General features: G+C 48.1%; 6 protein-coding genes across 10 annotated transcripts; 5 read left to right on the top strand and 1 right to left on the bottom strand.

The window, feature by feature from the left end:
* The first annotated feature begins 26,551 nt into the window (after positions 1-26,551).
* Positions 26,552-27,346, top strand: LOC144107382 (uncharacterized). Its single transcript, XM_077640373.1, has one exon. It carries the CDS (start codon positions 26,552-26,554, stop codon positions 27,344-27,346), a length of 795 nt encoding a protein of 264 aa, XP_077496499.1.
* Positions 27,347-72,980: 45,634 nt separating this feature from the next.
* Positions 72,981-157,130, top strand: LOC144107888 (uncharacterized). Its single transcript, XM_077641110.1, has 6 exons — positions 72,981-74,031; positions 112,060-112,163; positions 121,578-121,980; positions 151,176-151,345; positions 152,425-152,763; positions 154,729-157,130. Exons 3-6 carry the CDS (start codon positions 121,701-121,703, stop codon positions 155,431-155,433), a joined length of 1,494 nt encoding a protein of 497 aa, XP_077497236.1. The 5' UTR covers positions 72,981-74,031; positions 112,060-112,163; positions 121,578-121,700; the 3' UTR covers positions 155,434-157,130.
* Positions 157,131-159,861: 2,731 nt separating this feature from the next.
* RpS20 (ribosomal protein S20) lies at positions 159,862-162,833 on the bottom strand. Its single transcript, XM_077641111.1, has 4 exons — positions 162,696-162,833; positions 162,387-162,489; positions 161,081-161,280; positions 159,862-159,982 (listed from the first exon to the last, which is right to left on the bottom strand). Exons 1-4 carry the CDS (start codon positions 162,696-162,698, stop codon positions 159,926-159,928), a joined length of 363 nt encoding a protein of 120 aa, XP_077497237.1. The 5' UTR covers positions 162,699-162,833; the 3' UTR covers positions 159,862-159,925.
* Positions 162,834-163,127: 294 nt separating this feature from the next.
* Positions 163,128-185,335, top strand: TM9SF4 (transmembrane 9 superfamily protein member 4). 3 transcript variants are annotated; one of them, XM_077640495.1, is made up of 17 exons: positions 163,128-163,238; positions 166,986-167,253; positions 168,621-168,798; positions 169,567-169,669; positions 170,487-170,539; positions 170,986-171,027; positions 171,783-172,024; positions 172,804-172,874; positions 173,296-173,428; positions 173,550-173,631; positions 176,192-176,267; positions 176,766-176,849; positions 177,891-178,066; positions 178,171-178,234; positions 178,954-179,073; positions 180,911-181,000; positions 182,379-185,335. In XM_077640495.1, the coding sequence occupies exons 1-17, from the start codon at positions 163,212-163,214 to the stop codon at positions 182,526-182,528; spliced, it is 1,959 nt and encodes a 652-aa protein (XP_077496621.1). In that variant the 5' UTR covers positions 163,128-163,211; the 3' UTR covers positions 182,529-185,335. The 3 variants fall into 3 exon arrangements, with proteins under 3 accessions (XP_077496621.1, XP_077496623.1, XP_077496622.1); XM_077640497.1 differs by having other exon boundaries at positions 163,207-163,353; XM_077640496.1 differs by lacking the exon at positions 163,128-163,238 and adding an exon at positions 164,697-164,800.
* A 7,090-nt stretch (positions 185,336-192,425) lies between these two features.
* Positions 192,426-258,614, top strand: LOC144106347 (uncharacterized). Of its 3 annotated transcripts, none has more exons than XM_077639125.1 (5): positions 192,426-192,537; positions 247,431-247,768; positions 249,855-249,956; positions 257,097-257,282; positions 258,478-258,614. In XM_077639125.1, exons 2-5 carry the CDS (start codon positions 247,465-247,467, stop codon positions 258,486-258,488), a joined length of 603 nt encoding a protein of 200 aa, XP_077495251.1. In that variant the 5' UTR covers positions 192,426-192,537; positions 247,431-247,464; the 3' UTR covers positions 258,489-258,614. The 3 variants fall into 3 exon arrangements, with proteins under 3 accessions (XP_077495251.1, XP_077495250.1, XP_077495249.1); XM_077639124.1 differs by lacking the exon at positions 192,426-192,537 and adding an exon at positions 202,587-202,948; XM_077639123.1 differs by lacking the exon at positions 192,426-192,537 and adding an exon at positions 243,344-243,468.
* Positions 258,615-271,537: 12,923 nt separating this feature from the next.
* Positions 271,538-287,208, top strand: LOC144107579 (uncharacterized). Its single transcript, XM_077640658.1, has 2 exons — positions 271,538-271,736; positions 283,072-287,208. Exon 2 carries the CDS (start codon positions 283,101-283,103, stop codon positions 283,431-283,433), a length of 333 nt encoding a protein of 110 aa, XP_077496784.1. The 5' UTR covers positions 271,538-271,736; positions 283,072-283,100; the 3' UTR covers positions 283,434-287,208.
* The last annotated feature ends 1,150 nt before the right edge of the window (positions 287,209-288,358 follow it).

Genomic DNA, 288,358 nt, shown 5'->3' with positions numbered 1-288,358 from the left:
GTACGCGGACGACACTACGTAGAGCGGGAAAGTGGCAGTGCGGGAAGGTTGAAAGGAAGAAAGAAGGCATGAAACTTACAATTTCTTTTTCTTGCTGGTTATCATACGAGTTGCAAGGTATAAATAATAAGCCTACTTGATTGAATTCGTACCAGCCTGGCCACCGTGGTCACCATAAATAAAAAACAGGAAATGTGGCCTCGTTGATCCAGGAAGCCGAAAATCGTTGTTAATAGATCAGACCTCCAATGGCACCAGGAAGGCAGCATACAACTTGTATAGAGAAAAAAAATTGTGAGTTCTCACAACGCACGCCATCAGATGGAAGCCTGAATCAGCAGTGAACTAAAATCAAGCGCTTCGCCGCGCCACAAGATTTAAGAACTTGCCACAAGGGCGGCAATTTCACAAGTTCGGAAACTCATCGCAAGAAGCACAATTTTGCAGTTCGTTCTTTCAGCGCCAGCCCTCGGGACAAGCACAGGTGTGCGTGGTACAGTCCTTGTCAAAACTATACAGCCCAAGGGGTTTGCTTTCAAGCCGTGCACCGGAGCTCTGGATCACGGTTTAGAGTCCTGAGCTTAGGATTCGTGAGATTACGGTCCCTAAGTATGCAAGAGGAGTCGCGCTGCAGAGTTCAGAAGCAGACCCCTTGGCCGTATACGTTTGACAAAGACTGTACATTCGCAGAAGAAAACGCGAGACGCCCAAAAGTCAGGGGTTCCTCAATGCGTCTACAAGGGAGCGCATTCAGTTGTGAATCGGTGGGGAAGCAAGGATCTTCAACCCCCGATGCAGGGAGGAAGCGAATAGGAAGCGGATACTTAAGTGGAATGAAAAAAAAAATTGGCGGTGGTTTAGCTCTGGTTAAACCTAGAGTGACGCGATAGCTACAGCTGGCCGAGTGGAACTTGGTCACGGGACCAACCTCGTGACGAACCACGTGATCAGCCACGGCGCCGCGCCGCCGGCAGCTGCTCCGCATCACGTGACCAACCACGTGACAGCGTGGTTGCGCAGCCACAGGGTGGCGGCGCCGCCACACCGAAGGCTCGGAATGCCACCGTAATGTAGCTATCGCTACAAAAAAGACAAAGCTAGAATGAAGCAAGAAGAAAGAGGAGGCTCGGCATCGGACATGGACAGCAGCTACTGGCGGCGTCCAGCGCTGGCCCAGTGAGCTCCAGCCAAGCGAAACGCGCTCAGATGACCGCGCCAAAAAAGCCAAATAGCTTCCAAAACCGCCGATCGGCTTGTCTCCTGTCCGTTCGAGTGTCATTCAGACGACACAATGGTGGGCCTGGTCTTCTCCCGAAGAGCTCAAGACCAATTCTATGCAGCGTTACCAAGCATGCTGCTTCACGCTCGGTTGCGTTGAGCAACTGTAATTGCTTGTATGCTTCTGCACCCATTCATTCGTCGATGTTCAAGTCGATCTTCCGCCAAAAAGAAAGACTACGCTCGGCGGACTAGTGCCTTGTACCACCTGTTTGCGGGTCTGTGGTGAGTTGACACCAGGACCCCACCGCCCATTTAAGCGTACCACATATATCCATCTCGTCGGCCACGCTGTCTTCAGTTGCTCTAGTGTGATATGAGTTGTGCAAAAAAAAGCCACCGAGGTCAGTAAGCGCAGCCTTCGGTTGGGGACCTCACTGCTTGCCCACTGCACGCACTTCTTTGGACAAACGGTGCACGCAACAAATCCCAGTCCTTGAGCATCAATGACACGAAAAAGATCTTTCATCGGTACTCGCGAAGCATGGGGACCGAAGTCGTCAAAGGGTGACGCTAGTGGTTCGTAAAGGAATCCGCCCAGGATTGGTCGCTGCAGCTGTCGTTGTCCAGAAGCCCACTTGTGCGGTGCTTCCCGGAAGAAGCCACGCACGGAGGTGGTCTGCAAGGCGGTGAAGAAGAAGAAGAAGACAAAGTCAGTGGGCCATTGGCTGGGCGAGGCGACAAGTGACGGCGGAACCAACATTCAGTCCTGCAGTGCCCACTGCGTTACGGTGTGCTTCTCGCCTCCGTGAAAAGAGGGGCCACCGGGCAGGTGGGTTATTCTTTTGAACCGGACGACCCAGCCTTCGAGGGCGTCTTTGAGATGTGTTCTGCTTTTCACAGTGTCCCTTCTGGGAACTGGGAGTGCGTCTCTCCGGTCGAGCGGTTTTATGTTGCGCTGGGGACTGGGTCGCACACGGGGCGCGGTGTTACCTCTTCCTCAGTATGTCGCCCAGATACCGAGTGACCTTCACTGCGAGACACCCGTAATGGCACGGATCATCTGGAGTGTGCCCCTTTTGATCCTCTCCGGTTGTCGTGGTCACAAGAGCGTTCGCAGGAAATCTGTCCTGCGCTTCGCCTTCTCTATACCACACCCTACACAGGCAAAGGCGAACAAAATTAAGTGAGCATTATTACGTGCTCTGCCACATTTTCGCCACGCGAATATCGTGGCGAAAGGTTGTCCGACACCGTCATCATCTTTCATGAAAATCGATGCTCCTTTAAGTATTCATATTAATGTCTGTTTTTAACTGATAATATATGATGCCTTTGGAGCGCTCAGTTTTTTTAACCAAATGCCTCTGGTAGATCAAAGAACAAAATGGTACTCAAGTAAGCAATTGACGCTCAAAAGATACGGGAGAAGTGCCTGAATTAAAATGAAATGACCTCTCTAACGATATCTCTATAACGTCACGGGCCCATCCACATTCGCCGAAACTTACCCACCACTTTTTAACTTAACACTTGTTCAAATTGATTTGTTGTACCCATCTATTTTGTGACACCCCAGTGGGTCTTTAAGGTATTAAAATGAAATGAAATGACATTTATAAAGCTTCGCAGTAATTGCAGTTTAAAGCAAGACACTGTTGTCATTATCACGCGACCGTTCACGTGGCATCACGTGATATGACGCGACCGGGAAACCACCTTCTCGTTACCGACCACGTGACCGATACCCTCACAAGCAGTTAGGCGCCGCCCAAACGCGCTCCACGCAAGTGTTGGCCAGGACTATTTAATATTTAATCGCAGGAGCACAACCAGCTGCACTGGTCAAACGCATTTTTTTATTTGTCACACAGACGTATTTACCTTGCGTTGGACATCATTCAAAACGAATTCTCGTCTTTCACTTTTGTGTTCGCCTTGATAGAGAGAGAGTGGATAGAGTGGTTCTTAAGCGAAAATCAGATACTTTAACCGGCGAGTGAAAAGCGCCGACATGCTGCTACTCTGCTTTGGGGAGGCGTTTTGGAACAAGAAGGATGTGCCGATGAAGGCCCAGAAAGTAGTAAACAAAAATAATTTTAAAAATTTACATATACGTTTGTTTAATTTGGGTCAGAACATATCAAAATGGGAATGCAAGAAGTTTTTAGGCTTAGCAAAGAATTCCAGTGCACTTCCGGCAGACAAAAGAAGTTTTCAGCTCATGGCGCTACTGCGGTATGCAAGCAGAGGAACTTCAGACAGTTCGTTTTTAGTAGCAGTTGTGCGAGAGTCGAGGGCTCGTAGCATGCCGACCTGTGTGCATTGCCTGAGCATTACAAGAAAATGCACTGCACTGTAGCCACAGTTGTCGCAGTGTGGACTGCTTCCTTGCCCTTAATGGCACCGGTAGTTGTTTGAAAAGACAGATTTTGGTTCTAGGCAATAGCATAAAAACACCAGGTGGCAAGGAAGTCTATCAGAAAGTCTAAATTTTAGGCACGGGTCAATAGCGCAAACATTTTGCACTATTTTACGGTTACTATCATTGGGAACCGAACGCAATACAGACAGAGAGAAGGCGCTGTCTTTCGGCTAAGCTTGTTTTGTGGTAAAAATATACTTCGATATCACAAAAATAGGAAATATTTGCATAACAAAGTTACATCATAATTCCGTTCATATAAATCTCCTTTATTTATCCACGCTTCTCGTCTACTTCTTTGAATTTGTCAGAAATTTTGAGCTCTCTTGCATTGTGCGCACATATTTTATTCCCTAACAGGTTATGCGCCTCTCCACATGGACTGGACGGAAGTTCTATTTATTTTAGTGTCGTGCTCGGCCCCTGCCTTCCTCATTAAAGACTTGCACAAGGAATTTAATTCGCTCCAAGGGAAGTAACTACCTGCGGAGTAGGATGATTAAGCCTCCCTTACGCACATTTAGGAAAAATAAACGATTATAATCAAAGAAGTTGCTGAGACTGCTGACAAATTATGGCTGCGGAGCACATCATATATGGGCGTGTCTTCAACTGTTTTCCTTTTCAGTTAGTCATGAGTTCTATGCAACATTTACACTGACTGTATATATGTCTTCTCTGCTGATGTTGAATCGAGCATTTTTTTGCACCCTTGCGCTGGAAAAGCTTTTGCTGCCATATGTACAAACAAATCAGTATATAATTATTAATTAGTTAATTAGGTACCTAAATACATAAACATATACTACACAATCAACAGTAACCTTCAGAGGAGCAATAGAAAGTGAAGCAAGCAAACATGTCTTGTAAACAATATTTTTCTTATATCATCATCACCATCCTTATTACGACCACTGCAGGGCAAAGGTTTCTCCTATATCTTACCAATTAACACTACCGTCTGCCAGCTGTACCGGTCTGTGTTTAGCTTAAATAAGTCTGGCCTATGATATTCAGCGAAATGGACTGAGTCAAAAAGACATCTAGCTATTCTCTATTAAAAAGTTGCTTCGCCGTAGGCACCTAGTTCTCGAAAACTTCCCATCTTCGGTGGCAACGGCCCCTGCTGCTGATCTGTGACAGAGACCACGAGACATGCCGCAACAACTTTCGCAACTGATAACCTTCCTATCTGCTCCTCATTTAAGGTCAGGACAAAGAATGAGAAGCTTGTCACTCTCTCTCTTCTCCCTTTCTCCTGGTGCGGTGTCGTGGCCCCAGGAAACTGTTTAAGGTTGCACCGATGGCCGGAGAGATGCACCCGCTTAAAACGCGGAAGCGACGTACGCCTCGCTCGCCGACCTCACTGTCACACTGGCCCACCTGGGAAATGGGAGTCCCTGACGGGCCACGTGTTCCCCGCCCCTCCCCACTCTCCACCCCGGCTTCGCCTCCGCACTGTACTCTGGCATCAAATGTCCTCCAGTGCCGACCAGCCGGTTCATCGAGTGAGTCGTTTGGAAGCACAGCCCGGAGCATCTCGCTTTCGCGGACAGGAACCCTATCAAAACGAGAGCAGACCAGCTTATATAAAAGAACAGGCACTCTGTGATGGTGGCTTCATGGCCCATTGGGGCTGGAATTTAGTCAATGTGGCGAGGGCCCGTTGTCACCGGGTATATCTGTTGCTAAAGTCTTCATCGCTTCAGGTGGCGCAGCTGTTGCGACACGCGTCCTTTCTTTTAATCTTTCCTCTCACGTCTCTTTCAACTCTACTACTGTCTGCGCGTGACAGCAAATGTGACTCAGCTTGAGCCAGTGGGCAGGCCCGTGCACTTTCCTTTTCATTATTCCTGCAGTCGCAACAACAACACTCTGCGATGTCATCGCATGCTAAAGACGTGGGCTCGATCCCGGCCGCGGTGGTCGAACTTCGATGGAGGCGAAATTCTGCAGGCCCGTGCACTGTGCGATGTCGGTGCACGTTAAAGAACCCCAAGTGGTCAAAATTTCCGGAGCCCTTCACTTCCGCGTCCCTCGTAGCCTGAGCCATTTTGGGACGTTGCACCCCATAAACAATACAAACAACAATTTCATTTCACATAGACTGATTCGTGTTTAAAGTGTGGAGTACTCCGTGAACGTTTGAACATAGGAGCCCGCTTTGTAAATTCGGAGCATGCGACTACCAATGGCAACATCCACAATGGACCTAACGGCTGCGCAAATTGTGCAACAACGAAGACACCGACGCGATGCCTAAATGACGCCTGTTGCGCCGTTTGGGCCGGTATAGTAAACGCCTTTCGGCTTTCACTCAGCACGTCAAGAACGTGCTGGGCGACGGCAGGCATAGCGACATTGCTATCAACTAGCGCTAGATGTGGCGCATTGAATAGTATTTCTCTTTCTCTCCCTTATCTTCAAAGGTCAACGCAGACACAGCCACCGCGAATATTGAGCCCCCTGCGCTCAGCAGTAATGGACTGTTTCGTGACTGTTCACCCTTGGATGATCAACAGCCACAGAAGACGTGAACCACATGGTACAATCGCGGAACAACCGAACTCCCAGAACAGGGTATCTGACAGGAGACAGTGACAGAACACCCGAACAGTCAGTAGCAAACTTTTCCCTGCGCGAGTGTTAAGCCCAAAGGGCTCACTAGTCGCGTAAATGAGCATTTAATTCTGGTCTGAAACGTGAGAGAGTTGACCAGCATCCAATAACCAGCAGCCTGGCTCAGACAGTAGTAGTCGTGCCGAAAAGTAAGTGAACTGTGGTTTGCAACTTAATCGCTTTGTTCAGCGAAAACTACCCATTCGTGCTTTTTCGGAGATATCCGGGATACCACAGTGACTGTACACTCACAGGAACCTGCTGTTTTTCTCTAAAAAGCCTTCAAATCAAAACCTTTCGCTGTCCCGACCATTGCGACGAACGTTCACCGTCTATAAAAGCACAGGGACATAACGTTTCAGATGGGCTGGGTCTAGCCGACAACCCGGAAGCACCTCCAGCTTCTTCATCTGGCTGCGTGAGGCGTCTTCACAGCAGCCCAGCTAGGAGACCTCGCTTCGCGGATGCGATGGCCATCGGCACCTCCGCAACTGCTCCAGGCCGTCGACAGCCACCCCCTTTTCCTCTTTCTTCTCTAATTCACCCTTATCCACCCCTTCTCGCTTCCTGCGGGGGCAGCCGTATTCCGCCGGCATCACACGTACACAGAAGAGGCCCTCTGTCCCGTTCCGCTGAGCTTGGCCCTCCATCGTTTCCTAGCCTTCGCTTCTTCTTCCTTTCGTCGTCTGCTGCGCGCAGGCCGTCACTTATCCCGACTCGCCCGTCCACTGAGACCCGCGGCGAGGGGGCGCCCCCTCCTCGGACTTTCCGTCTGGTCCGCTTCGCAGAGGTGCGGCCCGATCTGGCCTGATTTCGCAACGCAAGCCTCGTTGCGTGCGTGCCGCTGCGTCCGCCATCTCTTGGCTGTGGGTGCTCGATGTATCTGCGACCTAGAGCGCTGACAAGTGACGTACAGGGTCATGCTAGATTACGTCGTTGCGTACGGAGTGAACATTAAAAGAACATTCTGGGGGCAGTTAAGCTGCGCCTTTAAGGGTACGACACGACAGCGCTAATCAGTCCCTTCAGCTGCCTGGGGTCATTTTTGCGTATCACATCGAAGACACACATGCTGTTCTATATTCTACTTTATTTTATTCCTTTTTTGCTTTTACTCTTTATTATTTTTATTTTTCATTACACTTTTATTCACAAGAAACACAAGTCCTCCCCTTAACCATGTCGAACGAAGGTTCCTCGGTGCTCGAAGGGCAGCGCGCCCGGTTCACAATCGAAGAGGCAGCGGTTCAAGTTCTGGCTAGACCTTTTTTTTAATGTAACTACTTTTCCTTCTGTGGAGGCAGAACGTAACAGTGGCGGAATGACGTCACGACACTGTAGACCATTGAGGAAATGTGTGGTGACGTCCCCACTGTAACATGTGATCGTTGTGAAGTGTTTAAATTACCCGTACAAGGTCATGCGGTTATGACGTCACGTCCCTCTCGATCGATCCCGACATTCTCAACACGCCTGTAACTGTGGCGGTTTCTCCGCTGGACAAGACTCTCTATGCTCTCGCGTTAATAAATGCGAGCCAGAACCTAGAGTCAGCCTGTCCCTAGGCCATTTAGTAATGTCGCCATCATTCATCATTTATCATCATCATCACCACCACCATCATCATCAGTTTACTCAGGCCACTGCAGGGAAAAGGCCTCTTCCATGTCTCTCCAACTAACCCTGGCCTTTGCCAGCAGCGCCCACACTGTGCCTGCAAACTTCTTAAACTCATCCGCCCACCTAACCTTCTGCCGCCCCCTGCTACTCTTGCCTTCTCTTGGAATCCACTACGTCACCCTTAAGGACCAGCGGTTACTTGGAATCCACTCGGTTTCCATAAATAAACACCTGTTGCTGTTGGCCATTGCGCTATCCGTACTGCGTGGGCTGCCGAAGTTCTGTTTTCTCCTCTTCAGTTGCCTACTGGTTCGAGCATCCGCCTCGCATGCGGGAGTTGCGGGGTTCGATCCCCAGTGCCGCCGGGTACACACAAGAAATTCAAAGGGTGCTAGGTTTCCCCTGGCCTTGTGCTCTGCTTCTTTAGATAAAAGGCTTAAGAAATGAATCTGACCCCACCTTCAGTAGATGAGAACAGATGAAGCCATAGTTGTCTTTTGCCGCAGATGTCCTTGGGCCATAAAAATACATCATCATGATTATCATGATTATTCCACAGTTTTGCTTAAAGCTACCCTATGGTGTGCTGCTCTGTGGCCTGGAATAAAGTGTAGTCTAATTGCATATCTCGGTAGTGCTGCAAAAGGCCTGATTATTTGGAAACAATTCTAAGCATCCGAAAACAACCTCAAACGTTCCATCTGCGCTCATATGAATTTATCCGGGTGAAGCAATAACATATTGCGTGCCCTTTTGGCCTGGGCCATTGAATATGTACGCCTAACCAATGACCGATGCTGTTTGTTACCTGTAATTCAACTTCACCAGCACAAGCCATCCACACGGATTTCATTACAGTGCATGCTAGGCGAAGTCATCGATCAGATTTGGTGTAGTGACGTCATGAACGACTTTACGAGTTGCTTGGCGTAAATGGCCCATGTGTGAAACCATGCCTTTTATATCCCTTTAACCACTATTCGCTGTCCAGCACCTCATCATGTGGAGAGTGCCACCTTCAAACGAGTGACTCTCCTGGCTTCTTCAAAAATAAACCTCATCGCATTGAAGCAGTCTGATCAGTTCCAGCACATTGATACGTGCAGTACAAGTATATATAAAGAAGTCTTGAAAATGTAACATAGAACGGTTTTACTGCCTTCTTCAGGGAGATATCACACTTTTCCCTGTGAGAGCTCTCTTTCTGCGTAGCATCGCTATTTCTATCAATACCAGCAGATATGGCAGCCGTGCCACTGACCTGCACCACAACGTGCACTATACTTGCGCGTTGTGTCAGAGATCAACGCGCTTCGCGCGACGCAGCAGAATGTCAACTTTGAAATCTGACAGTGAGAAAAATACTCCACAGACATGCATAATTTACTTTTCACGCACTTCGCTATTATACCAACAGGCGTACGATAATCTTCCTACTGGTGAAGCCAGTTTCTAAAGAGGAGGAAATTGCGACTTACCTGGTCGCCGCTGCTCGAGAAATCTACCTGGCTTTGAAGGATTTCCGCGAGTGCATTTAAGCAGCTTATATCCTGCTTTGCACTCACCGCCACATAAGCCCCGCACTTTCCTCGCCTAGCCGTCCTGATTGGCCATTTCTTGAAAGCATAGCAAATCATGCAACACCATGAAAAGAGGACTCTCTCAAACGCCTTGCGCGAGTTCCTTTTCTACTGCCTTCGCTCCTGTCTCGTTGCTGTTTTTTTTTTGTCAACAATATACGCCAACTAGCTCCAAATTTCACCCGTCCTGGTTATCTCGGTCAACTCAAGACAAAGTGACCTAGTCCAGGAAGCGCTCCCGCGGTTTAATTTTAGAAAAAGAACGAGTTTTTTCGCGATGCAAAGACTTCGAACGCGAGTTTAACGTTCCGAAGTTGCACTTGGGCCATGACGTCTTGTTTCACGTGCAATTTTTTTTCTGTTCTTTTTTTTTCACATGATTGGTACCACAAATTGCTCATTTTTTTTCACATCTTCTGCTTGTCTCAGTACAGATTAACGACACAGTCCGTGAGGAGTCCCGGGTTTGAGTCCCACGATAGCAGGAAGTTTTATCAAACTACAATTATGTAAAACAAGAATGGTGTAACTTCCAGTTTTGCTTTGAGTCAGCACGCTTAGCTGCATTCTGGTCGGATGTCAGTTGTACTCATTCTCTCGATGCGATAACACTACGCGCTTCTAACGCTTCCTATTTCATGCCTAGCGGGGTCATAACAGCAACAGTGTTGGAACAGACGTCACGGAGGTGGCGTCACGGCGCCGAGCAAGGGCAGAGAAGGGGAAGGGACGCAACAGAGCGCGTGTCTTGGCCCATTCGAGTACCCGTAACCTACGCCAGGCACGCCTCATCTGTCTCCCGATGGATTCGCTTTCCGCGGGATGAACAAGCGCTATGCGCCATCCTGATCTCACAGCAGCAGCCCACAGCACCCATGTCTGCCGGCTAGTCCAGGGACAAAGTCTGCGCCGAGTTCTCCAGTTCCTTCGCCCAGCACGCACCCAAAAGAGCAATCTTCACCTTCGCTTATGAGGGACGCTTCGAAGAGGGCCTCTTGGAAAGGAACACTTTAGCCAAGGTCCTTTGCTGAGTTGTAAAAGATCACTCGTTGGTTCAGCCGCGGAAAACACTCGAGAGACAAGTATGTGTCGACCGAGCGTTTTGTCGAAGCAAATACGGGCGCGCCAGCCACTAGAAGGCGCTGCGACTGACATTTGTTCGAAGTCCTTGGCTTCTGCCCTTGGGCTTGTTTTGCTGGTCTTGAGCCTTCAAGAATACGCTGTGTTTTCTTATAGTGACAGCTGTAGATAAGACTTTCTCTGGTCTGACTAGGCATCGGCATTGTAGTGTGTCAACTAGTAATTATATTTTATTTTTCCGTCAATATATTTCATTATCTGTGCAGCTATCGATATCTCTGCCGCTTGCTGGCTCCAGGACTACACGAATAATAGCGAAAATTTTAAATACTTATATCACATTCGTTTGTCTATGTTACAGTGCGTCAAAAATGACTGAGCTAATAAGTACATACCGCAAAATCCTGCTTAAGCTGGGGAGCGGTTTCTTTAAGAAAAAGAAATGGCACAATAACTGTTTCACATCTCGTTGGGCACCTCAGCAGCGCCGTAAGAAAAGGGGTAAAGGAGGCAGTGAAGGAAGAAAAGGAGAAAGTGATGACGTATTTGGGGGCTCCGGAAAAATTTCGGCCACCTGGGGCCCTTGAACGTGCACTGACACCACACAGCACACGGGCGCCTTATAGAATTGGTTTTGAGGAAAGGAAAGGCGCAGTAAGTGATCGACGGACGCCACTTTAACCGCACCGTGAGAGAAGGAATGAAGGACGGAATCAAAGAAGGAACATATAACAGGAGCCGCACAGGAGTGCTCCAGGCCCTGCAGGTCACGACCCCCAACACCTCTCTCTATGATTGATAGACGTTTTCCCCACCACCACCACCAGATTAATTTCGACCGCGTGGTATTGAGATGTTCACCGACTCTAGTGAGACAGTTACTGCGCCTTATCTTCCCTCAAAACCTGGATCGACACGCAGCCAAACGCAAAACATGGGTGGATGAGATAGACCGAAAGTAGAAGTGAAATTAAAAAATATAAAAAGGCAGAGGCGCTGGTGTCCTATCATAGATCGTAGGCAAGGTTTCGCCTTGGGTTCTAAAGGTTACAGTGTTATAAGGGCAGCAGATTTTGTCACGGTACTTATTGCACTTGCAGTGAAAACGTATGACGGTCTTCGATTCACCCCATGCCGTTGGCCTAGGAAGAGAGAATTTTTGCTCACTTGGCTTTCTTTATCTTTTAAAGCCAAATGAGGAAAGATGAGCCTGCATTATGGGCTAGCTATATTAAAAAAGACTTGTTTATCCAGTTGGCTTTAATCAGACAGGGAAGCAGAAACGAAGTTCTCTTGAGACAGACACGCGCAGCTAAAGAGAGAGCAAGACAAAAAAGGTATGACGTTCTCCTGCTTTGTTTGTGTATATATACGTTTACAAAATTTCACGCTGCTGTCTCTCCAGCACGTCCAGAATCGCGACGCCAGCATGCATGGTGTCCGATGTTGCTGAATTGTACCATCTGCAAGCGCGTTGGTTTGATGGTCTATAAAAGATCGAGGCCCTCCGCACGAGAAGCCAGCGTAGTAGTCCTTCAATTAGATTACAAGAAAAACACTTCACATTTAAGAAATCAACCGCGCACTGTGACGAACTACTCCTCATGCAATACACCAGCGTGAAAGTTCTTTGGTATCAAAAATGAAAGAAGTTTCATTGACTTCAGTAAAACCGTCATGACGTATATCAATGCACTGAACTTAATTCTCTACGTTCCAGGACCACCACCCCCTTCTTACTGAAAAAAGAGGCTTCATCTATCATTCACTGTGGCTGGAAGACGAGTAAAAAAACTCAAGTTGAGCATACCGAAACCTGTAGAAGTAAGGCTCAGCGCGGCGAACTTCTTCGAAGTTCTTCGGCGAAGGAACTTTTTACCCTTTAAATGTCTCTCGCAGTCTCGCAGTCATGAATAAATCAAATGCGAACGTTCCAGAGAAGGCGCGGGTTTTTCCAATGTGTGTCTCAGCATGTCCGGGCCAGTCGGATCTGCGCGCAACTTCGACTCCGCCCTGACGTATGGCGACAGCTTTTATATACGACCGAGGTCGCGACGCTTCCGCAGTGTTCGGCCGTGGCGCCGCCATGGTGAGAAATGGACATCCCGTGCGTCCGCATGGTTAGGCACACAGGGAGAGTAGGCGGAAAACCGAGAACCCTCTCTCCCCCCTCCCCCTTGTTTAGTTCCAAAAAAAAAGCATACACAATAAGATAGCAATTGCGCACTCGTTCGGCTTAAGCGCGCGCTGCAAGGCGCCGCACAGGCAGTCAATCAGAACGTGCAGCAAGAATGGTCCGCGCATCCAGCTGTGCGCGCACTGCCACTCCTCGTAACAGCGTGTGAGCAATGGGACCGCGTCGTTTCTGCAGAAAGTCGGCTTACGCTTTTGTTGCGTCGGTCAGTAGGTGGCGTTCGTCTACGTCGACCTGGACACGGGCAGTCGAAATCGCGACCACGTAGACCATGGGAAGCAATTCTCGAGTCGAGCGAGCCGTCTCACGCTACATTCTGAACCCATTTGTTTTCGTTTACTAGGTCTGGTTTGAGCGTCAGTAGTGTAAGCACACGGGAGAAGTTGGTCTCGCCTAGTCCAGTTTTAACTTGCCAGGTTCCCGACAGCAACACATGGACCACGGACATCTCGATAAGCCTTTGGGCGCTAGAATTTAGAGCACAGCGGGGCATGGCTCTGGTCCCCACCGTGTCGCTCATCATGCATCCCCAGGATTCTAAATCTGCTGAATTTAAAAACAACTCTGGTCTTTGATACTTCTAAAGTCGGAACTTCATTGGATGCTATAAGGGGCCCCCTAGATAAAAGCAAACTGCCCCGGGCTCCATAATTTTGAAAAGGCTGCATATAGGCGAGAGTATTATTGAGTCACTGGCGAACCTACTCCCATTTTGAAGCGTGAAGTGTTTTTTAGAGAGATAAAAAAATGCGCTTAAAGAAGATTGAGACGAACAAGCGCGTCATATTGAAGCCGATAATTATCTGCGGTCTGCCTGCATATGAGGTAGCCTGGTTTTTCGCGTCTTTTTCGGCGAGGGTGAGCGCAATCGGCCATCTATCCTTCTGAAGCGAAAAGCTAAACTAAGCAGTGCCGCGCAAACTTCAAACCGCATGTGCATTAAAAAAATTCCTTCCTTCGAGGTTATGTTGAAACGAGGACGTATGCATAACGGAACGAATTACTTCTGCCCTCTCCAAATAAGTTTCGGGGCGTCGGTTGCATTCCATAATTTTCCTATACCTTAACGAACATCGTCGTCTGCAATTTTAATCGTCTGGTCTCAGCTTCTTTAAAGTCACATAATAGCCGTCGTCTTCTTGTGGGCGAGACGAACTTTCTATCCTTTCTTGTCTTTTTTTTTACTTCTTTCTCACGTTTTATTTGCTTGATAATTCTTCACATCAAATTGTGAGGAAGGAGAGAATGACGACTTGCCTCAACTTCTATGCAACATTAATGGACATCGTTGAGTAAAGGTACTGCGCAAAATAATACAAACACTGACGAGAAGGGCACAAGGACAGGGCGCAGACTCGCGACTGGGTTTATTCAGAAGAACAACGCATACTTATAACTTCCACACCACCATGTCAGTCACTAAGCGCAAGCCAGAAATCTGCATTCTGTCTGATAAAGTCTTATCGAGGTATCACTCACGCAATCATCTCTTTTGTTCCTAATGAAAATGCGCCCGTCCTTGTGCCCTTCTCGTCCATGTTTGTATTATTTTGCGCAGTACCTTTACTGAACGATGTACGACCGACTCGCCCAACAACATGCACTCCTGAACATTAATGAACAATGGCGTCAGCGAGTGCTTCACGCACATAATACTCAGCACGTTAGCAGAGCTACGCTCTCATACACTCCGAACGGCCGCCCAGTCGCTCTATTCGGGCCGCTATCATCAAGTGAAAGAATAGACGATGCGCAACATCGCTGGCACGCGAGGGGCGGCGATCAGAGGCGCGTGCCTGGATCGCGGCAGAACGATTGCGGGTTAACAGCTCGCCATCGCAGACCGCGCGCTCTCTGCTGTCGTGGGTCAGAGGTCAAACATCATCAAAGGCGTGCATGGGCGCACTATAGTCTTGTACTGCGCGAGCAGTACGTCCCCCCCACCCCCCTCACCTCAATCCATAGTCTGTGTGCGAGTGTATGTATGTGTGTGAAGGCCGCACCCTCCAGGCAGCGCCCTCCGGAGGAATCACCTAAAAGATAAGAGACGTGACTGGTTGAAATATATACTTACATGCATACACCATCATCATCATCTGTCTTACTGAGTCCACTGAGGTTCTGAAGCCTCTCACAGATTCCTCCAATAAACGCTGTCTTGCGTCGGATGAGGGCACCTCATCCCCGCAAACTTCTTAATATCATCCCCGACCCGGTTTTACTTACGCACACAATGCATACCGTGACGCAAATAATAAGCAATAAACAGCTGAGCATTGCCAAGAAAGGATTCTAACATCAGTGACGGCAGCCATTTCTTCTCTCTTTTTTCTTTTTATACAGGACATCACAGTGACGTCAGCGACGGCGCCGCATACAAAGGTATGATAAATGTTTCTGCCAACGTAATTGCATTCTACACTCGAGTGGTCTCAGTGGTATCCCGAGGACTTTTTCCTTTCTCGCTTCCGGCTTTCGTTTTTCTATTTCCGCTCCATTCTCGCTTGGTCTCGCAATCCCGCGCGTATCTGTGTTCTCGCCGCCATCTACTTTGTTCCTGAATGGATTGCGCCAGCGTGTGTTTGCTCTTCGGGCGTTGTGATGCAGTGAGGTTGTTTTCGAATGCATGGAAACACACGTCACCCGGCGCGCGCCTTGCTTCGTTTGAAGCATTGGTCGCAGTGCGTGCTATACCACGGCTCACGCGAACGGCTGAGCGACTTCCTCTGGCTCCGCAATATGTGATCAAACTTCGATTCCTGGTTTGCGTGTCTGTTGTGGCCGTGGTTTCGCCACGCTGCGCTCACGCACTTTCCTGTCAAGCAAGTGTGTCAGCCCGAGCCGGTCGTCTTCATTGGGGCCGGGATAGTGTGACCAGTTTTATCTATTTCATTCTCATTATGCTAGCCCGTTGATATGTGATTAAGCGACGCCACAGCTCCGCTAACGACAGCACCTGCCCATCAAAGCGTTGGATGATTGCAAGAATAGAATCGAAGAAGATTCTTTTATGATAACTGCCAACCCCACCGATATCTTCGGGATCGGTTTTGCCCGCTCATTATGCGTCAAATCCAAGGAGTACCTGGCCAACCAAAATGGTCACTTTGTAATAAGTACTCGTTCTTGGAGAATTTTTTCTGGAACTGTCGTTACGTGCAACTCCTCACAGATTCTTTACTCCAATCACTTCTCATAATTACTCTTCAAATTTTTTTTAATCGCGAAATGAGCTAATTGTTCTAATTGGAAGGCTGCCGCGGTGGCTCAGTGCTTATGGTGCTCGGCTGCTAACCTGAAAGATGCGGGTTCAATCCCGGCAGCGGTGATTGCATTTTGATGGAGACGAAATGCTAGAGGCCCGTGTACTGTGCGATGTCAGTGCATGCCCTGACATGATCGAAATTATCTGGAGCCTTCCACTACGCCGTCCTTCATAGGTTGTGTTCCTTAGGGATGTTAAACGATAATATTGAAACTCAATAATAATATTGAGTTGAAAGGATAACTGTTCTCTTACCTATTTCTTGCGGCCCTCAGTCGGTTTCACTTGGTGAACAAAAAAGCTGCATAGTGTCTTAGAAAAACCTGTGGCAATGCTGACTAACTTAAAGAACTATAGGCACCTAAATAATTCATGACCTTACCCACAATGCTGTCTGGACGTGAGAAGCCTGTTCATGCGAGGGCAGTGACTGGGTAGCAACTGATGCGTTGGCGAACCGCAACTCAGACCCAATAATCGAAGGGACCACCCAATCACCAACTGTTTTTTCACGTGTAATAAGACTTGCAAACTAGGTTTCTGATGAGCTGATTGCACCGATCGAATTTTGCGACAACCTGTTTCCCGGGTTCGAACCCGACCGCGGCGGCTGCGTTTTTATGGAGGAAAAACGCTAAGGCGCCCGTGTGCTGTGCGATGTCAGTGCACGTTAAAGATCCCCAGGTGGTCGAAATTATTCCGGAGCCCTCCACTACGGCACCTATTCTTCCTTTCTTCTTTCACTCCCTCCTATATCCCTTCCCTTACGGCGCGGTTCAGGTGTCCAAAGATATATGAGACAGATACTGCGCCATTTCCTTTCCCCAAAAACCAATTATTATTACTATTATTAACCTGTTTTTCTTTTTTTCAGTTTATTCTGTCGCGCCTTTGCAGTCAACACCCATCGCATGTAACATCACCATTGATGGATCTCTGGCTCTGACGTCGAAGAGGGTGCTGACTTGTTAGCACAGAGACAGAAGAATGAATCGGCAATGTAATCCTTGCACAATAAGAACCACACCTCATAGCCATATACCCCAAAGCCGCATTCTATAAGCTGTTCATTTTCCGTTGTCCATTTCGTGTCCACTCCATCCGCTGCTAGTGGTCACTCAGGTATACCAGCGGCTTCCAAGCATATGTGGGAAGCTACCCGATCACAGGGTGGTTGACGACCGGACCTTACCATTGGCTGCATATCGCAGCCAATGGGAGCCAGTGGTCATTTCCCGTCGCCTGCTGTTGACACAGCGCTGCGACACACCTCACCGTTGGCTGCATATTGCATCTTATTTCAACCAATGGTAAGGACCAGTCACCAACCACCCCATGGCCGAGTCGCTTGCCCCAGACACTTGATAGACGCAGGTAAGTCTGAGTTACCACTACCTGAGGAGCGAATGAACACGAAATGGCCAAAGGAAATTGGACAGCTAATAGAATATGACCCCAGGTGGTCTTAATTAGTCCGCAGCCTTTTACTGCGACATCCTTCATAGCCCATATGTATCTTAGGGTCGTTAAACCCGAGAATTAAGCAATAGGTTTTCAATGATGAAAGTGACTGAATTCGTGGAGAGTTCATTAACGTGTAGAAGGACTTCAAACATTCAATACGACCACGTGAGAAAATTTGAGTGAGCATTAAATCAGACAGAAAAAAAAGTGAAAATCTTTGTATTATTGGTTAAATACAGAATGTGCAGCCCTATTTTTTTTTTACCGATTACAATTTCTTTTCATCCTCAAGCTAATGGGTATTCCAAAAGACGCAGGCTCATTCTAGGAATGGGAAGATCAGGGTTTCAGATGCAAGTGGCATGATAAGTAGTCAATCATAAGCCCAGGTTGATTCTTCATATCGTCAGCTGGAAATAAAATAATGTGTAATCTTGACAGGGTACAGTCACCTCTCCAGCTTTCCTCACGTTAAAGTTTCTGTCTCAGTTCTGCTACGTCCACTTCGTGAAAGTGAGCGCATCAGAGGCATAACACGGTAAGACCAATTTGCGGTGTTCATTGAACGCCATCGCTTATATGGCCTCAGCAGTTGCGTGCAGCTGATTTTCTCAACGCATCAATGCGCGACACATATACGACTGCTTAAAATAAGCTACTGATTAGCGTTGCCTGATCATTGCAGCTTAATCGCCGCACCTTTCTCGACACCCATTTCACCTCACGACGTCAATTCTCACCACTGATGGCGCATGCAACAACCACGCATACTATCGCCGGTGTTGAGCTAAGCGCAGCCTCTGCACATTTTTCGATATAGCGCCCACGAGCCTATACGCGTAGCCCCAAATATACAACACCTCGCAGTGCGACCGCTGATCTATGCCAAGGACTTCATCTCTCGCGTCTTCGTCGTACAGGCATTACACTTCTTTATTGTTTTCGTCTCTGAAGGAGAAAATCATTGCTACAGTGCACGAGCCGTTTATCGGCAACTTTGTTTTTTTTTTTCTTCAGCTTTCAGTTTCACCTTGAGCGAAAAAAATAAATAAGGCCTGGAAATAGAATGCTGCCTTCTTTCGAGCTTCGTGTCTTTTTTCTATTAATGATATGGACATGAAAAGAGATGTTGGAGACTGATTTTTGTTCAGCCAGACTCATCAGCTACGTACGACGCTTCGCTCGTGTCCAGCGGGCCCCTTGACCCTCGGTGATGGCGCGCTCTGTGGTATAGGAGAGACGAGAATAGAAAGAAGAACCGAGAGGTGGAGAGAAAAAGAGTCGGCGTGAGGGAAAGTGGAGAGATATGCGTGTCACGGTCTTCTCCGCCGTTGTGGCCGAAGTTCGCCTCGCGTACATGCGCACGTTCCCTCCATCTTCTGTTTCCGCTTTAAGCCGTGCTTTCCTGTTTTCTCTTTAGGTGAGCGTCGCGCTGCTGTTGCTTGGTGATGCCCGACTGCGTGCGTGATGACGTCATAGCACTCCAGCAAAGACTTTTTTTCCGTGCTTAACGCTGCGGTAAACGCACCCATTGCGCTCACCAGCGCGGTAACGTGGGCTAAGCGGCGCATAGCAGAGTTAAGCGACGGTGAGAACTCCCTCTGCGCTCCGTGTTCGTGTTTAGGAGCGTGTACCCCCGCTTAGGCTTTGACTAGCCCTCATACTGGCGCAAGTGGTCATGGAGTCAGTCCCTAGTGCCCGCTAAACAGATGAAGGCTTGTCGAATATGTGGCCAACGAATGGTTCTGTCCTTTCCTTTCACCAAGTTTGTACAGTAGCAAGTAATCGTTCAAAAAGCTCACAGTGTTGGTGACATGCAGTGCAATCATGAGATTTTTATCAAATAGTCGAGCAGCATATCACTCAGAATCGTGGAGAGAAAAGACCCAAGGCGTACTCCTCTCCACTAGATAAACATCATCATCATCATCAACCTGACCCCTCAGGGAAATGGTTCTTTGGCACGAACCTCCACTCATGCAACTGTTTCGATGGTGGACAGTTTAGTTTGCCCACACTCAGTCGCTAATCTCGCACATGTAGCTTCGTCTACATATGAATAGGAACACATTTGTCGTGTTCCCATTTGCGCTGAGAATGTCTTCTCGCTTAAGAAAAGTTCTTGTTCTGTATTCTTCATTGCTTCCGTGCCTGCAATTCACCCTATGACCCTCAGTTTTAGCATCAGCCCGAAGTACGCTAGTTGCCTTCCTTCACTGGCACATCGAATTTGTCAGAAACGCTCCGACTCGCTCAGGCTGCAAAGTGGCGATAATGAGCGGAGTTCCTCAACCAAAGAAATTTCGAAATTTCACAACAAAATCCAACCATATCCGCGCTTACTTCGAATGTTTTCGGTCGTGCATTTGGCTTCCGCGAATGGCCTGAGCTGGATTTATCGCAGCGCCGGATTTTGATACATGGCAGCTAACGTGACCAAAAAGCTCTGGTTGTTGAGCTTATAGATCCTCCAGAAAAGCATGTCTTGTCCTCACACTCTGAACATTAACTCACCTATATGGGAGTAAAAAGAGTGTAAGCTGTCCTCTAGCGCAATCTTTTTTTTATAAAAAGGTGTGCGCTAAAAAGCGGCTTAGTCTCTTTTTACTCCCTTCTGCTTAAAGTGCAGCGTCACGAAATCCGCGGTTGGTGCCCTAGTTCGGCCTGCGCCTGCTCGTTTTCCTTTCTTTGTCCTCACATTATCGTTGACAGGTGGTAGTAAGCAACGAAATGCGGTGAGAGGCGGTGGCAGGCGGCGACAGGTGAAGGCATGAGGTGGCAGGGGGTGATAACGGGCGGTGGACTCTGTGCGAGAAGTTGGGTGGAAATCCTCTATTTTTATCCTGCCCATATATGTGCTTTCGGCATATAAGAAACACATGCAAGAAGCGGAAGGCAGAGAAACGGGAAGCACCTCTGGCCGTCTAGTCTGAGCACGCCTATCAGTCAGCGAATCCCCTCATATTAGAGAGTTTCTAGACACGCCCGTTTCCGTTATCTACTGTCGTGATAAGAGAAGTGCTTGCGCATTCTTCTGCCTTGCTCTTTTTTTTTGTTGCTCAAGCTCCATCATCGGTGCGTATGCGGGCCTCCCAGATTTTGTTCGCGTTACTTTGTTGCGCGATCGTCATCCCCTCTGTACAGGCAGCCATCTCTTCGAAGACAGGCAGCTCTGCACTTGCACCAGTATCGTGGCCGACGGGCCTGGGACGGAGGTTGTACATGTATTACACTTTGCACAGCTTCAGCCTCCTCTTCCATTCCGGATATAACGTCATACACTACGCACTGCGCTGCACCCATCGTCGCCTCGGCTGATGTGGAGCCCCGAAAACAGAAAAGCGTACAGCAATGATGTGCGTAGCGATCTACTTCGTGCTGTATTTAAGTTGTAACTGGATATGGAATGTTCATGGAAGTCGTGGCGGAATTCTGTAGGCTCGACTTTGTAGCTGTTTTGAGCGTCATCGCCACCATCATCTTCCGGGCTATATTCACTGCAGTCCAACAATATCTCTATCTCGTTTAACTGACCAATTATAAATTGTAGCCGCCTCAGCTGATGTAAAACAGATTGGAACAGGTAAAACCAGCTAAACATATTTTATGCAAGACATAAAAGTTCATAAGACGCGAACTTCTATTTGCTGTGCAATATTGGTCTTTCTGGCTTTGTACCATCTTTTTGGTCCATGTCAGGTGCACTGTGTCTCGCATCATGTCTTTTTAGCTGCTTCTGCCAGGCATAATCTGGTTTATGGTTTGGTTTATGGGGGTTTAACATCTCAAAGCGACTCCGGCTATGAGGGACGCCGTAGTGGAGGGCTCCGGAAATTGCAACCACCGAGTTTTCTTTAACGTGTACTGACATCGCACAGTACACGGGCCTCTGGAATTTCGCCTCCATCGAAATTCGACCACCGCGGCCGGGATCGAACCCCCGTCTTTCGAGCCAGTAATAGAGCGCTAAAATAACTGAGCCACCGCGGCGGCCTATCAGACCTAATCTGTTTTCCAATTTTCGCAAAAGCGAAATTCTCGCGATTGCGAACAGTGTTGCATTCCCCACCGGCTTCGATTCGGCAGATTGAAGACGTAATATTTTCCTTTAAATCTCGTTAGACTGCAGTGGTGGTGGTGAAAAAATTTAACTGCCAGTGCCTCTAGTCCGGTGCTGTGTTGTACCGTGATTCAGATGGACAGCATAACTGAAAAGTTTTTCTACGAGCCCCACGTTCAGAAGATTGGAATACGAAGTATGTACGAGATGAAAATTATACAAAAAACTTCTTGTGCTGTGCGTAGCATTTTTTTCTGTTTTTCCATCTGCCTTCTATGTAGCGTGCGAATGACGTGCATGACGTCACACGTCATCCATAGATATGGCTCTCTTTCTTTTTGTTTTGCCCGCATAGTCCCTAGATTCTGTTTTCCGTATGATTCATAAAGAAACCACACTGAACCCGTTCAGAGGAACATAAGGCGTTATTTGAATCTTCATACGGGCCGCTTCACCAAGAAAGGCTCTTGGGGGTGTTAGGGGGTGGAGGGGTGGAAACTGTTCTTGTGCGGTATGTACGACGCACACACCGGTTTCTGTTGTTGCGTTGGAAGGTCGGGAAGGGCGAGGTAGGGATCTCTTCTTTTCCTTCTCCCTCCTCCTCCTCCTCTGCCCGCCGCTTATTCTCGGCCGCCGGCGGGAAGGGCCATGTGCGATGAATAGCGGTGGGCGAGCCGTCGGCGCCTTGACGTAATACGCGCGCGCGCGCTCGGAGCATCGCCTTTGGATCGACTTCCGCATATCGCAGCAGGCAGCTATCGTATTTTTCGTTACGTAACAGGCACGGGTCACAAAAATCGCAGTCGAGCACTCGGAACTCGACCAAGTTATGAAGCACCTTCGTTGCCTGGCAGTTTGGCTTTCAAACCTGGGTGAGCTTGGTTTTTTTTTCATGTTATCGCTTTTTACATCTTGTTATCGCGCCATTGTCAGTCTTGGATTGATACATAGTTACGCTTGGAAACATTTCGGGCTCAAACCTGTCTGATGGCGAACATAACCATGCCATGCTTAAATTACAAGAGGCGGGAGCAGAAGGGGTTCATACCATGAACCATGACGTGAGAATGGAACAGTGTCAACAGCTCCGTACGGCTAGGACTAGTCGCCACCACCCATAACATAAAAGCTGTTGAGATTTTTGGTTAGGCATCCGGCTGTTGAGCCCGAGGACGCGGGAACGAATCCCGGCCACGGCAGCCTCGTCCCGATAGCAGCGGAATTAAAAAGATGCGCCCCTGTACTGTGTAATGTGCGTGTACGTCGAAGAGCTCTCAAATTTCCAGAATCAGTTCATCCACTACAGCACCATCTCCACTCTCTCTCAATTGACCCCCCTCACTACCATCCCGGCCACGTTTCAATGGAGGCGAAACGCAAAAGGAGCCCGTGTGCTGTGCGATGTCAGTGCACGTTAAAGATCCCCAGGTGGTCGAAATTATACCGGAGCCCTCCACTAAAGCGCCTCTTTTTTCTTTTCTTCTTTCGCTCCCTCCTTTATCCCTTCCCTCATGTCGCGGTTGATGATGATGATGATGATGAATTTTTATTGCGCAAGGCATCTGTGTCCACAGAACGTCATGGCCCAAGGTTGTTTCTTCCACTCACGGTTGGGTCAAAGGCCCATTTCTGCACGCGGTTCAGGTTGACGTGACCACCGAGAAGCGAGACAGTTGCTGCGACTTTCATTTCCTGATAACCAATAATAATTTCATCTTGCTGACGAAATCGAGAAGAGCACTGCGGCTTATGAGGGATAAAACACGGTAGTCCACGGTCCTTCTCCGAGCTCGCACCGTCGCTGCCCACTCATTCCCGCTATTTCTTCTTTCAAGCGCGGCGCGAGCCTTCATGTTCGCTTTCGGACGGACCCGTCTGACCCGACCGCGAAAAAAAAGCGTGTGCCCGAGTCTCCGCGGCGCCTGCTTATTCGAGACGGTGCGATGATGTTCTCCCATCAAGGGCGGAAGACGCAGTCCGGGTCTTGAAGCACAAGGTCTGGGAAACACCCGTCACGACGCTCGAAGGCGGAGATGGCGCGGAGAGATACGTAACTCGATATCGCCCAGGCTTTGTCGACTGGCTTGGTTCGCGCCTTTGAAGAGAGATAACATAACGTCTGTACCCTTCCCGCAGAGCAGGGGGAGAAGGAAGATGTTGTGAAGACAGGAAAGGTATTGATAGACGCGTCGCTGTATTAGGGCTCGCTCTGTCCACCGCAGTCTTCGTCTCAGTTGGTGCGCGTTTCAATGGAGGCGAAATGCAAAGGCGGCCTTGGGCTGTGCGATGTCAGTGCACAACTGCGGACAAAAGTTTCTGGGACGCGAGTTCTAGGCAAAACGTTTATTGCAGCTCCCCTCTGGTACACCCAGTCACCTGATATTGTGAAGAGAGGAAAAGGAATTTACGAATTTCATGCCTTCGTACAATATCAGGCGACTGGATAGAGAGGCGGAGCAGTGATAAACGTTTTTCCTAGAACTCGCTTCCTGGAAACTTTTGTCCCCAGTAGTACGTCATAGATCCCCACGTGGTCTAATATATTGCGCAGCCCTATGCGGCGCCTCTTTCTCTCGTTCTTCACACCCTCCTTCCAGGGCTGAGTTTATGGGTAATTCTTGAAGGGGGCTCTCGGGGGGGGTCGCCTCGCCAGATTTAAACCATGTAATTTGTGAGTGTTTTCGGTGAAAGAAATGGCATTCATCATGGTTTTACCATTTAAAACTTCAAGTTTGGGAAGGGCGACCGCCCTATTCTCCCCCCTCTCCCCTTTAAAGACGCCCCTACGTTCTTTTTGCAAGGCGAGGCTCGGCAGTCCACCGTGAGTGAGATAGTTTCTACGCCATATCCTTTGCTGAAAACCAACCAGTTTTCATCAGAGAGTATGCCCTGAGACCAGTATGCGGGGGTCTACGCACTTATACCACTGCAACCAAGATTACCGTCTGCTAACTTCAAATTTCCTGATTTCTTTCAAAACTAAATGATGATCTTGTCCACCCTGTTTTCATATATATAAACCTTCACTGCTGCCTCTCCGTGACTTTTACACTAATCTGACGCTAAAAATTTTGTCACTCTTCGAGACTGGTCTCATACTCTGGCCAATTTCTCCTCATCGTGGGCAAGTGTCGGTACTACAGAGTTCGTCAGAGGACAGCACCAAGTCTCCGGCACAAAGTGGACACTTCAGCCACACCATCAAAAGAGTTAAAAAGGAGGCAGAAAAGGTAAATGATGAATATGACAACAGCGGGACCCATCCAAGAACAGTCTCTAGGAGGTGTTTAAACAACGCGCCAACAACCCCACCACCGAGTATCAATGCACGTGTACAATAGCGTACGAATATTACGATTTTGATAATGATAACGTAATGTGTGAGGACTGCTTTGCAGCAGTGATCCATCTATCGACGTAAAGTGTCCTCTAAAGTAGTACAGGAGTGAGAAAAAAATATTAGCATGAGTCACGTGCCCCCGGAGCGGCGGATGACAGCGCTCGGTTATGATTACACCGATAGCAAAGTGTGCCAGGCGTGTTCGCAAAGCGCGATGATTCGCCAGCCGCGCGGTACGATTCTGCCGCTCCAGTGACGTCACTTGAGCCAACTTTTCTTGCTGACGAACCGACGGGGCAGAAATGCGAAGGCACCCGTTTGTTGTACGTTGTCGGCGTGCATCATAAAGAACCCCACCTGGTCGAACTTAATATAGAGCACAGAACTTTACAAAGCTTTCATGTACCCTAATTAAACACGCACTTTCTAATTCGTTCACTTCAAATGCGATCAGCCTGATCGTGTTATGGAACGCGCGTTTTGAAGGACGCGACCAAATTATTCCTTATATCCACGATGTCGGGAGATGGGGAACCATGTTTGGCACGGAGTAGTCGCTTTCGCTTCAGCGCTGACGATGGTTGCTTTCTCTCTTTTTTAATCTTTTCTTCTCTTGTTCTCACTTTCTTTCTTTAGTAGCTGTGTCTGTTCAAGGTGGTGGTGCCTATTGATTGAACACTGCACGTGAGCAACGTTCAGATGGTGTATGCCGTTTCCTCGCATAGCGGATACTGCTACAAGTTCTGATAAGTTACTGATCCAACGCCTTTGTGTAAGTGCTAATCAATTTAAATTTTTCGCATGCGCCTTATGTTATCCTTGCTTGCATATTTTAAATGTCGCTGACTTTTAGACCCCTAGAACAACACCTGACGACGCTAGCTGTTCAAGACCTCCTTGAAAGCAGGCTTCGCCTGCAGTTTAAAATGTATGCAGTGAAAGCCACACTCTGTCGGTCGCTGTCGGCAATGTACATGCTTACTCGCGGAAGTCAATTATATAAGAAGGAATTCATTCATCCGTGAACTAAAGGTTGACGCCGCAGAATTAAAGATGTACAATTCAGCAGCACTCGTACAGCCATTTTTACAACGAAATCATGGCTGTAGGTAAATGAACGCCACTTATTTTCAGGCAGCTTGCTTTGAAATATAGCGTAAATACTCAGGCAAATTGGTGCGTCGTATTTCTGAAAAATGAACGGCCCACTTAACAGGACGAAGAAACAAAACGAAAAGAACAAAAGCGATGAAAATTAGCATCTCAGTCTTGCTGCGCTCCCTTTCGCGTGTTATTGAAACTCGCGTATTCAGTACTTGCACTTAACGCACCAAATTACCTTTACCAACAGAAGTAATAAGCATTCAGCACGAGCGCATTGTGCTAACTTCGGTACAGACAAGAATAACAGGAGAGGTGCTGATTACGTCTCGGCAAGGCAGCTGCAGCTGAGTGAGAGGGGGATGTAGAGAAAACGTGTTTATTTCGCGCCTTTGTCCATCACCCCAGGAGAGATTATTTCGCTTCTGTTCGGACGGACAAAGAGTTTATCACGCACTTCTCTGCTGCAGAGTTTACGTTAAGAGAGATTGGTGCCGTCGCAATGCTGCTGCAATTTACAAATAACCATTACAGATACCCTAGCATGTGACATATTGTTCACTGGTTGTAAGAACCGCGGTTGCGATGACAAAACGCTGGCCCACGTTCAAGTGCTCAGTAGTCAGGCTTAAACTTATTTATTGTGGTCTGTCGACGTCATTCGCGCAGGAGCAAGAAGTGGTGCTGGCCTGCAGCCTTCAGGAGGGCCGGCCCACGCTGCTGGAGATCGACATGGGCTCCACCTTCTCCTTCGTGCCGGAGCGCGACTCGCGCAAGATGGGCAAGTCGAGCCAGCTGTACAACCGCATGCTCAGACACTGCCTCGAGGAAGCGGACCGGTGGCGCAGCGAGATCAAGGTGGCGCACCACGTGGTGCCCAAGCACCAGGTGCAGCTCAACGGCGTTGGCCTCAAGAAGTCCCTGTCTTCAGCCAGCAAGAAATCGGCCTGCTCCTTCGTCGACCTGCCTTCCTCCGGGGTGCCCACGCTCAAGTCCCAGATGTCCACGCTGTCCAAAAAGTCCTCCACGTCCTCGACCTCCAGCAACCCTTTCAAGAGGCTATGGTCCCTCCACAGGTCATTCTCGAAGAAGGCGGCGGCAAAGCTGGGCTCCAGAGGAGACGGGTCCGAGACGGCCGACGAGTTCGAGAAGCTCGACGTATTCCGGACTGTTGGACCGAATGCCTCTACGAGGCTGTTCGCGTCCACGACGGACCACATCTACGAGTCGATACCCAGGCCCCGCCCCACGCGGACGCCTCGTTACCTGCTGTCCAGGGATGTGCTTCCTATCAAGGCCGGGGACTTCGAGCCAGCGGGAGACGACGGCTACGGCACGTCGCACATGGACGGTGACTCCGTGTACGACACAACCTCGTAGCCCTCTCCTGGTGCCCGCTTTGCTGGAAAAATCCGCGTGGCACCTGTTCTAAGCCATACCACAGATCATGTGAAAAAAAAAACGAATAAACGCGGAAGAGTGCGCTTCGCAGAGTAAATTAAGTTTCAGTTCCACAATAATTGGCCGTTGGGTCTTCCACTTTGTTACCTGTTACTAGGCTGAGAGTGCAGACAAAAGGATGGACCAGCGATACCACACGCCAGCAAGTGGCAGTCCTTGGAAACCAAACCACCATGAAATGATCCATATGTGCGGACAAAAATTCATGAAAAGTTTTTGTGTGTGTGTGTCATGATGTAGGTGTACTTGGCAGGCACGTATCAAAGAGGGCGGGGCCCGCCTCCTCCCCCCCCCCCCCCCCCCTCCGGACTTCGCCTTATACAACCGCATCGGGCCCAGACAAATTATGCTCATATTCTTGTCCTTCGTATCTTCCCAATGTATAGAAAGTTTCCTCAGAAAAGATTGGAGAGGAAATCAGAGAATACGTAATAAGATTCTCATATATGCAGATGATCATTGACCAATTTTCCACTCAGCACTCTAACAGGAGCCTAGAAAGCACAACTCCTTTTTCTTTAGAGCAAGTCTGCTTTTGTCTACGGGCATTCGGCTTGACAAACGGCTCGGTCAAACGCAGACACTTCGGCACGTACCGCGGGCTAATGAGGAAGCAGACTACGACGATTGGTGGTGCATTTAAACGAGCCCCCTAATAGACGGAGCCAGCACAGCAGACGAAGCCAGTATAGCAGAGCAGACGAAGCCTTTATGGCAGATGGCGCCGCAACAGCAGACGACGCGGTGGAAGCAGCAGAAGCAGACAACGACAACTGCAGCAGGAAGTATTTCGCTTCGCGCTACTCAGAGCACAAAGCTTACCCCGGAAGTTTTCTACACTCGGTCTCCCGCTCTCGGCAGGACCTCATATAGGGAACGAGAGAGACCACGGTGTATACACAAACACACGCGCAGACAAAAGCAAGAAGTGGACGAACGGGAGGGGAGTGATCTATCTCGCTTGTCGGCGGTGAGCGCTTGCGGAGAGTCTACTAACCCTTGCTGTACTCAGTCGGCAGCGGAACTGCGAGGCACTTACATTAGTAGGGGGCTCTCGGGGGTGCTGGAGGTGGGGAAGGGGGGGGGGGAGGTAGCGGTAGGGGGAGGTGAAAGGATGTTCGTGCGCGCAAGAAACTGGACAAATAAAAGAGCGCCGCACGCGCAAAGCGCGAGACAAGATGCCCAGTTGTGCTCGCCGGTCGAGGTGCTTCCTGGCAAGGGGGAAGAGCGAAGGGACGCAATGCGCCGCACGCTCACCGTCGAAATGAAGTTCAAGGTTGCTCCGCGAGTCGGAGAGAGAGGGGGGGGTTAAGGGGGGGGGGGGGGGGGGGCTATTTGCGTGATCTGGCCCGGGAGAAATCTTGCTTGCTTGCTCTCTGACCGCGCGGTGTGCCTGCCATTCCGGCCGTGCGAGATAGTAACGGAGAGAGCTTCCGGCTTCTTCTCAGGCGGTTATTTTTTTTTCCTGTTCCTTTTGATGAGGACGTTTTCCCGTTTCAGTTTCTCTATTTCGGACGTGGTTGCGTGAGGGGCATCGTTTTTTGTGTGATGAAGATGTCTACCTTTCGCCTACTTTTGTTTTTATTTTGCTATAGCTCTTTTCGATATGGAGACACGTAAGCAAAAAGTATAAGCAATTCGCCCCGCGTATCTAACTGCACTGGCGCGCCGGTTCATAATTCCGTGGTTGTTTGTTGAGTGAAGATGTTGAGAGACACCTTTGAAAAGCCATTGAAGCATGAATAACAAAAGGGAAGCCGAAAGCCTCCGTGGTTCACTGAAACTTCACAGCTAAACTAATTTACTGCGTGAATACGAGGGATCTGTCCTTTATAGTTGGCGTGCCTAAGGCATCAAATGAGCTTCTCAACAAAAAAAAAACACGGCTGTTAATCAGATGCCGCGGCTCACAGAAAGAAATGGTAAGTTGAGCTAAGTGAGTACTACGCAAGGTGTGAATGCGCCCAGCATATCAGTAATTGGTTACTTGATTTTTCATCTGAAAGATAACATTTTCGGTTCTGATGCAAGCGCTGGTGGAGGGCTCCGGATTGATTCCGACAACTGATGCTGTTCCTTAGCCGAAATAACTGTATGCGAATCTCTTTGCATGGCTGCTCCACCAATTGGCCGAGCCGGGATACGAACTCAAGAGGTCGTGTTCACTAGCAGAACGGCACAACCACTGGGCCACCACGGCCGGATAGAAGACTCTAAGTATTCCTTTAAACGACGGACGTCCCAGTAGAAATGTGGAAAAATAACTTATTTGAAAACATGGCGAAAATTCTTGCAAACTTTCGCCCACGATTGGCAGCTAATTTCCTCCAAGAACTCGGAAAAGTAGACCTGATAATAATTTGCGTTATGATGTCTGCGTTTGCATCGAAACTACAAAGAACTTAACCAATACATGCCGAAACTTCGGAAATTTAAAAAATAAAATCTTTTCCAGAAAAAGTTTATTTCACTTCACAACTCAGAATCATCATTTTATTTGTGGGCATATTAGGGGCATACAAGATACCGGAACCCAAACGGCTTCGTGAATTTTTTTTTTTCAGAATTTATATTCCAGATGTAAGACCCTTCATGTCCGGCGATAAAAATCCATGTACTAGCACCACAAGAGTTAAAAAAAAACCGAGTACAATAATTTTTTTAATTTTTAATTGGTTTTTGGGGAAGGGAAATAACGCAGCATCTGTCTCACATATATCGGCGGACACCTGAACCGCGCCGTAAGGGAAGGGATAAAGGAGGGAGTGAAAGAAGAAAGGAAGAAGGAGGTGCCATAGTGGAGGGCTCCGGAATAATTTCGACCACCTGGGGATCTTTAACGTGCACTGACATCGCACAGCACACGGGCGCCTTAGCATTTTTAATACAAAAACTTATTTTTCCTCCGAAGACGCTGCGATAAATAATCGCTTCTCTGTCGTCACCGACTCGTACTCGATTGAAATTCAAGAATGATTAATCCCACTCTCCTGAGCTGCACGCATCTTACCGAACGTCCTTGAAGCGTAATATATGCTACGCAATCTCTGACAGAAAAATCTTCGGTTCTCACTTTGCTGTCCGTTTTGCTAGAAGCTAACGGCTGTCCTCTGGCACTGCCAGCGGCCCATAGCTTATAGCAACGGGCGTCAACACTTTTGAACTGAAGGTTTTTTCTTCTTGGAACGGTATGGCCTTAATTTGAAAGTTATGGACCTGCAAGAAACAATGCCTACCACAAAGAACACCTACAACACTTCGAAAGCTCCTTCTTTTTTCTGTTCGTTGTCTTTTCTGATGGCCGACACATGTGAGGCCAAACGCTTACTCAGGAAGGCGCAGGCATCTTGATCATGGAGACAGATGACTCATCGAATGCGTCCCGGCTGCAGTGAACTGTTCGACCACCAGCATACGACAGCGTCAGTTACCCAGATGGTTTCTCTGGAAGGTCCCCATTGTCCCCTCAAAGCATTCTTATTTGTGCCACCCGTATTACGTGAATAGCAAAGAGATGCGAACAACTTTTACAGACATCGGAATCCTTAGCTTGCTACTTTTAAGTTGTATGAGCCTTTTGCGGTGGAGCAGCGTTTTCACGTGGAGGGTCAAGGGAGTCAAAGAACTAAACACATCAAATTTTCGAATTTCGTTTCTTTTTTAAACAAAATGGCCGTCGTTAATGATCATGGCACGTAATAAGCACTACTCAATGCATTTATATTTGACTTCCTACTTCCAGCCATGCATCATATTTTACAGCGTCTGCGTGTAGTTTGGCGTTGATACAGGTGAGTACTGTCAGGATGTAACTTTTATGTGCAGCACTTTCAAGTCCCAAAGCTAAGTTGCCGTTCACAGTGCGAGAGTGCCTACCAAGCGCACGGCAAATCTTCGTTGTTTTCGGGGATGTTTGTTTCACAACTATAATCCACGGTCGTTAGTTCGCTTAGATAGACGTAGTTCCTCAAGCACCTGACTATCTTTCGTAAACGGTCGTTCCCTTGCCAGTCTGCTGAACAACGGGCCCTGTTTTAAGACCCGTCTCGTCCATTTCTCCTTGTCTTGAGCTGTCTTCAGTGACATCCTCTCCCGAAGATCAATCTCAAAGAACTGTTTCCTCATCTATGGACCCCCCTTGTCCTCGTTCCTTCGAGCACCTTTTCCCACACGCTCTTATGAGCATATTCGTCATCATTTCATAAAGACTCTTTTCACCTTTTTGTATGTAATGGAGGTTTCATTTTCGCCTCCCATACGGCTGCGTGCCGGCCTCCACAGCGCGTCAAGTGCACTCCCTGTCTAGTGTCCGGTCCCTTCGCGTGTTATTTCCTCGTTGTAATATACGTTCGCTGCCCACGTCCTCGGCAGCCCAGCCGCTGGCTGCGCACAGGAAGGCCCCTCCTCGTCCCGAATTACGCCATTTGCCGGCCACGAAAAACAATGGCCGTCCTTTGCCGCTTTCGCGCTTTACCCGCTGGCGACGCGGCGTCCTCGGACTCAATGTCCGCCAGCGTCCGGCCTGCTGCCGCTGCCCCTGCTGTTGCTGCTACCGGCACGGAATTACCCTCACCGTGCAATTGCAGAATGGTGCTGGCAGTCCGGACTGCCCTCGCTCACTCCGAGGGGTCCGTAGACGGAGTTTCGTCTGCGCAACTGAACGAGATTACAAGACTACAAGGGGGCAGGGTCGCGGGACAGAATTATTGGACACAGCTGAAATGTTACTAGCTGGACGATTTCACTGCGCTCAAATGTGCCCGTGTGCAGTTGTCATCGGTTTAATGCTGTTCAGAACCTTGAGGCAACCTTGAAGCAGGTATCTTATCTACACACATTCAGACGTAAAAACATAGAAGCAAGGCTTCCTCCCTTTGTTGCTCTTCCTGCCAAGCTCAGTTATTTGCATTTTTTTTTTTCAGGACGGCGAGTAAAAAGTAACGTCCAGCTCTTAAATGTAATTCATTGCGGCAATGAAATCCTCCACTTGAAATTTTGGGTTTCATTAGAAATGCGCGCGCACTTCCAAACAAACTGAATTGGTCCGTAAGCAGGTCCCACCGTGCAACTTCTAAAGGTACATAGCTGTGGCCGCTACTACATATCTGTGCCTTTAGAAAATACTTCAATGGGCGTAGTCACGATGCAGCTACGCAAGGACTACGACTACCGCTCATACTACGCGCACTGGAGCTTCTACGGTATTTTCGACATCTGGGCCAGAATTAAACGATTCTTCCGATTCTGTTCCATGCGTATCACCGGACTCTGGACTGGGTGATCCCAGCTATAGTGGAGGCGTTGCTTTCCGTGTGCCAATGACTGCGTGCGAACGAAACAGGATTCCGCTGGGATCATATCAGATTTAGGTATGGCTAGTTATTTCAGTGGCACTCTGGTAAATTATGTCTAACTGGGCTTGTTTTCTTACAACTTTTGTCAATATCTGGGTGCATAAACACATAGTCTACGCATGTGCAAGTACTTAGAGCCGTTCAACGTCCTCAGTGTACGATTTCGTGCTATCCCGGATCTTAGCCCCTTGGCTTTTTCGCTTTCATATTATTGTTTTCAGAATGTATCACGCGGACGTGGTTCTAATATTGCGTTTTTAGTGCCATAACCAGTTAAATTGAATGTTAGCTGCTTCTCAGGCACTGACATTACCATGCTCCGCACGGAATGTGTGACCTGGTACTAAAGGTGGTGTTGCGGGAGTCTCAGGCCGTTCGTCGTCGAATGCGTCTTATTCTTTTTATTTAACGTAATTTCAGCAATCAGGCCATACGCAGCCAACAGAAGACCCTTTCTTAATCAGGGAAATTAATTCCTAGTAAAGTCAAGCGCTGTTAATTCTTTTTTTATTGTTCTGTGAACTCGCACCAAGCCCATTGCTTCAACTCAGAGGCATTGAACTGTTTTTGATAAATCCAGAGAATGCAGCAGCACCTGGTAGCTTATCATGTGAACGATTTGCCTGACGATTATTACTGACATCAACGGAGATTTAATCGCTTATTTAATGTTCATGTTGGTCAATGGTCGAACCAGAGAGCCCTTAATGGTTTGTGCTTATACGACCCAGCATACACTGCTGTCTCGGATGGCCACTTCCTCCTCTAATACGACGCCTCTACAGCTTCGCGCCTTCCTTCCACACACTGTGCTGAGCCGAGTAAAAATAAAGATTAAAATAAAAAATAACGGTCACGTCGACACGTTCTTGCGCGCTCAGACACCTTAGTCGCAGCTCCCGGAATTGTCCTCGAGGAAAACACCGTACACCGGAAGCCGGTGTTGCAAGCGCCCGGAAAGAAGGGAGGGTAAAAAAAATACTGAAAATAACGACGTAGGAAGCAGAACGTTTTCCCAGCGTCCATTTCTTCTGGGACAACAAAAGTGGCAGCCATGACACATGGCAGTTAACCCGGCCTTTCTCTATTTTGCGCTGACTTCCTGTTGTTCGAAACGTTCTTACGGAGAAGTCCTTGGCCGTAAGGATCCGTGGAAGTTAGTTGCTCGTTCTTCTTAGCAAGCGAGTGTCTCGAAGCCTTCGTTGTTTACTCGTGTCTTCTTTCTTTCCACTTCGTTCCTCCGACGTTACATTTTTTGTCCTCGTTATCTGAATTATTTCTCGACGTTCAGCATACAAGAAAGGCACAACATCGAGTTGAATTTTTCGCGGGAAACATATGCAGAGTCGTTCTTCACGTCCCGAAGCGGAGCCAAAGAAACTTCGATAATGACGAAAAGTGGTTTTCAAATCCTGCGCTAGCGACTGTTGATTGTTTTACTTTCATTTGTTTTATTTCGTTTGGTTTATGGGGGTTTAACGTCCCAAAGCGACTCAGGCTATGAGGGACGCCGTAGTGAAGGGCTCCGGGAATTTCGACCACCTGGGGTTCTTTAACGTGCACTGACATCGCACAGTCAGTACACGGGCCTCTAGAATTTCGCCTCCACATTTGTTTTATTTCATCGCAGCATATATTACAGCGTGAATATAACCGAGTAAACAAATATTTACCCTATGCCCACAAAGACGACCTTCTGATCGCTGAAATGATAGTTTTTCACAGCAAGCCTACTGAGGTTCTCTCCTTTGCCCAGAAGTTACGACGTCATACCCTCGAAAGTTCAAAAGCGCGTTAAGCAAAGCGAAGCAGCGCTGCGCATGCGGGCAGCGCAGGTCACGTGGCAACTGAGCCACGGAATGACGAGATTTTATGGACGCCGCGGCACGCGCACCGTAGGCGCGCCATTTTCGAATTGCGCGAGAAAGGGCCAGAATTTGTTGAGCCACGGCGACGAAGGTAATCGCGTTTTCGAAATTATAAAAACTAATATGTCTATTACTAATAGGCAGCTACTATCTCCAACTGCAACCAGGCGCCTATCTGTGAAAGTTACAATGTTGACTAATACACTTTAGTTTAACGCTTTACTAGTAAACATGATTCGCTCCTTTTCTGGTGTCCGCCATCCTTGGTATTACTTGGTCGCAAAAGGCCTAACTTTAAGCCAAAAAAAAGCCACTTTTAATAATTTGTGGCGGGCTTCTTTGTAACACCTGGCATTTCTATGTACGAAACCTAACCCGCGAACAATTCTTGCTTTCTCAGTTTTCGCCGACTTTATAGCCATTATATATTGCTGTTCTGCAGCAGAGTGCTAAGCAAGACAATACCGATGTGGTAGCCTCTGCCGCCTGGTCTGACTTGTCGGACGAGACTTAAGTTTTTACCTACTGAAGTTTAACGCCTCTACGCAGCTCTCATAAACTGTGTACCGTATGTGCTGCACTGGGACTTCAAATGGAACGGCATTTCAGGGCAGTTATTGTCACTTGAGTACTGTAATCCGCTCCTATAATTAATTGTCCAAAGCCGTTTAGTGAAAACAGAAGAAATATATAAAAGTAAATTGTGGAATTTCACGCCCCGAACGGACACATTAAGGCTGGTTCACATGCAAGCAAGTGAGCGGTGCAACGCAGCGAAAATTTCCAACTTGTTGGAAGCTCGCCGCTCATCGCCGCGACGATAATAATAATAATAATAATAATAATAATAATAATAATAATAATAATAATAATAATAATAATAATAATAATAATAATAATAATAATAATAATAATAATAATAATAATAATAATAATTTGCTTTGGGGGAAAGGAAATGGCGGAGTATCTGTCTCATATATCTTTGGACACCTGAACCGCGCCGTAAGGAAAGGGATAAAGGACGGAGTGAAAGAAGAAAGGAAGAATTAGAGGTGCCGTAGTGGAGGGCTCCGGGATAATTTCGACCACCTGGGGATCTTTAACGTGCACTGACATCGCACAGCACACGGGCGCCTTAGCGTTTTTCCTCCATAAAAACGCAGCCGCCGCGGTCGGGTTCGAACCCGGGAACTCCGGATCAGTAGTCGAGTGCCCTAACCACTGAGCCACCGCGGCGGGTGCCGCGATGACTCAAAACAGGTTTTTTCCGCCACGGCGGCAGGATTCGCTAGCATTTTCGCTTGCATGTGAAACAGGGTTTAGATATGAGGGACGCCGTAGTGGAGGACTTCGAATCAATTTCGACGACCTAAGATTGTTTAACGTGTTCTAATATAGCACAGCACAATGGCGTTTTTGTGTTTCGCCCCCATCGAAATATAACCGCCACGGCCACGGTTGAACACCTACGGCTTTGGGATATCAAAAAAGGATAAATTCCGCTTTTACGCGCCGAATTTCAAGCGCTCCGATTTGTTATCCGCTCGGCATTGCGTTTTATCAGGTTGTAAAATTAATTACGGGAGCGTTTTGTTTTCTTAATTTTTTCTTGGTCGAAATAGGGTTATTGCTGGCAAGATATCAAACCCGCGACCTAGCGCGTCTTTGACAGAACTTCAAGGTCGCAGGAAATGCATGCCGTGTGAAACAAAAGCAAAGGCGCAAATGAAAATGAATGTCCGCGAATTCCGTTCCGGCAATTGTTTGCGCAAACCCTTATTTTTTATTCCACGCTAATCGTCACTGCAGAGCGCAAAGCCGTCTCCCGTAGCTCTCATACTTATGCGCTCATCCGTGCTGAGTGAAACGAGACTAATTACCCTCGCGCACAACGAGTCCGACGTACACACGTGCTCACTACGATTACCCCCGCAGACGACGTCATCGCACCCCAAACCCACGCTTCTGTCTGCGCACCGTGCTCCTTCAGCCAAGTACAAACGGGCCGGTTTCGTGCGGCGCTCAGTTCGAGGACCACCCGAAGAGGGGAGACGTGCAAGGCAGCAGCTTCCGAGCGCTAGATTCGGCGATTTTCCCGGCCGGTGTCTTCGCGTGACGCTGCCCAAAAGGAAGCAGGGGGCCCCCTTCCGCCTCGCCGCCGTCTCTGCGTGCGTTGACTTAGCTGCGCCCGAGATTCTTCTTTCCACGTGCGTCGAGCGGGCGGATGCCATAACAGGAGCAGCAGCGTCGTGCTCAGTTCCGTGATACACTCCAGATTTTTTTTTCTTGTGGTACATATGCAGTCGCCGCCTCTAGGGTATGCATCCCCCCGTCAAAAGTGTACGGCCCAAGGGATTTGCTTGCGAGCCATACTGGATGCCTCGTTATGCATCCTCAGCGGGAGTAACCTCTGGAAAGAGGAATGACATCGCGTCCTTAATCCTCTCAAGCTTTAGACAGCTAGATATGCTAAAGAGCCCCGCTAAACACCTTAAAAGCAAACCCCTTGGGTTGTATACTTTTGACGGGGACCTTCGTTATAAGCACCCTTTATGACCCTACACTATCACATCCACGTGACTTCGTCGTGAAGTTGGAACGGTTCTGGTGTGTTCGCTGTTGCGTGACGTTCAGCTCTACACAAAACGGGGCGTGCGCAAAACGGGGCATGCGCAAATTTAAGGAGAGGGGTTGACGTCCCGCCACACTTAAGCGACATGTCTTATTTGCGAAAACTAAATCGGCCTCAATATTTTCCGATGGAGAAAGAAATAAACACTCCATCCAGCCATTCTTATTTGCACCCTGTCAGGTTACTTTCCAGCTCACATTTCTTTTCGACCTTACTGCTTTGTTTGGGCCCTAAAACTGTATTTTGCTGCTTTGTATTTTGTTTGTGCTCTACTCATTTTGTTTAATCGTGGTGTTCCTGCTGACTTCCACTTTCCGTTCTACTTCAGAATTTCATTTATATTCCTTCATGTATACATTTATTAGACCTATTACTACCTTGTGTTCCCGGCCCATCTATGCAATTCCCTTGCATTGGATAGCCTTTGGGGGTACTCTGCAAATCAATTCCAAAATTTCAGAAATGAGAGCTCCAGCTTTAAACAAAATAGGGAAACTGCAGAAAAGGACAGACAGAACTTCGACTGAGTTTCATTCAAAGTGCTCAAATAATGAACCCAGCTGAACTCAGCAGGTACAAACAAAAAAAGCAATAAACGTGTCCTTCTTGTATAATGCGATTCCACACACGTTGCGTGCACGATAAGAATCCGGAACGAGCCGCTAATCCAGCAGCAGGAATTCAGTAGCTAAAAACGCTTCGTATCACCGGTCTGATGCAAGGTCGCTCCGAGGCAAGAGAAACCAGTACCGTAAATTAAACAAAGACGTCATGTGGACGGTTTAATAGCCGCTAGAACGCCGCTGCTTCGGTTATCGTTGAGCTGGAAGTCTTACGCTGCCTCTTATCTGCATGGGGTGAAAGTGAAAGGACTTTCTCCGGCCTTCTTTCTGTGTTCTCATTTACAACTAAGGACCGCACTCAGTCCTTATCTCTACGCTCTTAACGCTTGAAAAGACGCACGAGCCTGCAGCGGTTAGCGGGAAACAGTTGAAGCCGTTATCTAAGCCCGCCGCAATGAGCCCAGACCATTTATGTCCAAACGTTAAACGCAGGGTTAACTAACAAGACTCAGAGGTTGGCATCTACACTCCGTCTTCACAGAAGAGCGTGGCGCTGTGCAAAGTACACTGATGTGAGCGAGTCAGGAGGTCGATTTTACCAAGTTGATTGAACAAAAGAAACATTCGTCATTGGTTGGCGTCAACCAACGGCCCCCACTTTGAAGTCAACTCCGGGTGTGTGATTAGCTGATGCCTCCTGCTGTCTTCCCAATACTTCGCTTAAATGACGAAACTATTTGGGCAAGGGAAAAAAAGATTGTGCGTCAACAAACCATCCCTGCTCCTGCGTGACAGCAAGGTTGCCTATCTTGTCCCAACATAGTAGCATGTGCCTTATGGCTTTGTTGTTCTGTTGTTGCCTGTTCCCTCATATTTGCGTGTTTCCTGTGATTACACTTTAGTTGAGAGTCAGCGCTTGTCCTGTGTTTTTCTACCCTTTGTCCCTGTTTTTCGCGCTGTTATTTTTAAAAAAGAAAAAAGCAGACACATCCGACATGCCGTTTTACTTTGGTCTAGGGCGAAATCAAGAAGTCATTTGTAGAAGCCAACATCAGCGATTGCACTGTAAAAAAGCAATCCATTAAACCGATCCGACGACCAACCACGATCAAATTCTTAAGACAGCCGCTGGCGACATCATACTAAGCACCAGCTTTCGTGGACAACACCTCTGCTGCTATAGTCGGATACAATTAAAAAACGCAGCAGCTTTTCTCCGTCAAAAGGTCCCTTTCCAGACAATGGCGTCGGCCGATTCTCATGACGCTACTAGCGTGACAATGCAGCGAGTGTCGCCACAACGGAGAAAGCGATCTATCTCCGACCATAGAGGAAAGGGATTAGTTCCTTTCATCTCCCTGCTTTGTCACACTGGCAGGGTCATGAGCATGAGCCGACGTCACTGGCTGAAAGAGGTCCTCTGACGGGGAAAAGCCCCTGCGTTTTTGAGTTGTACACGACTATAGGGGCCTGTCTTTATGGGGTTCAGATGCGCATCTCTGCTTGACTATCTTCTTTGTGTCGTGTTCACGTTGTACTCTATCTCATGCCATGTGGAATTAATGGTCACAAGCGTTTGTACAACCGGGACAAATAAAGTGTTTTATCCCGCGTAACACCGTCCGGAAAGCGAAAACAACCACACTCGTGGAGGCAGCTATGTCCATGCTCGTAGCAGGACGCATTCCTGTCCGATCATTAATGTCCCGCTGAGCCTGGCTCGCACTGGTTCGGTTTATTCCACCGCATAGAGCCGCCGCAGCTGGCCTAAATAGGAACAAGTGCTGTACGCTTAAGGATTAACGTCGACCGGTCTCTTTACTAGATCTCTCCGGTGGAGAGAAAAAAAGAGAACCTTTGAAAAAGAAATAGGAGCGCAATAAGCTTTTTTAATTTAATTTAATTGGTTTTGGGGGGAAAGGAAATGGCGCAGTATCTGTCTCATATATCGTTGGACACCTGAACCGCGCCGTATGGGAAGGGATAAAGGAAGGAGTGAAAGAAGAAAGGAAGAAGAGGTGCCGTAGTGGAGGGCTCCGGAATAATTTCGACCACCTGGGGATCTTTAACGTGCACTGACATCGCACAGCACACGGGCACCTTAGCGTTTTTCCTCCATAAAAACGCAGCCGCCGCGGTCGGGTTCGAGCCCGGGAACTCCGGATCAGTAGTCGAGCGCCCTAACCACTGAGCCACCGCGGCGGGGCAACAACAAGCTTCGAGCGATGCCGAAATACCTGCCGAATTAAAGGAAAATGGAATGTGCCTGCAGCGAGGGCAAAGTTCCAGCCTTTCAAGAGAGAGAGAGAGACGAGAATGAAAAGGAAACGCAGGGAGGTTAACCAGATGTAAGTCTCCGGTTTGCTACCCTGCACTGGGGATGGGGGATAGGGATTAGAAAGATGACAGAGAGGAAAACGCAAAAAAAAAAAGAACGGGCACACATGGAGACACACACACACAAGGCGTTCCAGTTAAAGTCTTTCACACAGGCCGGTAGATTGTAAGAAGCGCAAAAGCGCTTGCACGGCCTTCTTCTGCGACGGTAGGTCCTTTCGATGTTGTAGAATTCTTTTTTCGGATAGCGGTTGGTCGTCCAGTTGGTCAAGTTCGTGGCTAAGGCATGCCCTCTGTGGACTGTACTGCGGGCGGGAGCACAATATATGGACAATTGATTCTTCATGGCCGCAGCGGTCACAGGTTGGGGTGTCGGTCATCCCTATGCGGAAGGCATAGGCTTTAGTAAAGGCAACACCCAACCAAAGTCTATATAAAAGCGTGGCGTCTCTACGGCGAAGCTGTGATGGCGCTCGAAGACTTAATGTTGGATCAAGTGAGTACAGTCGCGTATTTCTTAAATGTGGCTCATTCCATTGCGACTCGGTGCACTGCCGAGCAAGTAGCCTTTCAAGAGCTTTCTGTATCTCTTGGAATGTGATTTAGGTGTAATCGCGAATGAACGCACGCGAAACATGTGTTGAAATGGCGCAAACTCATCAACAAACAGCGCGCGGTTATGCAGCAAAGTGGCAGCTACTCAGGACAAATACGAAGAAATTTTGGTTGTTACTGCCGCCGTGTAAAGGGGCGTAAAAGAGCAGATTATCGACATGCTGGAGAAGTGTACAAGATGCGGCGCGCCATGTCAACACAGTTGGATAGGAATTACATGGGCAACTTTAACCTTAAAAACAAGGCCAAGATCATCTGCATTCATGCTAATTGTCTTCTCAGCCCACCCCTCATGTAATGTCCCTCGGGGACCTTTGAGGAACAAATAAATAAATAAAAAAGAAAAGAAGCATTCAGCATGAAAGTGATCTAATCTTTAGGATCTGTCGCTTTCAATGAAGTTCCGTTAAAATGATGTTATATGTCAACATTCATTGCAAACTCGTATTATATTAACTAACCATTCATAGCTCATAGACCAACCCACTGGCCCCAGAATATTTTGACTTTTCAGTCATTTTTTAGATTGTTCCAACTTTAATTTTTTTTTTCCATGACACCCCGAAATACAGAATACCCTTGTCGGTTCTTGACGTAGTTTGCCTCTTGAAGAACTTGCCAGCGCACTGCTTTTTCAGGTTGCTTGCTAATACCTTCTTCTCCTGTGTAATGTACCCACTTCTGCAGTCTCTTACGCGATGCAACGATATTTGCAAATAAATAAATAAATAAATAAATAAACTACATATCCGTAATGCATACCTGTACTGCCTTTGTCAATTCAGAGATCGCCGGTGATCAACTTGTTTTTCTTGCCCACAAAGAACTTGCGACTGTCCCAAGCACACCACAGGCTAAACGTTCCATCTATCTCTTTCATCTCACACTCCTCTTATATCCTCCCCGATTGTATAGAGGAGATGCCTATACATTACGTTTGTTTGAAATCAATTCCTTTGCTTTCTTCTCTCTCTCATGCTGCTTGATTTACGGAATGCGGAAGGGCCGGAGCTCTTTCAAAGGCCAAAATTACCTAATTAAAAATAATTAGCCCCAGCACTTTCTTTAGAGGAGCAGTAGGGAGACAGAGGCGCAGGATTTATGCGTTCGCATGCACTTTTGGGCGCCGGGAAAAATGTCGACTCCCTTGGGGTGAAGAACCCTGCGCTGGCACCTTTCAGTGCGAGCTCACCGTCAGGAAGCAAGAGACCACACCATGCGATGTCCGCTCCGAGGGAGGGGGAGGGGAAGGGGGAGGGGGGTGCGTTCGGCCAACGACTCTAGGGTGCTCGACGAGCGCGTCCGTTCCTCGGAAAGTGAAAAGAAGAAGAGAAAGCGAGACCAGATAACGGCACTGCTGCGGCGACGCCAACGCCGGATCACGACCGGGCTTCATCCCCAACAGAAAAGGTTCGCTGCATGCCGGATACCTCGTCTCCGCCCCTGAGGCGCTGCACTTCTTCCTCCTCGTCTACTTTTCTATTGAAGAAGACACGACCGCGCTCGTACTCAGGTAGGGAGAGAACAGCACGGCGAGTACCGTTGCATGTAACGTCGTGCTCTACGCCGCAACGCACCGATCACCGGATGGAAGAGACACCGCATCAGCGCGAATTTAAGCCGCAGCCCCCATTTGAGCAGATGTCGCGGACATTTGAGCCACCGGGAGTGGGGCAAGGTGCGAAGGGAAATCGGTGGCCTGGGGTTCGGAACACCGAAGAGTTCTCGCATTCTCGCATTAGCGGCCAAATTCATCTCGGTAGTCACGGTGACGGCTTTGATATTAATGGCGCAAGGGCAGATCGATTAAGGAACATCATGGCTATACATGCTTCACTGCATGGGATAGCAGTACCAATGCCCCTTGGCGAAAACTTGAGGAAACCGTTAAGATACGCATTGCCGCCTGCCACGGTCAGCAGCTTGATCCCCATCCGGTGGCCAGGTTGTCATGACGTCACAAAGTCACTTGACCTAATTGGCCACTAGCCGAGACGCCCGCTAACAATCTCAGGACGCTTAAATTTTGCCTCAACATGGTATGCGTGGTGTCTAACGCCACCTGGTGATCAACATCGTTGCAAATATCATGCAATATTATGCAAATTGAACGATGTTTGTATGACGAAGCCTGTGTGAGGTTGCTGCGTCATACAACTCTTTCATCATACAATTCAAAGGTATTCCCTTTCCCTCGGTGTACGACAGCCAAGCGAACACTCTCCTGGTTAATCTCCCAACTTTTCTTTTCTTTCTCTTTCTTTGACTACAATATCTTAGCGTTACCAGATGTATTCGTAAACATATCCTTAACTGGACATCTCTACTGCCGTCGGTCTGTCTGCCCGTCCGCCGTTTCGAGTGTCTCTTTCTCTCCGTAGACCATATTGTCTATGCGTCTACCTTGCCTCATCTCTGAATGGCGCAGCATTCTACGCATATGGCCACGCTGACTTCTGCAGTGTCCTTCCCTCTTCCCCCGCTGTCTAACCAGACTCAGAATGTGAGAGAAGCATGGATACTAGGCAGACACTACAGCGGTCCACCCCACCACTGGCTGCATCAAGTCCTGCTTGAGACTTAGAGAGGATGAGAAAACAGCCGCCGTGCAGCTGGTGCGTGCTGTGCAGCCGGAATCAGCACGTGGACCTGGCGCCGATTCTTTCCGGTCGTGTATGCCCGGCATGCGAGGCTAGCCGCATGGCCCGAAAGAGCCGGCGGCGGCGGTGTGTTTCCTGCACTGGTCTTTTCCGGAACTGAAACCGCTGGCGGGGGCCATCGCCCTCAGCTCCGACGTCTGTAGGGAGCGGTGGGGTGCCGCTGTGTTGTAGCGGTTTCTATAGGTCCGGTTGGTGTGCAGATGTACGCGCTTTCGGTGTAAGCAGGGGTAGACTATGCAACTGCTAAACTGAAATTTACTACGCTGTACAAACACGCTTTGGGCTCGTAAAATGGCGCAAAAGTTGACTGCGCTTTATGGGGCACTGTCCCATCATTCTGCTGTTCGCGGTTGCCTTCGTTTCGTGTTGTTTCATCAGTAGTAATACGGCATGCGGTAGCTTCCTTTTCTTTTGTTTTAATGCTACACCGTTAAAGGCCCCATTCTCCAGGAATTCCGGTTGTGGCGTCGACGTTGTCAGCGTCGGTGGCGGCGTTGTGACAAAAACATTACAAGCATGACTCTTGCAGGTTGTGCCGAGAGAGCAACCTAGGAGGCAGGCGTGCCACCTAGGTCGCGTGACATTGCAAAGTCATCACTACCTCCTCACCGGATAGTGAGAAAACTCCCCATGTGGCCGGTGGCAGTTAAATTAACGATTGGTCACTCGGGAATAGCAACCTGGGCCGCACAATACCCACCAGTGGCAGCACCTGCCATCGCAGGCCTATGACACATCGCTTAACCGCTGCGCCACTGCGCCAGGAGGGGTATGAGTACTCTCAGGGATCTATTAATGTAAAGTAGAGAATGACCTTATGCATATATAGAAATTCGCCCGTTACCGCTATTGAGTCCTATACCGTTAAGGCGGAGCTTAAGTACAGGCCAAAATCCCTGGAGCTCTTGACCTAAGGTTTCTTCTGACTCGTCAACTATCTTAAGCGGGAAGTAACAGCGCACAAAGGAAGACGGGACGAGCGAGTGGACATGGACAAGCACTAACTTAATAGTTAGCGCTTGTCCATGTCCACTCGCTCGTCCCGTCTTCCTTTGTCCGCTATTACTTCCCGCTTAAGAACGAATCACCAAAATGCGGAAACCTATTCTCTCCTCAAATATCTATTACAGCTTTCCAGTTATTATCAATCGTAACGATAACGTGACAGACCAGAGGACGTTGGAACAATCTGCAACCGCCCAAATCTCTGTGGATGTCGGCACCTAAGAGCTTGCACGCAGGCTGCAGGTCTGCAGCTTCCACACAGTTGCACGGTTTTAGCGGGAGGCGAACCTCCAAGCACACCGGCTGGGCCGGGGGTGTACCAGAGAAAAAAGAGGGGCATAAGGTTTAAAATGGAGGAAGTGTCGACGGCACAGCCATTGTTTTCGGCTCGCTTTCTTTCCCCGGGTGTGGGCGAACACGGCCGTCCGCCCCTTCGCGGAGGAACGCCCCCCAACCAAGGTTCGCTTTGTTTGACCGTGCGCGCCAGTTAACATGTGCTTGTTGTTGTCCAACAGCGTTCGTACTCGGTTCTCTTTGTCCACAGCCGGCTTGCACCGGCGCTGCGGCAGCGCCTCTCTCTTGAGAAAGCGCACTCGATTGTGAATATATCTCTCCTTCAATATAGAAAGCGTACTATCTTGAGCCATACCGTCAGTTCATTGCTTCGCTCGTAGCGTAGTCTAGCGTGTTCGTTTGTTATCAAACACCGATTTTTATATGCTTCATTAGTTCCTGTGTTCGTTCGGTTTGCCTTTTCTGCAGTTATATTTCTTTGCGTTGCACTGGTATGCTTGTTTCAGTCGTTTTGTGGAGATTCACAAAAAGTTTACATGGGTGCAGAAACTCCAGCGACAAGTCGCAACGAACAAGGAACAAGCTACATACAGCGCTGCGTGTGTCGCCGCTTCCTTGTAGATCCTGTCCTGTACGCTGTAGTTTCTCCATTTGCAAATCCGTGCCCATCAGCCCTGCATACCACTCTTCTACATAATAAGTATGAATGCACTGTAATCAAATGAGTCCCGCGGTGTCACAAATGGCGCCATAAAGGGCTTGCGAACACTGATAAAATGATTTCTGAGGGCGTTTAAAGAATTCAGTTCCCTTCCTTTTGGTACTTTTAAACACGTAGTTTAATCACGTGCTACGTTATTGCGCGGGAAGTGTGTACAACCACGGTCGTTCAAAATTCGAATGCCTTGAAGTCGCTTAACCGCTTTTCTCCAACTGTCGCTTACCACAAACATTTCCCTTTCACATGGCGCGAACTTGCTTGCAGTATATCGCCTATGTGATGCCGCATTTGAGGCCGAACGACCGTCGGCACCTGTCAGTACACTTTGCTTTTCTGTTCGGAGTTGGCGAGCATCCTTAGTGTTGCGATGTGCTCTTTCTTTCCTTCTTTCCTTCTTTCTCTCTTTCTCTCTCTCTCTTTCTTTCTTTCTTTATTTCTTTATTTATTTATTTCCTTCATTCTTTCTTTACTCTATTTTCCTTTCTTCTCTCCTTATGTAATGAAAACATTAAGAAGACATGGGTAGAAAGCCTCTATTTATCCTGTTTTTATTCTCCGTTTACCTAGGTTAAGTTTATTTTGAAAAAAAAACATTTGTTTTACAGCCTTGTGCTAAAGCGAAAATCGCAGCTACCGCGACAGTTATGGGAACGCAAAGTGCTCGCAAATTTCTCAAGTGCTGCAGCTCCGTTTGAAACGTGCTTTCAGCAATGGCTTTGCCACCCCAGCCCCGCACAGAAGGGTGCTTACTTGAGCAATTTCATCTAGGACAAAATAAAGAATAAGTGTTTCACCTCCTAACGATGTTTTGCTGTCAGTTAGAGAGTGTTACTCAAAAGGAAACGATCGCATCTATCCCGTAATTACATCCGTCGTCCTCGGCGTGACTTCAAGGCGCGTGCCTTTCGAGAGCTTTCTCCTCGAAGGCCTATGCGGACAGCTCTGTACGGAAATGGTTCTGCAAAAATGCAATATTCTGCACGCGGCCATGGGCATGCAGGAACGAGACATTAGCCAAAAATCCCCGTCCGGCTTGAACTTCCCAGCTCAGCAGCGCACCGGTCACAAACTTGTCCCCCGGGTGGCTTGGAGGAAACACGATTTGCCTACCACCTGCTCTACTTACGCGCCACAAATGAGGACAGAGAAGTACCCGGGCACCAGCCAAGCAGAAACGGGCTGTGGAGAGCAGCGGTGTGTAGGAAGGCACACTTGAGGCAGCTGTCGGAAACGGTGTTACGCGGAAAAGAAGTTTGTTTGTTTTTCGGGGACCGGAACGCGTGGTGGCCGTTCAAATCTGGCTGCGGCAGCGGCGCGCTGCACGCCGGTGGCGCGTGCTGGGAAGCGGACGTCATGACACCGCGAGCGTCAGTGGAGGATAGCGCGGTCGTAAATGGAGCGTTGTTGACCTGCCACGGCTGGTGTTGCTGTTACCACCGTGCGTGGCTCCGTCAACACACGTGCGGGGTCGACGAAGAAGGAGGCTCTCTCCAGTGTGAAGCAGTGAAAGCCGTTGACTGCGAATGTCGTGCACCCACGGTTGCGGTCAAGCTGCCACATGTGGGGGATTTTTTTGCACGCGGCCAAACTATGCCATGTAATTGGTGCGAAAAGGGGCCAAGCATACTTCTGAGGAAGTTGTTGGATGGGTTAAACATAGGGGAGCCTGTGTTATTACGGGACAGGCTGACTCAAGGACAGACATGGTGTTAATCCGCCGCGGTAGGTCAGTGGTTAGGGCGCTCGACTACTAAGCCGGAGTACCCGGGTTCGATCCCGACCGCTGCGACCGCGTTTCGATGGAGGCGAAACGCAAACGGCGCCCGTGTGCTTTGTGATGTCAGTGTATGTTAAATATCCCCAGGTGGTCGAAATTATTCCGGAGCCCTCCACTACGGCACCTCTCTCTTCCTTTCTTTTTTCACTCCCTCCTTTATCCCTTCCCTTACTGCGCTATTCGGGTGTCCACCGAGATAGGTCAGACAGTTACTGCGCCGTTTCATTTCTTCGAAAGCAATATTCATTTTTTTATTTTTCTCTGTTTATCCCTCTCTTAGTCGACATGCGTCTGCTTACCGCTGTATCCTTTCCCTCTGAATCATGCACCAAATGGTGTGCGTTGAATGGTAGACATCTGTCGTATCGCTGGGCTAAGAAGAAATCTTTTGCTGTGGACTGTATATCAATGATGTCAGGTGGGTCAAATTAGTGTGATAAGGGATCACGATATTTGTGATGGCATTAGCGCGCTGCGAGTTCTACCTTGAACGATTAATATCTGGACGCCCCACTCCAGTTGTAACCAACACAGTGCTGTGCGCGTGTGTGATTTAATTCCTCTAAAATGAACTAATCACGCGCACAACCTGGACACATTTCTTACTGTGTAAATAGTTTGTACATATTACTTCTCCCCCTATCCTCTCTTCCTGTCCCCTCACCTCTTTCATTTCATTTCTTCATTCTGCCTGCTGTCCTTTATTTCCGCTGCCCCAGCTGAGGTGCTTCAGTATGGATGGCAGATGCCGGGACTAGCAAAAATCTTTTCCTTCCTTTTCATTATTATTTTTAATAAAACCACTACCACCATTAGCGCGCTGCTAGCTCCGTCAGTCCGCCTGGAAACAGGTGTTCACTTCCCAAACCGCCACTGCTCTGGCGGCGCACACAACTTTGGATACGGAGTCGGTGCCGCACTGGGGACACACGAAACTTTAGACACGGAGTCAGCGCGACGCTGGGCACGCACTCAGATCTGAAGTCGGTTTCAGAGTTTCTGCCTAACTCAACTCGACTCATTCTCTGGCAGAATCGATTTTATCGGCCATTTACACCTCTTTGACGTTGACTGCCTCTGATTGTACCCGCTACTTCCTTCCTATATATATTGTTCACTTTCCGCTTAATAAAATCAGTTGTAAGTCAGCGCTCGTGTCGTCGGTTCTTCCCTTGGTCCCTGTCCTGTGTGCGCTGTTTTTTCTAGAATGACTACCTACCAACTCGCCCAGTCTTCCACATTGGCATCTATTGGACGCTGAGTCGATGCGGCTTTGTCGGGAAGTCATTCTGGAACCAAACTAGTGTTGTGTCGTTCAATCCGGCAATATGTCATCGACAGTGCATTTTGCGGCCCATGGTACGAACGCGTATCAGAAAAGCGAATGGCGGTGGTGGTTGCGGTACGGTGGCGAAATTCTTCGAAGTAATAAAACAATATTGGAAAAACCGGTTGGGTTGTAGGGAGCTGTCATGGTGCATTGTACAAGGAAAGGGATGACTTGTATTTGACGTTATGAAATATCATTTGCTATAAAGTCAATGAAAAAGTGAATGGGTCCAATTTAAGGTGCATTCCTCAGATTCATCTGAACTGATTAAACCCTTTTTTAAACAAGTCTAAGTGCTCCAGAGCAAGATATCCGCTTTTGTTTACGTATCAAAGATGACTTAAGTCTTCAAGGCTTTGGCGGCAAGGCTCCTATACTAATTTTGGCTGTATTTGATATACAACTAGATGCTGACGCCAGTCATGCGCACATTCCACTCGACGAAAATTAAACAGCGGCATTGAAACGGGCGACATGCAGGTCATTCTGTGCAGATCCTGCAATATGTACGTCTGCAGTTCAGTGCGGCGAACACCTCAGCAGTTAACTGGCGCACAGAACGAACAATCCTCGATCAAACCCGAAACTGCTCGCGGCTCTGACGAAGCATCTGTTTCGGCAGGGTTACGCGACTTTTGCAATCGGTGTTCCCTTCGAGATCTGCACCAACCAGTTTAACGAAAGCTATTGAGTAAGAATAAGAACAAGATAGAAAGGAAACTAAAAAGGTGGCTGGGGCAAAGGGCCACTCCTTCAGGCACAGGAAGCCCGCAAAACGCCTGACCTTGGATGAAGCGGGCAACGGCGCTGGGCACCGCGAATTGATCTTGGCCTCTCGCATCGGCGTCCGACACTTCCGCGGCAATCCGTAATTGTCCGCCGCTCCTCCAGATGGCGCTCCCCATTGGCCACTACGCGTACTACGTGACATCATCCGGCGAAATCCTGCCGCTGGCTTGAAGGGCACCAGGAAGTGAAACTGCTGCTGCTGCGGCGCTGGAGTCCTTTCAGCTCGAGAGGAAAAGAAATCCCATTACAAGCGCCCGCAGCAGTTCGCGCCATTTCCATGCGCGTAGCGACAGGAACAGCAGCAGCAGAAGACAAGTCCTCAGCACTGCTCCTTGAAAGTGCACGAGCCGCTCCTGGATTCGCCGCTGAGATGTCGGCGTCAGCGTAGCTTTAATACATTACGTGAGCGGGGAGCAATGAATACAAAATTCGTCTGTGCCACGGGAGGGTTAAGTGGCTCCTCAAAACACCTTTTAGTTCGTTGATTCTTGCCCGGCAAATGGTGTCTAGTTCTTTGTTTCAACGAATAAAAATATTCCGAGTTAGTGTCCTTCTGCTTATCAGGAAAATTAAGTGCTTTCTTTATTACACCTATACGTGGTGACTAACTGCTGTGAAGGTTTGTGATGACGAATAAAATGTTATCCTGAAGCAGGTCGTTCATTGCGAAGATCGTTAGAGCCGTCTCCTTACAGCCGCTAAAATATATTTTTGTGAGTAACTTGTTGAAACTAATAAATATATGCTCAGCTAGTTCCTCCCAACTTAGTGAAGCCCGTGTCCAGGACAGTTTAATAAAACCACTAGTGCATGTGCTTATTCATGACGGTCGACAACCTAACTCCTACGCCTATCCTCGGTACATGCATGGCTTCAGACACGGATCACTTTTAACGATACTTTCTAATCGGGAACCGGCCATGCGGGATTGTGAGACATCCAACGTTCAAACATTCCGTAAGTTACGACAAAACGAGAGAGTAGGAAACATCACATAACTCGTTCAGCAGAACGCAAGCACTGAATGCAATGCTCAAATTGAGAGTTGTGAATAGCGACAGCATTCAGGGAAACTCAAAAGGAGTTTATAGACTGCCAACAATTTGCATCCAGCATCCTCTAGCATGACAAAATGTCCTTTAAGAAACGCATCTATAATTTTCAACTTAACTTCATTTCCTTCTAGCAGGGCTCCAGAGAGGTTTCCTTGCATAACTTCGACCCACTGAGTAAACGAAACTAGATATAGGAAAATGTGGCCTTTCTGCGTGTCATTGTCACGGCATGTTGCATTTTTTTGCACACATTTTTTTTAATTGCAGCACCTGTCATTGAATTTTTAAATTGAGCTCGCGACTGGCTGATAAAATTCGTTCTTCGGTTAACTTTACAGTGACAGCTGTTCCCAGTTCAGCGGCGTTGTGAGTGGCGAAACAGCGCGTGACGCTGATTGGTAAGCACACAGCGACGGCCGGCATGACGTCAATACAATGCGTCACGCTGAGTGACCCGAAGATAATGACGTCACGAATGACAGTGTAGTGACATAAAGGCAACTCTGCCAAAGGAGAAGACAAATAATAACGAATAAACGATATTATAATCCACCACAAACAGCAGTCGCTGAATCTCACACAGTTACGCAGGGAATCGCACGGTTACACAGGAGTAGCCGTCAGGCGAGTTCATTCCCGTTCGTTAGTTATCACGCATATCGTCCCTGCTAACAACACAGGCACGTCAACGCCTCCCGCGACCCCACTAGGAGCATCGCAAAAGCCAATGCTTCGCTGATAGCGAGGTGCATTTATCGCTACAAACAACCGTGTCAGCAGGCATTACGAAATAAACCGAAAATCGAACACAAATGCCGCCTCTTTCTACCGACGCCAAAGTGATTCTATCGACGTGAAAACTGTTCGGCAATGCATCAAGGAAGAGAACTACGCAGTTCGGTTTGTTACTCGCTCTTATTTTTCGTAGGTCGCCTGTACAGACCAGCCACTTCCCGTTGCGTGTGCGCGGAGAGTAATAGATTGCTGAAGCTGTTGCGGCGGCTCCCTAGGCCCACCCGCTCCACCCGCGGAGAGGGAACTAGTTCGGAGGGCGATTCGGCCCTGCGATTTGTAACGGTCGTCTCCGGTGCCCTTCCGCTACGGGCCGCTATATAAGCAGCAGCAGTCCGCGCACCACGCGAGCACGGGAGAATATTTAGGAATCACAGAAGCACAAAGAAAGACACACACACACAAACAAAGAAAAGGAGAGCAGTGGCCAGAAAGGAAATGGTGTAGAAGGAGAGCAGGGCCACCGGTCTGACCTCTTCGGGCAGAAAATAAAAAAAAAGCAATCTGCTCAGGTTCTGCAGGACCGACAAGACTGTTGGAGACTGTGTGTGGTTTTTTTGATGACGTCAACATAGGTCCAATGAGCTTTCTTTTTTTCTGTTCGCCTCCGGTCACTTTCCACGGTTTCATTTCTATTTTGCAATGCGGAGAAAGAAACACAAGAAACCACTCCGTAGGCGGAAGTAGGGGAAATCACGTTGTCCCCCCCCCCCTCGCCTCGCCTCTGCCGCCCCCTCTCCACCAGTTACACCGAACGGTCCTCGCGAGCATGTGTCTGTATACAGTGCAAGCAGGGTTGGTTACGGGTATAGTTAAGTCTGCGTCCAAATTCACCCGGTGAAACATAACCTGAACGGGTGCTTTACAGAACGGCGTGATTGATCCGAGTGCAGTTGCCGATGGCCAGTTAGTCGCTTGCATATTCGTCCGTCTGTATGCTTGTCTGTCCTCGTGAATCCATTTTTGATTTCTGTGCCGTTTACTGCCTTGCACATTTGTCATTGCTCGCACAACGCGCGCTGGAACAGGGAACTTTTCATATCGGGGTCCTCGTCAGCATATGTTGATATTTCGAGCCTGCACCAAGATACATGTGACATGCCATCTTTATTACAGCTCTTCGATTGCAACAGTTGCAGAACTTCCGACACTGTCCTTGCGTCACAACCCATCTCTCCCATTGGTCCGTAGCTGGGACGTCACCTGACTGCCACGCCATTTGCGGCATTTAAGTGAACTGCCAAAGGTGCCTCTAGGCATGACAAGGGTAGAGCAGAGAAAACTTCCTGGGCGCCGTCATTACTTCTGTAAGTGCGTCAAAAAAGGACCACGCAGAAGGACAAGTTGCCACAAAAAAAAAACGGATCGGTTGGTTCTTAAGCGCCTCCACAACTAAACGAAGCACACTTGACTCTAAATTGAAGATAAAAAATGATCCATAATTAATCTTAGTTCACTAATTAAGCAGAATATAAAAATAACCTGAGTACCACCACATGAAGGCAAACAATAAGACGTTGGTTTCACCCAGTTGCAGTTGACGACTTTTTTATTTTATAGCCCTGGGTAAGTTATACGAAGCGCCGTGTATGGATTATGAACACTGCCCGTCAAAAGTACACAGCCTTGCGAGGCCTTCATAGTGCCCGGCTCTGCGTTCTCAGCCACCGTAATCTATCGAACGATAAATGGCTTCGAGTCCACAGTCCTCCCAAGCTGTGGACTGCTAGATGTTCTAGGGAGCCCCGCTAAACAGATTAGAGATGAACCCTTTGGGCTGCATACTTTTGACGGGGGCTGTTCTCTCTTTACAAAAAGCAGTCATGCAGGGTGCGTGATTCGCATCTCAGTCTTACAGTAGACAACTTATGGCATTCCTCAAGCTGTAAATTTCTGTAAGGCAAGGGAAACTCTTGCCCTCACCTATCAAAGCCTTTCGATTCTAGCGAAACTGCAAGGGCTCCACTATAGGAGTGAGTCGTAACAAACGCAGCCTGGTCACTTCTGGCAAATGTATTATGTAATAAATTTATACGTATAGGCCTAACATCCTACCCCGTGTGCTCAGAATTTTACAGATGCTAAGGTCGATGTTTGGTTACGTACACACACCCATTGCTTTCTATTTTCAAGGTAGGATTCGAGCAATTCTAACCGTATTCCACAAATATCACAGTCTGCTTCTACGCCTTCTTCCTACATCGGGTTTGGCCCGGCGATCGAAGGTGCCCGGTGGTTTATTTCGCGGTCGATTTTATGGACAAACTAATTTCCTTCGACATCAGAGTAGCGAGGTACGCGGGTGAAGGTGGCTCAGTATCGAGGCTTGATGGCATCGTCCACAGTTGCTCCGATTGCCACGCACTCCACTCAGGCACTGCACCTTCTAACCTACCGCAGCGGTGGCCTAGTGATCTGAGCATCCGCCTCGCATGCGGGAGGTGCGGGGTTCGATCCCCAGTGCCGCCGGGTACCCATCGGTGATACAATGGGTACAAGGTTTGCCCTGGTCTGGTGCTCGGCTTATTTAGGGTGAAATGCTTGGGAAATGGGTCGTTGACCCCACCTTGAGCAATCGAAAAATACCTTGTGCCATGGCGCTCTCTGGCCAAAAATGCCCTTGCGCCATAAAAATCCATCATCATCATCATCATCAAACCTTCTAAGCTTTACCTTTCGTAAGAACGACGTTTGGCCAGCAAATGCTTGCACATACTCTGCCCACTCTGTTAAACTATTTTCGCGAAAATAAAGTTAATATTGAAAATGTAAATAAGAAAAAAATACATTCATTCTTTCTCTCGCAAATGTAATTTTTCTGCTTTTCGTGAGGTGTGTTTCTCTTGTGTCTTTTGGATTTTTTGCGAGTTTGTTGCTATGTACAATTGCTATTATTCGCTGATCATGTTTGTCATTCATATTGTGCCTTTACCTTTAACAACAAAAAGACTAAACTATGCGTAGTAAGAGCTCAAATGTCTGTAAATGTACTGGGATGTACTGCCGAAATTGTAAGTGCACCAAATGTTACTACCAACACCTTGCTGTTTTGCCATGTAATGGGGACCGAGCGCCGACAAGTGAATTAACCTTCACTTTTTGCCTCGGGTCCCTCATTTCTTTTTGAAATGAAAATAAACTTCAAACTTCAAACCTCGCATTTCTCCTCAAAACTCTTCCAAACCGACTCAAGCCAGCATCGTCTCAGCGTCGTCCAGTATATTCCACGTGCTTCGCCATTTCGCAGCGACGTCTGAAGCGATAATGTACACCGCAGAGGCGCGAAAAAACGTCGAAAGGGCTCACGCCATCTAGCTGCCGAGGTCAGAAACAGCTCTAAGCGAACGGTGCAAGGAGCGAGAGAGAGCTGCCGCTTCGCTTTCAATGGACAACAAAGCGTCGACGCTGTCGGTCGGTCCGTCCGGTTCCGAGCGCAGTCTGGCCTTCGCCTCGGCCACGCCGCCCCTGAAACCAGTTTTTTCGGTGCCCCGCGGCTTGGCCTGAAAGTCCTGTGCCCGCCGAGACTTCCGCCCTTTCGACCTCCACCTACGGGTATTTCTCTTCTCTCCGGGTTTATATAACCATCACATACTGTACTTCCTTCCATCTTGAGAGGACGCCTAAAGCCAAGCAGCCGGAGCTGTTTCGGATTTGCAGACGATAACTTTGGGGCGGTCCGCCGTCGTCTGGAGTGCGTTGTTTGTTTTTTCGTCTGCGACTTTACGGTCGTCCTTATCCGTAATCTCAAACCGCGCCGCCGCCTCTTGCCGCTTTGATTAATTCCACGAGACATCCAAACATAAAATAGCAGTCAGGGCATTAGGAAGTCCCGAACCAATGTAATCGTGGGCACGAGGGCGCGCGCGTGCCTGCAGCTTCGATTAGCGAGATAATCTTATTTTGTCCAGCCGTGGCCGGCTGACCCAGGCTGTGAACTTGATTGTCTGCATGCAGGAGGACGTTGGTGCTCTTGATTTTATTTCTTTTGGCTTCTGAGTTCCGAGCGGGTGAACTTGACTCGGCCGATTTCCTCGTTCTGTATCAGTGACCTCAGCACGTAACCGGGATGCTAAGGTCACCGCTTGTGATTATTATAGTTATTAAACGGTATCGAATCTCTTCCTTTCTTGATCTCCTATAACAGCTTTTTTGTTCTTGCTACATAATGGTTGCATGATGCCTTATTACGCAACGCGATGACCTTGATTAAAAATATAATCACGAAGGACAGCTTAAGCAGCTTATTAAGTGATGAGCAGGGAAAGTATACATTCGAGACCGAACATGTCGAAACCGTATGTCGAATTATTGGCTGTATCGAATGCTCAGAGTATCAACTTGAAAACTTTGTGGAAAAGTATGGGAAAGTCACGCTATATATCGAAGTGCAATTCCGCCTGTCGTTCGATATACCGAACTGCCCGCCGCGCCCCTGTAAGTTGCGCTTCTCCTAACAACGCTCTTCGATCACTTTAATTACGCTGAGACTGGTCGCCTACGCTGCTTTGGGCACCTGCTGGCAGCGCCATTTCTTGCAACGCTAATTGTTGTTCTGAAGGTTTTGTTGCACACGTCAGTGGACTGGAGCTGCCTTCATGGACACATCGCCAACACTGAAGATCACCAGCACTTTCAAAATGCGTCAGCTAACATTGTATAACTACGGGCATAACAACTTGTATTCTTGCGTTTCTGTTGCGTTTGTTTTGGTTTATGGGGGTTTAACGTCCCAAAGCGACTCAAGCTATGATGGACGCCGTAGCGAAGGGCTCCGAAATTTCGACCACCTGGGGTTATTTAACGTGCACTGACATCGCACAGTGCACGGGCCTCTAGAATTTCGCCTCTATCGAAATTCGACCGCCGCGGCCGGGATTGAACCCGCGTCTTTCGGGTCAGCAGCCGAACACTGTATCCACTGAGCCACCACTGTTGCGTTTCTGTTTGTTTTTTCGAATGCAGACGTTTCGCTACTACCCTCCGTAACACGACTCGGCCTTGAAGGCACGACATTAGTACATGTGAAACTCCGTGAGTGGACTTTCGCACGCTACATTGACTAAACTAAAATGGCGGAGCTCTCGGTAGAATAATTATGACGACCATACAGGACGAGTGCCAGGGATGTAGGGGAGGTGTGAGACCCATTTTGAAAGCATCAAAGAAAAAAAATGGTCGTGTTTTCACGTAGTTGAACCGAGTAGGACGTGCGAAAGCAGCTGAAGCAACGGCGCCTCAAAGTCAATCGCATGCAAGATCAAGGTCAAAGGTCAAGACCTAAGATCAAGGCCAAAGATCAAAGGCTGAGGCTTCCCACGTACCTGGGGTTTGTCAACTTTTCTAGTGAAGTAGTGTTTTCGCATTAAAATCATAATAATAATAATAATTGGTTTTTTGGGGGAAAGGAAATGGCGCAGTATCTGTCTCATATATCGTTGGACACCTGAACCGCGCCGTAAGGGAAGGGTAAAGGAGGGAGTGAAAGAAGAAAGGAAGAGAGAGGTGCCGTAGTGGAGGGCTCCGGAATAATTTCGACCACCTGGGGATCATTAACGTGCACTGACATCGCACAGCACACGGGCGCCTTAGCGTTTTTCCCTCCATAAAAAAAAAAACGTTAAGGCGCCCGTGTGCTGTGCGATGTCAGTGCACGTTAATGATCCCCAGGTGGTCGAAATTATTCCGGAGCCCTCCACTACGGCACCTCTCTCTTCCTTTCTTCTTTCACTCCCTCCTTTACCCTTCCCTTACGGCGCGGTTCAGGTGTCCAACGATATATGAGACAGATACTGCGCCATTTCCTTTCCCCCCAAAAAAACAATTATTATTATTATTATTATTATTATTATTATTATGATTTTAATGCGAAAACACTACTTCACTAGCAAACTAAGCCTGCTCTAAAGTCCTGATTGCGTTAAGGAACACCAGGTGGTCGGTTTGCACTGAGGCGCCTCTTTCTCCCTCCTTTCTCTCTTCTCTCACAGCCTCACAGCGCAGTGGAGGTGGCCACCAAAAGCTGAGACATTTACTGCTCCTTTCCTTTCCTCAAAATATAATATAATAATTGGTTTTTGGGGAAAGGAGATGGCACAGTATCTGTCTCATATATCGTTGGACACCTGAACCGCGCCGTTAGGGAAGAGATAAAGGAGGGAGTGAAAGAAGAAAGGAAGAAGGAGGTGCCGTAGTGGAGGGCTCCGGAATAATTCCGACCACCTGGGGATCTCTAACGTGTACTGACGTCGCACAGCACACGGGCGCCTTAGCGTTTTTCCGCCATAAAAACGCAGCCGCCGCGGTCGGTTTCGAACCCGGGAACTCCGGATCAGTAGTCGAGCGCCCTAACCACTGAGCCACCGCGGCGGGTTTCCTCAAAACGAATTTCCAAGAAACAGCATGGAAACCGCCGCGGTGGCTCAGTGGTTAGAGCGCTCGGCTACTGATCCGGAGTAGCCGGGTTCTAACCCGACCACGGCGGCCGCGTTTCGATTGAGGTGAAACGCAATGGCGCCCGTGTGCTGTGCAATGTCGGTGCACGTTAAAGATCCCCAGGTGGTCGAAATTATTCCGGAGCCCTCCACTACAGCATCTCTTTCTTCCTTTCTTCTTTCACTCCCACCTTCCTCCCTTCCCTTACGGCGCGATTCCGGTGTCCGCCGAGATGTGGCAGATACTGCGCTATTTCCTTTCCCCAAAAACCAATTTCCTCTCCCTTATACTTTTGTATTTGTGCATAAGGTGCGCTCTGTTAATGCTCTTAAGTGAACGCTTATTTCACGTGCAAGCCAACTGGAGGAACAGGGCTGTCACAAGAGGAAGAGTAAATTCGCCAGCCCTTTGAAAATAAAAAGAAATGACATGCTTGAGTAAGAAGGGCTTTGAAGAAAAATTTCGGCGCTTTCGGCTGCGTACACCAAAAACAAAAGATACGGTTGCTATTCCAGTTCGAAGGCGTAGGGCGCGTAGAACACAGAAGCGAGCGGAGGAGCCTAGCCGTCCGACTGGCAATTTCAGCGCAATCGAATCAAGCGAATAAGCAGGAAGGGCCAAGGTTGCGCCACAAGTCGCGCTCCGAGATACGTCTCCATTTCCACGGAAAAACTGGAAAGAGTAGCGCAATCGGCGTAGCGCAAGTTTTCCGAGATTTCCTGCTACTATTACCCAAACGTTTTGCGGTTCTTGTTACGGCTTCGCCTTGAGGGCATACATTTTGTGGCCATCGCTAACACCTGCTTCATTCTGGTACTCGCTGCCGCCACGAAAGAAGACGTGGTACGAATACGAGCGTGGCGTCCTTGTAAATGACGGCGTGGCCGCATCTCCGTCCGCCGAGTGCCACGAACAGCTGCGGTTGTTTCGTAATCAAGTATGAGTGGAGATCTGCCTCGACATCATTAGACAGAATTCTTTTCTATCTAAATAATAATAATAATTGGTTTTTGGTGGAATGGAAATGGCGCAGTATCTGTCTCATATATCGTTGGACACCTGAACCGCGCCGCAAGGGAAGGGATAAAGGAGGGAGTGAAAGAAGAAAGGAAGAAAGAGGTGTCGTAGTGGAGGGCTCCGGAATAATTTCGACCACCTGGGGATCTTAAACGTGCACTGACATCGCACAGCACACGGGCGCCTTGGCGTTTTTCGGTGAAATGCGTTTTGAGACTGCCAACGCGCCAACGAGTGTGTAAATTTCAAACTTGAAAGTAAAGACACGAATGGAGAATCTGGCAGGACAAAACAGATACAAATGGCCGCCAGATGGCCAACGATTTTTTTTTTTGCTTTTGGGTACAGAATTTTGTTCGTGCCTTTATTCGTGCCACTGAATATCCCGTGAACAATACACCAAATAGACCCTGAACAAGTTCAGAATTTTCTACCCACCCCCCATTCTTTTTAATCCACACCTTCCATTTCCCCACCTCACTACACTCTCATCTGTGCAGGACTGGCTGGAATCTTCGCTCCTGGACCGTAAGAAAGAACTGGTCCACAAGTTTGCGCCATATATAAGCTTGAACACACAATCGCAAGCAGACCTCCAGGCTCGTGGAAATTACTGTAGTCCTCCCCGATTTCCCCAGGGTTTTTCAGCTTTGTTTAAATCCTGAAGGATTCCAGACACAAGGAGGCCAGAACAGCCCCCGAGTACTAGAAGTAGGAGTTGAGCTGAGCCCACAACTGATCCACCTGTTGTGGTGCGCCCCGCTCTCTCCGCGTTTGTCGAGCGAGGTGGGCGAAAGTCTTTTTTTTCCCAGCCTCAGGGCGTAAAGAAGCGAGCCCTAAAGAGAGGGAGGGTGATTAACAAGGCGTTGGGGAGGCGACGGCCACCTGCGTAAAAAGAAGCCCGGTGGACGTGCACGACGTCAAAGAGGAAAACAACAAACAAACATAAAACGTTGACATACAGAGAGAGTGGCGGCGGTGGGGTGCGTGGCGGTCTCGGCTTGGCGGCGTGGGCACCTAGGAATGGGGGCGACTCAGCCGCTCTGCCTCCTTTGGGCACGGGGTGCGACGATGCGCACGCCGGCGCGAATCCTATGCATAATACGCTGTGACGATAAGGGCACACTGAAAGAAAGAGGCGGAAGGTTTGAGGAGAGAGAGGAAATGTATCGTAGGCCAGAGCAGGTGATAACTCAATCAGTCATATTCACGCGCGTCAGCTTTACCTCTTGAATTCCTGCAGGCTTTATGTGACCTTCCTTTTCTTACGCGCCTTGGTATGTAAGGCTGGTATCTCAGGAACAGTTTATGTATGTGTATGCGCACCTGGCGAATCTAGACTTTTGTGTTAGGAATGTTTTCACAATTCTCCACTGCGCGAATATCTGCTATGGTATGGTATGGTATGGTACGGTACGGTACGGTACGGTACGGTACGGTACGGTATGGTATGGTATGGTATGGTATGGTATGGTGTGGTGTGGTGTGGTATGGTATGGTATGGTATGGTGTCGTGTGGTGTGGCGTGGTATGGCATAGTATGCTATAGTATGGTACTTTATGATACGATACGGCACGGTCCGGTATGGTATGGCATCGTATGGTATGGTAGTTCTGAGGAATACTGTAGTGGAGAGGTCCTAATTAATTTCGCACCTGCAGATCTCTAACAGGCACTGACACTGCACAGCAAACTGGTTTCATTTTCATTTCGCCTCCATCGAAACGCAGTAATCACCCCGCGAGCCTGGGTTCAGCAGCCGAGCGTCATGGCCATTAACGTCACGAAGACTTGCCTTCTTCGCTTTCTTCACACATGTCGCATCTGCAGTCGCCGCAGCAGCCCCGATTTCGCCCACTACAGGGAGAAGGCCTCTCCTATTCATCTCCAATCAGCCGTGCCTTGCGTCAAGCCCCCCCCCATGAGGGGCTCTTTAATCTGCACGGAATTTTCAGCAAGGAAGCATTTTCGCCTTACGCCTTGATCGAAATGCATCCATCATGGCCGCAGTTTGATCCCGCTAACTCATGCTACATAACACAGTCTCCCTGGTTTCGCACCCCCCCCCCCCCCCCCCCCCCCCATGGAAGCGCATTAGATCATTCAATTACCAGCGCACACAAAAGGAACATCTCTCCATGCTTGGCCGACAGAGTGTGACGAAAGGTTTCTCACCAGCTGAAAAAGCCACTCAGAGTGGCACCATCTTCTCGAAAACTAGTTCCCCTGACCTGGTTATTCTTTTCGGGGCGTGACAAGGCACCCCGCACAGTTTCACATGACGTCCCCTGCCAGGGCCAAGGCTCACCCATGCCCACCTGCCGCTACACATTTCGTTCGGTCCGGTGGCGCACTTAATGCCGGCCAACAGGATGCGTGAGTCAGCCCGTACCGTGCTCTTACTCACGCGGCGGACAAAGCGCGTAGCGCCCTACAGCGGGAGCTAGTTAAGGAAGGACAGAGGAGGGAGTGCCGAGTGCGATTCTGAACAACGCGAGGAAGCGGCCGCCGCTGGCTCTGGCAGCCAACGAACGGTCCTCTGACTCCTCTCCCTCTTCGTTAGTGGTGTGTCCAAGACGAATGCCCAAGGCGAAGAAGGTACTTTCGCAAGAACGCTTCGCTACACGGAGGGCAGCGTAGCTCGTTGTACGAATGAGCTTGCGAGTCAAGGGCACCGGCACACGTTGTGTGCGAGCGTGTATGCGCGCTGTCCCGATGGAAAAGTGTGCACCGTTAGGGAGGCTATTCAACGCCAGCTCAGCTAATCGGCGCCACAGCTGACAAGTTGTTCGTATGGAGAGGAGCTTTTAGATTGACTGTACCCCCGGCTATCATGTCGCGCGCTTGTTTTTACGGAGTGTCATGAAATAAGCTGCTGGCAGTTTAGCAATGCTAACCATGGAATATTGTGGTTGGCTAATTTTGGTTTTTGTTTTGAGGAAAGGAAATGACACAGTATATGTCTCTCATATCTCGGTGGACACCGGAACCGCGCCGTAAGGAAGGAATACAGGAGGGGGGGGGGGGGGGGGGTTAAAAAGAAAGCAAAAAAGAGGTGCCGTAGTGGAGGGCTCAGGAATAATTTCGACCACCTGGGGATATTTAACGCACGAAAGCATGTTTTTGCAGGTGGACACCAAACGCAGGAACCCGACCGCGGCGGCTGCGTTTTTATGAAGGAAAAACGCTAAGGCGCCCGTGTGCTGTGCGATGTCAGTGCACGTTAAAGATCCCCAGGTGGTCGAAATTATTCCGGAGCCCTCCACTACGGCACCTTCTTCCTTTCCTCTTTCACTCCCTCCCTTATCCCTTCCCTTACGGCGCGGTTCAGGTGTCCAACGATATATGAGACAGATACTGCGCCATTTCCTTTCCCCAAAAAAACAATTATTATGACACCGACGCCACGTGGCTGAAAGCGCGAATGAAAGCGCGTTTCCTTTCCTTCTGTCACTTGTGCACCACAGATGGAAACTGATAAAGACGACGACGTACAATGTACAGCGCGAGAGCGTATTGCAGTAACATCAGGCGTGATCGGCTGTGCCGATAGCTTAGTGCTTTCGTGCATTGGCCAGCTAAGCTGATCTGTTCGCGCCGCCGCGGGTTCGAAACCCAGTCGCGACGATATCTTATTTCACCAGCTTCGCCAAGGTCACCCTCATTCGAAATCTCGTTTATTTCTCGCCATTTCCCGCATCACGTGACTAACTTTAGAGGCTTCATTACACACCGGCATTTTCCAGGTAAGGTAGCCAATGGTACTTTAGGTGGCCAATAGTGCCCTACCCTCTCTTGTCTCCAGGTCATCGTTTATCTGCTGTCCAGAATATTTTTCCGACCACGTACGGGGTCTTCCACTCTTTGGATGTACTCTTCCAAGCGCCAGTGTTTCTGAAACGGCCGCACTTCGAAAGAAAAGTGGCCCAGGTGCAGAGGGACCTGGACGTGGTGCTTTCCGTCGTCTGCCACTTCACTTCGATAAGCAGACGCGGGAGGCGCACTCGCGTTCCCAGGAGGGTGTCCCCGCGCTCGCGTGTTCTCCCTAAGAGTGGAAGACCCTGTACCTATAATTTAAAGTTTATATAATAATTGGTTATGAGGGAAATGAAATGGTGCAGTATCTGTCTCATATATCGTTGGACACCTGAACCGCGCCGTAGGGGAAGGGATAAAGGAGAGAGTGAAAGAAGAAAGGAAGAAAGAGGTGCCGTAGTGGAGCGCTCCGGAATAATTTCGACCACCTGGGGATCTTTATCATGCACTGACATCGCTCAGCACACGGGTGCCTTAGCGTTTTTCCTCCATAAAGACGCAGCCGCCGCGGTCGGGTTCGAACCGTGGTCGTTTTTTTTTTACTTTCATTCGTTTTTTAATGTTTTTTGCTACTTTAGTTTTGACGACGTTATTTGGTTGACAGGCGAGGCGGACACTTCCTACTAACGGACACTTCCGGCGGATTCATGAGCCACTGAATGCCTTCGCCTGAAAAGGGAGCCAACAGCAGCCACGGACCCCGCATATACACGTCCTGGCGATGACCATTTATCGAACCGTGGACATCAACCTCAACTTTTTTTCCGTATAGTTGCATTATTATTGCAAGGCTTGGTTAACAGCCTTTTCCTACGGTCAAAATCCGTCAGCTCTGCTGCAAGTCCGCATTATTTTTCAAGGGCAAGGACATTAATAGGAACAAAAACATCCCTAGAAACCCAGCGCTACCACTCATGTTCTATCAGACAGTACGAAGGCTGCATTATGATGTGCCGGGTTTCTACACAACAGTGCTCTCGTAATAATCAAGTCCTTGGTTTTTTTTTTAATTACAGTAGTTATTTGAAAGCGCCGAATAATCTATGCCTTTTTGAAATAGGCTAGCTAATTCTCTGTTTCTTCGGCCCACGTGATGCATAGAGCTCACTGTCCCAACAGTTCGTAGATCACGGCCGATATAGAACTCAAAATCAACGCTGCCATTCTATGCACCCCGAGCACCACAGAGAACGCAGGGCAGCCCGCGCCAAAGTCCTGCACAAGCTCTACGGCAGCAGTTCCGAGGTAGCGTACTCGTCGTGCTCCCGCATGGTTCTTGACGTCGCTTATATTCAGGCCCGACCCCATAGACTCATCGGAAATTGCAGAGGAAGCGGCCATTGCACTCGCTCACATCTCCACCTCTGCTACTAAAATTTTCTCCGACTCAAAATCCGCCCTATCCAATTCCGCCGAAGGCCTGATATCCAGCACCGCGGCTCGGCCTCTACGCTTCTGGCACCCCACCCAACCCGTAACCCTTATCTGCACCCTCGCACACGCAGCCCCCCCCCCCCTCCCCCGGGTGACGAGGAGGTCCACTCCCTCGCCCGAGGTCTCTCTTTCTGGGGCGGAGTTGGACCTCCTCCACCATCCTGGGAGCGTCTGCTTACCTTAAGAGGTAATCTTACCTACTACCCAGATACCCAGCGCGTTTACGCACCGCCGGCTCCATCCCTAACCTTAACCCAAGCCTCCCACTGGCACCGACTCCAGACCCGAACTGCTCCCTACCCTATTCTCCTTCGTGCCCGCTACCCCGATCAATTCCTCTCTTCCTGTAAGCTCTACGGGAAACCGGGTAACTTCTTTCACGTCCTCCTCACATGTCCTGCCTTCCCACACCCTCCATCCCCCACCACGGCGGAGTCATACTGGGAGACTGTCCTGGCCAGCTCCGCTGCTGCTGACCAGCGCCGGATAATTACCGACGCCCTGAAGCGGATAGCCCTCCAAGGGCTGTCCTTTGCCCTGTAAGGGGTTGCCTCGTGCCATGTTAGGAGGTCTGCCCCCTCTGTATTTGGCAATAAATGTTTCCACCACCACCACCTCTCCTTATTTCCTTTGCCATGCCCCTTATTCCTGAAGTGCATGCTTCTCTTCATTTTTTTTCACTCCCGCGACCGTCTCTTCCGCACGGCGCCGCAGTTGAGGTGTCCACCGTAAATTGAGACAGTTCTCGCGCCCATTAAGATTATTAATATTGTTTTGGGGGATGGAAATGGCGCAGTATATGCCTTGCATCCCGGTGGACACCTGAGCCGCGCTGTAAAGGAAGGGAAAAAGGAGGAACTGAGAGAAGAAACGAAGAAAGAGGTGCCCTAGTGGAGGGTTCCGGAATAATTTCGACTACCGGGGGTCTTTAACCTGCACTGGCATCGCACAGAACACGGGGGCCTTTGCGTTCCGCATCCATGGAAACGCTGCCGCCGCGGTCGGGTTCGAACCCGGGTACTCAATGGAGGCGATGGTGGCGAAACGCAGAAGGCACCCGTGTGCTGTGCGATGTCCATACCGGCAGCTCGTTTGCAAGTATGCCGTATTTTGCAGGACAAGTTCATTAATAGGAACAGAAACATCCCTGGAAACCTAGCGCTCCAATTCATGCTCTATCAGACAGTAATAATAATAACTGGTTTTTGGGAAAAGGAAATGGCGCAGTATCTGTCTCATATATCGTTGGACGCCTGAACCGCGCCGTAAAGAAAAGAATAAAAGAGGGAGTGAAAGAAGAAAGAGGCGCCGTAGTGGAGGGCTCCGGAAAAATTTCGACCACCTGGGGATCTTTAACCTGCACTGACATCGCACAGCACCCGGGCGCCTTAGCGTTTTTCCTCTAGAAAAACGCAGCCGCCGCGGTCGGGTTCGAGCCCGGGAACTCCGGATCAGTAGCCGAGCGGCCTAACCACTGAGCCACCAAGGCGGGTCTATCAGACAGTACGAGGGCTGCATTACGACGAGCCGAGCTTCTATTTACTACTACTTCTTACTTTAGCGAACCGCCGAAAAATTTCCAGACTATGTCTGTTTCGCAAATTCTATCATCCGCATCTCAACTCTATTATCAGCCCCACACATCGCAACTCCAATCGCACAAACCACGGGAAGGCAGTCTACCCTCCCCCTGCCCGCACTTCTGCACATCTGTCATCATTTTCCGTTGATACAGCAAGGGACTGGAAGGACCTGCCAAACGCCATCGTTGATCAGATCGACTCATCGTTATTCAGAACGTCCATAGGAGAAATGTACTGCTGAAATTCCACCCCCTCATGTAATACCCCTTCAATGGGGTCTTTGAGGTACTAATAAAGAAATAAATAACAGTCATCACGTAGTGTGTTATAGGAGTCTTGATTTTTTCCCCGAAATATGTGAGACAGTTACAACGTCAATGCCTTTCCTGAAAAAAAAACTAAAAAAGGCCGTAAGAAGGGAGGGGGATGCAGCGCTCAGAAAATTTCGGGGGTGTTCTGACACCCAAACACTGATCATATCGCATTCTACGGATCATATTCCAGTGGCCTTGCACAAAAGATACAGGCAGGTTAGCGTGTCTATATATGGAGACATTTGTATTATGTTTACCAGCTACTAACGCAAGCAATCAGATCACGAACAAGACGCAGATTCACTACCTCGACGACCAGTCGGTCGAAGCATGTGCGGGCCTTTTCAACCACCACCGGCATGAAGGCCGCCTTCCATAGCCTTGGAAGCACGCCAAGGTAACATTCATACTCAAACCAGGCAAATGACTCGAGCTGGGTAACCTCCGGCGATCTCGCTCCCGTCTTGCCTGGGGAAGGTTAGGGAGCACGTAATTCTACACAAACTTCGCAGCCACGTAGAAAGCAGGACCTCCTCCCTCACGCCATGATTGTTTCCGGGCTGTACTCTCCTCCTGGGACATCATATGGCAGATACACCACGACATACTCGACTCGGATCCCATTCAGGCCACACGCACCATACTCGAGCTCGACGTCAGTAAGGCGTTCGACAACGTGTCGCTGTGAGGTGTACAAAAGATCCTCGGAGGATTTGTGAACGCGGTGCGTCGACAGTGGTGCGTCGGACAGCGGAGCGCTGCGCGTGCCAGCCTAGCGTTGCGCGTGCGAAGGGTGTGTGCGAGGCGACGGCCACGAAGAGCGTGGCGAGCACGAGGAGCGGAGAGCTGACGTGTCAGAAAACCGAGGTGTGGAGGAAGACAACGCAGCGGAGATCGGGTCATTCAAAAGTGGAGGTGGCAGCCGTCGGACGTTGGGTCCGTGCTGCCGTTGACCTCCCTTGGATCACCGACGCAAGCCTCCTGCGTTCTTTGCAAGTGTGGAGGTGGCAGCCGATGGACTGAGGGTCCGTGTTGCCGAAAGGCACTCTTGGATAGCCTATCTAAACCTAAAGCATTACATCCTAAACCATTACATATTAGGCAGAGCGGTACTTCCGAAAGCGAGTAAGCAGCTAACCAAAAACGAAGAGGTTGCGTGGCGCAAGCTACAAACCGGATTATTCCCCAACCCTCAGCTTTACAGCAAGTGGCACCCGGAGATTTTCAGCCCCAGGTGCAAACGTTGCAAAGGCATAGTGGACACGTTCCATATGATATGGACATGTCCGAGCTTTGGACAACATGATAGAACGGATGAGTCCTGGGAGCTTGTCCGTCTTCTTTCTTCGTACGTGTCCGTCGTCGCTGCGCTGTCTTTTACCACGTCCATGATGCACCAACTCGCCCAGTTGTCGGTTCTTCTGTGTCCTAGGAGGCACTGCTTCACAACGAGGACGAAACTAAACAACTTGAAGTCATCCGTCTAGCCCTTGCCGCTGCTGAGATCCACGAGATCCCGGTCGACGGCTGAGGGGGAGGACATGGCTGGGACCGAGCGGCGCCTCGGATGCCCATCAACCTTGTGACGGGTGCAAACAAATGTTATTTCTCTCTCTCTCTCTCTCTCTCTCTCTCTCTATCTCTCTTGGATAGCCTGCTTTAAGCCTCTGGTGTTTCGTGACGCCGTCGACGGGACCTGGCTACGTTTTTCCTGCTGCTGCCAAGTTCTTCGGGCTCGTGGCGGGAGGCCACCGGCGTCTCCCAGTGTTCCTCTCCACTCCTTAATACCACCTGTCTCCCTTCCGTCGCTTCCTTCGACGCAGCGCCAGCGACGCGTCGCACTACAACCACCCGCGTCCGCCCTGTCTGCAAGGCATCCCCGCTGCACCTGCGACGCTCAGCACCTGGTGAACTCTTTCCTGTTATGCTGTAGTGTTGTACGCGTGTTGAGTGTGTGTTTTTCTTGTTTTCGTGTCCCCGCCGCGGTGGCTCAGTGGTTAGGGCGCTCGGCTACTGATCCGGAGCTCCCGGGTTCGAACCCGACCGCGGCGGCTAACGCCTAAGGCGCCCGTGCGCTGTGCGATGTCAGTGCACGTTAAAGATCCCCAGATGGTCGAAATTATTCCGGAGCCCTCCACTACGGCACCTCTTCTCCCTTTCTTCTTTCACTCCCTCCTTTATCCCTTCCCTTACTCCGCGGTTCAGGTGTCCAACGATATATGAGACAGATACTGCGCCATTTCCTTTCCCCCAAAAAACCAATTATTATTATTATTATTATTATTATTATTATTATTATTATTATTATTATTATTGTTATTATTGTTTTCGTGTCCGTTTCTTATTGGTCCCTTTTCCTTGATATTATAAATACGGCTTCGTTTTATTTTCTTTGATCTCTTGGTCCTCTTGTTCTAATCTGCTCGCGATAACGTTCCCCTGCAGAAAGTCGGGGACGCGTTACCCACTCGCGACATTTGGCGTCCGCGCGACAGGACGAAGCAGTGGGATTTTTTTTTCGTGGGTCCGTGAAAAAATTAATGTGACTTAGCCCAGATAATTCAGGATATACCAAGCGAAAGCGAGATTGAGGTCTCCACTGAGCCACGAAGCCGGTTGTGCGCCTTTCCTTTCGTGAAAAATTGGAGGACGCTTAAGCTTCGTTTTCAAGAGTGAGACGCGACAGCGTGTCGCAGCATTGCCGTGGAGTACAAGAAACGCCATCGCCCGTTCGACGCGACGCGCGGCCCGTTGGACAATTTAAGGAAAGGGCGCCTGTCTCACACATATATCGGCGGACACCCGAACCGGGCCGTAAAGGAAGGAAAATTAAATGAACAACTGCTTTCAAGGAAAGGAAATGACGCCTGTCACATTTCTCGCTGGACACCCGGATCGTGCCGTAAGGGAAGGAAAAAATCAATCGATAGATCGATCAATCGACCAATCAATCAAATCAATCTATCAATCCTTAACGCATTCGCGTTAAAATCTCTTCCCTTACGGCCCGGTTGAGGTGTCCACCGAGATGCGCCATTTTTCGCTCACGGCCAAAGACGCCGGCGCCGACGACACCGGCTTTTCTGCGACACGAGCTCCTTAACGCCATCGCGTTAAAATGAACGGTCTTTGCAAAGTTGTCAACGCCAATGAACTCTATGAACGCCGTCGGCTCACTTGTTTTGTTTGGTTCTTGAGGAAAGGAAATGGCACAGTAACCGTCTCACATATCTCGGTGGACACCCGAACCACGACGTAAAGGAAGGAATAAAGGAGGGAGGGAAAGAGGAAAGAGAAAACTGAAAATTGAAAGTTGGATTTTGTTCGAACCCGACCGTGGCAGCTGCCTTTTTATGGAGGCAAAAAGCTAAGGCGCCCGTGTGCTATGCGATGTCAGTGCACGTTAAAGATCCCCATGTGGTCAAAATTATTCCGTAGCCCTCCACTACGGCACCTCTTTCTTCCTCTCTTCTTTCACTCCCTTCTTTATCCATTCCCTTACGGCGCGGTTCAGGCGTCCAACGATATATGAGACAGATACTGCGACATTTACTTTCCCCAAACACCAATTATTATTAAAATTGGATTTTGAGGTAAGGCGCAGCGCTGCGTAGCGGCGGTACACTTGTGGCTCAGTGCTACTACGTAGTGGCGCGTGCAAAGTAGTGACTAGGGAGCGAGAGAAAGAGACAAAATTGGCAGTGGCTTAGCTCCGCTATATTCCCGTATATCCGTGGCGAAAGCTAAGGCACAGCATGGTTAGCCTTGGTTAACCTTGATTGCAAGGCCAGGTTAGTCTGGTTGTCTAGCTGTGTTGTCGCCTTAAAGACGACACAACTTTGGTTGCGGCGCACGCGAGCTCTCCTTTTCAATCCTCAAACATGGGAGCGCAACGACGAGGAACGTGGTGTGACGTCATACCAAACTGCGGCGGCGGCGAGCCGCGCGGTGTGACGTCATGCCAGATGGCGCGGCGAGAAACAGTAACCGTCTCACATATCTCGGCGGACACCCCAACCGCGCCGTAAAGAAATGATAAAGGAGGGAGATAGAGAAAAAGAGAAAACTGAAAATTGAAAGAAGTAGTAGTAAGTGTTCTTAATTAAAATAATAATAAAAAAGAAGGAAAAGATTTTCGCTAGCCCCGGCATCTGCCATCGATACTGAAGCACCTGAGCTGGGGCTCTCCCTGTGTTCGGTCGATTGTCTCCATCAGATTCGGTGGATTATGATAAGGCAAAAGCGCCCTGCTCCAACATTTTCGGTTCACAGCAGAGGGTTATCGCGAAAGGTTTCGTAAAAGCAATCCGCTAGATAAAGGAACAGGCAAGCAATACGCTACCCGCTTGCTCAGTATTTTCGATCGATGGGTCGAGATGTCGGGAACGGCCACAACGTACAATGATCTACGTGACTTGTTGGTGGCCGAACAGTTCATGAGGAACTGTTATAGTCGGCTGGCGATTTTTCTTCGAGAAAGAGTGCAAGACGGACAAAATGGCTGAGGCAGCAGACAACTTTCTAGAGGCCCAGCGGCAAAGAAACTTGTCTTCGTTCAAAGAATTATTAGAGGTGGGCATCCCGAGAGAGAAGGATGTTCTATCACGTAGACAGTTAGAAAGGTGCCTCAATTGTAATCGACCTGGACATAAGGGTACCGGCTGTCGCTCTAAGTCAAACCAGCTTTATTGTGTTTATTGTCGAAAAACAGGGCATGATGTAAGCTCCTTCAAGAAAGCACGAAAACTCGAAGCAATCGTCTTGTGCTCAGCTAGAGAGTGTTGCGCATGAAACGGTGTACACAGCAGCCGATAGGCTTGAACCAGCTGAGGATAAGGTGGTGGTCGGACTTGTCTAGAAATAGCCTGTAGACGCCCAACACATGCCTGTACTAGAGGGCGAGCTCCGAGGCCTACCCGTACGTGTTTTACGAGACACGGGGAGCAATACAGTGGTGGTGCGGAGAGCCCTAGTTCCTGACTCAGCTCTCACTGGCTCGACATCTACGGCGTTCCTTGTTAATGACAGTAGTCTGGAAATTCCGGAGGCAGAGTCTATATCGCTTCCCTTTATTTCATTGGCACGGCGCTTGTGAAATGCCTGGAGACTCCGTTGTACGATGTCATAATTGGAAATATACCGGAGGCCCATGAGCTATCAAATCCAGATATTAATTGGAAGAAAACGGAAGGCGCTGCTAAATTATGTCCTGGAATAGGCAATGACGAGCTTTCCAGTGAAAATGGCGAAGGCGACAGCCCAAAAGTGGTGTTGGCTGTAAAGGAAGTTTTCGGACGAAGGAGGGAAAGTGCTGCTTTAAGCGTTGGTACCATGAAGTTCACCAAGGAAAGCTAGAAACAAAGCAAAGAGACGAGTCACTGAAGGCGTGTTGGGTGAAAGTAGGAAAGTTGTTCCATGGCAAGCACGGCACTTCGCACTCGTATTCTGTTGAAAATGGTTTGCTGTACCGCCTATATAATTTCGCCTCAGGCAGAGAGGTTCGACAGCTAGTGCTTCCCAAGTCTTGCCGATCACAGGTGTTAAGGCTTGCCCACGATAGCCCGTTGGCGGGGCATCAGGGCATTAAGAAGAATACCCCTTAAACTATATTGCCAACTTTCTCCTAAACCGCACTACAGAACTTAACCATTGGAGAGCTCTGTAGCGACAAAATCACCATGGGCACCCGGGGAACACCACAGGGCGCAGTCTCTTCCCCGTTCCTCTTTAAATCACTATGCGAGGCCTCCCCTCACTTCTGGACACCATGCCCCATATCAAACACTCGCTATACGCTGACGATATCACCCTCTGGACCATCTCTGGCTCGGACGGGGAGGTACAAGATTCACGCCAACAAGCAATCGACACCGTCCATGCTTTCGTGCAGGCAAACGGTCTCGTTTGCTCTCCCACAAAATCCGAACTGTTAGTCATCCGGCATAGGCGGGTTCGCCAACCTGTCCTCGACCTCCAAGACCAGATCACGCTCCACATCGACACCCACCTCATACCTCCCGTGCAGACCATCCGCGTATTAGGTACGCTGGTGCAGAACAACACGCAGAACTCGGAAGCCATCCAACGCCACCGAACCACAGCCCATCAAATCAGCGGCATCATTCGCCGCTGAGGCATCCCGGAGGCCGACCTCTGCCACCTCACACAAGCCTTCCTCCTCAGTAGGATTGTCTACACATACCCCTATTACCACCTGCGCCGAAAAGACGAAGAGGCGGTAAATATCACAATCCGCTGGCCGTTCAAGGCGGCAAGGATGGGACTGCCCTAGTCTGCCAGCACGCAGCGTCTGCTGCAGCTCGGGGTATGCAACACCCTCACAGAGCTTATCGAAGCACACAAGACTGCTCAGATACACCGCGTTTATCGCACCAAGCACGGTCGTTACATTCTCGACCGTCTTAACCCTACAGGTGACATCCATCCCACCACTACCCTTCCGAGTGGAGAAGTCGTGCACCAGGCCAGGGGAATGCTTTTAGCCAGTGAAGTGCTTTGGGTTGCCCTATAAATTACATGAATTTATAAAGACCTAAAGAGCTAGAAAACGTCATTTCTGGAGCACCTATTGCTGTGCAGGACGCTTTCGAGCACAGGCGTCGCCCTACTCCCTTCAGACCTGGCGCGAAAGCGACGGTGCGCTCCGTGACCCCTAGAAAGTCATCGCTCCACCGACACAAGCACAGGCAGAAAAAAGTGCACCAAACACCGAACCAAAAACAAATAATGAACTAGGAGAGGCGACAGTCTTCTAGAGAGGTACTTAAGAATCTAGAGGGAGACGCGAAGGGTACTGGGAAGGGGAGACACATCAAGGCACAATTCTTGCGACGCACGGACGACCCCGAGCGGGACGCAGAAAAACTTGATGAAGCGGACGAGAGAGAGCGGGTTAGGAACGTCGAAAAACGAAACCAAAACGTGGACGAAGCCACGCGCAAGGAAAGAGGGAGAGTAGACGTCTCGGACGGATTCGCGCCTCTCGCCGCCGTTGCCTCAGCCGCTTAAGCGGAGCAGCTCTCCCAGATTCGAGTCGGCGGTGGTGGGGTGAGGGGAGTGGTGGGTGCAACCAGCTCTCTTTCCTCCTCCCCCACCTTCGTCCGGAAGGCGCGCGGGCGGCCCTCGACTCCGCGTGCGCCAGTCAATCGCGACAGCGGACCCAACCGCGCCGGTTGCTCGCGCCGGTTGCAGAGCTCGCGGCAGCGTCTTTCGCTGTTCGCTGTCTGAGGAGGTCGCGTTGCACTGTCATTTTCTCGGGTGGCAATGGATACATAACGCCCGCTTCGCTCTATGGATGCTGTTTGGAGTCGCCGACAAGCGTTAACCTGCGCACAGCCGTTTTCGGAGCCTTCAGTCGTGGTGGGAGCAGTTCTCCGGGTGTTCGTGGCTATAGAAACCAAGCTACCACCGATCTCAGCATGTTCTACCATGGATGACTCGGATACAGCGTACTCCTGGCTACCACGCAACCAGTGGCTCCACTGCCGCTCTCCTGTGCTCGACCTGTGTTTGTGCTAAGCCGCTAGACCCACACGGCCGACTGCTGTTTTGCAGAAGGCGGAGCGGCCAAACATCGTGCGCGTCTAATCGTGCGTCTAAACGTTGCTCTTTCACCGCCTTCCCAGAGAAGGAAGAAGGCACTGGTGCATTCAGTGTTGAGTGTTCGTGCACGTTGGACGAGCGAAGAAGTGACCCGAAAAGCGCCCACTTCTACCGTCACCGAGTGAGGACTTGTGTTCAGCGCTGACGTAGCGCTTGCAGACAGCCAAGCGTTAACCAGTCAGCTTGCTGCACGGTTTCATTTTGTCGCTAAGACTTTCTGCTTTCTCTAGAGATATCGCTAGGGCTAAAGACGTGCACCATAGAGCACACACAAAGACGCGCACCCAAGCGGTCACGGCTTGCAGTCAACTTCCCCCAGTCCATCTCTGCCACTTTCCCTTGCGGACCACGTCGGTTTCGGTTGTCAGTTGTGTATCCACCGCTTTCCATCTTCGCAGCGCGCTTGCTTTTTTGGGAGCCCCCCAAGTAGACGCTTGGATTGTGTGGTGCCGCCAGAAGCCAGTTTGCTTTTTTTTTTTCCTGCTGGATTGGTTTTTCTCCTCTTTTGTAAGCCATCTTCCGAGGGGCCTGATCGATCACCGGAAGCATCGGACGTCGTCTTGCTGCTTTCTCGGAGGCACCGGCTTAAGCGGTGAGTATTGCGTCGTCTTTTAAACCCTTTAATCTCTTCACAGTGGCGCTTCGCTACGATCAAGCTGTATTGCCTGCCTGTCAGACTTTTTGCGTGTTTAATTTTTCATGCATAGAGAGATGATCTTCTCCTTTACGCTACCGCGAATCTGGTTGATTTGTTTTGGTCCATACATTGTCACAACAGACAGTAAAAAATGAATCAGTAAGTAGCATTTTCAGCGCTGCTCGCAAGGTTTGTAAATCTACGTAAAAAAGGGGGTGTCCGTTTCTGCTTGCCTAGTTTTGGCGTCTGTACTTGCGTCTCATACCACTGGTTTTTCAATTGCTTGAAGAACTTTCCTGGAATATTTTTCCGTGTGTTCTTTTTTTTACCTGACAATTTTCTTTTCTAAAGCATCATTGAAAGTTATCCTATTGCAAGAGTGAACTGGCTGAGTGGTTCTTACGTTGAGACCATTGCGGAATTTAACGCGGCGGCAGCCGTGAAGCCTGCCTTGACACTCATGAATGACCAGCGCAGTTCGTGTCGACGCGGCGTTCCCTAGAAGATTTGTCATCTTTCAAAGTTGCTTTTGTTGTTATTACTTAAGATGTTCCTGGTTGGCGCTGACTGTAGCGCTCCTAGACGCAAATGTCGGTTCATGTGTAACGTTTGGTGTTTCTGTATCCCCGTAGAATGCGTTCAACTTAACCTACACTCTGGATCACTCACTAGGGTCCACCATCCTTTCGTCACAGGTATACAACTTGTTGACACAGCAAGGTGTAGTCTTTTTTTTTTCTTTGTGCTACGGGAAGTCGTAGAGTAAGAAAACGGCGTGTTCTCCTAATTCAACGCACTTGTTCACTCCATGTGTAATGAGTACGGGTGGCAAGCACGACAGTATCAAATCACACTGGTCTGTATGCTCCGCCACAGCACACGTTGTAAATCTGGCCAATATCGCCCCGTTCAGCTTACCGTATTTGTGTGACCATGCGCATGCATGCACACATATACACCGTGCGCGCGTGTTCGTTTGGTACTCGCTCACAATATTGGCTTTCCGGATGTGCAGTTATTCACATTAGCTCTCCCAGTCGCAGCCGCTTTATGGCCATTAATTGGAAACCCGCTCCGTGCGAACAGTTTCAGCAGCGTAGTTATAGAGTCAATCCCGCGTGTAACCCTTCTGCGTCAACGTGTACTGCGGTGCGCGCAGCGAATGCATAAAGCAGGAGGCAACACAGACACGACTACAGAAAAGCAGAGGATAATAAAATAAAAGGGCTGCCTGGAATAAGCCTACGAGTAATAATTGCGGGGTCGTTCGACCCGTCCCCGTAAAGATGAGCCGGGGAGTACGTGTAGTAGTGCAGGGGAACGGCGTAATGGAGATGTCATATTGCGCACCCTCGCGCATAACAGCGATCCAAAATTGGCCCCACGCCCACTACTACTCGCAAGGGGCTGACCTCGATTAGGAAGCGCCACCGCGTTTTTCTCCTCCCCCTCCTCTCTCTTTCCTCCTCCTACTCATCACGGAAGGGGAGGGGGAAGGAAGACCCTTCGCGCTGTGAAATTTAGTGCATGCGTGGGGCCACGCCAGGTTTTTCTGCCTTTGACTCAAACACACGTCATGTTCCCTCCGTTGCCACCTGTTGGAATTCACCTCGCCTCGCGGAAGGAGAGGGTTTCGTCGTTGGACGTTGGAGATGATATCCAGAGGTTGGAAGCAGAGACTACATGACGAGTGTTCGAGTTATAAAAAAACGAGAAAGATTAAAAACTGTTGCACGGGTTGGAAAGATAATTACAGACAGGAACTCTTTACTTCTCATCTGGTTCCGGCTGTGAGCGTGCCGCACTTCAAAAAAAAAAATATTGTTCCTCTCGGTGATTTTCAACTGGGACATACAGAAGCAATGAGTCGAAATCTGAGCTATAATTGTTAGGTGCGTGTTGAGAAAGCCGCACAAAATAACATTCCTGGGTAAACTCGGCTATGGCTTAGTTGAAACATGCTATCAGAGTCTAGCCGTACCCTTGTTTACCAAGTAATTTTGTCTGGTCTTTCATTTCTTCCTCTAGGCCGCCGCAGTGGCTGAGTGGTTATGGCGCTCGGCTGCCGACCCGAAAGATGCGGATTCGATGCCGGCCGCGGCGGTCGAATTTCGATGGAGGCGAAGTTCTAGAGGCCTTTGTACAGTGCGATGTCAGTGCACGTAAGAGAACCCCAAGTAGTCGAAATTTCCGGAGCCCTTCACTACGACGTCCCTCATAGTCTGAGTCGCTTTGGGACGTTAAACCCCTATAAACCAACTAAACCATCATTTCTCTCTCTAACACCGTCCCTCCATTTTCTCCCTTTCTTTTCACCTGTCTGTCTTTTTCTCTCTTCTTGATCTCTCTCTTGGCTTGGCTCTTGGTTTGTGTTGCCTTGGCTTACCGCCAATCTACTTGGGCGGCAATCCAAGTCAAGCCGAACCAGGCCAAATAAATAAAACTACGAGTACAACTGCAACGAGTTTCAGTTACAAAAGTCCTCAGAGTGCGTCCACATTAACGGCTATGGTCGTAAAATATGAAGAAGACGAAACGGAGGCACAAATGACGATTACCCAGTCTCGTCGGGTGTGCCTGCCTTTTCTAGCTCTTCCTATCTTCCTCACTGGTTTCCTCATCAAGAATAATAGCGGAAATGAGGAATATGGAATTATTCGTTACTGAAAGATGGGCATAGAACGCTTCACTCGAAACGTTTACGACTCATAGTTAGCGACGACGCGTTCAACACCAGCGCTCGGCCTATTTCGGCTTTATTTTGAGCTTCTTGTTTTTGGATAGCTGACTGACTACATGTGTTGTCCCAGCAAACATCGGCAGCTTTGCACGCTAGGTATTAAGCACAATGTACAACCATTAGGCAGTGTACAAGACTATCTTTCCCACCGTTCGGCCGCTTCTCACTGCGTGGCTGGACAGCTATGGCGATCATGCGACAAGCCACAAAGTCGGCCCAAGCGCCATTTGCATATATTTACATTCAAAATCGAATGTGTTTTCCTTTTAAATTAATAATTTCTCTCTTAATGCTTAATTATGTCCGTCGGTCGGGAAGCAAGCTGCAGTATACTTTTGTGTGTGCGATTCAGTAAAGCGAAACTACCCTGACATGACCTACATATCCTCGATGCTTCAGGATTTACTGAATCCTCCCGCAACCCTAGCAGCACAGGGCATCCTGCCAATATCGGAAATGTGCTGGCAAATGTTGGTTGTTTATAGGACCGGTCCTGGCCAACACATTTCCAATATTGGCCAGATGCTGTGCGCTGCATCGCCCTCCTGAATTCGTTGCACTGACATAAACACTACGGACGGGTCTAACGAGTGACGTCCACGTGACAAGGACCCAAGCTGCACTGATAACTGGCCCAATATTGGAAATATGTTGGCAAACGCTGGTGCTACAAAATACCAATGTGAGACTACCTTTCTCCAAAGTTGGGCCAATTACCTGTGCTGCTTGGGGAAAAGGAAGTATAGAAACTGCTCGGCTTAGACTGATCTCTTCGCAGCAGGGTATATAAAATGACGGCCCAGATTTAAAAAATGATTGTCATTATGGCAGCTTACGTTTTGTCCCTGTTTAAAAGGAGCCAGAGCGTAAATGTTAGCTCGTTCCTCCGACTGGCGCCGCTAAGTCGGACTCTTCCTTCCCTTCCACCCCATTCAGCTTCGTCTCGCACACTGCATCTCCGACATCCATGTTTCCGCTTCCAAACTGCAGCTGCACATTTAGGCGTTATTTTGACGCGTGGTAAACAGAAACGTCCTGTATTACCTCTTTCTTCCCGTCTTCTTTTCTGAAATCAGGACGGCTCGTTGTATGAGCGTTTGCTCGGGAAAAGTAGGACATTTGCTGTTTCGTCCTTTCTGTCCTTTATTTCTTTTTTTCTTTTGAGCCTCCGCGCACGAACGTCGGACGACATCATCCAAAACAAGTCCGTGCAGCTCGCCCTATGCGCGGGTACCAAATGAAGGCGCGGTTCTTCGGAATCGGGTTGCTCATTTTCACCGACGTTTGCCACTAGCTTTCCGGTTTCTTTCTTCCTTTCTTTATTTTTTCCTTTCTTCCTTTCTTCCTTCCTTTCTTTCCTTCCTCCTTCCTTCCTTTCTCTTTTCCTCTTTTCTTTCCTGCTTCATTCTTTCTTCCGCCGTCTGTTTCTCTCAGGCCTAGCGAAGCGTCTTCTCTCAATAAACGGTGCAACAGGGGCAGATTTAAAGGAAGGCGGTTGTGGTGGTGTACAGTGTTTGATGTCCCAAAGCTACTCAGGCTATGGGGGATGCCGTAGTAGAAGGCTCCGGATAATTTGGACCACCTGGGGTTCTTTAACGTGCATTGGCATCGCACAGTACACAGGTCTCGATCATTTCGCCTCCATCGAAATGAGACCGCTAGAATCTAAACAGGGTGTTTCGGGTCAGCAGCCGAGTCCCACTACCACTCAGTTTCATACAGTTACTCAGCGGCGAAATTAGCCCTGCGATCATTCATTAACCATGGGGATGCTTGGAAGTGCGAAATTCGTATTTGGCGCGGTTAATTGTGGATTCAGCTGCCAAAAATTGACTTCTCTTTGACGCACACGTTGAAAAAAAGTGCCCCTTCAGAGACTCGCTTAGAGACTTCCGGCCTTTAGGGCCACCATTTATTTCCCCATCATAAATAATGCTCTTTGACATAGCATAAACAGCGGCACAGCTACGAATCCGCTGCAAAATCCACATTTTAAGAAACTCGCAAAGTTGTAAGTCTATCTGTTCTGCCCTAGGTACACTTGACAAACTCGGCTGTTTAGAACATTAAGTTCATGAACTGAGCGAAAATGGTGGTGCTATCATTTGGGCTGTTCCGGTGGCAGCTATTATGGCAGCGCCTTTTGATAGACACCCTTTACTGTGAGGACTTAACAGAGAGCGTACTAACCTCGCAACAACTCCAACCATATGATTCCAAGCAGTCGCATATTAGTCGCTGCAGACAGCTCCTCTGCAACCTTTTTGCGACGAGGACGCTCTGAACTACAAAATTATTCTCATTAGACGCACTCCTCCAGTAGTGTGGCGGATACGCTAGCGTAGCACGGGGCGGAAGACAGTCAGGTGGGCGCATGAGATTAGGAAGCAGGCGGATATAAAGACAGCGCAGCAGGCACAGGACAGGGATCATTGGAAAGATACGGGAGAAAGATTTGTCCTGCGGTGAACGTAGACAGGCTGATCATGATGATGATGATGGTGATAATAACAACGAAAAAATGCGCCTGTTGAAGAAGTGGGTCGTGGATTTTACGTGATCATAGCGAGACTGGGCGAGGATGAACGAAGAAGGAACGAACAACACGAGCACTCATGTTGTTCGTTTCTTCTTCGTGAGTCCATGTCCACTGATGCGCTCCAGTCTCGCTATGATAATGCACCAACAAGCCCAAAAAGCCACGCTGTTGACCTTACGTGTGTACCAACGTACGTATGGTGTGCAGCCGACCGCGGCGGCTGCGTTTTTATGGAGGCAGAACACTAAGGCGCCCGTGTGCTGTGCGATGTCTGTGCACGTTAAAGATCCCCAGGTGGTCGAAATTTTATCCGGAGCCCTCCACTACGGCACCTTTCTTCCTTTCCTCTTTCACTTCTTCCTTTATCCCTTTCCTTGCGGCGCGGTTCAGGTGTCCAACGATACATGAGACTGATACTGCGTCATTTCATTTTCCCCAAAACCAATTAAAAATTAAAAAAAAAAGATTTTACGTGTCTTGTGGTGCATGCATACTTGGAAGTACCGCGGTGACACAGCAGGCAGAGGGTTAGCGCAAACTTCTCTCTGCGATCTATACCCCCGTGGTCCCACCCAAGGGCGCTATATAGGACGTAAAATTGGCTGATGTAGTGACTTTGGTGGAAACCCTCTACATAATGGCTTCGTCAACGCTGTTACTGTGCGGCTAAGTGTCCCAAGGTACATACGAACGCGCTCGCACGCTTTTCCGTCGCCTGCGGCTCCCTTGCGGGCGCCCGAAGAGAATCGGGGCGCACCCGGAGTGCCCCTAATGGAGAAGTCGCGCTGCGTAATTACCAGCCGCAAATAAAGGACCGCAATACGGAGACCGCAAAACGAAGAAGCAATAAGGCAGGGCGGCGGGTTGGTCTGCCTCTCCGGCCGAATCCGGCTTCTATGTTTTCCCGGAAAAAGCGGAAACCGCTCGCCATCGCCGGATTCGCGAGCGCCCTGGCCTTCTTCCGTTGGGCGACGCGCGAGTCGCGGCGAGGTCCGAAGGCGTGTGCTTACGTATTCTTGGGGCTTGGCTGCTATATACAGGCGGCTTCGCCACATTTCCTTCTTCAATTCTTCTCACAGTTTAAGGATTAGTGCCGGAGACTGGTTCGAGGCTTCGGTGCTCGGGTGCTCCATCATCATCATCATCATCATCATCATCATCATCATCAATGCCATCCGGGATTGTTCTTTCCGTCGAGATACAACTGCTGCACACAGCCTTCTTGAGAGCATCGAGTTTTATATAAGAAACGCTGTCACTTGCGCTTTCCCGATCGAAATTCGGCATTAATTTGCTGGAAATTAGTGTCGTGGTTGTTGCTGCTTTTTTTTTTTGCTTCATGGCGTCGTCGTTGCAGTAGTAATAGTGGCATACCGCTAAAATTACGTCTTGTAATGCAGTGACGTGACACCCTTCGGAAAACGAGAATAGAGCATTGCCGAGCTCACTGCGGACAAGTGAAAACGTTGTTCAGACCGCAGATCCGTGTGTAATGTGACCATTCTGCCTCTTCAGTGGTCAATCCAACATTCGGGCGAATATTTCTTTGAGCGGCTACTGCAGTCCTCCCCTCGTCATACGAAGTACCCGACGCCGAAAAAAGGTACCAAGTTCAAAAGGAGGCCGTCGGGGCGATTTCGGATCGGTACCGCTTCGTCGATATGTGCCGTATCGGCCACGGTTCGGTGAGCATTGACCGCGCGCACCGCAGCAGACAATGCACCAAAGCCGCCGGCTCTATCCTTTTCCGAGCAATGAAACGCCGCTGTATTATAACGACCGCACCGCTGCACGCACCCCTCTCGCGCTGACCACAAAGCGGTTCCACACGGCCTCACTGTTGTCGTTCGGTTCGGGCATTCGGGACGCCGATCGCATGTTACATTGTCTCGCTGCCCGTTACGGCATCTGCACTTTCGCGCCACTCGTCCGATATGCGTTGCCTTCTTTCGCTCCACACTGTAGTGCTGTGCCAGCTTTCATTTTTAGTTGTCCCTTCGGAGTGTTCTGCCAGTGCGGCGCGCCCGCATCTATTGCGGGCTCTTTACGGACCATTAGCTCACCCTCCTTTTGACCCGCATATCTCCTTACGCGACACAGTGATCCGTTACGACACTGCTCTGAGAGGCGTGCGACCCTTGGCGGTTGGCTGCAAAACTTGCGCTTCTGTAACCGAGGCGAAGACTTGCATTGCTACTTCTGTTGCGCAGGGCTCGATTTCTTTGCTTTTTTTTTTCAGAACACCTGCGCACTCTCGCCGAATTCGATTACAAAAAGCCACAATTTCGTGAACAGCACATATGCAATTAAAGTTAATTATGGGTTTATGGCGTTATGGGGTTTTGACGTCCCCAAGCAACTCAGGCTACGAAGGACGCCGTAGTGAGGGGCTACGGAAATTTCGACCAGCTGCGGTCCTTTAACGTGCACCGACATCGCACAGTACACAGGCCTCTTAGAATTTCACCTCCATCGAAATTCGACCGCCGCGGCCGGGATTCAAACCCGCTTCTTTCGGGTCAGCAGCCGAGCGTCGTAACCACTGAGGTACCGCGGCGGCAAAAGTTAATTATGCTTACAGCGCAGCAGAGAGAGCGGGGATTAACGGAATAACGGGGAGTAGAAATGATGACGTTCGTCACTCCGTTCAAACTTTGACTGCACGGGCGAAGCATGCCGTCCTTGTAGCATGCACACGCCTGGCTCGCCCGGAAATTAATCTTTTCTCTGACCAAATTTTTTCTTCTTCTGGAAGCCAACAATCGCCATTACTTCCGAGGGGACTGAAAGTAGCGCTTTGAATATATCCCAAGGAAAATCGTGAATTACTCCTTTCCAGCACGGTTACTGGGCACAAGCTTTCTTCCTTCGTAATCACGTCCGCGAATACATCTTTGAAAGTTTTACCTCTCCACGTATTGTCCGCGATTTATTATTGTGGACACAGAATTCAACTTTACGAGCAACCCCAAGAACATCTGCGAAAGCAACGTACGCGAGTGAGCGCTTGATGGAAATTGATTGATAGCTTCGAAAACAGAAAAAAGTTGCGACGTGACCACTCCGAAAGGATTGCAAGTCAGTCCTGCCTGGTACATGTCCTTTTAAAATATGTCCTTTACTTGTAATGACTTTGCTACAATGCCCCCACCACTTCTGTGATGCGAAAACCCTAAGGGCAAAATAAATCAAATCAAGCGAATTGAAATGGTTAAATAAAACCTGCGATCACGAATTATTTGCACGCAACACAAGACAAATAGTTCATTGCTAACTTTAAGAACAGAGACAAGAATCTTGTGAAGTGCGATGTTACTCATGTTCTACTCATGTTCAAATCATTTTACACAAATGACATGCATTCGTGAGACGTCGCAAAGCCATCCAGAAGGTCTGTTAACGGTCATCGTGGGACGCATGTCAAAGCAAGACCTCACGTGATCTTTTTTTAAGCTCTCTGCATGCGCACGCGAAATGCAAGGAAAAGTTAATTAAGCACAGACCAACCGGCGGGTAGCTTCACCGATTTCGCCGAGGCCCTGGCCCCGATACACTCTGTTACGGATGTGGATAAGAAGCTGACTAACGGGGCTAAATCACCTACAAAAATGGGATGCCATTCATCTCAAACAAACCTCGCCGTTCTTCCTTCTCTCCGCTAATTTGCTCCACCGAAAGCTCAGTGTACATTGTACCCCACCACAACCTCTTTCTTTCCGCTTCAGTACTCTCTCGCTACCCAGATGCACTTGTTATAAAATTTTGAAGTGCCCCCCGAAGAATGCAGTGAACTCACGGACACACCGTGGTAAACACTGCATCGGCTACCAAGGAAGACAGAACCAGTGGGCGATAAAAAAAAAGAACAGAAAGAATCATCGTGCAGACACTGAAACATAAACTAAAGGAAATAATGTAGAACCACAAAGCCGTGAATCCAGCTCGCTTGCAAACATCCAGACAACAGGTGTCGAGGCGATGTCTCCGATGCCAGCGTTCCTCTGGTCTTGGTCGGCTGTTCTTTCTTCTTTTCTCTTTTTTTTTTCTGAGCCAATCGGCGCGTGGAATTCGATCCGTTTCCGCTTGGCTGACCACCCAGCACGCGTACACACGCACACTGATCCACACGAGAGGGGTTCCTTCCCCCCGGCGCACCGGTCACCCAGATTCCACGCCGTCGAGAAACACCGCCAATCCCCCATTGTTCCTCCCCCGTCGTCGCTATGGCCGTTGTTTTGGGAATGGGCTACCGCTGCCATTTTGGCGCGGTCGCCGGAAGCACAGCGCGGCGACGTCTTCGCGAACGGCGTTCGCGAAGCGGCGACCGCGCGAGGAACAGAGCAGATAGACGCCGTGCGGTGCAACGTTACTAGTCTAGTAACGTTGGTGCGGTGCACTCGCGATCGCTGCCCTGATAGTAGTCGTGCTCTCGATTTTAACGAAACGTAACGCTGTGCTATCCGCCGGGGTGGATTAGTGGCTAGAGGGTTCGGCTACTGAGCATGAGGATGCGCGACTAAACCTCGGCCGATTTGGCCGTGTTTTTCCTCAGTTTCGATGTGGTTAGCGTGCCTCGACCTTGAGTGTCCCTGGAATTAAGGCGCCTTAGATGGAGGTAAAATTCAAGACACCGATATGCTATGCTATGCCAGAAGAAGTTAAAGAAGTCGAGGGGCTCGACGTTAATCCGGAGCCACCTTTGCCGCGCCTCTTTCGCCCTTTTCCTTTGTTCACTACACCCTTCACACCTTCCCTTCACGGTGCGAGTGAGGTCTTTCCTGGCGGCCAATTTTCATAAGCAATTTACCACAGTGTGGGCAGTTCCCAGGCGCTCGCGAGCCAGCCACACAGGTTCACGCATCCACTGCACAGTCGACAAGACGGGGGATAGTCATATCGTGTGTAATGAACAATTTTATACGAGTAATCACTCATATTCAGCTACATATTTCCGCATAAGCCAATATGCTTCGCCTACTTCGGCTTTCAGCGCAAGGTTCTCTCTCTTCTTTTTTTTAGATTCCCAGTGGCACGACCGCTTTCAACAAAGTGCATGGCGAAAAAACTGAGAGGTTCACTTTGCTGACCTCAAGTGCGGTGAGGCGAAAGCCTTTAGCGCGGTGTTGCTGCTTGTGTCACTGACGTATGTTTAAGATGTTAATTAAGTACACAATCATTTGTGAATCTTGAATGCTGAACACACTGGAGGGCGTTTGGGAGGCATCCGTCTGATTCGACGCCTTTCTGCAAACATTCTCCAGCGTCCTAGACACGGAGAACTGCATGTGCCTTGACAAGAAGTAGCACGCTCGGCTGCGGAACGGAAGGATGGTGGTTCGAATCCCATCGCGCACAGAAGTTTCTTTTCTAATCGAGGTGAAGAGCCTAGTGGACGGACGCGAGCATGAGCCGTTAAAGGCTTTCGCCTTAATATTTTGGCAGCTGCGCTTGTCAATGAGTCACCTCAGGCGCTGGATGTAACGCCGGACGAACGAACGGGAGTATGAGCCATTAAAGGCTTTCGCCTTAACATCGCCAGCTCGAAAGCTGCAGCAGTTAAGCTTCAACGCGCATGCGGCAAGCTATATAAACGGTGCAAGCGCGACTGCTGGACATGGCGGCGGCCTCCAACTTGGCGCCCGCGGCCATTCGTTGTCACGGTCACGCCCCCTAATAATGAGATATTACATGCTCCCTCAGGCACGAATGCGTGCGCTATAGTAACCCCCGCGCACGCCGCTAAGCAGGAACGAACGGAGAGGCGCCGACACCAGGGGGAGCTAGGCCTGGTGAGCGCATGCGCGCGAGCAGCAAGAAACAATGGGCGGTGGAAGCGCTATAGAGCCTGCCGTCTCGAGCGGTCTATGCCGCCTCTCTGTGCGCCCGCTCGGGATGGACCACAGCGCGTGGTACTTTTTCCTCGATGCCGACCTGCATTTCTCGGCTCCGACGCCCGCTGGAATTACTAAGCGGCCTTGCGAAATGCCGCTGCGTTTTGGCTCTGCGCCCTCGCGTAACTTGCTCGCTCGCATATCCGTCATTCTTTGTTACCGCCTACATTCGCTTCCTCTGTTGGCGGCCTGTGTAATTTCTCTACGGCTTCGGCAATTAGTCAGAAGCGCCCGCGCACCAAAGTTTGATACACTGCGACGAAAGAGCCCACACAGATGCTTATATGTGTGGCATTAACAAACCATGGTTACAGGAACGCGAAACCGAGCGTTAGTGGAACTCTACAGCCTACCTCACACGTCACAGGCAGCAACTGGTTATAATAATAATTGGTTTTTGGGGAAAGGAAAATGGCGCAGTATCTGTCTCATATATCGTTGGACACCTGAACCGCACCGTAAGGGAAGGGATAAGGGAGGGAGTGAAAGAAGAAAGGAAGAAGAGGTGCCGTAGTGGAGGGCTCCGGAATAATTTCGTCCACCTGGGGATCTTTAACGTGCACTGACATCGTACAGCACACGGGCGCCTTAGCGTTTTTCCTCCATAAAAACGCAGCCGCCGCGGTCGGGTTCGAACCCGGGAACTCCGGATCAGTAGTCGAGCGCCCTAACCACTGAGCCACCGCGGCGGGTGCAACTGGTTACACTTTCGAGAATTACAGGCACCAGAATAAATTAGACAAATTCAGAAGGCTTCAGGAATGGAAGCTTGAAAGAGTTAACTTTTAAATTTTGAATATTCTAGCAAATAGACCATACCGGCGACAACGCTTAGCGGTTTGCTGAAGGTTCATCATTCCCGACTATAAGCAGGGCTTAAGAGCTAGAGCTTCTTGTCAGATGGAAACTCAAGATTAGAAAATGCATCCTGTTGTTTCTGCCACCTGTTCCACATCTTTTCTCTTTCTGTTAAGGCACCGATATATTCGTGCACTGCGTAGACTTTATCTGTACCGTTTTGTTCGTTGGTTCGGAGTTATTTTATAAATTAGTTATGTTATTTGTGGTTTAGCGTTCCCAAAGAGCACGTGGGCTATATGAGGAGCAACGTAGTGCAGCGGTTTCGACAACCTCGGGTTCTTTGAACGTGCGCTGAAGTCGCCCAGCGCACGGAGGCTTTTCATATTCATCGCCATCAAAATGCAGCCGTCGCGGTCGGGATTTTATCTCGCAACTCCCTTTTGAAATCTATCGCTGGTTGATTTTGTTCGACAATATCCTGTTCAATGAAATGAAAGGAAAGGTGGCAATACACGTGGAGATGTGACGGGCGAACTCTCCACTCAATGGGAAAATGCTGACCCGCATTTTAAACTACATCATTGAGTGCGACCGCAATCCTGACATATGGGAACGGCGTGGACAGTCCGCCGCGCACAAGGGGAGCTACGATCGCCAGTCATAAGATAATTGACTTTCGTATTGTGGTACGTGGGAACAGAGTGACTGACGCCGCCTGTCGGCGAATTTTGCAGCATACCGACGCCGCCGCTGTATGCAACGCCGACGGCACAATGCGGCCATTGCTTCTGATCGGCGGGCACAAATGCAGAGAGTGAGGGAGAAAGAAAAAACAGCTGCGCCACCTTTGCCATTTCTCATTGCACAAGCGCTACTGACTGACCAGGACATTGGTCCCTGAACCGAAACGTTGATATCAACTCTGCATAAAGGAGTGCGTTAGACCAATGAACCAATATTTCGGCAACGTTTCATTCTTGAGAGGGCAAGTACTCTCGCCTGAACGTTGGCTATAGCAGAGTGAGGCAAGCACCTATGAGCAAACTGAAGGATAATGCTGATACGGGCGTTCAGACCAAATCTCATTTATCTTACTTAACGCAGCCAAGATGGAAAGCTGGACCAGTTGACTGTATACCATATTATTAAAACACCAGCACTTCAGACGGGGACCAAAACACAGAAGAAGACAAGACGCGTCCTGTGTTCTTGTATCTCTAGGTCCCCGTCTGAAGCGCTAGTCTTTTTATAACAGGTTATTTATAACATGGTTAATCAGCGTAGTTTTCTGTAGTCTTGTCTTTACCCATTCTTTAACAATATATCCCCACCTTTATATTGGAGAATCACGTTCTTGCTGGTGCTGCCTTCTTGTAAAGTTTAGTGCGATGGCTTGGTAGTAATGAATGAGCTGTCGATGCGTGCATTCAGGGACTGTCAGGCAAGCTCTTACGCCGAGAGACCGGCGTAAATAAGCTACACTTGGGAAAATTCATTTGATTGTCAAACGGGAAATTACATCTTCATGCGTGCAAACCACAAGAAAAGGTTTTTCTCAGTCTGTATCACCGTCGTCTCTGCTCTGGTAATCTTCGCCGTCAAGTATATCTTAGCCCTGAAAGAAAAAAAAATCTGAGGATGTAATGGGGGTTCAGCATTCTGAAAACACCTTCGACCTGCTCTTAGAAGCATCCTTCTTTTCGCGGGCACTCCATGCGCAAAAGTTACAAGTCTGCCATGCATGCATTTAGGGCGGCTGCCCGCATAGCCAACAATCCGGAACGCCACCGACTCGCCTCCACGGAGCAAAATAAAATATAATACGCGCAATGATTACATATACACTCGCTCGCGTGTGCACTACGCGGGTCCCCCTGCCTTCTACGCATACAACAAGACACGCTTCGGAAACTTCACCAACGATGAGAGGGGTTCCCGGCATCTTCTCGTTCCTTAGAGGCCTCTGTTTTGTTGTTTTTTGCTTACTTGGCAGCTTTTCATTTCATTTTTGAATCCATCCAGTGGCGTCCCTGGCACTCCGTGAGGTTTTTCTTCGAGCTTATTTTTTAACTCTGCGCGCTTTAGGGCTAGCTACGTGTGCACCGTAATGAGGTGTCTTCGCAGAACGGAGGACTCCCGACCGTTGCTGCCATCACTATTTCTATTTTTTTTTCCTTCGAACTGTTTTTTTTTTCGCACAGCACTGTTACTGCAAAAACACAGATTAGCATATGTGGGAGTACAAAGCGAGTGAGCTGCCCTCTAGTTAAATTCTAAGAAAAATAACTCGTTACTAGAAAAGGAATACGTGTCACGTGCATACAAGTGTATATGATGCTCAAAGTTGGCACAGAGAAGCTGATTTAAGTGATAGCGCTATGTGCAAGAGCTCCTGAAATCTAGCCAGCTGCGATTCGGCGCATGGCAATATCTGAGGACAGGCTATTCCACTCCGTAACAGTGCACGGTTGAAAGGATGACATAACTTCAAAAGAGGGCCAACGTTGACGTCACCGGTGGTAAGTGAACCGAAAGTACTGGCGCAGAAAACAGAAATTGCTCGAGAAAATAACCGTTTTAAAATACGACGCGAGGACGCTAAAGAGCTTAAGAGCACAACATGCACACCAGTATTTCTCGCGAGGGAAAAGGCGGTTTCGACTTAAACGCAGCGCAGCCCAGATTTCGACCACGCGTACCGTTCTAGGACGCTATTACAGCTAGGCTCCAGTAAAGTTCCTCGCTGCGAGGTTTGCTCTACATTGCTGTATTGCTTTCCGAACTGCAGCGAGACAACCGCTATAAGTGCGCGGATCTGGTTGGTAACGTGGAACCAGAGACCGTACAAGCTAGCTCCTTGAGATCTTTCCACACCGTACTTGGAGGCTTTTAATGGAAGAAGCGCGGCCACATTGCGTTGCATGAGGGCCGCTCCGTTCTGGGTCGCTTCCTTTTGAGGCAAGCCGCGATGCGAAGCGCGCCCGAGCTTGCTCTTCGGAGCGCACCGCTATCTGGGCTTCGTCCATTTCAGCTGTCAAGATTGCAGTCGAAAAAAGGGTGTGGAGAAAGGTACCACAGCTGCCTGAGCCGAGCTTGATCCAATTTAGAGGAGTTAAGAGAACGAGCTAACTGATTGAGTATACGGGGCTAGTCTCAGTGTACGCAACCAGGCGTATTTCAGTGAACCTGAAAACTCGTCTCAGCTCCATCAGTATATCAAGGAGGCATGTTTGCATTTCGCAAGACGGCGCTTTGGTGATTTAACACGAAGCTGGAATTTGTGACAAAACGCGAACTACGTGTATCAGAGCGTGTCGCGTGCAACTTGAGGGCTGGAATAACGTTAGGCCCTGTTTAACGCTCCTCAGTTAGGTAGGCTTGCAACAGCGGCATTTTTCGTACTTCTTTTTTAGTGCCGCGAAACACATATCGGTACGGTGTCCGCGGCCTACATTCGAGTCATGCTATGCCCGTGTAAATACGGTATATGCTTCACAAAATTTACTCGTGACTTGTTTTCTAGTGATTAGTTTTCTTGAAATTTATTTGATTAGACGCGTCAACTCTTATGGGGCGCGTCGTGCCGCTTATATGTGGCCTTTTTATTCTTTTCCTGACTTGGTCGAGCCACAGTTGATCCGTGCAAAGGCACACGCACCTCTGCTTCGAGCAGTCATTGCCGAGCTTGAAGAGTTATTGGCGAAGCACGCTTTAGTCCGAACAGAAACGCTTATAACCGTTCCAGTGCAACAGGTGACATGGACCTCGAAACGCAAACGTTCTAAAGTACGCTGAGGTGGTTCTCAGCGGTAGCTCGCCTGAACTATTTTATTCATCGCACGCGGTGCTTAAGCCCAAAAGATGCTGTGAGCGCTGTTTTAAAATAGCCTATCGAACTACCTTGGAAGGAGAATAGAATCAGCTTCAATCCACTGCCGACTTAAAGAGCTGTATAATCTGAAACGCTCCACGCAATAAACATAAAAAGGAGTCATGCACGGAGTTCTTGTCTGCCTTGGGATGTAAAGTTGGGCTCGGGCAGCTAAGATTGCAACGTTGAGCGGGACATTTGGTCTAAAATGCTAGAGCATTCACTGAGACATGTTTTAAAGGCAAATCATAACTGTCGGTCTAAAGAGTAATATATGCACTAAATAAAGTAGTGTTCAACAGTCTAGGGAAAGAAACAACAGTTAACGAGATTCAGCAAAACATTGGAAGTGGTAAGGGAGTCATATACTTGGGGCAAGAAGTGAACACGGATTTGGACCACGAGGGAGAAACAGCTATAGGAGATTAGGCATAGAGTGCATTTTTCGAGCACTCATGTCATGTGAACAGCAGTTTACCAGTATTCCTCCCAGCTCTAGGGGTGGGGGCGTTGCGAATGTAGGGATGTGGAAGTGCGGTGTGCGCGGGTGACGCCGACGACGGCGACATTATTTCGCTGAGCGACACTGTTGAGCTGTCACTGCACAACAAAAAGAAAAGATAGCAATGCGTTGATCTATACTCTGACCTGCCGGTTAATCTCCAGCACTCACAATCTAAGTAGCCCACTTCACGGCGACGTTCTTAACGCTCCGACCGGAGTGCAGAGCGCCAAGAAATGGCTACTGCAAGAGTAGAGGTGATGACAGCCTCCCAACCTAATGCTCAGTTTCAACGGTGCGTCCTTTTCAGAACTTCTAAAAAGTTCACTTCGTAATCGGCTGCACCTTCCGCACGGCTGCTGAACGTCGGAACACAATCCTATACAAGGGCACTGTGCTCCTCTGTACAGTACCAGATACATGGCGGAGTCATTACAGGCTCTTGTGTAAATGGGAGGCAGCGGGTTCAATGTTCCAGCTGCCGGTGGAAATGCTGGCCAGGTTGGCCTGCCGATTCGGAGGCCGTGGATTCTGGGCGTGGCTGTGGCAACTGATGTCCCCCTTCGCACGGAGGAGCGGGGAAGGCGTCAGTTGAGGATGTCTCGACAGAAAGTACTTGGGCGCGGTGGAAGCGTCGCGCTCAGCGGAAATTTGCGCGGCATTAAGGTGTGCTCTGCTTCTGGACGTGCTGTGCTCCACTTTCGGGTGGCAACGCAGGTGTTACGGAGGCCTGCTGTGCTTTCGGACGACGCCGGTACCCTGTAGGGTGTCGAGCCCGTTCGGATGGTGCGGTTGACCGGAGCGGACCTTCGCACGCGTCCCAGAATGCGATGGGAACTGACTGGATGTGTTGGAGTGCAGTCTCCGCGGGTTGTGGGGAGATAATGCCATTTGGGACCGATAGGTCGTGATGGTGTCATGGCGCCTGCTCAGTCAGTTCCCACGGCACGGCACTCCGCACTCGGTCGGAGCGGGAAGATCCTTCCTTCCCTGCCGCTCGTCGCTGAGTGGGCTGCTCGGATTGTAAGTGGCGGAGATGAACCTCGGCAAGCGGATGTCTGCTTACGCATTACATCCTTTCTTTTTGCATGCACACCGTTATAGTCCTTACAGGTGACGTTCAGCAGCTAGTGGGCAGACTCGGATGAGGTTGATGACGCAACCGAACTGAGGACTCCGCTCGTGGTCGCTGCTTGAGCCTCCCATGGGTACTCGCCTGTCGCGGCGCATTAGAACACCAAAGGCTTCCTTGGCGTGGTAGAAGAGCCTTGGCCTCCAGGACGCCCGAGACGTTGCCAGCGTGACTTCGCAGCGCTTCGCTACTCTCACGAAGTCGGTCAGGAGAGGAGGAGGATAAATGCCACCTTGTTTCGCGTCACGCGGCGCATATACATGTATGCGCGCGTCGCTTAAGTGGTTTCCTTTCACTGTCGAACGCCTGTCTTGCCCTTTACTGAAACAGGCACAGCATGGACGTAGCGCCGGAACACGTGTCGTTATTCAGCACATCGCACCAAAGGGTTGTCCGGGCGCCTCGCTTTTTGTAGCGGCTGATGAAGACACGCTTGCTGGCAATGGCCGTGACCTGAGCGAATGATTACGCGAGTGCCCGGCTTGCACTCTGCCCTCGTTTTGCTGGGCTGTTGCAATGGAAACTCCGTCTACAGAAGCTGGCTAGTTGCATGTTTGTGCACTCACCTTGGTCATGCTCTCTAATAGTGAATTATGACATCAGGATGAAGGCCATCTTAAAGAGTCTGGTAGCTGGGATTAAAATGTTTCAGACACATTTCGGAAAGTTTTGCTCAGTCAAGCTTGGTGGAAGAACAAGCCAAGCCTCATGGGATGTGCTTAATATCTCCGCCGAACGTGAGAGTATTTCAGGACGAGCCTTTCTGTACTGTTTCATTGAACGTCTGCCGCAAAAATACTCCGAAAATTGAGACGGAACAATTAATATTTTGAGCAAGAATTTCTTGGTAAAAAGAATAGGTAGCCTTTACACTATGCTGCTAGTGCTTTTCGGCGAAAGACTGAAGTAACCGTTATAATTGAGAAAAAAAAAATTAAATTTGGTGCAAAAGATGCGCTTGTTTGTGGTTCTTTCTTTGCGTATGGCTCGAAGACCATTGCGCTGGAATACATTATCAGTCAATGCCAACCCTCCTTGATCTCGGTTTTGCCCGTCTGTGCGAAAGGTCGCACGGAACTACGCAAAGCATTGAATATGCTTAACATGTTCTATGCAGTAAGCATAGAACACAACTATTAACCATGAAATCTTTCAAATCAATATTTTCTTCACAAAATTTGGACTCCTACGGTGTTACGCTCAGTTATAGCTGTCACTAAGCGGCGTCAGATAAGCGGCAGTATTACAGATGGTGAGAACATTTCAACGAGAGTGTGGTAGTTGTCAGACCTTACGTGAATTTGAACCGCTCAATGAACTTAGGCAGTGTCAGAGAGTCAGTATCCCGAAGTCAATGGCGTTACAAACGCTCCTAAATTCTGGTCATCAATCAATAAATCGATCGATCCATCAATCAATCAATCAATCAATCAATCAATGAAAACCTTTGCAGATAAATCAATATCGTAGGCTTTTACTCCAGAGTGTAGGAACTCGATGCTGTTCTTAAAGTCGGCCTGGAAAACCGAAAAGCTGCAACGTCTGGCGAAAACGCGACCCTCCACCCCCCCCCCTCCTGCCCCAATCTCGCGGGTGCGCACGTGCGCTCGTTATACCACGTGCACGCGTTAGGCCACGCGTACGAACACAGGTAAGGCCACACGTGTGAGCTCACGAACACAGGTTAGGCCGCAGGCACGTATGCGCATTAGGGCACGCGCATGCACACAAGTTAAGGCACACGCACGCATACACGTTAAGGCGCGCGCATTCACGTGAGTTTGAGCACACGCAAGCACACGCATTAGGCCACACGCAAGAACACGAGTTAGGGCATGCGCGTTAGGGCACAGCACGCGCAAAGCCTAGGGCAGACGCATGCATACGAGTTATGGCACGCGCACGCACACAGGCGATGACACATGCCCGCACACAGGTTAGCGCACTCGCATGCACACGAGTTAGAACCCTCGCGAGCACACATGTTTGGAGACACGCATCCACACAAGGTTAAGGTCACCCTCCGAGCAAGCTATATTCCGAGGAACGTGTTCAGGGAAGCCCTTGTAAACGAAGTTTCGCCGGCAAGAAACCAGGAGGCGTGCCCTTGTCGTTCGAACCATGTTCCTGTTCGCTCTCGCCCACGCTGGGAAGCACCGAGGTACAAAGAGGAGAGGCGCCACACCTCGTTCAGGTCGCCGGATGTTTCGCCTCTTCCGCGCTCCCGTCGACCAAGGCTGCACACCACACGTGGGAGCGTCTTGGTTTAGCTCTTGGACGCTTTTTGAAAGCGAGGCGATTACTCCGAGTGTTCGCAGTCAGTGCGGTCCTTTTGTTATCGAGAGTCCTCGCGAGATTTCCCGTTTCAGTTCGCGATAGGTGCACAATGAAGTGGATGAGGGTGCCAGGCTGACGGTGCAGTAGGCATGTATGCATGGGTGGGGGACGCGTGGGGAGGACCACAAGGACGACCTCGTCCCTGTCGCCGCCTCCTTCTGGAAACCTAGACGGAAACCACACACAGACTCGCCGTCGTAGGCGCCGCCCGCCTCTCGCTTCTCACTAAACTGCAGGTAGCGGAGGCGACAGTCCTTACACTGATGCCCAAAATTTGTGGCGCCTAATACGAAATGGGACTTGAATGCCGGCTTCCCATATCCCTCAAAAGAAAAGTGCCTATATAATAGCTGTACGTTGACAGTGCTCATGTTGGGGCGCAAACGTGGAGGTGACGAAAAGGATTGAAATTAAGTTAAGGGCAGTGCAGTGAGCTATGGAGAGGAAAATGATAGGTGTAACATTAGGAGACATGATGAGAGATGAACAAAATCGCTTTAATTATATCCTAGCTGAAATCAAGGAAAAGAAATGAGCTTGGACAGGGCATGTATTGCGAAGGGAAAATAACCGATGGCCCCTTTAGGTTATGGAGTGGATCTGCTTCCAGGGACAGGGTGTCCACAGCTGGCACAGGGCACGGTTAATTGACAAGATATGGGAGAGGTATTTTTCCTGTAGTGGGCGTAGTTAGGCTAACCATGACCATGATGATCCCCGAAAATTGCGGACTGTGGGTATTGTTCACCTGTTTGATACGCTGACTGTCTCTAACTGCATAAGCGCACATATTCGCGTCAGCGTATTCTGAGAAGCTTCCCACATTTTCTCTCTCGAATTCATAGTGCTTGAGCAAAGTTGTCCCAGCAGGGATCTAGATACTGCAGCCGGCAATCAGATATATTTTCCTTTAGTAAAGCGTCAGCTACCATGTTCAGGCTCGTAATGCAGGCGCCACCTGCGACCGTTTTCCGAGCGCTAACGTATAAAACTACCGTAGTTTATCGCTTGGGTTAAACGATGATCAGAGTTCTGCCACCGGCTATTATTAAACGTGGCCTGCGCCTTTTCAGCACTCTGCAGCAGTCTGTTTCACTACAAGCAACACCGAGGTCCCTAGAACGCCTCTTTGAGGAACCATGATAACTTTAATTGGAAGAGAAATTTTTTTCCCGTATTGCCTGCTTATTTTGACACGCCCCTGTTTTTCTGAGCTGGAGTTGTGTACTAATAAAGCCGGTTTTCCGATCCCCGCGCGAAGTTTCGGTTCATCGTCCTTGCATGGCGCTTCTAAGAAGACCTCCCAGCATTAAGGTTACGTGACTCCGAGCCGCACACACGCACACACACACAGCATTCTCCAACTCCATTTGCTGAAAGCGCAAGCGTTACTTTTGGATAGGCCATAAAGATGCGGCAGGGGGAGACGAGGCAGGCAACAACCTTTCATCCAAGGCTCGAAAGTAAGAGGGGCGGGAAGGAGGGGTGGGAGGGGGGGGGGGGTCATTTACGCATAGTATATGTCTGCGGCGTGTATAAGCCTTTGTTGCTACCTCCGCCATAAATCTGGCTCAAGAGAGAAGACTGAAAATCCGCCGGAAACCTCAACCTACCGCTCCCTCACGCGAGACACGCAAGTGTAAAGCCATACAACGTCTGCGGAAGCTCCTGCCTGCACACGGGGAACCTTTCTGGACGGTCTGCGTCCTACTGACCCCCTTATCGGCGGATGTAGCGAATGAGGTGGGCTATAATGTCGCTGCCAATCCCAAAGGCCACTTATTCATGTTTAAATTTAAGTGACTCCGCTCAGTCCTTTGCTGACATCGGTTCTGGAGCCTTCCGTTGCACTGAAAATAATAATAAATATCATGTGTACTCCTTGAGGTCCGCCTTACCAGCCCGCTTTATAAGAAGCACCACACTGAGGTTTCGGGTGAAGCGGGGCTCCCAGTGATGGGGTCCCTTAATAATTAATGCGCACTAAAATTGGCGCGTGCAGGCTTTTCTGGATTCGTTTTCACTCAAGTGGAGTAGACATTGAGAGGTAAATGCAAAAACACTCGGATTTCTATAAAATTAGCCACTGCCCGTCGCCTCCACCAGCTTCGAGACTCCTATGTTGGGTACAGTATTTCACCTGCATCAATTTCGACGCCATATTTCGCCTTGCTGCGAAGAAAACTAGGGTATCGCACGCGGGCATAGAAAACAGCTACAAGATATCGAACCTGCGACATTGCACTGGTCAGCAGTGCGACGGTAGACCACCACGCCGGATGCTTGCGTCCCGCTGCACTGTTTTACACAGACACTGTGCACAGGCGTTGGCTTGCTGTGCGCGGGGTGAACTCTCTTTCTCTGTACAGACTCTCCGCCACTGCCGCCGCCTCCTCCTATGCCGCTGCCGTTGCTCCGTCGTCTCGGCTGTTTAGTGCACGAACAAGCCACCGGCGTCGCCTTCGCGGCACGCTTCAGGCTTAGAGTCGCGTTTAGGGCCGCCCGCCTCATTGCCTATGCAACCGCGCCCGCGCCGCTAAAAGAGGCTTCGGAAAGGCTGCGTGAAGAGTCTCCGCCGCTTCACTAATACTGGTCCCTTCAAGCCATTTCTCTCTTTTATTTTCCTTTCCTATTACACGGCCGTCGGTCACGACTCTCTTTGGGCGTATAAAGCCCCGACCTTGGCCGTTTATACGATGCGACGGCGGCAATCTTCCTTTATATCAGAAGCCTATGCGAATGAACCCATAATGCTTAGCGCGAATCATTACCGGCAGTTTCACTTCCGGCTGCTCTCCCTTTCGCTGAAGACGGTTAAAGCCATTGCCCTGGATTACCGGCCGTCCAGTTTTAAGTAGCAGCCACGCGCTTTAAGCAGTCTCTGTGCTTTTTTAAACGGATGCTCGTTTCGGGGCGTAAAACGAACGTGTAAGGGACGTGCTTCTGTTTTCAACGCTGTAGGTAGGGTCGGTTTGAAAGGAGTAGATGGTCGTTAAACTCACTGTTCGGTATAACACGCGTACTACAAAAATGAAGGTAAGAAAATCGTGCCCGACGAATTGACCGAAATAACAAAATTTCCATTGCGGTGGATTGGCGGTAAGGGCATCCCCAGACACCCGAACGTACCTGTAGTTTCTATACCAGTCTGTGCCGGCCCCATTTCGTTCGAAGCCAAGTGTATAACGTATAACTAGCTGTACGCGTACTAAAATCGCCAGTAACCAAAGTTGTTCCAGAGCCTCCTACAATATTGGGTTCATTTCATTGAAGCCTTAAGGGCCCGTGGGCATTACGTAAGGCGGTGTCAAGAACAGTATGTAACATGACATTGATACCAGTTCAAGAATAACAAAATAAAAATAATGTTGCATGTTTAAACCTGCAGCATTATTTTTAATTTGTTGAATAACTTCGTTCCACTGACAACTCTCACCATATGACATGTATGTTAAAATTGAATGTTGTACCTACAACTCAGTCGGTAGCTCCTTCAGCGTTAGGTTGCCTGGCCTTCTTCTCGTATGTTTTCTTGCATGTATATCTCCTTTGTCTTGTGTGTCAGACGTATATGCGTCGAACTGAGGACCTGTGGCCGGCAGAAAAATGTTGTGCAACGACGACACGTCCATTTAGTGGCATCGCATGCAATGCGTTGCTTCGGACAGGCGCTCTGCGATCTACTTCGAATGCGTCCTTCTTGCCAAACGAACTCCTGCACGAGGTCTCCCATCTCAAGAGTACGGCGTGGGTGTTCCGCGGAAATAGCTGCGCATGTGTCGGCAGCGGCGGCGGTGGGCGCGTCTCAAAGTCGGAGGCGAATACCAATGACCTCGTCTAATTGCGGCCTACCGGGCGTTGCCGCCGCTTTCTACTAAGGAAGGGCGTCGACAAGGCGTCTTCTTTCATTCCTTCTTTCTTCATTTCTCTCTTACGTTCTTCATTTTCTTCCTTCTTTCTTCTTTATTTTCCTCTTTTTTTCGTTCTTGCCGTTTTGCTTTCCGTCATTCTTTCCTTCTCTCTTTCCGTCTTTATTTCGTTCTTTCTTTCTTTCTTTCTTTCTTTCTTTCTTTCTTTCTTTCTTTCTTTCTTTCCTTCTTTCTTCATTTCCTTCTTTCTTTCTTCCTTCCTTTCTTCGTTTCTTTCTTTCTTTTATACTTCGGCGTGCAGTGCACGCTATTACGCGCCCCCTTGAACTCCGTGCACTCTTAACACCGTGCGCTCCGCATTCGAACAGCGGAGTTCACTCCTCAGCGAATGCATCTTTTTATATTTTTTTATTCGAGAAGTGTGCCATGAGGCATAAGTTGAAAAAAAAAGGAAGGGGGGAAGGAATGCACGGGATTGAAAGTTAAAGGAGAAGGAGTGAAGACCCGTTGCGCTGAGGTTGGTAGCGAATGCATCCGATCGTCTTAGGCCACACCTCCTAGCGTAGCAGCCCCGCACTTCCCGCATTCTTCTGTTCTTGGAGGGACAGAACTCTGCACTAATCGCAGTCTCGTCGCTATGCCTTACGTACCATGAGTCCATCTCACCCGAGTTGTTGCGTGCAATGCCGTTAACGAGTGAACGGTATACGAACGCATACAAAGGGAGCATTCGAAGACCACTATAGGAGTGTTGCGCGTGTGGGTCATGTGTGCTCTCAGGATGCTGGGTCAGGCGGCGCTCAATGTCATTCGTGAAACCGCCAGCGTAAACTGGACATCCCGCACACGTTACGATACTGACCGCACGACCAATAGGAGCAAGTAATACATGATTAGCACCGTCGTATTCCTGCCTTCACGGCAGGAATCTCCGGGCCTGGATGGCGCTTGACTTTACCGGTAGTGGCTCTGGTCCAGATATTAGTTCGTATAGAAGTCCTTGCAGGATATTTTTTTCTTTGCCATGAATCTATATGGGTGCATAGCGACTGTCTAGTGATCTAATAATAATTAATAATTGGTTTCTTGGGGAAAGGAAATGGCGCAGTATGTCTCATATATCGTTGGACAACTGAACCGCGCCGTAAGGGAAGGGATAAAGGAGGAAGTGAAAGAAGAAAGGAAGAATGAGGTCCCGTAGTGGAGGGCTCCGGAATAATTTCGACCACCTAGGGATCTTTAACGTGCACTGACACCGCACAGCACACGGGCGCCTTAGCGTTTTTCCTCCATAAAAACGCTGCCGCCGCGGTCGGGTTCGAACCCGGGAACTAACCTGCTCGGTTTCTTAGTGCCTGCCTGTCTTGTCTTCGCCAAACACACATGACTCCCTTCAACGTTTTTGGTGGTTATGAGAACTCATTTAAAGCTAAATTTATTGCCTCAGGGCATCAATGAGGGGCGAAGGTGTGATGAAAGATGTAGTAATGATTAAATTAATGAAAAAAGGCTAGCTGATTTTATGAAGTCCAGTAGAGAGCGATTGTATGGCCCCTGCGTCTAGGCAACATATGAAACAGGATTGCTTGGTGAAAGACCCGCTACCTTCAGGTGCGGGTCTTCTCGCATGCGCATGTACATATGTACATGCGCATGCCCAAATATTCGTGCTTGCGTGTGCTCTAAACTGTTTCGTCGCTTTCGTTAGTAAGATTTAGCAGCAATAACAATGACAATACTAAATAGGAGTAACCGAAACCCTGGCAGATAGCTTCAAATAGGAGATTAAAGTTCAATGGCGCCGGAAAACTGCAACTTTGCCGCAGGCTCTTCCGGGATATTTCACACTTCCTCGTTCTGAAACCCTGCGTCGCACATTCTTGTTCGTCCTTGTACACAGGAAAAGTGTGTGAGCATTGAATCAATGATTGCGCCATTAATAAGAGCGGCAGTAAATATTTTCCTTTGTTCTCTAAAAATAACAACCACCAAACACTTTCAACCCCAATGCAGATATAACAACAAAATTCGTTAATGTACGCATTTTTACTGTTCCGGACGTTCCCTGGCATGGTTTGGTAACAATGTTCCCCATAACATTCGAGCTACCTGCGCTGACACGTAAATAGTTCAGCCAGCCACGAGAGTAACGTGTCGTATACGAGACTGTTCTCCCGCCTGATTCGCCTCCGCATTAATTCCACTGCTACTGTTGCACCTCCCCGTCCTACCGCCGTCTCGTCTGAGTTGTCTCCAGCCGGAGAAAGTGGGGCGGACGTGGTTTCGCCGCCGGCTCCACAAAGAGGCCACAGACAGGCAAGGTTGGCGATTGTACACGACCTGTCCGTGCCGTCCCTTTTCAAGGCCCAATGGAGACGTCCCGCCACCGCCACAGCCCAGGCAGACGCGGTCACCTTTCGCTCTCTCTCTCTCTCGGCATGCGGCCTTCTTAACAGGCTCGTGATAACGGCTCGCACAGCGCCTTGGTGCGTCGCGCGAGGCGCCTTAATTATCCGAGAAGCGATCATTTGCCCGCGCTTTTAATCTGCCGTTTCCTTTCATTAGTGGTGATTAAGCGCGTTCTCACTGGTCTTATTATACGTGGCCGCGTAGTGATGACACCGAGATGCAAGGCCAACCGCGGGACTATATTAGGTAGAGTCTAAAGAGGGCTGCAATCGCTGGAAACACGTCATAAAGCGAAAACAATGCGGCGGCAGCATTGTTTTCACTTCCCAAGCGCTTTTTTTTGGCGCCAATGAGTTTATATGTTCACTTATCGAAGCCCTCGTCTCAGATATGGCGGTTCTTAACAGAAGCGAAAAATTTGATATGAAGATGCTAATATAATATCGCCACACTTTAAGGATATGCGGGACTGGCCCGCTTATTCCTAATGACAAATCTGAAACTATTCAACCATGCGTTTTGTGATATCGCGCTGCAAAGACACGTGACGAGTGATGATCAGAGTGGTCATCAGATGCGTCGCGCGGATTAACCTTGATAGGCGGATGTTGACAAGCTTGTGTGTGGCGGTGATTGTCGCCTCTTCAGTGAGCGTACTAGCAAGGTTTCGTTTCGCTCTGGCTTTATTCAACTTGTATTTTTTCTGCCAAATTAAACTACACTCCCTCGTTCTACTCCTCCAGTCCACTAGCTTCTCAACTCTGGCCCATGCAAACCACTCTTACCTCGCCTACTTTTAAGCCCGAAAGTTTCCGACTTTCCCTTCATTTTGGTCTTAGTCTTAAATTACATTAGGATATTCTGAGCCCTCTCCACTGTCGTATGCTGTAAAAGCGAACATTATCGATGTCTCCAGGCCTTCGATGGCTAGACGCTGCATCATTTCCTTCGCAAGCATCCAGCCGAAGGCCCGATAAACAAACCGCTTTAGAATGAAATGTATACAAATTTAAAAAGTAACTGTAAATCTTGTTTTTCGTTCACACGGCGGGATCTGTGAGAGGGTGAGGAGAAGGGATGTCGCAGCACCCTCTTCTCACCATGCAGAGCCACAATTTTCGCAGATGTGCTCACATAATCGGCGTAGCCCTGGCCAGAAGGACGATTACCCGTCCGGAAACAAAAAGCAGCGTTTGTGGGCAGCTTTCTTTTTTTTTCCACCTCAAATGATTGCAATCTGCGCTTGGCCGCCTTCTTTCATTCCGCCTGCACTGCATTCAGTCAGCGGCTCTTTCGCAGTTGTCTCTTGTCATCACGGAGAGAGAAAAGGGGGGAGACGGGGGAGACGTCTGTCTTTGTCCTTGTCTCCGGTTTGTCGACCCTGCTTCAGCGCAGTGCCTGTTTCCGCGTTGCCGCCGGTGCAGGGGTGGACGCGTTCCTGAACTGGCGACGGTGTGTGGGAAGAAAGCGCGCGCGATGTCTCCTCCGTGCCCGGATGTCCCGCCGCCGGCGACAGTGGGAACGGTGGCGCGCGCGGTATGCTACACACGCACTGCCGCTGTCAGCGTCCTGCGCATACGTGTCTGTCTTCTACTCCGCTTCCTGGCGAGCTAGCGACAAGTACCCGAAGAAAATATCACCAAAAATTCTCGGCAGAGAAGTTCTGTGTGCATTTTATATAGTAACCCCGATAACGCCAGTCCTCCTTGACTGCCCTCTGCTGTTTTGAATTTTGTAACGTCCGACAAGCGTCAAACATGAGAGAACATAAGAGGAACGCAAGGGACGATCGCCGGACATCGACCACCAGGTTGCAGGAAGCGGAAATGGAACTACACAGGGGCTAGAAGTGGTACGATATGTCGTGGTTAACTTCCCGAAGCAGCAGATGGGCTGTGATAGAGGCCCTAGTGGAGGGCTCCTGATTAATTTCAGCCACCTGGGGCTCTTCAACGTGCGCTGACATCGCACATCAGCTGACGACTTCACCTCCCTAGAAATGCGTCCTGAGCGACTGGGGTTTAATCCTGATGAGCCACCTAAGCTCTACGTAGTTTCTGCCACTTAAATTATTTTATTGTAACGTAGCAGCCACGCTCGCTGAGTGTGGTGAACTGTGTGTGTGTGAAAGAAGACGACTCTCCAGGGGGTGTGAAGCTCGCTCGCAGCCCGAACGCTTGGCCTGAACCTTTGTCGGACGTTGCAGAGCGACCTAGGTTCTCCTGAGCCACAGCCCCCTCCCATGCATCTTACATTTGGTGGAGGTACTGGTTAATCGATCCCCGTACCTCTAGCACAACGTCTAAACTGTAAAAAAGTAGTTGATATCCAGCGATGGTTCTGTGCAGGTTTAAAGGAAGCCTTTGAAGCTGTCTAGTACTAATGCTAGCTATTATGCCCTGAAACATTGAGGGGCAAGCATTTATTCCCCGAAAATATCTGCATTTAGCAGCCATATCCACGTTATAGTTGTGCTTCTAAAAGCATAACTATAATATTTATAGGAATAACTAAACATCATGGGTTCTCCAGTGGATCCAGTTCAGGTTCCACCTTCACCACTGCAGCTGATTGATAATTATGCAGTCATGAACAGCGCATGCAGATCGCACGACTTATACGTCGAAACAAGAGCGAACCAATTGAGAGACTTCGACGCGGAAAACGGTGCTGACTTGCTTCGCCCGCCCTCTTCGGTCAGTTCTCACGCTCCCTGAGCGTTCAAATAAAGGCGGTCGGGCAGCCAGGAAGGAGCACCCACCGCGGAATCACGAACAAGACCAACCACTCGAAGAAGGCACGCGCAGGCCGCGTCGTCATGTGTGGCGAGAGAAGCTCCGTGGCTTCCGGTCATCGCCAACAGCCCATTAGTGCAGTTGAAGCGACCACTCCCACCGATGCTGCTGCTTCCGTTAACCCGGCTGCGGCATGACGGGTCAGCGAAAGTGAGTGAGCCACCCTTGCGATGATCGGAAGGACGACTGTGCCGGTTCCGCCGGCAGACAGGCAGGCACGCCTCCGTGATTCAGAGCCACACCACGTGACTGCGAACCGATTGTGAAGCCAGCGGAAGCCAAGCAGGCAGGCAGGCCTCTGTGATCCGGAACCACACGGACGCAACGTGATCCGCAAACCGGCTGCGCGGGACATCAGAAAGCGGAGGAGGATGCGCGGAGAAATTCGCTCGCGGCGGCTTATCTTGATTTCCCGCACCGCTGCTCCCTGATTCCGCCAGCGAGATCGGGCGTGCCGATAAGCGACTGGAAAGAACGCGGCGCACGTAGCCTGCGCACCGCCGCCAGATGTGGCGATGCTCGACTCTGCTTACTGGCCCCTCTCTTCTCCAGCGCCAGCCTGCCTCCGCTTCGTCCTAGATGGGAACAAGTGGACCTGTGCGGGCCCAGAGCCGCCGAGAGGGGGCGGCTTAGTATCGTTTCGCCGGCTCCATTGTTTCCCGGCTTCGAGACGACACTCCCTCCTTATTCTCCGCCGCCACCGCTTGTTGAGCTCGCGATGAGCGCGGCCGACATGCTTGCGTGCAGTGTGTGCTCGCGCAAACAATATGACCACGGCAAACAGCGATGGGAGATGGCGCTGGTGTAGCAGTACAATGCCTGCAAACTGAAAGTGCTATTAGCCTCGATACCGGTTGTACAGATTAACGCAGGAAGTAACTCGCAGTGTTAACAAATTTGTTCACCCGCATTTGTGTGCGTAGTAAAATGGGTTTTATGAGGTTTCGGCGCCCGTGTTTTTTCTTGCTCGCAGCATATGGCGAAACAAGAGCTAACTAATGCTGGTGTAGTAATTCACCTGCCATAAGCAAATCACTAGTACGTCTGGTTTGGTTTATAGTTTATGGGGGTTTAACGTCCCAAGGCGACTCAGGGATGCCTTAGTGAAGGGCTCCGGAAATTTCTACGACCTGGGGTTCTTTAACGTGCACTGACATCGCACACTACACGGGCCTCTAGAATTTCGCCTCCATCGAAATTTGACCGCCGCGGCTGGGATCGAACCCGCGCCTTTCGAGTCAGCAGCCGAGCGCCATAATCACCACTGCGCGTGCCACCGCGATGGGCAATCACTAGTACGTGCTAGACGATAGTTAAAAGCCAAGTCCATCGCGAACGAATCTTGCTGCAAGACCTATATACGTCTTTTGAGCCGTCGGCTTGTGGTACCACACCTCTCAGGTAAAAACGTACAAGTAGACGATGACGACAGACATTACTTGAGACAAGGTTAAAACAAAAATAGTCGGCCGCAGATGCTTGAACCGAAAGCCATATTAATTGGCTGCCATCGTGTGACGCAACCAAGAGTGTTTTATTATTCATGCCTAATTAGATTTTCATCCGACATTACCTATGCAAGATTTTTAACGTTCACTCATCGTGCTTCGGTAAGCTGTGTAGGGGGTTTCCAAAACACACCATCCAGTTTTTAGCAGCAACATACTGTACCTCCTGCGCAGTCTTTTTCTTGCGGCATTCAGATAGAGCCCGCGAAATCTAATTTAAAAAAAACAGATCACGCGCTCTTCCAGTGCCATATTCTAGCACTCCCAGCCATGTTTTGAACGAACCAAGGGTATGCACTGACAACTGCCAAGTGAGCGGCCCCCACTCAGTTCGACAGTCCGCACAATAATACGAAAAAAAAAGATAACGAAGCCTACGTTGACCTACGCAGCTTCACCGCTTTCGCTTCCTTTTTCGTTTCGCCTGTGCGATAAATGGGTAGAATATGCGTATGAATTAGCTTTCGAAGGCACAAGCGACAGAAGATCTTCTCTAGAACAGGCCGCAAAGTACTTCAAGACAGGAGGGACGGCGGAGGGAGTGGGGCGTGCTGATGTACCCTACCTTCGTCTAACGACACACAGCGGCATACCACACGTGTCACGTCGTTACAAGATGTCAGTCGGGACCAATAACGGTTGCAGGCTTCTCAGTTTTCTGCATGTCGCTTCTGTAAACAACAACAGTCTTCCACCGGCGGTCCCCTCGAGCAGTAAGCGAAAGCTGAGTCTAACAAGTGCTCTCATTAGCTTTCCCATCTTCCTGTCTAGCCCTGCCGCGCATAGGCGCTACGCACAATTGGGTGCGGCCTGTACACGGCTGTGCGGATGTGTGTAGTACACAACTCTGGCTACAGCCGTCGGGCCTTCCACTGAGTAATGACGCCGCGTTCGTGATAGGGCCGCTTCGTCTGCGTTTTGCTTTTTCCTCTGGTCGTCTGCTTGGCCGCTTGCTTTCGCTACTCGCTTCGTCTGCTTTATATTTCTCGTCTTCTCGGACGCTTGCTTTCGCTGCTTGCATCGTCTGCTTTATATTTCTCGTCTGCTCGGACGTCTGCTTTTTTTTTTTTATCTCGTCGTCTGCGTAGCCGCCCGCTTTCACCGCGTAGCTCTCACCTGGTGTTACTGCCGCGTACACCCCCTATCACGACGGCGCACCGTGCACGCTTCCGTAATGGTTATTGCGCCACCATTACCGGAAAAACCTCACGCGGTGTGGCTTGATGCACCCTTCGTGGATTATACGCGAGGAAGAGCGTGCCGTTGCGGCTACGAGTATCGTGCACGGAGCTTCGGATATTTTGTTCCCGTATGCACCTCCTTTCCTGATCGTTCCTGCTTTGTTCGCCTCCGACTACATATTCGTGAATATAATGAGGTGCAGCAGAAAAGCAGCTCGTTACCATCGCCAACATGAACAGCTCTATGCAACTCCGAATCGGCCGGGGGTATTCGTAGCGGGAAGCGTGGCGTTTTGCATCGCTGTTGGAAAATTTTAAGGAACCTGGTCTGGGCAACCACAACCGAAATGTACCAATCGATGTCGCTCAACAGCTACAGGACCTTGCACCTTAGCTTAAGATCACTGCCTCGATCACCAGCCTATGTCTGGCGATCTCTTAATGGGGGACAAAGAAATAAACTTTTACTAAGATATCGCCATAGGCTGAAAGAAATCATCGGGTCGCTTGAATTCACGCCAACTCCGACATTAGGGTATGTCGCATAACTCACGTACAGCTGTGGCTGGTAGAAAGAAAGTATTTTTTTTAAACAAAATATATATTGCTTGCTCTTCTACTCAAACAACAACAGGACGTGCATCTGAAGTTTGCAGCGTGACTAGGAATGGACTGCCATTTCTCATAAGAGAGTAACTACATTACGACGCGATCAAGGTTTCTCCCAATATCTACAGGTGTTTAAATTTTCGTCGCCCTTACCTTGAGAGGTTCGCTTTTGTGACGTTCGCATCTGGCGTCGACCGGGTGCGGAGATAAGTCTCTTTTCCTGTGCTCGTCTGCGTCGCCATCCGACCGTCTGGCTCAGCCACTTTAACTGCCTTTTCCACCGGCGACGAACCAACGTCTTGGCTTGGCCGTTGGCTTCACATTTTCGTTTTTTTAACAAGCCTTACGCAACGATCTACGTCGTGAGATCGGCACTATCGGCGCGGAGGCTGGCGAAGTTCGTTCGCCCCTCAGTTCCTAGATCAGTAACCCCGAAAGGCTTAGCTACTGGCCACTTTTAACCGCTCTTCCTGGCAGTTACGCGGCGTCACGTCGCACCGTTATCCGCGCTGCAATCACGACGGCGTTATCGCTGTTTCACGCCTCGTGCACCCTACCGGGATGCCGCTCTTACCGACGTCCGCATGCATTGTGGCGCGTGTTCTGGCATGTGGTGCAACGTGCACTTTGGTCGAGTATCGTTAATGCTGTGACGTTTTGTTTCTTAATAAACGGTGTACATTAGACGTCTACATTTTCGCTTTCTCGTGCCCGGTGTCCCCGTGTCTGCGCATTTATGTCCGTGAACTCACCGGGACAGCATCATCATCATCACCAGCCTGGCTACGCCCCCTGCACGGCTAAGGCATCTCCCACATCTCTCCAATTAACCCTGTCTTTTGCCAGCTGCGGCCACCGTATGCCCGCAAACTACTTAATCTCATCCGCCCACTCCACATCCAGATTCAAACAGTACAGATTCAAGGCCAATTTGATAACAACAAAAAGCACTCAAGCCATTACGGCACTATTATTAAAGGCGGAAGGACCATGAAATGCTAGCAGAAGGTTTCTTCCTGCGGTAGAGAAACTTCCTGCTTGACTTGAGCTTTGAATGATCCGCTACACGGGAGAACATTCATTTCGCTGCAGCTGAACGCTGTGGCCTTAAGACTTTTGATCAAGACTGTACATTGGTGTGCAATATGAGCGAGGTCAATTTATGTGCAATTTTTTTTTCACTCCGTAACGTGCGGGACAAGCATTTTTTAAAAATAGTTTTTATCGTGGCGTATGCCGTCGAAAAGTATTTATTAACTTTTGTGGGGAAACAACGAGGAAATCGCACTTTTTTGCAATTTTTTTTTTGCTCCCTCTCATATGCACAGAAGTCCACAGCGTACACTGAATACAAAGGCCGCGCAGAAAGGTGGGGACAAGTTATTCGTGTTAGCTACGTGAAGTTGAAACAAGAGCATGACGAGGAAGAGGACGACGTAATACATGAACACAGCCTCAACAACAACAACAACAACAACAACAACAACAACAACAACAACAACAACAACAACAACAACAACAACAACAACAACAACAACGACGACGACGACGACGACGACGACGACGACGACGACGACAACAACAACAACAGCAACAACAACAACAATATGGACGTCTACTATGGGAGTGAAAAGGCACCCGGGCGCGTGAAATAAAACCCGACATGGGTGTGTTTATAACATCAAATTCTTTTCTACTCCTTTCCTAGGGTATCCATTTGCTACGGTACTCTTCTCCTGGAGAGTTAATTCGTATTTATATACAGCCGACTGCTTTTCATGATATTCAGGAGCGGGCGTGGACGCCGACTATTGCGGTTCGCTTTGCGATTGTCGAGATTCGCGCTAATCGTGATTGGTAAAGTAAATACTCTGAGTTTCCAGTTCACTGCGCACAAGGCCACTGCTGTAATGCACAGGATAGTAGCATCATATACTTCTCACAACGAAAGTTGGCCACTAAAAGAAAAAACATCAGGACGCACATAGGAAACACTGCATGCGACATAGCAAGCGGATGACCGACGTGACATCGGTGTGGCGCGCGGCACCCTTAAATCCTCCAAGGGCTGTCCTTTGCCCTGTAATGGCAGCCCCCTAAGGGTTGCCTCGTGCCATGTTAGGGGGTTTGCCCCCGTCTGTATTGCTTGGCAATAAATGTTTTCCCCCACCACCACCACCACCACCTTTAGACCTATATGCGTTCGTATCTGAATTTAGACAGTTCTGCATGCATACTAAATTGACCTTGGAGCAGATGTCCACACGGTATTCTCGCGCGCTCACACTGCACGCTCTATAAAGTGTTTCGTTCTAACATTAGTATCTGCCTGTCGGGATTAATAAGAATTTTCAGACACGAAAAGCAAACTACTGTCTATCCAAATGTGCATATATGATAAGGTGTTTCGAGCCCAGGTCACTCGTAATAAGTCCATTATACCCTCTAGTGCACCGTTCGAGCCCCTAGATAAGTTCGCAGACGTCTCTACAACAGTCTTTACAATGTGGCGATTCCGTGTCAGCGTGAAGTGTACAGTACTCACGGATTGAAATAGGACATTCGGAGCGCTAGCCTTGCAGTGCCACGCAGGCATGTGGTAAACCACAGGCCGGCTGATTGGCTACTGGAAGGAACAATTCTGCTTTGTAGATGTTCTCCCTCTCACGCCATACCACAATGCACCGCCTTGGTTCCATGAGCGTCTACGGGCGGCGCTCCATGAAGCGACGGCCACGCGCTCCGAATGTCCTATTTCAATCCGTGAGTACTGTACATTCCCGGTAGAGAGCATAGTCGGGCTGGTTGGTGCATGTTGATGGAAGTAACTGAACAGCGCCAAAAGACGGGACGAAGAGAACAACACATGCGCTGTGTCTGTGTTCTTCTCTCCCGTCCCGTCTGTTAGCGCTGTTCAGTCACCTACATCAAAAATCCTGGTTGTCGGACAAATGAATTAAGCTGCATACTGCTCCGTCCTAGCTGTCAACGATGTGCGATCAAAGAGGCTCGCCCGTTTCTTGGAAAAATATTTCAAACGGCAGCGATTCTCTCGTCTCTCGCAGCTTCTTCAAGCAGGAAGTGGTCTTCAAGAACAACCGTAAGAGCGTTGCTTCTTAGGTGTTTTGTTTAGTTCCGTCTCCGCCTCGTCGCATCGCGCACGTATACGAAGCTATAATAGCGAGTGACAACAACAGCAACAAGGGCGCGCCCAATTTCCCGAAGAAATATTGGGAGTAATAAAAATCTAGCGGCTGCTCACCCCGGCAGAGACGCGAGGCACGTTCGAAGGTTCTCTGTCGTGTTCGCGCCCGATTTCCCAACTCGGGGCGGGACTCCCATAAATAACGCTGGCGCAAGGGGACCGTCGACGCCTCCTCTTTCCTGCGTCGGTCTCTCTTGAAGCGAGAGCATGGGAAGAGCTGGATCCCCCCACCCCCAAACTTCTTTTCCTCCGCACTATTTCGTGTTAACGCTGCCGGCGTTGCTCAACCGTCTTGTTCTGCGAAAGCGAATCAGGTACTTAACCTCCTCTGAACCTTCTAGAATCTTTGCGCACGCGTCGTCGGAGCTGTCCCTGTGAGAGGCTCCTGATCAAGACATTCCCGTACGCCAGACCAACTGATTAGCGCACTGAGCTGGTTCGGGCTCTGGGCTGCGGAGATCGCTGCATTAAATCTTATTTCCGGCTTTCCTTCGTGGAAGCTATGCATACTTCACTCTGTTCCCTCGCGCTGTGTCGTAAGAAAGCTTGTTTTCTTGCTCCCTGCCCCGTCGCATTTTTTTTTTCGGCAAGTCAGAGCGTAATAAATATAACTTCGGATGCGGGACAAACTGCCTCCTGTCATGTTTGCTTGGCCAGCGCGGCTTGAGCGCTGCTACTCGCATTGAATTTTCTTGCTCAACACGTTGTGTCCTGTTTTCTCTGTTTTGTCTTTGTAGCGTTCGTTTTGTTTAAGTGTGTTTGCGGCCTTGCGTTCTCTCGCGCTGCCGGCGCAAACGAGCTTGTCCGTATTCCGCCGTACATTTAGTTTTTTTCGTCAGGACTTAAATGCCTTAAGAAAAATCACAAGAACATCGCCCGGCTTTATGTTCTCTCCCTTAGTGTAGAAACAATGGAAACGTGTGAGCGAGTTCACGCCGGCAGCCATTGCATCTAAGACATAGAGTAGTTTAGAGTACTGTAAGCAAGCATGCAATGCACGTTCACAGCGAAAATAATTACATTTCAAATCCATTCTCAGCACAGCGGTACGACAGAATTGCGTATTTATACATGTGCCTGATATCTTCGTACTTTATAAGAAGTTTACTCTGACTAAGGACACTTGAACCCGAGACCATCGCCATACCGACGTAGCCGCTTTGCCAGGCATACGCTTGCTACAGGATGTCTAGCTCATGGTAGAGGAGGAGGTCGATACGGGCACCGTGAAATCTTTCCCTCTCTTTTGGTCAGTTTTTGTAGCGTATCTGGAACGTGGGTTCCGCCGCACCAAGTTATTTTCACCAAGAAAGCGGTTCTTCGTTAATTAAGCCCCAATAACAGAACTGTCCTTCCGAACTATCTAAGCGAGTCGAAGGTCAACAACTCGCTCTATTGAGACAGGAAGCAAATACGGGTGTTATACCAGACAAGCACATCCTGTTTCCTCAGTGCCCGAGGACGGACCGAGGTATACCCTTACACAGCTGTAAAGTGTTCTGCGCTGGTCACCGGCATTTAAGCAGTAGTTGTCCAGCCAGGCTGACTCACTTACAGTGGCACGACCTCGACGTCCACACGACCGGAACTCCTTTCTCCCTCAAGTCGCACATCTGCGCGTTGGGCCGCCCTTGAAGCGCTCGACGTGTGCCTGCAGCTGCTCTTTGTTCTGGATAACGCGACCACCTATTAAGCCGGCACTAGCGGTGTGCGTTTAGGGCGACACTCCCAAAATGATGCTATCATATACGTGAGAAGTATAAGGATATTTATCCAAGTCACTCGGCTCTTACGGGCAGCGTTGGGAACAGGATATGCCCACGAGCCCTCATAGCCTGAGTCGTTTTGGGACGTTAAATCCCATGAATCTCAAAACCACATAAATCATTGAGATAGGTGTATATTTGAAAGAGAGGTATTTATTATTTATGTTGAGTAATTTGACGATACAGTACGGGTACAAAAAGGACATATATTCTCTCTTCTACTATATGTCCTCATTTCACATCCCGGCTGTATGCGATTTAATTGGGTTCATTACATATTTTAGTCAGTCGGGTTTCTGGCCATGCGTTTCTTAATTAAGCTGAAGTAGTTTTACTATACACGGTAGTTCTGGATATCGTACACACTGGAGGCGCGCATTAACAGCAAAAAGGCTTCGGAACATAATCACAGGTTTCTTTTTATTATTTGTTACCATAGAAAAATACGCGCATTAGGCCGCCTTCATTACGACTTGCAACATACAGCATATGCTGGAAGCTCCTTTCACAAAACGGTGGGAGCCCGGTGGGGAGGAAAACTTATGAACATCCACATAGATGCTTATATTGAAACGGTATTGCTTCGTGCAATGTATATCACGCAGTACTCAATTGCTATGAAGCACAAACGTCACTGATGGGCTCGCTTGTGCTTTGTAGGTCACCTTGTGCACGACAGTACATTTCTCATGCTGGAAACAACATCGCATTTCTCTGTGAATAAACCAGCTTCTCCGCGTGCCCGCAATGATCAATTACTCGTCGCGCTGAAGCAGCCATTGTTCATCCTGGTGTTTATCTTTTTCCTCTTTCTCTTGCTCGCCGCAGGCTCCAGCGGCCAGCGACCGGGGTGACCGCGAGTCGATCAAGGCCACAGATCTCGAGAGGTTGTCCGGCAAGGCCCTTGAACCGACACGACCGCCCAAGGGAATGTAAGTGCGCACTGTGCTGTAAACGATGCGCTGTAAACGCCTGCTTAACTCGCTCGCGCCAGCGTCGGCGAAGTATAGACAGGAGGCAAAGTAGCCGTAATGAAAAACAGTTACATATACAGTGCCGAAACGCTGGTTGTAAATGCTACAGGAATGCATCACCACCGATGACGCTTACGACTGGTGACGGACTGTGTTGATCGATGTTGTCCTCCTGCGTGTCTATCGCACTGACGCATCGGCCACGAATACGGAATGTGTATAGGAAGTATTATGACAAGGACACGGTTTTAACGAGAGAAAATGAAAGATATATATAGACTGTAACAAGCGTGGGGGTGGACGAGTTCCCACGCATTTCCTCTTCTTGGTACAGGATCTACAGAAATCCATATGCTCTCTCGAGGCTGTTTAAATTGAACTCCTCTCGCTGCTCTCCCAAGCTAAGCTGAAAAGCACTGGCAGCCATTCCTCCCACCTACGCGACCGCATATGCAATGTACGCTATAGCATGGAAAAGTAGTGGTGAGTGAGGATAGACGCGACATTTGCAACTTAGCGCCTCCTAAATTTATGAGTGAGCATAATATTTTGATATTTAGATGGTACAACCCACCACATGCCCACTGCAATTGTGTTTAAGGTTAAAAGGTTGTCTTCTTTTAAGCAGTGAAAAAAAAAAGCAAAATATAGCTTGGTGAACGAGAAAGCGGTCTTAAAGGTGCGAAATTCTACACTGTACGTTTCTGAGAACTGGCAGCTCCATCACCCTCGCGTCCTCGACTAACGCAAGTATTTATTTATTGCATTGCAAGCTGATTAATGTTTTGTTTTTGGAAAAGTCTTATTTTGCTCCTTACAGTATATCATTTTGCAATATATGATATGGAGGGGGGTGAGGAGAATTCGTCATTGCAAAGCTTTAAATTTAATTGAATTCTATTATGTTCCTATTCAACTGGCATTTATTTATTTGATCAGCATTATAATAGAGCAGTAGACGGTCGGGAGTGTTGATATCTGTGACGAAAAACTTTCCGTGGAAACCTGTCATGCAAGCCTTAGAAACTAGCATTCCTGCATCAAAAAGTGAAACTACCGCACAAGCTTATGTGGCGCAGCAAAATGGAGCTAGGAAGGCAATATTTTTTCTGTTTAACGCAATTTTTTTCCACATTTTTTTTTCATTACGTTGTATTACAAAATATACAAGTTGTTCGTGGCTTGACGGCATGCCTTCTGGTCTGGAAGCTTAGCAGATGCAGTTAACAAGTCGGTGATCATAGTAAAAAAAAATGACGTTTCAGGAGGACTACTGCTCTCTACCGCGTGCTGTGTTTGTGTTCGTGGCTGCATGGCGTTATAAACAGCATTGCATGAAAGTAACGAGGGGCTGATTTCACAGCTGTGTCTGCTTTCTCGCCAGCCACAAGCCACAGTAGTCGATGAATCTCCTCATCATTGAAGTAACAATATAGCCTGCAATTTGCCTCCCGACTAATTAACTGACGTGAGCTGTACCTTCCATAGGTACGCATGACTTTGGTAAGAAAGATCAACCAATGTGGGAGTCATCCGCTGGTGCTTCTTCTTCATTGAGTCCAGGGTTGAGAGCTACTCATTCATTTGCTCTCTTCACACCTGGTCGTAATCAATGGGGAGTCAAGCACAGACTCTACAAACTTGAAGACGAAGTTCACGAGACTTCATATTGGTTTGTAAAAAGAAATTTTGGCTATCGTCTAATTATCTTGATTTCGATATTGCCAACACACGTGCCGGGCAATCACGAACCATTCTGACATGCAAGCGAATTTCTCATTCCGGCCTTACGCAAAAAAAAAAAAACGTTATTCTCAGGACTTTCTATAGCAGCGCCCACTAGCGTCATCTGCGCTGCGCCGCGCCTGTTATCGCGGCACGCTGCTGCGCTGCCTTCTATAGCCATGTGGAACTTTGTTCACAGCCTCCTTTCCTCCTCCGTTGGCGAGTTTGTACAGGTTTTAGGACACATGTTCTTTCTTTAAGGACAGACTTTAAAATGTTCCTCGTCTTAGAGAGGATTCGTTAAGAAGTAATCGTGGATCCCTATCCTTTGGTCATTATTTGAACACTCCTTACAAAGGAGCGCTTAGTGAGACCATTTTAGAGTTTCATTCCCTCAACGTAGGCCCAACTATACCTTTGTGCTTTTTGTCTTGTTCCTTGCCCTTAACGCACGTTTTGCCGCACAACAGCTGGTTCTGCGCATGCCCAGTAGCGCGGCTCCGGCAGAGGTGGAAATGCCGAGGGATGGCTCGCAGTTGGTTTACTATAGTAAACGCGACAATAGAGGTCGCATTCGTGGCTCCCGCAGCACGATTGACGTTTCTAAAGCAACTGTGTTTTTCTCCCAGGTATCTTGAAAGGTATCTTGAAACGATGCGCGAAAAATGCAAAACGAGCGCATGTAGTCGCGCGTACCTTCTCAGCAGGCGTAAAGTTAAAGGTCATTGGTCTTTTATTTTCTCATTTAGATAAATATGTTTCTATCATTAGACACATTCTCTCGGCAAAGAATGCATCTGAGTAGTTCCTCGTCGCTCCGAACGTCTCATTAACGAAGGAACAGCAAAAGGCCCGGGCTTCTAATATTGGGTGCCTCTCACATACGGCTGATTAAGAGTGAGCAGGCCACATCGCCTGAGGTACAAGGAAATCGTGTAAGGTAAAGGGCGTTTGAAAGTTTAGCCCTTAGGCTTCCTGCAAGGCATCAAAAAAGCGCCTCCTGTCAAGCCATTGCGGCCAATACAGAGGCCTTGTGTAGACGCCGAATAAGACAACACTGTTGCCAGTATGGAAGCATATTTCTATTGGCACGTGTTACTCTGGTACGCGGCCATATGACTGTGCAAAGCGGTGAAGATGGCAACAGTGCACAAAGACTGAATAGAAAAAGAAGGAAAGAACCGTACGAATCCTACTTCCTCCCTACTTTGCGTATTAACGGCGCGATATAATTAAGGAAGCTCCTCCATCCACTTGAATTCGTACTGGCCTGTTCACTGCGGTCACTAAAAAAGAAACAAAACTACGGCCTCATTCATCCAGAAGCCCTAAATCATCGTGATTATACCGGGCCGCCCACTCACACCAGACAGGGAGCTCGAAAAAGAAAGATTGCAAGTCCTCCTCACAATGCACGCACGCAGTCAAATGCAGGCCTGACACAGCAGTGAACTCAAACGAAGCGCGTCGCAACGCCACGAGGTTTGAAAACTTAACACAAGGACCATAATTACGCAACATTGGAAACTCGCCGCAGGGACAACGTTTTCGCAGCTCCTTTCCCCGCCAGCCCCCAGGCCAAGCATGGAGGTGCGTGGGATATCCGCAGCGAAGGCAGATTCCTGCGAGAAAAACCTATATACAGACTCCCAAAAGTCCGTACGCCGCAAGACTTCTGGGAAGCGCGTTCAACTGCCTATCAGCGGGGAAGCAAGGGTCCTCAACCGCCCATGCAAGTTGGAGGTGAATAGCAGACACTCAATTCGAAGCGATAGAAACGAAGCTATATTGAATAGAGGGGAGAACCCGAATCGGACGTGTACCGTGGTTGTTGGTCACGTCCAATGCTGGCTCGGCGAGCTCCAGCCAAGCGAAACGCGTTCAGCGGACCGCACCCCAAAAGACGAATAGCACCCAGCAATCGTCGCTCGGCTTGTCCCCTGTCTGTCCGAGTGCCGTTCGGACGACACTGGGATGGCGACGATGGTCACCGCGGCCTGGTCTTCTCACGCAGAGCCGAAGTCCAGTTCTATGCAGCATGTCAAGCATACTGTCCCATGCACGCTTGGTTGCGATGAGCAACTGCATGTCTTTTGAGTGTATACGATCCTGCAGGTGTGCAGTCAACGATGTTCAAGTCGATCTTCTGCCAAAAAGAAAGACGAGCCTCTGCAGACCACTGTCCTGTACCGGCCGCTTGCGTGTCTGTGATGTGTCGATACCGGGACCACGGCACCCATTCACACGTGTCCCATATGCCGGGCTTGTCGGCCGCGCTATCTATAATGGCTCGAGTGTGACTAAAGTTGTGCAAGGAAAACTACCGGCGTGAGTAAGAGCAGCCTTCGATGGAGGTCCTCACTAGTTGAACGCACTTCCTGGACAAACGATGCACGCAACTGATTCCAGTCCTGGAGCATCAATGACACGAAGAGGATCTTCGGGATCCTCGAAGGCGCCTTCGTAGATGGGACCGCAGTCGTCAAAGGGGGGCGCTGGTTTGTCGTCACGGAAGCCGCCCTAGATTGGTCACTGCAGTTGTTGTCCAGAAGCCCACTTGTGCGGTGCTTCCCGGAAGGAGCCGCTCACGGAGGTGGTCTGCAAGGCGGCGAAGAAGAAGACAAAGTCAGTGGGCCATTGGATGGGCGAGGCGACAAGTGACGGTGGAACCGACATTCAGTCAGCAGTGCCCACTGCGTTACGGCGTGCTTCGCGCCTCCGTGAAAAGAGGGGCCACCGGGCAGGTGGGTTATTCTTTTGAGCCGGATGACCCGGCCTTCGAGGGCGTCTTTGAGATGTCTTCTGCTTTTCACAGTGTCCCTTCTGGGAACTGGAAGTGCGTCTCTCCGGTCGAGCGGTTTTATGTTGCGCTGGGGACTGGGTCACACAAGGGGCGCGGTGTTACCTCTTCCTCAGTATGTCGCCCAGATACCGAGTGACCTTCACTGCGAGACACCCGTAATGGCACGGCACGTCTGGGCCTCAAGGGCGTGCATACGTTTGGAGCTTTTGTTAGCGCTGTGATCACAAGAGTCCGTAGGAGCAAAATTGTCTCACGGTTCGGCTTTCCTATATATCCACACCCTACGCCGCCGAAGGGGAACAAAATAAAATGAGTGTTGTGACGAGGCCTGCGCATACTGCCGCAAGCAATTCTCGGTGAATGCTTGCCTAAAACCATTGTTACCCTCCTCGGGCCGACCGATGCATCTTTCAGTGCCCATATTCGTCCCTTCTTCAGCTTATGAAAACTATGTACCCCAGAGGAAATTAGAGAAAATTTGTGCCAGCTGCCGTCAGGGGAAGACTAAATAACTGCACTAGTAAACTCTTTTTTTTTACGAAGGTTATTGGGGTCATATTAACGGGAGACTGTATTTGGTATGACCTTGCAATTTCGGCCAATTGGCAACTCGCAACAAACTCGGTACTCATGGTCGCTTCCACCTGCTTAATTAAGGACACAACTCTGTGCCCGCCGCGGTTGGTTAGTGACTATGGCGCTGGGGAGTTGAGCGCAAGGAGGTGGGATCGAATCCCTGCCGTGGTGGTCGCATTTAGATTGAGGAGAATGGCAAAAGCGCCCATGCGCTGTGCAACGTCGGTGCGCGTTAAAGAGCTTCAGGTGGTCAAAAATATTTCGGTAACCCTCTATGCGGCGTCTCGTTCTCTCATCTTTCTTTCACTCCTTCGTTCATCCCATCCTCACTTCGTTGTTGATGTGTCTCCGGAGACAGTTACTACGACTTTCCTTTCCTTACAACCACGGCACTACGCCACACCGCAAGGCTCCGAGCTTTCCGCACGTGTACCAACGAGCAGTATATGGCGAAGCGCACGCCTTTTCCAAAATTCGCATCCTATAAACCTATCTCGTAACTGAAAGTAAACAGAGTCCTTTGATAGTTTTTAAGCAAAGCACACTGGACTTTGATAGACCAAAGCACAAAGTGGTGCACTCGTAACCAGATTACGCTGAAAATATGTACAATAGGCAAACAAAGGCAGAATGTTGCGCAAAATACGACAAAATGTTTTATCGTTTTGTCGTAACAAAAGTTTTTTTCCGCACCGCTGTATTTTTCTCGAGGTCTGCCACTGCAAAAAGAGACGCCACAATACCAAAAAAAAAATCTGTTCTTTCTACAAACATTTCTTTTGTTACTGCACGGTCATATACCAAAATACTACATAAAAATCTATTGGGACAACAGAAAATGTTCTGTTGTGTTTTGCACGTGCTACATGCACCTGGATTTATCAAACGTAAGAGTGAACATTTCGGATTAAAAATGGATCAAAACTAAAAACAATGACACCAATAAGCACTCAGGAAAACCTACTTTAGGCAGGAACCGAAAGGAACTGAAAATTGCAGTTTCTTTGGAGAACATCAGTTATCAGTCATTTAATGTGCGAATGATAATAATGACCGCTGCTTTCACAACGATTTGGTAAGTGACTATTCTTCTTTTTACTCTTTTCAATCTATAGAACCATTTCATAGTCATTTCGAACTCCGCAACTTTCCACCAACTTCTTTTCGGTGCTGCAATATGTCACAAGGAACCCCACTTGATCAAACAGACCGTCAAATAAGACTCGAATAAGACTCGAAGAAAGGATTAGCCGGCGCCATAATTGGGCACTATCATCCCCTTAGTGTACATGTCAATAGAAATAACTAAGAAACCTCGCCCGCTCCTCAATGCCCTCCCTCAGTGACTCATTCGCGCAGTTGTTTTTGCTTGGGCGCCCGCCCGCCGTTACAGCGTCGTCTGGCGACTGAGTCAGCTGCGGCAGGAGCGTTCAAGGGTGGCGAACTGAGATCGCCGCGGCGATAGCGTCAGAGAGACGAGGAGACAGAGACACGCAATGCCCGCTGGCGTGCAGAACCGGATCGCGGAGGATGTGAACTTGCACCGACCGCTTCCGTGGCGTCCTGTGAGCCAGGTGTGCACGGTTTGTTTTTCGCATCGGAGGGTTTCACAACAATTAAAGGCTCTCCTCACGAAAATTACAAAATCCCAAGTTTCACTCGGCGGTGCACTAATATCAATGTAGAAACTTCCTACGAACATCCACAGTTCGAAGAATCGATAAATTAACCTTGGCAACTTACGATCTTTGTATTAGTATGCAACCGGACAGAATCCTCTTCCGGCTCTTCGGCACTACGCAACGGAGGAAAGAGACAACCAACGCAGATGAGAATCTCACACCTGCATGGAACTTCCTACCGTATCTCGTCTGCTTTCATCGTGCTGTTTTGTCTAGTTGTGTTGTACCAACATACTCGATTCGATTCCTCGACTCGCGTTGGGCCTTCGCTACTATGACAACGCTCTAAGCAAATCGCTTCGGGCTTTGCCGTGCTTGTGGGGGCCGAATCGTTTTGGTAATGAACAGATAGATGACGCCTTCATGGGGCCGTCATTGGTGAATTGCAGCGGGCTTCACCGAACAAGTGTTGCGCTGCGGTTGTGAAAACTGGTTTATAGGGTCCTGATGAGGGGGCCTCTGCTAGATGTTATCACATGCCACAGCTACCTGATAGCTGGGCAGAAAAGTAGTCGACTTGTTTAAGGCAACAATTTGCCCTGCATATGCTTCCTTATTGATTTCGCGTGAGCAGTAATTTTTCTTAGCCTGCAAAGGCGATATCTTCGTTCATTAGGTTTAGGCATCCACGTCGGCTCAGTTATTAAAATTCGTTTTTCTCCAAAACCGAGGATTGTTCCTTTTACATTTACATTGTTCATTTAGGCATCGGATGCCGCGTTGATTTTGTTTTTGTGGTTGCTTAACTATTCTGATTGATAATTTCACCTGCGGATACCAGCTCTAATGACCTGAAGAACGATGGACTTTTAAACAAATTTACAAATTTATGTTTTCTAGGAAAATTTTCGCCCGTTATTTTTCACTTCACTCCTCGCTCTCGAGTCCAATAGTTGGCTCAGGGTAACAAAGTATTGGAAAAGCTCTCTTTAAAGGAAACTGCATACCTTTTTCAAAGAGAGCAGTTACCATTACGATGTGCGACTACGCTAGAAATTCGCTGCCGTTCCTGGCCGGTAGCCAACTAGGTGACACAGGCGGAGAATCCAACTCGTATAGTATCACGTATCATCAGTGCGCCATGATTCCCGCGGTACTGTTTTTCCTCTTTACTCAATCTTACACCGCCAAGTGCTTAGTATTCCCGCGACGTACCGAAAGTCCTCGGAGATTCCATTCTTCGATCCGATTTCGAAGAAAGGCTGATATCGTCCTTTCCGCGGGAGACGTCATTACAGGCCGTTCAAGTGCCATTCTCCATTTTTAAATGATTTCTTAAGACGATACTTCGAGAATTCCTAAATACAGCCGATTCCATCGCTTTCTAAGCCTGCCCTTGACTGCTGCACGCTGAACCTTCCGAAGCGTTGAGCACAATCGCACACGTTTCTGTCCTATGAGTAATGCCTACGTGCGCGCGTGACACTCGCGTTGCCTCGTTGTGTATTTCAAACCACACTACTCCGTGCCGGCGCGGAAAAAAACGTACGCAAGCGCACGCACGCAGACACATGCCAAACGCTGGATGCAACTTACGTGGCAATTAATTAATCCTATCGATTGTCCGTAACTGAAAAAGTAGATGAAAAGACACAGTCGCCGTCGTATAGCTCAATATGAAGAGCATTCCACACGACATGCTCAGGTCGCAGGTTCGGCTCCCACTGGCGGCGTGAGGTTGTATTTTCGAATAATTTCTGTATGCTTACCACCTACCAAAAAGGACTGCACATTTAATTCACCCCCTCCCCCCCAAACCAGCATTAGCTTAAAAATATACTCCTGTATGTTTTTCTTTCTTTCAGTACCTGCTGGCTTCTTTCGCATGTGTCCCCTTTTATGGCCAGTGTGTTTAAGAGTAGCTGTTGCAGCAGTCATACCCAACAGTTCTGCACAAAAGCATTTGTGAACGGGAAATAGTTTATGAGCGCAATTTTCACATATATTGTAAAATTTCACTATAAAAATCAACATATCCGCAGATCTCCCGTCGGCAGGCTTGAAATCTTTTCCTATTAACGTTTTTGCTGTCCTCAAAAGCATTCCCCATTAGTTTTCAATGGCTGTCTTAACTGCTAGGATGCGAGCGATGGAAACACTGTAGGAGAAATATTTTGCTACATATCAGAAAAATGGACCATTACCTTCACAATTTTTATACCAGTACATTACAGTACGGGTGACATCCTAGTCGAAATCAAAAGGAAGAAATGGAATTGGGCAGGGCATGTAATGCGAAGGCAAGATAACCGCTGGTCTTTAAGGGTAACGGAGTGGGTTCCAAGAGAAAGTAAGCGTAGCAGGGGGCGGCAGAAGGTTAGGTGGGCGGATGAGATTAAGAAGTTTGCAGGCAAAGGGTGGATGCAGCTGGCAAAGGATAGGGTTAATTGGAGAGACATGGGAGAGGCCTTTGCCCTGCAGTGGGTGTAGTAAGGCTGATGATGATGATGATGATGATGATGACGACCTTACAGTTTTCTAATATTCAAAATTTTTGTCCAAGAGTATTGGATATGCTGTTATCAAATGGTCCAACAATCCTTAGCTATCCCCCCAAATATTCATTTCCACCCCACTTGGCTGCAGGTTGGCGTCGTGTACGGACCCTGCTGTAATTGCCGTCATCCTGCAAAGCTGTGCTCGCCCGGCCGTGGTCGCAGCGGTGAGCGAAGAAGCGGTCACTGCACGATCCCCACCACCACCGCCACCATGTCTCTGAGTTCGAAGAACACGGACGGTTCTCCCCGCAGCGGCAGCTGGCAACCCGGTCTACCACCGCGCGAGTTCGTGCGCCGGGTGCCGCTGCCGCAGGTGGTCCGCATCGCGGAGCGGGTGCACTCGCCCTCCAGCCTGGACCTGAGCCAGCCGCTGGTGCTGTACGGCGCCTACCGGTGCCGAAAGGTGCACGCGCGCTCCCTGGCGCCCGACGCCCGAAACGCGGGACTCAGCACCACGGGCCCGCCGCTCGTCATACCCGAGGGCTACGCCGGTGAGTGCACGTGCAGTCCTGTCGGGGATTCCTAATGTGCTGTGTTGCATAGTTCTTTATTTCCCTGTTAGTTTGTCCCTACTGTACAGCAAGTAATGACCGACTGGAAAAAGCTCACAAGGTGATTACCACTGTGTAGCACGAGATTCGGCGAGAGCTTCTTGTGGTGGCGAATATTTTCATTACTTGTCTTCTCTTTTGGGACATCGTGCGGGACGTCACAGTGTTCAGACCAGACCTCCGAGCGTCTTGGCACACACTGGGTTCAAGCGTTCTTCAGGCCTTGTGCTTGCCCTTTTTTTGTTTGTTTGTTTGGGGGGGGGGGGGGCGAATTGCTTGGGAAAAAGGGGCGTGGACCTTACCTTGAGCAGCCCAAACACACGCTAACTATAGCGAGCTCTTTGACTAATGATGTCCTCGCGATATAAAAAAGAAAACGATAAATTCATCATTGCACATAGCACCATTGGACTCGCTCAGGCATGGGCTTAGGTTGAAATAATCCTAGGCGAATTAGATGACATCAGCGTCTTCTTTAATTTTATCGAAATACTGGAAGCAAGAAGCTGAACCAACCTCGCAGTCTCCTGGTTTTCGTATCGGCGAAGGTTCAATGCTCAATGAACTCCCGCAACTCGAATGTCATTCGCGATTCCTGGCGCATTTGCACATTATTTCGCACCGTCCAGCGACAACACCGTCTTCTCCCGGTCGCCCGTTGAGATCACATTCATCTGTTTTCTGGAGGTCTTGATACGTTCCAGAAGCTCGCTGTCATACACTTCCCGTGTACCTTTACTGCTCGTTGGAATGACCCACCGCACGCAGCGGTGTCCCACCTAACGCAAGGAATTTCGAAGCCAAGGTTGTAGTTAACACGAACATATTCTCCCGTCGTTATCCACGCGTTCGTATGAATACTTGGCTGCTTATTTCATGCCTGTTCTTTCATGCGTAACGGCAACTTCGGCGCCATCACTTTTACCCGAAGCCAAAGACCCTCCCGGAGAGTGCACAACCAAGGTTGGATTTCAGAGAAATTCTTGCCCGAATTCAACTGCCACCCGAACCGTGAAGAAGCAAACGCTCTCCCCTTTGCCGCTAGGGCGTTGCTTTCTTCCATCTTTCATCATTTCATCTTTCTTCGCAGCCTTTCTCTTTACTTTCCTTCTCTTCAATCTCGAATCGTGAATCACTTCTCGCGCATGCGCACTTGTCAGCTTTTCTTTTATTCCTCCTATTTCTCAATAACTCTGCCACTTTTCTTTATTTCATGCCTCTCCCCCCCCCCCCCTCGGCCTTCCATTCGTGCCAAGCACATATCGCACGCGTGTCTGAAAACGATTTTTTTTTCCACTGGTTGTTGTGGCGACCCGAATTGCAAAATTACACCAGAGTTCTCCTCCACCCATTCCGGCACCGAGCGACTGCATACGCTGCCTCCTGATATAACTGTGCAGCACTGTGAGATGTATCAAGCTAGGCTCGCACGAAATTCGACACCGAATTCGCGAAGCTGCTCGCACGTGTAATGAACACGAAGGCGCTGATTTTTCAAGGTCCGTGCCCTTTCTAAATTACAGCTCTCTAATGCCTCGCTCAGCACATGTCGTACGCACTGTACAAAAGTTAATAGATTTAGCTTTTACTTAAAAGTGTTTCGCATGTAACCATTTTTGTGGCGATAGCGACATTACGGTAGCATTTCGAGCCTTCAGCGTGGCGGTGACACGTGGCCGTGGCAGCCACGTGGTGCGGAGCAGCTGCTGTTGCCGGCGGCATGGCGCGCCGGCGAAACCGAGCTGCAACAGCTGTGCGCATGCGCCGTTTCGAGTGGTACGAAGATGAAGAAGGAACGCCCAGCGAAACGGAGCTTCGAAAGACTGACTTTGCAATTCAACTGAGCAAGTCCCACTCGGCCAGCTGTAGCTATCGCTTCACTACAGGTTTAACCGGAGCTAAACCACCGCCATTTTTTTGTATTTTACATGCATCCTCACCGTATTACTCAAACCGCATTCCCCTGCATGTTTGTCAAAGCAAGTCAAACTTTCCACCTTAGAGAAGCAACCTCTTTTCGACGAAACAACTCGAAATTCCACCAGGCAAAGAGCTAGGTTAGCGTGCGATGGAATGACTGTTGAAGTCCGCTATTGACTTTAGGCGTGTTCGCCTAGCTTTACCGTTTCAAGAGGAGAGAGAGAGATTCATTCACTGAAGAGCGAAAGTCAAGCGCTGAGTAGATTTTGTTCCTGGCATGGACAAGTCAAGCCAGCGTTCCATTTTATTTATTCATTTTATAGATTCAGTAAGGATATTTTTCATTTTAGTCTGTTGTATATTTTTTACACATTTCCGATTCAAGGGATAGAGATGACGGTATATAAAATCTCAGAACATTTACCCCGTTGGTGGACTGCTGCGCGTTCACCGCCTGGGCATCCATCATAAGGTTAGCAGCCTCGTTGGTGTGGTCCCTCGCTAAGCGAACACAGGTTTCCCAGTGCTGCACGGTTCTAGCATAGCGCGAGACACACAACGTGCGCCACGGAGGTGCAGCTCGGAAGCGAGGCGTGTGCTCGCCACGGGGCGTGGACAACCTTGGCGAGCCGAACCGCGTTCTCGAAAGAAGAGAGCGAGGAGGATGGAGGGAGCTGGGAGTTGCATCCAGCTTGGCGCATAAGGCATGCGTGCCGAATGAACGCACGACCACGCCAATTTCGAAGGATCGGGAGGAGAGTGAAAAAAAAAGGTAAAGAAGGAAGACAAGAAAAAGCCCGTGAGTTTGGAATGACGGAAGTCTCGTCGATACTCGGCAGGAGTTGGAATGATCGAACGTAAAGGGCAATAACTGTGAACGGTGGTGTGGTGGCGGCGTTAAACGGCCATTTGCCGGTCGTTATCTACCGCGTGGTGGTCACATGGAGCACTTAACACGTCTCGTGCGAAGCCTCATGAGTGATGAAGAAGTCGCTTTCTTTCTCTTCGTCGTCACACATCCGTATTTGCCTGTGTTCAAGAAGAGGTGATGGTTTCTGGTTGGCTGGGCACAGTTCGGACATTGGGCTCGACACCATCAAAAGACGAAGCTCCTCCTTCACCTCAGCGTTCGCACTGACAACGCGATACCTATTTGATAGCGAAAATCTGCGGGAACTTCCTGTTCGAAAGGGAACGCAAAGAAAGACGAAAAAGAGAACGCTGACTTTCGTGTATACGCTTTTTTCCGTATACAAGAAAAGAAATTTCCTATCACAGGAATAGAAAACTCAGCGCATGACACACTTGATAGTGCAGGTCACGGGATGAGATCTTCTTCATCCCTCCGCGGGTATGCCCACAAGGACAAGACGGGGCTTGTATCCGTTTATAGTTATTGTTTGCTTCTATTCCTCATTGTGTTATGCAGGGTCCATATGCCATTATACGAAAGAAGCAGCCGGCTCTGGAGTCGGATTATTGAACCTCTCATATATAAAAAAAGCAAGTAATCGAAGGAGTGGTTTGCACAGTTATCATCCTTGCCCTCATAACACGTCGTATATGGGACCCTTCAACAGTTTCTCTTTCCAGATGCTCACACGTTCCTTGTAATATTTGTGTTCACAGTATAAAGGCGTTACTTTCACCGTCAAACTGACTACGTCCACTGCAGGACAATCTGCTCTCCCTCACCTCTCCAATTAACCCTGTCCTGCGCCAGCTACAGCCGCCTTATCCCCGCAAAATATAGGTAATGTTAAATCGAACCTTCTGGTACGGTGGTTGGTTTGGGTTTTTTTGTTTTTTTTTTTGGGGGGGGGGGTGAGGAAATGGCGCAGTATCTGTCTCATATGTCGTTGGACACCTGAACCGCGCCGTAAGGGAAGGCATAAAGGAGGGAGTGAAAGAAGAAAGGAAGAGAGGGGTGCCGTAGTGGAGGGCTCCGGAATAATTTCGACCACCTGGGGATCTTTAGCGTGCACTGACATCGCACAGCACACGAGCGCCTTAGCGTTTTGCCTCCATAAAAACGCAGCCGCCGCGGTCGGGCACGAGCATTAACGAAGACATACCACTCACAGGTAAATAAATAAACACGCGGATAATCAAATACTTTACAAACAACTGCGAATTTCAGCGGAGGCGAAACGCAATGAACAGCGAAAATATGAACTCCAGCGTGTAAATCTAGCGCGCGAAACCCGGGTAAATAGACTAAATAAAAAAAATCTTTCAGATTCAGTGAATTGCCGTAAGCACCCCACGTCTTCTGTGGCAGCGGCCCCTGCTGCTAATCTGTGACAGAGACCACGAAGCATGTCGCAAGGATCTTTCGCACTTTTCTTACTGATAACCTTCCTATCTCCACCTCATATAAAGGTCGGCGGGACAGAGAATGAGGCGACCCCCCCCCCCTCCCCCTACCCCATCCTCCAGGTCAGGTGGTGGCCTCAGGAAAACGTTTAAGGTTGCGCCGATGGCCAGAGAGATGCACCCCCTTAAAACGCGGAAGCGACTCTTCGTTCGCCGACCGCACTGTCACACTGACCCGTCCCGAACAGTGGGAGTCCCGTGGCTGTCCACGTGCCCCGCCGGATTCTTCTCCTCCACAGTGTGTAATCGCTAGCGACTAATGCCCTCCGGTGGTGCCGACCACCCGATCGAGAGTGGCGTTGAAAAGCAACGCAGGGCTCGGAGCGTTTTTCTTTCTGTGACAGCGACGCGCTGTGAAAACGAAAGCAGGCACGCACGACGAAATAAAAAAAAGTTGGAGAATATTGGTGTCAAAACAACGTGCTGGCACATTTTTTTGTCCGAGACTTTTGCACGCTTGAAACAAATTCCCAGAAGATCAATCAGCGCAGTCATTTTCCATTATTCACGTTTTGTCACTTTTCTTTTTACTTTCTAATTTTTTTAGCTAAAGTTGTGCGCTTTATTGTATACTCGTTGAGGCTGTATAGAAATGTTTCAAGCAAGGGCTCTATACATATTTTAATTTCGTCAAAAAGCGCTATTTTCTTTCGAAGAATGAGCCTTGTAACTTTATCGACTCTTTCTGCTTTCCCCCTCTCACCTTCTACAATAATGCCATATCGAGCTCTGAGGTTAGTCACATAAATAAATAAATAAATAAATACAATAATTCGGCACTAACTAGTGCTTGGAAGGCAGGCAGCCAGACCTACAATCTTCTGTCATAGTGGGCGTGCAAGTATTTAGGGGAATAACTGCTGAGCCGATATCGGCCAGTAGCACAACACCAAGAATGTCACCGCGCTCGTCGTCCTCACAGAGATCCCATGTGCTGATTGCCCCCAGGTTTACGTCGGCGAAACAGGAAAGTTCCTCAGAAGGCTTAACGACCACAAACGTGACGTCAGAAATAATAATCACACGACGAACGCCATTGCCGAGCATGTGCAAGAGCATACTCATACGATTGACTGGGACCACGCCACTGTCACCGCGAAGGAAAGGAACGTGTCATCTCGGCGGCTGATGGAATCTCTAATCATCCAATCGACACCAGCTACCATGAACCGGGTGCAAGGAACCATGCCACCCATCTACGCACGCTCCTTGCGCCACGTGTTACGTATATAAGTCGCGACAATTTCTTGTACCGCTCAGTGATCAAGGAACCCGTACGAGGTCCCGAAACGTCTTTGATTTTCGTGACATGGTCAGTGACCGCATTCCTTTTTCTTTAGAACACTATTTCGGGAAGCCCAGCACGACGCTGAGAGTATCGTGGCCATGGCCACAGTAGTTGTTCATGGGCTGTTGCTGTGATCGGTACACCAGGTGCACTGAGCGCGCTTTGTCAGAGCCTCCTGCTACCAACGGCAACGTGCGCAGTATGCGCAAGCAGCACCGGCTGGGCAAATTTAACAGCACGAGGAAACGCACACTATAGGACTGTCGCACAAGTTACGTCATTTGAGCTCAACCCGTGTCAGGCGCTACAGCTCCTGCTGGCCTTCACTGTGCACGCCAAGGTCGCGCTGGGTAACGACTTGTAGAAGGCGATCACCCTCCAAGTACTTCTAGACATGACACATGGATTTGTGTTTTCTCCGCCCCTTCCTCCTCGGCACTGAACAGTTTGTGAACTACTCCAACTGTTGAGCACCGAGGGTTCACCATGAATAGATTGCTGAGTTTTGTGACTAATCAGCCCTCTATAGACTCAACAGCCAGGAAAGGCCGGAGCACTAAGGAACAGTTACAGAATACTCTAACTCCCTAGCACCGATCCCAGAGCTCTCAAGGAACACCCGAACAGTCAGTAGCAAATCTGGCTGTGCTTGAGTGTTGAGCCCATAGTGCTCAAGAGTGACTTAAACTAGCAATTATAGTCTGACCTGCATCCTCTAAAAGTTACCGAGCAATTCTGGACAAAAGCATTTTTGAGCGGGAAACTGGTTATGAGCGCAATTTTTTCATTAAAGTAAGATTCCACTACAACAATAAATGTATTCGCATATTACTCGACGGCAGTCTTGCATTTTTTTTTTCTGTTACCATTTTTGCTATCATAAAAAGCGTTCCCGATTGGTTTTTTATGGTAGGCTTAACTGTTTGATTTGCTACGTCAGAAGAAAGGCCCATTATCTTGAATATTTCCATAACAGTACCTTACAATTCTCCAATTTCCAAAATTTTTCTCCGAGAACATTGGACATGAAAACCTTCCAGCTTATTGGCGTGGGCAGTATAGTAGTGGCGGGAACTGAGTAAACTCCAATTTACAACGAAATGGATTTTTTTCGTGCGAATAGTGTTCTATCCGCACACCTCTCGGAATATGCGGGGTGCGGCCGTGGCTTCATATTTGCGGTAACACTCTCCTTTTGACCAAATTTTGCTCACATCGAAACCTTTCACCGTCCATCGGGTGCTACGAACGTTGACCGAACGTTGACCGTACAGCTTAGCACACTGGGATGACATCTTAGATAGGCCCTGCCCTGAAGACAACCCGGAAGCTTCTTCATCTGTCTGCCCGAGGCGTCTTCACAGTGGCCCAGCTAGGAGACCTGCAGGACGACGGAGCGGGGAACCTCGCTCTGCAGACACGATGGCCATCGGCACCTCCGCCACTGCTCCGGGTCGTCGAGAGCCGCCCCCTTTTTCTCTTTCTTCTCCAATTCACCCTTATCCACCCCTTCTCGCTTCCTGAGGGGGCAGCCGTATTCCGCCGGCATCACACGTACACAGGAGAGGCCTCGTGTCCCGTTCCGCAGAGCTTGGCCATAGCCTTCGCTGCTTTCTTGTTCCTTCCGTCGTCTGCTGCGCGCAGGCCGTCACTTATTCCGCCTTGCCTGTCCACTGAAACCCGTGGCGAGGGGGCGCTCCCTCCTCTGACTTTCCGTCTGGTTCACTTCGCCGCCGAGGTGCGGCCCGATCTGGCCTCGTTTCGCAACGCATGCCTGCCAGCGTGCGTGCGAAGTCCACCCCCCCCCCCCCTCCCGCTCTTCCCCTCCTTTTTGCTGTAGGTGCTCTATGGATCGGTGACCTATAGTGCAGATGGAATGTCCTCCAGGGTCACGGGCGACCCATGGATCACGTCGATGGGCGCGAAATGAGCCAGCTTCTCAAGTCAGCCTGTCTCCATGAGCTGTAATGAGCTAATGTCGCCATGAGCTAATGTCGCCATCATTACTGCCATCACCCATGGCTAAGGCCACACAACAGGACAAAGGCTTCGCCAGTTGACCTCCTACGATCCCTGTCATTCGCAGGCCGCTGCCGCCCGACATCCCAGCAAAGGTTTTTATTTGGTATCCCCACCTGACCCTATCACCCTTGGAATGCGACATGTCATTGCATACGGTATTAATGTTATAGCATTTATGTTGGCGTCTCACAGAAAAATTACCGGCTTCTCTCTCAAAAAATTATCTGACGGGTCGAGAGAGCCACCGGCGAACTACTGCGTACCATCCTCAAGCCAACGGGCTTACGCTAAGTCTGAACAAAACTGTCGCTGACAAGCACACCATATATGTGGACGCAGAACCTAAAACCTAGAATGCCATCCACCCCTAGGTCGTCTTTGCGTACAACACCGGTGTTCAGGAAACCACCCAGATGACATGGCAGGGAGGAAACCATCACGCTCGACACCAAGCTCCCAAACGTCACCGATGAAAACAACATTGACGTCGCCGCCTACGTCTGGCGCGCAGAATCCGGAGAACTTGCCCGATTACGGATCAAAGACCAGCAGGGGACCGACGCCAGACGCCACAACCTACGATGACGAGACGCGAAAAAACAGGCCAAGAGTGACGTCAAAGCTCAGTATAGGTCACGTGACACGTGACTAAACTGCGATAGAATCTGTGCTTCTTCATTCAATATGGCCGAAACGTCGTCGGAAAGGAAAATTATAAAGCTGCGGTTAGGCACCAGTTTCTTTCATGCTTCACATGCGCAATACGAAACTTCGACTTTACAGCCATCACTCGGCTGTTGAAACCAATACCGCGCATACGCAAAAACGCCTTGTGCAATTAGCCCAAATTCCATCTATGCAGCTTATCTCGTAGTGTACAGTAAAACACGCGACATATCCAATGAGTCGTGGAGGTTGATTTCTGGATAGAAGGAATGTGTACTCCTAAAGGAGTCATGGAGTTTGGTCACACAACAGGAGAGAGACATAATCCAGAAAAAGTCGTGGACGGTAGTCCCTGAATAATAGTGGTCTTTTTAAACCTCTACCATTAGGAGGCATGCGAATGCACGTGGGCTAAGCCATCTTGTCTTTCACATTACTTTCTTTTTCGTGTTAAGGTATCGCTTGGTCCTTAAGGGTAACGGAGTGGATTCCAAGAGAAGGCAAGCGTAGCACGGGGCGGCAGCAGGCTAGGTGGGCGGATGAGATTAAGAAGTTTGCTGGCATACGGTGGACGCGGCTGGCAATTAAAGGACAGCCTCAATTGGAGAGACATGGGAGAGGCCTGTGACCTGCAGTGGGTGTATTCAGGCTGATGATGATGATGAGTCAGCTATGTTTCATTCGGGTCTCTTTTTCAAGGAATTCAAGTACCCGTAGTATGTCCCTTAATCATGACTGAACAAGATGCAAACGCCCCAGAGAAGGTGCAGGTTTTTCCGAAGTGCCTCAGCATGACCGGGCCAGTCGGACCTGCGCGTTAATTCGACTCCGCCCTGATGTATGGCGACGGCCGTTATATACGACCGCGGCCACGAAGCTTCCAAGGTGTTTGGCTGGCACCGGTGTGAGAAATGGAAATCCCGTCCCCGGCACGTCTGTAGTCGGATTAGGCGCGCAGAAGGAGTGGGCGGGAGAACGAAATCCACCCTTCCCTCCCCCCCTCCCCCCTCTCACAAACACACACACGCTCACATAGCGATTCCGGACCTCGTTCGACTGGAGCGTGCTCTGCAATACGCCGCACCGGCAGTCAATCAGCGCTTGCAGTGCGTGCAGCAAGAAGGGTCGCGCATCCAGCTGCGCGCGCAGCGCCACTCCTCGTAACAGCGTGTGAGCAACGCATCGCGTTGTCCCTACACAAAGTGGGCTTACGCTGCTATTGGGGCGGTCGATAGATGGCGTTTGTCTACGTCGACCCGGACTTGTGATAGCGATATGGCTGCCGCGGAGACCATGTACGAACTGAGAAACCTAAAACAACTGTTGAGTCGACCGAGCTGTCGCATGCCATATTCTACTGAACCTATTAGTTTTCATTTAGTCGTATTGGTTTAGATGCCAACCCACGCGGGAGACGTTGTTCAGTCTAGTCCAGCTTGAGTCTCTCAAGTCCGCAACAGCTACAGATGAAGTGTGGTACAAATCCGGAAATGATACCATGCGCACAGGCTAGACTATTATATACAAAGACGATTCTAGCGCACGAATAACTCGCGAAGCTGCTGCCGTTTTTAAGCGTGACGTTTTCACAGCCGGAGACAACCAGGCTTTGATAAAGCTCTCGACGAGTTTTTCGTCTTTCGATAGAATGGCTGTCACCGCCGTTATAGAATGAAAGAAAGAAAAATGTTTAAAGCCGATTATTGCGAACGAGGAGTTAAACACATCTGTTTTGCGTTAAAACCCGGATAATTGATGTGCAATCCTTGAGGTAAATGGTCAGACATGCGATAAGCATATCCAACATTCTTGGACAATTTTTTTAATACTGGATAGCTGTATGCTACTGTTATCGAAATGTTAAAGGCAATAGTCAATTTTTCCTATGTGTAGCAAAATCTTTCTTTTGACTTGTTTCCATAGCTCGCATCGAGCAGTTACGACTGCCTCAGAAAACCAATAGGGAACGCTTTTGACGATAACAAAAAATGCTAATAGCAAAAAAAAAAAATCAAGCCTGCTGACGGGAGATATGCGGACATATGGATTGTATGGTGAAATCTTACAATACGTGAAAAAATTGCGTTCGCAAACTGGTTCCCGTTCAAGAATCTTTTTGTCCAGTGTTGTTGGGCACGGTCGTGGCGATTGGGCGAGACGGGCATATAATTCCAGCTTTTGTTGGGTACGCGCACAGAGGAGGAGTTGGAATCTTTTGACTGGAACCAAAAGCGATCAGCCAAAAAAAATTATTCACAGGAATGTACGTGAGCTTAGCTCCGTTTGCAGCACTGTTCTGCAGGAAACAGGAGAGTTATACTCAGGACCGCCGCATAACTTACTCGTGCACATGTTTTATAGGACGCGTTTTAAACGCATGCAAGTTCAACGTCAGTTCAACGCATACTTCTTGCAGTATAAACGCGACTTAACGCGTTACACAACGAGCTAACATCGCCACCCGAGCATGACGACTTCCTGCTAAATTATGCAGTGCATAGAAGGAGCGTTTTTATACGAGCCATGAGGCGCCGTTTCGATGTTCAGGACGAAGGGGGCGAGAATGTCTTGCCGAAACTCGTATCGTGATCTCAGTGACCTTAAGTGGCGAAGTAGATGAACTGATCTGAATTTCCGCCTCCGTAACTGCGTAACTCCGTGCAGCGTAACTCAAAGCAGGAAATCTTCGTACCGAAAGCTGGAAGCCACTTACAGTGGTTATGCATGAAACAAAAAAAATGAAAAAGAAAACTCGTAGGTGTCATCACATATTTTGTTCATCATTATACGGTTGAAACATGGAAGCCAAGGAGGAAGCAATCTTTGCACAATACCTGCAGCTTGTCGCTGAAGAAATTGTTTAGTTTTCCATATTTCTTTTTTTTTAGTGCGTGTGTGTGTGTGTGGGGAGGGGGGGGGGGGGGGAGTACGTACGCCCTCAAGAACAGAACGTATAATCGCCTGGTATAAATAGACATAATCACTGCAAACCATTCTTCGAGCTGACAATGAGAATTTTTGTCTTTTACCTTCGTTTTCGACCATAAGCGAACCTGCCGGGAGGAGTTAACAGCAAGCGATTCATTATTCAACTAATTTACTTGCGAATGTTAGTTCCTTCCAAGAGCAAGCTCACTTATACGCTGAGACCGAGTGTGCTATACGCAAGAAGAAGACGCTGCCGACTCCACACTGACTGTGCGTGTCCAGAGCACACAAAATTTACTCTGTGTTGGACAGCTTCACGTAAGCAGAAAAGAAAGAGACAAACAATTCTGGCTCATTCGCCCCAGGAACATTATAAAGTACTTGGCCACGTTTTGTGCGGGTCTGCACGTGGTTTCCGAGTAACATCGCACCTAGTGACTCTAATCGCACCGTTGCCGTCGCAGTATCGTGAAGTATGCTCTCAACACAGGAGAACGAGAGAAGAACGCAGACACGAAAAACGCCTGAGTACGGAATTGTCTAGCTTGTCTGAAATAAACCGCAGTTCGTCATTCCGAGGATACATAAATTGCCATCAGCCTCGTGTGTGTGTGTGTCTTTCGTCAGCTGCTTGAGGGTAGAAGATAAAACCTAGTGACGACAAACATAATTGTTTTTGGGCACAAAAACGTCTTATTATATTATGTTTGTTTGCAACCATGTTTCGCGTATTTTCAACTAGTTTCTTGTCCGGTTAGAATTTACGACGTAGTGTCATAACACGCGTCATGCAATAACACCGCCAAGCGCGCGTTGGCGCCTTGGTGCAAGTCGTGCGGCTTCTTATTTCTTACATAAGAGCGTGGAGCCCGCAACTGCTGTTACGCAAACTAGGCAACCTTGACTCACAGTGCCAACAAACAGGAGGCGGGTCTTCGCGGCTGCCCATGGGCACGGCGCGAATGCCCTACTCACTGCGGGCTTCCATACGAGCGTGCCAAATTGAAGTCGATAAATTTCTGTGGCTCGCGTGCATCGAGGGTTGCCTTGTTTTGCACATCTTTTTCGGCCTGGGATGGGTTTCGAAAAGATGCAGTAATGGCGATCGTGGTCAGGCATGATGGGTCCTGGTAACTCAACTGTCCCCAGATACAGACTTAACTCTCCTTTAGTTTGAAGGAAAGCTTTCAAGTAGTAAACGTTCAAACGCGTTTTCTTTGTTTAGTACTGAGACAAATATTACAACCTGTGTATTACTAGCTGCGTATCCACTGTTGTTTGTGAACCTGCAAGTCATTTCATGCATCGCTTACCTTTCACAGAGTATCGAGCATATACTCAGGACTGTTACTGACAGTGAATGACAAATTATTGAACTGATTGTCTGATTTGATTGATTGATTGATTTGATTGGTTGATTTATTTATTTATTTATTCTTGATTCGTAAATCCATCGACTCAAAACTTCCCCTACCCCTCAAATTGCGTCAACTTTACAAAGACTGCATGACGCATATGTGACGAGATATGACGCATATCTCGTAACATGCACACGTATCTCTCATATCCTTTCGAACGCGCGTGTTCCGTCGATATTGCTGAGAATGCTTTCGGCACGATCGGAAGGGCCGAGTCCTTAGGCACCTTCACAGCAAAGGTGAGAGAATGGATTGACCCGAGCACTGCGCGGTGCGAAACATCGGCTGGCCTCCTCGAGGCCGATTCACCTCGATACGGAGAGGCTCCGCGGATTTCGACGTCACCACGCAATCCGCGCTGTTTTTTTTTTTCTCGCGCATTTTCAACGGCGAAGCGAGCGGTCCCGCTTATTTTTGTTTCCTTTCCTTGCGCAATGCGCGTTGGACGGAAAGACGAAGAGGACCGGCGCAGAACCGATTCGCCACGACCGCGCGGTCAGCGGGTGAACAGCGTTCGTTCGTGGCGGTGGGGGTCGCCGTGGAACGCCGAGGGGGAAACTACGCCGTCACACTTAAAACGCACTTTCCCGCTCTCATCAACGTTTCCTGGTGTTTTTTGAGTACAATATTTTGCCTGTGGGTGTAAGTGCCTGCGCAAAAGTCCCGTCAAATATGCTCGCTTGTCGTTCAGTGCATTCGCTTATCTACAGCCAGCCAATTATTTAACGCCGCGCGACCGTCGATCGGCAGGTGTGTCAGCGCCTTATTTATTTACACTCCAAACAGAAACCAAGGTAAAAACAGGAACACAAATGATAGCAGGTAAAGGGCGATTCATTAAAAAGCAGAGCCAAAGCAAAGTAGTAATGATATCAGCAAAAACAGCGCCATCCACCGATCAAGACAAAGCAACGCAAAAGCGGTGTCTGGATAATTCTTATCAAACAAATCAGAAAGTTTCATAGCAGTATGGGGACTTTTCGTTGTTGCCCTGTTATCGATATATATTGGATGCAGGTAACGGAAAGGAAACGAATGCAGCGCACTGTACTTGCTTCATTAGTTTTTTAACGGTCGTTTTTAAGGGGTTGAAAGGCTTAGACGTGAGACATCGTGTCCTTTTTGTTTTCCATTCTAGTTAAAAGCAGTGCTGCGATAGGCAAGTATTTCGATTACGTAGGCTGGAGAAACCTTGCATAGTGTGAAACGTATCGTTGTTTGTTGTATGAAATGCAGGAGCTGCTTGGGACATTCGAAGCAACCGCTTTGAGCTTTCACGCAGCAAACGTCTACTTTCTCCTCTGATGTCATACATGATGTCACTCGTAAAACTAGTGCGCCAGGTTCATTAGTAAAAGAAAAAAGATGAAAATTCGTCTGCGCGTTCGGCTCATGGCTACAACTTTTCCGATAGCCGCAAGACGGGCGTCTTTTATCGCTCCGCGCCCGTCGACACCTCACTTTCTCCCCGCATTCCCCCGGAATGGATCGCTGGCCCCGAGGAGAAGATAGCGCCCCCACCGATGTGCGTACCTGTGACCCCCCCCCCCCCCCCCCCCCCAGTCCCCCGAACCCCGTAACCTACCTGTCGACGACCTACGCCCTGCGGATGCCGTCACGTCCGACTACAGCAGCTGCGTTGGCGCTGTCTCGGTGTCCTTGTTCTGATAAGTCTGATAGTCCATGTGGGAGCGCCCAACACATACTGTCGCCATTCCTTGCGGCGTTATCTGCCACTATGTACGATTCCCCAACTAGAGCCCCCGTCATTGCTCGGTATACAGAGCGTCTACATATACTCGCTCGCCTGTTTAGAGCGCAGTTTGTTTTTCTTCGTTTTATTTATTTATTTTTCACTCAACTTGTGCCTTCCGAGCCAATGCGGAATCCAAAAAATTGAAATGTTGAAACATCCTCACCGGCGGGGAACTTTCCACTGCTGTGGTCGTCTTGCAGAGAGATGTGCTGCTTGACTTTTTGGCGCAACGTCGGGTTGATGCGAGCGCTTCATATCAGTGGCGCAATTCCAGTCCACCCATGGTTTGCTGCACGTTTTCTTCTCCGGTCCGCGTTTTCTCTTTGCTCTTCTCTTATCCTCGGCTGCGGTGTCTGTCTTGCTAAAACCGTGCAACACCGGGAAAGGTTGAGGCACTCCTGTGCATACTACGGGCCAACCTTGCAATGAAGTTTAGGACCACCAACCAATGACTACAGTTTGTGTTGCTCCATGCTCGAAAAAAAGATCTCGCAAAGCCGTATAGGACAATCAGCAATGCTTTTATTGGCCCTATAGCCGTGACTGGCCAGCACACGTTGGCCAATCAATTTTGAATGGCGTCTTACAGAAGAACATTTTCGTGGATCTTTTGGCCCGGATCAGACAGAAACTTGTCTTTACGAACAACTTCACATGATCAGTCAGTGACCAGTTGGCGCGAACCAATCACAATATCATATGAGAAAGCAGCTGGCCAATCATGCACCGCATTTAGGTGAGAAGGTCTTCCGAATGCCTCACCGTTTTCTCGGGATTCGTGAAACCACTCGCACATTTCACTGCGAATCACGACTGGCATCGGCGCGTCTGTCTGCCACACTTGTTGGTGGCGATCCTGAATGGTCAGCGCACGAGAGTGCCGACTGATTAACGCATTTCTGTACATCGGTCTACCTCTTTACGCTCGCGCCAACTCATAGCTTTCTCGGCACTGAATGAAGCACATACGACGCTCTCTGGGACTAATTTGTCTTGAGGGAAAGGGAGGGGTTGTGAAATCAGGGAGTGAGAGAGAGGAAATCTCTGTTACTGAAGGCAACGAGCTCGACGCTCCAGCACACTGGGAGAGAGGGCCGACTTCATTCATTCGTTCGTTCGTTCGTTCGTTCGTTCGTTCGTTCGTTCGTTCGCCACCGCGGTGGCTCAGTGGTTATGGCGCTCGGCTGCTAACCTGAAAGACGCGGGTTCGATCCCGGCCGCGGCGGTCGAATTTCGATGGAGGCGAAATTCTAGAGGCTGGTGTGCTGTGCATGTCAGTGCACGTTAAAGAACCCCAGGTGGTCGAAATTTCCGGAGCCCTTCACTACGGCGTCTCTCACAGCCTGAGTTGCTTTGGGACGTTAAACCCCCATAAACCATTCATTCATTCATTCATTCATTCATTCATTCGTTCGTTCATTCATTCATTCATTCATTCATTCATTCATTCATTCATTCATTCGTTCGTTCGTTCGTTCGTTCGTTCGTTCGTTCGTTCGTTCGCCGCCGCGGTGGCTCAGTGGTTATGGCACTCGGCTGCTGGCCCGAAAGACGCGGGTTCGATCCCGGCCGCGGAGGTCGAATTTCGATGGAGGCGAAATTCTAGAGGCCCGTGTTCTGTGCGATGTCAGTGCACGTTAAAGAACCCCAGGTGGTCGAAATTTCCGGAGCCCTTCACTACGGCGTACCTCACAGCCTGAGTCGCTTTGGCACGTTAAAACCCCCATAAATCATTCATTCATTCATTCATTCATTCGTTCGTTCGTTCGTTCGTTCGTTCGTTCATTCATTCATTCATTCATTCATTCATTCATTCATTCATTCGTTCGTTCGTTCGTTCGTTCGTTCGCCGCCGCGGTGGCTCAGTGGTTATGGCACTCGGCTGCTGGCCCGAAAGACGCGGGTTCGATCCCGGCCGCGGAGGTCGAATTTCGATGGAGGCGAAATTCTAGAGGTCCGTGGACTGTGCGATGTCAGTGCACGTTAAAGAACCCCAGGTGGTCGAAATTTCCGGAGCCCTTCACTACGGCGTCTCTCACAGCCTGAGTTGCTTTGGGACGTTAAACCCCCATAAACCATTCATTCATTCATTCATTCATTCATTCATTCGTTCGTTCGTTCGTTCGTTCGTTCGTTCGTTCGTTCGTTCGTTCGTTCGTTCGTTCGTTCGTTCGTTCGTTCGTTCGCCGCCGCGGTGGCTCAGTGGTTATGGCGGTCGGCTGCTGACCCGAAAGACACGGGTTCGATCCCGGCCGCGGCGGTCGAATTTCGATGGAGGCGAAATTCTAGAGGCCCGTGTGCTGTGCATGTCAGTGCACGTTAAAGAACCCCAGGTGGTCGAAATTTCCGGAGCCCTTCACTACGGCGTCTCTCGCAGCCTGAGTCGCTTTGGGACGTTAAACCCCCATAAACCATTCATTCATTCATTCATTCATTCATTCATTCATTCATTCATTCATTCATTCGTTCGTTCGTTGTTTATTTGCAGAATTTCTTTCAAAATACAAAACGGTTGCTGGACCCATAGCTATTGGCTAGGAAATGGTCCAGTGATGACATATAGTACAAATTGAAGTGGCCATTTGTTCGCCTTTGGCGCTAGCTGACCAGCTGAAACTATCAACGCCGTACGAAGAAGATCGTGCGACTTGAAAACCGCGCCATATCGTGAACTCCGTGTACGCGGAATTCGCCGACCCTCTCACCTTCCTCGAATCTCGAATTCGCTGCGCTTCTTGAGGCGCTGTTCGTCCCGGTCGACACTTTCGCGGCGGGCGTTATTGCAGTACCACCGCGCTCCCGCCTCCCCACCTTCCCACCCACACTCTACCGCCTACTCTCGGAGGGGCGGTGGTTCTCCTGGTGCGTGAAATGGCCTGACACGGAGTCTCGATCGGCGCTGATTGCGCAACGTCCTAGTTTTCTCCTCTGGCGTCTGTTGTGTTGTCTGTTTGCTGCATACTTTCGACGGCGGGAGTTTTGCTTGTTCGTTTAGCGAATACCCGGGGATTCGTTTCTCTCTGAGTTTCTGGCGAAGAAGCGTGATCACGCTTTCTCAGGCGTCAGACGCCCTGACACGGACTTTTAGAGATAAAAATCCGGTTAGACATCTTCAGCCACGCTTCAGCAGCGTCCGTCCGGAAGGTATGTGACGTGCAGCGAAATATTAATTAGAAGTAGCACGAGGCTGATAAGACTGCGTCGAGGGAGCCCTGAGTGCTCCATCATGTGTTCCCAAAAAGAGAGATCGAGTTTAATAAGATAAAAAAGGTGGTGAGTGCGGCTTGTTATATGAAGCTCTTGCCGGCTGTTTCTATGAGAAATCACACTTGTAAACTGTTTCGCAATGAATAACTGGTAAAAGGCACCATTCGTGACAGCAAAACAAGCTGGTCAGGACTTCATTATAAGGATAGTGCTCTTCTTGATTTTTTTAGAAAGAGAGGGTCATGGCTGTAAAGTATATTTTTAGGCAGTGTTGCTTGTTATTTTGATTTTTAACTACGCTAAGTTGTGTGTGTGTCCGCAATACAATAACGGCGTCCTGAAATGTTCGCGGACATTTCCCGCATCGCTTCCGCTCTGCGCAAGCAAGTTGTCGGTATTATGCTTTCCCCGTGCATGATAGCACAAAACTTGCTAAGGAACATAGGCCACAAATTTAACTGTGAGAGGAAAGTGATACCGAAAAAAAATGAGGTTAACTACCACGCTCTAATCATACAAGAAACTTACTGAATATCGTTCGGTTTTATCACGTCGCAGTCATCTTCCACGATACATCGAACACTCTTCTCTAGCTACGTCGAAGGTGTAATAATTATTTTTGAAAAAATTACATCTTAATATGTGCCATCCAAGATCTGTAGGTGGTTACCTAGGCTGCACCTGTATATAAAGGTCTCTCCTACCGATTTACAAAAAGAGAATTATGGTAAGCAGAAAGTATTGCTAAGCAAAATTCACTCAACAGCCTATGGGCGCCTGTCCACTCTGCGGAGAGATGGCACACCTCATGGGGCTGACAATGCAACACGGCAGTCATCAAACCCATCACAGGGACAGTGAAAGAAGGCTTTGTCCAACTCAGACCTAGAAGATCTGCGACGCCTGAATGTCCAGGTGAGGGCTGGTGAAGTCCCGGTAGGGGCGACGGACTATAGGGTCTTCACCCAATCGCCAGAGAAGGCTTTGCTCGATTGAAACAACGCTTTAATTAATTCATTCAACTCAGTCGTGTTCCGCTTATAACAATGGCAAAAAAATTATATATGGTAATCATAGGCGTTGTGAAGCGGTTAACTTTGCACCGCCGCGATATAGCTCCGAACTGCATTCGCACGCACACAAATCCGTTTCGTCGACGCTATGTTCGAACGTGGACGGTTGCGTAACGAACGAGATTCCTTCTTGTATGTCCATGTGTATCTCAGGACGTCGGTTCGGTTGTGCGTCCCCTGATTTCTCGACACCTTAATGAACGTCTTCATCTGCCACCTTCGCCGTCCGGTCTCAGCTCCACTTATGTCCAACTTTCTCGGACAAAAATTTTGAAAATTGGAGAATTGTAAGATACTGTTACGGAAATATTGAGGGTAATGGCACATTCTCCTTATATGTCGCAAAATCTTTCTTTTAAAGTGTTTCCATCAATCGCATCTAATAGTTAAGACTGTCTTAGAAAACCAATGGGGAACGCTTTGACGATAGCAAAAACGTTAATAGAAAAAAAATGTAAGGCTGTCATCGGGTGATCTGCGGGTATATTCACTGCTATAGTGAAATCTTACATTATATATAAAAAAAATTTCGTTGATAAACGGGTTCTCGCTCAGAAATGCTTTTGTCCAGAATTGCTGGATATGAACCAGCGTCTGAATGTACCTGTGCCAAACTTTCCATATCTTACGGTCTTTTCATTATGGCCTTTGCACCTTCGCCTCGAAAGGAAGAGGAAGGTTCGCTTAAAGCTCTAACCCACACTGACGGAGAATGACGTCAGTGAGTGCTGAACGCACATCATGCTCATTGTGCGCTAGCAGCGCGACGACCTCGTACACTGCGACAGCAGCCCCATCGCTCTATCGGGGCCGCCGTCATCAAGTGAAAGAGTAGAAAACGCGAAACCTCACGGGCACGCGACAGCTCCGGTGATCTGAGGACGCGTGGCTCTATCGAGGCCGAACGACTGCGGGTTAACAGCTCGCGAACTCAGCGCGCGCGATCCGCTGTCGGAGGTCAGATGTCAAGCTTCATTAAAAAGAGTGCCATAGGTGCTCTGTTGTCTATCTCTCTTTTCATTCGCTTCTTTCTATCCGCAGCTTTCACTCTGCGAGTTGGTCCTCGCTGGCAGCTGTTTCTGTATTTAATACCTACAGCGTACTGTCTTGCATCATTGCAGGGTAAAGATATATAGACAAATAATGGGCTCAATGGTAGAACACACATACTACACACATAACATGCGGAAAAATAACGTGCACACTTGCGAACTGCAGAGAAAGGTGTATGGTCATTGAGACTTGCCATTTTCTTCTTTTCTTCAGGTCAACGGTAAACGACAAAAATATATGTTATTTAATGCAATGTGATCGTACTTGTTTTCGGATACAACTCAACGAAGCGGCGGATGCACATCAAAGGAGGCCCTCTTGCCAATGGTGTCTCGATGATTTTCCTGACACCGCTGTTAATCCGATTAATCTTTAGTTAATCCGCTTTCGTCTGCCACTCCCTGCAATATAACGCTAGCAGATCTAAATGGGTTAACCGCGACGTAGACTCCATTGGCTGGAGGGCCGCCTTTGAAGGGCATTTGCCGCTTCATTCTTGAATTCTATCGCGCTGCAGTATACATTCATAAAGTACTATTGGACATTTTTAACACGTAAGCGCAGCAATGCAAATCAAAGCATTCCGGTGTACAGTCTGTAGAGTATATATATTTAAAATTTGAGATTTTGGGTTTTTCTGACTCTCTAGAGGTGCAGAATATGTGGCATTTTCTTCTTTAATACCACCCACTATAGTATGAAATTCCCAACGTGATTCAGAGGCCCGTGTACTGTGCGACGTCAGTTCACGTTGAAGAACCCCAGGTGGTCGAAATTTCCGGAGCCCTTCACTACGGCGTCGATCATAGCCTGAGTAGCTTCGGGACGTTAAACTCTGAAAACAAACCAATGTACCAGGTGCGGTCATTCTAGTATGAAAAGATTATTTGAAAACCAAACACTTTGACAGATTTGTCTGTCTGGTTGGGTTTGAAGACTTATAAAAACTGTACATCTCCAATTTTTCAGCCACAAAGATTTTTTCAGCCACAATAGAGCGCTGCGGACTATATACTGAAAATTGCGTCATAGTAACACAGTTTGGCTCCTGGTAGACACATTGGCTGCACATGCCCTATGCATGAATCAATTACATCTCACTTTCTTTGAAGTCGAGCGATTATTCAAGACTCGCGCCCTTCGCTACGGCGTATATCATAGCCTGAGTCACTTTGGGACGTTAAACCCCCATAAACCAAACCAAACCAATCAATACTCGCGCGCTCGGCTTGGAAGCAAGACGTCTGCGATTCAATGCCTGCCTTCACCAACATTCCGCGGTTTTCTTTTCCAGTGACCACAATGATAAATTTTATTTGATAGACGTTTCTGAAAACGCTGTGAGCGAAGCGGCGATACCTGATGGCCTCTGAATAAAGAAAAAAAAAAGCGTCAGTTGTACGGCGGAAATCGCGGCAGATACCCTGAGAATAAATGGTTCGAAAAGTCGTCATGGACGAGCAGAGAACGTGCAGTTGAGGCTCGGCGTTCTTTTTCATTGTCTCGCCTACTGCGTTCCGAGGCAGTCGTCTTTTCCATGGCTTCAATTCAATGCTCGCGATCGCGCTCGTTGACTATAGAGCCGATAATCGTGCAGGCAGAGTTTGTTCAAAGTCTTTCTTCAGTAAGCCTCGCAGGTAGGTCAGACAGGTCGCTCGCGCGCGCTCCACAGAAATTCATTTGTGCTCGCACGTCACCTACGCCCTGTTTCGTTAAAACGGTGCAACGGTGTAAGAGGCTGCAGACGGCATCAGCCTATATACCTGCAGGAGTCGCATTCACTGGATAGGATAGGATAGGATAGGATAGGATAGGATAGGATAGGATAGGATAGGATAGGATAGGATAGGATAGGATAGGATAGGATAGAATAGGATAGGATAGGATAGGATAGGATAGGACAGGATAGGATAGGATAGGATAGGATAGGATAGGATAGGATAGGATAGGATAGGATAGGATAGGAAAACTTTTAATGCCCAACAGAAAGAGGGTAGCCAGAGGGCTCCAGTACAATTAAATTCAGGACAATATAATTGTACCCGAACTACCCAGGAAGATGCATCCTATTCATCACTTAGTGCGCCGGGCCAAATGGGCAGAAGCGCTCGAGAAAGCATTCACTAGACTAGCCGCACACGATGGGAAATTACAAACTGCCCATCGTGCAGGCTGCTTCTATCGTGATTCGGACAGCCAATAAATGTCTATTACAGCCAAATAATATCTCTATCTCAATCAATATGAAGAAGAACCATTTTAGCAATCGTACAGGTTGGCCTAGTATGAAAGAGAACTACCGCATTGATAGCATTCGATCAGTCATCAGTCCACGAGTACGGGGGAGAATCACAGCATTTCCTGTTTCCAGATACTACTCGTCTGCACAAATATTGCCGAGAGGACGCTTTCAAATTCAGTGCAGAAATAACTGAATTTCTTCTCGTATGCGAACGCGCTGCTCTATTTCATTTCGGCTGCGCGTGGGTTCCACCTGTGCGCCAAACTCTACTCAGGCTTCCGCAGCACTGCACGGCTGTAGTCACGTCGAAATCGTCGAAGTCACGTGACCGTACGGCGGCACGCGCCGTTGGAGCGGTACTTTTGTTGTCGCAAGAACGTTGGTCCAGATGTCGCTGAACCGCAGCGACATTAACGATACAATGAACGCAAAACAAAAAAGAAGGAAAGTCCTTGACGAAAATAATGGAAAACGGGCGGTAACTGGGAGAGAATTAAGGCGATGCGGATGACCGCAGAGCTCGCACCGCGACCGACGCCGCATCGTCATCAAGACTGTGCGCGGCGACGACGGAGAGATGTCGGAATACTTTCGCCGCGGGGGCCTTGCATACGCTCGCATCGCTACGGACAGCGCCGTAAACCTACACAATGACGTCAACGATGCTGGCGCGCCCAAAGAACAGATAATTGTCTCTGTCAACGCACGCAATTTCGTTCTGCACTCGAGTGAGCCGTACTTCAGCAATACTTTTTCTTTCCACTGTTTAGCTTTTTAGCTAACTCCGCATCTTCTCGACCACCGCACCTTCCTCGACATCGATGTGATGTCATAGCGCGAATTCGCGCATTGGCGGGCGCATGCAACAACTGGGCATATTATCGCCTGGGTCGGGCCAGCACAGCCTGCGCTGATTTTGCGATGTAGCCGGCGTGAGTCCGTCCGCGCAGCACCAAATGTGCAACAGCCCGCAGCGCGACAGCTCATTTATGTCAAGGACTGAGGCTTCTTCGTCGTATTAGGGTTGCTACAACGCACGCGTTGTTTATCGGCAAACTTTCTATTTTCAATTTTCACTTTCCCTTAGGGGGGGGGGGGGGGGGAGAGAAGAATAATAATAGAAATAAAATGTCTTCTTATGCTGCAGCGTGTGCCTCTTGTTCAGCCAGAGTCATCAGCTATGGACGACGCTTAGCTCGTGTCAAGTGGACCCTTTGACCCTCGGTGATGGCGCGCTCTGTGGTATAGGAGAGAAGAGAATAGAAAGAAGAAGGGAGAGATGGAGAGAAAAAGAGTCGACGTGAGGGAAAGCGGAGAGATATGCGTGTCACGGTATTCTCCGCCGTTGTGGCAAACGTTCACCTCGCGTACACGCGCACGTTCCCTCCATCTTGTTTCCGCTTTCAGCCGCGCTTTCCCGTTTTCCTTTTAGGCGAGCGTAGCGCTTTCGTTGCGTGGTGATGCCCGACTGCGTGCGTGATGACGTCATCGCACTCCAGCACGCTTTACTTGCGCCGTAAACGCACTCTAGGCGCTCACCAGTGCGGTAACGTTGGCTAAGCAGCGCCTAGAAGATTTAAGTGACTGCGAGAATTTCCTGCACGCTATGCATTCATACTTAATTGTGGATACCCGTAAGGAGACCTTAGCTAAGTCTGATGCCGGCGGAAGCGGCCGTGACTTCAACCGCTACTTGCCGCGAAATAGGTGAAGGCTTCTAGCTTTGTCCTTTCCTCATGTAGAGGTTTCACCGTATTAAATAATCACACTCACAACAAGGTAGCTAGACGATCAATAGCACTAGTTGCTGGTCTAAGTGGCTTTATCCTTAAGAGAACTTTAACTTGTAGAACTTTGTATAACTTTAACTTGCTTCACCGGCGGTACCGCTTCTTGTGTGTCGACGCAGAAACACGTTCGAGATAGCGCCTCGGCACGCATATGCTGCCGGCCTTCGACGGGCTGCTATAACTTAATTGGCATTGCCATAGTTTACCAAAACCCGTGTTTTTTATTATACATTGTCTGCGTGCTTGCGACTCGCAGTCGCGCTGTTATGATTTTTCTGAATACAAAGGCTGTTCGTCATCTTACTTCGTCGAAACACATCACGCGTTTTGCCAACAACGTTTAGACTCGGTCGTGACGCTTACAGACGATTGTAGGCAGAGTTTATCAACCATATCAGTTGAGAAAATTCGCATCAAGACCCGATCATGCCGCGGCGTGTTGCTGACAGTTAACAGTTGGTGACTCGAACCTTCGAATTTTCGTAATAGCTATATCTGATATTGCGTTCCCCGCCTACTTCGCTTTGGCGGGCTTAAAACGGAGTTTTTTTCGTAGATATGTGGCGTTGGTTGTGCCGATATTCAGCTGGAAAGACCTACTGAAATATTTCCCGATTAGCTAGGCGCACTTGATTAATAGAATATGGAGTGCGTAAGATATGGAGAATATGCAAAAATCGATGTGCTGTCCGCAAGCTTTTCGTACGACTTCTGACTGCTTTCCGTGGTTTCTTCGTGATGTGCTTAACGTCATACGCCGTCTGTATGTATTCCTGCCTTATTGTATGTCTTGCCTGAACAGTCGGTCTAAATTACACTTGTTACGTACCAGTTTCAGGGAAAATATGGAACCCATTTTTAAGTTTCCAGCAGCCACACAAGAAACATGCGGAATTATTGGAATCTTCATGCAGCCCGTTCTACTATGAACCAGCTGTGTTTTCCAGTGTCGTGTACAACGCACACGCATCGGTTTCTGTTGTGTGGGAAGACCATCTCCACCGCCTACATGCCAGCGGGGGACAATGGGCTAGGAATAGCGGTGGGCGAGCCGTCGGCATGTTGACGTAATGCGCGAGCGAATGAATAATAATTTAAAAATTGTTTTTTGGGGGGAAAGGAAATGGCGCAGTATCTGTCTCATATATCGTTGCACACCTGAACCGCGCCGTAAGGGAAGGGATAAAGGAGGGTGTGAAAGAAGAAAGGAAGAGAGTGGTGCCGTAGTGGTGGGCTCCGGAATAATTTCGACCACCTGGGGATCTTTAACGTGCGCTGACATCGCACAGCACACGGGCGCCTTAGCGTTTTTCCTCCATAAAAACGCAGCCGCCGCGGTCGGGTTCGAACCCGCGAACTCCGGATCAGTAGAGCGAGCGAATGCTCCGAGCGTCGTTTTCGTCCTGATTTCTGCATATCGTGGCAGACGGGGTACCATATCTTTCGCTCCGTAATCCGCGCGGGTTGCAGCCAGAGGCGTATCATAACGTGGCTTGTTTCTCGACGAAAAGACGGGCTGTCTAACACAGGACATCGCCCCGAATTCCTGTCGCCACAGTTTTACTAATTACCTTACACTTCAAACCGATTTGCTTGTATTGCTGCATTATCGTCTATTATTTTTCTGTTCTACTTTTTGCCATATTTCGTGTTTGTGCATTCAAATTTGTGTGCATTATTGATATATTTTCGATCTTTCTGTATAGCTATATTGTGTCATATTTTTTCTCTAACAATTATTTTATGTTCCCACTTTTGATGGTCTTATAATGTTTTTGTTCTGCTAATTATTTGCCTTCCTGTATGCTTGCCTATGACCGCTAAACACCCCTTCCCTCTCCTTATTGAGTCCCCCTAACGGAACCTATTATTATTATTATTATTATTATTATTTTTGATATTATTATTATTATTATTATTATTATTATTATTATTATTATTATTATTATTATTATTATTATTATTATTATTATTATTATTATTATTATTATTATCGACTAATCACATTCGTTCCCCTCCAGTGGCAATCCCAGCTTGACTATTTGTTCATTACGTTTTGTACTGGCTTTATTATTGCGCTACATAGAGTATTTTGGGATTAAACGTTGTTGCGCTTTAACCCGAAGCCATCCACTGCGGCGCCTTTTTATCAGTGAATTATTTTCCTTCCTCCTTCATCCCTTTCCTTTCTGCACGCTTGAGAAATCCACCGATTTTGTAGCAAGTCCTGCGCCTTTCCTTTTCTCCACCCCTATTTTTTTCATTTTCATTGACTGAAGCGAGAAGTGCAGTGCGGCTTGTGAGGAAAAAAAATGGTTTTGAGAAAAGGAAATGGAGAAGTAACTGTCTCACGTATCTCTGTGGACACCTGAACCGGGCCGTAAGGGAAGGTATAAAGAAGAGAGTGAGAGAAGAAAGGAAGAAAAGAGGTGCCGTGGGTGGAGGGCTCCGGAATAACTTCGACCACCTGGGGATCTTTAACGTGCACTGATATCGCACAGCACACGGGCGCCTTTTTGCGTTTCGCCTAATAAGGTAGGCATACAAAACAGCATTACACCTGCCACAACGCACATCAACCGAAAAACTATTAGCGCTAGAAATACATAATACCTTTGCCGCGCTAAAGGAGGCAATAATGAGCAACCAAATCCAAAGACTAAAACAAACCAAAGCAGGAAGGGTACTCTTAAGAAGATACTGCAGCGAAGGACGTGTAAAGGAACTCGAGGCCACAAAAGAGATACCCGAAGAGTATCGCAGCACAATACATGTAGCGCCGATACCAAAAAAATATGGATCCAAATCTACATAAGGCAAGAAGTGAGGTTATATATGGCCGAACACATGCAAAAAGGTTAGAGGAGAAAAGCAACATTTCATACACCGACGTTGCGAGATACGACCACAACAACGGCGCAGTAGTCACAGTTGTAAACGAAAACCTACAAGAAGTGACAAGCGCGTCACTAAAGGACTGCACGGCAGTGGAAGCGGAAGAGACGGCGATAGCTCTAGCAATCTCGGAAGGCAACCGTACCGGCAGATCTCTGACGATCGTAACGGACTCGTAAACGGCAAGTCGAAATTACATGAATGGCAGAATAGGGAGCAGAGCGCTACGCATTATATACAGCCACACAGCCGACAAAAACATTAAACACACGATTATCTGGATACCAGGGCATACAGCGGTAAAGGGAAACCAAGTGGCTGATAGAGTGGCTCGAGGACATACAAGCTGAGCACCCTATGCATACAGCCACGAGGAACCCGAACCAGTAACCCTAAAATATTCAGACTTGCTGAGTTACTTCAAAGGTGTAAGAAGATATCCACCACTCAACGCAAGACTAAGCAAGGAAGACGCAGCTGCATGGAGATTCATCTAAACAGACACCTTCCCCGAACTAAATATCTAAAGCAAAATGTTTCCTACACAGTACGAGGCAAGATGCCTATGGTGTGGTGACAAACCAACACACTATCATACGTCATGGGCCTGTAAAAAGATAGAGCCGCCGATCATTATGATAGTCAATAACCCGAATATGGAACAGTGGGAGGGTATGCTGACCAGCACACACCTGGAGACTCAAAAGGTTTTGATAAACAGAGTGCGAGGCGCAGCCATACTCAGTGGAGCCTTAGACTAGGGCCCCAACCCTGTAACAAGATGGAGTGTCAACCGAAGAAGGAAGACACCATCTGAAGCCATCAAAAACGAATTTGAGAGCTCAATAAATGTTCTTTCCTCCTTCGCCTCCATCAAAACGCGGCCGCCGCGGCCGGGTTCGAACCCGGGAACTCCGGACCAGTTCCCGAGCGCGGCTTTTGAGGGATAAAATGCGGTATAACATGGTCTTCCTTCGGGCTCACACCGCCGTTCCCTCTCAATCTGGCTGCTCTGCTTCCTCGCGCGGCACGAGCCGTCATGTCCGTTTTCGGACGGGCCGATACGACCCGGCCGCGAAGGACGCCTTGCCGAATCGCCTCGGCGCCTTCTTCTTCGGGACGGTGCGATATCTCTCCCACCAAGGGCGGAAGACGCAGTTCGCGCCCTGAAGCACAAGGTCTGGGAAACACCCGTCACGACGCTCGTCAACGGTGATGGCGCGGAGAAGTATACGTAACTCGGTATTTCGCGCGTTCTCCGCTGGCTTGGTTTCGCGCTTTTGAAGAGATGCAAAGTTATGCCTGCGCCCTTCATAGAAAGGAAGGGGAGAAGGAAGATAGCGGGAAGAGAGGAACGGCGTGGAGATATCCTTCGCAATTTAATGCTCTATGTATCTGTTGCGGTATATCTCTAATTCGGTGCGAACATCAAGGCGCATGATTTGAAGCCAGCGTGAGTGCATGTCCCGGTCATAATCAGTGCGGTCGGCAGATTCTTATGTTAACTTCAAACTTCTTCCAAAGCTGTGTCACGATCATTTCCATCATCTTTAAATATACTAAAAAGACTTTATTTCCCATTTTTCTTTGACTATCTCTCCTGCGATTGTTTCACTAGTCTGTTTGTAGGAATTCTTTCTTCGGGTCTTATCTCCAAACCCTGGGCAATCCTTACTGCTTCGTCGTAGTTATGTTCCATTTAGACAGAATGCAACATCAGCTCTCTTACACATCAACCACACCATGGAAGGAGTGAAAGATGAGAGAGAATGAGAATGAGTGGATACTGAAGCAGAAGACCCAGGAGGGCGGGTCCAACAACATTATGGGAGGTGTTGATATAAAACGTATCCTGGTGTCATTGGTGTCGGTGCGCACCAAAGGCCTAAATGATATGGCTCTTTTTCACCTCTCGTGTTTAGCGCTTTTTGCGGTTCGTTTCTCTTTTCAAAAACAAAGTGAACAGCCTACTTCACATGCTCTGGTGACAGGTGTACAACTAGCACTGTCAAGGAATAACGGAAGTCGGCGCTTGGTTTACCACCAGAGGGAACACAGACAACGCAACACTTATGGTGAAGTGAAAGCCTAGTTGAAAATGAAACACTGTGCGCTGGTTCAGTTCTTGATCGCGTGTGTCGACTAAGCATGTGATAGCACGCTGGATCTGAACCGTGGGAACTGACACTCCCGTGCTTCACGCAGACAGTCTGCTTGAAAGTGCAGGTTTTCAAGACTGCCCTAGAAGTGAGGAGGAAACACGCATGGGGAGTCATGTGCCGTCAGCTGAAACAACAAGCTTCGCTTTTTGTTTCGTATACTTTTTCACTGTGTAAAACGGCTATGTTGGTCAGAGCCAAGGTGGCGCCTTGCTCGCATGCTAGCGTTGCGTCGTAATCCCTAAAGAGCGTCCCTTGCTGCAAGACGTAAAACGCAAGAGGAATGTTTTACTCTGTGGACTCGTATGCCTGATCCGCGGCTGTTGTCGTTGCCATGCGCAGGCTGGTTCGCCATCATCTCGGAGGACGGCCACACGGCGGGCTACTTCAGCTGCCTGGAGCAGGTGGCGCTGGCGCACGTGTCCCACTTCTTGGCCAGGGAGCCCCTGCAGGGATACCGACTGCTGGGACACAGCCACGAGACCGGAAGGGCAGAGTACAGCCGCACCGTGGTGAGTGGTACTGTAGCTATTACTGCAAGCACACCGGTATTGAAGGGCTTGCGCTGACGTCATTGCGGCCGCCATCTTGATAAGACGAAGGAACAACGCAAGGTTACCACATGGCGTGGTGCTAGTTGGTGGCACATATCCCTCCCTCAAGAGCAGCGCGACAAACCGGAAGGAAAAAGTGAAAGCAGCAGGGGTAAGAAAAGACACAGTCATGGTCTCGGTCATGGTTAGAGTGTACTAGTACACTCTATTCATAGTATACACAAGGACCGCACCTTGGCTTCCAGTCCAGAGAGTGTGCGGGCATTACTGGGCCTATCGTTTCTTAATTAATTTCCTTTTTCAGTTTCCCCGCTGTGAAGACAGGAAAGAAGAGGAGAAATAGGGGTGTTTGAATGTGGGCACACATACACTCGGCCGAAATTTTGATTCCCAGTGTGCGGCCATTCCTTCGCTTTGTCCCATCCGGCCTTCTGCTCTCTTGCGCGGAAAAGAAGTAGGATATTTTTGTGCGTGTGCTCCCCCAATGCTTTCGCTGCACGTAGTATCACATACTTGGCGCCACACCAGTGATACTGGTTTGCAGTTTACGACACCGTGCGCAAGCCACTCATGTACGCTGTCACTCCCTGCGTACGCGCCAGATTTGCAAGGACTGAGTCCCTGTGTAGATAAATGGAGAAGAAGCATCGTAGAAGGTTCGAAACAGAATAGGGCGATGCCACTGTCTTGTCTCAAGCATATTCCTTGTTTTCGTCTGCGGTGACAAAGGCCTAGTATTTTAACGAAAGGCCGTGTTAGGCATCAGCCGTTTAAGCTGTGTGCACTGAGGATCTCCATTCCATCTGCAGCTTTTCTGGAGATAACTTGTCGTAAAATGGAACGGAGACATAGAAAGAAAAGCACGACGGAGCTCTTTCTCTGAATTAATTACTCATTCACTAATTCAACTTCGTCATGTTCGTGGCCACTAACAGTGAGCCATCGCTACACCATCGCAGAGAAGCAATGGACGTGTACGATGGCATGCGAATATGATGACGATGACGACGAACTCTGTGTGCACTGCTTGGTCACAGGTCATCCCGGGCCAGGTGCTGGGCTTCCTGGGCGTCTACGAGGACGTGAACATCCGGGCTACCAGCTGCGGCGGCGCCCTGCGCGGCGTCTCCGTGTCTGAGTGCCGCTACGCCAAGTGCTGCCACGCGGCCACGGGCGACGTGGTCTTCGTGCCCCTCTCGTCCCGGGGAAAGTTCTACTCGGTGGCGCGCCGTTCCTCTCGCTCGCCCAACCACGTGTTCCCGCTGACGCAGCTTCTGCGCTTCGCCCGGGTGCCCCTCACCGTGCGCCTGGTGTGCGGACCGCTGCTCAGGACCCCGTGCGGATTCACCGGCATACTCAGGCTCGAACACGTGCAGGTACGGGCACCTGTCCCCCTTACCCTCCTCCAAAACGTCGCGCTTATTTTATAAAGCGCGATACCGTTGTGTGCGGAACGTATACCAGCAATATGTGGCGTCTGGTGATGCGGGGTATCCTCAGAATTCCCTGCCTGGAGCGCAAAGAGAAAACTTAAGCAGCCACCAACAAACACACCGCAAAAAAAAAATATCAAAGTGTTCCCGTGTTATCGCTGCTGTGACTCAATAAGAACACAATACACTTTGGTCCGAATTAAACGTCTATGTGTACAGTGTGTTGTAGGCACTTTTAATTTAGGCTAGAACTCAATGTGATATTTGAAGGATAAATTGAGTCAATTTAGGAGATTCTGAACTGACACTTCGCTATAATTTTACTAAGTAGCAAACGATCCTGACGTTGGTGGCACTATAGAAATGGTTCAACTGTGCACGTGAGCAATGTTCAGAGTGTGCGTGCAATTCTCTCCCACGCAGATTTTGACGCCTTTCGTAGTCCTTCCGGTTGTGATAATCTGCTGTTCTAGTTTGAAATGTATCCCCCCGGCCAGACGGGATTCCGTCAAACTCTCGACTTCATCAGCTGTTCCAGTGCGTTTAGCATAAGCATAAAAAAAGGTTATTTTTCTCCTGCGAAATATACTGCAACGCATACATATTTTGCGAAAAGTTTGGTCAAATGGCATCGAAGATGGGTGGTCCCGAGGGCTTTACCCGACGACACCGTTCATCGCCCCCTTGAAAGCGCGCTTCGCCTACATATAACTTTTGATGCAGTGAAAGCCACCTTCTGCTGGTCTCCGTAGAGCGCTCGCACGAGTACACGTGGAAGCTGATTTCATCCATCTATCTGCATACATGCAGGAACTAAACACTCACGTCGCATCATCACTTATGTGCAGCCCTTTTCAAGAGTATAGAGTCCACGGGGTTTGTTTCTGGGTCGTGCTGTGTGGCTCGTTATGTATCTCCAGCATTCTTTGAACGTAACTGCAGTCACCACCTTCTAGAATTCCTACGGACAATACAAGAGCTCCCATATAAGGGTTAGAAGTAAACCCCTTGAGCTGTATACTTATGACAAAGACTGCACTTCAACCTCGTTATGAGAACAATGTCCATAACGAAATCATGCGTATACCCCATTATTCGATACATATAGTGAATTGAACGCCACATATTTTGTAAGAGTTTCCATTGAAATACGGAAGACTGTACAAAAACTGTACGAAGTCCGGCTATTTGGTGCATCGTATTTCTGGAAAATTTACTGCGCAACAAACAGGATGAATTAACAGGAGCTAAGAACGTCACCTCCTGTCCGCCTATCTTCGCTCCTGTTTGGCTCTCTTTGAAACGGGAATTTAACTCTTCTGGTTAATGCAGTAATATTCCTTTGCAAGTAGAAGTATCAACGTTGTAGCATGAGTTTAACTGTTCAAGTCGGTAAGAGCAAGAACGGTGGGGAAGTTCTTGGCAGTGTCTTAGCACGGCAGCTGCTGTTCAGAGGGAGCTGAAGGAGGAGAAAAAACTGCATTTCGCGCCTAGTCGACCGCTCCATCTTACGTTTTAGGTACGCCCGACAAAGAACTCATCACGTTTCTATGCGGCACTCTACGTGAAAATACATAGCAAAGCAATCGCAGCATCCGCCTCGCATGCGGGAGGTGCGGGGTTCGATCCTCAGAGCCGCCGGGTACCCACCGGCGATACAATGGGCACAAGCTTTCCCCTGGCCTGGTGCTCGGCTTCTTTATGAGGAAATGCTTGGAAAATGATTAAGGACCCATTTCCCAATCACTTTATCTGCAGCCGCTGCCGAACTTCGACATATTCGGTCAGAGTCGTCAATGGTCATAACAAGAAAAAGCGATTACGACGAATAAATGTTGTTTCAGGTTGAATTTATCCGCCATGAGGCTTGACTGTATATCGTTTCTCGACGGCCATTTATTCGCGCAGGAGCAAGAAGTGGTGCTGGCCTGCAGCCTTCAGGAGGGCCGGCCCACGCTGCTGGAGATCGACATGGGCTCCACCTTCTCCTTCGTGCCGGAGCGGGACTCGCGCAAGATGGGCAAGTCGAGCCAGCTGTACAACCGCATGCTCAGACACTGCCTCGAGGAAGCGGACCGGTGGCGCAGCGAGATCAAGGTGGCGCACCACGTGGTGCCCAAGCACCAGGTGCAGCTCAACGGCCTCAAGAAGTCCCTGTCTTCAGCCAGCAAGAAGTCGGCCTGCTCCTTCGTCGACCTGCCTTCCTCCGGGGTGCCCACGCTCAAGTCCCAGATGTCCACGCTGTCCAAAAAGTCCTCCACGTCCTCGACCTCGAGCAACCCCTTCAAGAGGCTATGGTCCCTCCACAGGTCATCCTCGAAGAAGGCGGCGGCAAAGCTGGGCTCCAGAGGAGACGGGTCCGAGACGGCCGACGAGTTCGAGAAGCTCGGCGTATTCCGGACTGTTGGGCCGAATGCCTCTACGAGGCTGTTCGCGTCAACGACGGACCACATCTACGAGTCGATACCCAGGCCCCGCCCCACGCGGACGCCTCGTTACCTGCTGTCCAGGGATGTGCTTCCTATCAAGGCCGGGGACTTCGAGCCAGCGGGAGACGACGGCTACGGCACATCGCACATGGACAGTGACTCCGTGTACGACTCGATCTCGTAGCCCACTCAGGGGGGCCCGCATTGTTGGACAAATCCGCGTGGCACTTGTTCGAAGTGATACCAGAGATCGTGTGGAACTCCCCTGACGCGAGCATTGGAGAACAGTGTTCTAGAACCAGGAGCAGCTGCCCAAAACGGGAGCTGATATCGCACGACCGCCCCATCCGACAACTGCAGCTGGAGTGTAATCGGGAAATGATGCGTGCTTGGCACGGGCACACCTACCAGACTTTCGGCGAGTTTTCGAGTCAGCGAAACTCCACTACGCGAACCACCCTGGTTCGGTGCCCCCTGGCGTACGTGGATAATGGCCTGAAGTCTTTCGTCCTACAGCACGCGCTTGGCGTAGATAATACTTCAGTGCCTGTGCGACTAGAGCAGCAAAATTCAGCAGGCCAACCTGCACAGCTAGAAGGTTACAGCATGCCACATGGACAGCCACTATAGCCAAGTGAAACTTGCAAGCAGTGCACTGCACAAGAAATTCCCTTTTGCAATGACATAAAACATCCAAGTGTACACATTAATGTCCTCCAGCCCGACTGGAAGTTTAGGTCATAAGAGAGGTGCGTTCCTACACTGGGCAAAGAATCATGGAAAAAAGTCTGCTAGATACTCTTGGTTCCAATTTTCTTCCCCTGTTTGCCTGTTACATTGCAGTCGCTGTATGTGCTATCATTGATTGTTCACTAATTTACTCGTACTGCAACATCACTAATTGCACTGCATCATTGCAAAAACAGCATGTACTGCGGATGTCTGTGGCATGACTGCAGAAGTAAAGAATAGATATGTAAGCGTGCAGTGTCATGGTTAATTATGCCAGCGTAGGCTGGCTGTTGTACATGTGTTGCAGCCAATTTCGCATGTGTTTGAATGAGTCTAACGCATCATTCATTATATAATCATTCCTTGCCGCATGGCTAAGTGATGAAGCGTACACAAATGACTAGACGATAGATGTACTTTCCTTGCAACATGTAAAGGCTGCCAGTGGGCTAGCAAACTACCCATATGTGCCACTAAGTGCACTGCATCTCAACACAGCGCAAGCATGCGCATAGGAAAGCCTCGTCCCATTTTTACTTTGGATGCACTACAGCTCGCATTTGTGTGAGTGTGTGCCACAAATCCGAAGAGAGTTGGCGCCACGTTAGCCTTGCGATGATTCAGTACAATGAGCGGCATCAACACCGACTAAAATGAAGCAGGCGAGCATGGGGGAAAAGTTGGAAGCGGAAAATGCGAAATCAGACATTTCCCATGATCCTTTGGGCTAACTTCAGAAATGCACCTCACCCATTGCTTTCTACCGTTTGTCAGTTATCTAGTGCAGTCTGTGGAGCATGTGAAGATGTGTCAACAATATGGACAAGCTGTTTCTAACAAAGACGCGGAGTTATGCTGTAGCAGAGCTTGTTTTGCAGTCATCGTGTAAGATATAACAATGACATGAAGTTATGCTATAGCAGAGCTTTTTGTAGACATCTTGCGAGATAAATAGGTTGAATATGCCGCAGTGATGTGCAATGTAGCCCAAAAGATTACAAAATATAAAACTTTTCAGAAAACTACTATACAGTGCCTTAGATAACTATGCAGCCAAGCCAAACAAAATCTGCTACAGGATGTGCCACACTCTGTTTAAAACAGTCTTTTTTTTTTCAACTCTAAATAAAAGTTCCCAATATGGCGCAGAAACATAGGTGTGCAAGCAGAAGGTAAAAGGCACCAAGTACATTCAGACCTGAACCAGGGGCCAGGCTTGCAGGCCTTCTTTATACACGGTTCAAAATCAATTTGCAATCCTGTAGTGCTTCACGTTATGATACCTGCTTATCTCAATGAAGTTTACGACAAGTACACAACCACAGCCTTATCACGGATTGGTCTTAGTAGAAATACACTCAAAGGGTTCTGTGAACCTGTCCAGAGGTTAATTTGGTGTTCAATATCATCCATCTGCAATGAATACTTATTTATCGTGAAGTAATAGAAAAACTTAGGCTAGTGCCAAACTACCGCAACATAAACATGCAAGTTTCAACCTTTTACAACTTCTCAAAACCCTAGTTCTGACTGCAGGCAATTTTGGGGCACTGCCAACAAAGATCACATGGTGCAGCATTGTTACATTAATGAATTACAACTGTCCCTAAAAAATGTTAAGTGACCACGCAGTCACATCTCTGCAGCTGGTAACTACAATTCTTGCAATGCAAACACAAAGTACCATGACTCCCTTTCCATGAGTACAGCAAATTCATGGCCATCAGTTGGCTCATGTGTTTAGAATTTCCAAACAGCAAACCACAATGAAGTTTGCCATTAACAAGCTCCAGAATACCATTTTCCCAAAGATACTCATTGAATTATTATACACACGATTTAAAATTTGCATTGAAATGCTGCCCATAGGGCTAGACTTCACTGCTCACGCGTACAACCCCGCCACAACCAGCAATGCATCTGCCCCTTTCAAGAAAGGACTGCTACCATTTCATTAAGGCTGCAGTCATATCTTCAACATACGCATAAGTGCTGCCATCTTGCTGCACTCCCATTTCGGAGAGTGCAAGTCAACCAAAGGTCGTATAGCAGTCCTTGAATTGGCGCAGCCAAATCGAACGGACATAAAGCTGTTGAATTCTTGACTGCTGCAAAGCTGCCGAATGTACCCCCTTACTGCAACAAGGTGCCAACAAAATGTCAACAGTATATTGTTTGTATAATTTATACAAACTCCGCGCTTACCCTGCATCAAGAATTTGAATAAATAACCAACTTGCAAGTTAAACTGTTCACACACTCTGCATAGTAACACAATATAAAATTACCAAGCAATAATGGCACTATTTCATGTTACCGATTCATGGTGAAACAGTGCTGGAAGACTAATTGATGTCACTATGCAGAAAAGAAAATGTGTAACTCAACAGGTCCTTCATGGTTCTAAGCTAGTCCAGAGTAACGCATATGAAGTGCACAGCCTTGCAAAAATGATACTGCAAGGTTTGTGTGCACTCTCTCTAGCCACGTGACAGCATCCACATCTTTAACCATCTAGACTTCATAATTTGTGAGAACAAACCCTGTCCACTTTTCCACCAACCAATTAAAGCGAAAACCAAGAAATTTAGTCTTGATAAAGTGTACAAAGGCAAGGCTGAAGACAGGGAACTCTGCAAAGGATAAACCCAATGGTACCTACTCATACAAGGTCCTAATAGCACCTTAATGAAATATTACTCTCAATAAAGGCCACATACAGCAAAACCTCGTTAAGCAAACTGGTAAAAAATCGTAAAATGGTTTGCTATAGCTGGAATTGGCAGTATAAAATTTTTCCAAATAACTTGTTATGGAGAAGCTAAATTTAGTCAGCGAAAGAGCAACTGGGAGAGACCGTTACCGTAGTTTTAGCGCCATTTCGAAAACGCTCAAGGCGATTGTGGTGGCCGCAAAAAATCGAGTGACAAACGCCAGTTGGCTTTGCCGCACAGCACCGCAGCACGTGGCGGCAGGTCAAACGCTAGCTATTGTGGCTTCCTCGCATTACAGCAGTGTCGCGGAAAAAATGGGACGCCAAGACGAAAGCTGTCGCCGTTTTCGCCATAGCAGCTCCGTGCCACTCAACATGAGCAGAGGCCGGCTGCTGAAAAGCCACAACAAGCCATACAAGTGAGAATGCGCGCCTTAAGTGTTTCTGCTCGTATATACAGTTGGAGCGCAGGTACCCGCAGCACGGCACGCATCTCTCCCTGCAGTGTGTCCGCTGCAAATGTTGTTAGCCCTCCATAACCAACAAGTAGATTGTTTTCATTATTTAAACAATGCGGGTCTGCCTCACAGCTACAGCAAAGCAAATATTTTCTCGGCGGTGGCGATGACCAAGACGACGCGCTTGTTGAGGCGATCTCGGATCTTGGAGGAAAAGCTCTGACAAACCATGAACAAACCGGAAATGGCTGTGTGGGGCTCTGATTGGCCAATCGCACAGGGGACTTCCGGGCGACGAGCGAAATTTTCTGTTGGTGCAGAGACAAGCAGCACGGCAAAAATACTTCACGCGACGCCGTCGCTCGTCACCGCCGCCTTCACTTGAGTTTTCGCGAAAATGGAGTTCAGGATTCAGGAGCCCTCCACTACAGCGGCCCTCATAGCCACAGTCGCTTTTGCACGTTAAACCCCATACCTAACCTAAAGACTGATGTGAGAACCTTTAAGCAACGACACAGTCTGCAATACTGCTGCTGTAAAGCAATTCATTTTTCCAACAAAGCAGAAAAAAAAACCTGTAAGCTCTGCTAACAAAATGTTTGCGCTATTCTCAGATGTGTCTGAAGAATAAAACTTTACAAATGGCAATGGAGTCATTCCTTGCAGAAAGAGGCGAGTCAAGCTGTTTTTCAACGAGACAAACCCAGTGTTTCACTGTACAAGGCCAGCCACTTGTTTTATTCTTCATCTTTATGGTGGCATGTGGACCCAGCTTAAGAGTCGGCGATGGTGACCTCAACTTCGACACCAGGCTCAATGCTGATCGATGTCTGTGTAGACTAGGTTAAGGAAAGCACGAATACAAACAATGAAATGTTCCACTTCAAATGCATTGCATGCTCACTCATCAAGCTAAGATGACAATCAGAAGTGAGTGGTGCAAACATGCATGATAAAAAAAAGCAGGCTTTTAGGAATTTTTTTTAACCAACACTACATGGGATTTTATAATGATGAAACTTCATTATTTTCCTTGAGGGCAAGCTCATTTTTTTCTTTCAAAACACGATAAATTTCTTCTCACACAAACTGTAAAGCTTCATTATCATTCCACAGGAGAGAGCAGTCGACTGATGCCTGTCGTAGTGCTGCAAGGCGCATGCAAAGTGAGTGGAATTTTCGGAAGACAGTGCCAACAACAACAACAAAAAAAAAAAACTAGAAGCAGAGCTCAAGGTTTGTGATTGCAGGCGTTATAAGTCCAGAGAGAGTACTGATTACTAATAGTTGGCCATCAATCTGACACACAACTGAATGCTGCCAAATCGTTCAACAAAGCCATCGTTTAATCAAAGCATAACAGGAGCAAGCAGCATATGCAAACAAAACACATACGGTCCTCCTGCGAGTAAAAAAACAAATGTCACAAAGGTTGAAACAACCTATTGGTGTTGCAGAGTATTTCCTAGCAACTAACCGGTTTTTTTTCGTTAACCATTCTCATTCACGTTTGTCTCAGTACTATTTACTAAAAGAGCCAATATGGTCACAAATAAGATTAAGTTTCATGTGCTTCCGTTAAGCTGAACAAATTCATGAGGTATAGACTTCATCAAAATGAGCCACTCAAGAGGCTTTCTGCTAGGCCACGCTGTGCAGCTAATGTGTTGCATATCTCACGAAGGCGAGACGAATTCTCATCCCCAACTCTCCAATACTTACGATGAATGCTAAAGCGCCTTAACTATATTGCATAAAATCAAACCCCTTGGGCTCTGTACTTTTGACGAACAAAGTAACTTCAAGTTAAAACAGGAAGACATGAAGCCGTGACAAGGCAACAAATACTGGAAAGCAATACGACCACATGCACTGCAACTACTCAATGCAGCTTCAAGCTCAACCTGTAAGCCAGACAGGAAGGATACGATCTGCTTGACGATCTCGGAGGGCGAGTGGAGATCGATGACACGCTTGTAGATGCGCATCTGGTAGCGATCCCAGGTCTTGGAGCCTTCACCGCAAGGTGTCTTACGGGTGGTGATGCGCAGGGTCTTGGTGGGCATCCGCACGGGACCCTTGACGCGCAACTCCTTGTCCTTAGCACCCTTGATGAGGTCAGCACACACTGTACATAGGGGTGGGGAAAAAAAAAGCTTAGAGTTAATTCTGCAGCACCTTGAAAACAACTTAACTACTGTTCCATATACATATAAAAAAAAAACCTCATCGAATCAAAGCATTCCGATGCCATCACTACACAAATTTCAACTCAATTGGCCGACGTGTGCCAACTGAAGCTTGCGGTCAAAATGCGTCAGGTCAATTCATGGGCACGTTACACAGAAATTTCAATTGCATAAAACAGTGTTGCAATGCAGTGGCAGAGCGCTTCAAGGTTCAACAAATGCGGCAGGTGTCATGCTTGTTGAACATGCAAAAGATTACTAGGTCATAACAAAAATGACCAGCTCTTTTCTTGATAACGAAATTGACAGTGAACTGACGCAGTTACTCCCAAATGATGCTAAATTTTGCTCTACAATGATCTGTCGAGTTAGCTGACCTTGACTTATTAAATTACATGGCACCGATTTAGAAACAACACAGTCCCAGCCCTTTCTAGTATGAATTTCTTGCATTGTCGTCGCGCTCACGCCACGCAGCCAGTCAAGACAGCGCCGTCTGTCCCACATACTTCTTGCCACAAGACATAGTAGAGTGGGCGATAAAAAAAAAGAATTAAAAACAATAGTGCCAAGCCCGCACCGCCCTTGAGGTTGCCACAAGACAGCGGGAAGCAATAAATAACGCAATCTTTGCACTCAAACGTATGCTGTTCCGGGTTTTATACTGCAATTGTGTTGTTTGAAAGAAGCCCATGGCTTTGTGAGCTTGTGGCCTACCCTGGGAAACAGAAAAGAAAGTACTTGGAAGAAAACGTGTGTTCCTACGCAGCATTGATTTCTAGTAAAGCAATGCAAATCACGAAGCAACACGCCTGTGATCACGTTCTGATTCGGTGTCGCCTTTGACAAGATGCGCAGAGTCCGTGGTTGACCGGTACCCAATCGCGGTTCCCCATGAACGCATACCCACATGCAAGATAGTCGGCTACCGTATGAGGCAGCTGAAAGTACAGGGTCTCTAGAGTACATTTGCTATTTTGAATGACCCTCCTACTATCAACACAGAGTCAAGACAACGCCTCTAATACGGAACCAACTTTCTCACCCTTCTCCAAGCTGGCCACATTCCGACTCGTCAGTGTGATCCTGATCCGATGGACGGGCCACGACTGCGAGTCGTCGACGGGTTTGGTGTCCTTGTACACAGACTGCAGGGGCAACACAAAAATGAGCACATAGGCGCAATCATGGCGACGTAAACACAGAACGCGCGAAAGCAACTGTGAGCAAACAGCCGCGAGCACCAGATGCACGTTGCCGGCACAAGGCTTAGCGCGCGCGCAAAAATTAGAACACCGAGCGGCTAAAAGAGGCCAAATTGAACCAAACGGAAAGTTTCGCGGGAGATGCTTACCATGACGACCAAATCTCACACTCCTCTGGCCGACTTAATCAAGTTATTTCAAGTAGAAACACTTGAACAGCGGTGAGCCAGGGAAATTGCGTCCACACGCTACACCAACGTGGTGAAAGAGGAAGTGGAAGTTCAGCACCGCTATCGACCGCCCTGCCGCCAAACAGCCACCAGCAGCAATACTTTACGAAAGTGAAAAATATCGATTTTATTTTTCGTTCAAAAGCTGCGAAGAATGTATATACGTGCAAAAAATTTTTTTATTTGTTTCACACTTGCTTTTGTATGCAAAAACGCAAAATCTGTCTGCTTCTGCAGTTTATGTTTTCTCAACTTAAAACATAGTCATAAGAATTTGCAAACCGTTAAATAAAAGCCGACAACCGCTTATAACACGTAAATATTTCATATTTTGCACGAAAACTGCTGCTCGCAACCTTTTGTCATTGCCACTATGCAGCACCTGTGCGCTCCCATCGCCGATGACGTAACTTCCGTTCATCCTTCTTTCCTAGCATGGCGATGTCTACGCTGCGCCGATCGGTAAGTATATATTTTGGCCAAAATATCGCTTTAATGTCCAAGTGACGCATAGTACGGCAACGGTAACGCATCGAGCACGACTCGGTTTGAGCTGCGCTCAGCTGAAACAACTGTGGTAAGCAGGCGCACTCTGTGCGAACTGCTCCGATTACGTTTGTATGAGCTTCGTTCTCCCCCCATACGAGCCCCCAACAACTGGGTGTTGCGACGAAGCTTGAACAGCTCTCACGGTGTCTCTGAAATCACGTCGTTAACGATTAGGGCGTTCAGAGAGCAAAATTTGTTCCCCCTGGTAACTTAAAGCCGATCCCTTTTGCGCTTCCTCCAAGCTTGTTCACAACTGCGAGAAACACGGTAGCACGTACCATAAAATACCTACCAAAGAAAAATACCGGTAGGTGACGACCAGCTGTTATGTAGCCTCTGTACAGTCCGCAGCGTTGTCATCTACCTGACGACACCTGGTTTGTTTTACGGTTAGCGTGAAATAGCTGAATGATCGCGAGCGCAGGTTTTGGTTTGCTACTGTTCAAATAACGAAACCAGCATCGAGCTGCCGAAGTGTTAGAACTGGGCGCGTTCGTCAGTACTTTAATAGATACTCTATGAAGCTTAAAATCGCTCGGACTGCCGTGGGTACCCATGAATAATAGATTTACTTCAGACTGGCGAGAAATGCGACTCCCTTTCGAGTCGCTCTGTTTATGCTGCAGTTAAGATCAAGTTCTTCGTGTCTGCGAGAGCAATCAGTCCGAGTGCATTTTTTTTTCTTTTCCTTCTAATGCGTCACATTAGCGCGCGCACAAATGCTGATTATCCTAATAAAGTGTCCGATGTCGTGCCCTCGTTATCTCCATTGTCTCAGCGTTGTGACGTTGGCCTGCATACGGCGGTTCAGCTGTGTCGAGCATCGATTTTGTTGGTTGCGAAACGGTGCATGCGTTTTAAGCAATCTTCGACCGGAAACAGCTGTACTTGGTTCTCAACGCTCTTGTGATCAGATTACAAAGTAGTATGACTTGCCACAGGGTTTTTCCTTGCTCAGATTACCTTTGAGATGTAAATTAATATTACAGATAGGTAATTCCCAACCAATCTAGGTTTGTTTAGATATGTAATGGCATCCCCCCAATGCAACACGATGTTCCGAGGGCCATAAAAACCATAACATAGTGAGGTGTTAAGTGGCTTCATTTGCATTACCACCCTAAGAAACATGCCTTTCACTTAAGTAAACTGAAGGAGCCTTTTGTCTAGTCAAATTATAGGTTAGCTGCAAGTAGCTTTGGCCGACGAAAGGGAAAGTCTGAAAACATGTTCGGTTGGCTCTCATTGTTGCAGCTGTTTTTGCAGCCTGTGCTTTGTCCGAAGGACATTGTGCAGTCAATTCGCAGCTGGTAGCAAAGACATGGCATCCATGTTAGATTGTGCCTTTTGTGCAGCTTCAGTCGCGAATCGGCAGACGACATTGGCCAATTCTGTGTTTTCACAACACTTTGTTAGACTGGTTAGTGCAAGCCACCAGTCTCATGATTGTAAGCTGCCTTGCTTCATTAATGCTGGTATGTTTCATCCTTATTCATTTCTTGTTGTTGAAGTTAAAAGGAATGATGACCTCATGTTGTTGCCTTTTGGTTAAATTTTTGCAAGCAAATTGTTCGCACGAAGGTACCATGCCGCCAATACCTCATATTTCGACCTGTCTGTGAGCATATTTCAGCATGAATCCTGGCCACATACACTTGAGGTCTGCAGTTCATTAGCTGGCATGACTTGTCTGCTATATGTAGCAGTGCATTTAGAAGCGCTTGTACAAATTTGAATCATAATGCCTGGCTAAACTTTCATCATTATGTTTGCTTTGTTTTCAGGCATGCTCTTTCTTTTGTGCCCTTTCCCGTAAGACAGCCTACACTCTCTGTCTGCACTTGTTGCACTTCCTCTCAAGGCAAGCTTGTACGGAAGTTCGGTCTTTATAAAATTACACTTCGCTTATAACTGTCTGCATGCCTTACTCCTACTAAAGACCATTAGAGTGGTTTCCTTTAAAAAGTAATAAATATGTTTGCTGGAGACTTGAAGGTTATATGGGCATTGTAGAATTGTTCTACGTGTCAGACTTTTTGTGAAGTGAACATCACAACTGAAAGGCGAATGTGTTTAGGTGACACCGTTTTGATGGAATAGTATGTTAGTGCAGGGTGAGCAGGAAATGATCACGAAGAAATGTTGAACTGAAACAGCTGCTTCATGTACTTGTTTTCTATTCTTTCACTTGTTTGCCTGTCTGCAAGCATGCGCTACGGCAGCAGCACTCCATGTGGACAAATGAGATACATTGTACAGATAACACACCAAGGGGGCGGCCTGTTTAATGTTTCGTCATGGCGTAAACGTGCAGCGAAAATTGACCTCTGTTGTGGCATTTGCTTCATGTCACACACAGATTGTTGCAGGTGACATTTCTCGCTGGGATCCATTTCCACTCGGCTCATTGTCAGAAGTTGAGCCTTCTGCACAGCATTATTTTCTGTGGATTATCATTTTTTTTTTTAGATGTGGGTTCAGTGGTGCAGAGAATCCAGTGGGTGGCTAACGACTTAGGGTCATAATTATAGTTGTAGTGCAAAAAAGGACTAAGTGAAGAGACTAACGTTAGTGCTACTCTCAGCTAATTAATAAAAAGCCACTAACACAGCATATATGTACATACTCCTGTGCTTGAGCAACTATGCCAGGCATCTTACTGTCTGAAAGATAAGATTTATAGAAAAAAAAATGACAAAAATAATTTCATTTTGGTATCATGTAAGACTGTGAATGTGTCCCTGATGCAATCAACAATACGTGCATTTTTTTTTTATGAAAGAGTTTCACGAGCTCATGAGCCTTTCACTGTAACTTCCGGTATATAGTCTGTACCTGGTGTATAGTCCACAGGGCTCAACTTCGGGTGAAAAAAAAAAAAATTTTTTTTCTAGATTGTCCACACCTGCTACACGGTCGGCACCTGGTACATTGTTCACACCGTGTAGATGGAATTGCAATGGGCATTCCATATTGAGCAAGATTGAAAAAGCAGATATTCTATACTTTTCACCTATATGATCCACAAAGCCCAACATTTTTAACTTTTAAAAATATACAACCCGGAGGTTGTATAATACCGGAACTTGCTGTACATAAAAAAAGGGGATTGCTCACGTAAGCTGCACATCCATCATCCTATGCGGGGCCAGAATTAGTCTCAGTTTTATCGTACAATGTCAGGAACATGTGTGGACCCTTTAACCATGTGGCTGTCACCGAAAGATTTGAACACCATCATCAGTTCTTTTCATAAAAAGTCTTTAGTATCCACCCAAGCGCAGCCTAATGGCTACAATACATATAAAAGCTATACAGCTGTCACAGAAACTTCATGGTTGAAGAAAAATTCATCCTGGTTTGTAGATTGAATCCGGGACTGCTGCCTATCTGGGCAGGCAGTCTACCAGCTAAGCTGAGCAAGATGGTTTAGACATGGCAGGGTAAATCCAAATTAATCAACGGCTTGAAAATCTACTTCATCTTGGTAGATTCTCCAAAACACATTGCACTAAATCCTTACGTATTGTGAGGTCCAAATTTTTAGCACCAGCAGCAAAATCTTTCTCCAAAATCTGTGTGCGGGTTTTAGTCACTGAAGTGCAGAGCTTATTTTCGTACAGAGGTTTCTCTAAGTGTCTGCCGTGTGGCACCTCGCAGGCAGCCATGAATAGGACTGGCTGCTGCGCCAGCGCCCAGTCGTCGACCAGGCTGCTCGCACGGTGGCTGCTTGTGACGTTGCTGCTGGGCAGCGCGAGCGCGTTCTATGTGCCGGGCGTGGCTCCCGTGGAGTTCAGCCGGGGCCAGCCCATCGAGGTGAAGGCTGTCAAGATGACCAGCACGCTAACGCAGCTGCCATACGCCTACTACTCGCTCAACCTGTGCAAGCCCAAGAACGGCACGCTGGCCTACAAGTCGGAGAACCTCGGTAAGGAGGAGCGCCTTGCCACCTTTGCAGTCTCATAATATTTCCCTGAAGGAGCTCTGTAATGTTTCTCTTTAAAATGACACTGAGGACACCTCGATCCAAATTTTGTTCTAAGTAACAATTGGTTCTTTTGAGCATCCGCCTCCAATGTGGGAGGTGTGGGGTTCGACCCTCAGTGCCGCCAAGCACCCACTGGTAATACAGTGACTACAAGCTTTCCCCTGGCCTGGTGCTGAGTTTAACTGGGGTGATACACTTGGAACATGGGTCTATGACCTCACCTTGAGTAGTGCAAGACACCTTGTGCCATGGTGTACTTTGGTCAAGTTGCCCTTGCACCATGAACATTCATCTTCATCATCAACAATCAGTTCCATGGCTTTTTCTGGCTATGTTGATGTTTGTCCGGCACCAGAAGGTGCATTCATTGCCGAGAAAGTATTGGGTTTAATAAATTTTTCATCACTAGAGTCAAACTCGTGACATCAAAATCGAAATGGGTTCCGGGATCATGATTCCGTAACTCAAATGGTGGTTTAGCCTAGCTAGAGGAATCCACCCTCTAAGAAACTGTCTTGACATAGTGCAGTTTACTCGCGAAAACGACGAGTGGTGGTAATGCCTGTATTTCATTTTGCGACCTTTTCTCGGTTATAAAGTTTTTTTTTCACGAAAAGTAGCACCTTTTCATTGGAATGCAGCAACATATTGATGATGGCCCAGGTGTGTCTTGGACACCTAAAAATGTAGAAATTTTTTAATTCAGTCAAGGTTCCTTATTTCTTCTTTCCTACTAAGAATCGAGATGAAGCCAAACGTCATTTATCCTTGAGCACTTTCATACTGACAACAAAGGAGAAAAGAAAATTTGTGCACATTTTGTCCAGGACTCCCAGAGTTCCTACTTTGGGACCTCTTTCTGTCCTAATTCCTTTCCATGCATCCTGTACCTGTACATTTCTTGTTTAATAAACATCAAACCCTAATACCTTAAAAGGTAAAAAGGATAACCAGCATAGATGGCGAGTGCATTTCTGCTTGCATTGAGTAAGTTGTGCTGGTTTCTAATTCTAGTTGCCTGTATTTCTGCAAGGAAAGAGTGCAGAGGAGAAGAAAAACAGCATGAATGACATACGTTAAAGAGGTCTGGAAATAAGAAACCACACCGAAATAGGAATGACACCTGGCAGCTTGCCTGCACCACATAAACAGGAATGACATAGAAAAAGAACTGAACGTAAAATGTCCTGCCCACAGTGAGAATAGTACTGTGTGCAAGCTTCATGTAAATATACTTGGTAAGAATGCAGGAGTCCGTTGGTGTTTCTAGCAGCAGAGCTAACTGTGCCGTTTTTGATGTGGTGCAGGCGAGGTCCTCCGGGGGGACCGCATCGTGAACACCCCGTACGAGGTTCAGATGGCGGTGGACCAGAAGTGCCGGCTGCTGTGCCACATACGGGACACCAACCCTCCACCCATCTCCTGGCAGCTGGAGGACTCCCAGATGGCCGCACAGCGCATCCGCCACCAGTACTTCGTCCACCTGTGAGCAGCAGCAGCCCCACTTTCGGTGCTTGCAGCAGAGGGAGAATGAGTGGTAGTGTGAAAGAGGGAGATAATGGGAGAAAAGAGATTGGGGAGGGGAAAGTCATGCACTTAGAAAATGGCTGCCTCACTTCTGTGAATGGCACTTTAATTGTTGGCTGTATGAACATCAGTGGGCAGACACGAAAGGTGTTCCATGTTCCTTTTACTTAGAGCCTGCCTGCAGAATTTGAGAATCGTGCTTGTAGAGCATTCTGTTGTATTCGTTCCTGGCATTAGCTTTTAAAGGTTATCGTATTTTTTAGGCTCTCATTCTTTGTAGAGAGATAAGAAGTTGTGTAAATGGATAGAATTAAAGCAGTTTGAAAGTTAAGCTTGCAACTCTCCATCTCGTCTAAAATGGGAATGGTGTGTCAGGATGGATGTGAAGGCAGTAAAATATAAATATTATAAAATTGAGATTAAAAAGTTCAGTGATTTACACTGCGACATCATTAGATGTTGTATGCGCAGTTCATTTTCAAAGTGAACCACACTGTGTCCACAAGTGAACCACAATTACAGTGTTGATGGGACTGTTTGAAGCTGAAACCAGTTCAGAACGGCAGGTGTTTAATTATGTGGTAGTAGGAGGAGCTTCAGTTTAGGTCCACATGTGTACGCAAAACTCTTCCATTGTTCATACAGGTTTAACAAAGCACGCAGTCATGAAACAGCATCAGTTTACAAGCTTACAAGTCATTTAATTTTCACCTGTTCACTTTGCAGGCTTGCTGACAACATGCCTTGTGCAACCCGCTTAGAATCACTCGACAGCTCCCAACCGCTCTATGAACATGGATACCGGCTTGGATTTGTTGAAAACGACAAGGTACCATCGCCCTGCATTTTATTTTTAATTTCTGGTCAAAAGTATTGTTTTAAAAACTTGTGGAGACAGAGGCCCAATATTGTTGTCACTTCTGTAGAGGCTTTAAGAATGTGCTACAATTGGTTTGAGGATAGGATGCTGTTCGCTTTTCATCATTTACGAATAGGCGGGCACATTGTGCAAGGTGGTCTGCCAGACAGCCAGCAGCCTCACAGTTTTGGGACTTCCATCTGATCAAAACAAATTGTCAGTACCTAGTAGTGTTCCAATGCACTCAATTAGTAACTGATGGAATTTGTAATGTAAAGAAAGCTTTCTTCTCTCTATACCACATTTTTTTCTGCATAATGAGCACGTTCACATAATAAATGCAGCTCCTGCATTACTCATTAATATTTGGAAAGATTTTATTAAAGTAAATTTTATGGCATGTAATAAACGCAGCTCCCAAATTAGAACCATGTTTTCTGACACTACGGCATGTTTTATTATGCCTGTAAATATGATAGTCTCTGAAAAATGATTTCGAATTTAAAGTTGGTGCTGGTGCCATTTATTAAAGACAGTAAAGTTTGTAACGATGAACTTTGTGTGGAACATTCTTCTTGAAATGTGCTCTTTAAGATGTCTGCCAGTTCTCATTGCCGTCTGTCTAGCGATCCATCAGCGGAAGTGGAAGATACGTGTTCCTTTTCCAGCATTAGTAGCAGTCTACTGCATTTGGCTACAAACCTGTTTTTGAGTTACCATGACAAATGGAATACCTCCTGTGTTGACTCTTGTGTGTTGTTCTTCTTCTTTCCACCTGTGTTTCCAGCCGTACATCAACAACCACCTGAAGCTCATCCTCTATTACCACACTGAAGACAAGTAAGTCTCTCAGAGAAGCATATATGGGTTTGCTTTCTAAACATTCAACTGTGACTCGCTTGCATAACTCGGAAAGTTAACCTCTAGAAAATTCAAGAAAAACCTCAGTTTTATCCTATGAGATCATTAACCTCTAGAAAATTCAAGAAAAACCTCAGTTTTATCCTATGAGATCAAGCACAACTTTGATGATAAATTACCCCATCACAGCACAGAAATATGACTAGGAAAGGTGTGAGATCAGTATGCAGTTTCCCAGCGTGGTGTACCTTAAATTGTAACCTTGAATTGTCTTCTGTATAGGCCTTGTCGAAAAAATGTATCCATTTATAATAAGTAATTACGATTTATAGTGCAGGTCTGTGTGAATTTGTAGCCCCAAGGGCAGTGCAGGCACGATTCCACTTGTCGGGTTGTTAACTGGTTCATGTTATCTTCTGCCGCAGTGAGCACTTCAGAGTCGTCGGCTTCGAAGTGGCCACCAAAAGGTTTGTATCAAATTCAGTCGTCTTGTGCTACCCCTTTTTGGATTTCTTGTGCATGTGTGAAACCATTCTCACTTATTATTGCTACATTATGTGAAGTCAGCCAACAACTTAACTGGGTCACCATGCTTGTTAATATACCACCGGAATCTCAATGTACATACTCCTCAATAGCTATGCTTTCAAGGGTTATGTATGCTTACTCCTTAAAAACGTGTTATTAAAACACGTTTTTAAGGAGTAAAATTATTTATGAAACTAAAACACAAACCTTGTAGTGTGCTTCTGAGTCTGTATCAGTGCTCTCAGGTTTGTGGTTTCAAAAACGGTTCCAAGTGGCAGAGTTGAACCATTGACCTGAATAGTAAGAGCTTGAAGAGTTATGTAGTTGAGCTATGGAAGAGCGCAGAAGCACGCTAGTAGGAATGCGTCCCGATCGCATCGATGTTGCATGGCTCTGAGTTTCTTATTATAGTGCTAGGTGGCACCAGTTACCGGGCACAAAACATTCACTGCTTATGCTACTGCTAATAATGTTTGGTCGATGCAAGTTGCTCAATGCTATCACGTACTGATTATATGACTGATTAATAGCCAATCTGTTGTAATCGTATTATTCAGTACTACAAATACTATTTATTCCCAAGTTACGCATTTTTCAAGCGCGCTCCTTATGTAGTCTCTGCAGTATCATATGCCAGTTAAACAGAAGAGTATATTTTGTCTTTTTCTTTGGCTGCCTTCTTGGCACAATGCAGTGTGCACAAGGACTCAATGAAGTTCCTGAAGGGTGGCGGCTGCGAGTTTGACTCCAGCCAGGCACGGAAGCAGGAAGTGAACGAGCAGGGCATCACGGACCTGTACTTCAGCTACGAGGTGGAGTGGAAGCAGAGCAGCATCCGATGGGCCTCCCGCTGGGACACCTACCTGGCCATGACCGATGTCCAGATCCACTGGTTCTCCATTGTCAACTCGGTCATCGTCGTCTTCTTCCTGTCCGGTGAGTGAGCACAACAGCCTCCTCCTACTTTTCAACGTTGAATTTCGCTGGGAAGGGGGAAAAAAAAGAAAAAGATAGAAAGGGTCTGTATTCCAGGTGCGTGAAGGATTGTGTAACAGCAGAGCCGGAAATGTATGCATTGTGTGAGGGAGAAAAAAACTCGGCTTTACAGTATTTAAATGGGCACTGTGTACATCTCAGGTCTCTAACCCCTATATTTGCTAGAACAGACACAAGTTTTCGTTTTTTCCACGCACAATAACAGATTGGAATCAGCTAATTAAACCATTGTCCCATGAGTTTTAACAAATTATTGCTATATTGTGTTCTTTTTTTTTGAAGTGTTGCGTTTTCTTTGTAGTTTGATTGACTTGTTCGCCCACCCTGCTTGGACTCAGTGTCCGCAGTATTTTGTAAATAAATAAATAAATAAATAACTAAGTTTTGAAATAAGGTAATAATAACTCATTGGCATCCCCCCAATTGTAGCCATACGGCTACAAAGGAAAGCTATACAGCTTTTTTAGATACTTCGTAGTTTGTAGAAATGCTGTGGCCTGGGCGAGTGACTTTTTCAATGTGTAATCCTCAAGCAGATGCGCATAATCTTAGGAGCCATGCTATCTTGCGTCTTTGGTTCTTCAAACATCCGAGATCTGAGGCTTTACTGCCGCGACAGTTCCTTGGCAGCTCAACGACACTGCTTCTGCTAGCCCATATTCCCATTTTTAAAGCAATTTCGTTTCATTTATTTTTTTATTTTTTCATCCTTGTTGCAGGCATGCTCACCATGATCATTGTTCGGACACTGCGGCGAGATATTGCCCGCTACAACAAGGACGAAGACTCGGTGAGTCTTGGAGTCTCCATTGGTTACGTTGATTACAGCCAACTTGTGACAATGAACTTTCTTGCTGCTATCTCGTGATAAAACGAAATTTCGTGAAGTCAAATCGAAATTATGATTTCTTGGTTTGTTGGTACCAAATTCTCTCTTGTCTGGGCCTGCAGCGTAAGAGTTCAGAGAGGTGACTATAACATCGTGTTGTCCAGTAGTCTTGGCGGGTTTCAGTGCAGTACTGCAAAATGGCTGCAGAACTGAAGGAGTCTGGAGGGTCTCTGTTAGAGTTCGGCTAAAGCCTGTTTGGCCTGCACATAGAAGTATTTTGTACCGAGGAAGGTGAAGTGGCCTGAGCAGTCTGTACCAAGGCTGGACAACCTCTTCTCACCTAGCTCCTCCATCTCTCTCCGTTGTTGTCCCCTGCGCTCAGGAAGATGCGATGGAGGAGACGGGTTGGAAGCTGGTTCACGGCGATGTCTTTCGGCCGCCGCAGTACCCGAAGCTCTTCGTTGCCGTGGTTGGCAGTGGCATCCAGATCTTCTTCATGATGTTCATCACAATCTGTGAGTATGGAAGAAAATGGAAAAAACAATCCTCTTTCCTCTGACTATCTGTATTTGATTTGCTTTTGCGCGGGTTTGGATTAAATGGCACTTTCTCTCTATTCTTCCCCACCCCCCCAAGTTTTTGCTATGCTGGGCATGTTGTCACCTGCCTCCCGCGGTGCTCTCATGACTGCTGCCATCTTCCTCTACGTCTTTATGGGGTGAGTGAGAGTATTCAGATATGACAAGGAACGTGCACATCTGAAAGAGGCCCCAGAGCACTGTTGTACAGGCTCGTGCAAGAAGTGTTTTCTTTTTTTGTTTGTTTGAAAAGCAAATAGTCATTTGCTTCGATTATTTTGAAAGCTAATATTTCCAGTACTTTTGGTGAGTAAAAAGTGCTTGAATAATACAGTTATGCATTTTCAAAACCATTTCTAATCAAAGCTTCAGAAAGGTCACTGTTATCGTTGGGAAGATGAAAATTAGAGCTTGTCGTGGTGAAGCTGAAGACAGTCAGGTTGGATTGGTACATGGTATATCAGCAGTCTCTTGCCGCGGCTGTTGTACCATGTGGTCCAGTATCACTATGGATTAGTAGTTACCATTCTGCCATCATATGAGCATCCAAAGTGAGAGATCTAGTATCACTTGTCAGTGTTAGTAATGGTTTTCCTGCTCAACATCAAGTTGCTTTGTCACATTTAGCATGAATCATTGTCAGAGTTTTTCATTCAGCATGGGAGTGGTAGGGATATTTACGCTTATTGTTCTAAATCACATTGGAGCTAACTTAAGAGGATGATCAATATTAATCAGTCACTTGATGATGTGACTTCGAAGGCACAGGCACAGATTGGAAGGCACAGGTCAGACGTGGAGTGCAAACTCGGTCAACAGGTGGAAAACAGCAGGGTAGATCCAATACATAGGAATCATCTTTCTTCAAAAGGAAGTGAAAACCTACTAGAACTAGCTTTGTATTTACTTGCCTCTTGTTCTCCTCGGTTTACATCTGGTTCTTTGCATTTGCACAGACCTCTAGAAATGGTTTGTCTAATTGGCTATTGGCATGTTGGTAATCGTAGAGGTTTTTGTGGCATCTCCTCTCGTAGAAGCAGCTATGGCAGGGACTGACGAATGACCAAATCGTGTCATGAGATTGTGGCGGAAATGAAAAGATCTTGCCTTGTATCGTAAGAATTGAGCACTGTAGTGTTGAAGAAATGAAGATTTATAATTTTTTATCTCACGTTGAAGATAGCACAAAACAAGCTGAAATGACACCGAGTGATGATATTTAACCATTATCAATGACCACTTTACCACACCTCTGCAAAATATTAGCACTTATGCTTTTAAGTGCAATGTGTTTTTTTTTTCCTCTTAGAAGTGTTTGTCATTTTTTATTGTAGTTCACGTTTTATCTTGTGTATCCTTCACATCACCAATGAAGTGCTTTGAACATTTGTTAAGATGGCGCCAATGTTCTGACTTTCTTGGTTGAAGCAATAGCCACAGTACAATAAAACTGTTGTCGATGAGACTAAAGTCACTGTACCGCAACATCCTTAGGTTTTGGAAACTCAGATTGACACTGTGCTGTAATAAACTATATAATTACTGTCTGGCCACTGGGCCCATATTAGTTTTCAGTTCAGCGCTTTTGCTGGCTTGCTATTGCTGTTGCGCATCCTGATCTTGGTGTCTCGTGCTCTGTAGGCTCATTGTTTTGCTTTGCTGGGTCATCGGCTCGTCTGGCAAGGATATTAGTTCAATTGCAGTATTAGTTGAACAAGACGACGATGTGCAGTGCACAGCGCAAGAGAGTGTCGCAGTTTAACACGAGGTGTGATAGGCTGCGGCGTTAGCTTAGTGCTCTGAGTCTCTGTAGACTCATTGTTTTGCTTTGCTGGGTTGTTGGCACATCTGGCGACGATATTAGGTCGATGTGCAATATGCAGTGTGTGAGATTTTTTAATTTGTCCGATAGCAGTATTAGTTGAAGAAGACGGCAATGTGCAGTGCATAGCGCGAGAGTGTGTTGCAGTTTAACACGAGGCGTGATTGACTGCGGCGATAGCCTAGTGCTCTTGCACAGGGGCCAGCGAAGTTGATCTGTTTGCGGTGCCGCGGGTTCGAATCCAAGTCACGGCAAGGTTTTTTTTATTTGTTTGTTTATAGTTTGGCTCGGTTACACCGACTAAGGCAAAATGGCTCGACCCACAAAAGGGAGCATAAGAGCTGCGCTCTAAAAATATCTGGTAATAGTCTTGTACAGCATTTGTAACAAAACCATTGCGGGATGGGGTACCTTGGACACCTTGCTTCCTGTTGCGATGAAAAATTTGGGTCCTTAAGATTTAGTTTTCGGTGTTTTTAGCTCCCTAACGGACATTTTTTTTAATGGTGCCGAAATGGTCACTTAGTACCCATACTGTCATCTGTCTGCAAAACCAGAAAAATGCTTTGGATAGACCCTACTTGCCTGAAACCGGACGCAGAGTGCCAGAAAATACATGACAAGCTGTGGACTCCTCAGGAGCTGGAAATGACGGTCTCCTTATGACGAGCCGTGCTCGCCGAACTCTGCTAGGGGGTTAAGGCCCTTACATGTGACCCTGATTCCATAACAGCCAATGCTGAAAGTCCTATCACATGCGCGAACACTGACTTTCCTTTCTGTGAGCTCGACATATGCCATCGTGGGCATTGTGTATGAAAATTGTGAAGATTTTCATCACTACAGTTTAACTGGTAACCTTTTGCCTCACCTCCTAGCCTGTTTGCTGGCTACTTCTCGGCTCGTCTGTACAAGACCCTTCGTGGCGTGCAGTGGAGAAAAGCTGCCTTTTTGGTAAGCACCACCTTGTTTTCTCCTGCCCACGCTGTCGTCTTTTGCGTCCAGCAGACTTTGTTTTCAGTTGGACTGCAGCTGATGAATGGTAGACACCTTAGTAATTTCGACTTTGTGCCTTTTGAGTCTTGTTGATCTGACATTCCTTTTCTAAAAGAAGTAAGAAATTGAAATTTCAGAGTGAAAGCTGCATATGGAGTTTGTCAGGTCACTGAAGTCCTCTCGTGCCAGAAGTATGTGTGCAAAAGTAAAAGGCGTGAAACATCGTAAAATCTATGCAGACGGCATGAGCATGGTGACCTTTTTCGGTGGTAAATATTAAACAGACTGTAGTAAAACCATTTACAGCAAGTGGTACCACGTTTTAGAGCAAATATAACTATTCAGAACTATAAAAAATAAATGAAGCTATTGAAGCTGTTTGAATTTGTGCTTAGGTGTGCCCCAATAAATAGCACCTTTTATATTACAGCTCTTTGAACCTTTTTTTCTTTGCAGACGTCATTCCTTTATCCGGCTATAGTGTTTGGGACCTGCTTTTTCCTCAATTTCTTCATTTGGGGAAAGCACTCATCAGGAGCGGTGAGTTGGCTTCTTATTTGGGTTGGGTTAGCATGAAGCTCTCTTTGTTTTCGGACTTATGTTTTACCTGATGACGGGTCTTGTGGCTGCTGTCTAAAGTTCTCTAATGCTATTATTTGGAGAGGTCTACACTCAGCTACAGGCTTATTTTTTGGCAGTCAAGTGAAGGCTACAGGGGCAGAGTATCTGTAATTGTGTCATTCCGCCAAACAGTTCGGCCACACGATGGTGTCACTGGCTGCCTGGCGCATTGCTCTCACTGTGGTACATTCACACCATCGCTGGAGCAGCTGGCACTATCTATAGAAGTGTCTTGGAACTCGATGTGCCTAGCAAATTTATTGCGATATAGAAAACTGGTTCTTCCTTGACTTTGAACATTGAAAGTTGCCAGTTGTATTAGACATATGCCTTATTTAATGAATATTGACATTATATCATGAGAAAACTAATAACTGCAAGTGAGGACCGTACTGCACTGCATAGGAAGAGAGGGCATGTTTCTGCTTCGTTGCTTGCACTCCAATGCCAGAAAAAGTTGTCATGGCATATTGTTTAGAATTCATTTGTTTACTTGAGCCTTGTTTTTTTTATATAGTATCTGGTAGATGTGCTCACTGTCATCTGAGCATCCAATAAACAAGCTCAGATCAAGCTGATGTCTATTTTAGAGAGAAAAAGTTTCCAGCGGAAGAGACTAGTTACAGGGCCTTCATAAGCTATTTTCTCGGTCATCTGTGCTGTGGGGAACGTTTCGTGACATAAGACGACTGTGCTCCACATTTCAGTTTACTTAATTGTCTGCCTGAAGAACTGGTATGCAGTGAAAGCCCTCTGATTGCTCAACAAAGGAGCTCTGACTTTTAACAAAGTTGTCGCCTAAAAGTGTGAAAGCTTGAGAGAAAGCAGCAGTACCCAAAACATTGCATAGCCGTGCTTGACTCTGCTTGACTAGACCAGCAGAGTCTGTAACAAGCTCTGGACAAAATGGTTGGCTGCTTCCGTTCTTTTTAACTGTGGTGTGGCGCTGTTGGCATGCAGGTGCCCTTTGCCACCATGGTGGCACTTTTGTGCCTCTGGTTCGGCATCTCAGTGCCCCTGGTGTTTCTGGGCTACTTCTTCGGCTACCGCAAGAAGCCCTATGAGCACCCCGTGCGCACCAACCAGATCCCGCGACAGGTACCTGACCAGGTCTGGTACATGAACCCGGTCCTCTGGTATGTGAACACACCTTCCTTCCCCCCTCTCTTACCTCCTGTCTGATTTCTTTCTTCTAGATTTGTTTTTTTTTTATTCCTATTTTCTTCTTTATTTTTTCCAGCACACTGATGGCAGGGATCCTTCCTTTCGGAGCCATGTTCATCGAGCTCTTTTTCATCTTCTCCGTGAGTGCAACTTTCGACAGTCTCTGCTAGCTGGAGCCAAATGGATTAATATGACCTGCTTTCATTTCAGTGTGTTAGCACTGTAGTACTCTATTAGTACGCTGCCGCTGTCTGTCTGCCTGTATCTCTATGTGCGAGAAGCCTCCATTCTGCAAAAGCGCCCGCCGTTTAATATGCATCGCCCACCTACACCCTCCAAAAGGCCTTCACCCACCTATTTATCTACTTTTACCCTTTGGAAGCCTGTGGCAAAATTAAATTCAAAGATGCAATGGGGAGATGATGAATGTCTAAAAACGAATTCTGTCCCCTCACCTCTTTCATTTCATTTCTCCATTCTGCCTGCTATCCTTTATTTCCGCTGCCCCAGCTCAGGTGCTTCAGTATCGATGGCAGATGCCGGGGCTAGCAAAAGTCTTTTCCTTCTTTTTTATTATAATTTCAATAAAACCACTTACTACTAAAAGCGAAGTGTACAACCAGTACTGCCAACACAGATTTGTCGGATCATATGTATGAAGGACGTGATGGAAATTTAGGTGTACGGATGGGACTTAATTGGAAAGATATAGGAGAGGCCTTTGTCTTGCAGTGGACTAGTCAGGCTGGTGGTGATGATAGTGTTGGTTGTGTCGTTACCTGTGCATTTTTTTTTTACTTAAGAGTTTTGTTTCTCAATCTTTTATTGTTTTGTTTTCTTTTTTCCCCTTCTATTTCAGGCCCTGTGGGAGAACCAGTTCTATTACCTGTTTGGTTTCCTCTTCCTGGTGTTCATCATCCTCATAATCTCCTGCTCCCAGATCTCTATCGTGATGGTCTACTTTCAATTATGTGGAGAGGTGAGTTTCAGCACGATCATTGAGCGTTTTGACGCAGTCTTCACTTCGAAAGGCTCCGCTATTTTCTTGCGCTTAGGCGTACGCCTCTCCCAAGCCTTTCCGCTTCCTTTCATGTATTAAGATGAATGTATCGTGTCAGAAGAATACCTTAAATTTTTATATTATCGTCCTTGTCTGTGTTTTCCTTCGTTGTGATTGTTTCGTCTGTGCTGCAATTTATTATTAATAATTTACCAAGTAGCTTAGCAATCCACCTTAATGACGTTAAACTTACTCTCTCCAAAGATAGGTGCTCCCCGAGCCTTTGCGCCGCAGCTCATGTGCGCGAAGGTAGAGGGCACTCGCATCTCCTCGTACCTTGTGCTGTCCCATGCTGATGATGATGCTCCGTCAGGAGTAGTGCAATGCGCAGCGTTGGTCTACGCAAGGACCCACCCCAGAAATCCTGGATACTGCGTCCTATGATTTGTATACAACAGCTTGCACGGTGCCTTCGCTGACATCTTTCTTTTGCATAAAGGGCGACTCAGGTCATTCCTCTGGCAGTAGTATGAACGCACGATCATGCGTGCGCAGTGCGGTCACATAACTGTATACCGCACTAATGAGGTCAGAGAAATTGCGACAACGGTTACGGCACATCTGAAATTTCAGCCATCTGTGCAGAGAACTTTCTGGCACGCATGACTCGGCTTCCGCGCAGATCTGGAGTATAAATCGTGTCCGGAATTTCTGCGTCCAAAAAACCTTGTCAGCAATTTTTATATTTAAGATCAGCAGCATGCAACAAATCGCATGGTAAGGGCTTGAGACTATGATCCTTAGTGCACTTTGGCTTGCTGCTGATTGAAAATTGCCTAACACAAGTTTAAAAGCATCGAATTGCCTCGTGTTTTTTTTTTTTTACTTCTAGATTTCCAATCGCAAACTATTTGCCCCAGTTCAAAAATATTCGCTTCACTTTGAAACTATTCGAACAAAATAGCTATTTGCTTCATATTTGCTTCGAACTGGAAACTCACTATTCGCACATGCCTGACTATTTTCATGTTGCAGAGGCATGCAGTGTAGCGGTCTTGAATGTGAGCTGAGCATCACCGCAGACTTAAGTTGTACCTGATCATATTGGCATTTTTAGCTTGTATTACTCGTGATACACCATGTCTTACAGGATTAGTGCTCGCATTGTGCTGCTGTTGTGGCAGAACCGTTAGACAGGTGATTCAGGCACACTAGATAAGAAACTGAACTCCTTTTTAAATTTTATTTAATTCATCCCCTTTCTCTTACTAGAAAGCTTGTAATCTCTGCAGGAAGTGTGGTAGAGTAATAGGCAGTTGAGGGCAAGGAGCAAAAAAAGAACGTATGTACCACTGTATTAGCAGATTCAGCAGGAGTTTTGACATTTAGGACGGAGAAACAGTGGGGCAGTTAGGAATGTGATGGAGAAAACTGTTAATGCAGAAAAGGTGAAGAAGTTGGGAATGTCAGCCATGCATGTGGCTGATGTAACACTGCATTTTATGTGTTGTTTTACTGATGAATGGCGTTTGGTGTTGAATTGGAAGAAAAGGAAGAAATGAGTTGAGATACTTTAGAACACAAGTCGAAGTGCATGGCGTGCAAGTTTAGGCAAGAGATGTGAGACTGCCCTCAAAGCAGCACAAGAGTAGAACACAAACGTACCCAAAGTAGCTATGCACCTTTATCTCAGTGTGATGCAAGCAAGCATAAAGTCAGCATTCAGATTTTCCCAGTAATGTTTACAGGCCTGCTTTCTCATCATTGTCGCGGGGTTGCCTGTAGTAATGCGACCTCACATCTTTTCTTGTTTTAGAATTACCACTGGTGGTGGCGGTCACTTGTGGTGTCTGGAGGATCTGCAGTCTACGTGTTTGCCTATGCTGTCTTCTACTTTGCCACTAAGGTAACATTGATTCACTGCACCTTTTTCATTGTTATTTTGTTCTTTACACACTCTATTAGAGATAAACTAGTAAGAGTGGAAAATTCGTTATGCATGTGGTTTCTTGAAGAAAAAAAATTGCAGATTCTGTTATGAATATTGCAGAATAATCACCTTGACTGAATAGGAGTGAGAGATTGCTGAAATGCACTGTGTGGCTTCATGTTCCCAGTTGCTAAACACATTTGAATACCTTTAGAGCTCCACATGTCCGTCGGGTTAGTTGTGAAGCTGCATTTTCAATTGGCATTACCAGCAGAGCTGTCTGCTGTCTTATGAATGTAACTTCCTGGTTATTGACTTTGTCAGAAGTTTTCCCCAGTTACCCGACTGTCGCTGTTTTGTAGCAAGGTGCAGAACTCGTGTCAATTCATTTTCCCGTCCAGATTCTCGGCGTTTCACTAATCTCCTCACTAACAGTGTTCAGTGCAGAATTTCCTACATTTAGGGATTGAAGTGTTGAAGGCAGTGTAGAGAAGAAAACGATAAGGTGTAGCAGTTTTCACTTTTTAAGATTTTTTTGTATAAGAATGTAATAAACTTGAGTGAACACTTAAAGTGCACTTATAATGAAGCATCCTGTTTGTACGCTATGCATACATTTGAGGCACAGTTTTTATCTTCTATTGTGTGCCAGAACGGTTCACCCAGTTGAAAAAAAAAAGAAATACTATGTCATATCATATCCTCCTTGATCTTCGAAAACAGCTCTTCACGCTGCTATTGTCTATAACACTGCAGTGTGCTTTTTGCTTTGGTTTTTTTGCTGCATGTCCAGTTAGGCCTGAATGATATGCGAACAGTGTCCGTGAATGAAACGAAATATTTTACAGTCGTATCTTTAGTTCCAGTATGCAACTAGCCTGGTTCATGTAACTGGGTAAAGGGTCTGCCGAAGTACATATTCATAAACTGGTTGTAAAGCAATGTCTCGCTGCAAGATGGAAAAGTATCACATATGCGTGTTCACGTTTCATTCCAACCTGACTGTACCTACATGCTTTTAGTATCATGATTCTATTTCTGGACCACACCTGGTCATTCATAACAGATCATTCATTCACCATGACGTCATGAGCATGTACTCAAATTGCCACAAAACCAGTTCAGTGAGCTAGATGAGTGGTGGTACACTTGTAGAGAAGCTATGCAATAAGCTACAGCTATTACATTTTGATTAACATTAACCATGTCCATCACTTATACCACCAATTTTCTTTGCTTTGATGAGGGAACTCAGTTTTTCGGTGAACATTCTGTTTTCAAATTTGACTCGCTGTCACTTCACAACTGCCTGGATTTCCCCTGACGGATGCCTTCTTCACGCTCTCTTTTGCAGTTGGAGATTACTGAGTTTATCCCGACGCTGCTTTATTTTGGCTACACCTTCGTCATGGTCCTGACCTTCTGGCTCCTGACGGGAACCATTGGTTTCTACGCCGCATACTTTTTCCTGTGCAAGATCTATGCTGCCGTCAAAATAGACTGAAGCAGCGCACGGCTTTGCAACTGCGTAGCTGTGTGACAACCAGCAAGCAAAGGGCAGCATCCCGTAGAGCTCGCAAATCGACCAATTAACTCTCTCTCTCTCTCGCTCTACGTTCTGGACAGCGGAGAAGAAAAGGGAATGACAGGACTCTGGGAAAGGGGACTTCTGAATGTGTGCGTGTGTGCAACCACAGGACAGACGAGCGAGGACGGAAACTGTTTATCGCGTGGAGCGCAGAGATGAGGGGTGCCGCGTGTGACGGACGCTCCCTATTGGTCAGGGAAGCGTGCAGTCCTTTATTCATCTTCTTTCTCTGTGAATGTGCGAGTCCTCGTATTTTCTGTTTTTGTTTTTGCATGTAAATGTTGTCACGATGAGGTAGATGGCTGGAAAAAAGAGGGGTAAAGTTGCAGGTTCCTTTTCATCCTCTCTCCCCCATTACCCTACAACTATCTCCACCTAAACTAGTAAACAGCACTGCTTAGTGGCACCGGAAACTCAGTCCTTTCTCCCATTTTTTTCATTTAGGGCAGCAGTCATAAAAGCAGGTCTCATGTTTCGAGTAGACATTTGAGGCGAGCAGAAAGTTTGTGTGTGTGCCAGTCAAAGATATCTTGTTCTGGGATTGAGCTCAACCTTGAGCTCTTTGAGGTACCCTTGAGACAGCGTGAAATACTGTACTCACTTGCGTAATAGATGCACTTTTTTTTTCTCTGAAATGCCTGTGAAAATGCAGTGGGCATTTGTTACGCAGTTAAGAAGGTTGGATTCATTTTCCAGATGTGTCGATTATGCAAGTAAATGTGGTAACTGGGTGGAATGGCTTAATGTTTTGTGTCTCTTGCCTTTGAGAGTGCAAGGTGCAGTGCATGCATCTGTGACAGGAGTGGCTTGGTAGATGCGCAACTTTTAGAAAAAAAGAGACTGATCCCTATCTTGTAGCATGCAAGTGATGACAATGATCCGTTTCTGTTGACGCCATGACTCCTGCCGAGAGGGGCTATTCCGTGGGCATGCCATTGAGTGCAATTCTGCGTTTTTACCCAGGCATGAGCACTATGGCACACTGCACAAGCTCTCCTAAGAGTGGTGTCATTTGGATTTTCACTGTTGTTGGGTCATCTTCAGCAAGATTGGCTCCACGTATCTTACAGTGCTGTGCTTGAAAGCGTGTCTGAACTTGCGGAGACACCATGTGCATCATAGTTAGTGGCTTTTTACTCATAGCTTCACTAGGACTAAATTTAATGGTCAGAAGTTCGTGTCCATGATTGTATAGGATGCTGGTGACCTTTAGTCCTTGCACTTGGCACCCAGTGTGACTCACATGACAACACCAGTGACAAGAATATGAAACAGGTACTGAAAATTGCATTATTTAGAATGCCAATTATGTTTGAATTTTTGATTTTGCAGGTTCATAACATTGCTAAAGTTTGTGGGGATAGAAGGGCTTTTCAAATAGGTGACTGTTTCAGTAGTAGGCACCGGTACTGATGGGTGCAACTTTGTAGCAGGAACTTAATGATGACAGCGGGAAGCATTGAACATGACTTGGCACTGCAGTTTCAACTGAAATGCAGCTGTACATAAAGCCAAGCTCACTTATATACCTTTTAAAAGTGTTAGTTTTTCTCACGGCCACTTGACAAAAGACTTGCCAATTTCACCAGAAAAAGAGCAATACTTACTGTACAGTGCTAAGCTCCACAAAAGCACTTATCAAGAAAGCCACTTCACTGGCATGCTTTCACATTTGTACCCAGCGTTCTTGGCGACAGATTGCTTGCTTATTGCCATGCTCGGAGATTTGTCGAATTCATTTTTTTTTTTTGCAGTTTTCCGCATTCCAAAGTTAAATCGCAAACAGTATTGGTTTGTTAACATTCTGCGCAGAGCCACCTTTAATGAATTGCCTTGCATCAGTATTCCCCTGTCTTCATTTAATTCCTTCTGCACAATTGTCTTTCATCAATGCACGTGCACATAGATTTACTTCTATGTTGTTAAATAACTTGTGCTGTAGAATGGACACAAAATGCATGTGGCCTACATGTTATATGTCTGGGTAAGCAGCATTGTAATAGGCATAATGGCATTTGCACCAAACTGTTTCATGCATCTCATCTGTGCACTACTAATGGCTTTACTTCTTCACTCGGGCTAGAGTCTCTTAGCGTCGAGAGCGGCATGTTTCTACCGTGCGCTGCAGCTGGTTATGTCATAAGCTTGCCGCTCGTGTTACTTTTCTTGGAAGTGCCTGTATGTAAAAAATAGCTGTGAGTGTGCCGTCTGGGCAGGATCAGTGCACTGTGTTATGTTGGCGTTTAAATGTGTGCAGTCTTGTGGTGCTTTTAGCCAAAGTAGTGTGCTGGCCCAAAAACGAGCGCATGGGCAAAATAGAGCTGTGAAAAAATTTAAATGTGGCATGATTTAGGGTCTGGCTGTCCCACTGCTATCCAAGAGCACCTTCAACCTCCTGAAAATGTTTATGGCTGAGCATCTCGGTTTATTATGATACAGTATGTTCTAATAAGGGGTGTTGAGCAGCAGTTTTAAGCCAAGACACTTGCATTTGACATTTGGCCGTTCAGGGAATTTCTGGGACTGAATTGTGGCACTTTTGAATTGTTCATTACCTTGCAGTTCTTTTTTTGCCTTGGATGAGTCAGCGTGTTATTTTATGGCACCACCATATGTCTCTGTGCAACTTCATTACTTCTCAGTGCATTGACTTCTTGTGTGCTTTGTAATTTATGATGTACATAATCTCTCATTTGTACAAGAAGGTATTCTGATTTCCGTAACTGCTGTCATTATTTGACAATGCGGCAACTCTGTTGTTCAACAGCACTGCCAGCATTGCATGTGGCGCTGCTGGACCTAAGAGGACGGCAGGAACACTGTCACTTAGACTACAGCATTTGTGCGAGTATTGCGTCGTAGCCAGCGCCATCAATTTTTAGACACACTGTTCTTATAGGAAAAGGAAGGCATAGCACTTGGGAACTGAACTCATCATTTGCAATGCTGTGAGGACTGCGGCAACCTAAGCCAATAAGAACGGTGTGCACTGCAAAATGTGTTCCTTTGTACCCCTCACACCACGACTGGCGGCTGCCATCAGTGGGAAGGAAAGCACCAGTGTCCAGCTGCTGCACGTAGGAGACTCGACTGATCCGGTGGACACCATGCTTACAAATGGCGGCACACAACTTTGCCTCCACAGTGCTGTGTTTGTACGGACTTTCTCTCCGAATTTAACTAGTGGATGAAATGATAACTGTGCTTTCAAAACAGCATGCTGAACTACCTTTTAAATTACTGCAATAATTGTTTAAAAAATAGTCCCTACACTGCTCAAGTATTTGAGGGGCTATTTGCTGTCTTCCTTGGCCCTGATTGGAAAAGAGAGCTGTACCTTTCACAGTGCTGCAAACGACTTGTGAGATGAAATAGAGACTATACCTTTGCCACACGGACAAATGTAATGCCAAGAATTAATTACTGCCCTAAATTTTAATATTCAGGTGGTGTCACGCACATAAGTTTAATGGCATTTGCCTTTTTTGAAGCCGGGTATTAAGGCTTTCCCGTGGTCCCCCTACACTTGGCCACTATCTCAGCGCGCTTGCGCATGCGCAGCAGACAATGCAGAAGACGACGGCGCTGCGCACAACGTTACTAGACACCTTTAGCATGTCGTGTACCGTGTTATCGTTGCTGGAGTACCGGGAACCGGCACGCAGCCAATGCGCATGTGCAAATCGCCTTGACGGCGCCAGGTATACCTGGCAGCTGGCCTGCAGCATCGGGACCAATCGGCACGTGCTCACCGGCAGTGGGCGGGCTCCCAGTACTCCGGTTACAGTGAACTAGAAGAGGGAAAGTATTCTAGTACACTGTACTCCGGTAACGGTAGCACGGTACACGGTATGCTAAAGGTGTCTGCTATTGGCTGCACCACTGGCCAAAGACCCCCAGTAGGCCTCAATTCCTTGTGAAAGCACGTGGCTTCCGGCACACTTTTTCACGTGTAGCTCGGATAGCGAGGGCCTCTCCTACAGTAATCTAAAAGGTGTAGCCTCTCCTGGGCGTTCTTTTCCCCATGGCCGTCCCCAAGCTGTTTTAAGCATCAAATGCTTTTAACTCCCGGTTTCGGCGAGCCTTTGGTGATGTTGACGCCATAACGGAGGAAGAACACGGCGCCGAACCGGAGGCGAAACTGAACCAACCTGTCTGTCTGCCCCCTGGTGCCTACGTGCTGCGCTGACTGCCTTGACGAGGCCAGGGGCGAAGCCAGCGTTCGGCGCGATGAAGCATACGCTGTGTCTAGCAGCCTAAGTGGCGCACGCGCAGTCCTCGCGACGTGTGAGCGAACCGAGAGCGCCGCGCGTGTTGTGCAATCCGCGCGCCCCCGGTCTCGTGCGGAGCTAGTGAGGGGCATAGCTATCTGAGGTACTCCACGCCTCTCCCTGAAAAAGACTAAGGAAAATTCGCTTGTCGGGCGAGAGAAACTGCTTGTAGAGGGTACGCCAGAGAGAAGCGTGGCGAAATCGCTTGATTGCGACGGCTGTAGCTCTCCGGTTGACGAGTCTTTTTCGAAACGTGTTTTCCACAGGGGCGTCCCGTAGACGATGCCTGACGACTACCGTAGCGTAGGAAATTTTACACGAGAAGAAGCATGAAGTGCTGTTGTCCCCGTCCTCTGCAAACTCGGGCGAACATCGAGAACCGCGGTGAACCGAAGGGAGAACATATACCGAGCCTGAAGTGAACTTAGCGGAGACCTTTTCGTTCGAACGGCCAGCAGTGCTACGGAAGCGAAAGGGCGTAACACAGCTTTCCAAGCCTCTGCTATCGGGGCCTAGATCAAGTTTCTAATGGCAGCACCGTGTGCGCTACAGCGGTTCGTTCTTGTTTCGGCGGCTTTAATCGTCGCTCGCAGACGATAAGACACGGGGTGTCCATGAATAAACCGCGGATGTTATGCTTGCGTTGGGGAACTTGCGCTGAAGTTTGCGGTGCCGATTGCAGCGCCATAACACTGCCTAGCGAGAAGAGCAAGCAGTTTTGGGTAGTACTCTTCCGCGCCACCTTCAGGCGCTTATTGGCGTGATCCTCCGCGTTCTGTCGAAGGCGCACGTGCCGTGCGTCAGCTATCTGGGCTACGCCGAGAGAAACTAGGCAATGAATGCTGTCAGCCAAACGCGGGTATCTAATTACGCAGAATGTGTTCTCGCGTTTGCAGCGGCCCAAGCGGCTGACAAAAGCAGTTTTGAGTCACCGAATGGAACAACTGCAGTGCCACCTTGGCAGCGCAGCGTCTGGCCCGTTCTGCGCTTCAGCGAGGTCTGCGGCAGAAGTGCTTCGTACTGTGATGTGGCATGACCTGGACGAGACCCATTTCAAGAATGCGGCAAGCACAACCCATTCTAGACAGCTGCTATGCCAAGTACTGCATAGCATTTCATGTTCTCAACGACGATAACGTTTTTTTAAACAGTCGAATTTCGTTATGACGAAATGGTTTATAACGAAACAATGTATATTACGAAGGAATGATCATTCCCATTGGACATTCAGTCAACAATCGCCGAGCCCCTTTAACTTCTTTATAACGAGGTTCAACTGTATAGGACTTGCTAGCGATTAAGTCGCCGAGCGTGTAACAGATTGCGTCACTGCGAGTGCGCTTGTATATGGTTGCTGCGTCAAAGCTACCCCACGACACTTGTACTAAATGCGTGGGCGTAGATATTTACATGGCATCTTTCATTCATTCGTTGTGCAATTTGAATCCTCGGCGGTGTATTGCTGCAGCCGTGCAACGGAGCCGCATGAATGGCGAGTTTGGAAAACACGACTGTGACGGCAGAGGCAAACATAAATGGTCATGCACAAAGGTGAGAAAGCGACCGAACGCTTCGCTAAGTTCTAAGAAGAAGGAAGCGCTGCGCCGCGTCAGGCTGCTTTAGGGACGTCGAGCGCGCAGCACGAAATATAGAAGCGGCGGGACGCAAGCACTAAAAGCGACAAACGATGCGGAGAACTGTCTCTAGCTGGAATAGAAGCGGCTCCTCAAGCTGCGAAAGCAGCCAGGGAAACCAAGCGCGCCGCCCAGCTCAAAGAACAGAAGCGGGCGATGACGGCGTCACGTCCAGCAGTGAGGGTTGATACCTGAATGTGGCTACCATATGAGCAGCCCTGTAGCCGCCGCGGTGGCTGAGTGATTATGGCGCTCGGCTGCTGGCCCGAAAGACGCGGGTTCGATCCCGGCCGCGGTGGTAGAATTTCGACGGAGACGGAATTCTAGAGGCCCGTGTACTGTGCGACGTCAGTGCACGTTAAAGAACCCCAGGTGGCCGAAATTCCCGGAGCCCTTCACTACGGCGTCTCTCAAGCCTGGTCGCTTTGGGACGTTAAACCCTCATAAACCATATGAGCAGTCCTACCATATGAGCAGCCTTCCCTGCATTGCATTTCATGCTTACACGTATTTCGACGTCGAGATAGACTGCAAACTCTGTAGCGCTATATCTATAGCTTAACGACCTCGAAGCTTGCACAAGCCCGTTTTGTTGTGGTCGTCACGACGATTCCCTTACGCTCGCGAAATGCGTTGCCATGTGTTTTCGAGTGGTGGTTGGACGCTATTCCGAAATGATTGAGGGGGGGGGGGGGGGGGGGGCTTTATTTCGATTGCAGGGAATCCCTCAGGCTGAGGAAGCAGCGATTGCCCTGGCGATGGTTTCCAGGGAGGTCTTGTGTGTAATTACGAACCCCTAGACTGCATGTCGTAACTAAACCAGAGGAAGGATTGTTAAACACGCAAACAGAATACTCAGAACTAAAGATACAGACTATACACCCCCGTCATATGGACTGCAGGACACTATGAGGATGTTGGAAACGAAGGCGCTCACGCCGCTGCCCGCGCGCTATTGCCCCGGGTCACCCAACATTCGCAGGAACATAATTATTCTGAACTGCTATTAAGCCACAGTGATTTACTCCAAAATTTTAGAATAACGAGAAAGTAGATGCCGAATCGCAAAAAAACCTAAACAGGGAGTAAGGGGTCATTTTAAGGAAACTGCAATCGAATACTTTTATAAATCACGTCAAATTCAGCTGTATATGTTTCCAAATTCGTACTATCCGCACTGCGCCTTCTACGGTGAAGTGGGTGACTTATACCGTGTGGTACGGGCATGCCAGAAAAACCCAGCTATACCAAGAATCAATAACCCAACAAATGAGGACTGGGAGGTGGCGCTGTCCAGCTCACATTCGGAGGACCAGCTTTCGCTGGTGAACCGGGAAAGAGCGGCGGCAAAAGCCAATGGGCTCCTGGAATGAGGGCCCACGCAACTATTATATGCATTAAATGTTTTTTCTCTCTCTCTGTCTCTCTGTTTGGGGAAATTGAATCATTTCCTCCTTTATCCAGCAGACGGTGTCCTTGAGGCATGCCGCGTTTTAGGCGGTCCGCGCCGACATTAGCGCATGCACTCCGGCTTAATTCGTCCGTCGGAGCGCAATGGAATAAAGCTATAAAGAATAAGTTAATGGGGGTCGGAGTGAAGGAGAAACGGTCGCGCTAGCTGGGACTTGGTAGGGAGCAGGGTTGCGAATAGGCCCCGCATCTTGCTCACCAACTCCAAATATATTTTTCTGTATGGCGCTGTCTTTCCTTGCACGAATCGTTGCTCCATGCATGGCTGCGGGTGCTTGCTCCAATTGCTTTCTTTTCAGTTCGCTTCAGCTCTCCTTATCTGAGTTTGTTCCTTCCTTGGCCTCCCTTCGGCCACGTAAGCTGTCAGGTTTTCCCTCCTACTTCTGTAAGGGAGTGCCCTCAGTGAGGGCGAAATGACAGCTGTTTTTTTTTTCTCTCTACGTCGTCGTCTAGCCACTCCTAACCTCCATTTTGCACTCCGTGTGTCAGGCACACCTTAGTATAGAGGCCACATGGTACATTTTCAACATAGCACCTTCTCCTCATCCATTTGGCATTCCCACTTCCAGGCCCACTTTAATGAAGTGGCCACATAGCACATTTTCACCATAACGCCTACTACCCATCCATTTTGCACTCACACTTCCAGGCTCACCTGAATCAAGAGACCATGTAGAATTTTTTCACCAGAGCGCTCCGTTCCCATTCATACTGCATGCAGTTTCATCCCCACCTCAATCAGTGACAACATTGGGCATTTCCACCAGGGCGCCCTCTCCTTTTCCTGTCCCCAGCCCATCTGAAAAACATGCTCATCAACAAGCAGGTACAAACTGGAAAGAATAGGAAAGGCACAATAATTGTCGCACTCTTTTCTGGTCGACCCATGCACCCCGTTTGGACGTTAGAGATCCCCAGGTGGTCGAAATTATTCCGGAGCCCTCCACTCTGCGCTGTTCCCGAAAGCACCCACCGCAGAACAGTAAATATAAAGCGAGATAATATAAAAAAGTAGAAACTGTATAAAAAGTATTGCGAACCTCAGCGTCGCATTCTGTCCGGCGGGTATACAGCTTATTCGTACAACACTCTGACAACGGAGCAAGCTCTGTTCGGTCTGGCCCACATTCACACTGAAAGCCTTGTGTTCACGCGCTACGATTCGAACTAAATCGCATTTTCATTCTACACGGCTGAGCGAAAAAGCAACAAATGTGTTACTAAAACAGAAAAAAAGCTACGGCGACAGCAGAAAATTGAAACATCGCGCATCCAGGCCATACGCGGAGCCAGGCGGTAGAACTGTGTGGACTGTATAGTGGGCCATGGAACAAAACAGTGCCTGGTTCCGTCTTAGTACAGTGTCTGCCATTCGAATAGACTCGAAAAGATTGTCTAGAAGTCGATGGAACCTACTTCGTGTGCATTCACTGCAAGGATCAATAATACGGTGATTTTGGAAGGGCGTCTCATTCTGTCCGAAGGGGTGGGGCATTAAATTTTGCTCTGTTCCTGTTCAGCTGGACTTTTCATGCTTACTGAACGTGATGACAGGATAGTATTTTTTTTATATACCTGTGGACCAAAACTAATGGCGACGATTTGCAAATTTGTGTCGCGTTTGGCCCCACTCTCTCCTACGTCAGTCATTTCACGAACCAGCTAAGCGTTGAGTAAGAGGTAGGCGCTCATCATTTTTTTTTTTTTTGCGTTTCGCCTGCGTTAGAATGCGCCATCATGTTCGCTGCCAACCGCCATGACCACGCGGTGGTTTTCAGCCACAAACGTCTTAGCCCAACGACAACGCCGTCCAGTTCAGAGAAGGTCCCTCATTCAGCCATCGTTGTGATAGAAGTCGCTGTTTGCGGTTGCGTGCATTTCCGCACGCGTGGTTTCTGCCCGCTCCGTCGCTCAGGCTGGCTACGCACGAGACAGATGTGCTGAGCTGCGCGCAGTCCCCCTGCTGCTGCTCGCGCTCTGCGAGGCGGCCTTAATTGCGGCGGCCTAATTGCCGAATCGTGACCGGGGGGCGCCTGTTCGCCAAAGTGCTGGTCGCCAAATCAGGGATGCGCGCCGAGAGGCCCGTGTCCGCCCCGTGTTCCCCAATCTCTTCGCTCTCGCGAGGAAAATATATTTGCGTCGAGACACACCGTAAACCGATCCACCACGCGTGCTAAAGCTTGTTCTTGAAAGAAACAGGGGCAGCAAATTTGTGGTTCGCGTTTTATTTTTACAGCGAGATCTGTTTAACAGGACATTTCATCACTGGAGCAGCGTTGCCTCATCCGGTCTTGTCACGTGACGTCATGCATCACGTCACGTTTGTTCGGCCAATCCCCGTTTGCAGCAGGTCAACACCTTCATACTTCTTTGTCGACACCCTGAGATGCGTTAGGTTGGTTATAGGTGAGAGAACATTCCTGCAGGGGCGGGCACGCGCGGTCACGTGACACGGTCACGCCGTTGACTCTCGTGCTGCTTAGGGAAAGGAATGCCAACAACAGCAGCGACAAACAGCTCTCACTGAGTTCTCCGCCTTGCCGAGGAAGGGTAAGCACTGTTATCTTGCATTTTTTCGCTTTAAGCATCGCGAATACGGCGTCGCTACCCGCGATCCACCGTTCACCGATGCGCCTTGCATAATTCATGTAAGGTATGCGCAGTAGTTTCGATTTCACTGAATCGGTGTCGAGGCAACACGTCATAACTGAAGAAAATCATTCCGCATCTCCTCTTCACTCACTGCACACCGCTGTCGGGAGCCGAATATTGTACATACGCGCTGGTCACACGTGCGTAAGCCCCGAAAAGTATGTTCCTGAACCACATTTCATGCATCACGATGTTGCAGGAGTCGGGGATCGTTCTCGACGGCAGTAAATCTCGGTCGCCCGTACCTTATATTATGAACATATACTTTTTAAATATCGCTTGCAACTGATACTTGCCTGCACGTCTTCTAGTACACACACAAGGCCATCCACAAGTTTCTTGCGCCTTACAGTGTTCAAGGACGAAGGAGAATTGCAGAAACTTGCTGACTGAAGAAGACTCGATGATGAAGCGAGCTACATTCGCTTGCCTTGTCCAAAGACAGCAGGCCTGATGAAAGGGAAATGTGTGCAGCCGCGCGCAAGCTAGTTTGAAGTGATTACACGAAACAGCACAGCTTGGCTTGACTAGCACTTTGTCAAGGTTTCACAGGGAGGCTTTGGAGCGCTGATCCCTTACAAAAAAGTCTTTAGACAGTCTACAGAGTCTATAGACACTCTATAGACGACTTCTAGAGAGCAGTATATAGAAAATGCAAATCCTATACACAGTCTATCGACAATCTATAGATTTATTATGGCCATACACTTTTAGCAGACCTGTCTATGGAGAGTCTATAGATTATGAATAGACAAAAAGATATCTATAGAAAGGCAATAGAGTCTATAAGAATTCTATAGACTATAGTGTCTATAGACCACTTTTATAAGGGATGTACCCCTGCGCTTGGTGGCCGTGTAATAGTGCATGGTATGTGTGGAACAGGGCATGAAAGCACTCGACTAAAAATCACGTCGGTTCTCCATTTGGCAAGAGCATGCTTTGATGTGGGGAGAAGGCAAACTTGCTGGCGTACGCCCCTGGTATCTTCACTGCGGTATGCTAATCAGGTGCGTTAAAAATACGCCGCAGGTGCGGCAAATTCAAGTGTCACTGCGGCCATTCATTTTTAAACAATCAGCACCTTCGCTTAGCCTGCACGCGATTTTGTACTCAACAGTTTTCCCTGCCAAAAAATTCCCTCAAACCTAAATTTCCCTATTTCGGGCATATTTTTTTACTGCAATAACCTTATTCCTCCGCCAATTTGAAAAAAAAAAGTGAGCCAATTTCGATTCTTGATAAACCCTGAAACTCCGCAAAAATTTCCTTTTTGCCAAATTTTCCTCCTCGAATTGCCTGAAAAAGAATAATTCCCCGAACGAACACCATTGGTTGGCGCAGAAACACAGGAACTAAGGAACTAAGTTGTTTCCTGACCAACTCTGCTCTCTCTCTCTCTCTCTCTGTCTCTAGCGTTACGCCCACCATTTTCTTTTGCGAGTTTGGTGCCGTTCTTGATTTAATTTCAAGCCGTTGAGTTACTGGCAGCTAAAGCCACGCCCAGGTGGTACAGGGGCAGATTTTCTCTGGACCGTTTTCGCAGACCTGTGCAGCAATGCTCTCTGCCTCGAGTTTTAAACAGCGTCTCTCTATAACCACCTGCATCCTCGTCTCCAAGGGAACCATAGGAAAACGAGTACTTGGTATTGGTGCTCAATCTCAATAATTCGAACTCGAATGAAGCAGCAAGTTTGTTTCAACTGCGGAGTTCGATTTAAGGGAAGTCCGAGCGGCGGCATAGCCTTCAGTTGGAATGAACCGGAGGTTTGCATTAAGCGCTTTTAAATTAACGCGATGGTAACAGCACGTACCCCAGAGAAAGCTTCCCCTCCAACCTCCGTAAGTGCAACCGTACATCCACCCTTGGGTTAGGTCACGTGATGTCCCTTGCCTGAACTGGACAAGTCCTTTTGACCAGCAGGTGAACGCTGTTATTTTTCGTCATGGAATCATATATGGCACCGACGCTGGTCGCCCTAAATATAGTACATATATGCCAACCGCCACAGAAACCAAGGAGCATGGGGGATATTTTTTTCTAATCTGAGGTGTTGCTCAATGAAGACTATTAGTGAATATTTTATAGCTTAAAGATAATTAATTAGAAAAGCAAAAGAAAAACCACATGCCGCCGGTGAGAACCGAACACACGACCTCCAAATATAGTACGTCATACAGCTAACAATCATCGTCACCAGTTTAGCTACGTCCACTGCGGGACAAAGGCCTGTTGTATGAGCCTGCAATGCGAACGGCCTTTGTATCTGTACTCCACACTGTTTCACGCCAACCCTGTCCCTACAGACTTCCTAATATCATCAAGCCACCCGACTCTGCCACCCCCTACTGCGTTTACCTTCTCTTAGAGTCCACAACGCTATCCTAATCGCATCTTCAATAAACCTGCACCGGAGTTGCCCGAAACCAGGTGTGGTGCAGAGACCCATTGCAAATGGAGACCTATGCGTATCGGGGCAACTTATCGGAGATAAAACAGAGCACCGGTGCGCAGTGACGTTTATCAAAGATGCTATACGGGGTTATCTGTTATTGGCCCTTTGAATCTCATCGTCGTCATCATCAGCATGGCTACGCCCACTGCAGGACAAAGGCCTCTTCCATGTCTCTCCAATTAACCCTGTCCTTTGCCAGCTGCGGCCTCCGTATCCCCGCAAACTTCTTTATCTCACCCGTCCCACCTAACTTTCTGCCGCCCCCTGCTCCACTCCGTCACCCTTAATCCTGCATTCGCAATGCATGCCCTTCCCAAGGCCATTTCTTCCTTTTGATTTCGACTAGGATGTCATTAACCCGCATCTACCACTGTAAAATTCGTCCATGCAAAATGTGCCAAACAAGCAGTCGAAGAAAGTGTCTTTGCCAGGCGATCGCCCGCCAGCCTCTCATCTTCAGGCCGCTTCAATGATTCTTGACAGATATAACGGTACAACGTTCAAGGGCTACTATAGGCATGTATTGACGACCTGTGTACGCGTGATTAGTGCGTCGATTTTATTTTTGTATCGTTGCCAAAGTTGGAGTGCTTAATCTTACCCCCGTGTTCTGCGCACGCGCATCGAAGCAGCACGACGCGAGATTTATGCTAATGAACTGGGCACGTCCTGCAGCGAAGAGTCAAGGCAATTAGCTGTCCATTGACTCGGGCGCCAATGAAGGGCCGCTTGCGGCTGAAGTCAATTCCGTTTGCCAACTTATCCTGTCTTGGGCGGAACGAATGGCTCCGGCTTTGCAGGCCGTGACCCGGCGTAATTAGGCGCTTACTGCCTCTGCCGGAAAGTGCTGCGTCTCTACTTTGCGCGACTAAAAACGTGCATTGCGAGGGTCATCGCGAGCTAGCGTCAGAAAATCAGGGAATGGAATTCATCCAGTAGGCCGCACATTAGAGCGAATTGGCAGCTGTCTTGACTACGGTGTCCTTGGCTTCCGTTGACGACTCACAAATCATTATTATGTGACGAGTTGTGTGAGAGTCGTACGTCACCCGATTGGTGGATGAAAGAGGCTATGGAGAAAGGAAAGGCGCGGTAGGAGTAGTGGTTTATTTAAAATAATAATAAAAAGGAAGGAAAATATGATTGCTAGCCCCGGCATCTGCCATCGGTACTGAAGAACCTGCAGGACCTGGGGACACGCAAATAAAGGGACAGCAGGCATACTGGAGAAATGAAATGAAAGAGGTGAGTGGACAGACATAAAGGAAAGGGGGGGGGGGGGGGGAGGTACTGTATACAAGTATTTTAGTAATAAAGGTTTCTCATTCCGAGTGGACACTTGAACGGCGATGAGAGGGCAAGGATGAAGGCAGTAGATGGGGAGAGGAAAACAACACCCCGACTAAGGGCCTTCAACGAACTGAAACTGCGGCGTCTACATAGCTGCACAGTTCTAACAGAGTACTGACGAGTAGCACTCACCCCCCCCCCCCCCCCCCCCGTCTGGTCACGTGACCAAACCTTTATAAATGTGGCAGCCGCGCGTAGTCGCGACTTATGAACAAAAGCCGCTGTGAGCGCACACTCGAGTGTTCTTCCACGGGTCAAAGCCGGAAGCACTCCTTCCCTGCGTTCTCGGATGCGTGACCTACTCGACGGGCCCGTTCCAAGTCGTGCCCACGGGGAAGGCCCGGTCGTAAGTCAATCACCAGAACTTGACTTACGAGCCTAAGCCGTCGATATGTTGCGCTTCCACTAGTCTTGTGTTCGCGATGTGCCTGCCGTGTGAAGTTGCTGCATATCGGCAGGCGCCGCGAAGCCAAGTCTGGTAGCACCTCTTGAAACACCCGTGGGCCATTTGGTTGAAGCGCGCGTTAAGACGGTCGACCGACAAATCCGATTACTCTAACTTACTTAAACAAATTGACGTTACGGACTGCATGTGTAGCAAATCTCCATGGGCACAAGTCCTCTTCCACCTTGGTCCGCAAAAAACTTCAAGGATTCAGGCTTCCACGAAATTTCACCCGTCAAAACAGTTGCTTGAACCGACAGCTGTATGACGAAATTTGAAGCGCAGAACCAAGAAATTTACCTTTCGCAATTTCTCTAAGCTCGAATTCTTTCCTCAGTTTTTGACCGACTCTCGCTTGCGGAAGCGACTCCACGACTGCTAAGACTCGTGATCAGTCCATGGCGCAGCCGGACTGGATGCGGCGGCGGCGGCGACGGCGGCGGCGGCGGCGGCGGCGGGAACGGCAGCGAGCGCTGCCGCCTCACCTAGTCCGGACGTGCCCATGACAACCGTTCTCACGGCCGGACTGGACACAGTGCGCCCGCTCGGACGGCCATATGCGCTGACGTCACATGAATGCACGGCCGCTCTATAAGAGAATAAATAGCCTGTGGCCGTATTGCGATGGACGCGAAATACAAAATACCTGTCCAAGTTAGCCTGAAGTCTTCCACTACGGTGTCCCTCATAGCCATGTGTCACTTCGGGATGTTAAACCCAGCAACCTACACCCTTTAATGCGAGAGCATTAGGAAGGCCATGAAGGCGAAAACTGTGAAAGGGAGCGGCGCGCAGGAGGGGACAAATGCACAGAAAGGCCCAGAGACATAAACTTCTTTTCTTGTATCTACCTTGTCTCTTCATGCATTTCCCGCACGGCAGAGGATGTACTACAGGTAAAGGCAGGCATGTTTGGAGAATAAACTATAGTTGTTGCAACTGTCGCCGGTTCACTATTCCTCAGTGCCTTCCTGCGCTCCAGTCATTGTCGCGCCGAGCTCTCTTCGACTGTGAAAATCGCGTTTGAAGGGAAGCTGAAGCGCTTTTTAATAATTCGACCAAACTGCGAGATTCGAACGTATGAAGCTTTTAGGTAAATCATGCGGTTTTCTTTTTTCAGTGCGCCAGCCCTTATAGCTGCCACTCGCCGCATTTAGCCGTTGTGTGCTTGCCTGAGTCCGGTTTTGTGGCAGATTGCTCAGCTGCCCACCGTGTCAGGCGGCAGCTCCATTAATCGTGAGAGGCGGCTCGCAACCCAACTCTATAGCAACCTAAGTTCCACCGATGGCAGTGCCTGCCATAGAAGGTCAGTGGCGCATCTTAACTTGACCGCTGCACCACTGCGCCAGGAGTGGTAGGAAGACTCCCAGGGATCTATGGAATGACCAATTCAGCATCATCATCATACTCATCATCATCAGCCTGACTACGCCCATTGCAGGGCAAAGGCCTCTCACGTGTCTCTCCAGCTAACCCTGTCCTTTGCCAGCTGTGGCCACCCTATGCAAACAAACTTCTTAATTTCATCCGCCCACCTAACCTTCTGCCGCCCCCCGCTACGCTTGCCTTCGCTTGGAATCAACTCCGTTAACCTTAAGGACCAGCGGTTACCTCGCCTTCGCATTACATGCCCTGCCCAAGTCCATTTCTTCCACTTGATTTCGACTAGGATGTCATTAACCCGCGTTTTTTCCCTCGCCCACTCTGCCCGTTTCTGGTCTCCGCATATATGGACATTAACGCGAACACTGGATCTGAACACCAGAACCGAAGGGAAAACCGAACTGCTGGCGCACCTAATTCGCATCTGGCCTAATTACACAAATCGATCATCTTTTTTTTTTTCACGCTGGCGTTTGAAATAGTGACGTAATCGATGAAAATCTGGCGGCGGTATGCTGAAGGGGGAAGTTTAGCTTTCACTGCCGGTTTGCTGGCAGTCCAATCATAACGTGGAAAGATGAAGCGAATGCTACCGCGAGCTGCATGCACTAGCCCCCGCGTCTATACACGAAAGTGAGCGAATTCCTCCGCTATATACGAATGCGTCATCTTTCTGCCCATGGGCGCAGGGCCGTTGCTTTGGCCTTCAGATCTCCTCAGCGCAGGTGGCCGGGTCTTCCTGAGGACGCCGCACAAACAGTACCGGACGTGCATAGATTGCTTTGTACCCGGGAAGGAGGAAGCCACGCTGTCGCGTGAAATAATCCGATATTCCCTTCAATTCAGCTCCTCTCCCACAGCGCAGGTGTTGCTTTGAGATGCGAAGCCTTAACTGCCGATGACAGCGGCTGAAATGCAAATAAGTCGCTCGAATACGCTGGACGCCAGGGGCATGCAAATATTGACAAATAGGCTTTGGAGACGTCGACAAGTTTATCCGAAGGAGATCGACGCCTTCGCGTGGTTTATCTGCCGTTCCCTCGCGGCTATCCATAATGTAACTCTCACCCATTTAAATTTCACCAGGAAGGCCTGACAGCGTCCTCTTGAAATAGAGCGACCCATAACTATATTTATGGGAAGTGAAAGTTTGGAATTCACCGCCAGGCTGTCTACTTATTCGAACTATTCACACTTTAACGTTCTTTTCATTATCTTCTCTGCGCCTGGCAAAGCTTATCAGGTAGATCTCTAAAATTTTTATCAGCTTTCGCTTCTGACGAGAGAGAACCGGGAACTTCCCTGTTCCACCTCATAGCGTATGTTTATTTATTTTGAGGTGTGCACCAACAGCCAAAGGCCTAGTGCAAGTGCACGTGGCGATGAATACAAAAAAAGCAGACAAGACGAAACAATAAATGGCTGAGAAACCGTCAACAACTGTTAGGCCTAATGAGCTCTGCAAGACCCTCTTTGAAGCGCCGAGTAGCGATGAAATTTATCAACGTCGGTTATCATCACCGAGGTGTAAATTTTCAACACTCGCTCAGTAAGGCTCATGTTGCACGGAGAGGAGTCAAACGTACGGTGTGGTCGTAAAGTACGCCCAGGCACGTGCAACCTAACCATCGATGCTAGGGCACGTTTTCGAGGAGCAGGGAAGGGCTGCAGCAAATTGTATTCCAAATAACGCATACATACTCGAGAGTAAAAGGCTCCGGTGTACATGATTAGTGCGAAGAACGGGATGACACTTTCTTATGATTTCCCACATCCGAAGATAAACGCTCAGAAGGCGTTCGATTGGGGGTACCTGATTCCGTCCACAGAAATCACAGTGGAAAGACTTCATAATCTCGACATTTATATGACTCGATACGAGGTGCGCATCAGCTGCTTCTGCTCGAAGCAAAGGGAACGGGTGCTTACCATACCATCATTTAACTCTTGTGGCTTTCTAACCAGCGCCAGCGTTGATGTAGTACCTCGTTTCCCCGATGCCTTGGAACACTCAGCCAACCAGAGTCACCCGCTGCATGTGTTAAGGGGATGTAGAACTCGCCAGCGGCTAAGTCGTTGTCTTCGCCATCTTTCATCCGCCCGTTCTGCGAAATGAAATGCTCGGATCCAGTAGCGCAGAGCACTTGTTAGCGACTAAATAGTCCGTTTCCAGAGCAGCAAGGGACTCCTGCAGCAGAGTAGAGTTACTGCTTGTCTGCGACCCCTGTGTCTTAGAAGGGCACAAAAGCAGACTGAAGAACTTCGATTAGAGCGCACCCTTATCTTTCGAGAATGTCTGGCCGCCTCGTTGGATGGCATTTCTTGTCCAACGAAGGAAACGGCGCAGACGTGTTGTGTGGCATGCTCCGCTGATATCTTGGTAGTATGTAAAGTATGGCGGAGAAGCCTGTACACCCATGGCAACAAGGGCATGTCAGTGGCCACTGTGACCAATGGCCGTCGAATTCAGCGCTAATTAAACACTGCAAAGGAACAAGCTCCATGACCATCGTTGTCGGCTCGAAGATGCTACCGCGAGACGCCACTGGGCCTTTATGATGATGTACATTTTGATGACCTTCCAAATAGGCCAATGCGTTCGGCCTCATTACCTTCCAGCTTGTCATCAAAGCCGACTACGAACACACCTGCCAACGATCACTAGGCCTAGTCGGGCGACCACGCAGTATCTGGACGGTGCTGAAAGGGCTGAACGTGCCTGTGGAGAGATAATGCAATGAATCCCCCAGAGTAGGACGGCACTGAGTTCACAATGATTCTTCCAGCTTGGGCGGTAAAACAGTCTTCCTAATGGCAAGGGTGCCGACAGTTTGATCTGCTCACGCCGACGCAGTTTTCTCGCTCGCAGAAAGTTGTACGCGAAGCAGTGCCCAAGCATGGTCAGCAACCTCTGGTAACTGCACTCAGATCATGCGCCCACACTTCACCCAAACTAACCAGGGGCGCAAAAGACGTGAGGACAAAAAAAATAAAGCGGAACACATGAAAAGGGTCGGACCACATAACGGCCGTACCTGGGAGGACTCGGGCGTGACGCAAAGATTGCGGCTCCATCGGTTTACAGCTGCCGCCGATTCAACGGGCCCCACGCCCACGGAACTCAGACATCGCCTCGTGAATGCGCGCCGTGCGTGAGCCGACGGGTTGCCAGAGACGAACAACCCATAAAGGCGACCCTTCTCTTTCTAAATGCGCGCACACGCGCGCACAGACTCACTCATACCTCTAGCACTGACTAGGGAAAGGGTGGGCAAAAATTAAAAGCGACCAGAGATACGACGGTCGCGCTGGAGTCGCTGCTAAAAGACGGCGCAGAGCAGCGACAACTCGAGTGGATCCCGCCGTTTTCTGGCTATACTCTCGTTAGGGAAAGTTTTCGACCATAGAGTGCTGTCGTCTTGAGCTTGGCGTTCGTCTTACCCGCAGAGTTTGGGGGAGCTGTTGGTTGTTGCAAGCTGCAGGAAGTACTAGTTTTTCGTAATACTTGCTGGCAATATTTCTTCACCGAGTGACACTTTGTTAACTGAGATCTACAGTAATGTGTGATGTCAGTGCACGTTAAAGAACTCCAGGTGGTCGAAATTTCTGGAGCCTTTCACTACGGGGTTCCTCATAGCCAGAGTTGCTTTGGGGCGTTAAACCCCCATAAACCAAACCAAACCAAACAATATGTAGTACAGTTTTGTGGTACAGTGTGTTACAGTTCTCTATTGCCATTCGTACAGGCATTCAGAAAAGTCTCCAGCTGCCACCATCACCATTTTTAGTGTAGTATCAGACGCTACGGCGATCGCCCCCTTCTTGGATAAAGAAATTTTCCATCACAGAAAGGCACTGAGCCCGCCCCCGCCCCCCCCTCCCCCGACTGCGCGAATAATGTTTACAAAATGCATAGCGTATTTCAGTACTCCCACCCACACTGCCTTCTCCAAAGGTTTCCGCCTATATGAGGCTCTCCCTGAGTCTGCCCTGAGTGGGTTGCAGCCTTACTTACAGCAAATAGTTTGGCCACTTGCCTAAAGCTGGCTTCCACACAACAGAAGGGATCACTTCATGTACGTCATGCTGCAGGCAGCCAATCAGGCGGCGCGTTTGTGTGGGGACGCCCGGAAACGAATTGCGCCTAGTCACCGCAGGCGCTGGAGTGCGTCAAGCTTTTCGCGATAGGCAAGCCGTTTAGGAGGAGAAGGAAGGGTACAGAGGGGGAGGGAGAAGGCAGAGGGGGGTGGTGAGGGTGCCGGATCACGACCGAAAATCGACGGCGAAGTTTGCGCCGCGCTCGGGCTGCGGCTGCTGCTGCAAACGCCGCTCGGAGCTAAAGGGCTTTCGCTCGGCGGCTGTGGCGACGACGAAACTGATGTGGCTGCAGGCGCCGCCGCCGCTCACGCCCGCGTCGTCAGCGGAGGCAGCGCGGCTGCAGCGTAGCAGGGGGGTGCTGCCAATCCGCTCCCCCTCCTGCTGCCCGGCTTCCAGCGAGCTTTCGCCTCTTCTGCCCCTTGTTGTTGTTGTTCGGCTGTTGTCATTGCTGACTGCCACCGTCCATCCTTTGTCTTGAGAAGGATCCGAGCGGCAAGAGCATAAAGGCGCATCGCACTTCGACAGCACCACAGCCCAGTGTTGTGGCCACCGGGGCTCCGTCGCCCAGGTCTTCAAGGTGAGCTTTCAACAGGCTACTCGATAGCACCGCCGTTGGACTTGCAGTTGGTCCTGCATGGTCATGGGCCGGTTTTGCTGCTATTGGTTGGCAATCAACCACTAGGGACAACGTTCGAATGTGGGTCCAGATGTGTCCTTGTTTCCCAGCCTCTCTTTGGGATAAGGTAACGGTTCCGTGTCAGTTCAATTCCATTTTGATCCCTGTCACCCTCCGTCAAAAGCTTAAGGGTCACCATGCTCCCGCTATCTTCGGGATCTGACATTAGCCGCAGCCGACAAAATATGTAGAATGAAAACCTTCTTTTCACTCCGTTTCAATTTTTTTTTCCTTAATCCATTCTGTTCCATTGAGATTATCGCCAAATAGTTGATTCCGTAGATAAAGAGCTCGTGGGGAGGCCTCAGCCATTGACAGAGAACTGAAAGTAATGTAATTGGAATAGAAGCGTTGTATTATCCCGATCCTGACCTGTTCTATTCTATAAAACTTGTTCGACAAAAAAAAATGGCGCGGATAGAGATAACGAGAAGTTCGGCAAGAATTCAATGTCGTCACTTGTAGACTGCTTGGAACTTGCCGAGTCGCTACAAATCGCCTCAGGAACTCCTGTACAAATCGAATATGCCTGTCGCTACAACGGGTTCAAGGCGCTGCCGTTACAGTTAAAAGGTTCGTAATTGAGATATTCGTCTTCATGATAAATAGAGCATGTGCTTTGTGTGTGGATATTTGGGAAATACAGGTCTTCTTTATGCAACGACTTTGCCTTTTCGCCGCCTTCACGGCGATAAGATGCTGTTAGCGATAGCTGCCTTCACAGAAATTGCATGCCTTGGGGCTGGCACATTTTCTGCTCAAAATCATTGATGAAATGAAATTTTAAATTGTATGAAATACAAATGACCTTTTTTTTCTATGAAAGCGCTTATAAACAGAATTTAGCGATGAAAACTGTGATGTTTTTTGAGACCGGTCCTTAAGCAGCTTCAAATATTCGTAATGTTAGGGCAGAAATATGTAACTGCTCTTTTGCTTGGGATATTCGACGGGTGGCTTGACGGCCATCTTCATAGAGACTCGGCCAAGCGCGGACGTTTTTTTCTTCTCAATTCCCTAACAATATTCCTTAACAGCCCTTAACAGTGTCTTCACGAAAGTCACACAGTACCTTAACGGCAACAGGATGTCACTCTGAAATAAGGGCGCTTTGGCGGAATGCTGCTGTCTTCTTTCTCCAGTGATTCATAGACGAAGAAAAGAACACATGCTGCCTGCTTTACGTTGTTAAGCCATCACAAGGCATCCGCTGTAGTGTTGGGCTATGCTGCAACCGGTGCAGTGATCGGCTGTGCTGTACGAAATAGCCTGCCGAGCGCCCGCACTGCCTTGGGTACATGTGCTATATTTTTCTTTTTGTTGCCATCTATTTTTATTTTATTAGTTTACCCACTCTCTAACTCACGGTTTTTCTATCGACAAAAATTAAGACAGAATCGCAAACATTTATTCTGGATATCCATCGGTATGGGAGTCACCGCATTTCATGGTTCCACTCCAGTTCTAAATTTGTGCAGTTTGTAAAGAACGTCGCTTAATTTGTTCGTCATTCTTTTACTTTGATCATACGCTACTGTGAACAATCCTGTTCAGCCGTTAATCACTGCAAAAGAAGTTTTTCAATCGATGGTGAGGCGGTCACTATTTCTGTGAAAAATTTCTGTCGAAGTGATTACCCACAAAACTCGCGGGACTACTGTGATCCGGCCACTTGGCGGTACCAGAAAAGCAGTTAGCCGTGAAACAATGCGTCTCAAAGACAACCCGCCTCATCTGTCCAACTTACAGGAGGGTGGAGGGGGGGATAGGGTACTTTCGAGACGCTGCGAACCGAAGTACACGTCTTAAGGGCAGTTTAGTTCCATTTGAAGGCTACTAGGTTTGTGACAAAGTGTTATTTATGAAACGTCACTAGTCGCGAAGAACGTGATTTTAGTGTGTGTGTTTTGTGGTTTGAAGTTATCAACACGCTCTTCGTGTCGACTCGAACGGTGTAGAGAATTCTGATGCGGAACACATTACTTGTCTGCCCCTGTGAAGCCATGCAGCGAGTACTAAGACATATGTCGTTACCGAACACGTTCAGGCACGTGCCTTCGTAACAAGCAACGACTCTGAGAGGACGCGCTACACTATAAAGAGAATTTAATTTAAAGAAAAAATACTCTGCCCCACCTACATTTTGATTTTTTTTTACCAAGTCTGCATTCTCAGAAGATTGTGTTGTCGCCGTTCGCCAGAACGCTGACATTGAGGTCAGCTGAATTCACAACACCAGCATAAGCCTCACTTTTTCAGTTGTAAAACAGGCCATTCACAGCAACAAAAAAATTCAGACGGATGCCTAATTACATTATGTGTTGACACTGGGATAACATTATAAGCAGATGGTGCATTTTACATCGACTTTTGTGTGATTCTTTCATGGTTGCGTTTGCGGACCCTAATACGCCTGTCTGCACACAACCAGACGTCTCTTCGGGTCATCTACGTGGTGGTTAGATGCTTCCTCGAAGGTGTCAAGAGGTGACGACACGGACGCAGTAAAGATATATATCGAAATGTATAGTTGAATTCGAGTCTTGTGACGTCACTACCCTCCGGCCAATGAATGAATTTTATGACTGACATCGCATTTTCCCCCCATGGGGCTCCTTAATGCTATCCATTAAGAAAAATGGAGGGGACACTTAATCTCTGCCATAAGGGTATGACGTGACAGCATAGTGGGTTGATTTCCATATATGCAAATTGCCATTCTCTGCTTTACATACATAAATCCCTGGGAGTCGTCATACCCCTCCTGGCGCCGAATGTCGTGGACGGAAGCGGTCCGCAACCGTTCAACACGTGCGCAAGCTGCGCTGGCCATCTGAGCCATCTTATTACTCTGCGCGCCTACCGCGCTCCCCCTTAAGGCTGGTTCCATGTAAGCGACTGAGAGAGAAAATTTCCAATTTGTTGGAACTTTGCCGCTGATCGCCGCGACGACTCCAAGCAGTTTTTGTAGCGATAGCTGCATTACGGTATCATTTAGAGCCTTCAGCGTGGCTGCGCCGCCACGCTGTCACGTGGTTGGTCACATGGTGCGCAGCAGCTGCCGGCGGCGCGGCGCCGTGGCTGATCACGTGGATCGTCACGTGGTTGGTCACGTGATCAAGTTCCACCCGGCCAGCTGTAGCTATCGCGTCACTTAAGGTTTAACCAGAGCTAAACCATCGCCATTTTTTTTTTGCGCCGCGGTGGCAGGACTCGCTAGCGCCTTCGCTTGCATGAGAAACAGGCATTAGACAGCGAGTGGATCTGTGAAGTGACCAGGCCACATCTGGACGCCTTACTGCGGTGGCTGCTGCAGAAGTGCCACCCATTTGGAGTTTGTTGCTGCTGTTGTCGCCCCTGTACAGTTATGTCCTATTGTATGTCTATTCTACCGGCAGCCGGGAAAATTTCCTGGCTCAAATTCCCCGTCCCTCTCCTCTGATTGGCCACCTACGGCGTCGTGAGGATACTTTTTCTGCTCTTTTCACGGCCCCGACTCTCCCGACACAGCTCTTTACGCTGGAGTGTGTAAAACAAAACCGGCAATACGCACCTATGTCTGGCCCTGCTGGCGCAACCACTCAGCAGCGGCAGGGAACGAAGGATCTTCCGAGTGCGGAGTACCGTGCCGACTGAATGAGTCGACGCGACTGTGACAGCCTCCCAATCTAACATTCAGCCTCAATGAGGTCTCCTCCCCAGAACCGCGGGAAACTAGTCTGCCACCGACAGTTCCTTCCGACCCAGTAGCTGCGGCAGGCATGCATAGTCAGGCGGAACCTGTTTTGCCTACCGTGCGAAAGTCACTACTGACATCACCGCTTCCACTTCTTCGTGACGCCGCGGCATGAAGTAGGTGTACACTTTCTGTCGCGACACCCTAAACTGCTAGGCCTTCCGCTCTTCTTTGCACGAAGGAAGACGTCAGTTGGCGCCGGCACGCCGAGTACCCACGGCCCCCGCTTTGGCAAGCCAACATCGGTAGCATTAGCCACCGACAGCTGGGACATTGAACCCACTGCCTCTCATCCACATGTGGTCCTCCAGTGACTCCTCCGTGTTTCTGGTACTGAACAGAAGACCACAGTGTTCTTATATAGCAGTGTGTTCCCACATTCACCAGTAGTGCAAAAAGTGCCGCCGATTTCTCACCGCTCTAAATTCCGCCAAAATTACGGAGGGCACCCAAAGCTACTTGCCTGCTGTTTTTTTTTTTTCATTTGTTTCATGAACTTACGACCATGAACACGCGATAAACATTAAATATTATCACTGGATCCAACCTGATCGTCAATATCTTTGTTTCGAGTGACCCAGCACTGGACAACCGCCTCACCAACGAAGACAGCTGCAAAGCTGACATTTGCTGGATATGACAGTAACGGCCTGACTAAAAGCAAGCATTGTGTATGGAGAATGACCGTGCACAGAATGACGAAGTGACCGCAAGGGTGGGCTAGTGGTTTGAGCATTCGCCTCGTATGCGGGAGGTGCGGGGTTCGATACCCAGTGTCGCCCCGGGTACTCGTCGGTTCTTCATATCAGTGCAAGCTTTCCCCTGGCCTGATGCACGGCTTCCCTGGGATGAAAGGCTCGGGAAATATGTCTTTAACCCAACCTCGCGCAGACCACACGCGTTAGCAGTAGCCCTCCTTGGCCAAGTAGCCTTGTCACTAATAGTCAAAACATCTTACAAAAATCCATCCATCGAAAAAGCTACATTTTCACTTCAAAGATCGCAATTCATTCAAAAAACTAAGAGAGCACTGCAGAGACTGCATTGGAGAAATGCGAAAACATTAATGTTAGCCGCAACAAAGTAGAAGACTGGGCGAGTTGGTATGTACTCATTCTGAAAACAGCGCACACAAGACAAGGACCACGTAAGGAACGACGTAAGGAAACGACAACACGTCGTTTCTTACGTTGTCGTTTCCTTACGTCGCCCCTGTCTTGTGTGCGCTGTTTTTGGAATTAGCCACAACGTTGGTGGTTCTTAGTGGACTACGGTAACTCTGTCCATATGACGTCATATGGAATGTTCTAGAACTATTTGAAAACCTGCATATCATCCTACCTCTCGGACACCGACATTCAGGGCTCTGTTTTTTTTGCTATACTCTAATTGGTTGTAGGCGTGACGTCATCAGACGTATGGTATGACGTCACACCCGTGTAACGTCACATAGTCTCGATAATTACCCTTAATTAATTACCCCAATTGATTAATACACTGATACACTGATAACTGATACACAGATACATTGATTAGTGGTATGGTTGCTAATTAGGGCCATTAAATAATGCCTAATGTTATTGACCAATGACTAATGACTGGCTCGATATTGTTTAATGGCTGACATTATATACTTTACCACACCACTCTTGCTTCCACGTTTTGCGGACACATTTTTCGGGCACATTTTGCGGACACATTATGCGGACACTTTCTGCGGACACTTCCGGTGTCGACGTAGCCTAGTAATGCTTTCGCATAAATAAACCGAAAAATTTCTCCACTGGAACTTCGTTACTTGGAAGTTTAATTGACTGTGCTGCGAAGTCCCCTCTACAGAGTTCTGCATGCAGTATCACCTTCCCTTTGAGGGCTAATCCCGACCCGTACTCACAGGCGTGCCGGCGAAAGCACCGTGACAATCACCTTTTAGCGACAGACTCTCCCGGCTCGGGCGGCTCAATTCCCTTCCCTGTGCCGCCGCCACGGTAAGAAATAGGAGCGCAGCGAAGTAAACGAAGAAAAGAAAAGAACGGATTAATGTGTGACGTCGTCGGGCGTTCCGTGCCTTTGTCCCGGCGTATGTCGCCGGCGTCGCCTTTGTTTTGCTGACGAGCCGACGTATACACTCTCGCGTTCTCTCCTTCACGGCGACGCATAGCGCAGTTTAATTGCGTCTCCCTATAAGCGTATACTCTCGCGCGCGGATGATGATACCCCGCCCTCTCGGAGTGCAAATTAAAAGCGGGGTCAACGAACTTTTAATCTGGGATTACCTGGCAGTAGTTGCGAAAAAGGAGAGTTCTTTGAGCCGCTTAAGAAAAGAAGTGTGACGGCCGTTGACTTCAAGGAGGTCACGCGCACGTGTTCTCAAGGCGCGTGGTCTTACGTGCGGCGAGAAAAAGATAAACTTCAGAAATCAAAAATAAAATTGTAGGCTATTACGTGCTAGGCCAGCACTACCCCACAGCAGGAATGCATGTGTGCTGCGTCATGTTAAGGCGAAAGCCTAAAAGGCAGGAAGTGTCCGCCTCACCTGTCAATCAAATTACGTCATCAAAACTAAAATAAATAAATAAATGAAAACAAAAATAAGAAAGCGAAAATAAATGAAATAAAATAAATAATAAATAAAAATAATGAAAAGAAAAATAATACACGACAAACTAAATAGAACGCGTACTGGCGTTGTGGAAAAATCCCGCGTTCTAGAAAGTTCCATGCTTTTTGTTATGAACAACGCCATCTTAGACACACACACAGAGGACGCAGATTGAGAATGGACACAGCGCTGGCTAACAAGTGAAGGATATATTTCCGCGGTGTCGAGTATGAGACAACAACGAAACCAAATGCTCAGGACAAAACAATGCAATGATTATGCTTCCCCCAGAAGTGACAAGTTTTTGTCCAGCAGTGTAATTTAATTAAGGGGCGCTGACACACTAATTCTCCAGCCTTCTCATCTTCCGAGCCTCGATTATTTCTCTGAAGATTTGAAGGCTGGGGAATTAGTGTGTCAGAACCCACTTAAATTACAGTGCTGTACAAGGAACTGCTACTTCTGGAGAAAGCATAATGACTGCATTGCTTTGTTTTTGTTGCTGTTTTTGTTCTTGCCATGGACGCTCAGAATCAATGTCGCATGCATCTATGTATTTATACTCGATGTCACGTAAATAAATCCTTCAGTTGTTAGCCAGAGCTGGGCTCGCTCTCTTTCATCGTCGCTGTTCACACTTCATGATGCTTTGTAACCAACTAGCCCGCCAAAACGTCTTAATGGTGTGTTGCCTGCGAAGCCATTTTTGCTTTGAAGGAGCTTTCGCCTGCCACTGTCCCGCCGAGAGGCCATGGTCGTGTTGGCAGCTTCCCCTAATGTCCAAAGCATTGGCTAAGCTCGTCCCCGTGGCGCGCATCGTTGCTTGAGTTCACTCGGATACTTTCTTAGAGACAGTCGGCCAGCGTCATCTTCGGAACTCAGTATTACGATAGTATTTCTTCCTTGGTATACAGTGGTGCTAAGAAACTCGCATTTAGGCAACACCTACCGTAATGTTTTGTTTATGGGGGTTTAACGTCACAAAGCGACTCAGGCTATGAGGGACGCCGTAGTGAAGGGCTCCGGAATTTCGACCACCTGGGATTCTTTAACGTGCGGCTACCGTAATGTGTTAATTGCACATAAACGCAATAACCCAAAATAAAATTTCGGTTCTGAAATATACAAACTGCGATTTTTGTGTTTTCTTTGTCCCTAGTAAAGAAAACTTGCGAAGGAACTCAGATACGAGGAGTTTTTTCAAGTGAACGTTCAACCACGGATGCCCGTATGTTGATGTCCTGACTTGAAGCTTAGCGACGACCGGTGGTCTGACCTATTGAGAGCGACTGGCGGTATATATAATCACCTATTCGTTCCTCACATAAACTACTCCAACTCTGCATGGGGAACGACATCCCAAGCAAACACTCACAGGATACTTTTAATGCGAAAATAAGCTCCTCGTTACATTGCAAATATTCCTCACAACTCCCAAACGAGGATATCGTTTATCACCTAAGCTGCTTGCGTTTGAAAGTGCACATGAATCGAAAAGTTTATAAAGGATAAGTTTGGTTTATGCTCACTGCAAGGAATATTTGTTTCCCTGGTATGAAGGCGATAGATGCGTTCTATAACTTTAGAAAAAAAGAGCCAAAATCGAAATACGCCTATAGTTATTCAGATCATTATATGTTCCTCCCTTGTGAATGATACCACGTGGCATACCACGTGACCTACGCGGAAAAGGTTTCCGAAGCCAGCGTTCGGTTGCAGATGTGAGCAAGCGGCTTTGAAATGAGATGGAACCTTCCTCTGAAAGGTGCGCCTCTAATATCGTCATGGCCAGATAAAGTGCATTTCATCCACGGAAGCGGGCACTAGAAATACAAATTCGCCTAACGCCTGTCCAGTATCTGTTCAAGCTGCGGTCAGATAATAAAGAGGTTGGCGATTTCCCAGCGCCTCATAAGACGATCCTTTATAACGTCAGCAAAATTTTGCTCCAAATAAGCAATCCAGATCATAACTCCAATGGTATGCCCGAAACTTGCGTCGCGTTCAATTATTAGAATTATTTCCATGTTTTTCTTAGGTTATCTGCGAACTTTTCAAATTTGTTTTGGTAAATTTACATCTTGCTTAATTTAATTCATAGCTGGGTTTATTCCTGAACTGCTTAAGTTCCGTTAAGCTATAAGGGACGGAGGGGCGGTGGAGGGCTATGGATAACTTCAATCACCTGGAGTTCTTTAACGTGCACTGACTCCGCACAGTACACGGGCATCTAACAGTTCGCCACCATCGAAATGCCGACCGCCGGGGCAGAGATCGAACCCACGTCTTTCGGGTCAGCAGCCGAGCACCATGACCACTGAGCCACCGGGGCGGCGTTGCTGCAAGTATACAGCATTAGTGTGCGTGCTGCACCTTCCACACCCCCAACTCAAATGAGGCAAGAAATACGCCAAGGTGCTGGTAGCAGCCCTTTTGTCCTGGCCGCAGCATTTCTATTGTTGCTGGAAAGAATTGAAAGAATGCTGAATAAAGCATGATTGGGTTGAAATGCATTGACGGGATACGCGAGAAATTTTGTTTCTCGCGAAACCCTAGTTCCTGAAAACCGTTCTTATTGTACAAATTTCAAACGGTAGATTTCATCGAACTAACGTTTGAGGCTCCTATGATCGTTGTTTTTGTGCACCGTTCTCACTAAGCGCCTGTCCCTTGGGCATGTTTGTTTTTGTTTGCCTAATGCATTCTCTTCTCCGACTGAACAAGGTCCTTTTAGCTCTAAAGTGCGGATATCTGATAAGAACAGCTGTACGCATGACCGTCTCTACTGCAACCGGCGTCGCCGTATAGTTGTGCGCTGTGACCAAAAGTCGCGCTTTCGTCCGCCGGCCAATGATGGTTGTTATGTCGGCCAACGCCTCCTTTACTGTAAGGCAAGTCACACCGCGTTTTCCCAGCACTGGCATTCCTTCATTTGCTTCTCCTCGTTTACTGGTCGCGATGTGGTGCCCATTACAGGGATCGGTGGCTTTGGACTAGCTTAGCTGCGACGACAAAGTCGTGAACCCGGTGAGGTCCCTCAAAATCTTAGCGTGGATGTGAAGGTCGACGGCTCGCTACCCACGCGTCGATAGGCGAGCATGGCTCTATTTTAGTTTTACCGTCATGTCACCATCGTGTACTGTGCGATGTCAGTGCACGTTAAAGAACCCCAGGCGGTCGAAATTCCCGGAGCCCTCCACTATGCGGCGTCCCTCATAGCCTGTTGTCGCTTTGCGACGTTAAACCCCCATAAACCATGGACCATCCTATCATCAGTGACGATGTTAGGATGAGATTTTGAGAGACTTACTAGATTCTGCAAAAATTGGCCGTGGTTTAGCTCTGGTTAAACCTGGAGTGACTCGATAGCTACAGCTGGCCGGGAGGAACTTGATCACGTGACCAACCACGTGACGAACCACGTGATCAGCCACGGCGCCGCGGCGCCGGCAGCTGCTCCGCACCACGTGACCAACCACGTGACAGCGTGGCGGCGCAGCCACGCTGAAGGCTCGAAATGCGACCGTAATGTAGCTATCGCTACAAAAAATCTGGAACGCGCTGCGAGAGATATTCTCTAAATTAGAGCCTAGTTATGCAGACAGAAAAGTAAGCGCAGAGGAGATCATCAACAAGAACAGTGACAAAAAGAACGTCTAGAATCCGCGCCACGTGGTTTTTGTATGACAGCAGGATACAGACAGAGCAAGGCGAGCCATTTTTCGAGTAACATGTGACAAAAGCCAGCAAGGTCGACACCGAAGCGTTTGCAGGGGACTCTACGGCCGTCTATACGCTGTTTGTCTGGAACATCTGTGACCTTAGCAAATGAATTCCATTTACAGCACATATAAAACGTCTCAAAAAATTTGGAGGCATGTTCATTTTCAGTCGCATGCTGTATTCCTAGAAACAAAATACTACAAGGAGCACGCAGCCACCAGTCTAACGCTCTGGATGAGGCAGGTGTTGCGTTGCGACGTACGAACTTGTCGCAATTATGCTTAGCTGGAGCTCTCGCCTTTTTCTGAAGCTAAACTTCCAACTCCATTTTAAACTTACTCTTTTGTTTCCGTATTTGTTACCATACTCAACCATATATTGGATTCGTATTACTGATTCTCCTACTGTTTCTTTTTCAGTATTCGTTACTATTTTTATTTCGTGTCATTGATAATTAAAATGTTTTAAAACCGTTAAAAATGGAGGTCACCTTTTTAGCCTTTCTACCTGCGGCCTCCTTCGGTATTTACGACCATTACATCTACGCACTTCTTATACAGAATTTAGAGACATAAAACCTTGCCAGTGTGGTTATCCTTTTTTGTTTCGATGTCTCCGGCGCTATAGTAGAACGTGATCCGAGGTACATAAAAAGGGCGGCGAGTTGAAACAGAAAGTTCGTTAATGGCCTCTCTAAACACAGGTTTTCACATTCGGAATGCAACTGTCACGTGATAACGATCATCTTGGCGGAATTTTGAGGCTCTGCCCATAGCGGGAAGACCACACATTAAAACGAAAGGCCGCACGTGCGCGTGTCGAAAGGGGGCGCCCAAAGACCTCGTCGGTCGATGCTGGAAGCGTCGTATACAGGGTACGACGTGCATTTTACCCACGAATCGCGCTGCCTTGAGTCGCGAGAAACTGTATACACGGGAGTTTTTCGGCGTGCAACGCCGTAAATGTAGGCTTGCCGCGTAGCGAGAGAGTAAAAGAAAAAAAAGAATGAATAGACGCACTGGTGTGACGTAGGACTATGACGAAAGATCGTATTTTCCCGAACAGCTGCACAGGCGTGAGGTGAAGCTCCGCGGTGGCGGCACACAAAACTATCTATAGCAGCGAGCAGAAAATCATCGGCCGAAATACCTACAGCATAGCAGCGATCTTCCATCCAGAGAATTTTCCCTTTTAAGAGAATCTGAGGGGTAAATTTTGGCGAGAAAGAAACTTTTACGGAGTTTTAGAGAGTATTAAGAACTGAAATTCTCACTTTGTTCCAAACTGACGGAGTTTTCAAGGTGCTGCAAGAAAAAAATGGCCTAAAGTAGGAAATTTCGGGTCTAACTGAGGGAATTTTCGATCGCAGCATGGAACGTCATTGTAGTACGGTGGTCTCTTGAGCTTTCTTCGAAACATTCTTTCCTCATAGCTCTCCTTAGCAGTGTCTTGACCCTACATTACCGAGTCAATTAAAACAGAAGTTGCGAACTAGTGTTTTGTCGCTACTGGCCCTGAATTGAGGGGTAAATTTATTATTAAAGGTTCAGTTCCTACGCAGATAAATATAGCAAGCCAGGATGATTTCTGAACGTATAATAACTATAAATGTGCGCGCGCATACTCACACTCCAAACAAATGGCAAAATTCTACGTAATTCCATCACCTGACCATGTAACGCCGCGCACGTTATTCTAGGTTACTCTGTCGTGGGCGTTAGCTTTTTCCAGCCGGTTATTTTACACCGTGTTTCCTGAACCGCGGATCGCTGTCGTAAATTTTTCTTTACTTGATCAACGCTTTGTGAAATGCGGCTTGCACAGAACTGTGAGGTTTTTTTATTTGCTATAGTCATCACCATCGTCAACCTCATCAGCAACAGAAACATCCTTATTATGTCCACTGGCGGACAAGGGCTTCTCCTATTCCAGACCCAGCGAACCTGTCCAATGAGACCCCCCACCCCCCCCTGTCCAATGAGACCCCCCCCCCCCCCCCCCCCGCCTCTTACTTAACAGCCCGACTTTAAGTCCCCTCGGGCTGCGTTTATAATCACTTTGGCAGTACTCTCTCTCTCTCTCTCTCTGAAACAATAAGCTATCGGTTATTTGTAATGCACATTAGATGACCTTCTAAACTCATTTTGTTTTCCGTGGGATGCATATTGACAGAAAAGTTATAAAACTTAAAACCCTTCATCAACTTTAAATGCGTAAGATTGATGTTAGCCCTACACAAAAAATAGGGGCGCTAGTCGAACTACTAGCGCGCATCACAGGCTGTGTCATAGGTCGGAGCGGAGAGCATCCGCAGTAACAAATACACAAAGCAAACTAGTGCTCTGTAAGTGGGTAAAATTTCTCCCTCCTCTGCTGTCACCTCCTGTTCGCCCATTCAGTTTATCCTCATGGAAAACTTAATCGTTCAACTAAGCAGCTGGTCTTGCATGTTGTCTACCTTCCATTATTGAACTTCCTGTTATAAATCAGCGCTTTGACGATCAGTAGTAGTAGCAAGTGGTTTTATTAAAATAATAATAAAAAAGGAAGGATAAGATTTTTGCTAGCCCCCGGCATCTGACCATCGATACTGAAGCGCCTGAGCTGGGGGCAGCGGAAATAAAGGATAGCAGGCAGAATGGAGAAATGAACTGAAAGAGGTGAGGGGACAGAAATACTTACCTGCTTCGTATCTGCCACTGTTGGTGCACAGGCATCTTTCTCGCCAAGGACGACACACGTGGCAGAAACATAAATGTTCGCATCCTTGTCATTTTAGAGACCATCTCGCATTCAATAAAATTTTTAAGTTAGTATCGCCGTGCAGGCAGTTCGCAGAGGCATATATCATTCGAATCAGAGTCGCGTGTGAATCGCGACAGGCTCCTTTGTTGCATGATGGTTTTCAGAGCATCACTTTATTACCGACGCTGCTCAGACATGCGGAAGCATGGCCCCGGAGTGCTTGGGCGTGATCTAGGGCGGCATTTATCTCCCGTGTCTTGTGTTGGGGTCTTCCTCCTCTAAGAATCGTGAACCAGTTGGCGCATAATTTACGGCTTGCTGGTAATTTGAACTGTCAGCTAGCTAGGCAGCCTCCGACTTCGCATTTGCTTCGAGCGTAGCGAAGGGAAAATAAACGAAACTGAGCGCGCTCGTCTTCTCCTACGAACTACACTACTCATTTGTTATCGGCATGGCTGATAACGCTGCATGTGATATCTTCAGATACGACGAGACCGTAGAACACATTCTTAGTGCATGTCTCGCATACAGTGCCGAAAGACAGTCTCTACGCAATCCGCTGGAGCGTCTTAATCCGCGCCCGCTGACGGAGATGAACATTCTCTTCATCTCCGTCACATAATCGAGATGAAGATTCTCGGCGGTAAAGGCCTACCAGGCACTCCACCGCTTCTTGAGAACGTCGGGCCTACACAGTAGGCTGTGACTTTACTGCATGCTTTTCGCGCGCTGACTTCATTTTCCTCTCCGTTTTCTCCTTCGCATTCATATCCCCCCCCCCCCCCCCCCCCCCAATCCGTTTCGCCCAGTGCTGGGTATCAAACTGGTATCTTCTGCCGGTGATGATGATGATGTCCTCAGGCTACCGGTTAACCCCCTGCCTGTCCTCTTCTTCCTTCCTCGACGACAGAAGAGCATATTTGTTGCAATAAACTATCACCATTAGCGATCACACTGTCTTTCGAAGACTTGTGCCCTCTAGGCACTCTGTTTAGTAACTATACTGTAGACGCGAGGTTGAGAGCAAATCACCTGTAATTGTATTGTTGTGGTTCACTTTCTTGTTCTTACATTACAAAGAACATGCAGGAAATAAGGCGCCCAACCCCCTCGAATGTACCTGAGTACGGGGAAAGTGGTGTTGCTTCATCTGGCCGTACCTGGAAGTACTCAGACCGTATTCAAATGGCAGATTGATAACAGCCGTCAATCGCAGATCGCTTCGGGGATATATGCACTCGTTCTTAATAGCCATGGCAATAATGGCTTATGAGGAAAGGAAAGGATCAGTGACTGATTGGTTATCAGGAACTTAAAGGAGCGGTAACTGTCTCACATATCGGTGGACACCTCAACCGCACCTTGAAGGAATGGAAGAAGGTGGGAGTGAAAGAGGAAAGAAGAAATAGGTGCCGTAGTGGAGGTTTCCGGCATAATTGCGACTACCTGGAATCATTAACGTGCACTAACATCGCACAGCACACGGGCGCCTTTTTGCGTTTCACTTCCAAAGTGTTCGTTGAAATGGCCAGGTTTTATCGGAACCCCACGATGGCGTATTACCGATTACGTCGTCTTGATTTACACCAGGATGTCGCTAACCCGCGTTTGTTCCCGATCCACTCTGCCCTCTTCCTCTTAACGTTACACCTATCATTTTTCTTTGTTATTAGCTTAATTAAGTTGAACCCTTTTCGTTAGCCTCCACAGTGGCAGGGATAGACTCCAGAGGGCGCTTGTGTGCGTGGTGACCGACGTGTGCTACGTCACAGAACTGTAACACAAGCTCTCAGCTTTTATTATGCGCTAGCATAAGAGCCCCATGTCCCCGCCTCCATAGCCGATGTCACAGTTTACCACCTGCAAGGTGGCAAGAGTAACCTTCCAAGGTTGGTACACAGAACGGCCAGCTGCGACCTACCCTCTGCCATGGCTGGCAGGTGGCAATTGCCGGTAAAATAACCTGCAGGTAAAATAGCCTCAACCTCTCCTGCACTCCTCTCAGTCTCTACCCGCTGGGTGGTTCGCGGCGGAACGACCGCTGCGGTTTTTGAGGCTTCAGCCGCTGTCAGTGAATAGGGAGGGACCTGCAATAAAAGGTAGTCCTTGAATCCATTCTGCGGCTAACAAAATTAGAACTGAACCTCCCCACGGGTGACAGTTCAATCCAGTGAAAAGTCACACAAGCAAAATCCTTCAATATCTTTTACTGCTCATGAAGCTTCTGTGTAACACAATAGGGGAGCTTTTTACGCGGCCAGGGGTGACCGCACCGCTTCGCTTACTGTCGCGGAAGGGCCGTTGGTTTAGCGTTGAAGGCGGTCGCCAGTGACTAGTGCCACGACGCATTGATGTCGTGACGGACTGTCGCGTAACCTCGATAGTTCATACTGTGAGATAAGTGTGGAGTGCTTGACAGAGGTCTTTTTTCGGTAGGCCTCTTTTCGGTCAGTGGAAAAAAAATTACGGTGGTTTAGCCCTGGTTACACCTGGAGTGACGTGATAGCTACAGCTGGCCGAGCGGAACTTGCTCAGTTGAATTGCAAAGTCAGTCTTTCGCCGGTCCGTTTCGCTGGGCGTTCCTTCTTCATCTTCGCCCCACTTGACACGGCGCATGCGCACAGCTGTGGCAGTTCGGTTGCGCCGGCGCCCCGCGCCGCCGGCAGCAGGAGCTGCTCCGCACCACGTTGCTGGTCACGTGACCAACCACGTCACGTACCACGTGTCAGTGGCGGCGCCGCCACGGTGCGGCTGCTCCACCACCGTCACGTGCCGCCGCCACGGTCACGTGCCGTCACCACTCTGAGGGCTCGGAATGCTACCGTAATGTAGCGATCGCTACAAAAGCGGGGCCTTTTTCCTCGGCTGACCGAGCGTCTGCATCGACAAAGGGTATTTTGATGCATGTGATATGATTCGCGTCATCCAAGTTGCAGCCACATTGCATCGCGAGTAGGCGAATCTCCCTGCCCCCGCTTGGAACGCAGCAAGCACGACACCTGTTCCGGTTACACATTCGAAGGCCTTCAGGAGTGTTTGTCGAAGTCGAAACTGACACCCAGGTCTTTTATGCAGCAGGAATTCTAAAAACCCCGTCGAGAGCCGTCACCTGATCACGACGCAGGCGGAAAATTGTGCTGATCCCGGGCTCGAACCTACCCAACACGGGTGATCTAAATTGAGGCAAGTAGCACGACAGCAGCATGCAGATGCTCGCTTCGTTAAACGTTCGTTCGCTCATTCTTTTATTAGGATTAAGCCCTTGACACGCAAGCTGTATTTGTTTAGGATTTGTTTTTATTCTGCTCCGAAGGCGCACAGGAGAGCACAAACATGGATATTAGCGCGGTGTGCCAAACGGGGAGGCTATATGTTATGCTTCGGCACCGCAGAAAGTGAAAATACAACTCTGCTCGTGTAAATTAATAGCGACTTCACTTCTGCCAAAGGAAGCTCTCCCGAAAAACAGTGCAGGAAAGCAAAGTGGAGAAAACAGCTGTCCTACCACCGTCTGTTCCACGCCCTGCAGAAGTGACAAGCTCTATTAATTGCCTGTAACTGAGTAGAACATGTGGGGGGGGGGGGGGGGGGGGTCTTGCTGCACATCAACAGAAACAACTGACGCCAAATCAGACAACACTCAGCAAGAAAGACTGGATAAGCAACTGGCCAGTCTTTCTTGCTGTGTGTTGTCCGGTTTGGCGCCAGTTTTTTCTGTCAATTGTCTGTAACCCTTTTAGCCTTCATACATGGGAAAAGTTGCGCGAAAATCACTCACACAGGACACCAAACGAGCGCAGCTGACCGTGTCTGAAGAACTGCACCAACCAACCTGACAACATGTTCTGCGTTCAGCCTGCTCGTCCTATGTTTATAACTCAAAATAAAATAAACAAGTGTATATTAAAAACTCGGCAGCATCAAATTAGCTGCCAGAATTCCCCGTGCAGTGCTGCGGGCGCTTTGCTCCCGAGCGCTTTGCTCCCGAGATAACCAGGGCTTCGAAGCTAGGTGGCAAATATCAACGCCCCTACATTCCCCGAGGCGACTGAGCCAGATTTTGCCAAACTTATTCCCTCCAACGAACAATTTTTATAAATAATATAAAGTAGTGACTGCTGTGCTTCCCAGCCGCATCGAGTTATGCCAGATGGTCATACGCCGGTTGCGTACAGAGTCGATCACACTTGTCTAGAGCGCTCGGGCGGTGTGCTGCGGAGGGAATGAAGTGAAATCTTTTCGCAGCTGCTTTGCTAGCGGTAAGGCGCTGCTGCCTGTGCGGTGCACACGTCTATTCTGCTGCTCTGCAGCGCAGCCAATATCAATGAAAGTCAATACCTGCTTTAGAATTCCATATTATTTTCCCCGGATGGCACCTGTCGAGCACTCTAGGCAAGTGTGACCGACTCTGTACGTAGGGGTTGCCCTGTATGTCATGGCACACCTTTCAGCCGCACCTTTCTGAAAGCACCGTATAACTCTGCAGCCCTTTTACAGCGATAGCTGTTAGGCGCCCGTCCCTGGCTTTCACGTCGTGCCGCCGTCGCCGTAAGCGGTGGGTGCGTTAATGTCACAGTCACGTGACATTATGTCTCGTAACCTTATGTCACGGTCATCCCGGGTCGCATAAGCCTACGGGTGGCTCTGTTTGAAAGAGCCGCCTGCCAGTGCAGGGGTGCATCCCTTGACCACTACACCAGTGCGCCAGGAATATATCCCCAATACTAAACGCCTAAAAAGCTATCGCTGAACATCGCGTTACGCAGTCGCAACCGTCCTGTGAGTTTGTTTTTTTTATCCTATTTCTTCGCTTTCAAATGGTGCTTCAAAAGGCGCAGTGGCAGAACAGTCGTTGTCTTTAGCATGGACGCTGCAGCGTTAAACATAATGTGGGGTTTCGTGTGTATACTAGCATACTCATACCACTCATGTGAATCTTCACTCTCATACTGACACAATCAAGCAGTAAGAAATCGCTTTAGAGGCCTCTACATAGCGGCATCGACAGATCAGATCACATATCATTAATAAATACTCTCATTGTCACTCCAAGTATCTCTCAAAGCCATATCTACCGCAAGAAGTCACAATGAAATATTGGCCGTGCCTAGGCGGCTTGCCTGCAATCACACGACAAAAGCCCCAGAAACATTCACCAATGCCTAAGAACGTGTCTTAGGGCAGCAGCGTAAGGCCATAACCCTTCAGTGCTGGCGCCGCTTCGTTGCCTCTGACCAACGGCACCCAGGCCCACAGCTGCGCCATAGTGCCAGCATTTGTCATTATATCAAACTTCCTTGCAAGCTTCATAAATATTATAAAAGTATTGAAAAAATCCAATGCCGCACTGCTTGATGCCGATATAAAAGTTCTTCAGTTCCTTTCCGGCACCTGGCCGTAGCAGGTCTTTCGCCGGACTGTTCAGCATCCTATGATGCTTGGAGACAAGGACCGCACCATCGGTTTCTCCTGGACTTCATTCGACCAGCCAAACTCTCTTCATTTATACAGCCACCCTCCTGTTTCCTTCACATAATCATTTTCTTTTTAGGCCCTGAAGCAATAACCGCAGCTAAAAAAGCTTCCATTCCTGAGACGTTTAACGAGTGCTCGTCACGATTATCCTAGCCTTGTTTACATGAACCCGACAGCGGCGGGTCGATTCAGGGGATCGAGTTGAACAAATTCAACCCAACTCGATGACTGTCTGTTTATATGAACTCGATACTAGCGAGTCAACTCTCGCGGCGCGCCCTGCGAGGCGCGACAGCACGAGTAGTAAACCAGCTTCCGCTTCTGTTCTCCCCTGCAGAAAATGCTTTCCACAAGAGTGATTAAGTGGAATTTGTGAAGGGGGCTGCGAGTCAGCCCACCCATTGCGGCGGAGTTGAGGGATCGAGTCGAGTCGACTCCCCCGACCCGACTCGGCGGCGTTTTCATGAACCCAGTAACCGGTTTTCCACTCAATTCCTCAACTCAACCTCGTCATATAATCGCCGCTCCTGTTTGAACGAAAGGAAGCAAAACTATTTCCATTTTTCTCCATCTGGGTGGAGATGATATACAGTCTGATGCCATGGCTGGTGAGCCATTCATCCCGGCAGTGAGAGAGGGTGGGTGGGAGATGAAAGGAGACTGAATTGCGACGGTGTCCCAGAGTGCATGCTGGGAAGTGGTGCTGTGACGGGGAAAGTTTTGGAGGGCAGGGGATAAAAGGGGTTTGCTTTAGGGAGTGAGGAGGGTGTTGACCAGCTCCTGTATAACAGCAAGCGATGGTCTTGTTAAGTGTTCAGACGTAATGGACTGACGACGCTCGAGCGGAAAACACCATCTTCCTTTTTTTACTACAAAAGCTGTTGGTGGTACTACAGAACGATTAATCAGCTCCTTCGCCTTGACTCTGTCAGCGTCTATACATGGTGTGTCCATCGAGAACTAAGAGTGAGATAGTTGCTACCGTGTATTTCCTTTCTTGAGAACATCCTCCTACCTGGTCTGTTAACGAGGTGGTGGTAGTGGTGGTGGTGGTAACGAGCATTCGTACCACCGCCGACCGAATTGCTGATTCGGCTTATCACGCGAACTCTTCACGTTATGTTTGGTCACAGGCCCACGGAAGCCGACCATGCCCGCGGTTGATGAACATGGAAAAGAAAGACGTCTTTATCGTACCGGGGAACAAACATGGATTTGGATGGAAAAGGGTCCGCAGCCTGACAGCTAACATGTCCATTCTGCACTTGTCTTAAAAGCAGGAGCATGGTAATGGCCACAAATACTTAGCACGCAGCAAGAACGATTCGCGTACTTGCCGCCAGAACAAGTCAGGCAAGCATACTATGGCTGGCAGCGCTGTTTCTTGCTGCCCTGTCACCGAAGCTCGCCTTGCCTGTCGTTAGCGGTTCGCTAAATTGCCTCGATGTCGGGTTGCTCCACTATCTTCTCCACAGTGTGAATACCCCGGCACCCGTTGCACGCACTAGACCACGCAACCGCGCAGCTGGACAGGACAGGGGGTTGCGCATCATCGCTGTCGAGCGCGCCAAGCACGGCAGGCGTCCGCCTATGTGCGCCTGCTCAAGCGCGCCGCAGCTGCGCCCTTTACGTCGTCGACGAACAAATCAATGTCCGAGGGGCGCGCTCTCGGCCGACGCATCCGGAGCGCTGGACAAGGAAGCGGGCAAGGAAGCTTGTCGTCGACTGTGGCGGAGGGGAAAGATTTTGATATTTTTAAATTTTTGTTCTCTTAGCGAATTATTGGTAAGACAGCAGCTGTACTTCGCCCCTTACTCCTGATCGGGTCCACTGCCGAGCTTCCATTGCAAAGCATCTACTGCACTGTCCACTGTATGGTGTCGATTCCAAAGTGTCCACACCAAAATACATGTACCGCGTCCATTTCAGAGCGTCTAATGCGGAGTCTACTGTAGGTAGGTAGGTGAAAACTTTATTGATGAGCCTTATGGATGAGTCACTGCCTAGGGTTGGTCTGGCTCTTGATCGCGGTGTGGTGGCCAACAGTCCATGACTTGCGGTGACCTCTCCAGCCCACTCTACCAGCCGCCTTTGTGAGGCCGGTTCGGAGCTGGAGACCGCGATCTCCCAACCCTCTTTGTCCGTGAGGTTCCAGCGAGATGGTGGTTGGAATTCTCGGCAGAGATATCAAATGTGGTCAAAGTTGGCTCTCGGAGCCCCACAAAGAGAGCATTCGGGTCTGTATTGGCCTGGGTGGATAAGGGCTAACAAAGCCGGTGAAGGGAATGTGCGAGCCTGGAGCTGTCTCCAGGTGGTTTGTTGTTCTTTCGAGAGGAAGATGTGTGGTGGGGTATATACGTGTCTTTGCTCCCTGTAATGGAGGGTTATTTCATGATAGGTGACGAGCCGGTCCCTAGCGCTACCCCGGTCTACGGTGTGCCCTGCTCGGTTGACGTACGCTCGAGCAAGAGAGTGGGCCACTTCGTTGCCGGGGTTGCCTGCGTGGGCTGGCACCCAATTTGAACTGGTCGGGGTCATGTGGAGCAAGAATTGACAATTTTTCGGGTGGTAGAATGAATCTGCAACCGTGCAAAATTCGTGATTGCTGTTTTAGAGTCACCCAGAATGAGTCTGGCAGCGGAAGAGGCAATGGGAAAAGCTATGGCTGCTTCTTCGGCTTCAAGTGAGGTCTTTGCCTTAATCGAGCACGAGGCTATGTGTTTGGGGTCATGCGATGCTACAGTGATGGCGAGTACTCTGCCGCGTCCACGTAGACCGCGTCTTTGTCGTTAGCATGAGCTTTGTGTAAAGCCTGGGCACGAACTTCGCGTCTGGCCTGGTTGTGAACTGGGTGTACGTTTTTGGGCAGAGGGTGAACTATGAGTCTGACCCTGATGTGTGTTGGGATGGCTTGGGAGTTGTTGTGGGGTCGACCTGTTGGCTGAATCTTTAGAGAGGCGAGAAGGTGTCTACCTGTATTTGTGGAGGAGAGTCTGTCAGTCTGAGCCGTGCGATGAGCTTCAGTTAGATCTATTAGTGTATTGTGTACTCCCTTGCGTAGGAGATGGGTGGTGGGAGCTCGTTGTGGGGGATTTAAGGCTGACCTGTATGCCTGTCTTAGTGCATCTACCTTCTCCTCTTCCGCCTTTGTGAGGTAAAGCGTCCATTCCGAAGTGTCCACATCAAAATGTCCACTGCAGGGTACACCGCAAAGCATCTACTGCGGTGTCTACTGTACAGTTTTCATTCCAAAGTGTCCACGGCAAAAAAGTCTTCTGCACAGCTTCCACTGCAAATGATCTACTGCGAAGTCCACTGTACAGTGTCCATTCCAAAGTGCCCACACTAAAATGTCCACTGCAAAGCGTCTACTGGCAACAAGGCCAGGAAGTATGGGCAAACACGAAATCTGGACAAAGCGTCAACTGCAGAGTGTCTTCAATGCGCCGGTCATCGAATCCAAAGGCCTGCGGCTTGAATGCCGGCGTGATGACATGTGCATAAATTCGACTACCAGTAGCACAATACAATGACAGCGACCACGCAACACCTGCGCATGCGTGATATTATCGGGTCCGTAACCAGATTACGAGTCATATTACATCTAGCTGCAGTATACAAACTCCGTCTCTGCTCAACATCACATTCAGGAGCGTTTTCACTTCGGTTCCGCTATTGAGATCCAATATTCACGGAAGGCTGTTGTTCGGATAACGATAATGGATTAATGGCCATATATGCGGATATGGTCAATTTCTACATTCATAGACCCTTGAGAGTCCGTCACTCATACTACTCCTGGCGCAGTGGTGCAGGGGTTAAGCGATGCCCCACTGCCCCGTGGTAGGCAGGTGCTGCCACCGGTGGGGCTCGGGTTGCTTGGGTTTGGTTGAGACCCAGGTTGCTCTTCCTGAGCAACCTCTCGCGATGAATTGAACTGCCGCCCGTCACGATGGGATAGTTTCTAGGTGTGTATATAACACACAATTCGTTGAGCACATGGCAGGTTGGCCACCACGCGGTGGGCAGATGAGCAGCCTGCCGCAAAGCAGACTTCAGACAAACAAACTGACAAATAAACACACCACTGCTGTATGCGGGGAATACCCACTGTATGTGCTGTCGCACTAAAAGGAGCAAAAAGCTCAACCGCGGGAACCTGAAGCTGCGCTCCTGCTTCGCGGTGAAACCTACTTTTTCTTCTCGTTAAAGCCTGTTTAACTCATGTTCCCTCTAAGTATGACGCATACTGTGCCTACAGATGTACAGTGAAAAGCACCACATGCGTTAGAAGTGAGGTTCAAAAAAAAAGGGAGCAAGTGTTAAGCTTATTTGCTTAGCGCGTAAATTTCCGGCGAGAACCGCTTTACTGCGCGCTGAACTGTGGTAAGTACGTACTAAAAGACAGGCTACATTTTGCAGCTTCTTTCTTTTTTTTATTACTCTTCACAGCGTACAAGTACTGCCTTGTGGTCGCTTAAGTGCGCAATAATAAGCTCCATGTCTCGTACACCGCTGTGAGTGTGTAACACTAAGTCAGTACACGTCTTTCTGCTTGTCGTTGGCTTCGCCGCGTCGGCAGCGAGCTGCAGACCGAAGTCGCGCATCTCTTCAAAGAAGCGCTCATGCGTCGCTCCTACGTCAAAGTCGCCCACCAGCATTAGCGAGTCGTTCACGTAGAGGCAGAAGAAATATGAAAGGGAACACGGGAGCACGTGGCCGCGGCACTTCGCGAAAAGCTGCCGCCGAGAGCCGGCGAGAATCGGCGGCGAAGGCGCATGCACAGTAAGCATGGCCGGCTGCTCTTTCCACGCATGCGCCCGGTGCCGTCCGTTATCGTCGGCTCTCGGAGGCAGTGCTAGCAGATAGCCCAGGATGAAGCGCACAGCCTCTTTTGCGAGGTGGGGGAAGGGGGGGGGGGGGGCAGCTGGCGCTAAGGAAGCGCAAGCCACTGCTAAGCCTTCAGGCAGGCGCACGGAACACATTTCGCCAATATTTCACGGGCGGTGTTCGTGTGATGCCGATGGTCAGTTTGGACCAGGAACCGATCGGCTTGTCGCTCGGAAGCACGCACGAGAGGGTCCCCTCTGCAGCGACTACGACGACTTTCACGCTGCTGTGCCCGGTGGAGGTCGACAGCCTCTTCGTCGGCCATAGCACAAGCAGTTATACAGCTGGCGCGGGCTACCAGTCTGACTCCCACTATATGGGGGGGGGGGGGGATCCGACTGTGCGGCTTGCTCATGCCCCCCATCCCCCGCCACCGAATTACTGGCCGGTGTAGTTTCGGCTACTAGGCTTTGCTCCGGTGCAACGCCAGCGGTGGGGATGGGTTGGCCGGGGCCCATCCTCCGGGGATATGCGAAATGCCATGGGAGTGGCAGCGACTCCCAGGCGACTGTGAGGGCCAGTCGCGCTCGTGTGGTCCGATGCCTGAGCGGAGGCAGGCCTGGGGCCACACCCAGGCTGGACCCACGAAATCCGGCACAGAAGGCACGCGTCAAAGTTCAAAAGATTTCCAAATACACGCTATTCGTCTCTGCACACCAGGACGGTCGAGTCTGGCGACCGACGCGCCGGTTTCTGGCTACGGAGAGGCCAGGTCCGCGCGGGGGTTTACAGCAGCCAGGCTCCTCAGAATCGATGTTCTCGGGGAGGCAGCCTCACAGCTGACCACGGGGCCATTGGGGTCATTGCGGAACGCCGAGGTAGGGGTGCGTAGAACGACCAGTGCGAAAACCGTCGATGCTGTGCAGTATCGGCGGAGTAGGCCCGTGTCATCTCACCCTAAGCCACGTTCTATAGTTTGTGGCCCGGTCAGCCCAGCCTTGAACACTCCCTCCTCAGTAGGTGTGGAGCAAGCTAGGGGAGAAAATAAGTGCATGGTTGGTTGGTTGGAAGCACAGGTGGGTCCCTCCGGAGGTGTTAGGTCATGGTGCCGAGGGCCGGAGGGCCGATAGGCTGACGACCGAAGCGTCTACTGGCCGGATCACACCACACATACTTCCGGTGTCTGGAAAACTGCGAAAAGCACTCGACGGCACGTAGCTGGCAGGTCCGAAACAAACCCTGAAAGTCGTGGAGGGGACCGAGGTAGCTGACCCCTGGTTAGGTTTTCCTGTCTCCAGCGGTCGGAGCCCGTTCCGTTTGGTGGGTCGTCGGGCATCCCGTGAGCGGGGCCGCACCATTAGGCAATCTTGACGCCCTCCCTGTCGTGGCCAGGTAGGCCAGTATTGGAGTCGAGATTTATGAAGGATCAGAACAAAAACTCGCTGTCCCCATTCCCATCCCAATTCCCACAACCCGTTTATCCAACCCCTTCCGCTACTTCCCAGGGAAGATCAGGGGAGTCTCCCCGGGCCCGCTCCCACGGCAGTGGGTCGCTATGTAGCTTTTTACCCCCCCCCCCCCCCCCATTTTTTTCCATTATCCCTACCTACGGGTGCTAAAATTATATCATTGTCTTCGGGCCTTTTCATTTATTCTCAGATTGGATTAAGCCTGTTGTACGTCAGTGGTGCAGGCAGGGCCTTATTATTTTTCGTTCTTTTTATGTTGACCCAACCTAACAAATGTCCCACTATATGATACTTTTGAAGCGAAAGCTTCACTACGTTAGGTAAAGCAGATTTCGCCGCGCGTTACCGGTTGACGTTCAAACGAGCCAGAGGTAAAATGTAGCTATAGACCTTACCATATATGGTCCACAATGGTGTCGCACCACATCACCTTTGACCTTGACATTTGACGTTTCGATTCGCCGGTCGAGGGCGGTAGAATAGGCCACGGCGTCACTTAGTGACCAACCTCTCGCGATCAACCGTTAATTTAAGTGTCGCCTGCCAGGGTAGCACGGTGGGCGCGCTGCCTATCCACTGTGCGGAACGCACTCAACGTTACAGACGCCAAGCCGCGCCTGGTTGCCCGATGCACCACAGCTTTCGCTCTCTAACCAGGTTCAGCAGTAGTTAAACTACAATTAATTTTTAGTTCTGTCTTATCTCAGCCATTGCTCCTCCTTAGTTCGAGCATCTCTTAGGACGTGCTATAGATTAGGCGTCGCGCCAGCTGTGTCGTCGGCTTACACTGAAGCTCGTCTCAGGGTGGGGTCCGTAAAACGGCTCTCACCGTCAAAGCGCATTCTTGGCCCAGTCGGTTAGATTGGTTGTATACATCGACTGCCAGTTAGTGTCCAAGGTGGTTCTATATGGGTTCCTGTACTGTCGATGTGGTTCTCTCACTGCCGCGTTAGTTTCCTGTGCTAAACCTCCCATGAGGGATGCCCTGGTCAGAAGTGCATGAGCTTTACTACACGAGGCGGATTTGTTTCATAATTTTCCAGCAGCGCTTCAAAGCCAAGAGAGAGAACGAGGGAGGTCACAGACACGGCGCTGAACTTACAACAGAACTTTGTTGTAAATTCAGCTGTAATTTCAGCGCCGTGTGTGCTTCCTCTGTGATTCTCTGTCCTGGTTCTGAAACGCTGTTGGAAAATTATGGAGGAATACCACGTCGCCCACTCTGTCGTTCTTCTAAGTTGTTTGAGGGTGGAACGAATCACTATCCTGTCAACGCAACCTTTTGGTCCAAGACCCTTTTCCCAAGCGTTTCATCCCAGAGAGCATAGCACCAGGCCAAGGGAAATGTTGCACGCATTAGTAAACCTGAATTCGAGGCGCATGCTCTACCACAAGGCCATCGCTTCGGTTGCTAGCCGTATAGTGCTAGCATTTCAAATACATCAATCGTTTTCATAAATGTCTTTCCTTAGCGCTGCGTTTTTCTCTTTGTCACTTCCTTGTCTTCAGCGGCGGTCCGATCAAGCTTTCGGGTCGTCCATTTCAACTGTCGTAACGGGATCTGGACATACAATGCTGTGATGTTTCGGAAGATTGGTTTTTATGGAAAGGAAATGGCGCAGTATCTGTCTCACATATCGGCGGACACCTCAACCGCGCCGTAAGTGAAGGGATAAAGGAGGAGGTTTTGGAATGCTCCTATAAAGATCATACAAGTCACTAAACTACGCGGACGCAGCATCAGTGTTCGCTCTCGCCCGTGCTTCCTTGATGCTCCTATATGGGCCATACCACTCACTAGACAACGCAGCCGAAGCATCAGTGTTTTTTCTCGTCCGTCCTTCCGTGGAATATCGTCTATTCTCACCTCAGACGAAGACATACGAGCACGTTCCAGTAATCGCATGGAGCGACCGCCTTTGCTGCTTCTTTCCGAACACTAGTCCATCACCTTCCGAGCCGAGTCCCCGAAGTCACGCAGTGATCTTTCTTCTTCCCTCCCAGTCGACCTCCTCGGCTCCCGCCTCTATTTTATTTTTTTCCTTCCACCGCCCACTAATTATGATCCGGCCCTTGTAGCGAAACAGACACGCCGAGCTGTTTTGCGAGCGCCCGGCTCCAGGAACACTTCAATAAAACTTGCTCATCGCGGCGGTGGGCGAACCAGAGCTTGCGCACGCACGCAGCACCTATGCTGGTCGTCTCGTGAAAAACGGTGCAGCACTGGGGAAGCTATACGAAGCCGGCTTCGGCCGGTCAGGTGGCCAGTTCACGGACATCTGCGCGCGCGCGATAGAACGCTTTTCGTGACTTGCCGCGGTGGCTTCGTGTCATTAGAGAGCTTTAGCATAGCGTTATTGCGCATACCGTGTATCGCTACCGCCAGACGGGAACAGCGCATGTGCTGTGGTGACTGGCCGTAGCAGTATACGATACCGCTACTCTAGAACTCTCTATTGGCTAATCGTGATCGACCAGCACACGGACGCCGCGGCTGAACATGAACTGAGCACCGGCCGATCACGAGCCACGTGAAGAAGAGTTTCGCATGCGCATGCGCTCTGGTGACTGGCCGTGGCGGTATACGATACCGCTACGCTAAAGCTCTCTATTGGCTAATCGTGATCGACCAGCACACGGACGCCGCGGCTGAACTTGAATTGAGCACCGGCCAATCACGTGAAGAAGAGCTTCGCGTGTGTGCGTGTGTGCAATTTCCTGGCCCGTTATCACTGAACTTATCAATGGAAATAAACGACCGAAAATTAATGAAAGCACAGGTTCTCTAACTGTAGTCTTTTTCCATCTTTCTAAGCACTGCAAGTACAGCTTCGCCAAAAGACCCACTCCATTTGGTTTGTTTCTGAGCTGAGCTGTTGGGCAGCCCCGAGGTTCCAACTCTCCAGTGTTGGAAAGTGTAATATTTCCCTCAACCCTCATGGCTTTCCGATTTCCAGGGGTACCGTGGGCGCTCGAACTACACCGCTCAAATGATAATCCTTTGCCCCGAAGACTTCTGACCGAGGGTGTACGTTTACGCTCAATGTTGCTGGGTTTGGCTGCTTCTGAGCTATCATCGGAAAGCAGTGTGCAGGAAGGGGTTCGGGTGGTTGGGCAGAGAGTGCAGAGGGGGACATGTTGTGTGTGTAGAAGGAAAGAGAGGGAGCGGTGGAGTCATAATGAAGAGGTTCGAGAATCCGGTCTTTGGACGGCTGATGCCGGCTCCGTGTTGTTGGCACACTACTGCACGCTTTTGGTGAGCCTTCCATTTTGTTATTTCCTGCTCGAGGCGTGCTGCGTCAAAAGTAACAATGAATACTTTTCGTTTAGCGGCGGGACCAGGTGTCCGGAACCAGAGAGGAAAAATAAACATTCCAGCTGGTGCCCCACCGGAAAACGCTACAGAAAATTTGTCTTCTCGCAACAGATTTGTAGTATTTTGGGAGACAAACTTGTAGTAACAACAAACATTTTTGTAGTAACAACAGAACTCTGTTGTCACTACAAAAATTCCTGTAGTATTGCGCTGTCGTCTGTCATAGCGAGAGAAGTAGAGAAAAATAGAGCTGAGAAATACTACAATAAAACAGAAAAAATTACAGTCATATCGAAATATCTGTAGCTACAACAGTACGGGAAATCACTCTGTTCCATTTTGGGCGTGATTTTGACCTATTTTCCGAATTAGTAAGAGTGACAAGCGAAATGCTAACAGAATGAAGACGCAGCTAGCATAGGCACAAAGGGCTACTTAGAGTCAAGGAAGAGGCCAGTGCCTTGTGACTGACTGCAGGCATGTGATGCATTGAGAGAAGAGCATCCGAGATGCGTCACGGCTCCTCTTCTGCATTTAAATGCTTCTCTGGTTAGCCGTTCATGTTAAGTAAGTCTACACAAATCGATGCTTACGTCATGAAGCTACTGCACCCAGTCCTAAAGCAATGCCGTCAGAATCAGTTCTTGAATCATGCGAGTTACGAGAAATACAGAGAGAAAATTTGTTCGGAAATTTTGGCCGCGGGTGGGTGCAGGCCTTAGTTCAGGGCCTCTGCGGCTGCTGCGGTGAACTTGGCAAGGTCAGTCAGGTTTACAAAACTCGAAGCAAAATGCAGGTGTTTGTAGCGGCCAGTTTCTGGTGGTGACACCTGAGAGCTGGGCAGCCAGCTATTGGCGGCACTGTTCAACTGATATTTATTCGCGATTTTTATATTTTATGCAGCCTTTAGAATTTTACCTGGGTGCTTACAAGCGCCGTGAGAGTCCATTGACATCCAACTTCTAGACCAAAATCTGAGCCGCATTTTGATACAGGACCCAAATAAAGATCACTGATTAAAATGCAGCGGTTTGGAATTTTGGTTATTATGCAAAACTACCCTCGTCATAACGTTACGATCCGTTTAAATTGGCGTATTAGATATCCTTCTACGTTGCGCCGCAGTTTCGTAAATTTTTTTAAAGGCAATCGCGTATACCGGACGTAACTATTTCACAAACACTGTAATTTCAAGTGTTAGCTTTTTCCCCTGTAAAAGCGGTAGGCTACAAAATTTTGACACCCGCCTTCGGTACGGAGCGACAAGAGTTGTGACAATAAAATCTCTTTTGAACCTCAGAGGTTCACGGCGACCTGTTAGTGGGCAAGAATATGAAGGCCTTTCTAAATCCTGCTTTCATCAGCGTTTATATTTTGGCTTTCCAAATGTATCCAATTATGGCTGTTACATGACATAAGCTGAAGGAAGCAGTTCCAAAACGGTGTAAGCAAATGTCTAGTTTGTCTGCGCTCAGGCCTTGTTCCTGCCGTTTATGGCGCAAGCAGCAGATAATGCATAAAAATATGCTGAAGTGTCCTCGCTGCAGAAGAGCTTGTTTACGTTGGCTCAATGGCAAATTAATTCGGCTATAGCACCCAGTTGAAGCCGCTACCCTGACACAACGGTAGAAAAGAATCCTTGCAACTGTGCTTCTCTGCTAGACTACGCTGATTGAACCGGGTGTTGACCGGACGAGAGCGTTGGAGGCTACATTAGACATCTGTTTAGTCTACGCAAGCAGCGCGAATTCCTTACTGAGATCTTTTCGAAGACCGTGCTGGCAGTACTGACGGTCGACTAAGAGGTGATGTTTCTGTTCAAATCGAAGTAATCGTTTCAGAATGACGATCTTGAAAGCCTTGGAAAGCACATGAAGTATTGGTATGGGGCGGTAATTCCCTATATCGTTTTTATCGCCTTTCTTAAACAGAATAGATATTCCATTCTCCAGCGCCAGCTGCGACACCATCCCCACAAGACTTCCTAGTCGCATCTGGCCACCTGATACCCTGCATCCTCCGGCTACGCTTGCTTTCACTTGGAATCCACTCCGTTATCCTAAGTCACCATCGGTTATCCTCCATGCGGATGTGCATTTTTACTTTATTTACTTCTAGGCCAGCTCCACTCGGTAAAACGATTTAGAGACAGCCTGTCAACACCTGGTGCTTGCTGTCGTGCTGACAGTTTTCCTCTGACGTTAAGTTCACTGGGATAGCAGCCCGCGCTACAGGAGCTGAAGCAGATGCTTGGGAAGGAGGGTGTGACGCAGCGCGACAAGTTCAAGTGAAAGCTCTAGCTCCACCTGGCGAGAGAGGTAGGGAGAGAGAGAGAGAGAGATACGGAAAGATGAAAAGGAGACTTGAGACATCTTGGAAGTACGTGATGACGTGGAAACGACGAGCAGAAAAAAAGCGCGCGATTCAGCAGCGACCGCCTCAGCTGCGACAGGCGCAGAGAGGAAGCATTGAAATTTGCGCGCGAACACGGGGCGTTTCTCGCGGCGCCGTCGAAAAGCGCGCGAAACGCGATTATACACGCGGCCAGCTGTAAAGGAAGGCCGAGAGCGAGGGTGTGTACTTTGGCCCGCAGCAGGAATGAAATGCTTGGAAACGGAACGAAAAGTTGAGGGCAACTGGAGCGGAGAAATCTCCGGGGACAGCCGCTGCCGACACACCTGGTGAAGACGGGCCCACGGCGCTTGCGGCTCACGCGGCAGCGCTGGGCATTCACGGACGCACGCATTCAAACCGAAGGGGTGGGTGGGCAACAGTTCGCTGAGGAGCGCGTGACCCCTGAGGACCATGCAGTCCGCTGAACTTTCCCACAGCGACAGCGTCGCGCAGTTTTTCTGAAGCGGCAGCCGAGCTCTTTCATGGACGACTCTAACGACATCGCAGCCAAGAGGTGCCTCGCTTTTCTAAAGGTGCAAGCATCCCTTGCCGCTTCTAAACGTAATCCAGCGATAATCACGGAAGAACTGAATTGACAGAAGTCGCGCTAATTGACCTCATTAGGAGTGGAGTACAGAAGGCGTGGGTGAAGACCGTGTGCGTGACGTTTTCTGCTATGTTTTCCCTCACAATGGTACAACAGCAAGTGCAGTGCCCATCGAATTCGCTGCGCAATCTTGACCGGTTTGGCTCCTAAAAAAAAAAAAGATGGTGGCGCTGTGCGAGATTTTGCGAAAGACGGGACTTCGGCACGTCTGCTTCGCACGACCAGCCTTCCCGGAAAGGTCCTGCATTAAGAGAAGGTAGGTTGCGCGAACGACTTGGGCACTTCGCCCGATTCTTGCGCGACACAGGAGTGAGGCCGCTGGAGCATGGTATATAACCACCCTGTGTGCCAGCGAGGGAAATGTTCACAAGCATTGCTCGTCGAAGCACGGCTGCATGCACTGACAGATCTGACTGAGATGTATTAATTACCAGGCAACGAAATTGACCGATTCACTACGAGTCTGCGATGAGGGCAAGGCTGTGCATGAAATGATGATCATGATGATGATGTCCTCAGGCTTAATGGCACGTACCCACGGCAGTGGATTGGCCAGGAGATGTTCTCTCTGCATCCGCGTCTTCTTCCCCATTGTCATCAAAGGAGAGATTTAGCATGGTGGATACGTATACCACTGCGCGTGCTCAGGGGGCGTCTAATAAGTCTCCGCTATGCTAAACTTCTCTAAAAACGCCATGGAAAGCGGCGGATTGAAGGGGGGGGGGGAATGGTAGGGGAAGAGGGGGAGGGGACCGCTCTGTAGTCCCCGGCTCCAACTACACCTTCCAACGAGCTGCTCATAAATGCGCCCCTGGCGTATTTCCGGTCCCCAACAATCTTGCTGGTGGTGACGAGTAGCGATGATGGCTGCTTCGGTTGAAGTAGCGCTATCGAATATGTCTTATTTACTTTGTAAATTATGACTACGAGAGAAGTTACTCAAAACTCATGCGGGCGATGGCTGAAGAAGCGCAGAGATTCTTGAACATGAATAATTTACAATATGACGATGTTTGCTTTTAGCAAGTAGCGCGAGGAATCTGTGAGTTAAAAGATCCTCCGTAACTGAAAAGAGTCATTTTGAAACGCCCTTGGCATAGCACTATTATTTCTATATCCAAAAACCAGAAGAAGACACTCAGAGTATTGTTGCATGCTATAATGTGATGATAATGATGGTGGATTTTTTATGGCGCAAGGGCAACTTTGGCGAAAGAGCGCCATGGCATGTGTTTTTTTCATGTACACAAGATGGGGGTCAAAGGCCAATTTTCCGAACTTTTCACCGCAAAGGAGCCGCACATCAGGCCGGGGGAAAGCTTGTAACCATTGTATAACTTCTGGGTAGATATACCTGGTGAGACTACCTGGTGGCACTGGGATCGAACCCCGCACCTCCCACATACAATGTGGATGCTCAACTCACTAGTCAACCTCTGTGGTCGTATACAAGTCAAGAACGAAGCGGCTTTTCCCCGTCGAAGGACCCCCTTCCAGTCAATGGCGTCGGGTGATTCTCATTAATCTGCTAGCGTCACGATACAAGGAGTGGCGTGACAATGGAGGGAGGGGACTGTCCCGGACCATGGAGGGAGGGAAGTATCCCCTTTCATCAGCCACTCTCTGCATTGTCACGCTAGCAGATTCATGAGAATCACCCGACGCCACTGGCTGGAAGGGGGTCCTTCGACGGGGAAAATTCGCTTCCTTCTTGAGTTGTAGCCGACTACGGCACATTTTCTGATGATATTTAATACCTTCTCTTAATTATTATTTTTTCTTATTCCCTTCTCTAACATGTCTCTCCTTTTGTTCAACGAAGCCTCCTGCCACTTTTGCGTTCAGTCTCTCGGGTGTTATAATAAACGTCATTTCGTGTTCAACACTGCCGTCTTCGCATTCGCTTCGAACAACAGAAATTGCTCCTTTCTCCCTGATACGCGCGCTCGCATTCGAGCGCGTGACTAATGCTATTTCTTGGGAAATACTTTTCTTAGTTTAAAATCAAATGCGTCAATTACAGCGAGACTCGGCACAAAACGTGATTTAGCGCACTCCTCTGGCAGACACACTGCGTTGTTCCTTTCAGTCGACCCTTTCGTAAAATCGCGCTGTGACGGTGTGGAAGCGGTGGGGAAATTTTGTCTTTCAAATTCCTTGGCTTCTTTCAATGCGTTCATTTTTTTTACTCGTGTGTTTTCTACGCACATCTTCGTTTCAAAACAAATGACAGTTGTTTTGAAAACTGCATCGTTTTCTCTTCCCTCTTTCTGTCATAGCGGAAAAATTCTTGAAAATGCCGGTACACTTGAGCGCCAATTTTCTACATCATTCAGGAGGCGTGCAGTTCTTGCATAACATTTACGTTGTTTCTTAACGTCATAGCTTTTCTTTCGTATATCATGCGGTCTTTGTTTTTCTGCTGTAAATACCCCGTCTGTCGTTTGGTCCGTTTTTTTTTACCTCATCCAATCCCGCACCCGTCTCTCCGTGCAGCAGCTCCCATCTCCTGCAGGCAGACGTCGTACCTGTTATGCAGGAGTCGCTATTTCTCCACGTTTTCTGTTCTTGGTGATATCACCTGTGGATATTTTGATATCTCGATTCTTCTATTTCTTATATATTTCAGTATATAATTTCCCCGTTCCAATGCTTTTCGTTTTCCGCATTCCTATATTTCTCTGTAGCTTTTCATTTCTGCATATCTCCATCCTCTCTTACTGTCCCCTCACCTCTTTCATTTCATTTCTCCATTCTGCCTGCTATTTCCGATGCCCCAGCTCAGGTGCTTCAGTATATATGGCAGATGCCGGGGCTAGCAAAAATCTTATCCTTCCTTTTTATTATTATTTTAATAAAGCCACTTACTACATATCTCCACATATCGATTTCTCGATATCCCCATTTTATCATAACTTCATATTTCAATTTCTCTGTTTCCTTTTTTTGTGCCTCGTTGATTTGTGTGTTTATCCGAATCTCCATTTCATCGTTCATTTCAGTGTCCAGTTTTCTATCACTTTTTTTTTCTATATCCTGATTTATTCGTGTCGCCATTTCTCTACTGAAATCTTTAAAGGATTAAGCGTTGAGTTCAAGGATATAAACTTTCAGTGCGAGCCTTGTGCACCCTCAGAGTAACAACTTGCGGACGTGTGCAAACTGATTTCCCATTCCTCTCTCCCCTTCCTATCTCTCCCTCGTCCCCATTCCCCCGTGTAGGCTAGCATGCTGGGCAGTTGGAATAGCGCATTGCCGCATTTCGTCTCCAAGCCAATGAGAATGGCCAATCTGCGGTCGTGTGACCGAGGAAAGCAATCTGTGGCCTTCTGGAGGGGTGGAAAGGGTTAAGTTCAGCCATCACTGCGACTTAATCGTCCCCAAGGAAAGCACTTGGGCTCCTTCTTTTCGTGCTTACTGCGTATGCTGAATTGCAGGTGTTAAAAGAAGTACTGAGGACAAGGAGAAGTTAGCCTGCATTGATAGAGTACTGCGTCCGAAGCACAGAGACCACTCTTACTGACAACAGAGCTTTTATAAGCTAGAAAGGCCAAAAAAATACAGGTGTCGCCGCCAACGGCCAATTTCGCAAGTAAAATGCCTGCGTCGACTCGAATTTTTCGCGGGTCCCGGAGGCTACGCTACACCGCCACTCACTTGAAAACGGTGGCAACCCGTCCTTTTCGCTAATGACGTCACGAGTTAGAATGGACAGGCGAAAATTTTTAAGTCCATTTTTTTGCCGATAAATGTGTTTGGCTGCATGACAAACGTCAAATTTGGTAGAAAGAGTCGCAAAATCAATTTTTACTGAAGGACAATATAATTGGGTGCAGTTGCCTTCAATGTTCCTGTAAGATGCAGAAAGAGAGAACAGTGGGTCAAGGAACAAACGCGACTTGAGGATGTAGCCTGGCTGAAATCAAGAAGGAATGAGCATATACAGTCTTTGCCAAAAGTAACCAGGCTGCATGGTTTGGTTCTCCCTCATATAGTGGAGCCCCTACGGCTTCCCTAAAAACCAAAAGGTATCGGAAGGTGAGGAAAAGGGTTCTCCTTACCTAACTGTGATTTACAGTTTGATGGGTGCGGTAGGTGTTCCGCTATACATCTGACAAGCAAATCGTGCAGCCTGGTTACTTTTGGGAAAGAGGGTAAAGGACATGTAAAGTGGAGAACAGATGACCGGTGATCCCTCAGTCTAAAGCATTGGATTCCAAGTGGAGGCAAGCATAACAGAAAGGAGGGTGGGAGGGGGGGGGGGAGCTGTCAGGTATGTGGGCGATATGATCAGGAAAATTGCGAGAATATGATGGCGGCTGCTTCCGAAGTACAGGGCTGATTGGGAGGCCGGCGAGAGAGGCCTTTGTCATGCAGTGGACATAGCAGCTAGCTGGACCGATGAATACAATCACTGCACTGCACTGGGCGCACACGTGTGGTGTCGAGGCCATGCATCTACTTTTACTCCCGCATTGATAGGAGGGCGTGACCGGAGCATACGTGGCCGTAAAGCTGGCGCGCCTCGTGCTAATAATCCCCGCAGCCTGCGGGAAGCTATTTGCGGTGGGAGCGGATTTACCGCCTCACGACTGTTTCCGCAGAATCGTAAAACACTGGGTAGGGTGGTGGCTGTACACGCTCGAGAGTGTTTTTTTTTTTCGTTTCTGGTGTGCTCCCTTTGCCGCGGTATGTTTCTACTCGTCTCTATCTTCGAACACATTTTCTGTTCGTGTCGCACTTCTTTGCTTAAATATGAATGTGCCAAAGGAGATCGTAGGAGTAGTAGCAGGACTTCTGACTGCTCACAAGTTACACTGACATCGTCGTCAATTTCACCAAGTGTCTAACTTCACTGCGCAAATATCTGTCCCATCACCCATCAACGATACTAAGTTCACCAAATGTCTGTCTTCATAATATACAAGTCAATCACTGTAACACCACCAAGTTCATCTTTTCGATCTTCACTAGGGTGAGTCTCTTACGGGAACTCCGAGAGCCATAATCATCAAGCCCCGAAGTACACTGTGCGCAAGTCAGCTATGCAAACAAGTTCATCAAGTATACAACCTCGCTGTGCGAAATTGAGCCACGCTAGGACCCCCATCACCATGTTCATCAAGTCTCAAACTTCACTGTGCGAAAGTCAGCACGCAACATTACTGCCATAAAGTTCGCGAAACCTCTAACTTTATTGTGCGCAAATCGGCTAACCGCCCCACCACTAAGTTCACCAAGTTCCGAACTACACTGTACGCAAGTCTGCTACGCTAGCAACCACCCCACAAGACATCGTCTCAAACGACACTGTACGCCACGCTAACATCCCCACCACCATGTTCACCAAGTCTCCAGCTTAGCTGTGCGGAAGTCAGCCATGCTAACATTCCCACCACCAAGTTCATCAAGTGTCCAATTTCACTGTGGGAAAGTCAGCTACGCTAACATTCACACTGCCAAGTTCATCAAGTGTCCAACTTCACTGTGCGCAAGTCAGCTATGCTAGCATTCCCACAGCCAAGTTCATCCAGTATCCAACCTCAATATGCTCAAGTCAGCTGCGCTAAGTTCATCAAGTGTCCAACGTCACTGTGGGCAGGTCAGCTACGCTAACATTCACACCGTCAAGTGCATCAAATATAATAATAATAATAATAATAATAATAATAATAATAATAATAATAATAATAATAATAATAATAATAATAATAATAATAATAATAATAATAATAATAATAATAATAAATATATATTTTCACTTCAATTCGCAAGTACATGCTCCAGCCCGCGTAAGCGTTATCGCTTGTGTGTGCGTGGCTGGGCAGCCGGGGTGTGAAGCAGATGACTCATCAGTGAAAAAAAAAAGAGCTCGAACAAGACAGACTCAGAAATTGCTTCCGCGATGCAATAAAATAGAAACACAAAAGAGCTCGAACCAGACAGACTAAGAAATTGCTTCCGCGATGCGAGGCGAACACATGTACAAAAAACGTGGAGTACAAGAAAGCATTCCACCGTTGTCACTTTCATGCACGAAATGGCAACGCTGAGAACATGAAAAAATAGATTAAAAATTTGTTACTCAATATTACTATTCAACCACGATCGAAGAAATTTTTAAGTTGTTTTAATCCATTAATGCTCGGGGCGGTTTGCATCTTATTGAAGTAATAAGGAACATAATGACTGCGGGTTTTTTTTTCCATAATTAGTGTAAATCCGTGGTATGACGTATTTTTCCGACTGACGGAGAGACCCTACTTTAATGTTATCGATTTTAAAGACGCTGTGGAAGAAATTTTTGCGCAATATGTCAAAAATAAATTGCTCGTGTACAGGTAGCATCTCAAAATGTTCAATACTAGCTATTACTGCTTTATCATGACAGCTGGTTCCGTAGGAAAGGTTAGATGCAATTCTGTACAGTATGCGGCTTAGTATGTTTAGTTTATATAATGATGCGGTTCCGTAAATTGTTATTCCATATCGCAATATGGAATCTCCTAACCCTTTATAAATCATTTTTCTAACCGACACATCGCAAATAGATCGTAGGGCATACATATAAACACACACCAGGCGCAAACGTTTGGCTAGCTTTTGAATATGAAACTTCCACGACAGAGTTTCGTCAAATGTCATGCCAAGATAATTGAAGCTCGATTTAAGTTCCAAAGGTGGACATGAACAGCATGTACAATTCTTATCATGAATATATATATATTAGAGCATGTTCGAAGTTTTTTGTATGGACTATGAAAGCAAAGAAGGCAGGTTTTTGAGATATTAGTATAAATCTGATTAGCGTTGAACCATTCGATCAAAAAATGAACATCCCGTTGCATCCTGCCGCATGTTTCTTCATAAGTTTCACTTGGTATCACTAGAGCAGTATCATCTGCATATAAAAAAATCTGAGAGCTTAAAGGAACATCGGTCATGTCATTGACGTAAATATTGAATAATAAGGGTCCTAAAACTGAGCCCTGAGGAACACCAGTAGAAACGTGTAACATTGTACTATATGATTCGCCTATTCGAACACATTGTTCTCGATCAGTAAAATAGCTCTTAAAAAACGACATGTAAGGACCTCTGAAACCAAAATGATCGAGTTTAGCTAATAGTAAATTCTGGTTAATAGTATCAAACGCTTTTTGCAAATCAATAAAAAGTGTAAGGACAATGTTATTTTTATCTATTTCTTTACAGATTAAATCATGAAAATCTTCTAGTAGACTTATGGTACTTTTACCTTTGCGGAAACCATACTGGGCGGCATTTAGTAGGTGGTACTTATCACAAAAGGACGTCATGCAGGCGTGTACAATTTTCTCCATGATACAAGCGATGGCGGACAAGACCGCAATTGGCCTGTAATTGTTAAAATCTCTTTTAGAGCCTTTTTTGCGTAAAGGTCTTATTAAACTTATTTTCATGTTCCAGCTTATTTCCAGCTTCACTGTGTGGTAGCAGTCACGATAACATCCTCATCACCAAGTCCACCAGGTATACAACTTCACTGTGCGGAAGGCAGCCACGCTAACATCTTCACCACTAATGTCATCAAGAATCGAACATCACTGTGATGACGCCACACTAACATCTCTAACACCAAGTTCATCAAGTCCCAAACTACGCTGTGCAGAAGTCAGCCACGCTAACACCCTTACCACCATGTTTATAAAGTCTTGAACTTCACTGCTCGGAAGTAAGCTATGTTGGCACCCCCATCAAGTCTTAAATTTTCAATATGCGAGATCCAGTACACATTTCCTCCACCATCAAGTTCACGAAAACTCTAAATTAAGCGTGCGCAAGTCACCTACGCTAAATCCCCGACACCAGGCCTATCAAGTCCCAAACTACGCTGTGCAGAAGTCAGCCACGCTAACACCCTTACCACCATGTTTATAAAGTCTTCAACTTCACTGCTCGGAAGTAAGCTATGTTGGCACCCCCATCAAGTCTTAAATTTTCAATATGCGAGATCCAGTACACATTTCCTCCACCATCAAGTTCACGAAAACTCTAAATTAAGCGTGCGCAAGTCACCTACGCTAAATCCCCGACACCAGGTCCATCAAGTTTCGAACTACACGATACGCAACTGTGCTATGCTGACACCCCCGCCACCAACACATACTGTCTCGAAGTTAACTGTGCCGAAGTCAGCGACGCTGAAGCCCCCACTACCAAATTCATGAAGTCTCCAACCTCACCGTGCGCGAGTCATTTACACTGCCACCACTCGTATGTGGGCACCCACATGAATTCACGACGCAGCCAACATGAACGCAGTCAACAAAACATGAAGGCTTATGTCTGTCATGAAGGCCCCTGTCATTTTCCTTCCCATGTCTCGATGCGCTGTCCTCAAACTTTGAATCTTTCTCACAACCCTCGCCGGTGAGCAAGTGGCACAATGAGTTCGCTGCTTTGCCAATGTTCACGCCGTTTTACTATACTCGCTCGTTCGCCTTCTTGCGACTTCAGCGAGCTCAGTAACTTCGCAGGGGGTACGAACCGACTTCCGCGGGAGGATCGCGACGTGCTCGCGACGACCGTTATACGTGCCGCAACGGCAGCGGAAGAGGCGGCGGCTGCGCGATGGCTGACAGCGATTAAACGCCGGTCGGTGACGCCACGCGAGCAACAAATGGTCGTCGCGCTGTCAGCACCTGTCAACGGCGCCCGTAAGAACGAGTAAATACGAGCCACCCGCTGCTCGTATCGCTTTCTTTCACCGCGAGCTTCTTTCTCGCTCTCTCTTTTTTCCCCTCCACTTTAGCTGACGTTGCGAACTCGCTCAAAGGGAGTTTAAAAACCGATAACTCATCGTGAACATGGAGGAAGTGCATAAATAACCGGGGCGCGTGGAAGACATTCGATAGTGAGAGCGTGTTCGGCATCACAGGAGTGACACAGGACTCGCTGACAGGCAGCGCTGGTTGAAACGTCCGCAAATGAAGGCGCTAGAAAGACGTACGAGCCAGCACCTTTGTCCTAATTGTGCGTACTCCAGAAAAGGGAGCGCGCAGCTGGAATTTCACATCGATTCCTTTCTTATCGTATCTGTATTCTCTCATTATTAATACCTCTCCTTTTTCTGTCTCTCTCTTTAATCAGAGCTTCTCGCACCGTGTCTTCGCATATCTTTCTTTCTTCCTTTCTCTTTTTTTTTTCTTTTCTTATTCTCTCTCCCTCTCTCAGGCCTTTCTTTTTCTTCTTGTTTTTCAGTCATTCATCCTATTTTAATGCTTTATTTTCAACTTTTTGTTGTTGTTTCTTTTTAACTTTCTTTCGGCTATTCCATTCTTCCCAGGATTCCTTTCATTTTTCCCTCGCACATATTCGACTTCGCAGTAATAATTAAGACCTCGGTTATGGGTTCGCTCTGGCGTGATGTCCTTCTCTTCATGGAACGGGCATGAACCAACTGGTCTCTATGACAGTTGGAACGGCAGTTGGTGCCTGCACGCCAACAGGCCTGTATACGCCACGGTACAGTCCGCAAACTGGTGAGCATTTTAGCTTAGTCTAGCGGGGGATGCGATCCACGTTCAACTCCTACTCCTGCTTGCTACTCTTTCCCTGCTTCTTGCGCCACCTGGCCAACCGTCTATTTTTGGCTGGCAGACGCAGCCATCCAATTTTAGAACTTGGAAGTGCTAATCATATCCACGAATATCAAATGTGCTAATTACGCCAACTGCCGTCATCAGATGCCTTTCAGTGCCACATCCTGCGCAATCTCCACGCGAGACCACCTTCGGTGCCAAATCGCACAATTTTCAAAAATCTGTTTTTGTTTAGACTGGTGTGCATACGTGAAAGACGTATATTGGTTCGTTTACACAAGTGCGTAGCCACAAAGCAGAGTGCAGTTTGCCCCTACAGCAAATGTTCTTCGTCGAAGTGTTTCATGTTGTGCATATAGCTGGTCACCCACAGAACATACAGCCGCGCTCAATGTGACCTGCAAAGCGCCGGCACTGACGGCACTAAGCTTCACGCGTTCCACGCCTTTCGAACGTTGTGACTGCGCATGTGTCAATCTCTCGCGAAAAAATGCCTAACTTCATATCTGCAGGGCTCGCGCTGCTTCACGAACCAAAGTGTCACAGGTAGTGTTGAGCGCAGTACATTCACCACACGGAGTGTGGAGAAGGAGGTCCCCTATACGCCGGGCATTTTTAGAAACTTCATCATCGAAAAAAAAAAATGGGCGGACATTGTGGTTTTAATGGAAAATTTATCGCTCAGGAAACCTCACTCATTAATTGAATCTGCCCATGAATACGTATTTGTTTTATGCCGTGAGGTGGTGTTGACGCAGCAGGAACTATGTCATGACCGATCAGCCTACGACCGATTACAAAAATTCAGCACTGCTGCTGTAGCAACTTCCCAGAGCTTAACGACAAATTTTAGTTGCGGGTTCTTCTTATTTAGTGATACGCAGAACGTTAGAAAACATGGACAACCACGTGTGTTGCGTCACCAAGCGGCAAATAATTTTCAACAACCAAACGATGTATGTGGCATAATAGACGAGTTAAGTCACATGAGGCACACAAAAATTGCAGTATGGTCGCCACTTTCTGCGTTTTAATTCACAACAGCACTACGCAAGCCTGCCCAAGACCTGGAGTGACAAAAAGTGAACAAGCAATGATTATACCGCAGATTTTGTATGCTTCATGTGACCTCAGCTATTTTTTTATTTACACCACAACCACCGTTCAACTGTTAAAACCGATACCGAAACGGCATGAGAAAAACATATAATTAATACATTATTCCGTTGGCCAGGCGAATTGTCTGTCGCGTCTCATGGATACTATTGTCTTGTGCACCATTCCAAAGAAGGAATTGGTATCTGAAAATACGGTGTCTCAACGCCTTCTCCTCTTTCATGATACGAAGCAAAGAAGAGAGCGACCGGATGTGGCCCTTTATTTTCAGTGACTCAACGAATGCCATCCCAAAACAATACAGGCCACCAAGGAGGTGGTCTGGAGAATCACAGCAATACGCTGACGAGAATATTCATCGCTCATGCGTTGTAACGAGTTTGCGATGTCTGACTCGTGCGGAAATACCGCAGAGATGGCATAGACGTTAGAGCATCTGCCTTGTAATCGACAAGTACGGGGTTCGATCCCCATTGCCGCTGGGTATCCACCAGTTTCCAATCGGTACGAGCTTTTCCCTGGTCTCGGCTTCCCTGGGGCGAATTGATCGGATAATGTGTCTTCGACCCCATCTTGTGCAGACAAAGACACCTTATGCAAAGGCGCTCTTCGGTCACAGGCGCCCTCGCGCCGTTAAAATTCGTAGTCATCATCACTAGTGCGCACGTTTGAACGTGTTGGTATTTCGTAGCTATGGGCTGCAGCGCTAAAGTCATATCATACAGCGGTGAAAATACTGCACACAATACATGCTCACTGGCGTCTCTTAGTTGTGTACCCTCCTCGCATGTCAGATGTCCATTTTGCACTACAACACGCAGTGGTAATGATTATCCTCGCGTCGGACGCATTACTCTTCCCACTTTACTAGCGTGGATTTTCTAGTTGCGTTCCTAAATCCTTCTTGGATTAACTAAAAATTTCATTTTGGCAGAGCTGACGAATATTTATCCTGATTTAGCGCAGACACAAATCACGAGAAAGAAGACATACACTAACAGCGCTATTCTTGCGTGCGTGCGTGCGTGCGTGCGTGTGTGTGTGTGTGTGTGTGTGTGTGTGTGTGTGTGTGTGTGTGTGTGTGTGTGTGTGTGTGTGTGTGTGTGTGTGTGTGTGTGTGTGTGTGTGTGTGTGTGTGTGTGTGTGTGTGTGTGTGTGTGTGTGTGTGTGTGTGTGTGTGTGTGTGTGTGTGTGTGTGTGTGTGTGTGTGTGTGTGTGTGCGTGCGTGCGTGCGTGCGTGCGTGCGTGCGTGTGTGTGTGCGTGCGTGTGTGCGTGCGTGCGTGTGTGCGTGTCGTCTTTCTCGTGGCTGTGCCTATTGGTCTGTTGGCACCAAAAACTGTTTTACAAAATTCTTCGGTTAAGCACCTATGGCGGCGTAGACGTACCACCCCAACCCCCTCACTTAATCCCCGCCAAAGCCACGTCGCAGTCTCAGCGGAGAGCGTTTCATTTCGTCGTCACCGGCGCTGTACCTCAGCCGACAGCAATCAGCGAGTCTTCTCTAATGCCCTACCTTCTGCCACCCTGGAGCGTACTTAGCGTCATTTTGCCTTATTTCGCTCTTTTATTTTTCACCGCTAACGAGCCCGTTCCCGGCACGAATCTCTTTTCTTCCCGGCGGGCCCAAAAGAGGCAGCTGTTGTGACAGGCGAACGTCGACACTTTCACGTCTTGAGCCACGAAGCGGAGAGCAGAAACTCGGATACTGCCACAAACACGGCGATATACCTACAGAATAAGCCTTTTTGTGCTAGTGACGTCACCACTGAGTGTGACTTTAGTATGACGACAAAACTAATGAGGATATAAGCAGAATTTGCAGGCACGAGCATGTATGATTACTGGGCGCAACAATGCTCACTAGCATTTGCGTACACCTATATACTCTCGAAGCTTTTTACCGGTGTCTTGTCCCGGTTTGAGGTCACAGTGGCGCGAGTGACGTATTTAGGCCGGACACCGGCAAGCTGTCGCAATAAATGGCTGGTCTTACGAAGAAACTCCAGGCCATGAAAGTTCCTAACAGCGCATAAGATGGAACTAGCGGAAACCTTGAAAGTTATGCAATCAGCGTGAGGTAAATTAAAGACACAAGAAAGTATAACGTGGGGAGGCTCGAGCAAGCACTATAGCGCGGAAGAGGCCTAACAGCAACAAAACAGGAAATCGGGCTTGGGAAAATAGCGGATACGAAGTGAAACGTACATACGGCAATGTCATTAGATGTTTTTACCATACCGGAGACGTGGTATAGCGGAGACGTATACCGGTTTACCGGATCCCTCTCGCTCATGCGCAGAGGCATTGTTGGGGTGAGGTGGAGCCACTGCACGTGCGCAGCCGGCGTCCGGTAAACCGGTATACGTATCCGCTAGTACGTCTCCGGTATGCTAAAAACGTCTATTAGCAATTTGGATGAGATCGTCGAAGTAGCAGAGAAATTGCATATGGATTTATCCACCAGCCAAGAGTAGCATTACTCAATAGAAAAAGGTGACGTCAAAGATTTGAAAAATTGAAGTTTAGACCAATTAGATTACACAACCAGGAAACGTGCCCTTAACACCTTTCGCTGAAATTAACCTCAAGCAGCACAGGTAATGGGCCCATTATTGGATAAATATTGGCAAAGGCTGGTACTACAAATAGCCAATGTGAAACCATTCGCTTCCAATACTGGGCCAATTACCTGTGCTGCTTGGGACACTGCCTTCTCATCTCGGCTGCACATCCTCTAACAGCCCATCTACCCGTGTATAGCTGTGTCGAAATTGGGCTGGCGCAGCTGCTGCAGGTGCAGAGACAGCGGATGCCACGGGATGCCTGCCTCTACCGGCAGCGCTGCTGACGGGGCGAGCAGTGGTGGCGCTGCTGATTGCGGCCGCCTCGTGCCAGCCCTGGTGGCGGCCGCCGCGCTACTGGGCTGCGCCCTGGGGTCGTCGGCCGCCAGCGTCACGGTCGAGGTGGCCTCGGCACCGTCATCCGAGGAAGGCCGCGGCATAATCGACACGGCGCACAACCTGCGGGTGTTCAAGCCGCGGGCCAAGCACTGCATCAAGAACGTCATCAACTACCGGGACGCGCCGCCGGACAGGAGAGGGCGCTTCCACATACTGCTCGGCCGTAAGCTGCTCCCCCTTACCCTGTCCGCAGAAGGCTAAAAGGAAGACAAGCTGAAGGCCGGGGACTATAGACGGAGAAAGCAAGAGCACGAGCGCTTGGCTCACATGCTTTATTCGTCGTTTTAGTGGCCACTGCTATTCCAGTCTCGAGTCCATTAGCTCTGTTTCCTTTAGCATAAACGAGTACCAACTCGCCTAGCTCTCTAATCTCTGTCTGCCTTATCGGTAAAATATGATCGTTCGAATTCGCCTCTGAACTTAGGTGGGTTGAGGCACGAAATGCTTTTGCAACCTGACGTTAATGCCATTTGCAGAAGACGTAACAATGAACATGGACATCACACGGGAAGGGGCATAGCTGAAGCGAGGGAAAGTACACGGTTGTTCGCGGCTGAAGCCTTTTCCCACACTTCCTACCTGCAGAAATGAGAGTGGCCCGTGTAAACCACACTTTTCCTCTCATCCAACACACTTGCATAGGGACCGAGCGCAGATGAATTGCGCGCCCTTCGCTCACCTCAGGCCACCATCAATTAAAGAAACTTTCTGGCTACGCCACTACACCACGGGACGAAGCAGTTCATAGTGTTCCAGCCGTTCCAGCGCTCTAGAATTAATTCGGATTAATTTTAGACCTCACGTATGCGCACTTCGATATTTACTTGTCACTTAGTCTTCCGTCTGGTGCTACCGCGACGTCAATGAACCTAACTGCGTGGTCCATGCCTTAGCATTACTCCGGGAAGACAGTACCAATCGAGTATTGACATGTCCGTTTTTCTTGATATTTCCCTGGGTTTCGCGTTGTAGTCGTACCCAGCAATTGTGGACAAAAAAGCATTTTTGAACGAGAAAGAGTTTATAAACGCAATTTTTTTCATACATTGTGAGATTTCACTATATCAATCAATATACCTGCAGATCTCCAGTCGGCAGACGAATTTTTTTTGCTATTAAGGTTTTGCTGTCTAAAAAATGTTCCCCATTTATTTTATATGGCAGTCTCAACTCCTCGATGCGATCGGTGGAAAAACTTTGAAAGAGAGATTTTGCTAGGCATCGGAAGAATGGACCATTACCTTCAATATTTACGTAACAGTACCTTACAAAATTCCAATATTCAAAATTTTTTCCCAAGAATGCCGGACATGAGTAGTGAGTACCGGGATGGTGTCTGCCAGGCGAACCACCCAGAATGTGGTTACCGCAGAAAGAGGAGGGTATGGCGAGGACGTAGGAATCCGCAACCGGGGGATGGCTGCCACAGGAACCATCGGATGGCTGTTACCATGGTAACCGTGGAAGGAGGGGTGAAAAGTTGGCGATAGTGGAAGAATGTAGCGCGGTACGTCTGCGGCGCATGATGCGAAGCGAGTCGCCCATGGACAAACTCAGCATTTGAGGCGCAGCGCAACTGGAACGCCGGACTGGAGAAGAGCGCCAGCCGAACAACTAGTACACATGAGCGGGAAACTACAGAGAGTTCTCTGTAAATAGAGATATGAATATCGCTCTCAAATTCTTTGCCTCAATATACCGTGAGATGAAAACACTTCAACAGCTGACGCTGAATCTCCCGTTACAGAGCAGATACTTATAGAAATATAGCGCGTACCGCGGCCCGCCACTGCGGGTCTCGAGCGCGCCCCCCTCGAGACCGGCTGTGACTGCGCATGCGCAGATCGCCATGAGGGCACCAGATGGCGCAACGTACCCGTCAACAGTGAAGTTACCGTAAAAGTACCTATACAGTATCTATACAGGTATACTATACAGTAACTCTAGTCAACAGTTGTCAACAGCTCGCCCGCCTACCGCGTCGGGACCAAACAGTGCGTGCGTAGTGGTGGTGCGCGCTATGCTATAATTATATATTGTTAACCATATTGAGAGTTTTTATTCCTTCTTCATGGGGTAGCCAAGCGAAATCATCTTCCAGTTTACTTTCCTGCCATTTTATGACTCTTTGTTCTAATCTCCAGCGATATACTACAGTATCGTACTATAGCCCCTGACAACGTACACTCTGTATACGGAGATTCGCGTATACGCAATCGAACGTCTGTCTCACGGTGCCTCTCGCCCAGGCATGGTGGAGTACGTCGACCAGATGACCGAGCAGAACTACAAAGCCAAGGTCAAGCTGCTGTCCAAGAGCGGGACCATGCTGCACGACAAGTTCAACGACGGTGAGTGTGGCTCGCGCGTCGTGCATGCGTGTAGAATGCATCTCGGCTGAGCTACGTCACTCAACTCGAACGTCGCTCAACTGCGTGTCGGCAAGTGAGACGAAAATAGCGCCTCGGAACAGAAGGAAGGAGGGAGGTGGTCGCTGTTTATTCTCATCGATGAAGCACGCGACGAACGCAACAAATCTATGTGTGTAAACAGCGAGTGGTTTAATTTCAACTCACCTATTTTCAGAACCCTATATAATGCTCTAAATTTCTTTAACGTACTATCATGAGCAATATGAGCAGGAACACAGGAGCGCGTGGCAGATAGCCTCGAACCCTCCTTGTTGCAATCCACGGTGGCAGCTTTTCACAAGATTGTGGAAAGGGTTGTGCTGCGTTGCAGCTGCTTCTGAAAAAAGGAATAATGTAACCCCCTTTCCACTTTCTTTCTGACAGCGGCTGCCACGAATCGCTACAAGTAGTGTTCGAAGCTATCGGGTTCGAGGCTATCAAGATAGTACTATCATGAGCAATATGAGCAGGAACACGGGAGCGCATGCCTGATAGCATCGAACCCTCCTTGTAGCAGTAGTGTTTCTTCAAGCGAACCTTATTGTATGGCTTAGCAACACTCCGATACCGATAGTGACGGTCAAGTTGAAAACCGTTCCACCACAAAACAGTTGTTTCAAAAGATTTCCGCAGCGTATCGAACTCGGTGATTGTTCTGCAGACACGAGACAGATCCAAACCGGGACGGCCTTGATAAACCAGATCATCGTAAAGCCCCCTGAGCACAAATGCTTCATCACAGCCGGGGTTCTGTCGAGCTGCAGCGAAAGAGTCGAATCGAGGTCACCGCAGCCTCCACGAGGACTCCAGCGCAGCGCGAATCATCGCGGCGTCCGGGCCCCGTGTCCGTGCCCGCGGTGCCGGAGGAAACGTGCAGCTTTCCTCTCCCTCGCGGCCTGCATGCGAAGCCGTAAATCACCCCCGTGTGCGCCCTCCATCGTTACTTCACGGAACCCGGCAGGCACGCTCTTCGCTCTGCTTCCTTCGTTGCTGCATTCCTTCGGTCCCGTTATCGGACTGCATGCAGCTGCCGCTATATGCACTAATGCTTTTGCGCCTGTGTGAGCGGGCTTAATTCGGATTAAGGTTTTCGCAACGACAGGTGTGTGAGGGACTTTTTGCGGTGTCACCCTTATAAAAACGGTCTAAAGACAGTCTATAGACTTCTTAGACACTATTGCCTTTGTATAGGCATTTCTTGTCTATTCACAGTCTATAGACTGACTATTGACAAAAGTTTACTAAAAGTATACGGCTATAAATCTATAGATTGTCTATAGACTGTCTATAGCATTTGTACTGTCAATAGACTGTTCTTTGGGATTTGTCTAAGACAGACTTCATAGATAAAAGTCTATGGACAGTTTATAGAATGTCTAAAAAAAATTTTGTAAGGGAAGTTACGCCCGATGTCGTCGCCGTCGTGGCTGAAAACATTGCATTCGCCTGGCTAGAAATGTACTGTATTATTCATGCGGTTTCCCACCATATAACCCAAATAATCACTGATGTCCATGGGACGCCTGAAGAACATCGTTTTTTGAGTGTCCCGAATGTTTATTTGACATCTTGAATGTCGAATCACATCCATGGAAGTTCTAAGGCAGATGTTCTAAAAAAATAAAAAGCTGGATCCTAGGAAGGTGTTCTGGACGTGTTACGTATGTCCGAAGCACATACTTTGTTCGACTGTAGAAGGTTGGTTTGGTACGTCTTTCAAGGAAATAGCACACCAGACATGGGAAAGTCAAATAATCGTCATGTTTTATCGCCGTATAGTATTTGTGTGATAGCAGTTTAGCTCAACGTACTTCGTTCGTTTAGCAAAATGAGCCAATAGATATAGAGGCATGTTTCATTACTGTTCGGATAGAACATTGTTTACCTAACACGTGGGAAGATTATTCTCTTGCATAAGCATTCACAAACACAGCACGATACTTCGTGCACGAGGGATTGATCTGGTGGCAGTTTGTGAGAGCGAAATTCCAGCCCTTCAGCACAAGTGGTTGGTCGACTGCAAGAACTTCTAGAAAAAATTTCCTCACAATTTAAAATTCGTGCGGTGCTTGCCAGTGAATATACATCGGAGCAAATTATTTTCTTCGAACTTTCCGCCCTTATTATATAATAATAATAATTGGTTTTTGGGGAAAGGAAATGGCGCAGTATCTGTCTCATATATCGTTGGACACCTGAACCGCGCCGTAAGGGAAGGGATAAGGGAGGGAGTGAAAGACGAAAGGAAGAAAGGGGTGCCGTAGTGGAGGACTCCGGAATAATTTCGACCACCTGGGGATGTTTAACGTGCACTGACATCGCACAGCACACGGGCGCCTTAGCGTTTTCCCTCCATAAAAACGCAGCCGCCGCGGTCGGGTTCGAACCCGACCCTTGTTATATGCTGCTTTTAATTTTTGCCAGCATCCATTTTGGGTTAGTGCTGATCCGTCTTTCAATTTCTCTAATGATATACGAATTTAGTCTCGTGCGGGCACGTCCTAAAATTTTTCCTCCGTGTCCACGAAGAAAAAAATTCAAGTTTCAAATAATAAATATTCCTGACATGTAATTTTAAAAATGTAATTCACGACAGCAAATAGATAATGTGGACATGCAGGCGTCCGTGTTCGGGGTATTCAAGGAGCGGACAAAATCACTAATCCGAATCAAAAATTTTATTAGTGTTTTAGATTTCCTTCATTTCTAAGTTTCTCCGCAGTGCACTAGTCCTACCTAATGGCAGAAGATTAACTTTTAAAAGCATGAAATATAAATGCACTTAGTGCGTCTTTCGGCGTAGCAGATGCTTACGTGGTTTCACTAACCACACCATGGGTACCTTTTGCGGCCAGAACACGTAATCAGTATTTAAACTTTGCCTGACTTCTGGCTAATTGCGCCATTAGTCGCGCGAAGTGCACTCCGAAGAACATCAACTTGACAATTATTAAAATCTCCTGATGCGAAAAGTAATATAGAAGAAGAGGTCCCACAGCCGATGACCTCGTGTAGAGAATAACTGTGAGAATTGAACAAGGCGTACCACACTGACAAAAAAAGGATCAAGCGAAATAAACCACAACACAATTTAATAAGGGACCGTAACGAAAATAATATTGAGAAAACCACAGGAGCAATGCAACAAGCGACATAACGGCGTAACAATGTCTGCGCCCGCCGTTTCCAGAACAAGTGGAAACAACCATAAGCCTTCGCTTCTTCTCCTACGGCTCTGCGTCTGAGGTCGTCGTCCCCGAATGTCCTCCTCGCAGACCGTAACGAGGTCGCCAGACGCTTACGGCGTCGATAAATATTCCTCCCTTATGTCCGGACGTCATGTCAACCACGAGGCGACGGTATGTACATCGACAGCAGCAACATCTTCGCCGACTCGGCAGAGGACGCCTTATCGCTGTTTGCCCTGATACAGTAGCGGAGACGTACAGTCTTTGCCAAAAGTAATCGGGCTGCATGATTTGCTTCTCCCTCGTATAACGGAGCCCCTACGGCTTCCCTAAAAACCGAAAGGTATCGGAAGGTGAGGAAAACGGTTCTCCTTACCTCACAGTTATTTACAGCTTGATGGGTGCGATGAGTGTTCCGCTATACAAGTGAAAAGCAAACCGGGCAGCCTGGTTACTTTTAGCAAAGGGGGTGTGTATTAACAGCTACCTTTCGCACGCATTGGAGGCCTACTTAATGTTGGCATCAGAGGCATAATCAGAGATCCCTTTCATTGTAGAATAGGTTCACGGGCGCATTGAAGAGAGGTAAGAGTCCTCACCTCCAAACTGGCGAAAAATTTTCTCCCGGGACACCGCATTGGCCTCCCCCCCCCCCTTTTTTTTTTTCGACAGAGAAGGTTTAAGAAACGCCCTTTTCAAATAGTGATGCCCGTCAGCTTCCTATAAATGCGCCCCTGAAAAGGCTGGAGTGAGGACGACGGGGGGTGCATTGTGCCCGGATCCTGGATACAGGGTTTGATGAAAAGAAAATTGTTTGACATCGAACAGGTCACGTTTTAGACGGGGGAAGGGAAGAGGCCGGCTTCAACTTACCTCAGTTTTCTTTCTACAGCAAGCGCTGTTAAGGTCGCGGTTTCCGGGTTACGCGTCGTCGTCAGCGGCGTCGTAGCGCGAAAGTGCAAGAAGGAAAAGAAAGAGTGAGAGACAAAAGGTGCAGCGCGCTACGCTGATTTGTCGAACCACCCTCGCTTATTGTTAGCTGAGACGTACATCCGGCGTGACCAGCGCACCGAGTCGAGACATTGCCCCGCCGCGGTGGCTCAGTGGTTAGGGCGCTCGACTACTGATCCGGAGTTCCCGGGTTCGATCCCGACCGCGGCGGCTGCGTTTTTATGGAGGAAAAACGCTCAGGCGCCCGTGTGCTGTGCGATGTCAGTGCACGTCAAAGATCCCCAGGTGGTCGAAATTATTCCGGAGCCCTTCACTATGGCACCTCTTCTTCCTTTCTTCTTTCACTCCCTCCTTTATCCCTTCCCGTACGGCGTGGTTCAGGTGTCCAACGATATATGAGACAGATACTGCGCCATTTCCTTTCCCCCAAAACCAATTATTATTATTATTATTATTATTATTAGTCGAGACCGTAGATGACCGTGACCGCGCGCCACTCCTGCCCTACGCCCCGCACCCACAGCCAACGTTAATGGAACTAAACTTTGCATTAACGTTGCCCACAACCAAACAACTCATGACTGGTTTTTGCACCCAAGTACACTCTCAGCAAAAGGCATTCAACGGAGCTTCCCTGTGGTGTCTGTGAGACGCCACAGGCATGTGTGACACGCAACATGAGAATGTATACACGCGGCAGAAATCCCTCACAGACAAAAAACATTATGCTTTGTTTCATGGGCCTATGGAGATGTCTGCTAGCACGTTTCAGTTCCAGATGTTCAGTGGAACATTATAAATTTATTTTGAATGGGGTCCCAGGAGCCACTAGATATTTCCACCCACATCAAGTGACGTCAAGGTGTACTTGCCCCAATTGTTGAGACGTCACAAAACCTAGTGGCTGCTCTAGGTATAACCAGTGCTTGCCGGCGACGCCAACGTCATCAATATTGTGGCAGTACAGGTTGGACGGTCGATCGTGGCGTCAAGATTCACTTCAGCACTGGCCCCGACCGAAGCTGAAACTGCCGGCACAAAATCGTTTGTATTTCATTATTAACGCTGCGCACTGGTGTTATGAGCTGATTTTCATAATTAATAGACCCCGTATGGCTTTCTCAAGGCAAACAAACAAAAAGACACCCAAAACTTTTGTGCCTAGACCACTTAAGTGAAAGGTTGCTAATCACTTTAAAGAAAATATTAGGGCACATGTCACGCTGTAATGATCTGGGACTCTTCTCAGTATAAATGCTCTCATCAAATGCTGGGTTATCCTGAATTCGCTCTGTAGCGCGCTAACAACTCGACCCTTGGAATGATAAGTTTATTCTATTTTTTCGTTCATGGACCTCGAAACACAGTGCGGGGTGTCACTTTCTGCCACGCAGAATTGGCTGTGGCTGGCAGATGCAATCCCTGGGCGTTCTCCCTTTACGAGCCGGCTAATTGCTGCGACATCTGCAGCGATGTCGTAAAACGACGACTTTCATATTCTGGATGAGTGGCGCTAGCTATGCGTGGAGCGCGGCGCCGCTGCTCGCTGCTGCTGCGTGGGAGTTGAGATTTTAATTCCTCGTCACGTGTGAAAGCCGACACGTGTGCTGGCACCGCGAACGCTTCGCGCTGTGCATACATGCGTCTGCGCTTAAGTGTCGTCTTCGGCTCAGCAAACATGTATGTCTTAGCTTGGACATAACTGCAGCGCGAAAAAAAAAAGGGAAGACAGCACTCAAGACAAGGACAAACTAAGCAAGCCAAGTCTAAGCTAAGCAACCAACTAGCCCAAAAGCTCGTTTTACTAAAGCATATTTCCTCTACAGTGGGCCCTTCCTTCTGTGTTAAGTATTTCCTTCAGCAGCGTTTGTACTTGTCGAGTGTTTTCTTCCCTATGCCGTTGTTTTTTTCGCGCTGCAGTTATGTCCAAGCTAAGCGACCAACTTGCCCAAAAGCCCGTTTTACCAATCCTGTAGGCTTTGGCGGTAATTAGACCGTGCCGTTACTCACGTACTAAATATTGTTGTTATTGAGGAAATAGCGTATAAAACATTAGCTCTCCCTTTAGAGAACTCAGTGAGACTGAAGCGTGGTAGCAGGCTTAAGATGTGCGCCGAACATGTACCCCTCTTCCGAAAGTAACCGAGCAGCAGGTTTTTGCTTATGAATCGTATAACGGAGCCTTTACGGCACCCCTAAACACCGAACGGCGTCAGAACGTTGGGGCAAGGATCCACCTTACATTACACTGATTCGGGGCTTAAGGGCTGCTGTAAGTGCTTCGCAACGCGGTTAAGAAACAAACCACCCTTGCCCGGTTACTTTTGGCAAAGAATGTACATGTCGTGCTGTCCTGCTGATACAGGAGGGTTTACAAGATTTCGCATTGAGCCTACTGCCTATCTTTCCTCGGTCGCAGGTCGTCACTCAACAACACGCAAAACGCACACGCACATCGCTAGGTTCAGACTAACAATCTCCTCCACCGCTTATATTCTGCAGCTCCGTATGGCATGAAACAGTTCACTGTCACAAAAATCCGGAGATCAGGGCAGATACAGAAAGCGTTCTGTACACACGCAACGCTTCAATTACCTTTCAGCCATGAGCGCCTGGAAGTACGGAATCATGCTGCAACGAGTTTTGCTTTGCTCACCTCTGCCCAGATGACTGACCAGTGCTAGCCTTGGCACTGTGGCACAAGATCAGCTGGTGCTACAGTGCTACGTTGAAATAAAGTTTGCGCACTTTATCTCAGATTAAATTATTAGAATCAGGCGTGGAGTGTAACCAACTAACTGTGCATCGAAGTGATATGACCCTTGACAGCGTAGTGCGTACCTAGAGCGGAATAATGCCCTTCAATACATTTTTTTTTTGCGTCAGGGGCATCGTGACGGCATATATAAGGTTTACACCCATCTCTCCCCCGTCGTCGCAGCTTTCACGAGGTGTGTCCAGGACCCGTGCTCGCAGCCCCCGGAGCCCGGCTGGTGCCTGCAGAACATGGTGATGTTCTACTACGACCCGGACAGGGCCTCCTGCAACGAGTTCACCTACACCGGCTGCGGGAGGAACTTCAACAACTTCCTCACCAAGCAGGAGTGCCGCAAGATCTGCGTAGAAGGCACGTGCCTCTATATATGGGTGTCTGCGCACAAGGCCGGGCCCCGTTATACCTCGTCTGATCACTGAACAATGCATATGACGTATTTCGTTACGTGGCATATGCGCCCCCTGCTTGTTTTCGCTTGCTGTCGATTCAGCGCCCAGTCTGTCTGTTGGCAACACTTGCAGGTCATGAGGCCAATGTCGGCACGTGTGGCGCGACGTCTTGTGCAGTTATGTTCCGGAAAAAAAAATGTCAGAACTGTTAATTCTCGTGGTCTCGATGGAGGCCAACTTCAATTCGTCTTCAGATCGCTTGGCGGTTCCCATTTATGTTTCGGAAAAGGATCATGCCAATGAAAGTTGCTGGGGACAAGGCTATTTTGAAGTGTAGTTACAAGATACTACGTATTTTTCATGGGCCTTATGCAATACCCAGGTACAGTTCATACATTTATGCGTGAAGAGTTAGTAGTAGTAGTGGTTTATTAATATAATAATAAAAAAGAAGTATAAGGTTTTTGCTAGCCCTGGGATCTGCCATCGATACTGAAGCACCTGAGCTGGGGCAGGGGAAATAAAGTATGGCAGGCATAATGGAGAAATGAAATGAAAGAGGTGAGGGGACACGAAGAGAGGATGGCGGGAGAGGTAATATACACAAACTATTTACACAACAGGAAATGTGTACAGGTTGAGCGCGTGATTAATTCATGATGAAGCAGTGAAGAGTATTCCATAACACTAAGTAGCGTGAAGAAAATATTGGGTGCACAGGATACCAGTGTGCCGATTTTTTTTTTCGCATTACTTCACTTTTTTTCGCTTCTTTTATTATTTCCATAATTATCTGATAAAAATAAAACCGCCGGAAAGTCTAGCATCTGTTTTCTAGCATGCAAGGCATTTTCTTTCTAAGCGTTTTCTATAGAAAGAGTGCCAGAAAAAAGGCCAGGCGTTTATCTCAGTGTATTCAATTTCCGGAAAATTTTTCAATCCTGTAACATATTTAGAAGACGGCGCAAAAGGGCACAGAAGAGAGAACGCACATTTCTGCATTCCGCGCCCTTTTGAAACTGTCAGGTGGAAAATAAAAGTTGCCATATACTATAAGCGCCACTTTGGCTCGATCTGCTGCGTCGCAGTGCGCAAATTGACGCAGAATGCGTCGTGCATAATTTAAGCTAATTAACGTTTTGCCCTCTTTTCTGCAGGCCGGACGTGATCGGGACATTCGGCACGCGGGTGGATGACTGGGAAGACCACGGCGCGCACGAAGACAGCACGCAAACTGGCCCGCACGGGAACGCTTTTGCAGAAATAAACGGAAAGTCTGAGTGGTTATTGTATACTCCAGCGACGGACTTGTACGGCCTGAAGACTGAATCACTGCTTACGCGACAAACCTACAAGGACGTGCAGGTGTTCGCGAAATTTATTCAAAAACGGAAACCGCGAAAAGGTTTAATTTGTTCGGAGAGCAGAAAGTTGGGCTAGTTGGTTAGCATGCATACTGAAGCAGTTGGCGCGGAACAACGAGGACAAGCGAGACAAACAAAGACGAGCGTTTGTCTCGCTTGTCCTCGTTGTTCCGCGCCAACTTCTTCAGTAATTTGTTCCTTGCCTGGAAGCAGTGCAAGCCCGCGTTCCCTACTAGGCGACTAATCCGATGTTGCCGAATAAAACACATTGAATAGTACGGAAAGTTCGACAAGCTGGTGATCCGTACATCGTCCCAGTACGTCGTCGATAGAGCCTCCATCCTTACGTTTGTGCCTGTCTGCCGATTGATGAATAAAGCGTTTTCTCTCTCTCATCTCTCACGAGAAGTTGCAATATGAGGCCGGCGAACGAATTCCCTTTCTTTGCCAGTGCGTTCCGAGGGACACTGCGCCCCGGTCACGTGACAGCCAGGGCTCGACACGTGTAGCCTGAGCTCGAGTACGTCAGCAGCCACCGGCTCGCGAGGGCGATGTTTCGGCTCCGCGGATTTTTATTTATTAATACTGCAGGCCAACATACTGGCCCATGCAGGAGGGGCAGTACAGTTGACAAGGTAAGGACAATGCAACAAGGGTGACAAAAAAAATGCATATATAAACAGTGCATGAAAATGATGCAGCCCATAGCCACGTTACAAAAATCTAAATGCTTGCCTTAGCATAGTAATTAGAACAAAAAGAATCACACATTTGAATTTATATGTGGATAAAGACGCTGTGCCAAACAACAATCGGGCACTAAACAACAAAATACAGGAAATTTCACATAAAAAACGAGAAAAATAGTTAAAATACTGCTTATGGTTGTGTTATTTTAGGTGACAAATAGTTTTCCAACGCTTTTGTGAAGTTCCCTGATTGAAGTACATCAAAAAGGAGAGAATTCCATTCGTTTATAGTACGTGGATAAAAACTATTCATGTGAGATTTTGTTTTAGCAAATAATGGCGTAAGGGAAAAGTTGTGTCTATGTCTTGTTTTTCGTGCATTAAGAGCCGTTGCATAATGAGGCATTTGAAGCCGTGATTCATGGCCGTGATTCGTCAATATCCGAGGGCCCGGACTGCTGGAGGCTGCCGGATGCACCTGAGAGCAAGTGGAGCACTGTCCGACCAACGCCGGTAGTAAAGTCGACAGTCGAGTCGTGGATAGCATGCAGACGGTTGCTGTTTGTGCATGAACACGACTGGAGAAAACACTGGGTAGAGGCCGCCACCGGCAGCACGACGCTCCAGCCTGATCGGACTATAACGGCCATGGCAAACCCCGCCGCTAAGCCTATCACAGCTCCCCGTCCTATGAACTCCTTCGTTCGGACTCTCTTTGTACCACCATGGCAAAGTGCTGCCATATCAGCTTACAAATAATTCCATGTACATTTTCGGATGTTGGAGTCTGTCACGTAAGTTGTATAGACCGTTTACAGCGCGCAGTTCTTCCGTTTGAGACCAGATGGCGCCACAGACGCGCTCGGAACACGGCGCCATTACGCACCTCGTAAGTCGCCGGAGTGTACGCCTCGATGCAGTAATGGAAATATCGCGGGTGGCTGCCGAAGTGTTCTTTCTGCGAAGATGGGGAAAGGCAGAGGAAATACGTGCTTTATTGTGGATTGCAAGAATTGCGACAGAGAGTTAAAGGTGCAGGATGCGATCGTTTGCGAGCCTCACGGAACCGAACTGCACAAGGAAGTACTGCCCCTGTTCGCGCCCGTTTGCCATGCATCATTTCCGAACGGGCGAACGCGACAAACACGTCCGCCAGTGCTAGATGGCCAATATAGAAAGAAAGGTTACGATCTTGGAAAATCTGCGAGGGTAAGTGCGCAACATTGCTTCATGATCAAAGTGTTCCGCCACCGAAACCGTCACTTCGTGCTTTCAGTTGCTGTGCAGTTGCGCCTACGTGTGTAGTGAGGCCCCATTGCTCGTAAGTTAAGGTGTTCGGCAATTGTAGTAACAGCAGCGCCGGAGGCCAGATCAGGTACGGAAAAGAAGGACGACTTATGCTCCTACATGCCGCTACTGTAGATCGTGCGCTGCACAGCCGTACGAACGGACAACGCTTACCGTCCGTGTATTGTATGCCGTCTTGGTGCTACTCTTGAACTTCGCTCCAAGTAGAGCGCTTTTCGTGGACCAGATTCGGAATACAGCATTTGCGTTACGGCTGCTGGGCTGGATGATTGCCACTTCCTCGCGGTCCATGCGAGACAGCCACTAAATGTTACCCCGCAGGCCAGCGCTCAGAGAGAAGCTGATTACTTACCACCAACGAGACCTCGAGCATTTTCATGTCCGCATATCGAGAGTGGAGCGTACCGCAATTTCATATGTGAGACTGACATAATTATGAACTTCGTGTAGTGTGAATGCGTTGCTGTGCGCGTTATAACAATTATATGGCATAATCCTTCGAAACGATTGCGCGCCAGATTGTGAAGGCTGCTTGATGAATGGTACTGCTATACATGGTAGTTAACATTTGTGTGTCTATTTATTTTTGTCACCTTTGTGTGCTTAACAAACCAATAGAAAATATTTTCGGTTTCCTAAGCACCGTTAACAGGTTGTAAACAAATGCGTACGATGTGCATGTGAGCGTTTTAGAGCGGTGTCTGCGTGCATGCACAGAATACTACAACGACCTGCGCTGCCGCAGAAGCATTAAACCTTGCCGTTTAAGATAATAACAATAAAAAACATTCAGCAAAGCCTTCTGCGGACGCAAAGACAAGTATCAGGAAATCCATCCATCGGCTGGCTATGAAACCGGACACCGTTTTCAAGGCCACAAGAGATCAAATTAGAGTTCTCACGTGTCCTTCGAATCTTTGGCCAAACCATACTGTCTCCTTCCCACTATTTTACAACCGTATCAGCCGAAACACAGCCTGTTGGAACCGAACCATCAGACGCGGCAGCCGTCGCGACGAGGCGCGCTCGGAGCAGTCAGGAGGCGTGCAATGGCGGCGTGCTCACGTGACCAAAGATGGCAGCCCCCATGATACGGCGCTGTAAAGCGTCTATACGGCTGGTGTTGCGTGGCGTGAATAGATGCTTCGTGTTGCTCGATGCGAGGGCTGTCACGTTCAGCCGCCGTTGCCGGTGTTATTGCAACGTTCTTTGGGCCTGCATATATCAGCGGGCACCACTCTCATTATCAGACTGACATGCACAAAGGAATGTTGTCACGGTTTTTTAAAGCGGAAGCGTTAAGCATCCCGCTCAGCGAAAAATCCACCGCCGTCGTCGTTGTCGGAGGTAGCCGCGTGAGAGCAAAAATCCCAAAAGAAATTCCCACAGGTAGTGTTGTGACGTCACCACAGCCCGCCTTCCATGGCAAACTGCCCAACGTGGCAAGTGGCAGTTTAATTAATGACCGACTGCGAGAGGTTACTCGGGAAGAGCCACCTGGGTCACTCAAGCCCCATCGGTGGCTGCATCATCCACCTGCCGGGCCAGTGGCGCATCGCTTAACCGCAGCACTACTGCTCCAGGAGTGGTATGAAGGACTCCCTGCGATCTATGAACGCAAAGTATAGAGAATGACCAATTCCGCATATATGGGCACGTAGGCAGAACCTAGGCGACAGGGAAGAAGTACTTGCGCGAAAGGGATATTAAATGTCATCGCATTGTACTCTTAAAGGGTAGGTTGAGCGCAAGTTAAGCGCTATGTGATGAAAGAAAGAACAATATTCTTGGCCTGCGAAGTCATATGCAAAGAGGACGCCAGGCCACTGAAGGAACCCATTAAGGCTATAGCGTCAAGCCCTTATGGCAGTTTATCAGTATCCCTCAAGAAAAAAGCATACAACAGTTGAATCTAACTGCTGCTCACTTAAGGGGAGAAACAGGGAGGCTAACGAAAATGGTTCAGCTTAAGTTAAGGACAACGCAGGAAACTATGGAAACGAAATTAATAGGTGTAACGTTAACAGTCAGGAAGAGAGCAGAGTGGGTGAGGGAACAAACGCGGGTTAATGACATCTATAGTCGTAATCAAGAGGAAGAAATAGGTTTGGGCAGGGAATGTAACGCGAAGGCAAGAAACCGCTGGTCTTTAAGGGTAACGGAGTGCATTCCGAGCGAAGGCAAGCTTAGCAGGGGGCGACAGAAAGTTAGGTGGGCGGATGAGATTAAGAAGTTTGCGGGCATACGGTGGCCGCAGCTGGCAAAGGACAGGGTTGATTGGAGAGCCGTGAGAGAGGCATTTGCCTTACACTGCCCCCCCCCCCCCCCATCTTCCCCCGTCCAACAACCTTCACCTTTAACGTACTGCGGCCGCCAATGCTCCCGTGCCTCCATCTGCGCATGTACATCAGCGGTCGCGATAAGCGATCATGGTATACACTATGCTAAGGCAATTATTTACATTAGATATTTTATAGTTCCAGCCTTATTGGTTTTTATCTATATTGTTTTACAAATGTGTTACGAAGCCCCACCACAGGAGTGCGCAAGTCTCGGCGCATCCGGAGGGCCCGAAGTGCTACTGGCCGGAACTCAGCGGCATAATTGGGTACAGATGTCCTCCGGCCAGGCGATCGGCCACTTAGGGGGCTATATCTGGAAAGGGGGGGTCTATGGCGCTCCCTCCCTCTTACAGGGGTTATCGGGCCCCTTTGTCCAACCACGGTTGGCCTTGTGGTTGAGCATCCGCCAAGGGCACGGGGGGAACTTGGGTGTCGTCGGGTACCTACCGGTGAAATAGGTACGAGGCCGCTTCCGGTCCGCTGATCGGCCATCATAGGACCTCATCCCTCGGAAAGATGGCTCGACATGGGAAATTGCCCTGTTGGTGGAGGGCGGCCATCTTTCGGACCTGAGCAAAGTGAAAGTTCGGGCTAGTTGGTTAGGCATGATTTGGAGGGGGGCTTAGCGCGGGCATGAGAGGAACACAAGAAGAGCGCTAACTTGCAACTGAAAGAATCGGAAGCGAAATGACGTTCTCGAGGAATCAAACGAGAATGCCCAGCTATCCCCTCATTTGAGGAGACAGCTAGATATCAAGGTAAACTGAACTAAGATAATCTGGGGCCTCAAAAACGATCAAAGCAGCATTGAAAAGAAAACAGGAAGCACCTCCCCCAACTTCAAACAGCAACACCAGAGAGATTACTCAGAATTTAGCAATATAGATACGTTTCGTACCAAACAACCGACGTGACGCCCCAAGGCCTTTTGAACAAAAGGTTGCCATACAGAAAAAAAAACTTTCAAGAAACAACCTTGAAACCAAGAAAAGTCAAGACCAAGGCCGTCGGACTCCCGAATGAACTAAAATTGGAAATTCTGAGAGTGTGCAGAAGAGCGAAGGCCACGTTTTACGCGATTGCGTATACAGCTCGTTCGGTTGAAAACAAGTCGGCAGTATAGTCTGCACCGCTTGTCAGAAATAATCTGGGGCTGCGTAACAAAAAAAAAATCGTACCATTGTAATTTGCAGTTATAGTGATAGATGATTGATAGTGATAGATGAGTGACAGGCGATGACGAGTTAATGAAATCATTGTAATTAATTATTACGTGGGTAATTAAATTAAACAAATGGAAAAAAGGGGTTCAAAGGTGTCAAAATGCACAGAATGAAAATCCAGTGCTTGATGATGCTAAGAAAATTTACAGTGTGTAATTGAACAATTAATTGAAACAATTGAAAAAAAAATGCGTTCAAAGGTGTCAAACTGCTCTGAATGAAAAGCCTAACCCACTACGCTATCGCGTCATACCCTTAAGGGGTCCCTGAAAAGGGTGTTTGAGGTTGTCTATAAAATGCTCGCATTGTGTATAGAGTACAGGCCAACGAGCGTTCATGCCACGTACAAGACCTCAAAAAGCGAGCCGATAATTTACAATAAAATGTTTAAAACTCCCGCTTCCGCGCCTAGCGGCGACCTGCGGTGCTGGGTTTTCACCCGAATCCGCGCTCGTTGCGTCAGCAGCGGACTGCCAGCATTGGCTCACGCGCGTCGGCAACCAGCGGATGGGGTGAGTGCGAGGGGCCGGCGGAGGAGCGCCGACATTTCAGCGTGCAAAAAGTGACGAGAAAGGAAATGGCGCGAAGACGCGGAAATTCAAATTTTGACTACAGATAAACCCACCGCGGTGGCTCAGTAGTTAGAGTGTCCGGCTACTGATCCGAAGTTCCCGAGTTCGAACCCGACCGCGGCGGCAGCGTTTCTATGGAGGCGAAACGCAAAGGCGCCCGTGTGCTGTGCGATGTCAGTGCACGCTTAAGATCCCCAGGTGGTCGAAATTATTCCGGAGCCCTCCACTACGGCACCTCTTTCTTCTTTCACTCCCTCATTTATCCCTTCCCTTACGTTCAGGTGTCAGCCGATATGTGAGACAGATACTGCGCCATTTCCTTTACCCAAAAACCAATTTTCATATACCACAGATAACTGAGCTTCCACAAAACGCAGTAAAAAAATTCTTCCTGGAGGATATTTGTGAAGCGGCGTCCTTTAGCATCCTAGGCACATCGCCTACATCAAATTACGCATGATGTGCTTGATGATACCATCCCACACCACACTAAAGCTATCCTGGCAGTTGACCTCACCAAGGCATTTGACAGAATTCGACACGATGCCATCTTATGAGAACTGCAGGCTCTACAGGCCCTAAAACCTACAACTACGCTCGCGCCTTTCTCTCGGGCCGCACTGTCTCCCTGCACATAGATCAGATTACCACAACCCCTTATACACTCGGAGAGCTCGAAACCCCTCAAGGGGCGGTCCTTTCTCCCCTTTAACGTTGCTCTCATCCCCCTAGCTCACGAACTGGCTCTAATCCCACACCTAAAGAATACCTGCCTGAAACGACGGAACAGTGCGCGTGCGTGAAAACTTTTAAAGCGAAAGCTTTACTGGCCGCGAACTTGCGATTTCGCCGTGGCGGTGCTCCGAGGAGGCACATGACGTCACAACGCGCGCCTCGCCGCGGATATTTCTCTCTCTCTCCGCTGCCTAGTCACTACTGCGTATGCGCCACTAGTAGCACCGAGCTACAGGTGTTCCGCCGCTGAGCAGCGCCACGCCTTTCCTCAAAATCCAACTTTAAATTTCCAGTTTTCTGTTTCTTCTTTCCTTCCCTCCTTTATTCCTTCCTTTACGGCGCAGTTCTGGTGTCTACCGAGATATGGAGACGGTTACTGTGGCATTTGCTTTCCTCAAATACCAAACAAAACAAGTGAGCCGACGGCGTTCATACAGTTCATTGGCGTTGACAACTTTGCAAAGACCGTTCATTTTCAGGAAAGGAAAGACGCACAATCGGCTCCGTGGCTCAGTAGAGACCTCAATCTCCCTTTCATGTACGTGGCGTTGGTGTCCAACTGCTAAAGTCTGCTTTGATTGCTTTCCGCACAGTGGATAGACAGCGCGCCCTCCGTGCCACCCTGGGAAGTGGCATGCAGTTAATGAGTGATCGCGATTGATCACCAAATGAGCGCTGCGGCCTAGGTATTGCTGCAGTGGCGCATGTCAGCCACAACTCTGTCAACGCTAATGCATTCAGGCCACATCTCTCTCACCACGAATCAAAGCACGAATGAAGCGTCCGCATATCCAGGGAGCCAGTTATGCGCCCTTCCTTTGCTCAAAGCCATCGCCGTCTAGAACATTGTCAACGCCAATGCCAATGAACACAGTGAACGCCGACATCTTTCGCTTTGCATATCCTAGATTAGCGGAGCTAATCCACATTAATTAAAAAAAAAACAGTGATCTACAACTATACATACATGCATGTCGGTCTCAGGTTATTTACTGTACAGTTTCCTTCCTAACAGAGTCCGGCACCGTCCTTCGGAGCCGGGACCTGCAGCGCTCAACGGGCCAGACATGTAATTCAAGTAACCCTCATCGCCAACAGTGATCGCCAGTGTGTGTGACTGGTGACCTAACGGCTGTTGGTTCGGATCCCGACTCAATTTTATAGAAATAATTCTGTTTGTAAAATTGTCGGATCGCAAACATCACTGATGAGCACTTCCCGCCACAGCCGCCACACTCCTACCCCCATCGTTTTCAATTCAGCGCAAGAACATGTGTCGACAAAGAACGAGCATATCTAGCTAGCGTAATTGCAAAATACAATAATAATAATAATTGATTTTTGGGGAAAGGAAATGGCGCGATATCTGTCTCATATATCGTTGGACACCTGAACCGCGCCGTAAGGGAAGACATAAAGGAGGGAGTGAAAGAAGAAAGGAAGAAGAGGTGCCGTAGTGGAGGGCTCCGGAATAATTTCGACCACCTGGGGATCTTTAACGTGCACTGACATCGCACAGCACACGGGCGCCTTAGCGTTTTTCCTCCATAAAAACGCAGCCGCCGCGGTCGGGTTCGAACCCGGGAACTCCGGATCAGTAGTCGAGCGCCCTAACCACTGAGCCACCGCGGCGCCGCGGGGCAATTGCAAAATACAAAATGGAGCTTCTGTGCAGTCGTCACCGACGCTTCTCTCAAGATACATCACCGAACTGTTCGTTTAAATATACATCCTATACTACGAGTCGACCGTGATCTTTTTTCATTCTTCAGCTTTTGTTGTCAACTTCTGTACGCACTTTCTCGGGGCCATGCTCTCCTGCGCTCTGCGCGGTGCTTTCCCCCTAAAGCCGCCGTTGTGGCTCAATAGGGTATCATTTTTGAGGAAAGGAAAGGGTTCTCACCTTTAGGTGGACATTTCCACCGCGCAGTGAGGGAAGGGAGGAAGGTGAGAGTAAAATTTAATTGGTGTACCCGCCGCTGTGGCTCATTGGTTAGGGCGCTCGGCTACTGATCCGGAGTTCCCGGGTTCGAACCCGACAGCGGCGGCAGCGTTTCGATGGAGGCGAAACGCTAAGGCGCCTGTGTGCTGTGCGATGTCCGTAAACGTTAAAGGTCCCGGGGTGGTCGAAATTATTCCGGAGCCCACCACTACGGCACCTTTCTTCCTTTCTTTTTTCCCTCCCCCTTTCATCCCTTCCTCTACGGCGCGGTTCAGGTGTCCGCCGATATGTGAGACAGATACTGCGTCATTTCCTTTTCCCAAAAACCAATTTTCATTTTCATTTACTGTCTTGAGTGAGCGCCTTTAATGTCGTTTCAAAGAAAGCAAGATGCTTAAAAATAAAAAAATTCATACTACTATGTGTGTGTGCCTCAGTACGGCTATCTACGGTAAAAGCCAGTCGCTCGACGACAAACTTAGCCAGGGAGATGCAGCTTTTCGCTTTCGACCAGGGTTAACCACAGCTAAACGAGCAGCAATTTTTCATTCTTCCTGCAGTCGCAACGACAACGTGAGCATATATGTTAAAGGATATATCGATAAAGCGCCCGAGGAGAGAGAGAGAGAGAGAAGGAAAACTTTTAAAAACAGTGCTCTACAACTAGACATATATGCATGTCGCTGTCAGGTCATTTACCTCATTATACAGCTAAATGAAAATACCTCAACAATTCCCCACCGAATCTCGCATTACATACTGATAAACAGCCTGCGAGTCTTTTTTTTTTGTCTTGAATTATGACAGGTGTTCATCTGTGGAACGTCCGCCGAGTCAGCAGTGGTTAAGGTAGATTTAAAAAAAAACAACTATAGTAATATAAACATCACCAGGAGTCTTGCGGAGATGGCCGAGTGCATGGTTAGAGGCACCATGCCTTACACCCAAGAGGCTTGGGTTCGAATTCTGTTCATTTTATCCGGCGCATTTTATTTTCGCAAGTTTCCTCGCGGTGTGGACGGACCCAAAGCCCCTCCACGACGTGTTATTCCGACCAGCCGGCCGTTCTCCGGCTAAAATCTGCGAGCGCTTACCATTCATACTGCACGATACAATCCTGGCTTGCAGCTTCTGCGTCATTAATGTAGTAAACTTTATCAACGCTATTTCATCGGGCCCGTGAGGTATATCCTTGACCTAATTTCACCTGTTCTTGTTCATGTTTACAATATTTCACTGTCATACAGGCAAACCGACGGGCTGCTAACGCACAATCTAGTTTTTTTTTTTCTTCATATAGAACGCCTCCATAATCTCTCTAGTTAACTGCGTTGCATCCCTTCTTGCATCCCTTCTTTTCATCACAGTGATGTTTTGTTAAAGTATTTGTCTTTCATCAGGCCAATTTCAAAAAGAATGCAGGTGGCAAAGGTGCTAGCCCTTTTCAAGAAAGGTGACAAAGCTCAAATTTCTAACTATAGGCCCATCTCCATACTTTCAATTTTTTCCAAAGGACTTGAGAAGATAATTTTTTGTAGGCTATGTAGCTTTCTCGATAAGCATAAGTTAATAACCCTGCATCAACATGCCTTACGCAGAGGCATGTCGACCGAACTGGCACTCCTTAAACAGAAAGAGCTAATCCTAGATAATTTTGAGGAATGCTTATTAACCTTAGGCGTTTTTGTCGACTTGTCCAAAGCCTTGGATTCCAATGACCATAAACTTCAGCTTTGCAAATTGTCTTACTGTGGCATTCGCGGCATCGGCCTCAGCTTAACTGAATCATACCTAAGTCATAGAAGGCAGTTTGTGCATGTGAATGGCATATTCTATAACGTCCTTCCTGTTGATTAGATGTCCCACAAGGAAGCATTTTGGGTCCTCTATTGTTTAACATTTTCGTGAACTATCTCACTAACATTGATCCCAATACCAAATTCATTATGTACGCTGACGATACCCCACTTCTCTTCTCCTCAAAATCTCCAGATGACTTAACCCTACATGCTAAGCACGTGCTTTCTAAGTTCTATTGAAAATGACCTGTTAATAAACACCGTTAAATCTAAAGCCTTACTCTTTCAATTTAAAAACATGAACACTGCGTTACCTAGTGACATACTACTAAATACTTTTAAAATCGAAGTTGTACGAACGTTCAAATGTTTGGGCGTGCATTTTGATCGTAATATATCCTGGCACTCTCATATAAATTTTCTCACTGGTAAACTGTCTCAGGTGCTGGGTCTAGTCCGTTCCGTCAGATGTCTTCCCTTTTCCATAAAGCTCTTAATATATAACGCACTTTTCCCCAGACATCTTAATTACTGCTGTCTTGTATGGGGAACAACAACTTGCACAAATAATCACAGATTGCTTGCCATCCAGAAAAAATTTCTCCGCATCATATGCAAATAAGCCTCACGACTTTCATTCTGCTCCCCTTTTCCGTGATCTTAGAACCCTGACACTTCTCGCTTTATTCAATCACCGCCTGGTTTTATCCTACCGTAAAGACACAAGGAATAGAATAGGTAATCTCTACACAACATATACAACCAAGATGAACATGCAGTATATGTAGATGCCGCAGAATATCCCCAGAAACAAGCGTTCGCACTAACGGCGGTGGATACGCAAGGTAAACTGATAGTCTCCGGCACTACCATAACGAAATCCTCGGAAACGGCAGAAGAGGCGACAATCGCCCTTGCTATCATTAACACAGAAGCTACTACCATACTCAGCGACTCTAAATTTGCCATACGCAATTATGCGAGGGGCAGAATTTCTCAGGCAGAAATGAGCATATTGGGTCAAACCAAAGACTTAGACAGAATTATTGAATTGATATGGGTCCCGGCTCACTCGGGGAACCCTGGTAACGAAGCGGCACACATAACAGCTCGAGGATTCGTCAGCCGAGCAGGGGACGCTGTCGTTGCTGAGAGTTTTTCGAAGGACGGCCTATCATCTTTTCACGATATTACTAATCATTTTAAACTTGAAAGGAGGATATTCCCCCCTCCAGACAAAGCCTTTAATAAGGAGCAGGAGACCACTTGGAGGCGACTCCAGACGCGATCCTTCATGACGCCTTACCTGTTGTCAAAATTCTACCCCCGTGAATACGACCCTGCATGTACATTGTGTGGTGATTTAGCCACTTATGATCACCTATTGTGGAATTGTAAAGAGGAGCCACCCCCGAAATCTCTAATACAGGTTCCTACTCTCGAGCAGTGGGAGGCCGTGTTGGCCAGCTCAGACTTGGGAGTTCAAACCCGGGTCATTGAATGGGCTACCCAGGTCGCTGTCAGCCGTGGACTGATAGCCACCTAGCACGGATCGTCTGCATTCTGCCTTTTCTGACGAATTAAATGTTTTCCAATCGCTAATCTCACAAAACGCGTTACCCCCTACACTACTCGAGCTCCGGAGACTTGGTGTGTTCCTCATCCGCGAACTAGTTATGGTCAACAAATGTTAAGCTACAGGTTGCCCAAGTTACTAAATGACCTCACTCAATGTAACATCGACGTGCTGACTTGTTCTTTAAAAACCTGCTTGAAATATCTTTGTACGCGTGTCTGTGTTTCTGTGATAAGCTGTGTACGGCATTTTTTATTTTATTTCTCTTTTACTGTTTGAATTGTATATTTCTGGGTTTCATGCTTTGCCTTCGTTTTAACTCTAGTCCATTAATAAGCCTTCTCTCCGCCCTGCTGCAGCCACTGTAACGGTACTCGGCGCCAGTCAAGCTGCCCCCGAGCAGCTTTTTCCCCTTGCATCCCCCACAACCATTGTATCTGCTTGTTTGTGGAAATAAACTCAAAATCAAACTCAAATAGAGGTGAATATGAAGCCGGTAAATGAACTCCTTCCTTAAAAACTGATTCCGATTCTGAATACCATTGACCCCGCTCGAGATATGCTTTTATGGATTTCAATTTCCCTCCTTTCCAGTCGCCCTCCAAGCCAATCGACGCTGCTCCTTGCTCTCCTCAACAGAGTTAGCGCTAGCGATAGCACCTGCATCGGCATCATTCGCCAACATGGCGTCGGAGCGTTAGCGTCGTCGGTGAAGTCCCTGAAAGGTTGCGTCTCTAAAGTTCACGCTGTCACTGTTCATACAGCTAATCGCAACTGCACAGCCATCGAAGTGCTCTAGCTGACTGGGTGCTACATCATCTGATGTTCCACGCCTGGATTGCGCCCAGAGGTCCTCCGGTTCAAAGGCGAGTCGCGCAGAAGACAAGAATCGCAGCAGATACATCTGCGCCAGACATCTGTGCGAAATCTCAGCGCAGGCAGCTCTCCAGTGTAGCTGCTCATAACCTCTCCCTCTGTTACGTGCACGATCTATTTTTTTTTTCGGACTTATTAAATCAGTTCACGCGAATGCAAACGCTGCGCAGCAGTGCCTTCTCGTACGGAGACTCGTATTTCCGAAACAGTTGTGGGACGCGATTATTCCTTTATTGTTTACTTTACTTTTCGCCATGCGCAGGGAACCGCCACACTGATGTAGTCCGCGCTGGCATTTATATGGGTGCATTCATCTGTGGTACTGATCTCCGCTCTTCGTTGTTCAGCTTTCGCTTGCATCTGACCGCAGGTGGCCGATGGCTCATAAAACTCCCACTCCGCTGTACCAACCCAGGCCTACACGGCCCGCATTGCGATATGCGCTACGCTAATCTGAAGCCCGCATTGTGTACACCTTACGCAGTTTACGCTGTAAAAGCAGCAGTATTCCTGTTTCCCTAACGAGGGCCGCAGGAGGTAAGAGGCGACAAGAATGATCTTTCTTCTCAATTTTTTGTTTTTTTGCTTTTGGGTGTCACGGCCTAGCGCAGCGGGTACTCGGAGAGGCCGCCGCTCAACTGAGGAGGCGCAGTCTGACAGCAGCTGTTGGGCTTGGAGGAACGGTGGTTGTGTCTGTGTGGCACGTATGTGTCAATGTGGCCGCCGCACTTGTGCACAAGCATTGTCTCTGAAATGCAGCAGCTGCGGTCAGATGTTACTTCGCTGGTTCATCAGCGAGCTCGTTCGCATCAGATCGTTGCAGAGACGTGTTCAGTCGTTTCGCCCATCGAAGCTGATCGGGATCTGTAGCCGGAAAAGTGCAACCGCTGTCATGCACGGTAACCTAGTACAGATATGTGTACAGCTAAACGTTTCGCCTTATTTAAAAAGGTTGTGTTGCATTGATGGCAAGGGTGATGTATTGAGGTGTCATGGTTGTTATTGCGCAGCTTATTTAGCACCTTAGTGTCCTAGGAAAGGAAGGGAGGGGGGGGGGGTATAATGTAGCATAACATTTTGTATGCACCTTAGCTGCATTTTTAATTATTTACTGAGATATCTTGGCTACTTGCTTATCTTTTAAAGCAGCTTGGCCAGCTTTAGGCTCCTTAATTATCATTGCACATGGTGGAGTTTACTGCTTGAAGGTATGCATTCCAACAAAAGGAAGTTGTAAGTAGCTTAGGTGAGGTTGAATGCACCAGTTTTTTTTTTTTTAACTTAAATTGTGCATGCTGCATCCTGAGACACTTGACATGGTAGTTATCACTGCCTGAAAACTGATACCTTGAGGTGTGTTAAATGTTTTGTGTTCCCTTGCCCAAGATTACTGCTCTAGCCATTCAAGACCGACTCATCTGTATAAAAAGCCTTATACTAAAACGTCTGTTTTGTACATTGCTGTTTTGGAAATGGAAGGAGCTGTCAGTTGGAATTTGTATACAAACTAGTGCCTCATACTTTTGCTGTTTCGTCAAAAGGTGTTGGTCTTCAGTTCATTCGAGGTGCCTTGCACCTAGATCCATGGCACAGTTTACCATCTCATGAACAAAATATGTCTAGCATTTTTTTTTTAACTAAAACTCGCATGCATTCATACGGAAGACCCAAGTGTTAGTTTCTAATATACTAGATCTGTACCTCATGTATGGTATGCTTTTTGAGCTGGGCATCGGGAGGATGTAGATCAGAGCTGCTGCCTAAGTAGAACGACAATGTGGGGGCCTTGTAAAAATTGCTGTACTCAATGTAAAACAGCCCTGACAAAGTTTACTGCCTTAATGATGCAAAAGTTGCGAGCCAGGCTTGTATCATGTCATCTGAATGGTAAGCACTCGCAAGTTTTAGCCGGAGAACTGCCGGCTCTTCACTTTTAAACAGTGAAGTTTGCTCCAGTTTAAAATTTGCTCAGAATTCACCATGTTTTCAGAAGCAGCTAGGAGAACATGTGTTGAATTAATGGTAAATTGCTGAATGAACTGAACCTGGGGCTTGTGATTCTTAGACTTGTTGTCATTCCTTTTAATTTGTTTGTGTATATTTTTCACAGGCTACCTTATATCAGGGACAGGTGCTTTCGGGCGCCTTTTTTCATTTTCTTCTTTCCATTTTCAGCTAGGGAAACTGATGCGGGCCTATGGAGCTTCCCAGACCTCAACATTCTTCTCTTGATGCTCAGCACTTTTTGGAGCTGCATTTATATTGGCACTAGTTGCTAAAACATTGTCCATGACTTGTTACACTCCTGTTCTTGACATAAAAAACGATAAAGGATTATGAGACCAAGAGCTGCATGTACAAGGTTTGGCCACTCTTAGGGTGAACACGCGAGCTCATGGCCAGACTCTTCAGAATGCCAGTGTGTCTGACCCGGCTGTGCATCAGAGATTGGCAGACCACGCAAAGCACCACCTCCAGGTCCGCCTGTGCAGCTTTGTTTCGATGCATGGCCGTGTCGGATATATTGGCACTGTGAAGATAGCAGCTTGGAACATGTGTGTTGACCCTAAGAGTGGACGACCCTGTACCAGGCTTTGTGGAAAGTCACTGCTTGCTTAGAACTTCTTTGAATGTTGGGATTACTTGGCCGCCTGCTGTCAAATCTTCACATATTAAAATCCTGTACAGTGGTTCCTACATTCGCAGAAAACTAATTTTTAGCAGTAATGAAATCTGAAATGGGGAATGACTTTGCAGATGTCCTTTATATCGAAGAATGTGTATGTGAGCACTCTCATGTGTGTTGTCATGCCTTGTTGGTAGGTGTGGCTGTTTGTTTCTGTCAGATCAAGTGCTGCAACCACTAATGTTGTTCACATCATGCTTCACCAAAACGGATAATACAGCTATCCATGCTTAGCAAGCAAAAGTGGCCCATTTGCATTATTATAAAAAAAAAGGCAAGGAAAAATATGCAAAAGATATGGTTAAGTGCACTGCAAAATTGTGGGCTATGCCCCCTGTGTCCATCAGTGTTCCTTGTCTCCTGTGAAAAATGAAAATTCATGCAGTGTAGTTTTGCTTTGCAAGCATGGACAGCACGTTCTACAAAGTTTTGCAGGGAATCATACTTTGCAAGTCTTGATGGGTTGCCAAACATGTACGGTGGGATTTTTGTTGTGCGCCACAAGGTGATGATGTGCTGTTGCTACCGGCACAGTTATAGTTTGAAAGCTATGATGTTCTACCAAGAAAAGCTATCTAGTTTATTTGTGTCACCTGTAGGCTTGTTTAATAGTACTGTAATATAATCATCATCATCAGGCAAGTTGGCTACAAGACAAAGGCTCTCACCAAGTGATATATGCAAGTCTTGCAAATACAACTACTTTTTGTATGTATGCAGTGCAGCATACATGGAAGTGTTCGAAGTAAATAAGCATTCTTGAAGTAGCTGCTGTTGGCAACAATGCAGACTGATGGGCAGGTTGGTATGACATTAGGCTAAAACAGTGCACATGCACAAGGACTTGGGGAGATATGAAAACAGCGCTGTGTCTTGTCTCATCTTTCCTCGTTCTTGTGAATGTGCGCTGTTTTAGCGTTATTATGCTGTTGGCAGTCAATTGCGTCGCTGTACTAACTACGTGCAGCTCATGTAGTTGCTTAACTATTTTTTTTAAATCTCAAGCGGAATGTTGAGGTGGATGATCCGAAATATAGCTGGCGCAGAAAAAAATGTGTACTTCGCCTATTTTTAAGATTTTCTTATGAAATACGACTGGCCACGTAAACATTTTAATTTTTTACACTGCTAATCAAGAGTTTTGCGCTATGCAACGGTAGCAGAGGTTATTTTCTTGTGCAGTCACTGCCCATTGGTGACTACCTATGTGTTACTGGAGAGGGGAACATGTCTTGTGGTTTAACGTTTGATCTCACATTGAAATTTCTAGCATTTGTGTGGTTTGGTTTTTCAGTACTCCGAGTGATAGAATGTCGTGAGACGCAGTGAATGCTCATTAACATGAAGCAGCAGCTTCTCTCCTTGTTATATGTTCTTTGTGAATTATACTAAGCTTTTTTTTTTTTAAATATCAAATCAATGAGGTACAGTTTCACTCAAGCAAGCTGCTTGGTATAGCAGACTGAAATATATCTACAAACATGAAACATGGGTCAGTTAGCATATCTGGCAAGATTGAAATGCGGGATATTAATTCAACAACACCTTGTGTGTTCAACTTTGTACCTGTGCGCTTTGTATTTACCTTACTCATGGGTTTTACTAGCACCACCCATTGCATTGAACGATGCTTTTGAACGTGGTCACTCAATGTCTTGTTGCATTTCTTACTAGAGCTTTTATTACTTCCTGCTATTTAAGCCTCTCTTATTTTCCATATGTTTCAAGAATAGTAGTGTGTGAATTGGTTGCACCTGAACACATTTCTGAGTAGTTATTGAAAGTAGAGGGCATACAGCAAACAGTGTTAAAGGGACACTGAAGTTGGCTTGTATTGATAGAATACCAGCTCCTTAACACAAAAACAGCACTCTTTCTGAAAACAAAGGTCTTGTAAGGTAGAAAGGAGCAAGAAATAAAATACAGGTATCGACCCCACAGGCCAATCTCGCAATTACAAGGGTGATGATGAAATAAGACAAAAGACGCCACAGATATATGACGCTGACAAGGGTGCATGAAGGTTACGTGTTTGATCGATACGCGCTTTTATCACACGATGAAGACGAAAAAAAGACAACCTGAACGTTGGAAGTCAACGAAAACTTGCAGCCGGCGGCCCAACAGGCGGCCAGCTGAGTTTCGGCATGTTTCGGGGTGCTTCGCGACTATGCGTTCTGCGGGCCCTCATGGTGTCGTTATGCGCCTCGATTCACAAGGGCGGAGCAGCAGTGAACCTCCAAGTGCCTCTCTAAGTGCCCCCCGGACGAAGTTCGTGCCACGGCACGCAACTGCGACAAGGAAATATAGCTGTTTGCAGCCAGTGTTCAACGCGCCTCCAAGTTAGCAAACGCACCGCTCGGCGTGTTCGCTTCGTCAGCGTACCAAGACGCTGGGCTGCATAACCAGCCCTACGAGGATTATTATTACAGAATTTAAACATGCCCGCACGTACCAGTCGCTACACAGCAGTCGTGACGGTGGCTGAGCGGTGACGGCGACGCTGCCGACTCCTCGGCGCTCGGACTTTCTTTACCGCCACCGGACCCGCGGCCTCAGTCCTCAAAACCATCGCACGCTGTGTGGGGTTGAGGTCGCTGAATGTAGGCTGCGGTTCTTAGCGAGAACTTCTTCGGAATCTGGAACGGGATCCATCGTAACACTGGTGCAAACGTAAACGAAGCGACAACGGCTGATAGAGGCCTTCAACGTCCTCCCGGCAGTAGTTTTGGTTTCGGCTGCTGCCAGGCGGGAGTGCATCTCTCGTAGCCACCAATCACGGAGTCCTCGTTTCCGTTTCCGCTGCTTTACGTCACCTTTTGGGTCATCAGAGATTGAATCGTAGCGGCGGGAAAAAGGTTTTCAACTTCGAATCTCATAGCAGCAAATGCACCTTTCGCTGCCGGGTTAGCGGCAACAAAGCCGCAAAATTCCGAGCTATCGGATTTTACTAGCAAAAAAAAATTTGATAACATTGTCCTCAGTGTCCCTTTAAATTCAACTGTGTAGGTTGTACTTAATTATGCATTTCCATCTGCACTCCACTGTTGATATTGCATGCACAACTGGTTCTTCTTTTGATTTTATGGGCTGTAATTGTCATTTTCTAGCCCAAGGATTTAAACTAAGTTTGAAAGTGACTTACGCCATCTGTCCAAAGCTTTGACACATATGGCTGTAATAAAAGGTCATTTGTAGCAAGAACTGTCAAGCTTTGAAACATGTTGTGGCAGTGTACCATTCTAGTCACTATTGCATACAGTTTTTTCTTTACAAGTGTCAAGGTTTCAGCATATTCGCATGCTTGCGTCAACTGGAACCTGTGTACATCTGTCTAATAATGCCAATTTAGAATCAAACAGTGCTCATGACCACAATAGCAGAACACTTTGCCTGTATAGTGATATAGTTCCAAACTTCATTAGTGACTGACCGGAGCTTAATAAGATTCACTCCTATTGCATATTTAATTATGTAATTTAGGTCAAATGCTTTCATTTCAGGGGTGGTGTACCAGTTCAGAATAAATTTTCACGTTTACCAAGAAATGTTCAGTTTGCTCGAAAGTTAAGAGTGCACATTGATAAAATCTCAGCTCTGCAAATTAAGCAAATATCATGTTCGTTCCTTCAAAATTTTTTAAATCCTAAACTGTCATAGCATAGTGGCGAGGTTTGCCAAGATTACATAATCAAAATAAAAGTCTGCAATGCTAATTGACAGGCTGAGTTTAATTGATCAGGCTAATCTCTAAGCTTTTTTTTATTAAATGATCTCTCCCTCTTTTCTTCCCGCAGTGAGCATGGCAGTTATTATTGCCTGCCGAACATTTATGTGACTAACTAGTTCAGGGTTTCAGTGATACGAGCCTGTCACTTAGGAACTTTCAGATTTTACACTTTCCTCATATCTTCCCAAATCACACAGTGCCTAAATCAAAGATTCTGGCTCCAGCAGTGCCAAGATCTTTGTAATCTTTCCTGCACATAGAAACACTGCCTTAGTCACAGAGATGTCTTGCTGTTAAAATCTTGCTTTTATCCCACTTGTATAACCACAAAAATAAGAATACCACTGCTGGAAGACAAGCTTCTTGTTAGCACTCTCAATGATGTGTTTTCAAGAGTTGTAGTTTTGTAAACCATGCCTTTTGTTGTCAACTCTGTTTTGTGGTCTCTCTTTTTCAGTGGCAACAGAGAACTGGACTGTAGACGACACCATGTGGGCAGGTGAAAGTGAGGAGGCCGATGACCTTGTGTCGGAAACAAGGAGGCTACCGCCATGGACGAGGGTGTCAGGCGTGTGGCGGTGCAATCGGTGCGTGTACACTGCCCCAGATATGTACCGGATCAAGCGACACCAAGTGACACACACGGGCGAGCGCCGCTACTACTGCCCCATCTGCCAGGCACGCTTCACCGCCAAGCAGAGCGTTAAAACTCACATGAGACAACACACGGGTGAACGGCCGTATGCATGCAGCCTGTGTCCTGCGCGCTTTGCCCGTAAGCAGCGTCTTGCAAGACACCTGCGGAGTTGTAGTATTAGTGGATTAGAACCAGCCATGTGATGCTTCTAATGAAACATGTGATTTTAATAGAACTGCGGCAAACAAGACAGGGTAAAGAGAAGCTGCTTCATATTGACGTTGTTTTTCTCATTAACACTTTAGAAAGTATTGCACTCATGGTAGGGACCAGCATATGAAGACACAGTCAAAGCAGTACTGTGTTTGCACATTGCTCTGCTTCCCTTCCTGCTCTCTCGTGAGCACCGCAATTTCCTGTGCGTGCAGTAGGCACTTAAGTTGGTGTGTCCTTTACTGCTCTTCATGCTTAGTCCATTTGCAATGCCGTCATCTTAGAGATGCATTCCTCTAGTGAGCCATTTTTTTTAGCTTAGTCAGACTAAGTTGTGAGGGTGTTTGTCCACTTGGCATACTGTAATAAGCTCAGGATACAAAAATTGAACCCAAGCTTACCATAATCACTGCTTGTTTGTGTGTTAGTAAACATACATCTCCCCTTGGTGTGAAACAGTGCAGTCATGCCTTGCATGCTGTTACAAAACAGGACCTACTATGGTTGGTCTCCCCTGGTGCTACAAGTTGTTTTGGGTTGTAAGATGGGCTGATTGGCTTACCATAGATTGAGCTAAAAAACAATGCAAGAAAGTGCAGTGACCGCACTGTACAAGTGCCAAGTGAGCACTTGTGTTGTGTGGTCATCAACCTTGTTATGTTTTGCTGTTTTTTAGTTCAAGTTGTTATGGTTTGCATTTGTCAGTTTGGTTGCCCGCTAGTGAAAAAAATATGGTTTGTACTTTCGTAGTGCAGAGGATGCAATGTGAGGTGAAAATTTTCTTTTGAAGCAGTATCTGTGATAACTAATCATCACAGATAAAAACAGGCTGATGGAAAGTGGTAACAGAAGGGGCCGACTTAACTTGGCACCAAAAGCGTGGTATTGCAGGCACTTTCATGGTCAGTAATCCACGTCTTTTCATGTAGAAGGGACTGCTACCACTGCTGAGAATTTGCCTTTTATGATTGTGATTTTTGATGATGCTTCACATTTGTGATTTCTTAGTCAACCGAGCTTTGGTTTTTTGCTGTGATAACTGTTTGCTTTACTTGACATACGAATTACAAACAAATGAGGTGCACTGTACCAGTCGACCAAAGAAAGCCAGTGAAGGCTGAGCTATGTCTGAACCAATAATACATACTAGGTTGTTATGCCAAATTTTCGCAGTCCTTTGCAAAACTTGGTTTAGAGCTTGACTTTCAACTGTGTGCTTGCCTACTTTTTATACCATCCACCATGTGTGGTGCAAAAATACCTAGGCTGAGATGCCCAGTTCTTTCGCAAGTCGCTGTTTCAGCTTGTTGGCTGAACAAGCTGAACAATGTGCGCAGGAGCTTGCACATGGCAAATGCACAAAACAGAAAAGCTTGCACATTCCATTGAATGCAGGTGTGGTCATTATGATGCAGCATTGTTCTTGTTATATACGGGGGTCTTAAGTGTCGTTCTTGAACTTGGACTTGTTTAAACTGTGCAATATGTCTGCAGACATCAACACTTGAAATGCAGCAAATGAATTTACCCCATCCAAACTGCCTTGTTATTTTCTAGCACATTATGCACTCTCCTATGCCATGACACATGAGGGGAAGAGGTTTTGGCAGATAGCACTGCCTGTGTTCCTGTTAGCATCGCTGGATTGTGCCGCAGTTGTACATTATGCTCATAAGTTTTTTAAGGAAAATCTGTTCTCATTCTGTTGTGTCCTCAGGGCTCTTCATTTTGTCGTGTGTTGCGGTACGTTGCCAGGTTTTCAAATGAATCTTACGGGCTTTTATTGAGTAAAGTTAGGTCTAATAAAGGTGGCAGTCAAGTTATTATTCGCATTACTAGTCATAAGCTAATGTCAGACAATTCACGTCTGTTTTTTTCCACCCTCTCAGCGATTGAGCTAGTTCTTGCGTCATGGCTGTTTACATGCCTCGATGTCTCTGTGATGTTTCGGTGATGGATGAAATTTTCAAGTATTCATGTTTTCTTCGGCAAAGAATGTTTCTGCAAGTTATGTTGTGGTTCACATTCAGTGATGTGGCTGTCATAATTATATATTTACACCATTTACTTTTGTTTCATTTTTCAGTCGCGCTCCCGATAAATCTGACGCTGAGTTTGGAAATAAAACTGGTTTGCAGTAAAACCTGTTCTGTAATTCTTTATTATAAATTCTGTCATCCTGCAAGAATTTCACGTTAGTTTTGTTGGAAAATCACTAATACTCTTTTTCATATTTTGGAATTATCAGGCAGTCCCCTAATGTCAGGCCTTTTTCTTTTTTTTTAAATTGCAGGATGCACTAAACAACGAATTGCACATTTCACAGCGTTTAACTTGCACCTACCTGTGTAAAGCTGTTTTTATCCCCCCCCCCCCCTCCCCCCCGCTCTTCTTTTTGGTAAACCTGCTATGTAGTGTGTTTCACCTATTGGGAACCAAAGCTTAATTAAGAATAGGATGACTGATTTTGCAAGAATCGAGCGCAAGGGGTATTTCTGGCAGTCACCAAGTACAATGCACATTTTTTTATTTCTTAACTGATTATTTAGCCATAATCTTTCTGTGGGAAGTTTCAGCACGAGAGTTGCATGGCAACAAGAGAAACTCCAAATGCTACAATCTTCAGAAATGTAACTTTATTCTGAACTTTTTTTTTTTAGCATTGAACGTAGCTTGTGTGACTCAACATGTACAGAATGTGTTGTCTGCCTCTAATCTTTGCCCTTGTTTTCAAGGGCTGCGGCATTCATCAAGATTGATGCCATTAGGTGCTATTATAGCACCTTAAGGCTTTCTAAACTAATCTTTTCACGCGTCTGCAATGGTTAAATGCTTAGTTAATAAGAATAAAAATGCTGCAAAGTGTATCAGGTGACTACCAGATATACTATTTTAGTTCATTGCAAAAGGTACCATGCATATGTAGAACTTTGGTTCAAGTTATATGAAGTGAACCTGCATTTATGGTTTATTATTGTATTATTAAGTGCTTACCTACTCCCTCTTGCACAAAAAAGCTTGCATGTGTGTCCAATTGTTGTGCAAGGCGCACTAAGATAACTTTTCGGGATATACCTGGAACTTGTGAATAATAAGATGGCAATTTTTCCTCTCATTATTTTTGTCTGTACTAGTATGGTGAGCTGATTTGCACAACACATGGTTAATGTAATTACACACAAGAAGCCCTGTCGCATTGGCTACCTAAGTTTGTAAGAGGAAGAAGGTCCAGCACGACTGTGATATTTTTCTGTCAAACCCAGGCAGTGAATGTTGATGCTTCCTTTGTTATCATCATTTCCGTTTGTTAATTCCTTGCTTCATTTTGTGATGTTCGTCTTTTTGACTGTTTTGGATTATGTGAAAGTGATTTGCTGACTAGGAGTACCAGGATGTTATCTGATTAACATAAGGGTATATCACTCGGTGCTCAGTTTGTGCATTTGATGTAGGCTACTGGATGCACCCGTGGAACAACTGGGAATATTCGACTACAGATTGCAATTATTGGTTAAAACAATGGGAGCAGCAAAACAAATCTAACGTTTTGAAACTCTGGAAATCTTTTTTGTGCTGTGCTGCCTAGTACAATAGCAGATTTCAGCAATGTTGAAGTAATTTTTATAACGGTTTTGACATAGACAGCATAAACTGTGCAGTGCTGGAAAGGAAAGGGCAATGAGTGCTGAATTAATAAAATAGGAAAGAGAGTCTTGCAAGTGTCTGTTAACATGATTCTCAGCATGAGATTCGATGCTTCTTGCACGGCTAACTGCACAAGGCTGCTACTTAGCGAAATACTAGAAGTTACCTTGAGGAAGTCGTAAATGAAGGCTGGTCTTTAAGGCCTACAGTCTGCGCTTGTCTCAGCAGCATAGTCATATTGTGCCTCTAGTTTCTGCAAGCTTCTTCGCAGTAGAGATGTAGGAACAATTTCCTGTTTTTCCTCTTGGAAAAAAAATTTGGAAAGGGATGTTCAGGGCAAAGTGCACTTCACTCGAACAGTGTCGTGTTCCTCCTACGATTCACTTTTTTCCTTTTTTCCTGCCAATCCCACAGTGAATGGTGACGGATGCCACGCTGAGACGATGGCAATGGCGGGAGTGCGAGCGATGTTCTCAAGCGTAGCGGCTCCGCTGCGGCACCGGCGATTCCGGTGCGAGGTGTGCCACTACATGAGTTCGAGTCGGTGGCACCTGAAGCGCCACCAGCTGATCCACACGGGAGAGAAGCCGTTCAAGTGCCACCTCTGCCCCATGACCTTTGCCCTGAAGCACAACATGGCGACCCACATGAGGACTCACACTGGTGAGAGGCCGTTTCAGTGCGCCATCTGCCCTCGGACCTTCACCCAGCAGCAGGGCCTCAAGAAGCACGCCCTGAAGCACACGTCCGCCTTTGAATACTATGCATCACTGTGAAGCAGGCCCCCGGTTTGGAGTGCCTATGCTCAGCTTCATACATAGCTGTCAACGCTGCCAAAGCTGGCATGCCTGTTCGGGCAGGCTAAGTCTACCCATACAACCAAAGAGAACACAGGCCACATGTCTATAGTGCCATGAGTAGCAACCTCCTGGACTTCGTTTTACCTCTTGCCACATTTTTGTCATGTGACTCGTCGAGACTTTGAGAAGCAAGAATTATATGTGGCTGGTAGGGCAATTTGCTTCTACACCATTCAAGCTTAAAAAGCAGTTCACATTCAGCGAAAATTATAGCCAGAGGGCCCGAACACCGAGCACCTCACAGCTTCGATTGCTGTCTTCAGTGATAGCACTTCGTTTTATACCGCTCTTTGTTTTCATCCAAGCACTCACCGAGGCTTCGAGAAGAACAAATGATGCATGGTGGAGTGATATAGTTTTGCTGGCACACTACTTCCACAGTCTCTGCAGCGCTGACTACTATGTATGAAGTGTAGCATAGGTGTGATGCATACAGGTTATACTTCCTTACTTTTCTTGTACCATCAGGCACGCAGATTTGTGGAGCGTGAGGTGTGAAAAAATCTCCTTCAGGCCAATGCATATGCCCAGGGATTATAAAGGGCATGCATTTGTGCAAGAAAATCCAACACTCTGGCATACTCATCCAGCTGCCATGGCACAGATGGAACTAGTTGTATATAAATTCAGCACATCATTGCCTAGCCATTACGGAGCGTTATTTTGCATAATTTTGAGTTAATCAACCAGCAAATTACTGAAGTCAAAAAAGGAACTCAAGCATTCTTTTTAACTGAAATAGTGTTCCTGAATTTTTTGGTGTAAATATGATATGTTAGTTATGATTTGAAGATTAAAATGGAATTTCTGTCATTTAGTGCTTGAAGCATATATGTAGGCGCAAGCACTGGCAGCTTGTTTGAGCTTGGGATGTAATTTGTAGAAAGTTTTAATTGTACAGCTGCCGATGCTAGCTGAGACTGGACATATTTCTGGATTCCATTTGCTGCTCTGAGGTACATCATTGTGCGGAACTTGCAGGCTGCCGTGAATAGCCTGTTTCTTGAGATCGGGAGTTGAATGAAAGTTAAACACAAGTGATTTGTGCATAGTGGTAACAATGCCTATGAGGTTCCAACATCTTACACAAAAGAGTAAATAGCGCTCCCATATCTTTATTTATGGAAGGTTGTGACTCATCTGCAATGCTCTCGGTTTGCGAGGCTTTATCTGCGAAACTGAATTTATTTGTGTGGGGAAGCGGAGAACATTTTGGTGCATGGTGGCAGCAGTTACGCAACTACCTTTAACTAATACCCGTCACACAGGCACTTTCAAAGGCTATTGAGTTGAGAATCTTCGAGATTTTCAGTCGTTGTCGAACTCGAAGGAGCTGTGCCGCTGCCAGACGGCAAACTCGATCGCCGTTGAGAGATTCCATCATCTCACACCAAGTATTGTGGCGCCGTCATTGCCGCCAATAATTTTGCAGGCATGCTAGCAATCATTCAACAAGTTTAACCTGAAATGGTTCAAAACAAAATTTTGCTTTGTTGCAGTGTTGTTAATCACTCTTGAAATGAACTTTGTTGTATTGGACAAGCTGTAGTAGCACTGATGTCCTTTTGAGGAAGCTTATGTTGGTTGTTCCTGTATTGCTGGCAATAATGGTGTTGCACCTGCTGCGGTGTTTTGTTGTCTGGGCTGTCTTTCTTTTTTTTTTCGGCGAAATTAGTTGTATATTTTTAACTTCCATATTTTTTGAAGATGGTAATGCTCAGACTTTGTTCTCAAGCGTGTTGCTGCGAGCGCTTCGTGTCCGAGAGTGCATGCAGCTGGCGTTTCAAGGCCCTCGGTGGGGTTCCGTGCTGCTGTGTTGACTCGATAGACTGTTGACTCGATGGCCATCAGAGCCACCCATGTAGCAGCGCTCAATTGGCCTTTGAGTCCACCAGTTCAAGGGCCTTCGAGACGACTGTGTGACAGAGGTATAACTACACCTTTCATTTGTTTTTATTTTCTTGTTTTCATGTGCCACCCAAATTCTGCACTTGTGAGACCAGCAGATGGCAGCTGTTTACATATATAAGCCGATGTGCATTTCATATATACTGTACTCGTTTTTTTGCATTATAGGACCTGGCTGCCAGTTGCACTAATTGTTTAGTTATTCATTTTTATTTATTAACCCATGCAGAGTGACCTTTGTAACTATTACCACCAGCATAGGGGATGTGTAACAAAAGCTTTGAGGTGGGTGATACACAGGGTTTGGCGGTAGCATACTGCGTTTTCATTGGCAGTGCTGAGCTGTGGCCATGCAGTTGCGAAAATACAATGGGGAAATTATCTTAGGGTGTCTTCGGCTGACGGCACTTTTGGAGTGTTTGGAGTGGCGGCACTTTTGGCTGGGTCGGGCATGACACGAGTGCGCGGCACCGTGCCACCATGGAGGCTGACAGTAGAGCGTGCTAGTAGACAGCGCAGCGGAATTTCGCTCAGTGGTGGTCAAGAGCAAGCTTCGATGAAGAGGCGAAGGAGACAACGCACCTCGAGTGCTCACATCTGAAAGAAGCATTGAATATGATAGCATTTGCAGTGCATTTATTTTTATTGTACTCGCGCACCCACTGGCCAACAATCCATGTACCTGCCTTCCCCTGGTGAGAAAATTAAGGGTTTGCATCAGTATCTTTCATGCTATGTTAGATCATGCAGTGGACGGCATGGAGGCATCTGTCGTATATCCTGTATGCGTGCACTTGATCACATGATACTTTCTTGAAATGTATACACGTGTGGAAGAATATTATGAAGGGACAGCCTGGCGAGCTGATATATCACATTTATTGAGAATCTTGACCAGATCAGTTTGGCAGTTACTTTGGCCGAAACTGTATAATGAGTGCATAAAAACTGGTAAGCTTAATGCTGCGGTGTGGTGTGTGACAAATCTGCCCCACCAGAATTACAACATTACGCAAGCACGCCTGCACATGCGCATCCTGCTTTGCCAGCTGTTTTGGTGCACGTCTGATTTAAGTGTTGCCCCTTGTGTTGTGTGTCCTTATTAGAGTCTTCAGCTTTATTGAGCTCACATTACCGACGTGCTTGTTACTACTGTATTTGCCCACATAATTTGTGCACCCCTAATTTATTTCCCGTGTTTATAAAAAAAAACTTTTATTGGCATATTTTACGCTCCCTGCTGAACAAAACCACCAGCATGCACGCAGGTGTGCGCGAGACAGTCTTGGGAAGACTGGCACGGCTGCAAAAGGTGTGAGTGGCAAGGGGGCAAATTGCGCACCGTTTGTCGAGCTCGCTTGCACTGGTGGTCGCTTTCCCAGACAAACAGTTGCGCGTGCGCTGGAATCCAAAACCGAGCTGCTAGCTGTTCAGTTTGCCGGTAGTCAGCCGGGCCACACGCGAGGGCACTGTTTTATCGCTCGTTATCTCCATTTGCCTCCGAAGGCTGGCTTCGTGACTGTATTGTTGCGCATTTATTGCTTTGAGCTGCGCATGCACTGTCATGCTATCCCACAAAGAACTACATAACATGGGGCTAAGCTAGAGGGGGTAGTCTTATATTTGAAGTGAACTTTTTTTTTTTTTGGCCTGCGAGGATTGCGAGTTGGGGGGTTCAGCGTATAGGCGGCAATATGCAGTTCATATTGTGTGTCATTACCTTTAGGACGTGTTCACAAAATTTTCGCATAATTTGCACTCCCCCTTTTTGAAGCCTTAATTTTTTAAAAAAAGTGCTCAAATTACAAGAGTAAATACGCTAATTGTACAAACTGCTAACTGCAGTAATTGACATTGCTTGTTTAGTAAAGATATCATTCGAGAATATCTAGTGTCTCAGAGGCCACGGAAAATTAAAAAAAGTGCTCAAATTACAAGAGTAAATACGCTAATTGTACAAACTGCTAACTGCAGTAATTGACATTGCTTGTTTAGTAAAGATATCATTCGAGAATATCTAGTGTCTCAGAGGCCACGGTAAAAAGGCGGTACAAAAAGCAAAAGCATTCGTCAGGTGCTTCACACATTTGGCATAAGCACTCAGGGATGTCCTACTCGTGTCATGCTTAACATCACTTCCTGTGCAGCAGTGCATTTCAGCCAAAGACACCACTAGTAGATGCGATGCTATACTAGGAGGTGGGAGTAGAATGCAATAGCAAATTTATCTTTGAACTTTGCAGAAAGAATTTCTGATCCATTGCATCATCAAAGCATTTTAATTTTGTAAGTAAACTTTCTTTGCAAGCTGTTGGACTTGTATGCTTTCCCCAGGAGGAAGACAGGGCTAAGCCTTTTTTTAAAGAATTATCTGCAAGGTACACAAGGTAACATGTTGTCACGTACATACAAAAACAAAACTGTTCCAGGGCACTTTTTGCTTTGTGCTGATGCAGATCCATCCCCTCAGGCATGCATTTTTTTGGCACACACAGCAAAAGCCTTTGTGGTTACGTTACTACAGCAGATTTGGTGCAATACCATGGCATAAACAGCCGCCCATAAAGGTAGCTGTTGGCTGTCTCACAAAATTTCGTGTTTGTAGATGTTTCTCGAACTTCAGCATGAAGTGGAATGGTGAAAATTGAGCTCATTAAAGGGAAAACGCTGTTCACAGTAAATAGGTACACTTCTTATTAATGATGAGTTTTCATTTGGTTGCTGGGCAGAGTTCCTCACTACAGCCATGAGCAAGCGGATGATCACATGACTACTAAGGCTTCTAGTGTCACACATTAGCAAATGGCACAGTGCATGGTTTGTTGCCTTTTATCCCTCGGGAATTCTTTGGTGTGTGTATCTGCATCACGTAAGTTCACAAAGCATCATTTCGCTGTGTGGGCTCCTCTGCATCATAGTGTCAGTGTTTTGCT

This window comes from Amblyomma americanum, chromosome 10 (genome assembly GCF_052857255.1).
Source record: "Amblyomma americanum isolate KBUSLIRL-KWMA chromosome 10, ASM5285725v1, whole genome shotgun sequence".
Classification (NCBI taxonomy): Eukaryota; Metazoa; Arthropoda; class Arachnida; order Ixodida; family Ixodidae; genus Amblyomma; species Amblyomma americanum.
Note: the sequence above shows the minus strand (reverse complement) of the source record. Positions and strands in the feature narration are given on the sequence as shown.

Excerpts from the sequence above, each read along its gene's own strand:
- LOC144107382 (XM_077640373.1), top strand. The coding sequence starts at position 26,552 with ATGACAAAACGCTGGCCCACGTTCAAGTGCTCAGTAGTCAGGCTTAAA.
- LOC144107888 (XM_077641110.1), top strand. The coding sequence starts at position 121,701 with ATGTCTCTGAGTTCGAAGAACACGGACGGTTCTCCCCGCAGCGGCAGC. Across the intron at positions 121,981-151,175 it reads CATACCCGAGGGCTACGCCG|GCTGGTTCGCCATCATCTCG; the intron begins GTGAGTGCACGT and ends TGCCATGCGCAG. Across the intron at positions 151,346-152,424 it reads CAGAGTACAGCCGCACCGTG|GTCATCCCGGGCCAGGTGCT; the intron begins GTGAGTGGTACT and ends GCTTGGTCACAG.
- RpS20 (XM_077641111.1), bottom strand. Across the intron at positions 161,281-162,386 it reads TGTGGCCAGCTTGGAGAAGG|TGTGTGCTGACCTCATCAAG; the intron begins GTGAGAAAGTTG and ends CCCTATGTACAG. Across the intron at positions 159,983-161,080 it reads CCGAGATCGTCAAGCAGATC|ACATCGATCAGCATTGAGCC; the intron begins GTATCCTTCCTG and ends TAGTCTACACAG.
- TM9SF4 (XM_077640496.1), top strand. The coding sequence starts at position 164,768 with ATGATTGTAAGCTGCCTTGCTTCATTAATGCTG. Across the intron at positions 164,801-166,985 it reads GCCTTGCTTCATTAATGCTG|GCAGCCATGAATAGGACTGG; the intron begins GTATGTTTCATC and ends GGCACCTCGCAG. Across the intron at positions 169,670-170,486 it reads GATTTGTTGAAAACGACAAG|CCGTACATCAACAACCACCT; the intron begins GTACCATCGCCC and ends CTGTGTTTCCAG.
- LOC144106347 (XM_077639123.1), top strand. The coding sequence starts at position 243,353 with ATGTCCTTCTCTTCATGGAACGGGCATGAACCAACTGGTCTCTATGAC. Across the intron at positions 243,469-247,430 it reads ACGGTACAGTCCGCAAACTG|CTGCTGCAGGTGCAGAGACA; the intron begins GTGAGCATTTTA and ends GGGCTGGCGCAG. Across the intron at positions 249,957-257,096 it reads GCACGACAAGTTCAACGACG|CTTTCACGAGGTGTGTCCAG; the intron begins GTGAGTGTGGCT and ends CCGTCGTCGCAG.
- LOC144107579 (XM_077640658.1), top strand. The coding sequence starts at position 283,101 with ATGGCAATGGCGGGAGTGCGAGCGATGTTCTCAAGCGTAGCGGCTCCG.